The sequence below is a fragment of the Xenopus laevis genome, chromosome 1L (genome assembly GCF_017654675.1).
Source record: "Xenopus laevis strain J_2021 chromosome 1L, Xenopus_laevis_v10.1, whole genome shotgun sequence".
In the NCBI taxonomy this organism is placed as follows: domain Eukaryota; kingdom Metazoa; phylum Chordata; class Amphibia; order Anura; family Pipidae; genus Xenopus; species Xenopus laevis.
In genome coordinates, this window is record NC_054371.1 from 80,530,899 (window position 1) to 80,774,691 (window position 243,793).

The window sequence follows — 243,793 nt, forward strand, 5'->3', positions numbered from 1 at the left end:
AAATACATAAGAAATACACAAGGTTAGAAGATATGCAAGTTGTGGGAATCCTAACAAACTAGAGGAAGAAGTTACTATGTAGTTCTGAATAGGGGCTGTTCCCCTTGTGGACTATCAGTAAAAAAACACACAAATGTTTGGGGATCACCCCTGGCTTTAATGGCAGACTTATCACAGAGACCTTCCTGATTCTAATTACCTTTCCAGAAGACACACTTCAAATGGAAAGTAAACAATAATATCTGAATTGAAATAATGGTTGGGTTGTCCATCAGTTCCTACTAGATGCTGGATTCTAAAAACAAAATTCTTTGAACAGAGAAAACATTTTGTATTTTAGCAACACCTTCCCTTGAGCTTACATCTCCAATGTTAGGTAGGCATTAGCATTAGCTGGTACCGGTAAACAGATCTTGGGTTCTTCTTTACAATAATGTACAACAATGTAGCTTCCCAATACTATTGAATAGTACAATCTCATTGGCCAGCAAGCAAGCTGTGATTTGTAAGCAAATGTACAGCAGATCAAAGCCTAACCATGCCACAATGCCCTGCTGAGTAGTTCTCTAAAACAATAAATTGGCACAGTCTCCTGTGTCAGATGGCAGACGTAATTTTGAACTTGGATGGAATGACAATCTGATTGGTCAGAAGGGCAGGCATGTGATTTGGAGGTAAATGGAAGGCAGATTCAAGGGAATGTGTTTTACATGTTCTCGCAATGTCCTGCTAAGTAGTTACAATGAAATTATGTAATATGATCGGTCAGATGGGAGGGATGTGATTTTCGAAGTTAATAAAAATTTGAAGTTAGATTTCTTGTTGCATTTGGTTGTACCCTATGGAATACTGACATTTGGTTAGATAGAAAGATCGGCTGTTGTGGTCAACGGGGCAAAGTTTTGAAAAAAAGAGTTGCCATTTACCCACTCCCAAAAGAGGATGCTCCCTGAAAAGCTGTCACGGCCGGCACCCAATACCAGAACAAATGCCAAGGACCCTGGTCTCGGCTCGGCTTCACCAGTAGTGTGACCACCTTTGGGCTTCGGGAGGAGCCCTCAGCTTAATCGGGTGCCACATGGACTTAACGAGGGGTACAAGGCGAGGAGTTCTGGCAGGCAAAGGGACACGACTGGATAGCAAGAGTCTTTGGGCAGAAGGTCAAGGACAAGGCGTCTGGTGGAAACGGAACAGACCGGATCAGGACAGGGCAGATAACAGAATCGTCAGGCAGGCAAGTGGTCAAAACCAGATAATTAGACAGACTGGATAAGGCAGAAGGATGGTCAGACAGGCTGGGTCGCGGCAAGCGGATATCAGAATCGTCAGGCAGGCAAGGGTCAAACCGGGTTGTCAATCAAAGGGTTAAGCAGGAAGAGTTGTCGTAGGCAGGCAAGGGTCAGGATACAGAATGCAGAGTAGTCAGGAACAGGCTGGGTCAAACACGGATAATCAGTCAGGATAGCAAATTCAGGAACAGGTAGCAGAAGCTCAGGAAACCACAGGATATGATCCTATAACGGGCACTGGCTAAAAATCAAATCAAATTATTGACATATGAATCATGCCAGACTGGGGACTATGACCTAAATATGATATGTCATTGCAATGCCCTGTTTTTTGTTCCAGCTAGGCTTTCCTGTTTACAGCTGCTTGGACTGGTAAGCAACGGTGTATCTCTACAACTCATCTATATTCCTATTTTTGTACATATAGGCAAGCCTATGTATAAGCTGATGATAACTCTAATGTCTATGAGACCTCTACTTTTCTGTTGATATATGGACCTCTAGGGGGCACATTTACTATGGGTCGAATATCGAGGGTTAATTAACCCTCGATTTTTGACCATCGAAGTAAAATCCTTCGACTTCGAATATCGAAGTCGAAGGATTTACCGCAAATACTTCTATCGATCGATCGAAGGAAAAATTGTTTGATCGAACGATTCAAAGGATTTTAATCCATCGATCGAACGATTTTCCTTCGATCAGAAATAGCTTAGAAAACTTATGGGGAAGGTCCCCATAGGCTAACATTGGAGCTCGGTAAGTTTAAAGTGGCGAAGTATGTAGTCAAAGTTTTTTTTAAAGAGACAGTACTTGGAATATCGAATGATCGAATAGTCGAACGATTTTTAGTTCGAATCATTCGAGACAAAATCGTAGTCGAAGGTTGAAGTAGCCTATTCGATGGTCGAAGTACCCAAAAAAAACTTTACGTTTTTTATATTCGAATCCTTCACTCGAGCTTAGTAAATGTGCTCCTTGGTCTTATATGAGTTAGCTGATCTGCATATATGACCATTGTGTCATACATTAACATGTTTATGTTGGTGCACTGAATCCTGTATGTGACATCCTTCTTTAATTTATAAGATATATTTATACATTATACATCATTAAAATCTGTTTTTGAGCAACTTCCCCTTTAAGAACAGCTGCAGAAGGTAAATTGACTTGTTAAATAATTACAGACCTCAGCCTTTTGCACTCACGGTATTGTCAGCTATTGAACTGAATTGAGGCCCCATTAATTTTCAGTACACTAAAGGAAATCTTAATCTGTAGTAGGTAACCAGATAGACCATAGAATGCAGGATATCTTTACTACATCCATCCTGCAGAATTGCACTGGTCCCAGTACAACCCTGAAGAATGTCTCCCCCCCCCAGCAGTCTATCATTAGATAGATCTGGTCACCTTATGCTATTCAATATGACCAGCTGTTTGTCTGATCATGCATCACTTTCTTCATCCATTTACTGATGGGACCAGCTGTGCCTATGGATTGTACCCTGACCTGAGGCAATTCTTACTGCTGTATCATCTCCCATCATCAGCTGTCAAGAGCATGGGATGCTCAGTGAGAAACCTTGCCTAAATTAAAGACCCTATTTTACAGGGAAATGTATGGGAGGCTAATTAATAATGTTTTAGTTCAAGTCATACAAGTCTAAATCATTATTAGTTAGTTTCCTGTACCAGACTGGTACTACTAGCAGCAGAGACATGTTCCTGAAATTGCACCAGTTGTCCAAGTAACCCTTCTTAAATATACAGTTGCTGTCCCAGAGGAAACATATAAAAGACATGTGCTGGTGTCTCTAATTCCTTGCAGAAGCCAGGACCAATGTTATGAGTTTATAATGGCAAACCAGTGCCTGGATTAACACTGTTGTTAATACTAATTACTTACTTAGTAATTACTGGAAGTTATAGTACAGCTGTATTTGGAGATTCAATGGTTCACCATCCAATCCATGACAAATACCACATTTTGACAGCGATTGATAATGTCCTAAGATGCAAAAATATTATTCCCACTTCCACTACAGTATATAACAGTAGAGACAATATACCCAGCAAAGGAGCTAAATTATGTACAATTAAGATGGAATAGTGATGTAAACAATGGTCAAGCCTATATGGCAGTGGTTACAAAATTGTCCTAGAGGGCTTACAACAGTGGAGCAATGGCTGCAGGAACCTGGCCTAGGTATCTGTTAGGGTGGGATTTTAAGTTTCAGTTGCAAGGGCCAATCCCCAGGAAGCACAGGGAGACTGAGAGTTTTTGCAGAGATGATCCACTCCTATGATATATATCTCTGAAAGCAAACATTATAGGTAATAAAGTTAAATTACATTAAACTTTTTTTTCTGACATTGGCTGTTAAATTAGCTTTATTGTCCAAAAGATGAATAACCCCTTAAACTATCATTAAGGTGTTTTGGCAACAAATAATGTATCTGAGAAAAACTATAAACATGTTTTTTGAAACAAATAACACTTTTTTACCAGCATTTCTAAGTACAGGTATGGGACCTGTTATCCAGAATGCTCAGGACCTGGGGTTTTCCGGATAACGGATCTTTCCGTAATTTGGGTCTTCATGCCTTATATCTACTAGAAATTAATTTAAACAATAAATAAACCCAATAGGCTGGTTTTGCTTCCAATAAGGATTAATTATATCTTAGTTGGGATCAAGTACAAGCTACTGTTTTATTATTACAGAGAAAAAGGAAAACATTTTTAAAAATTTGGATTATTTGGTTAAATGGAGTCTATGGGAGACAGCCATTCCGTTATTCTGAGCTTTCTGGATATCGGGTTTCCGGATAAGGGATCCTATACCTGTACTACAATTTGTTCAAGAATCAAAGGGCTGTTGCTGACAATTACTGTACATAGTAGCTTAGTAAGTTTGGTTGAAAAAAGACACTCGTCCATCAAGTTCTACCTTTTTTTTTTCTTTTTTTTCAAAATATTTTTATTAAACAAAAAGGAAAACATCACCTTAAAAGTGGACAGTATTTTCACATTTAGCATAATATATCACAATATACAGAGGAAAACAGTATTGTATAGGACACATATGAAAGTCATCTCCTATTAACAATCACTCAGAAAGTGTAATCCCACATCTGGAAATCAAATGGCACAGTGTACATAATAAGCCGGAAGTGATGAAAAATAAAGAAAAAGAAAAACAGAAAACTCAACATAGCTACACACACAAATGAGTTTCAGCATAGCAGCAGCAACATCTCATATATAGGGCACCCCGAGCAGACAGAACAAAGTGGTATGAACATCCCAGCACGACAGGGTTGGGCAAATAAGGAAGGTAGCATGGGTGGCAAACTATGTTAACCAGGAAGTACTTCCTGGGCTATATCCCAATTGCCCCAAATGCTATTAAAGCGGTCAACTGTGTCACTACGTAAAGCCGTTAAAAAGTCCATCCTTCTGACATATCGAATCCGATTTAACAACTCTTGTTCAGAAGGTGGGGATGTCCCCTTCCATTTACTGGCTATGCAGCACCTAGCCGCTGACAGAATAGAATTTGCCAGTCTCTGCAGTGGGGTTGCAACGTGAGGAATAGTATCCCCTAAGACAAATATAATCGGATCTTTAGGAACAGGTGAGGGAAGCACTTTTCCTAACCATTTACACACAGAGTCCCAGAAGCCTAAAATCACCGGGCACGACCAGAAAATGTGTAAAATAGTACCCACCCCAGTATTGCATCTCCAACACGTGGGAGAAGAAGTTTGAGGGAACAATTGATGCAGTAGTGCTGGAGTATGATACCACCTCATTTGCAATTTGTATATATTTTCAAGTTCTACCTTTTAAAGTGTATGTATAACCTGCCTAACTGCTAGTTGATCCAGACAAAGGCACACAACCCCATTTGTCTCAAAATTGTCTCAACAGGTATGAGCTATCTTTCGTAACCCTGTATTCTCTCATTTGCTGAAAAGCCATCCAATTCCATCTTAAAGCTATCTAATGTATCAGCCAGTATGACTGATTCCACATCTTCACGGCAGCCATGGGGGCAGCCATTCAAACTGAAAAAGGAGAAATGGCACAAGACATACAGCAGATAATAGATACGTTCTGTAGCATACCATGTTATTCTTCAGAACACATTTATTATCTCTTGTGTATCCGTTGCTTGAATTTCTGCACCCATGGCTGAACAGAAGCTTGTTTATATCAAATATAGTAGTGTTTCTGAAGCAAACACACCAGTTTTGTCAGTGAAGGACCATAGTACATATACTGTATACATTCCATTAAAACACTTTAATTTTTCTGTGTTACTGTTCTTTTAAGCACCTCTTCTCCAGGGTGAACAACCCCAACTTAGCCAGTCTTTCCTCATAGCTGAATTTTTCTAAAATGTGGAGGAGCGCCAGACACCGTACCTCTCTTGCCACCTTACCCCTAGTTCAGACGCTTCTTTCCCCGCATGTGAGAGCAATCGGCACTTCCTAGACGTGTGCGCTCTTCTGCGCATGCGCGCACGGAAGCTCGACTTGTGTGCTTCGGCTCCCTAGCCTGTGCGTGCGCGCGTCCTTCAGAAGGGGCGATGTAGTCGGCCGCGTTGCCTTGGGCGTCCGGCTGACTTGGCCCGGCACTGATTGGTACCTATTTTTACAAGACTGTTGGATCTTCCTCAGCCCCACCCAATAATCTGCCCACTAGTTCCACCACATGCCAACCCTAACACCAGGCAAGCAACAGACTGTTTAGCACGCTAAAACACTAAAAACACTACAACACTAAAATATTGCACTGCTGTGCTAGTATTTTCGGTTTTTTGCCGATTAGATGGGTGTTTGCGTGAGTGTGCCCACTGTGCGAGATTTTGTGTGCGAAATAAACATTGACAGCAATTTAAATTTGCAAATTACAAAACTGTTTTGAGAATATTTTCTCTGCCATCAAAGTTGTGGCGTAACTCAAACGCAGAGTGTGCACATAAATATTCTTCATTTGCAATTTTGCCATATTTAAAAAGCTCTCATGGACATTTGCAGTGCGAAAAAAAAAATTGCAATTCTGTTTGCACATTAAATACACGACTCTTAAATGGCTTTATAAATATAACCATGCACAGGGCAAATATATTCACTGTACGAAACATTCTGCCCTGCGCAAAGTTTATAAATGAGCACTGCTGCGCCTCAGGGTGCTCTGAGAGTCAGCCTGTTCCACACATGCCAGTTCAGAGTTGTCCTCTCCAGCATCCAGACCAAAATGATAAATCTGTTGATTTGGATCAGCTGTGGACCAGGCCCCCCTACCCTTCTGTCCCCTACTTCCCCTCTTGACTGTCACAAACCTATGTCCCTCATTAGTCTCCACTGCCCCTTCTCCACCAGGCCCGGACTGGCAATCTGTGGGTTCTGGCAAATGCCAGAGGGGCTACTGTAAGGTCCCATAGTCACTATTTAGTGGGCTGTAGCGATCCTAGAGGGGGACGGGCCCTGGTGCGTGACGCGCAGCCGGGCCCCGCCCCCCTCCGTATTGCCGAATTTTCAGCGGCGAACGGACTGTCGGGGGGCCCGCTTGCACCCCCTGCTCCCCCAGTAGTTCCGCCACTGTTTGGGCCTCTGAGTACTTGAAATGCCAGGGTCTATTTTGACTCCCAGTCCAGACCTGTTCTCCACCCCACTACACTGGCCCCTGCCAGTTGTTTCTCTCCTGTTGTGAGCCTCCTTTCCTCCCCCACATTTGCAGCCCCCCTCAGTGCTGCAATTTCCCCCCTTAGAGTCTGCAGTTCAGATTCCAAGATGAAAACACACCGGCATCTCTCACACAAATACAATATAAGTATCTGTCAGGCACAAACATGTAGTCAATTTCACACAGTAGGGCTCATTTATAAACATAAGTTCAAGTGGAAAGAGCAAAATCACACTCAAAATTGCACACAATTTAAACAAGTTTAATATATCTATACATGTTCCTTGCAACTTGTGGCTAGTGCCACTGCGTTACTTCAGCCTGCACTGATGAACTGTGTAAAAGTTCAGAGAAATATACAGAATACAGGGCACACAGATGCAGAGAATGACTGGAATTAAAAATTGCCTTGAGGCAAGTAATGACAGGCACTGCACACATTTGCACCAATAACGACTTTTGAAAATTGTGATGCAAATTTCTTGCTATATGCTGAAGGAATTCAATATTATGTTGTAAAATCCTGGATGAAAATACTGGACAGGGCCCTCTTTACATCTTGTATCGGTTATTGGTTGTTTTGTCTGTATTTAATCTGTGGGAACAGCATTATTGAATAGCACCTATTAAATAATGTTGCTAAATCTGTTGCTGCTCTATAATAGAAAATAATTGTGGGAACAACATGGTGACCTTTGCAGTATAACTTTAGTGAAAAAACTATAATAATATCTATATTACATGTATTGGACATGTTATTCAGAATGCTCCAGAAAACACATTCAGCCTACGAAGTTAGATTGTGCTTGAAAGATACATTAAAATGCAGAGTTGTTGAAAACTGTGATAGCACAGTCATTTTTCTGACTGGTTTAAAACAGGACAGAGCAAAGTGAGAGACACTGGCATTTAAGTAATATACTTTCAAAAGGTTACTGATTGTAATTCAGTTCAAGCCAATTTGCACCATTGCTGTAGCCCATGACATCCACTTATTTTTCTCTTTCATTATTCTTCCTGAAGCTGCTAAAACATAACCTCTGGTTGGTTGCAATGGGCTACTCGGTGTGATAGTTTAAGTATACATGTGTAGTTTAAGGCTTAAAGGCTGTTGGTACTAAAAGTATATGAACTGTTATGCAGAATACTCAGGATCTGGGGGTTCCAGATAAGGAATCTTTTCTGTAATTTGGATCTTCATACCTTAAGTCTACTAGAAAATCACTATATCATTAAATAAACCCAAAGGGCTGGTTTTGCTTCCAATAAGGATTAATTATATCTTTGTTTGGATCAAATACAAGGTACTAATTTATTATTACAGAGAATAGAAAATTATTTGTTAAACATTTGGATTGTTTGAATAAAATGTAGTCTATGGGAGTCTTCCCATAATTCAGAGATTTCTGGATAAGTAGATTCCAGATACCGGATCCCATACCTGTATTTTCAATGTTCTAAAGATTTTTATGATTGTGTTTTGTAATTCATACAGGAAAACAGTATCATGTGGAAGGCAACATATACAGATATCCCAAATAAAGTCTGCAAAATGGTTTAAATATTAATGCACAAAATACTCCTTCACATGGGAGCAACTTCTACTGCACAAAACTACCCTCTTTAATAAATAAAAACATCTATGTAACCTGATATTTTAAATCCCACTGCTTTTCTGTTATTTTTTAGTAATGTATCCTGTTAGTATCCTCTGCTAATGGCTAATCTTCCAAAGAACAATTTCCCAAGATAGATCTATCTATAAAATAGAACAAATTACTATATATAAAAAAAATTCTTACTTTTATTTAAAACTTTTCTTGCCATAGTGGGTGAAATAACATGGTGTTGTTAAAATTGGATTCATGAGCGCATTCAGACACTGGGAACTGGCAGTGTATATGTTGTAAGAAAGCTTATGGGGATTGGCTGCACTGAAAAGTATTGTATTGTGGTAGAGATGAATATGGGTATCATGGTGTACAGGCCTGGACTGGGATTCAAAACAGGCCCTGGCATTTCAAGTACACAAAGGCCCAAACAACCAGCCCAATAAATAGTGACTGTCTATGGAAACTTACAGCAGCCCATCTGACATTTGCCAGAATCCACACATTGCCAGTCTGGGCTTGGTAGTGTAGATATTTACTCAAATTGGTATAAGTAGAGTTAAGGCAGACCAGATTTAGCTACACCCTTTCAGTTCATACTCCATAGACTCCTGGAGCAAAGGACAGCTGGCAAATATATGCCCCAGTCCTTGGCAATGTCAGCACACCACTTAAGTCTTCAAAAGATTTCCTTTTTTTTTTTTTTTAAAGGTTTTTACTTCAAAAGGTTTCCTTACCCAGAAACATAGCACAAGTGGCTTGGCATAAGTGTTTCACCCTTCTCTTTAAGAGTATGTTCCTGCCCTTGAATAAAAGGAAAAGTCTTACCAGTCGCTGGTGTTTGGCACCTCTAGTGGATACATTCTTGGGATACAATTCCTGCAAGGACTCTACTTTGGCTGTATGTCGCAGAGCAGAAAGCCGCTAGATCATCCAGATCTTTAGGGTCAGAATGACCAACATATTGCAACACAAGCAGGGTTCTACCAAAGTGGTCACAGACCACCCGTTCTACAATTTGAGCTGATGTGAGTTCTACTGGCTGAAGAGGTTATAAAACAGTGAACTTGCTGGCTTGTGAGAATCATACTCCCAGCTGTGAACACATTGTGCTTGCACTGCCATATTTACTCATATCCTGGTTAGGATTTTGCCTTTAAGTTTGGATACACTTTTGCATCTTGCATGGTAAGCCTTTTGTGACTCACCTGTTAGTAATGGAGCTTACACCTCTGCACATTGGTCCTCGGGCAGCCTTTCTTGCTCTGTAAATATGCCTAAGGAGACTTCAGTATCATCCTCCATAGTCAGCTTTGTCAGTGCAGAGTGCACCAATTGCAGAAGAGTGGGAAGTGGCCCCTGAGATTTACACTGTCTCTTAATCAGGGTTTTAATCTGCTGGAGCAGAGACTCATTTAAAAAGCTGCTGTTCCTTTAAGGTGGCCAGGTATACAGTATTTCAGAAACCTCAACTGTTGATTAGCATTTGCCAGCAGAAGTTGCTTTACCACTTCAACCATTATGTCACCTTCAAGAAAGCTGTCTCTTTAAGAAGTCTGCACACATCCATACACCAAATGTAGACATTTGCTTAAATTGTTATTAGTAGAGTTAAGACAGGCATGATTCGGGGATGCCAAGTTGCAGATTTAAAGCAGTTTTTCTCATTGCACCATTTATTATCTATAAAACAGCTTGTAAACAACTCAGTCACTTCTACAGGGGCATCAATGTAACAGATAATAGGGCCCTTACTCCTGTGGAGTCTATACAAGGGTCTCCTCTAACCCAAACAAGGTAAGGCACAGTACCTTATAGCTCCCAGCTCCTTTTGCCCTGCAGCAGCTCTTTAGAGAGACTAATCTCTCTCCCCAAACAGAGTATACCCCCAGGGCTGCCATCAGGGGGTACTGCTGAAAGGGGGCCCCTTTGCTGCACATATCAAAATAGCCATGCCCCCCTTGAGAGTGCTTAAACTGTCCCGACCCTCCAAAGTCCTAAAGCCGTAAAAAGATCCGATGTCCCGAAGCCACCTAAAAGACCCGAAGCCACGAAAGGAGCCGATGTTGAAAAGACCGCGAAAAGATCCAAAGCTACCATAGGAGTCGAATTTGAAGTCCTGAAGCAACAAGTTCAGTTCTACTGAACACCAATATGTTTTATTTTATTAAACCCATGACCACCAATGTAATATTTTAATACTCTATAGGCCCCTGCCACCAATTTTTTTTTTTTTAAAAAAATATTCTCTGGGGCCCCAATGTTTCTTTTTAACTTGTAAGGGAGGCCCTGTAATGTTTTTTTAGAAAACTTTAATGGGGGGCCCTGGTGCCAACTTTTTTTTTAACTTATATGGGCCCTGACCACCAATAATTTTTTAAAACTTTTATGGGGGGCTTTGGCGCCAATGTTTTTTTTAAAAAAAACTTTTATGGGGGTCCTGGCGCCACAGTTTTTTTTAACTTATAAGGGGGCCCTCACCATCAATGGCTTTTATAACTTGTGTGTGGGGGGTTACCATTTTTAGCACTGATGTCTGTGTAGTCTTTTAACTGTGGTGTGGGGTGGGCAGGATCTGGGGTGGGGCTGTGATGAGCGGGGCCCAGAAAATGTTGTTGTACAGGTCCCTGTGATTTCTAATGGCGGCCCTGTATACCCCATTCACTGCATTCCCAGTGTTTGCCTTACAGTGGATACTGGACCTATGGGGCCAATTTACTAACAATTTTTTTTTTTATTGCAAAAAATGTTACATTTAGAGCTAGAATACTTTAAACCATGAAAAATTTGTAGTTTATGAAACATAGAAACCACAAATAACAATAGTACAAAACTTTGCCATCTAAAAACTCTCAAGGTCATGTAGAAGTCAATGGGATCTGTCCTTTTCCAATTGTAAAATCTTTCTTTGATTTGAGCTTTTAAAGGTTTTATGGGTTTTTTGTTTGTATTTGCACAAAAACTCAAGGCTTATGTATTAGTATTCTGATTAGTTCCGTATTTTTATTCATTTGTGCTTTTTATAATTAGGCTGTTTTAATAAATTATTTAGCATGTGTCAAGAAAATGAGTTTAATTTTGGTTTCTAAAACCACTTAAATGACAATGTTGATAAATGGGCCTCTTGTGTCTGACCAGCTGAGCTTGTAGCAGCTAAGCAAAAACAACGTATTGATTAGGGTGGGAAGAGCTAAAAGGAGCCAAAGAACCCTTCTCAAATGTGCAATGAGAGCGTTCTTAAAAAAAGGTATTCATATGCCTCATGCTACACACAAGCACTGCTTTAAAACAGAAAAATGAGGGGCTTTATTCTTCACTTAAAGAATTATAGGTGGAGACATGCAAACTACTCTTTAATATCCCTGTGGCCAACTATGCATCCACAACTGCCAGTTTAATAACACAGATACAGCCTAATTGTTCAAAGTCATATATCCATACTGGCAGTAGCTGTTGTTCACCTACTGTATATGGCTGCGGCTAAGAGATGCACTGCACCTAACACTCAAGTGTAACATTGTACAACTTAGTAGATAATCCCCCTGTATAGTACCAGCTTTATTGGCCCTTACATATTCCTTTCACTCCACAAACATTTCTTCTCTCAGCCAAGGCTAGAACTGGGTGTCATTTCCTGAGCCATGTATAGCCAAGTTATCAAAGGCTGCTCAGAAAAAGGAAGTAAAAAGACTGAAGCATTGTAATATTCCCTGCTACTTCAGCCGTGACGTAAGGTGAGCACCTAGCCTTAGGCGGCACTTTACCAGGGGCCAAATTTCCGTTCTTTTAACCAGCAATTCAGCTTTTTTTTTAAGTGTATAGTGTGCAGCTGTTTTCTCTACACCATGTTCCTCGGTTATATTGTAATATTTTACTAAATTATTTTATTTATTTTAAAATTGTAAGCAGTATCCTCTTATTTTTTTCTTTTCTGGCTGTCTGCCTCTTCAATTTTTTCAAATGTATTAATTTGCAATTTATAAGCACTTTTGCTATTGTCTGTTGTATAAATGCAGTGTAAAAATGTTCAACTGCAAACCCTATAATATACATATTTATATACATAAATATATTATTCTCCCCATGATATAATTCACATCACTTAATAACTGTAATATTTAATATTGTTATCCTTTTTTTTTTCTTTGAATGTTTGATGTAATATTTTGAAACACATCCCCAACAGGTATTGCGGTCAGTAAATTCATCTTTGTTTGACCCTGGTAATTGCCTTTTCCACGCTCATCCCTGCGCTGAATTCATAAACGCCTGGACTACCACCAAGAGTTCTACAGATACTGCAACAATGAAAGCCATTGTGACAATTTAAAAGCATAATTGCACACTTTTCTTTCATTTGTAAAGCCTTATTGTGTGAGCAGAACGTCAGTACCAAGATTATTGTTGAATGGTTTGAGTTCAGCATATTGCTGTTACTTTATTGTTATTTATTGTTCTTTTTGTTTATGGCTGTGCTCATGCATGTATGTGCACATCTATCTATCTATCTATCTCTCTATCTATCTATTTGTCTACCTAACGACCAATCTATCTATCTATCTATCTATCTATCTATCTTTCTATTTGTCTACCTAACGACCAATCTATCTATCTATCTTTAACCCAGATAGCCCTTCTAAAATTCAGGCTGCCTGGACAAGTGACAGCCATAAGCAGAGCCCTACCAAATATTACTTGGTATTTGACTCCTATGTGACTTTCTTTAGGATTAGAAGAAAATATTATTATTTGGTATAATTTTTAGTATTTTTATCAGATGCAAAGTTGCTAAATTAAATACTAACTAAATTGCAAGTCTTGAAATCCAACAAATGTAGATGGTTCACAGTAAAACAAATTCTAAATAAGCAACCATGTAAAGTTTCAAAGCCATTTTTAAAAAACAGTCCAAGAAACATGGCAAAACCCAACTGGAATGCAAAGACTTAAAACACTACTTTACATAGCCTCTATTACAATTGCCATACTAGAGAACTTGCTGGAAGGGACAGAAGGGGTAACTCTGCTTAATTTTTTTTGAAAAAACTCTGTTTTTACTTCCCCTATAACAGTGGTACAATAGTCGCAGGACCTCTAATCCAAACACCAAAACTCATATGTAAGATAAAAATGTGTGCTTACCATTTTGGTTATCCGCTTTAGAAGCAGGACAGACACAGACAGAAGAACTGTGGAACTTCCAGCGCTGTTTTACATGCCCTGTCTCTTCCTCACGTATCATAAAGCCAGTAATTCAATAAAATGAATCAGGGAAGCCAGGGCATGCAAAGTTGTACGTTTTTTTATGCCCTGCTGCTGATGTCAGAATATGAGCTGAATTGTAAGCTCATATATTTTAATTGTTAATATCTCTGGTAGGACTTTGGCAAAGGTAAACATTCCCTTTAAGATTCCCCTGACTCCTGCCTTCATCACACATAAATGGGTCAACAGCAGGACATCGTTGTATCCAAGGCTGTATTTAGGTTCAGTGATGCCCTCAGCACTGAACCTCAGCCTTATCTGTGAAGGTTCTTCTGACATGCTCATGTACTGATCACAGCAATGGCAGATAACTCCCTTCCCCCTGAGTGCCCAATGGTGGGCTGGGAAAATTGGGGGGGGGGCTTTTTTTATTAATCATATATTCCGCCCTAGGAACTCAGGTCCCTATATGGTAAACATGGCCCTGCATCCACAGAACTGAATAATTATGAGTTCAGAAATGAAAGCAGCGGCCTTCACTATTTGGAACTGATTGACATTCCTTTTGCCAGAGAGCAAGCATGCAGCTATCTATTGCAGTGGTTAATATACTGTAAAAAGTAGGAATGAGTTAACCATGGGAAGTAATATACTATAAATAGTAGGAATGAGTAAAACATGGGTAGTGAATTGTATACTGTATTTTTTTTACTTACACTCAGCATTTAAATTGCTTATAAGGTAATCACAGCAGTCATTTTTGCTTCAAAATGCAATGCATTAGAAAAATGCACCTCTCCATTTCAGTTATGTAGAGAAAATGGCATTTTATACAATCCCTCAACAGATTGCAGAGTTGTTTACACTAGATTTGCATATAAGAATTGACATATGGCAAAACAAGAGTTATGGGGGTCCTGCTTTTATTATTACGCAGCATGGCAAAGTTTGGGTAAACAATTCTGAAGGAAATGGATCTTGTAGAAATAAATTCAGCCCAATTATTCCTTAATCACTAAAAGAGAAGTATTAGGAACAGATTTATATAAACTACAGTACAAACTATACGTAATGTAATACACTGATTTGCCATTATTGTACCATTTACCATAATTGAAGATGTTACATTTTGTCACAAAATGACCTTAATTAGCTGAAAAAAAGCTTTCTATTAAAGAGAAAATACATTCTACACCAGGGTTGGACTCTCTCATTGGGGACCCACAGGGACTGCAAATTGAAGGGCCTTCTTGGCAGTCACAGCCCCACCTGACCTCGCAACTCCCATCCACGAAAGACGATCTGTGAGCTTTTGCGAATGCGCAAAGGCACACGCATGCAATGCCAACGGGCCAGCTGATAGGGGAGAAGATCTGGAGCCCATGAGGGCTGGGGCCCACCAGGTTTTCTCCCAGTATCCCGCAACAGCCCAGTCCGACCCTGTTCTACAGTAATTCAGTGATTAGCTATTTTCTGTGGCTGGGGGTAGAACAATGAAAGCCAATTTCTAATTGGTTGCCATGGGTTACTACCCAGTTGCAAATTAGGCAAGTGTTTTAAATGACCCCCAATTTTTCCACTGATACAACAGCCATATTTGGGAATAGCCATCTTAAAGGGGTTGTTCACCTTTTTATTAACTTTAATAAATTATTAGTATTATGTAGAGAGTGATATACTGAGACAATTTGCAATTGGTTTATACTTTTTATTTCAATATTTTTTATTGCCAGTATTTTCCGTTCTTATAACATCATTTCTGTTTTTACAAGTGAAAATCCATATAACGTTACATATCTCCAATAAACATAATATTTGTTACAATTGTCGTACTCATGTCTTTTCGTGAGTCTTATAAGATGCAGGTATTTCACATAATTTATACAAAATCCTATAACATAGGGAATAAAGGGTAGGGAGAATGCAACTATGCATAAGCAATAAAAGATCACTAGCAAAGAAAGAAAGAAAAAAAAAATTAAAGGAGGGGGATTGATTTGTACTTTTTATTATTTGTGGTTTTTATTATTTATTTAGCTTTTATTCAGCAGCTTTCCAGTTTGCAATTTCAGTAATGCAGTTGCTACGGTCCAAATTACCTTAGTAACAATAAGAGACTGGAATATGAATAGGAGAGGCCTGAAAAGAAAGAGGAGTAATAAAAAGTAGCAATAACAATACATTTGAAGCTTGACAGAGCATTTGTTTTTTAGATGGGGTCAGTTACTCCCATTTAAAAGAGGGTCAGGAGAAGAAGGCAAATAATTCAAAAACTATACAAATTAAATAATGAAGGCCAATTGAAAAATTGCTTAGAATTGGCCATTCTATAACATACTAAAAGTTAATTTGAAGGTGAACCACCCCTTTAATAGCAGAGATTTTTATGTGAGCATGCATCTACCCTGCAATATGTGAACAATTTGCCTTATCGATTCCACTCTGACTCAAGAGGGGTTATTTACTAAACTCTGAATTTATCTCATTTTATTAAAAACAGCCATGACCAAACTCACATGCCCAATCTGCCCTTATTTTTTGAGTAAAAAACTGAAATTGATTGTCTCATGAAAAAAACCTGATAAAATCGAGCCAAAACCCAAATTGTGCAATTTTTTCTTACTTTTTTTCCAAATCACTGAATTTTTTCATGTTTTTTGCCAAAAAACCCGAATTTTGGGGATTTTTGTCTAAAACCAAGCGCAAACCACAATAACTTCAAATTGAGGTGGGTGCTTCTCCCTTTGACTTATACAGGACATTGAAAGGTTTGAGATTGCGTATTTTCGAATTCTGGCTTTTTGGGTCATATAATAAATCTTGAACAATTCGAGTTTTTTTTCTACCAAAAAAAAAAAGGTTTTGCTCCAAAAAGTCTGACCAGAAAAATTTGAGGTTTAGTAAATAACCCCCTTGATGTACCTACTCTGTTTCAAGAAAACATTGTGTGTACTGTGAATCATAACATACTATGAAATCTGTTCATATTAGGATACACAGTATAAACTCCAGATTTTAGGGGGGCTAAACTATGTGGTGGGTTTTTCTCGAACGATAATGCAGATGATACCCACACTCCTTCACAATATGTCGTTTTCCGGGTGCTTGGCCAAAATAGTATATAAATAATTGTAAAGAGGACCAGCACTCCGTTTCCAAAACTCAATGATTTATTGTAGTATCACAGTGTCTCCACCGTTTCGGCCCACTTTGGGACCTTTATCCATTTATTGTAGTATCACAGTGTCTCCAACGGGCCGCCCAAAGTGGGAAACGGAGTGCTGGTCCTCTTTACAATTATATATATATTTGGATTTGTATGTATGTGTGTGTGTGCACACGCCTGTTAATTTGATACATTAATCAGAAATATGAACTGTAGATCCTAATCTAGGCTATAGCACATTTTTCCAACCACTATACAAAATGATTTCACTAACTATTACATCAGTCCCAGCAAACATCCTAGCATACACTTATTACTTACATGTGCATGCCCATGAATGCCCTGCTGACTGTAAACAAACATGTTCATTAGCAGAGAAGCTACAGATTGCTCTGACCTGGCAAACATCAAGTTATGGATAGAGATAGGATATTGCATTAAACGTCAAGCAGGAGGCATCATAGCTCAATTTATTCCAGACAAATCATCATTATAATCATGTCCAGCAGAACAGAACTGAGCATGAAGCTGAATATATAGCAATAGCGTTCATTTGATTTGTTCCACAAACAACACATTAGAATAAAGGAGACCCTCTTCTCTCTTGCATGTAAAACAGCATCCTGAGAAAATCCTGTTTGGGTTTCTCAACAGGGCCACATACAGGCATTCCAACCCTTATTTTTATTTTGTAATTCTTGTTTGTTAAATTATTATAAGCATCCTATCTACAGTATATATGACTGTAAAGCATTCTGTAACTTGTTTTTATGATAAATAAACAATGATGATGGTGATGGTGATGCAATGTGACATCATATTTCACAGGCAATCTGGGGTATCTCAGCTAGTTAGGCATAAATACAGTCATATGAAAACTTTGGAAACCCCTCGTAATGCTTTAGAGTTTTTTGGCTGAGCTTTCAAAGTAGCAACTTCCTTTTAATATATAACATGCCTTATGGAAACAGTAGTATTTCAGCAGTGACATAAAGTGTATTGGATTAAAAGAAAATATGCAATATGCATCATAACAGAATTAGACAGGTGCTTAAATTTGGGCACCCCAGCAGAGATGTTACATCAATACTTAGGGGCAGATTTATCAAAGGTCGAAGTGAATTTTCGAATTAAAAAACTACGAATTTCAAAGTAATTTTTGGGTATACCATCGAATAGGCCAAATTCGACTTCGTCTTTGATTCGAATTGAAAAACCTTTGAAAATTCGACCACTTGATTACTGTCTCTTTAAAAAACTTCGACTTTGACACTTCGCTACCTTAAACCTGCCGAATTGCTGGTTAGCCTATGGGGGACCTCCTAGAACCTATCTGAGGTTTTTGGGCAAGTTTTGAGAAGTCAACGTTTTCGCTGGAAAAAAAACTTCGACTATCGAAGTACTCAAGTTCGATGGTCGAATTTCGTCTTTTTTTTACTTCGAAATTCAATCCTTGATAAATATGCCCCTTAGTTAAGCCTCTTTTTGCAAATGTTACAGCCTCTAGACGCTTCCTATAGCGTTTGATGAGTGTCTGGATTTGGTATTTTTGACCATTCTTCCATATATAATCTCTCCAGTTCAGTTAAATTTGATGGCTGCCGAACATGGACAGCCTGCTTCAAATCATCCAATAGATTTTTGCTGATATGTCAGGGGACTATGACGGCCATTCCAAAATATTGTATTCTCCCTCTGTATAAATGCCTTTGTAGATTTCAAAGTGTGTTTAGGGTCATTGTCTTGTTGGAATATCAAACCCCTGCATAACTTCAACTTTGTGACTGATGCTTGAACATTATCCTGAAGAATTTGTTGAGATTGGGTTGAATTCATCCAACCCTTGACTTTAACAAGGGCCCCAGTCCCTGAACTAGTCACACAGCCCCACAGCATGATGGAACCTCCACCAAATTTGACAGTAGGTAGCAGGTGTTTTTCTTGTAATGTAGTGTTGTTCTTCAACGCACTTTTTGACCAAATAACTAAATTTTTGTCTCATCAGTCCAAAGCACTTTGTTCCAAAATGACTGTGACTTCTCTAACCTAGCTTTTGCATACAACAAGTGACTCTGTTTATGTTTGTGGCGTGAGTGCAGAAAGGGCTTCTTTCTCATCACCCTGCCATACAGATGTTCTTTGTGCAAATTGCGCTGAATTGTAGAACGATGTACAGATACACCATCTGCAGCAAGATGTTCTTGCAGGTGTTTGAAAGTGATCTTTGGCTTGTCTGTAACCATTCTCACAATCCTCTGCATATGCCACTCCTGTATTTTTTTTGGCCTGCCAGACCTGGGTTTTACAGCAACTGTGATCCCCTTTGACAGCATTAGGGATACAGAAGGCCTGAGTTTGAGTCCTTGCTACAGCCTTTGTCACCTACTGTCCCTGTGCCTCCATAACCAAGCTTGTATTGTGAGTGATAGCACTGATTGGAGACAGAGGATAACTGTGCCTTAAATCTCTGTAGAGCTGCTATATAACAACACATTTTCATTCATTTTAAATCAATAACATGCATAAAAGAAATTCAGGTATGAAATTCGCTATCTGGAAACCCTTTATCCAGAATTATGGAAAGGCCATCTACCATAGATTCCATTTTATCCAAATAATCAAATTTTTTTAAAAATAGTTTCCTTTTTCTCTGTAATAATAAAACAGTACTTGATCCAAACTAACATATAATTAATCAGTACTGGAGGAAAAACCAGCCTATTAGTTTTATTTAATATTTACATGATTTTCTAGTAGACATAAGGCATGAAGATCCAAATTACAGAAAGGTCCATTATCCATAAAACCCCAGGTCCCAAGCATTCTGGATAACAGGTCCCATACCTGTATTTCCATATTTCATATGATATCACTTTCATACGATACTGTCAGGCAGTGTCCATTGATTTTTCTGTCTTGTTATATGACTAATTCTATAATATGCCATGTACATTGAAACTGCTATACAAACAGAAGCAGGCATGCATACAGTACAGAGCCTGGTGACTAGAGCAGTACATTACTAGTATTATGGGAATATAGCTAGGATTCTCTGAAGATGGAATATGCCAGAGCTTTCCAGGCAGAAAAGTGAATGGACTGAATTGATGGGCCAATCACTTGTTAAATGCCGCAGCTCCTTTACAATGCATTTATGATAACCATTCAAAGCTTGAATTGGACCTAAATTGCATGAGTAATTCTTTTTCATTAAAAAAGAAATGCCACTAAATCCTTAGATATTGCAGGGCATTCCCTTTGCAATTTTTAAATGATATAGACATACATTGTATTGAGTAGAAATGTGTTATACTGCATTTTGCTGCAGGTTGAACATATTTTATTATTAATCAGTAGAGAGGATGCATGACAAAGCAATTCCCCTTCTCAGTGTAACTATAAGAATACACCTTTGCTTCTGTCATACATCTTTGCATGGTACTTTGTCATTATCAACCCCCTGATATGAAACTGTTGTGCAACCCTCGGTTGTACATCTGTGATCTATATACATACTTCTCTGGATCTAACAATACCAATGGACCACTAATTGCTCGTTTGCGCACGCGCTTTTCATTTGCGCATGCCCGTGTGGGGGGAGTTTTTGAAGTGGCCGGCCAGGTTGGTTGGGCTACCCTTGCTCCAGTGGAGCTCACAATCTAATCACACCTAATGAGTCATATGTGTTTGGGGATGATAAGAAAACAGTGTAAACGCTAAAAGAACATGCAAACGCCATACAGACAGTATACCAGTGGGAATCAAATAAATCCACAAGCCCAGCATTCCAAAGTAGCAATGGTAATCACTTTGCCGCCATGCTATTGTCTACTTTTTGCATTATGCATACATATCATGCCCATACTGATAGCTATAAACTATTTATAGGACTGGCCACATTTATTAAACATCATCTACAATGTGATTTTTTATTTGACCTCATCAGTAGTAAACTTGAGGCTTTTAATGTATTGCTGCTCTCCCTTGCAAACCAACCTATAACTTGAATAGGGGTAAATTCAAGCATCCTTCTTTATACGATTTTATTCTGTTTTACTCATCATGATATAAAACACCTGAGAGATAGTCAATAATGCAGCAGGCTGCCCCTGAGGCAATGGTTGCTGACCCATTAAGGGGATAGAGCAATGTCTAAGAGACACGCAAACCTGAAGTGTGGATAGGCTGAGATCAGGGGTGTAACTGAAGAGGAAGCAGACCCTGTGGCTGCAGAGGGGGCAGGAGGTATAGGAGCCCGCTAGGCCCTAATTAATGAGCAATTTCAATATATATATATTGGTAGAACAAGTTGAATTTGCTGTCCCAGGTACATCTGGGAATTCAACGTGAAGGTCATTTAAGGTGACATGGGAAGTCAGCACTTATTTGCCAACTTGTATATTGTTGGAGTGTTCTCTCATATCTGTCACATTATTATGAGCTTAGCGGATGGTGGCTCTTTACTTCTTGTATCAGTATATAAGTATGCTGACTGTATGCACCTATATTGTACAGCATGTTGACACTTTTTAAATAATAATGTTGAACCTCAAAAGGGGGCTTCAATATTAAAAAAACACAGTATTTATATAAAAAAGTCCGACCACACTAGAATGATTGGATCATGATTGGATCTTATTATTATTAAAAAAGCACAATGTAAGTGGATTGGGAACAAAATTTATCAAATTGAGCAAAAACGCAAATCGTATTACTTTTTTCTCGAATCGCTAAATTTTTTCGGGCTTTTCCCCGAAGCCAGAATTTTTTAAAAAAAGTTAGAAATAGTCAGATTTTCGGGCTAATTCCAGCGCAGACTACAGAAACTTCCAAATTGGATATGGACCTCTCTCATTGACTTATATACAACCTTGGTAGGTCTGAGATGGCAGATTTTCAGATTCTGACTGTAATAAAAACTACATACCCTGGTGGTCTAGCGGGCCGGCGGGGACGCCCGCCAAGCCGGTCTTCTCTCCCTGATGCGCCGTGAACTAAGGAGGCGCGCGGCGCGCCTCTGCTATTTTTATAGGTGCAGGCGTGCTGGCGTATGATGTCAGCGCGCAATGGCGCAAAGCATTCTGGGTACTTAAAGGGCCATTACATTGGATTCTTTGCCCGTGATAGGACTCGTTTTCCTGGTGCTTTTGAGCCTTGTGCATCTGTTTCCTGTTTGTTATTGATCTCCTGTTATGACCTTGCCTGTTTTTGACCATCCTGTTATCCGTACTCCGACCCAGCCTGTATTTTGACTACTCCTTCTGCCTGATCCTATTCTGATTGATTACCCGGTTTGACCCTTTGCCTGCCTGACGATCCTAGTTTTCCGCCTGCCTCGACCCAGCCTGCCTGACTACGATTCTGCCTTATCCTGTTGTACCGCGACCTTCGGCCTAACTGACTTTTAACTGCCGTGCCCCTTTGCTTGCCAGAACTCCTCGCCTTGCTCCTCTCAAAAAGTCCAGGTGCATCTGAGTACGCTGAGGGCTCCTCCCGAAGCCAAAGGCGGTCACACTACTAGTGAAGCCGAGCTGAGACCAGGGAGCTTAGCATTAGTTCAGGTTTAGGGTGCCGACCGTGACACTGACTTTTTAAATCCTCGGGTATAATAACGTTTTTGGCACTCTACTTATATATTAAATAACCCCCTTATTGTTTGGGGAAGGGAGGTATTTGTATGTGCTATAAGCAGGGGCGATTAGCCAATGAGGCAAGCTGAGGCGCTCGCCTCAGGCGGCATTGCCAGCTAGGTTTCCAGGGGTGGCAAAAAGCCAGTCCTGGTGCCTTTAAGAGCCGAATTTCCGTTTTTTAAACTGGAAATTTAGTTTTACTAGGGCGAGAGAGCGCAATTTGCGCTCTCCACACTAGGGCTGGGGGGTGGCATTACTGGAGCCGCCTCAGGCGGCAATGTACACAGAAACGGCGCTGGCTATAAGGTGTAGTGATGGGCGAAAATATTTGTGAAACAGTGAAAATTTGTGAAAGGCATTGAAGACAATGGACGTCAAAATAATTGTGACACGCAAAATTTTTCCAAATTTTGTCCAAATGCATCAAAGTCAATGGGGGTCCAAACAATTTTCGGATTGCTGGATTTTTCACAGGAAAATTTTTAAATCAGTTTCACAAAAACATGCGCATGTGGCGAAAAGCAGAAATTCGTCGCAAATCCATGCCTGCCGAATTTATTCGCCCATCACTGATAAGGTGGTGTTATTTTTTGTATTTCAATCTGCAACTCCAACATAGTGTTTTATTCAGTGTTGTATGGATATAGCAGGCAATGAAGAGCAGTTTTGTGAAATACAGATACCAGAGCAGCCTAGAATAATCCATCCTCTCCCAATAATAAATCATCAGTTCCAAGGCAATTGCTGGGATTTTTGCTGTCTAGACTAGACCAATGTAACAGTGGGGGGTACTTTGTAAACCCTGAAAAAGAAATGCCTCGTGTAGCTGCTTTTGTGGTTGCTGCTGCTGTTGCTGCGCTGAGAGTTGCAGCCCCTTCCTAATCCCGCGATCCAGGGCTGTGCTTAGTTCAGATCGCTGTGCAGCCAGGGAGGCAGGGCTGTGTGTGCAGGAGAAGAGAGCAGAGGGTGGCACAGGCAGACTTTCACTCAGTCTCCTCGCCTCACACAAGAGCGCAGACGACCAATACGCTGTCACTGGCAGTCACTCGCCTGGGCTTGCATTGCTCGCTACTACACCGCTCAGCCAGACTCATGATTTACTCTGTGGGATACTACCAGCACTTCACTGAATGGTCCCTTCGGATGCTGCTGGCTGCTCGGGCGCTGCGAGATCACAGAGACTTCGTCCCAGGCTTTTAACGAATCTCCTGAGCGACCCTTTAGCCCTTGGCTCGGCGGAATCACTTCGCCACATCGCACGGGATTTTTCCGCCCTTAAAGGATTACTGAAGTAGCAGACACAAGTCATTGGTGGTTGGTTGCTAGGCTTAGGTTGGCATGAATTCCCCTTGACTTCTTTACAGGGAATAAACGCACTTCAGAGTGTTTGTGTAACTATTGGCAGCATATTGCACTGCTGAGGAAAGTGGAGTTGTTTTTTGTACTGAGCCAGAATTTGTGCCTTCCAGTCTGATGGGGAAGGGCATGGAAACTGCCAGTTGCGGAGTGGGACTGGGGTGCATCCTGCAGTTGTTCTTTCTACCTGCCCTGGCCATACTGAGCGCCGGCAGCACCTTGGCAGCTCAAGGTAAGTGTTCATACACACCCACAACCTTGTGGCTTATCATCAGTGCCCTCTATAACACAAATGGCTTTAACATACTATCATACCCATGCTGACACATGGCATGGATAACCTGTATCTGGATCTACCAAGCTCTCCTCTTCTGATGGCATTCCGTTTGGCAGGAACGTAGAAGAAATTAAGGGGGTCGCCGTTGCAGTGCTTAGAGTACAGAGCAGGGAATTCAGCTGCTGTAACTGTAGTGTGGAATATAAAGCAGATATGCCCACTGGCATCCCACTCTCTAACAGGGCACTGCCTGCTTCCTGCCTGCAAGTCTGACTGCTGTGACCAGGGATTTAATTGGTTGCACTACGGTCCCTGTTCATTTTATATCTAGGCACTAGGGGCGAATTTGACCCATTTCGTTTCACCAAAAATTCGCCGCTGGCAAAATGTTGCAGACGACCATTAAAGTCTATGGGCGCCAATTTTTTTTTTGACACGCTAGAAATGGTTTTTGACGCGCGTCAAGTCTATGGGCATCATTTCCGCGGCGAAACAAGGTGAAAAAATTTGCCCATATTTACAAACAATACATATTCTAACATAGGTGCATTAAAATCTTTATATGAATATATATTTCGAAATACATTTAGCTGGATGCGGTGGCTTGCTACTTGCCCATTTTATGCGCGTCTTTCCATAGCAAGCTCCATTAAAACCTTTGACCTAAGAGCTTTTTAGAGTTGCCATGCACCCCACCCTCCCTCCCTCCTGTCTCTCTGCTACTTAAAGTACTCTGGAAGAACTGATATAACCGTATTTTCCCTAGAAGTTAGCAGTGCCCGAGTCGTAATGATCGATTCCTACTGATTTACTGCACCAGAGCGTCTGGCTGGAGTTTGTAGCTAGAGACATTGTACTAACTGTGCGTCTACTGGGGAAAAACAGGAACATGCACGCAGTAGAGGAGTAGTTCCGACTTTATTCGACATTTGTGCGATTCTGACGCGTTTGCTAGGTATCAGCCAGCCACCCTGACATCAGGGGAAACAACAGCAGCCTCAGTTATTAGTAGAGTGATTTAAATGGTAGCTAGGGCGCAGGTAATTGCTTCTTGAATGGAACAGACTAAAGAAAAATAAATAAACTGATATACAGAGTTAAAGAGAGCCTTGCTGGTCTGATTATATATTTATGGAAGGGAAGTGTGCAGTTATTTAGCAATGTAATCGCCCAGACACAGCAGGTTTATACATTCTCCCCAATTACACATCATTACAAGGCATTTTTCATTTTGCTCCCACAATAAACATTCAGCTGGAGGGGGGGGGATAATGAGATAATGAACCATATAAATAACTGTACTATGTACTTTCTTGCTGTTCTGCCCACATCTCTACCCCTGAGATTTGGGAGTAGGTTTCCCCTTCATAGATATAATGATGTAGGGCTGTTGGGAAAAGGGAGATCGATATTGGCAATCAGGCAGTGAGATAAAGGGATTAGTGCAGCGATGAGAGAAATCAGGCAGGGGAACCAAACAGGCTCATGTTTCCGTTATGTCTGTGCATAGATCAGATCAGATGGATTGCTGCTAATCAGAGCTACTCAGTCACCAGTAAAAACCATTTTATACTCAGTGTAGAAAGTACATGAGATCTGGGATCAAGGGGATCTACAAATTGTTGTCTCCTTCTGAGAATAAAGTGGTTAACTACTCATGCTTCAGGATGCCCTGTCACTTTAAATTTCAGCTGCTGTCTGACCTTATAGCCCACTCATGAGCAACCTTTTCTCTTTCACTACAAGCCCCTTATTATTTTTATGGAACTCCTTAATACAACCATGTCAAAATCACTTTCAAGTGAAATAAGGGGGGTAGTTTGGTGGAGTCTCCCTGGTCTGTTGCCTTGTTGTGCTTTCCGTGGTAAAAGATGTGTGATAGGGCACAGATACTGCTGCAAGTCTCAGACAATCGGGAATGCCATTGACATTGTTCTACATACTTAGTGGTGCCAAGATGCATTTCTCTGAGCTATTGCTAGTTCAGGTCTTGGCTGCTTACTGTTTTATAGAGACTTATTTTTATTTCCTTTCCTACAGACTATGATAGCAAGCAAGCATCTCTTTCTTTCTATAAAGTGACTGCATTTGCACCTTCACTTTTCCCTCATATCCCTTGTAGTCGCTTTCTAAAGTGTCATGAAGTTTCAGTGTTCTGCGCTAGAACCTTATTTAGAGAGATGGGCACCTATATCACCACTATGGGGAAACATGTAAAAAGAACAGGAGAATACTGTATTTTTCATTCCTTGTGCGTTTAAAGCTTTCCCCTATATATTGGGCAGGAAACGCAGTTATATCTCTATGTATGTACAGTATGTTATTGTGGAAGTTTACTAGAGCACATCTGTAGGTTTTGTTTCCATGCAGTCTGCCTGTCCTTTTAACCTAGAGGGGACAGTCCCTGGCTATTCTCAAGCATGAGTAGAATACAGACCACTTTATCACAATCCTTAATCTACAGACCTTGCCGTGGCAGAGGTCACCAAAATGATACAAAAAAGACCCCATGCATCCATTTGCAGCCAGCAGATTCAGATAAGAGTTCAGATAATTCAGCTATGCGCATCAGTAATACAAGTAGCCAGTGTCTGTTACATCTTAATCTTTTCATTTGCAACACCTCTTAGAAAACCATTCAGTTACTTTATAACAGAGATACAGCAACTGGAAGGGGCTTCACATTCACACACACCCCACCACCACTGTGTGACTTTCAGCAAATAAATTATCCACTTGAAGTTTAGTCCTGCTTAGATTTTTGTTTGCATTATACTCTTAAGGAAAATATATTGCCTCTACTGTATGCTTTTAATACTCTAGCAGCCTTCTGACTATCAGCAACTTGTTCCACTGATTGTGGGAGTATCAGGGAGAAAATAATGAAAAAGTGCAACTCAGTTATAATTATGAAGGGGCTCTTTATGGTTCCTGGAAAAAAACTGCTATTTTTATTTTAATTAGCTGAACTGAACAACTTCACTTTTTAGCGTTTATCAGGGGACAGCTGAACATGTATTGGCGCAATATTGATTTTGAGGTATAATAGCAGGAATTGGTTATGAGTATGAAAAACGCATTTTAAAAATAAAAAATGCTGGGAGCAATGTATATGTTGTTAAATCATCCCCTCTTGAATTTCACAATGTTTATGTTATTAACTGTCCAATTATTACCTGAATAACATTTCATTTGAAATGTATGTGTGTGTGTGTGTACCCCCTGTTGTGCAAAATAAGTATATCAGAAGTCATCATGGTCATGAAACTCTGAGGTGGTAGCTAATATACTTATATCAGTAGTTGTGGGATTTTTTTTTCAGTTCAATCCTCCCCCATCACAATCCAGCCTTTGGTCAGGACCCCCTTGGTTCTTTAGAAGATCACAGGAAAATATTGGTTCACGAGTCATTAGGCCATAGTTCCAATAATGTAACAGAACAGCAAATAAATTCACCCTAATCTTCAAACTGAAATTTTAGGCATATCTAGGAGGTCAAATATGTATTCTCCCCAAATCCTATCCTAACTGGCCTTTTTGCTGAGCCCCCAGACACTGTTCCGTGCACCTAGCCACCCATTTTAGGAACTGCTGCCTTTTTTTTTAAAGTAGGGTGTACACAGTGATGATAGATGAAAGGAAAATCCCAAACCAAAGAGCTTACAATTCAAGAGAAATAGGTATCTGTAAATCACAGGCAATAGAGAATATATTTTTTATTATTATTATTAATAATAATAATAGCTTCTGTTTATAAAGTGCCAACAGCACTTTCCTAAAGAAAAATGGAACATATAGATTACATACAAACATGTAAGCAATAGGGCCCTGCTTAATAGAGCTCAGTTCATCACTAGGCAGACAGTACCATTTTACCATTATCCAAACTTGTTTTTTTTCCCAGCTTTATCTTGTATAGTTCTACTTTCATGCTCAGCTTGCGTTGTCAACTTTATAACCTTATTATTATCACAGTGGGCCCACAAAATCATATATCAGCTTTCATATAGATTTGGGATTGTAGGCCCTTGCCAATTTATTGTATCTCCTCATTTGCGTCTCGGAAGACTTGAAAAAAGATTGTCCTGTTCCTTTGAATGTAGACGCAAACACATTCTTGTCAGGCAGACAAGCAGGCGAGCAGCGAATACAGCAAAGCTTGACTAAGGGATAGGCGAGCGGTCTCTGCTTGCGAGGGAGTCTGCTGAAAATGTGATATGCTGGAAATGGGTGAGTGAACATTGCTTTGGATATTACCCGTGTGGTTTCATCATTTCTGGATACAGATAAGAAATGTTTTTCCTGATTGACACAGAGGCAGGCAAGCCTTTCAGAGCCACAATCAGACATGCTTCCCTTTCGTTTGTGATTTGATAGACAGAGGCAGGATGAGCTGTGAGATCATCTAGATGTAGATTAAAAGGTAAAGCAAAGGAAGGTTACGCTCCTTAGGCAGAAGTTTGGATGAAAAATATGGCAGACAACAGCCTACTCTTAAAATAACCTTTCCCCCATAGGCAGCTGTGCCGCTTGTCCATAAACTTATTAATTGTATATGTTTTCTGCTATCATTCAGTTTTATCTATAAATAATGGAAAGGTGGAACTGCTTTGGTGAAAATGTATTTCCTTGAATGGGTAGGCCATTAATGTCACTCTTTCTTTGTTCTTTGATATGCTCTAAAAACCTTATGTATACTGCCATGCATTATACATATTATACATGTCATAAAAACACAGACTTTATGAATACTAAATACCAGTACAAACAACAACTCTGTACTAAGGGGAAAGCTCAGATGTTGGGTTTTGGATATTACATTTTTCAAATATAAAAGTATATATATCAGCTGCCATGTTGCTTGCTTTGGTTAAGGCAGTCTCCATCGGCAGTAATGAAGGAAGCACCACCAATTTGTGGGCACTAGGGGTGCTGTAGTTCAGAGGAAGGATGTTGCTTACCTCTGCCAGGGGAATTAATAAGGCAGTACACTGGTCAAACAGACATCTGCCTTGAAGTATATGCTTATCCCTTGCACTTAATTTACATAAAAGAATATATAAACTATAAATAGGGTGCATTTTCCCTTTAACAACTGATTTCAGATGACATGTAAATTGTGCTGCTAGAGTATTGTTTCAATGTCTATTACAGGTACTGAGAGCTTAGATGGATTGGGAATTAGATTTACGAATGACATAAGGATTGCTCTTTGATATATGAGATCATGACGCCATCTAGGAATGAAATAGTTTAATGTTTTCAGGCTTTGCTTCTGTAGCATCTACCCCGCTCACTCCCTCCTTCCTTTTGCTTGTACATGCACATTAAAACTTGCACCAAGTGTCATTTAGACGAGACACAGGAAATCTTTTCACTCTATAGAAAACATAGTTCATTCAGCCAAATTAGGTCCTAATCCAGAACTCTACACCGTTTATAAAATCATGGGAATGCTGCTGAAAAGGTCACATTTCCCTCTCGAGGAGGGAACAGAGCCAAAATCATTCTGGTGAGTGTCACTATTAATAATGGACACCATTTACCCTAGTTCTAGGCTTCTATTTAGGTTTTATTGAATACACTTTTAGGTATAAGGGCACAGTTTATTTTGTGAACGGAACCAGCACATTGATATGAGCAGGAGCTGCCATACAGATTCCTTGTCTGAGGCATTCTCTTCTTGATCAGGAAGTCAGAATTAAAACAACCAATGTCATCCCCCAGAGATTTGATAAAATATTAAGCACATTGGCTATTACACATTGGAATGTGCCGTTTTATTATAAATCTGTGAATGTTAAATCATTGATTCTTTCACCTCAAGCAGCTCTTTATAGGTATGCACAAATTTCATGTATTTCTATATGTTGAACTCTCTGAACTAAGTATATAAAACTGCAGTGTGTGTTTTTCATTAGCAGTCCCAGCAAGTAGATCATAAATGATGTCCCAGATTAAAGTAGAAAAGGAGCTATTCCCTTGCTCCATCTACAATAAATACATTCTTCGGTCTTTCAATTATGCATGGGCTCTCAAGCCTCCCTTAACAACACCTATTTTTATTCATTTGCATTAATGAACACCTCAGTATTGTGTCACACTGTGAATGAACTTGCCTCTGAAATATACTCGGCTACAATAAACTCACACAAGATTATGTTTCACATGCTAATTCTACTAGATATTTCCCCCCTAAGCAATATTATTTTTTCACTGGAAGAAATGGAAGCCCTCTGTTTTAAGACACAATCGGATGATATATATATATTATTATTGTATATGAATTTCCCTAAGCAGCCGCCATTACAAAACAAACAGTGGACTGGCCTGGCAATTCCCTTTAGTGCTCAAGGGCATGGGTAAATCTTAATGGGGTTAAGAGAGTGCAGAGCAGGCAATTACAAGCAGACAGCTGTTTTGGCTGAGCTGGAACCAGCAGAGAAATCTCTTGGTGATCACTGCAAAAATGCATACGAGAAATAGGTGGCATTTTGTTTGCTATTCATGAAATTGAGTCATTTGTATTTCAGTGTTACAATGGTGTACTAATTCAAATGTAATATATATATAATTATATATAGACTGAAGAACATGTAAGAATACACTGAAGCATATGTTTTCTCCAGCCCTAGCTGACACACACGTGATCTAGAGAAAATACAGTTCCAAACCTTAAATCTCACTGCATGGGGGCAGAGTTACAAGCCTTAGTAGGAACAAAGAGTAGCATGAATAGGGGCTTTGCATTTTGCTTGCATAGAGCCCGTTTGCAATCAGAAATATATCTACAATCCTACAGGTGTAATCATTTGTTCCTTAGACCAAGCTTCAGGGCTGAAGCAAAAAGGGGCAGGGGCAGGCCTGTCCAGGGTGCTGACCCCTGACATGTGTCAATGGGTGGCATCAGCCACTTAATCCACAGCAAGAATTACTAAGCAGTTGCTTGAAATTGTTTAACTGAAAACTTTGCACATGAAAAAATAATCAGTTAATTCAACGGAAGAAGAAAAAGAACCAATAAATCGAAAAGGCCAACCAATCTTCTTTGTGTGTGTCCAACTTAATTAACTAAGACAGTGCTTGATTTGCATGGTTCCAGCCAATTGTCAGCCCGAACCCTTTCAGCACAGATACAAGCACTGAGCCTGTGCTATGCGCATGCAGCATAATAACTGGAAACGTATTATAACTAAATAACAATGGATTTTTGTTTTCTATTCTTTATTTATATAGCACTGACATGTACCATGGTGTAGCTTTGAATCTAAAGTCCCTTTCCCATTCATACAATATTGTCAGTTTTATGTAGAACCATTTAGCCTGCCTTTTTGGAAAAGAGAGGAGACACAGGGAGAACATGCATACAGAAATATGCAAATAGTGCCCGCAAAAAATTCTGAAAAGTAGGCAGAAGAAATCAGGTATATTTATATATGCATTAAATGGTGACATGAATTGGGTCACTGGCTATCCTAGTTTTTCATTTTGGCCAGTCCATACAGGCACAATTGCACCAGAGGTTAGAGATTTATATGAATAAGAGGAGCATTCACATTGATTACCCTAACAAGTGAAGTTGTGACAAAATTGACCAGACTGCCTGACCAAATCTAGGCCTAAATCGCCAGCTTTTGGAATCTAATACTAACACACATATTCGTACAGACCAATTGCGTAACTAGAAATTACTAGGCAAACAATTTTTCAGGCCCCCAGAAATCTAGAGGTTGACCCCTTTTACCAATATTTATTGAACTTGTATTTGAATTAGGGCCTCCTGGACCCCCCTGCAGTTGCAAAGTCTGCCTTCTCTGTAGTTACCCTGGTAAAGATTGGCCAGAGAGCAACCATGCTGCAAAATGAATCTGTGTTTGTGGTCAGCATTACGTTATTTTATTTTTTTGCCCTGCAGACCTGAGAAAAATAAGATAATCAAACTTGGCAAAGTAGTTCGTCGTAGGGCAGGCTGGCTCCTGTAATTTATACATTTTCCATAAATACCTGTGCTTTTAAGTATACTATAGGAATGAATATTATTGGAAACATTTTAGAAAACCCTTTTCCCTCTGAAAGTGTTCTGAGAAACTATCACAGAATGCCATATTAATATGCATTTCTCAGAAAGTCAGCATGTGATGTCAAAGGTAGTGGTTTGGGAAATAATGTCTAAAAAAAATGCTACCCGTGCTCTTAATAGTTAGCACTAATGGAAAATGCTTAACAATCACTACTGTGTCTTACAGAAAACGACGCTGCTCATCTGTTCATCATTAAAGTGACTGGCATTTCTAAATCAATTTGCTGACTCTACAGGAGATGGTGTAGGAAGCATAATACCCATGATCTGGGCAATTTTAGTGCCATCGATGCAAGCAAGAACATGTTAAATCTTGCTCTAGCTGAGGTTCAGTAGAAGCAATGGTTCCTTCTTTCTCATTCACACTCAGGCTTGCTGAAATCTGAACTTTAGCAGCAGTTAATGGGAGCTGATCAATCTTACTTTAAATAAATACAGCTACTGTGCAGAGACGGAACTAACAGGCACCCAAGCTCCTGTCCTTGCTGTGCTCCTGTGCTGTGCCTCTTACAAAGTCATGATCAAAATACAATTAAAGCTCAGCATATAAGCCACTTTGGTTGTAGAGTATACATTGTCAATGAATAGCAAGTTAAGAAGAGTTACTTATGTGTTATTTTTGTAGACAGTGTGGGTTTGCTATACAGGTATGGAAGATGTTATCCAGATTGCTCAGGACCTGGATAAGGGGTCTTTTCATAATTAGGCTTTCCATACATTGTCTACTAAAATCATTTAAAGATTAAGTAACCCAATAGGATTGTTTTGCTTCATATAAGGATTAATTATATCTTAGTTAGAATCAATTACAAGGTACTGTTTTATTAAAATGGAGTCTATGGGAGATGTCTATTATTTGAAAATAACTTGAAGATGGACTTTTTTTTGTCTTTTTCTGAAGGCATAAGGGTATAATCTACATCTCTGCAGGCTCAGATTTGTGTGAAGGCCACAAAGGCTTAGGGGAACAAGTTGTTAGGGACAGGCTATCCCGATATTCTACCATTGAGAACACCTTTGCTGGCCCTCACAGGTATAGTATTGCCATTGGGCCTAGGGGAAGGATAAAAGGGAGATTGTGTTTTGATGCATATGCTGTACATCTTGTGTGAAATAGGGAACATGACGTTTCTCTATCCAACGATTCCAAGATCTGGTTGGACAAATCAAAACCCATGCAGACTAAAGCCTAGGTTCTATCCAAGTTTTCCCTTCACAATAGGACATCCCTTTTTGAGAATTATAAGGACTGACAAATTGAATCACTGGATGTATACTATGTAGAATTGGAATCAGACAAGAGACAGTGTGTCCATAATAGAAACTGGTATTAAATTGTATATAACTGCTAAACTAGAAGGGTAAATATATATCCCTATTATGCATAAAGGAAACCATATGTAATTTTTTTGTGCTAGCACAAATAACAGCTCAAAAAGTGCTTGATGTAGAAAATGTGAAATATAACATGAAAATACGCTAACCTTTGGGGGATACACGTTTAATTAAGTGCCTGCACAATTCTTGTTTCTGAAAGACTTAATTATCTCAGTGTTTAAAAAAAAAAGGACCATTTCATTTGTAGATTCACTCTGGAGCGTCTCATGTGTATCAGTCAATAAAGCACGGAGCTGAAGATCGCTTTTAACTCATAAACCTACATTAAAGCAATGCTTTAAAAAGTATGCAAATGAATGGCTGCCATCGCTGGGAGCTAGTATAGAAGAATGGAAAGAAGGGTGGCAGCATGGAATAGATGAAAGGATCTATCTTAGATCTACCTACTCTTGAATTGCTTATAGAGAAAACATGCAAAAACATTTATATACCTGACCTCTAATAGTTTACGGTCTCTGCTTATATTAACCCTACTGATACACAGTGGTATAAATCCACAAAGAACCTGTGAATTGACAGTAGTATCTATGCTGTCTGCCATCTATGCAGATGGCAAAGATTCTGAGCTGAATGTGGGACCTGCAATCCCACCAAGCCGATACATCCGAATGTGGGGTCCATACTGGGCTCCTTGGCCCAGACTGGCAATCGGTGAGTTCTGGCAAATGCCAGAGGGGCTGCTATAAGGTGCCATAGAAAGTCAGTATTTAGTGGGCTGGTGGGGGCTGTTTGGGCCTCTGTGTGGGCTACTTGGGCCTCTGAGTACCTGAAATGCCAGGGCCTATTTTAAATCTCAGTCCAGTTCTCCGCTCCTTTTCCCTTAGGTACATGTGGCCCATTTAGCTTATTGTTTAGTCACTGGTAAACTTGGCCAATTTAATTCCAAAATCTTGTGGCTCCAAAAGCCTATCTTTTGGTTTTAGTAGAATGTTGAGTTTTATCAGTCCAATGACAATGTGGTTAATATCTGTAACTGTAATCTGTAATGGGGATAAAGATATGGTGTTCTGTTTTTAAGGGTACAATATAAAACACATTTATTTCATGAGAAAGACACATTAATATTCACGATCTAGCTTTAATTTAAGTTAATTTCCTACTTGTGAGGATTAGCAGTAAGATAGCATTTTTTTGTACTAAATTGTTTGGCCTCAGCCTCGGGCACATCTGTGAGTTCAGTGCTACTGTGTTTGTCCAAAAGCAATGAACATATTTCAGAATTTTAATGTATCAGTCATGTGACTGCATTCATATTGCAGTGTTGCTTTGCTGTCTTGCAGCACTGGGGTCCTTGGTTCAAATCCAACAATAAGATTATTTCCTTCAGGTATTCTGGTTTTCTCCCACTTGCATTAGGTGGAATGAAAGGTTAATGTGCTCCTGAAATTAATAAATTAAATTATAAAATTGTCCCTAGAGTGTGGGAATCTGATAGAGGCCTTAGATTGTAAGCTCCGGTGGGGAAGGGGCAGATATGAATGATGAATAATCTCTATAAAGTGCTGCAGAATATGTCAGCACTATATAAATAAAGGACTACAATAGTAGATGTGGGAGTTATCAAGGGGAATTTACAGCTTTGTTTGAATGGCTAGTGACTGTAGACAGGAAAGATCATTTTGTGGTTGTCTCTAAGAGCACTGTAGCAGTCAAAACAACTTATGTGCCATATGCCATAGTTCACTTTCATGCTTACCTCTGTAGTTTATTAATTGTAAAGATAACAGATCCATTTTGAATACATTAGCATTGCAGCAATTGTGTCAGCTTGCTTAGAATGAAAGGACCATAGCTGGCAACATTTGGAAATCATTTTCTCTAAGCTATAATGTACCACATATGACATACTTAATGGTCACCATTAGAGAAATGCTATTATGGGTAAAGCACACCCAGTAAGGATGGGTTACAGAAGGAGAACAGTAATCAAGAATTGATGTCAGTTATTAGAAATTCTTATGTGCAGTTAATTCTTTTTAAAAAATAGGTCAACACTTCCCAGTTCCAATCCTTGGATACTAGGGACGTTCATGGGCTCCTAATGAAATATGGTGCCATTGTTACACAACTGGACATTTACATTATATTCTACAGTGTTAAAAAGTTGTTTTCCGTATTTAACTGATTACAACCCAGTTAAGGTACAGGGAAAATTACTATATATACTATATGCCTGTTTACAGTACCATCTTGAAGTTGTTTCTTTCATTGTTTAACTTAGGATATCACATGAACCGAATCCAATCTTTCAACAGCTGTGTCTAATCTGCCTTGTTCATGTTCCTTTTATGTTGCTTATATCCAATGTGAAGAAGAGCAGGGACAACTGTCATAATGTCTTTAAAATAGAAGAGGGTCTGCGGTCTTAATCCAAACCACACTGTTGACAAAAACAGATATTTTTAAAAAAAAAAGTGCCCCCAAAAGAAGCCACCAAAGCAAAAACTGCTCTAAAGTACTGTCGCTGCCAACAGTTTCAGGGACAATTCCTGTTCTTGACACTATCAGGAAAATGTTGACCTTGGATTTTAAAACTGACCAAATGCCAACTAGTATTTAAATGTGGCAGAAATTATATATTCCTCTTACCAACTGTATATTTTAAAAATAATAATGCTATAATTTATGGGTTTTTTTTTTTTTGCTTGTTTGACATGTATTCTACTTGAGGAAACACTGTCATTACTATGAATGTTTAATGTGTTCTGTTTAGTACAAGTGGTCCAACAAAGGAGATGGCAATCATTTTGTTTTTGTATGTTTGGCATCAATGCAAAATCCATTAGGTTAGTATTGATTCATATATACAGGGGCAATGGTTTTATTCATTATATTCAAAATTTGCTTCACAAACATCTTAAAATATGGGAAGTACAAAGAAGAGAAACCATGTCAATTTATTTACTAGACTGCAAGCAGACGAAAACATCTGAAACACAATGCATAACTTCCATTGTGCAATCTTTCTTTATTTTCGATGGAAACAGAATGGAGAACAATATTTTTGTTATTTCTTGTGGCGTATCTAGCCCCATTGACTAACATTAGTATAGGCCTCATTTAGGGCACTAAATCATCCACTCTTCCGGTTTTACCTCTCAAAAAAGAACACTTCCAGCATTATAGTTACATTGTCACATTATACTTTTTATATATTATAAGGAATGTGACAACTTGTCATTGTGTCAGCCTGCTAGGCAACATTTTATGTTCTAGTTACAATAACTCCACATCCCAATTAGATTATATGCAAATTGAGAAAATACACCAGTGAAACTAAACTGAATCCTGGAGATAAATATGTGTATGCCATATACAGTGACATGTTAAGGAACAAAAAATATAATGCATCAGATGCGTAAGCAGATATGTTGAAATATAGTAAATGTAGTGTGATACTATGCACAAAGTAGCACACAGGGGAGTAAAAAACAGCACAGTATTTTACATTTCATGGGATGCTACTGAGTGAACAACATGATCATGGTAAACATTTGAATTTCAATGTTCAATTTATTAGTGAAATGAGATACATTAATCATTTGCACAGGTGACATATGAAACAGTAAAATGCCCCTATTAATTGTTTTACACGGATAGTAGATTACGCTCCTGGCCATTTAATTTTAATTCAGTTAAAATGTATTGGCTCATTAAATCTGTTGAGCAGGAAAGTTCATTTCAGGAGTTGGCGCTAGTTATGCCAAGGCACGCTATTATTATTTCGTTATTTCGCAGGGTACCACAAGGTGTCTATAATAAAAAGTCTCATTAGCTTTAAAATGCCTTGATTACATTACATCTTTATACCCAAGACAAAGAAGAAAGAAAGCATGTAGCTTTGTAATGATTATTGAGGCCACTGACACTATAAAAGGAATGCAATAATATATGATGTGCTGTTATCTCTGTGGCACTCACTGAGTTAAGTATATGGGGTATAAATGCAGTCCTTGTAATAACATTGCTTCCATCTTTTATTTCTAACCATCCCCCACTAACACACAGTGCAGAAAGGATCCTTTTCTGCTGGGAATAAGAAATGTGAAAAAGCTTTGAGTCAACAAGGCCTGCTGCTCAGGTTTCAAGTTTTGACAAATAATTTAAAAGCCAAATGTGCACCCTAAAACTGATACCCTCCGTGTGTTCCATCTTGCTCATCAGTCTCACAGGGTTATTGATGGGGCCCCATATTGTCATGTGTTGAAAACTGCTGACAAAACTATCAAGCAGAGCTAAAGCTGGGGAAAAAATAAAATGCCTGTGATTCATTATTTTAAGAGTTATCTTTGCAGCTGAAAGATGTGGGTATCTGACCTGACTTGAAAATGTGGCAAGCATTCAGGTTTTAGTTTATTAAAAAAGAGAAAAAAAAGAAGCTTTCTATCCAATTCCCTAGCTATATCAGCTTTAGAAAACAATTATGTTTTCTAGGAAACCACTCTATACCAACCTCGTCTGTTATTAGGGTACAAATATCAGGATTTATTGAATACTATAATAGCAAGATACAGCAAGAATAGCAAAACTGTACTGGTGTTGAGAAATTATATCATTTCTAAATTAACAGGGTGACCCCATATAGAGTTTTAATCCATTTTCAGTCTATTAGAGATATTCAGTTATCAAGACACAATATATAAACATATTAATGAAATTTTCAACCTCATAGGTCCAGATTCATATTTGTTGGGACTTATATTCAATTCTGATAAGAAGCATAAAAGATGTTTAATGGGGATGTAAACCCTGCTATTCAGTCCACATACAGCAATAGGATCTACTGTATAATACAGAATACTTGGGACCAGGGGTATAAAAATTGTGGGTTTAAATTGGACTGTGTGATAAACACTGTTGTAGTAGCAAGAAATGTACAGTGTGCAACAAGAAACATATAACATACACCCTAGCATAAAAAAGAATGAAAAAATAAATCAAATAAAAATCAGGGCATTTCAGGCCATGCCAAGACATACCTCTGATCTAGCCAGAACATGCCAACTTCATGGAAAACCTGGCATCTTGGGAGCGCTTGCTATCTGGGACTCCTAAAATTGTAACAACTGAGGGTATGTATCAACCCTTCTATTGTATGAATACAATACATGTATAGGACCCATTATACAGAAACCCATTATCCAGAAAGCTCCAAATTATGGAAAGGACGTCTCCTATAGACTTCGTTATAATCAAATAATTCTGATTTTTTAAAAATGTATTCCTTCTTCTCTGTAGTAATAAAACAGTATCTTCTACTTGATCCTAACTAGGACATAATACATCCTAATTGGATGCAACGAAATCCTATTGGGTTTAATTCATGGTTTAATGATTATTTAGTAGACTTAAAGGGATACTGTCATGGGAAAAAATATTTTTTCAAAATGAATCAGTTAATAGTGCTGCTCCAGCAGACTTCTGCACTAAAATCCATTTCTCAAAAGAGCAAACAGATTTTTTTATATTCAATTTTGAAATCTGACATGGGGCTAGATATTTTGTCAATTTCCCAGCTGCCCCTGGTCATGTGACTTGTGCCTGCACTTTAGGAGAGAAATGCTTTCTGGCAGGCTGCTGTTTTTCCTTCTCAATGTAACTGAATGTGTCTCAGTGGGACATGGGTTTTTACTATTGAGTGTTGTTCTTAGATCTACCAGGCAGCTGTTATCTTGTGTTAGGGAGCTGTTATCTGGTTACCTTCCCATTGTTCTTTTGTTTGGCTGCTGGGGGGGGGGGAAGGGAGGGGGTGCTATCACTCCAACTTGCAGTACAGCAGTAAAGAGTGATTAAAGTTTATCAGAGCACAAGTCACATGACTTGGGGCAGCTGGGAAATTATCAATATGTCTAGCCCCATGTCAGATTTCAAAACTGAATATAAAAAAATCTGTTTGCTCTTTTGAGAAATAGATTTCAGTGCAGAATTCTGCTGGAGCAGCACTATTAACTGATTCATTTTGGAAATGTTTTTTTTCCCATGACAGTATCCCTGACAGTATCCCTTTAAGGTATGGAGATCCAAATTATGGAAAGATCCCGTATCCAGAAAACCCGAGGTCACGAGCATTCTGGATAACAGGTCCCATACCAGTATAATATTGGCATGCTATAATGATCAGTTAATGGGAAAGTCTAGAAATGATTTTCTCATTGTTAATGCTAGACCCTATAGCAGATAAGGGTTCTCCAGTATAGGCACTACAAAAAGAGTGTAAATATTACAAAGGGTAGAATTTTCCTTCCCCGCTTCTTTACATAATTCTCAGTTAAAATTCCTATTGAATAGTATTTCATGCTGAGCAAAACAAGGGCACTTCCACATTGAAACGGCACCGTATTCAAGTGCATAATTGTTTTAAAATGAACTAAGCATTCTATCTGATTCAATGACAGTTTGCCACAGGCTACCACTGTTTCAGTGGGGTCTGCTGATGTGATTTGAATAGTTTTTCTAATGAAAAACAGTATGGTAGCTCCCAATCAAAATCAAGTAGCAAAATGCCAATAAATAAGACTCCCTAGAATAAGCCATCCCTGTGTGTTTTAGTGAACATTAATTGAAGAAAAACATTGGTCTAATCCCTCCTGTTGTTTCCCCTTTAAGCAGTACTCCAGAATAGCAATTGACAGACTTCTCTCTAATGTGGGTCTCAATGATCTGCACTGTAGGGAGCCCTATTACGTGATTGCAGTTAGCTGAATTTAGTAGCTTTTTGGTATGAATTTGAATCATGTAATAATTATTTGGAAAGCACCAGGATCCACATGTTTATACTGGAATACTAGAGAAAAAAAATGTACATTTCATGGAATTAGGTTAACTAGAATCCACTGGGAGGCAATCAAAGAAAAGAATGAAATAGAAACTGAGGCGTCCTTTAACACTGTTCCATTGTTGGTAATGGTTCACAAGTGTACCATTAGGAAGAATGCATTATGTAAATATAATTACATTTCTCTGAGGATTTTTCGCTTTGAATCATATTAAGACAGGGTGACCAGACCTCTTATTTAAAGGGATGCTGTCATCACATAACTTATCCTCGTTAATTATAATACTATATAATTGTATACTGAAGGTTTATTAGTATTCTGTAATTTTGCGTAATATTTTTAAAGTTTAATGTGCCCATTTACTTTGCCACAGTCTTATCTTATTCACTGTGCTTTTTTTTCCTCTTGTTGGTTCATGGCTCTCACTTAACTTGTATATTTAGAATCCAGGCCATAAAGTAAGATAGAGCTTCTGCTGTTTGTCAGAAAATAAGAACAAGTAATCACATGAGCAACATAAAATGGACTCCTCCATCCAGTCACGTGATAATAATATTAACGTGAATAAAAATGTTTTTTTTTAAATAATATTCCATACTATTTTCAGGCAAATGTAAGGATCAAAGATTCCATTTGTTACTTGCCAGTCATAAGATGGCCAAACATACACACAGATTTTCCTTAAACATAAAATATGTTTCATCTCTGATCTCTGTTTTCATCATATGATTTAATTACAGCCCATATAGAGAGAATGATGGCCAATCCAGTCAGGGTCATAGTTTTACACTAAGGCGGTTGATAAAATCTCAAATATTTTTATTTTTTTTGTCTGGCCAGGTGCCCTAGGCAACCTGGCCGGGGCAGCGCCCAAAAGGCATGCAGGAAAAAATGAGCATATGCGGAAAAAATGCGTATGCGCAAAAGGTCGTGTGCGCATGAGCAAAAAGGGGGACTAGGGACATCTTATTGGCTGCTATGGGTTACTGCACCTGAGCAAACTTAGTGCCTTTTATTACGTATAGGGGTAAGAGTACTTACCTGCCTATTTGTTCACTTCTGTCATTTTTTAAAAAAATATGCAATCTACTTTGTACAATTGTTACTTGTGTGGCCAAATCATTAAACCCACATTTCATTTAATTGCTCAGGAAGGCATTTATGGGATTTTGGTGTGGCTTGGGGCTGCACCCAAAAATATGGCTTTTCCCTTGGATTTTAAAGTCAATGCATTTTTTTAGATTCTGCATTAAAAGCTTTTATCATGTAAAAGTTCATTGTTGTATGGAACTGTCTCTACTATAATTAATGTGTGTAATAAATGTGCCTTCATTTCTGGTTACAACAGGAACTATAATATTTTTGTGTAGCTTTTTCAGGGCAATACCCATACAATTGTGGCAGCACTGGTATTTTCCTAGTAGTAAGCACAATTTAGCAGTAATATTTTAGAACATTTAAATCCTTATCTTTTTTTGCCTTCAGAACATCAGAGTTAAATTCCAGACATTACCAGCTGTCCACGTGGAGTTAAGATAACATTAGGTTTGGGAGATAGCAATTTTGTGATAGACAACCATGGCTTGTTTTTGTTTAACTAAGTTCATTTACAATCTACAGACGTTACAGGTCAAATGAGGATTGAGTTTCTGATCATGTAAACTGCAACAGAAAAATCATTGCATCTAGTAAAAAGAAATCTTTGTTGTACATGTCCAGAAAAAAGGGAAATATATCAAATAACAAAGGGTGAACTTACCACAAAGTTCATGTATAAACTTGATTTTCCAGGGTATACATATTTATCAAATGTAAAATGATGAATTTATTTTGTGCTTTAGTTTCAGGCTTTAAAAAATCTTTGAGAAAAAAACATTCTATTTTTTTTGCCTCTAAGCTGGCTGAATTGCAATACTTTTTATACTTCTACAGGAGTATTATAATTTTTACTTGATTTTAATACTGCTTCAATTAGGGACTAGATGTAGTCATTTGTAGCAGATTCTAACAGCAGGGGATTGGCAGTTGCTGCAACACATTGCAGTTCTGTGAAACATAACTCTATATGAAACAATGTACTTATATTCAGCTTGTTTAAAGGATGTGAGTAGAAGTTTACTTAGATCCTGCTTGTGAAGGTCATGTCCTGTACACATGTTGAGGTGTTATCATGAAGTGGTGTAGTAAGAGCTCCATTGACTTCATTGCAAACTTCTGTGCAGAACCTTCTTCTTATCATTCCTTAGACCAATGATCCCCAACCAGTAGCTCGTAGTAACATGTTGCTCTCCAACCCCTTGGATGTTGCTCCCAGTGGCCTCAAAGCAGGAGCTTATTTTTGAATTCCAGGCTTGGAGGCAAGTTTTGGTTGTATAAAAACCAGGTGTCCTACCAAACAGAGTAGGTTGATAATCCACATAGTCAGTGTCGGACTGGCCCGGCGGGACACCGGGAAAATACCCGGTGGGCCCCGACCCTTAATGGGCCCCCGCCGGGCCAGACACCTCTCCAGATATCTTTTAAAAAGTTTCCCTCCCGCACTCCCGCATGCGCCAGGCGCCTTCACGCTGGTGCGCCAAGCGGCGCCTTTGTGCGCGTCGCAGTAGGGGTTGGGGGGCGGGTCGGAAGGGGCCCTGGACAGTAGTCCCGGTGGGCCCCGGGCCCCCCAGTCCGACCCTGCACATAGTGGCTACCAAATGGCCAATCACAGCCCTTATTTGGCAGTCCAAGAACATTTCTTATGCATGTGTTGCTCCCCAACTCCTTTAACTTCTGAATGTTGCTCACAGGTTCAAAAGGTTGGGGATTCCTGCCTTAGACCATAAGTTTCTTAATTACATTCTGGTAGGTTATGACACTCCTTTTGACACCAGATTCCAGGTATTGTTGAAACACTGAGGCTCTACCATTACCATGATATAATTACGAAAAGTGAACGTAAGCCTACAAAGCTGTAGATTAAAGCTGTCTCTCCTGCAACTACAAATAAAATATTTCCAGGAGGCAGCATCAGTCTTATTCTCCATAAATGTTTTTCATCCTCTAAGGCCTATGAAACATATAATGCATGTGAGGTGGTTTGTTCGCCTTGTTTTTTGTTGAGCAGAAGTCATCGTTCCTGTGAAAGTCACTCTAAGAAAAAACGTATAGAAAATGTACGCCGTTTTTTACAACTGGTGATGTGTGGTTTATTATACAGCCATTTTTTATACCACATAATAAATATCTCAAATATTAAAATAAAATATAGTGTGATTTTTTTCAACAATTTTTTTATTTGATTTTAGGAGCCTGGTATAAATCATTTTGCCTTATTCTAAATGTTAGGGACAATTGTAAGTGTTTTTTTCTTATTGCCAAAAAACTGGCAAAGCACCAGATGGGTCCTCTATGTATACTGTGCTTGGAACCTTGCACCAGGTAGAAAATGTCACGCGAGGTGCAGAGCAATTTACTGTTGAAATGCAGCAGTCTGAGGTAGTGGATGAACATTCAATTTAAGAAGTGTTTTGTTAAACTTTTAGTGTTAATGAATTTTTAATTGAAATTTGGTTCATATTTTTGTCAGTTTAAGTCTTTGGTCTTTAATAAATATGGATCATTGGTGATATAACTAAATGCGCAAGGTTTGCATCAGATCTAGTAAGCCACAGCAAGTAATCAAAAGTCTCCTTAGGTTAATGGCATGCAGGTTGTTTTCTCCACTGACTTATATAAAAAAAAGTCGATCTACTGCCTTATGCACTTCTTATTTGTGTGCACTTACAGGTTTAGGATCAACTCTCAAGACCACACAGGGTGGATTTAAGCTCAAAAATGCATACTTTATTATTTCAGTACTGAAATCTTCTCTATATGCTCTGAAAGGCTGATCCTGTACATGTCGGTGCATGCAAATATGAGAAGCAAAAAGCAGCAAATCAGATTATGTGTTGTTTCCAATTCTCAGCAACAGGTAACGACTGAAGATTTGAATAGGCACAAGTGTCCTGGATTAAGTTTATTAAGGGAAGGCAAATACTATATTGCTTAACTCTAAAAAAAAAAGAGCAAAATCTTCAAGATTATTGTGAAACCAGTATGAATGTGTAACAAGCTATGAATTGCTTTGTGTGTGCTCTTTCCATGTACAGCAATTCTTTTTAAATGTAATACATGTTCTGTCTCATCGAATAACCTTTTCAGTGTTCTCTTATAAGAGGGGGTTGACTTTGAGGAAATAGCACTTAACAATTTTTGGCAGCTTAGCCATGAAAAACATTTCCATATGTTCCCTGAATCATTGTTCTGAATAGTTAAATGTTTTATTAGCATAACACTATTAGAGCTGACATTTTTACTAGGTACATGTTAATGTTTAGAAAAAAAATATTCAGTTAATGCTTGCATATATAACGTTTTGTTTTTTGCCTTCTTTGTATAAATATATGGTTAAGGAAATGGTGCCAAACTCTTTTTGAGTTTTGTGCAAAGAAAAAGTGTATTATTAGTTATATAAATCCAGTGTGGTAGAAACATGGTACAACATCTGTCTGAAAATGGAAACTGTAGAATTGACTGTGTCGCCATAATTGTACCCCACTGGCAGTTCCATGGATTCTTCTGTGAGGGGTACTTAAAGGGCTAATAGTCTACCCCCGAGATATGTCCTTAAACATGACTAAAACTTTGGACTTCTAATGAAAATTTGCATTACATTTTTGCACAAGACCCAAGGAGTGTTGTACCATTTTTCCTTTATTTAAGGAACACGCATAGACAAACATGTATATTTATATAGTGGATATAGTATATAGTAACTCCAGTCTACATCTATTCTTGCATTTTCAATGGACATTATTTAATTTCTAAGAAAACACGAGTTTCAATGAGTCATGTGACACAAGCACTAATTAGAATTGATGGCATCATTAAGTACTGCTTATATGGATATACATTATAGGTTATTCATTTATAGGCAGATTTTTTTTTGTTAATGTTTTGTGCATAAAAATAAATGTTGCGAAACTCTCTAAAAAAACAAAGCATACATAAATAGGTTAATTCATTGGAGCAGGATGCATTATTTGGAAAGAATTCCGTTTCGGATTTCATACTACACTATGACATTGTATCCAGCACATTAGGATCCTTCAACTGCTGATAGCATTTTATGATGTGTGCGCAGGAGGGAACATTGAGAAATACGATTCCATTGGGTGTTATTAACTCCAGGATGAATTTAGCCAGGTTAGGAAAATATGGAATTAAGTATATAAATATGTTGTTGATTGAATCCGCATTAAGTAGAACATTTTGCCCCCCCCCTTCTCTTCTTCACAAACAGGCCTTTATTCAGTTTCCAGTCGGAAATGTATTACTAATGGCTAGGAAATACTTTCTTTCACTACCAATGTGTACCGTGCTCTGTAGAAAATCACTAACAAATGCAGCTGAAGTTTGAAATACTTAATTTAATAATTTTTAACAGCAGAATATAGTAACCCTGGATGTGTTTTTACTTTGGATGACAGACACTAAATCAAGAGAAAGAATGTACAAATAGCGCAGTTGAAGAAAGGACATTTTTATAGAAATTCTATTCTTACTAATAGCCAGTAACTGCAAACCCTATTGACATTAAAAGTCCATTAGCTAAGCCCAGTTTAAACACCAGCTGATGCTGTATCATCTCACTCTATACTAGATTTTTTTTAACATAATGGAGCACGGGTGAGTACTGTCATTTTTCTTAAGCTGCGCTACTTATGCTGGAGTAAGTAAAGCAAATATTGGAGTTTAGTGCTTAATGGGCTGTAGTTTGTAAACAATGTAACGCTGGGGCTTTCATTGCTTTCTTTTTGGAGAATGGAACTATAAACACAAGCCCTGTATGCATTCTGGAATAATAGGTTTATTTTCAGTAGCATGGTAAGAGTACTTACATTAGTGGATGATGTCAGAGTCAATTACAAGTGTTTCCCTATATCCGCCGCCATTATTTTATGTCACACACCAATGTTTATTATCTTAAAGTATTCCGTTTGAATAATAATTTTTTTTTCTAGACCACCAGAGAGGTCTAGAATCATGTCATTTGACACTAACAATTGTTTATGCCATTTAACTGTATGTTTGGTAACAGTGCTTGCAACATTGGTTATTCAACCTAACAGTTGTTATTTTTAAAACCCTTAGCATATTTTACACTACACACTCCATTTTTCCAGATCATGCCCATATATGCAAAGGCCCTACCCATTGTTCAGGAAACTGTACCCCTTTTGGGTCTGTTAAAAATGATGCTAACCTTCCATAAAGCTTTAATGTCCATGTCTCTAAAATAGATCACTCAGTCTTATATACTAATATTCCTATAAATATCTCCCATGCATATGCTTCCTGTTATATAACATAGGAATTTTTTTTTTCTGCTTCAATCAAGGATCATTAGGGAAGACAAATCACTGTTTAGGTGTCCAGAACTGAAAATAATTTTTATAACCTCGTCAGAGAATTCCAGGAAAGCAGGATTCTCATTAGAGGATCATTAAACCTTGTTGCTGATACCTGTAATTTTCTTGATTGCATTATCTTTCTCCTTTTGCTTGCTGTCCTGTGTATATGTGGATAACCATTCACTTTTGAAAATGATGCTTATGAAATATATGTAATGCATGACTTAAAATAATAATAATTAGCACACAAAGACATTTTTTAGGTTATGTACCTTTTAGAGCCCTGGGATTCGTTATCCAGAAAGCTCTGAATTATGTGATGTCATCTCCCCAGGCCCAGATTTGTGGAAAGGCCACAAAGCCAGGGCCTACGGCAACAAGATTTTAGTGGAATGCTGCCCTACCAAACATACATTGGGTCCAAAGCACTGGGGATTTAATTTGTTTTTGTTTTCTTTTTTAAATCTCCTGTGCGCCAATTCCCAACGCTTTATAGCCTATGAGGTATGGGCCTGCATCTCCCACAGAATCCATTTTATCCAACTAATCTACATTTTTAAAAATGATTTCCCTTTTCTCTGTAATAATAAAATAGTACTTTGCACTTGATCCAATTTATTGGAAACAAACCCAGCCTATTGGGTTTATTGTATGTTTTTTGTTATTTGTTTTAATTAATCTGTTATCTGGCAAACTCCAGACCCTGAGCATTCTGGATAACAGGTCCCATACCTATTGCAGTGTGAACCAGATCTATTGAAATGTATGCATTTATATGAAGAGTTTGTTAAACTGTAGTTGAGGCTGATAATTGGGACAACCTTGTGACAACTCCATGCATAAGACCCAACACACTTATTTATGATATTATTCCACTGTAACCGCTTGGTGGCAAATGAAAATCAAAACTAACAGTCACCTAGAGGCTGACAGCTTGAGATTCACATTTTGCCATAGCTTTGAGGCTATGCAGGACATCATTAGAGGTCCTGGGGGCTTGTTTTCCCTGCATGCCTACTACAGGGCCCCTCCTATAGCCAGAACAATCTCTGCTCCTCCTTTGATCAGCAATTAGTGCAACTGTTATTATTGCAGGAACATATGTTGCCTGGATGCCTTGATTTTTTTGGCTGACAACACTTTGGACAGTTGGTATGCAATAAAGCACTGGGGATTCCTAAAGGATACAACCTTTTGAATACAGTGAGAGAGAGTACCCCATGGCCCATATTTATTGATCAAAAACAAGCCAGTCTGTAAACACAGGTGGCAGGTCATTCATGGCACTTTTCATTGTAATAGTCGGTGGGAATTATGGTACTTCAGCAGCTGGAGTGCCACAATTTTCCTTTTCCTATTATAAAGCTCTGCTAGAAAAATGTCCAAAAGGTACAGTATCATCAGGTTTAAATTTCCCAAGGATACCTTTCGGAATGTTTAGTAATGATTTAAATAGTGTTAAAACACAATCATTCATGGCACTTTTCCTGCATTAATGAACACAAATCTTCATTAATCATGTTCTAGAATATTCAGAGCACCGCTCTGCCATGCTGGTCTGCTATATTGTGTTGGCTGATGAAGTCAGTATGATTACGTTCAAAAAATTACTTTTCTGCTCACAAATATATAGCCTTTTCAGACTAATTACTCACATATAAACCAATATAAATATAGTATGGATGCTCTAAATTCAGTTCAGTACAGAAGTCAAATAAATCCCAGTAGAATTATCAGGATTGAGATTGGGCTGCTGATTCTGAATCCAAAACCTTCATTTAACTTTAAAGCACTGGAGAACTGAAACTGACATTTCTTTATGGATTAAAGAATGGGTACGCAAAGTAAGTATATATATATATATATATATATATATATATATATATATATATATATATATATATATATATATATATATATATGCCTATTTGAAAGGTGATACATTTTCTTGTTCGAGGCATACAAATATGTATACTGTATAAGAGCATAAACACTCAAAATGAATATTTGTTTGGTTATTAGCCAGCAGAGAAAACTGGGGTTTGCAGTTAATAAAAGCTGGGGCATAATGTTTGACATCCTAATTTAATAAATAAATATCCCTGCAAAATAATAGCCACCGACACTGCTGTGCTAGAGGTCGCTCTATTTCTATTTCTACAGAAACCGTATATGAGATGTAGTTTAAGGGGCAAATTCATCAAGGGTCGAATTTCGAGGGGTTCAATCCCTCGAAATTCGACTGGGGAATAGAATCGAATAGGCAATTCGGGCGAATTCACGCGCTGGCGAATAGTCGAATTGGCGAATATTCACCAGGCGAATAGGCGTTCGATCGAATATTCGCTCGAAGGATTTTCATTCGATCTAATGCCTTTTTATTCGATCAAAAACTTGGAAAACAAGCCTATGGGACTTTCCCATAGGCTTTTAAAGCAATTCGGTAGGTTTTAGGTGGCGAAGTAGGCAGTCGAAGTATTTTTAAAAGAGACAGTACTTCGACTATCGAATGGGCGAATAGTCGCAGCGTTTTTTTGTGCTCGATCCAGTACTTCGACTATCGAATGGCGAATAGTCGCAGCGTTTTTGCGCTCAATCTATTCGAATCATTCTACTCAGGCGAATTTACGCCAATTCGATAGTAGAGGAGCACAAAAAACTACTCGAAATTCGAAGTTTTTTTACTTCGAATCCTTCACTCGAAGTTAGTGAATTGGCCCCTAAGTGTCTGTCTTTTCCACTAGAATGTTTTCCAGGCGGCATGCTGAGCTGAAACTTCTGACATTTAACTCATACCATGCATTTTAATTTGATATTCCATGAGAACTTTTTTTACCAGCCTCTCATTTAGGGTCATGCTATGAATTACATCTACAGTAACAGTTTATATTTATAAATGTTTCTCAAAACTTTTTTTCTTAACCAGTTTTGTTAGAGCAAACCCATAGATGCTTTTGGCTGTGTCAAATGCTGAGATCCCCCCCCTTCTTGTGACTATGGTCAGTTTTCTATAAAACAGGGCTTTTACATCTCAGGCTAAAGAGAAACATAAATCAGTGTATATATCTTTTGTTCTGTCTGGTTCTTGGAATTTGTAGGGCAATGGCATACAGAAGAGATAAGCACAAGAAAGCACAGGCCGGCATTTTCAGTCAGTAGATATAACAGCCCCCAGGTGTTGTAATGTATCAGAGGAAGGGGGTTCCTGGTAATTCCATGAATCTTAAGCTGCGTGAATTAAAACAACTAAAATTGAAGACATCAGAACTATAGGTATTGTATGTACATATTAGTAGTGGCCAAACTATTATATTCCATTAGGGGCAGATTCACTAAAGGGCAAATTGTCGCCAGCGACTGCTTCACACTCATCACACTGCTTGTGTCAGTCTCAAATTTGCTACCACTATGTTAATTCACTAATATACGAAGTAGTGCCTTGGGCGCCAAACGCTGGCGGATTTTCGCTAGCGCTACTTTGCCATTGCGAGCATTTCATAGCGAAGATGCGCTAGTGTTCGCTTGTACCTAGTAAAAATTCACTAGTGATCTTGCACTTAGGTCAATTTGCATACGGTGGGTAGTTTAAAGTTGTATGGAGGTTTTTATTATAAATGTTGGTACAAATGCTTGAGGTTACCACTTTTTATTACAAATGTCCAGGGAACCTTAATAAAGACAAGAGAATTTATATAATGCCCTACACATGAGCCCAATGTAAAATGAATTTTCCATATGTTAGGAAATGTCTGGAGAAAACCAGTTACCCAAAAAAAGGACTTTTGCAGGCAATCCTGCTTCAAAAAAGCAAAAGTCACCAGCGTTTTTTGAACTTGAATGCATTTTCGGCACACAGGATATGATGTAAGTGACAGGAGATTGAAGAAGATGTAGGTTCTCTTAAGCACTTTGCCTGGTCTGAGGTGGCGAAGTCAAATCTGGTAAAAGAGGTAAGGTTCAGTAAAATCCTCACTTTACTGAATTTGCGGAGTAACGACCATTCGCCAGAGCGAAAAGTTGCCTGGTGATAGAGTGTGAACAAAAGATATCGATGGTCTCTTTCGCTAGCGAATTGATGCCTGCGCCTGTAAGTGAATTGCCGATGTCCCTGCCGATGTGATTTCTGGCGAAAAGTGCTAGCGTTAGCCACTTTCGTAAATCTGCCCCATAATATCTTGAAGGACAACAAAAGGTTGTATGTTCAAGTATAATATGATAAATATATTTTTATATTTTATTCAATGATATAATGCACTATAATACACCTCTAATACGCCACTGTTTTCATGTTCAGTCATAGGAGGCTAGGTGGGAAAAATTCCACCCTTTATGTTAGGGATGCAGTATATCAGGAAAATAACAACAAGGCAGCCAAAATTGATACATAACTCACTCTTACAACACTAGAGAAGATCCATTTTATCCTAAATTACACTTTGAACGCCTATTTTCAAATGAGATGAACCAGGTTCATCAGCCATAAATACAGTACTAGAAAAGTGAACCAGTAATACGTTGTATTACTGAACAAACTACTCTACTGTTCTGCACTGCAAAGCCTGTACTCAGCATTATTGCTTTCAAATATAGGGTGCACAATGCACATTGGTATTGTGTGAGATTTGTTTTTTTTTACTGAACATTGTTTAGTAAGCTAATATGAAAGCAGGGAAAAGAACAATGAATCACCACTGTCACTTGTGTGATTTCTGTAAAGTATTGCTACCGCCCTGTTCCCTATTATCAGTCCATTAGTGGAGCCCTGTACATGTATTAGCATGTGTACCAATCCTCTGAAGTGTATGACCTGGAAGAATGTTTTTGCTAATTTACATCCAGTTTGCTTTGTAGAATAATCTCGTCCTGTGATTCTTTGTAAATTTCCTTGATTTTCTTTTTCTAAAAGAATGAAAGCTTTTAAACAATTGCTGGCACACTAAATTGCTTATCTTAGCTGCTAAATGCAGAGCAAGATTGCCATAGAGGCATTTGGTGTGGGATTGTAGTGTGGTTTTTTTTTTCTTTCAACAGAATTCATCTAAATTGGTACTCGGGAGATTTGTTGATTCAGTTATGTACATGTGAATTTGCATGACTTTCTCATTTCTCATTAGCATTTCATTTTATTAAATCATTGCTGTCATACCCTGAAAAACAGCATTATGGTCTCTTCATTAAATTAGTGATACCTAATTTGACATATGATAGGAAAGAAAGAAGATGATTCTCTTTTAAGCTATGTGGTTACCAACTTTATGGGGGTTATTTATCAAAGGTCGAGTTGTGTTTTTCCAGAAAATTTGAGTTTTTGAGAGTAGTTTCAGTAAAAACTAAAATTTTTTGGGTTTAAAAAAACTAGGGATGCACCAAATCCAGTATTTGGTTCTATATTCTGCCCCGCCTGAACCGAATCCAAATCCTAATATCTATATGCAATTTAGGGGGAGGGAAATCACATGACTTTTGTAGTAAAAAAAAAAATCCCTTCCCACGCCTAATTTGCATATACAAATTCAGATTTGGTTCAGTATTCGGCCAAATCTTGTGCAAAGGATTCAGGGGTTCAGCCAGATCCAAAATCCTATAAAAAACTAACATTTTTCAAGATTTATAATGCCCCAAAGCTGGATATAGCTGTAATCCAAAAATACTTCAACTAAAACTTATCGTGATCATATAGAAGTCAATGTCAGAGGTCCGTTCAACCATTTGAAGATGTTTGTAGCATTCATGATGTTAGGTTTTTTGTGATGAATCTCGCTCGAAGACTCAATAAATTCAAGCAATTCCAGTTTTTTTTCACAGAAAACTCAAATTTGAGTATTTAGGTTTTTCACCCTGATTGCACTGATTCAAGTTTTTTACATTCCATTTTTTTTATATATACTGTACATCCATTCGAGTTGTGAGTTTATTTTAAGGTATAAAAAACCTCACAAACTCGACCTTTGATAAATAACCCCCTATATGTCATGATACAGCAAATAATAACACATGGGAAATAATATGGGAATACGTTTGGGAAAATATAGATTTAGCTGATACCGTGTAAAGTATATATAGTCAGAGAATAATGAAGATTTAGGGAGGCTTAGCCTCACCAAAAAGAGATCAAGTGCTATGCATACATATCTTATTAAAAATTATGGAAAGCCTTTTATCATTAGCCTTCCTAATTAAAAATGTCATCCTCCTATGCTGAAGGCAGCAGCACAAGTCTGAAGAACATGCACAAGGTAAGGTTCTGCATTTTTTGGATCAAGACAGGACTGTCTACTTTCAGCAGTGCTGTATTCATCCATGGTGGACTGAGGGCTAACCCACCAACCGCATCATTTAAATGTGCAAGTTAGGGAGCACTAGTGGGCAGGGCCAGAACTAGGTGTAGGTGAAAAGGCACATGCCTAGGGTGCAATGGTGGGGGCACTAGACATGTGCCTCTTCTGATGCCTGCCCCTAGGCCAGGCCCTTGTTCCCCCACCACCCAAATGTCATGTACCTCCCCCAGCCCGGCATGTCATCAGCATATGCTCTTTTATTCATTCTTGCATGTGACTGGGGGGGGGGGGCGAGGGTGCTGGTGGTGTTGCCCAGGGCTGGTGCGTGCATAAGATCCCTGTCCTTACTGCCTAGCAGTGAAAGTATTAGAGTTAATAAGGTGCAGAGTGTTGCAATGGCCCAGACACAATTGCAGTGTAACTGAACACGAGATTTTGCACCACAGATTTTTTAAATTAAAATGTTAATTTTATCTACTAAATTAGGAGAATTATTTAAAATTTTAAAACAGTGAATCATTGTTCAGATACATGTGGTTGCTCACTGTGGTTCACAAAGGAAATAGTCCATATCCCACATAAGAATTTATATGGTTATTAGACTCTTAGTAAATCAAATTTTAATAAAGATCAAGTTGACAAAGGCTACTTTTGGAATGCTACAATGACCACAATGTGACACTTTTTATTAAAATCTTTGGAAAAATTCTTATTGGGTACTTTGGTGAATGCTCCAATGGTCATGATTATAGGGCTGTAAATATATATACATTTTAGCTATTTATTATCAGTGAAGTGCTCATGAGCATGGTACAAACTGTCTTCATTAGCTTTTCAAGTTGATTCTTTGTAAGAATGGGATATAATTTGAAATTCTTTTAAGCAGATTTTGTTGAACATCTAAGGCCATTCAGTAACTTTAAAATGAAGAACAGGCCCCTGATAATGCATTCCACATGCTTCTAAAGCCTCATGTAGACAATATAAGATGTGACAGGCTGCTCTCTTTTTCTTTCTAGATGTGTGGGGGAGTCAAAATAACCAGGGCTGTTCAGGATGAGGAGGATATGAAGGAAAAATGCAAACAATCTGGAGAGTTGATAACATTTTCATAAATGTAAAGGATGCTTTGTCTCCGAATCCCTCCTGCAGTGAAGGGATTCATATTTTCCCACTCTCTTTTCAGCATATTAGTTTTTTTGACCCTAGGCAATTTCTGACTTTCTGTGTCCTGGTCAGCAGTCCTGCAGAGGGGTTAGCTTTATGAAAGATAAACCGTTCTCTGTATTAGAAAGGGCAAATAGTGATGGAGGCTGTGCATTTATTTTATTAAATAAGCTTTTCAATAGCCTAATTTTTCAGACATATTGAAAAATATCTGTTTGAGCATATGGAGAATGGTGTGTTCCCTTCTGTGTATGATGATTACATTCTCTGTATCACTGTGAAAGCTTAAAGTTGCTTACATATTCTACATGCTTTATTAGATGCAGATGTATGCCATGTTTAATGGATAGCAAATAGATAACTCATAACTTGTCTGTGTTGTAAATCTGAAATCTGGTAGAATCACAATTTTTAGGTAAGATGCCCTGGAATTCTTGTTGAGTTCAAGTCAAGAGGCAAATTGGGGCCATGGAAGTAGTTAACATAACATCATGTATTGCTAGCTGTCTCTACACAGCTTCTGGAAAACGGGTTTCCAAGTCAGGGATCCCATGCCTGTGTAATTAATTGAAGTGCTGTGTCTGCATAACCACTAACGCTATGCATGCTGAGCTTTGTTAGTAGCTGTATGACTTATATTACATAGCAATGTAACTTATTTTACTTTACATCATATAGGTATAACCATCTTAAGAACAAATACAAAGTTTTAGTTTTATATCAATTTCAGCTACCAAATCAATACATTATATACTCTTTACTTGAAGAATGTCAGATATTTGTCTTTTCCACAGTGAATACAAATTACAATGGAAAAGGAGTCCCCAGTGTATCTTCGATTTTATAGTTGAGGTAATATTTTATTGGCCTTCAGACTTTAAATGACCAATGGTTGAAAGTGTGCCATTCAAATTAAAATCTCTTTTACACATATCAGACAGAAAATCACATTTATTAGGTGGTAAGGAATGTTATGATCCATCATTTTTTTTAGAGTTTATAACAAGGTATCTGTCTATTTCTACCATCTTCCTGTAGATATAACCTTTAATTATTACACTGAGAGAAGCCTGAAATACATTAAAATTGTGTTTCTGTTTAGCATGTTAGTATGAAAAACAAAATTTGATGTTTTAGTTGGACAGTTTAAAAGAGTCAGTTATATTTCCTTAACATTACAGATTTAATGGACCACTAGGTCACATTTTACTAGCAACCTATAAGCAATTAGCTTTGATCACTCTAGTGCAAGTTAGACAATGAAAGCAGATATCTGATTGGCTGCTGTGAGTTACTGTATAGTTTCAGCTCCTGCTTATCAAATTATTATTTAAGCAGAGATAAATAATATATAGTATTAGCCTGGGGGCAAGTGAAAATGACAGTATAGGTTAAAGCGTTATTTAAAATGGTGTTTTTGTGAATGTTTAGCACTGGTCGCTATTTAAAATCAGTCGCTGGCAAATATTACATTGTGCTTTATCGCTAAGCAAATGTTTAGCATTAACATCTGCTCTGGAGTTTCGTTAAATATTTTGTCGCAAAAATATATTTTGCATTTGATAAATTTTATTACATACACTGCGGATGTTCACAAAAGCCATTTGATCGTAAATTTTGCGATAAAGTCGTTGAGGTCTGTAATCAGTCAACAAGGATGCAAACATGGTCACTAAAGTTCACAAACTTCTTTGTGCAATTCTTTTGTGCTTACAAAACATATTACTGTACACTCCCCCATATATGTACTAAGCTGTATATAAACATAGTCCTGCATGCAACAATTTTTATATTCTTCATAATTGTCTTTTAAAAAATGTAATTTTCCACCCAACAGTACATGTTTCCAATAAAGTGTATTGAATGTTGCTTTGTTACGTATTGTAATCATACAGTTAGAGGGATACAGTTCACCTATGAAATTAATGAGACAGAGATACCGTTTCTGGATGTAGTTTTTAATAGCCATGGGGGGAAGATCTCTACAGACCTTTTCCGCAAGGCTATTACTCGTAATACTCTTCTCCATGCAGAGAGCAGCCATCCAGAGGCGTGTTTGAGGGGCATCCCAGTTGGGCAATTTTTGCGGTTACGCAGAGTCTGCTCTTCTTGGGATAGTTTCCATGCACAAGCTATGCGCTTGTGGGATCGTTTTGCGGAAAGGGGCTACAGTGAAGATATGATCAAAACAGCGTATGATAAGGCGGTATTAGCAGATAGAGAGCAATTATTGCGTCCTAAGTTCAAGTCTGAGGGAGGTTCTGGTGTGTGTCGTGTCCAGAGAGGACAACCCGTTGTTCGATTCTGTACCACCTATAGTCGAGACACTTATTCGATCAGGAGGAGTGTGAATAAATATTGGGGGATACTTTTACAGGACCCTGTTTTGGCTAAATTTTTAGATAAAACACCCTCCTTTGTGTATAAAAGAGGGAAGAATCTGGCATCCTATATATCTAGAAGTCTATATACGTCTAAGGGACAAAGTGAGGATAAACCTTGGCTAAAGTTTAAGGGGACCTACAAATGTGGCCGCACAAGATGTAAATCATGTTCATGGATTAATATATCTAAACAGTTCCAGAGTTCAGTGGTGGGTACTGTATATGATATCAAGGAATATTTTACTGTATGTCGAAAGGTGTGATCTATTTGGCGACATGTAAGTGTGGGGCCCAATATGTGGGTAAAACCATTAGAAGAGTGGGCACTCGCATTTTGGAACATATTTCAGCAACTGACCGATTGGACACCAAATCTGCAATAGCTAAACATATACTCGAAAAACATCAGGGGCCCGTTTGTATGTCTTTTCAAATTATAGATAGACCCCCCAGAAATATAAGAAAAGGTGATTTGGATCAGAAATTATTGAGGCTGGAAGCCTATTGGATTTTTTATCTAAAAACTACCGAGCCTTTTGGGGGGCTTAATAGAGAATGGGAGCTTTCTTGCTTTTGTAATTGATGTACTTCCTAAAATTTAGTTTTGTTTCTATATCATTTATAGTATTGATTGTGTATAATATACTTATCATTATTATTATATTTTTTTACGTTAATAATATTGATTAATATTTAGTTTACTGTTTTTTGGTGTTTTCCTATATTCATCCCCACGTTATGACCTATATTAGTCCGACAGAACAGGATATCTTATACCATGTGACTACTCATAATATGTTGCTATTTAAGTGTTATATTTCTAAAAGTCTTTTATAAGCTTTTTGCAACATTGTTAATATAGATTGTGACAAAGTTCTATTTCCCAGATTAGCCTGACCTGACCAGTAGGTGGCATAAACAGAGAAATTTGTGTTTTCTGATCAAGAATGTCGATCATTATTATATAATTAATGACCTGATTGGTTTAATGTTTTTAGGGGTTGGGTCTTGTGGTTTTATTAACGGTGTTGGGGGTGGGTTTCCCTATGCTTCTGAGGAAGTGGCGAGATGCCACGAAACGCGTCAAGTGTGGGGGATGTCATATCCGCATGTACATTGATCTGATGTTTTTAAAACCATTTTTTCAATAAAGAAGACTTGATTTTTCCACAACCACCTGTGTGCTCCATAGTACAATTGCTGAATCTATATTAATTCGTCTGGATCCGGGGACGCTCACTATGTTGTAGCACGGTGGATTAGTACCCGTGGATCTAAGAGGGTGAGTGCACGCAACTTGTTAATCCACTATTGAATGTTGCTTTGACATAAAACAGAAGAAGTGCTTCGGAGACAGACCTATAATTATCAACAGCAGGTGCCCATAATGGAATGCCAGAGTGATTTTTTGAGTAGATAAATATTGCTGTAGGGAAGACATCAAGGCTATCACACCAAATCTTAAGACAGCTGAGTGAAGAGATGTCTAGGTTTTCTCTGGAGAAAAACTGGAGACTTGTTTTATTGTTCAGTAGATACAACATGCAGATGAAATGCTGGGAAACAAAGCCTTTGGTAGAAACTTTATCATGACATTTTGTTCTTTGAAATGCAATTAAACAAATCCTCATGCCAAAAATATAAGATTTTTTTCACATTGAGAATTTCATAATTTCTTCATTCCCACCTTTCTTCTTAAATGCAGACTATTCTTTTTCTTGCTTAGTTGTGCATAATCCTAGTATTATAAATATATATCTGTCTATATGGCTTTGCTTCTGGAAATAGTTGCTTATTGAAGAAGAATGTTACACTTCATGGGACCTTCATGAACTTCTTTTTAACTATTTGCACAGGTCCTGTGATCATTATTAAGTTGTTTGTGTATTTTTTCTTTGAATATTGGAGTAATCCTATTTAATCACATGGAAAATATCCAAACACCTTGCAATGCACTGGCTATAATTGAACCTAGAATCCAAGTGCTACCTATTGTGCCACCATGAAGCCCACAGCAATTTATTAAAATCAGTGTGTCAGGTTCCAATTTCTCAATTATTAAAACAAACGCAACACAAAAGAAATGTGAAAGATGAATAACGTGGATGTATATATATATATATATATATATATATATATATATATATATATATATATATATATATATATATATATATATATATATAGTTCCATATGTAGCTTAACAAACTTGTTCACACTACAAAGTCCTCGGAGTGCGGTTTGTTGAATATTGTTCATGTAATTATTTTTATGCATTTAACCCTTTTAATTACAGCCACAGGTTAAAAACTCAAAATATACCCTAGAATGAAGAGAAGCACACACAATCATTGGACAATCAGACTATGTCATGTGAGGCTGTTGATCTAGTAGAAAGGGGGTATGACCATGATGAATTTAAGGAATCAATGGGCAGATGAGTTATGGTCAATATCTTTCCAATATATTTATGTACAGGGGTTCCCATGATCCATTGGCAATAATATGACTGGACGGTGGGGACAAAAAATTGATTCTCAATTTGTGTGATTAAGTTTAAAGATTTCTTTTGACTTTGTTTATAAGCAAAATAAATGAGCGCTTACAGTAATGACAACGTATAGATTTTAGCATGAACCATTGCAGACTTTGGCTTATGGTCAAATATTTTTCATAGTTATTTACAGTACAAGTTATTCTGCTTTTTCCACATTAATGTTTTTCAAAAGTCTATTCCCCCACAATCATGATGGCCTCTTTTTTCACAATTTTCAGTTTCTTTGTTTTTTCTTTGTTTTTTCTTTGTTTTGGGTCACACTTAATTACTTTTTATCTCAGTCAGTTGATATTCATAGTGAGAGTTATGCCGTTCCTTAGAACACTTTTGAATGATGAATGCAATCAATAGTTCATTAACTTGTGGTGCCTGTAACTAACTAAGAAAAAAAAAATCAATGGTTATGGTAGTCTTTTTTTTATTTCTAGCTAAGTAAAAGCTAAATTACATGATGTGTAACATGATTATAACACTTTCGATTTCTAGTGTTTTAATGGCACAATGGCAAATATTTTGCAACATGTTTTGAGGGGGGGTTTGTTATGTAGAGGGGAAACATAACTTGATATTTTTACCATCAGGAGGACTAGAGTTCCATATCAATGTGTTCAAAGTTAACCAAACAAAATATTAAGTTCAAAGCAAGTGGTTATCCAAATGCTCCAGTACTGACCCCCAAATCACTGGTTACTTGAGATAGAAAATCCTGTCAATAAATCAAGTGTAGGACATGGCATTTAAATCGTGTAATACTATTATATTACATGTGGCATTGCTGACTTCAGTGACTTTATTTTGGATAGTTAAAATATACTAAGCTATGGACTGTTTCATTAAGTGCTACAGATTAACAAGTTGTAAGTGAGTCCAAGATGTCCAGGTGAGGTAAATTGGGCAGATTGTTTTAATTTAACTGATTTATAAGTCAAACATTCCCATAATTCTTTCAAATTCAGGCAGAAGTCATTCAAAAACTTTGAAGGGATTTAATATATATAACATTGGGTATTTCTCCATGAATGATATAAAAAAAACACTTATCATTTGCCTATTTAAAAGATATTCCCTATTGTAAAGAGCTGGTTAACCAATTTACTGTAAGCTGCTACGGGTCCCTTGATTTTATACAGGTCAGGGAACTGTGTCATTGACATATAGGCATATGACTATGTGCACCAGTTATATGGTTGTAATACACAAAAGCCATAAATATCTTGTAAATTATATCCTTATAAATAGTGAGTAGTGATGCCATTTTTGTCACACGACTCACTAAAACTTGTGTATTATAATAAATAAAGTACCCCTTGTTGAAAATAGTTCTTCAGTCTTTAGTAGAATCACATGACATATGCAGGCACAGGTTCCCTTATCCAGAAACCCATGATCCAGAAAGCTTTGAATTACTAGAAGGGGAGGTAGGGGATCCTTTATCCAGAAACCTGTAATCCAGGAAGCTCAGATTTCTAGGATTGTTACCTGTCAGGACACCAGGACAGCCTGGTTTTTGAAAATTAAGAAATCTGGACAGGACTTTTAAGTGAATGATGGGGCGATCAGCTTGCTGATGGCCATAACCACGCCCACTGATTACATCATACACCCAAAATGGCACCAGCCCTGTTTTTGTCACATGCACAGACTATCCTGCAGATGCGCCAATCAGTAATATAAAGTGAGAAGCGGGCTGAGGCCTGGTGCCTAAATACAGTCCTGAATAAGGACATTTGTATTAAATGCAAGTTCCTGGACTGCATTTACATTTTTCTAAATCTGAATGCAGATTTCACCTTTCATTTATGAAGTTGCTACAGGAGTTTAGGGAAATGCTTCCAAAGCAAAACCATATTTATATAACCATATATATATGAAAGGAGCATGCAGTTTAGAAAATGGACCTTTCATTTTCTTCAATTACAGAATTGTATAAGCCTAAAATTCTATTACTGCTCAACTGATAGTGTAGCAGTATTTATGGATATCCATTGATTTTCAGTTTCCAAGCATCCTTAAAAATAAACAAAGTATCTTTTTTTTCTATATTTGTTTGTTATGACTTTATTGATTTTGTTTTATGAGCCGATAATGACATCTACAGAGGGCTAACAAGCTGTATAGTTAAAGGTGGCAGAGCAGTATTACATGCTTAATGGGGCATTAACCGGCAATGAGGACAAAATGATAAAATACAGTATCTGATACAGTTATTCAATATCAAATATACTGTATAAACTAGCCATATAAATTTGTGTTATTATCTAATCACAACTAAGCAAAATAAACAATAATTGTTTTACCTACTTTGGTCTATTTATCAAAAACTTCAATTCCTGTAAATCTTCTATTACTATATATGTTTCTGGTAACACTGTTAATACAGGAAGCTATTATGACCTTCTTAGAAGTCACTAGTATGCAGATGGTAGTGTGTGACTACCATCAGAAGCTTGATGTTATATGTTTTCCATAATACATTGTACAGATATAGGATCTATTATGTTTGGGGTCTTTCAGCTAATAGGTCCTTCTAGCTACAGATTATCTGAAAAAATGGATGAAATGGATGAAGCCATCAAGTTCAGTATTACACAGATCTTATTCAGAACCAATAATCCAGCAGGTAAAAAAAAATATTTAAGAACAAAAAGTCACCACAAGTCTCAAGGAAGGAAAATCTATTTCCTCTTGATCCCAAACATTTACATTTCTTTCCACATTAGGTTATTAGACATAACCTTAAAAGCTTATTTTTCAGAAAACCTAAGAAGTTAGGAATTATATCTACTAAATCAGCCATTCCATAGGAAGGGAATCTCAGAAACTTAAAGCCTGCATTGTTAATAGTTCCTTCCTTTTCTAACAATAATTTGGAAACTCATATAAATGCAGCTCGAATTACCTTTTAGGTAATATGTTCAACTGTTGAGGGTGATGTTTACTAATCCTTTAATGGACTGATATTGCAGTAGTTAAACCAGTTACTCTATGTTTGCTTCTACAAAACTCCAAGGTTTGTGTTTGTTAAGGGTAGGGACACACTGGGCGATTTGGGGAGATTTAGTCGCCTGGCGACTAATCGCAGCGACTTTTCTCCCCGAATGCCTCCCCTCACTCTGCGCCTGGATAAAATGAAAAGTCGCCGGCGCTAATCACACACGGCGATTCGTTTTCCGAAATCGCCCGAAGTTGCCTCACGAGGAAACTTCGGGCGACTTCGGAAAACGAATCGCCGCATGTGATTAGCGCAGGCGATTTTTCATTTTAGCCAGGCGCAGAGCGAGGGGAGGCATTCGGGGAAGATTGGTCGTGGAAAGTCGCGGCGATTAGTCGCCAGGCGACTAAATCTCCCCAAATCGCCCAGTGTGTCCCTACCCTAAAAAGAACAGTTTCTGAACAAAAGACCCTAAAATAAGACACAGATGACTGACTCTCAATGGAAAAACAGGAACACTATGAAAATATATGCTCTTTCCAAGTCCAAATTCTGTACTTTGACCTTGAAGCATGCTTTATATCTATGAATATCTTCATATTCTAGGTATATTTCACATTCTTATATGTTCAACAATTGTAATACTGTGTTTGAATATAATATTGATTTCATTTTTAGGAACATAATATTGTAGATACTGTATCATGCTAATTTGTAACCAAATAATAGCCAGACACCAGTGCTAAACATTAATACTTTATATTATCCAGATGTGATCCTGGCCACCAAAGGTTACACTGAAGCCTAAACAGACCAGTGAAGCATTTGCATTATCTTCAGGTTTTGTACTATACTATATACAAAAATACTAGGATGTAGCTTGAAGTCATGCATTATGTCAGTGACTGATGAGAGTTATTTTAGAATAGTTAAGCATCATTTTTCATAAGGCTCTATCTAGTGCACCATTGCATTGGCTCCATCTGGTACAAGTCTTAGCCACATCCATATGCTGACAGTTAAGTGCACGCAGACCTCTAAACAGCAAGAACATGGATAAAGTGGTGACATGGGATTGAATCCTATATGTTACAGATTAGGAAATAAAGCATTGCATGTTCTGTATTCTCATATACCTGGTCAAGGGCTTTCTATACAAAATGTTTTTTCTTCAATGCATGCTTATTTTTGCTGGCCTTTTTATGTTGATCCATGTGCAATCCAAATCGTGAACAATATGTTTAAGAGCTATAGGTTATTGCCAAGCAAATATTCCAGTTACTATGTAAAGTCAAGTAGATCGTAAGTGGGTTTTATAGCTCACAATTGTAATGCATGCACATTGTTATGGCATTTCTGTGTTCAGGCTATAAAAAGACAGAGGTGCTACTTTTACTTATTTTATGGTTCCTATTACCACTCATTAATGCCCCCAGTAATATTAGGTTACATCCACTAGGTCCCCCCACTAATAGCTGGTATCGTATAAGGCAATTAAAACACTACAGTAGGACTCTGGAAAAAGAGAGATATAGCTAGAGACAATTTTTATTGAAAAAAATACAAAGAAAATTTTATTTAAAAAAAAATAAGCTCGAACAATCTGTCGTTTATGTCTGATCCAAAATTAATATTTCCAAATAAGGACAAACATAACATTCCTTTTGGTTGCACTACAGTGAAATAGCCACAGCAATAAAAAGGTGTTTGGTTGGGGAAGAACTATATTAAAAAGAAAAACAAATTATAAAGAATTTTTGTGATATTGCTTCATTACCCATCTTCTACAACATCACTAAGCAGCCTTGGCCAATACCAGATAATAACCAGGGGAATATCTTTTTGTGCATTAAAATTCTCATTGTAATAAAATAATTCATCATAGCAATCCTACAGTTGTATGTACAGTACAGATATGACCTCCCTACCATCTTTCTGTGCAACTGGAAATGAAAGAAATCAAATTACTGGTGCATTAACTTTTATTCCTTAACAATTGTATCACAGAAGTTTGTACTCTGACATTCATCATTTATTGACAGCACTTGGATGTATGAGCTATTGTTCACCAACAGCACATACTGGAATTGGGAGTTGCCAACATCACGTATTTGTAAGATATAGATATGAAAATATTTTGGTTACATAATAATTCCTTTTTTAGTTTTAGTTTTTTTTATTTGCACTTTGCATTTGCTCGTTCAGGAGTCTATAACAAGTAACTTTCTGGTGTATCCAACATTAAAAATTCAATTTGCATGCAAGTGTTGCTGAATGCTGCAGCTGCTCAGAGGTGTCAGAATGATCCCCATTAACTTAGAGAACATCATCAAGTATATAGAAGCAATATGACTGAGTTTCCATTTGTTAAAATTTGCAATCAGCAGCAAATGAGTTACAGGATTAGGTTTTTTCACTAATGGCCATTTACATTCCCTTAAAGACTAAACACTAAAATGCAAATGCTTTTCCAAAATACTTCTTAAATGTTCTCTTCTGTTGTTTCATAAATAATTAGCGTAAGATCAGTTTGTATATGTCATCAAAGTTTTAATGGGTTTATTTTTTGTCAGACTATCATAAAATGGTAAAACGAAATAGCTTGAAGATAAATAATAATAATACGGGTATGGGACCTCTTATGCAGAATGCTCGGGACCTGGGGCATTATAGATAACGGGTCTTTCTGTAATTTGGATCTTCACATCTTAAGACTATTATAAAAACATGTAAACTTTAAATAAACCCAATAGATTGGTTTTGCCTACAATAAGGATTAATTATATCTTAGTTTGGATCAAGTACAAGGTACTGTTTTATTACTATAGAGAAAAGGAAATAATTTTTTTAAAATTTGGAGTATTTGATTATAATGGAGTCTATGGGAGTTAGCCTTTCTGTAGTTCAGAACTTTCTGGATAAAGGGTTTCCGGGCAATGGGTCCCATACCAGTTCATGAGTACTGTTAATTTGTTTACAGTTCATCTGAATAACATGGCTAAAATCTGACAGTTGTGATGTCACAGTAATAATAAGAATTTCACAATATTTGGTGGAGCTGGAACATAATTCATGAATCTTATTATAGTTAAACATGAAAAGAATTTTCATGCATTATACAAGAACCATCAACATTCAGTAAATGATATCCTTCTAAACATGGCTTAGTGATGTCATTAGTTATAATTTAATTTGTGCCACCTGGAGAATGTGTATTGTAAAGAATAATTTACCCCGTTTGTAGAATATGTAGAAACGGTTCTGAAACCTTGTGCATTGAAATATCCATGTGGGCAGAGGTTCATAATGGGATTTAATTATGTATATAATTATTTTTTAAAGAATAATAAAAAATCCAGCAAAGCATTTATAATCATGTAGCATGTATATTTGGCTCCTTTCCACCTGACACATTTATGTTACTCTGGAACCCTCCAGCTCACATGGCACTCTATTCATTTAAGTAGGAAAAAATGAGTCCATGTGCTCCATCTGTGCATTACTCCTCCAAAACCAGCTCTCAATTATTTTCAGTAGCCCTGATGTGAAAAAAAGGTTAAGGACTAAACTACTTCCACTCTCAAAATGCTTAATCTTCCTTTATGATTTCATATTTGATTTCTAGATAAAGTGACTCGTCTAACAGCACAGGGAGACAACATTAGAATCTAACAGCTCCCCAGCATCAGAGAAAGTGCCTTAGCCAACAAACCAACTATTTTCCCCAGTTGGATCTTAGTCATAACAAGCATGGAAATGGCTTAATATACAGTTAAAGGCTTAGTAAGTATCACTCTTCATTGTCATTTAATTCCCTGGCTGCCAAGAGAGCATAACATTATACACTCAGTGCAAACATCAGTGTGCATCTAACTCTGAATTACTAGGCCCCAATGGAAATAAGGGTTTGAAAAAAACAAACAAAAATCCTTCTACCAGATGCTACCTTCTTTCAATTAATTAATAATTAAGCAAAAGGCATATTGCTTAACCTTTCCAGATAGATGTATGTAGAACATATTGTGAGTATGCCTTTCTGCACTCCAAGGAGAATATCTGCAATGGCACAAACAATTTAGAGAGACAGACAAAGGGATAGATGGACAGAAACTCAGGCAGACATATATAGCAAATACAAAAACATTTAACATTAGAAAGAAAAACTGAAGAGTAAATATTACCAGGCAACCAGTGTGTGTATCCGTGCAATGTATTTGTCTGTGCAGTTTAATGTGCCAGTGCAATGTAGCTGCCTGCTTATACCAAACAGTTAAAAAAAACTACCAAGCCATATAACAGGGTTTATTCTAAAAAAGCTAAGAGGAAAAAACGAGGTGAAAAAAAAATAATTTTTTCTTTAAAAAATCGGTTTCTTGAACAGAACTAAACAGCATTATTGTCATGTCAGTCTGAGCAATGAAGTGGGATGTTACTCAATGTATTTCAGTACAGTATATGTTTCAGTATATAAAAAGCAACATTCCTAGCCATGTTCTGTTTTTTTAAGCTTTAGTTCTCCTTTAAGTCCCAAATGATGTTACCTTTTATTTATGCAATGCCTTGGCCTGGGTAATTGATATGCATGTGTTGTTATAGGCTACAATTACAGCAGTGTGTGTGTGTGTGTGTGAAGGGAACAGCTCTGACAATTCAATTTGTTCATAATTCTCCCTGTTCTCCTGCTGATTAAAGAAGTTTAACCCAATAAAATGACAAACACCATTTAGCATTCCTAATGGGTATGTAGTCTCAGACTTTAATCTGACTAATCCCCAGTTGGTAGATGTAAACAGATTACTGCGCGGAATCCAATTTTTCCCTACCACTTTCTTACAGCCTTTCAGCATATTTTAGCGTTTTACGTGATGCTGCTGCAATGTTTTGTAGGATATCGGAACAGTTCTTTAAATTTGTTTAGGGGGCAGATATGGTGTTAAGGTGAATTATACTGACCACTTATGAATGTGCAGATATTGAATGAATAAATGTTTTATAGTCTTTTTGTCTTGATTAAAATGTAAAATCTCACAAGAGATGTTTTAATCAAGGGACCAAGCTTTCTTAATTTTTATGGTTATTAAGGTACTTCGGCCAGTCTATGGATGATAATTCATTTCACTTTTACCGTCATCTTGGAATAATATTCTAGTTCAAGATCTTAATTTGTGTTTATCAAAAGGTCATTACTGAGATTATTCTGGCGCAGTGAAAAATGTGCTATATACAATGTATGTACTTCAAAGCAATGGGTAGCATGAAAGAGCACCAGGGAATAAAATCATATTAATTATCACATTTTGATTTCTGATGAAATCAAGTGAGCTGACAAGTGAGAAAACATAAACAAGTCTTATGGACTGTGGGGGGAATGTAATTAAAGTCGCAAAGAGAAAAACAATTCGCACCAATAAGAATAAAAATCCAAATCTCGCAATATGTAATATTGTTCCTTAAACTGTTATTGCATTGCGAATTTTAAGTGCGCACTCTTAAGAAGTGCTTGAAGGTGTCGATATCTTTTGGAGCAAACATAACGACTTTTTCAGTAAGAAGTTTTATTACATTTACTCTGCATTGGCACAAACTATAAAATTCGCAAACGGTCTTAGTGGTCGCTAAACAGTTTCCGGGTTCGCAAAAGCTATATTAAATTTGCGCAAAAAGCTCATTTTGTTTGTGCAAAGGCCTAACTTTTCACATTGCGAATAGTTTTTCTGTTACCGACTTTTAATACATTCCCCCGTATGTATGTCTTTCACTTCTACCATTCAGAAATATGGAAAGCAAATTGACTATAATTAAGTGTATAATGGTCAAATCACAAATATGATGTGTACAGTTTTGCTATGCATCTGCATTGTGAATGGAACAAAGCATGACATACATGTGCTCAGGTGACAGACAGGTAACTAGATAGATATAAAAAGAGAGGGTTTTGGATAGAGATTCTGTTGTATATAGATGATATATATCATATAAATGTACATAAAGGAACAGGTATGGCACCTGCTATCCAGAATGATCAGGACCTGGGGTTTTCCAGATAACAAATATTTCCGTAATTTAGGTCTTTATACCTTAAGTCTACAAGAAAATCATGTAAATAAACCAATAGGATTGTTTTGCCTCCAATAAGGATGAATTATATTTTAGTTTGGATCAAGTACAATGTATCGTTTTATTATTATGGAGAAAATGGAAATAATTTTTTACATTTTTTTAAAGATTATTTGGATTAAATGGAGTCTAATAGAAATGGCCTTCCTGTAATTCAGAGCTTTTCTGGATAACGGGTTTCCAAATAACAGATCCCATACCTGTATATACCTATATAGGGATCACTGTTAGGGAGGCCCAATCTTGGTAAAGGGTTTCCCTATCTTACCTGTAGACATATGCTGAGACCTCTCACACATGCCACTTCATTCAATACAGTTCAAGTACTGGTTTGACAGGGAGACCACACAGACCTATTTTGAGTCCCTGAGATAGACTGATAGATAATAGACAGAAAGAAAAGTAGAAAAAGAGAGATATGACACATAGATCAATTGATAGATTATAAATAGATAGAAAGATAGAAAAACAGAGAGAGAAATATGATACATAGATGGATAGATAACAAATACACAGAAAGATATAAAAGTAGAGAAAGAGAGATATGATACATAGATAAATTGATAGATGATAGCGTGTTTGTGTGCATTGATCAATAAATACATATACATAATATCCCTGTGTGCCTATAAATCCAATAGCTCTCTTATACCCATCATCAATATTTAGAAGGCAGCTGCTGTCATAGGATTTCAGCCTTCTACTAATTTGACAAGGTCAGATGTGGCAGTGATCTCCCATTGCACACAATAACAAAATGTGCGGCAAGACTTTCCTCAAATTAATCGCTAAATCATTAACTTCTCTGTCACTAAAAAGTATTCTAGCTTCTGTGACTGTCCTATTCAATCAATATTTTAAGACATGGATTACCATCCTTATCTCCCATCGGTATAATGCAGCCACTTCACTATTCCTTGCTACCGAGAGCTATTACCTATATTCTGTTTTTATTTTAGTAAAATTATTAGTAGTTTGTTTATTTCATACAGGTTAATGGATTAATTAATTTCATCCAGTATTTCTTTGCCAAAGATCTCCAGTTATTTTCAATAAGGAGCCTGCACATTCAAATGAATACATAAGATAAATACGTCAGTTATGCAGTGTTGTAAATGTCTTCTACAATTTAAAATTATTTTTCATTTCATAATGATGCTCTTATTAAAAATTGGCTTTCTTTTTTTCATGTTTGCAGTTTAAATGCTACTAGAATGACAGCTTTATTTAGTAACTATGAAGTCTGAGTTGAACGCAGATTAGAAATGATATAGAAAACCTCAGCAGATTATTTGGGGAAAGTAAATAGTATTTAGTGGTGCCCTCTAGTGATTGCAAATGCAGAAACATGAAACAAACCGCATAGCTGCCTGTTATCCGTACATTTTCTTAATCCTTCAAATACATTTACTAATAAAATGAGCCGATTGATATGCAACATTATTCTCTCATGTTATGTATAAAGACATTCCCCATTACAATTCTAGAAGTTCAGAAGCAACAGTTTAATATATTAGAGAGATCTTTCCCCCCCAGGAGACGTAAAAAAATATTAGGCGGGTTTTTATGATGTATAATTACATTTTGCAGTCATTACTGCCTCTTTGAATATCCTGCATACATAAAGGTATATGTAAATTCCTCCACATCTTGGTAAAATGTAAATGTATGATCTTAAATCTGCTGCCTTAAGCAAGCCAAAGAAAACAGTTATCTTTACATTTCTTTTTGTTCATGAATGTTAGTTTGTACTTATAGAGAGTAATATACTGTATATATACTATATGTATGGGACTTTTCTGCATTTGAGATCTTTCTGTAATTTAGATCTCCATACCTTAAGTCTACTTAATAATCATTTAAATGTTAAGTAAACCCAACAGGATTGTTTGGGCTCCAACAGGGATTAATTATATCTTAGTTGGAATCAAATGCATGGTACTGTTTTATTATTACAGAGAAAAAGGAAATCATTTTTAAAAATGTGAATTATTTCATTAAAATTGAGTCTATGGGAGATGGCAGTAATAAGGAACTTTCTGGATAACAGGTTTCCAGATAACGGATCCCATACGTGGAAATTCTACATAAATATTACAAGTCACCATGGAGTTCTATAACCTCATAAAGGCGCAATTCAGCATCAACAATACTGTTTTTTTTTTTTTATACAGGCCATGGAACTCCAGGATTACTTAGCTAAACAGGTCTATTTTCAGAAGATTTATCTCCCATGGGTAGCGCAGCTTTTACACAGGCGACAAAACTCCCTGTGTACCTTCACCCTTAAATATCCTACATTTAAATTTAATATAAAATCATTTATGAAGATATAGCTCATCTCAAAGCTGACCGATATATCAACTCATGAATGGTATGTTCCCAAGCAACTTGTCCTCAGCGTGTAACTACTTCACATGAGATAGTTACAGGGATAATTTTACCATCTCCTCATCAAGTTATTCTGTAGTTCTCAGTGAAGTTCTGAAAAGACTGAAGTGTTCACTTTATATTACTTTGATGCCAGTTGTCCACCCCCTAGTGCTTTTTGCAATTAAAGGCCTCCAAGACAGAGGACGTTCAAAGATCTAAGTTATCATCACTCACTCGTGAAAACCAACTCCGGAGCATTTGCTTTTTCCGCATATTTTCATACAATGTAAAGTAAGACTTCCCACATCTTTTCCGTTCTAAAGCAGCTGGTGAATGACACTTGAAAAAGTTTAATTAGTGATTTATTTACCTATGGTGAAACAATAGCATTACTAGTACGAGCTCTGTGCAACACATGAAATTTTACTAAAAGCAGGCTGTATATTAATGAACTTTCCCGAAATAGGGAACTACTCTGTGGCTGATTTTTACTGAGCACTGTTATATGAACAATTCTTCTGGACCTTTGTGGTAAATGACAGAGAGTCTAGTAACAATAACACAGTGTGGGTGGGTTTGAAACACTTGACCTCTAAAACCTGGGTTTGCTGCCTCCAAGGACATAAGTGAGTAGAAACATGCATCCTACTGAGATTAGCCAGCTTGAAATTGAACAAGAATTCCGTTGTTTGGTAATTGCTGGATACAGATGAGTGACCTGGTTTGCTGATTCGATTTTCAGCACATGTGTACAGAATATGCCTACCACAAACTAAACAGCTCAGCTTGCTTAGCTCTGACTCTGGAGAAAAGATCAGCCTTTCCCCACATTAGAACTTCACAGAATGGAGTCTGCTTAACACTCTAATGTTATAAAAGAGCAAAACAATTCGCACCAATAAGAATAAAAATCTACATCTCACAATGTAATATTGTTCCTTTAACTGTTATTGCATTTCGAATTTTAATTACGCATTGCGAATTTTAATTGCGCACTTAAGAAGTGCTTGAAGGTGTCGTAATCTTTTGGAACAAACATAACAACTTTTTCAGTAAGAAGTTTTATTACTTTTACTGCACATTGGTGCAAAATTTGCAAACGGTCTTTCACTGACAGAAGTGGTCGCTAAACAGTTTCTGGGTTCGCATAAGCTGTATTAAATTCGCACAAAGCAAGATTTGTTCGCACAAAGGCATAACTTTTCACATTGCGAATAGTTTTTCCGTTACCAACTTTTATTACATTCCCCCGTTAGTATCTAAGGATCCTAATCAAATCTCTATTAAATGACATGTCTTTTTTTCATAGGGATAATTTTTTAAATCACTGAGCTACAACCATGAGCAACTCCCTTCCACAGATCTAAAAAATACAATAGAAGTACAGTATAAAAGGGTAGATTGAGGCAGTTAGTGTAGGGTTCTTGTTTCTGATGGAAATCTAATACTTATTGTCGTTTCTTAGAGATTGCTATGCAGACTTAGAGAGATAGATAAATAGATAGACTCTGATAATGATATGTGAACAGTCACTGCCTGCCCATGCTCAGTTGCTTCCTAGCAGAAACTGAGGTGGAGAGCTTAAGACCTTGAACACATACCTTTGCGGTACCAGGTGCTGTACTGAAGGACCCACGCTTGTTACAGGGCCAAATTATCCAATCAGAGCAGATATCAGCAGCACACCGTAGATATGAACAAACGTGTATTTTATTGCATCAAATTCTTTTAAACAGGGCAACGTTTCGGGCCGCCCTGGCCCTTTATTCTTTGGGGTGTATTTTGCAAAATGAGCTGTTAATCACTTAAGATGTGCCTTTTATGTAAAGCAACAATTTTTCTCTTTTTATCAAAGATTTTTGTACTGTTCACTATTAAGAGTTTATCACAATTGGTCCTTTTTATCTCTTTTTTCAAATTTTAAATACAACTTTTTATCACTGCATTTTTAAGTGTGTATAAAGTAAAGTTGAATACCAGGTGGAAGATGGACGTTTTATGGAGTTCACTGAAATGGACTGAAGTTTTTATATATTTTTATATTTTTGACCATCATGGGTTAAGTAAATAGCACTGATTTTGTATGGTGTCACAGGAAGAGGGAGTGGCCTTTTTTACCACACCCCCTCCTCATACTTTAAATATGGATGTGGGAATTGTAACACTAGGCTTGATAAAGGGCCCGGGCAGCCCGAAATGTTGCCCTGTTTAAAAAAATTTGATGCAATAAAATACACGTTTGTTCATATCTACGGTGTGCTGCTGATGTCTGCTCTGAACAGTTGCTTCCTAGCAGGATGGATTTTTCACCCCTTGATTCATGGCTTGACTTAGGGAACCCTCATAAGAGCTACACTGTTTATGAACCTTATCAATATCCAATGCCAAACATTATGAACAGCAAACAGTTTTTTGCAAAAAAATATGCATAAACATGTAATAAAAATGATTGTTGCAGTTTCATTTAGTATGTGGTAACCTGTATTAGAAAACTAATATCCAAACCCACCTTATGAGAACTTATGTTGTCATGCACAAGAGATGTCCAGCCTCTGGCACTGCTTGTATTTCTTTCTTTTCCTCTTAATTGATTCGCACATAACTAACCTGACCTTTTCAGCTTTTTTAGAAAAAAGTACTAGACAGACAAATGGCCACATTATTATGGAACAACAGATCATATTCTTCCTTAAAAAAGCTGACTGCTCAGCCATTGTTTTTAGAAAGGACCTTGAGAAATATGGTTTAGTTATTTATGTCTCTCAATCAATCATCTGCCATAGCCAACATGTGTCCCATTCACATGAATTAGACGTGGCTACTCCTGGGAATAAATGTTTTGATTGCCATGGTTCTGTTTTGGATGACTGTGGTGCACTATTACTCCAACTTTTAAAAATGCATAATATGGTTGAACCCACTACATAAATATAATTAAAAGTGGAAAAGTCGCTTTTCACATTGATCTCACCCATAGCTGGCCCCAATAAATTTAAAGTGGTTGCCATGGGGGAATTAGAAAGATATTCAAACTAAACCGAAACAACTTATTGTAAAAACTTTCTTACTGTAAAAAAAACCAATATATTTAAAAAAATTCTACAGAAACTAAAAAGCTTTGTGGTTGAAAAAAAATAATCGTATCTTTATGTAGAGATTGTTTTTCCATTCCCCCCCCCCCCCCCCATTAAGTAGTCATGTCTAACACATCGCGCTTATTTGGTACACTTATGGGGTAGTTAAGATCTGTGTGGGCAGGCTAACATCACATCATTAACAGCTTTCAAACTTTTCCTTCTGAGGGGCAATCATAGAAATATACCTGAGATATAATCTGAATTTGAATCCCAAAGACACAACAGACGGTGTGTAGGTGTTGTTATAAAATGATGAGTTTAAAAAAAAAAGGAAAAAGTTCCTATTTGACAGATTTTTATCCTAATGTGTTTTGTGACTTGCGTTATTATTTTGTTAGATTGAAAAGTTAGAGCTTCTGTCTGTCTGTCTGTCTGTCTATCTATCTATCTATCATCTACCATCAGTACTGTATATCTATTTATTATCTATCTATAATCTTTTATCTATTTATTATATATTCTATCTATCTATCTATCTATCTATCTATCTATCTATCTATCTATCTATCATCTATCTATCTATCTATCTATCTATCTATCAATCTATAATTTATCTATCTATCTTTGCTGTGATTATTCCATTTATACACATCCCCGATATATTACACAGGGCTTTATTATGTGCTCATCTTTCACATGATTCATTGCCCCAATGGAGCTCAAAAATTAATTTACCCTATGACAGTCACACAAATGCACACACAATGTTGTCACTTAACATTTATGCTATAATGTTTAATACAGTTTGATTTATTAATTATATATATATATATATATATATATATATATATATATATATATATATATTATTTGTATTAAACGGAGTCTATGGTGGGTTTTATGTAAAATTGAGCTTTCTGGATAATTGGTTTCTGGATAATGGATCCCATACCTGTATTACATAAAGCAAATGTGTTTGCAATCCCATATTACCCCATATGAAACTACCTGGCTGATATTGTGTTACACTGAATTATTTTGTTTTAAAATTTGTGAGCAATGCTATTATTATTATTATTATTATTATTATTATACTAATAATAACTCTGGAGGTTCAGGTGATAGACAATGAACCACCTAATAGATTGATACATTATGGGGTGTATCACTAAGGGAAGTGGACCCAGTGGTTGGGAAATCTAATTCAAGTGCACTAAATATGTGTTCAAAGCAGATCACCTTTCTGAAGGCCCAGTACGTGTGTATTTTGATTTCTGACAAAATATATTATCATGTCTGAGAGATGTGTTATTCAGAAGTTATTGCTTCATAAATCTAAGCAAGCAGTCTTCCATTTTTCAAAATAATTTGAGCACTGTGGGACATGTTTCATTTGTGTCGACGGATAATATTTTTTTCTTTGGCAGAGCAAGCAGTAAGATCCCCTCACACTGATAAATACATGTTTGGATAAGTAGTGAATAGCTTATGTTGATATGCTTTAAACTGTTCTTTAAAATAGGTGTCCTTTACCTTTAAAAGATAGGCGGATAGAAATTCAGTTCCAGGCTCATTACAGGAATTAGCACCCCACTAAATTCCATTGTGAAATACGGAGCTGTGGTTGGCTGTGGCACTGTGGTTGACAGCCAGCAGCAGAGGAGGAATTGACATTCTTAGCTGCGGAGAATGCTGACATCAGAAGTAGCTGCATCAAGTCACTATGATAAATGATGTATATACACATGCACTTTTATATATTTATTGATCTGGCTGCTAGTGGGAAATTGTAAGGACCATGATCTTTCTAGGTTAATTTTAATTTGTACCATACTGGAGGTGACAGGTTTATTACATAGATGTGGCTGACAGGGTCGGACTGGGCCGATGGGACACCATGAAAAAACCCAGTGGGCCCCCAGCTCTTGTGGGCCCCGCCAGACCAGATTTGCACCCATATCCGCACCCATATCCACACACATATCTGCTTCTTAATGCTGCAACCTCCCTTTGTCGGGAGGTCGTGGCAAAATCAGTGCGTGTGTATTTTGCGCCGCGTGCATCCGCACAAACACAGCCCCGTGTGCTGTCACATCTGGTGGCTGGAGGAGTAACCCCGGTGGGCCCCTGGCCGACCCTGGTGGCTGATGCTACTCCTGTTTAATTGCACCAAGCTCATTGTGATCACAGAACTTTTTTTCTTTAAAGGAGAAGGAAAGGTTAAAACTAAGTAAGCCTTATCAGAAAGGTCCATCAAAATATACCAGTAAACCCCCCAAGTAATGTTGATCTGAGTCCCCTGTAAAAAGAAATACTGCATTTCTTTCCTTCTATTGTGTACACATGGGCTTCTGTATCAGACTTCCTGCCTTCAGCTTAAACCTCATTGCCCTGGGCAAGAGCATGCTCAGTTTGCTCCTTTCCCCCCACTCCTCCCTTCTCTACTGTAATCTGAGCCCAGAGCAGGGAGAGACTCAGGCAGGAAGTGATGTCACACCACATTAATACTGCAGCTCCTATTCTAAACAAACAGAGAGTTTTTAGAGCTTTTTACTCAGGTATGGTTAAACATTGTACAGAATAAATATAGCATTCTAGCTTGCACTATTGCAGCTAATCTATTGGCAATAAAATGCCTCCGTAGCTTTCCTTCTCCTTTAAATGAAGCATATGAAATTTTAACTTGTATAATTATTGCAACATCCATCCAACTGTATCTGTGCTGCTCCTATTTTAGAATTTGTCAAGATAGTAGATCTGTAGCATCTAATTGTATACAATATCACCCTGTATGGCAGCTCCTTCACCTAACAGCAAATCGTAAAAATAATGTTCTTTGAATGATAAGCTTTGGCTGTTTTTAAACAAATGAAAGATCAAACCTTATAGGCTATGTTATAGAAGATTTAACATTTTTAAAAAGATTACTTTCTCCTTTAACTATGCATTTTCTAATTAACTAAACATGATTAATTAAACCAGAACAATGCAGAAAATGTTTTTGTATGTTATTTTGATTGAAGAAATAAGACGGAGCGTAATTTCATGAAGAAAGGGTATTTGCGCTGCATACAATTAGAGGGTATGTTTCCCAGATATATTGCTAACTCCACATCAGGATAGTGAAGACTATGTTCCCTCCATGAACCACGATGTTTGATGAAAACCATGTAAAACAATGAGATCTTTGAGCTCTTTTCTATAACACAGGGCAGTTGCTGAAATCTTTCCACTGTTTATTTTTTTAGGCTGCTTTCCATGCATGCTTGCTCAGGAGTAGGCCAGGGAAGGGAATTGGTCAAGAGCTGTTGAATTGACCACTTATTCATTGATCTGTGTAGTAGGTATGATGCTTTAACTTAGCTGTGTTAGAACTACAAGCCCCACCATTCTACATCAGCAAACTGGAGACCTGTTTTTTGTTTTGTTTTTAAAAACTTCTCTGTTTCAATCTTTAAAATTATTGGAAAAATTGTGTTTTCATCTTTTTAGTTATTGTGACCTTTAGTGAAGAGAATCCATTCATCTACAGTGCAAATGATACCTTTCTTCTAAGGCAGGGGGATTAGTAACTGCAGTTGAGACCTGGCTAGAAATAGGTTACCCCAAACCATTGGTTCATGCGCAACATATTACTCACAAACCCCTTGGATGTTGCTCCCAATTGTCTTAAGTAAGTGCTTATTTTTTTAATTCCAGGTTTAGAATTAAAAACCAGCTGTACCTGGCCAATCATAGCACTTACTTTGCACCAGCCAGGAACATTTTTCACACTTGCGTTGCTCCCCAACTCTTTTTACATCTGAATGTTGCTCATGGGTACGAAAAGTTGGGGACCCCCTGGTTACATTGTTTCTTTTGGAGTAAATTGATTTCAACCAACCAGGTTGTATTAAAGCTGGCCATACACAGGGAGGTCTCTTCCTGATATGCCCACATTGAGGTGGGCGATATCTGGCTGATCCAATTGTGGGCCCTAGGGCCCAATGATCGGATCAGAATGGAGGGCATATGGGCAGGTGGAGCGCAGGGCCGCATCACCAAAAAGATGCGGCCGCGATCCAACAGGATTTTTTAACCTGCCCGATCGGCATCTGGCTTCGTTTCGGCCAGACATCGATCGGGGACACCTGTCAGATGGCTCCACAACTCGGTCTGTCGGCAACTTTTATCAGCCCATGTATGGGGTCTTTACTCATAAAGCAGTGAAACCAGATTGGTTGCTATAGGTAACTAGTACTGGTGCAAATTGTGTGATCTTTATTGCAGTATCTCTCATAAGACCTATTTGGAGCTATTTGTGTTTTCAAAACAATATATCAATCTCTTTTTTTTTCTCATTTTTTCTTACATTTGCATACTTTTTTCCATTTTCTGCATAGCATAAAGTAGAGGGTCAGATGAATACATATCAAGGTTATTAAGTGTATTAGTCTAATCCTAACCCATTTATGGCAGCAGGAATACTCAATTTTATATAAGAACTGCTGAAAATGGTGTTTTGGCACTTTATTCATGGGTATGGCAGGACACCTCGGCTGAGAACAAACAGGGGCGTTATTCTTGCAGGCTCTCTTGTGAGCAACAGTCCATAGAATCAGCTTGTTTGTCATATAGTTTAGTTTGCCTCAACCTTTTTCCAGACGATTTTCTACCCTTGGCCACCTAAGACCAACTTCCGAATGGCCCATTACTAGTGCAATTGTGCTTTCTGCGCTCGAAGAGGCGAAAATCCAATATAAACATCTGAATTTTGTCTCTTGCACGTTAAAAAAACGATATGAATAACTATTTGGTGGGTCAGATAATAATGTAATACAATGACAGCATCCTTTCCATGGCCAGGAGCATATAAGACCATTTTAAGGACCTTTAAGACATTTGGTTCTTTTCTGCCTGTTTCTTTGCTACTACAGAAAACTGCTGAAGTAATTTTCTATAACTATTGGATGTGCCAGAATTGTATCAGAAAGTGAAAATAAGATCTATCACACCTGAAATATCATTATGGGCTGCTTCCATCATTTACTGAAATGTTACATTTCCTCTATTTAGTCTTTCTGTAATCAATCTTCTGTTTATTTCACATAGCTAGCTGCAGTATAATGTGCTGTCTTCTGAGTAAGGAAGATGGAACAGATGTTTTCAATAAGAATCAATGCACTTTTTTTTATTCATTAATACATACAGTATCAAATGCAATTGTTTTATTAAGCTTTTAACATGATGTGAAAGACTTCTTTGAAAATAAAGCAAATTCCACTGATTTTTCTTTTAAGTGAAGCAACCTGCATAAACAGCCAATGTAGCTTATAATGAACACATTCATATTTATTTAATAGCTATGAAAAACATGTGCATTTAAGGCAATGGGATAGCCATTGCCAAAACACAGTATAAAGTAATTCCTCTGGACTTGGGGCTTTTTAGGAATATTTCTGTTATTTGGATCTCCACACCTTATTTAATAAACTCAAATTTATCTCATATTGTTATTAAACCAAGCTTGACCAAACTCCCATCCACAATTTTATCTTATTTATCAATAAATAATTCAATAAATTCAATAAATAATTGAGTGAAAACCCAAATTTGTACAGCTATGTATAAAAAGATGGGGTCAGTACCTTATGGAATACAATGAAACCTCAATTTTACATCCCCTAATTTTTCCCTTAATTTACGCAAATTTTTGTTGTCCCATCAATAATAATGCATAATACATTTCTCTGATTTTACATATTCTGAGATTATACCATTTTTTTCTGGTCCCCCTGAAAAAAATGAGGATTCTACTATTATCATACCCAGTATTAAGCTGTACAGTCCCCATTTCTTTTGTTAAGATGTAGTCTACTGGAAACTGGTTTGATTACAGTGGATCTTGGTGAAAATATACAGGTACAGGTATGGGATCTGTTAACCGGAAACCCGTTATCCAGAAAGCTCTCAATTAAGGGATCGCCGGCTCCCATAGACTCCATTACAATCAAATCCTTCAAATGTTTAAAAATATTCTCTGTAATACTAAAACAATAAACTTTTGACCACACCTATTTTGTGGCCACACCCCCTAATTAACATGTTCATTTTACAAAATTTGGCAGGTTACGTAAGTCTGAACACATTTCTGTGTTTTTTATGTTTACAGTTTTGCTAATGAAGGTGAATTGCCCTTTAAGCTGCAAATCACAGTTTCCCCAAGAGACCTGTTTATCCTAAATTGTTACAATTAGTTCTTTGCTTATCTTCAATTGTTACAAAAGTATCCAAGCCCACCTGCCACTTATTCTGGGCTCTCTGTCGAAAGCCAATTAAGTTAAAAATGTTGTATCTTTTTCTGGCTGTTCAGTGCACGAGTTCAAAGAGAAAGTCGGGACTTTTAAGTAACAATCCAGGATTGCGGGTTGAGCTGTCAAAATTGGGATTGTCCCGCAAAAAAAGGGACAGTAGGGAGGTATGAGGTGTGTATGAATATTCTAAAATACTCTTTAAACCTTTACAAATATTCTCATCAGGTATCAGAATACTTAAGGAAAGGCAGCTGAAATCTGGTCTATTGTTTTTAGTGTGCCACCACTACATACTGTGTATTCTTCTCTGTAAGTATACGTTAATCATCATTCCATTTTCTCTTACTGTAATTTATATCACTTGGAATGGCAGGTGGATCGGAATTTCATAGCACTATTCAGCGCCTTTATAGCATTAACAGAAACACTGGTTTGTTCAGTACAAAGTTAATGATGTCTTTGTTCTTACTGCTTCTAGAAAGTTGTGCATTTAGAGAGTTCCAAAGAGGCAGTTTGGGAATATTTTGCCTTAAAATCAAGAGGCAATATTTTGGCTCAACCTGATTGTATAAGTTGCTGAAAAAAAACATTTTACATCCAGTTAAAGAAAAAAATGTAGAAGCCTGTTTGTGCAGAACAAGCGAGGTAATTTGTTTACAATGCTGTAGCCTTAAGGTACGTTGGGAGGTAATTATGAAAGGTAAAGGCTTTTGACCTGATTGTGCATTTGCCCTCCCCATTAACAGGAAAATGAAAACGGGATGAAAGAAGCAATGTTTTGAATAGGAGGTCAGTCACAGGAAATGTTTAGCTAGGGACTCAGTGACAAATTACCCCTGCAAATTATTTCCTAGCTTGTGACTTTGCAAAACAGTGGCAAGAACAAAATGTTTGGTTTCAGAAATATTTATTTCGTTGGTTTGGGATACTTGTTATGATTTTAAGAGGGATTGTGTAGGAATTTTATTAAATGCTTAAATCAAGCATGATAATAATGAATGTAACTACGTGGGTTACACGAGGCAGCATACACAGCATTATTGTTCACATATATCTTCCATAGTTACTACACTGTATTTACAAGCACATTTTGTGATGCACCCTCTTCCTACAGAGGAAACAGAGACCGCAGCTGTTGGGGGCCCAGGCCTGCTCCTTCTGTAGGGGGTCATATGGGTGACCGGTGATGCACAATGCCCCCTTGGTTATGGCACTACCAACTCCCCTTGTTGCCTATAGAAATATTATGAATTCAGCACAGGCAGGATTCATACAATTCACATAGGCAACAATGAGGGAGGGGCAGATGGTGGTTCATTGGAAGTTGTAGTATTTTGATTACTCGTTAGGTAGGTAAAAATACCCTGCTCAATGTGCCATGAGCCTAAAGGATGAACAATAGAGCATTTAAAGACACAGTTTTATAAGGCAGCAGTAATTTATATTCCACAATGTGCTTTGAATGCTGGTAAATAAGATACCCATAAATGTAGATACTGATCACAGACAATCAGGAAGATGAAAGAAAAATAAACAACCATGAAAAGCGAAGCCAAATGCATTTACCAAGATCCTATATGTAGATAGCAATCACTGCATAAGAGCAAAGAGAGAAAGTAGATAAACACCCTTTTCCTTTATTGATACTGAGCCCTATTCCTCTAATGTTAAAACATTAAAACTCAGATTTTTATTCATGCCCCAGGACTTTAAAATTATAAGCTATAGCCTATAATGATCTATAAATATAATAATAATAATAATACCCTTTATCCACTGAGGATTCACATTGATATCAGTCACTTTTTACATAACCCAGCCTAATAGAGTACATGTTTGGGATCCGTTATCCGGAAACCTGTTATCCAGAAGCTCTGAATTACGGGATGGCCATCTGCCATAGACTCAACTTTACCCAAATAATCCAAGTTTTTAAAAATCATTTCCTTTGTCCCTGTAATAATAAAACAGTATCTTGTACTTGAGCCAAAGTATCTTGTACTTGAGCCTAAGTACAAAGTACAAATTATTCCTTATTGGAAGCAAAACCAGCCTATTTGGGTTAATTTAATGTTTAAATTATTTTTCTAGTGGTGTGAAGATCCAAATTATGGAAAGATCCTTTATCCGGAAAACCCCTGGTCCCAAGCATTCTGGATAACAGGTCCCATACCTGTACTTTAACTAAGCAATAATTAATCCTCATTGGAAGCAATAACAGCCTACTGGATTTAATTAATGATTACATTATTTTTCTACAAAACTTAAGGTATGAAGTTATCTGGAAAACCCCAGGTCCTAAGCATTCTGGAAACAGGTCCCATGCCTATAATATGGGCAAAATGGCTTGGATTTGACACTCCAAGGCTCATTTACTAAACAAGTGTAATGTGCACAGTGCAAAATGTGGATTTTTTTTTGTTCCTCTAGTATTCCAGAGTAACAGCATAAGAACATGGCATCAACTTGAATGTAATTTAGACATAATAATGTCTGCTTTGGTAAACTGAGCTCAAGTTGTGTTGCAAGTTTCTCAGTTTATGAGGTGGACAGCGTCAATTTTGTGAAATTCACTAGGTGCTGGTCAGTTGTGTGTGAAGGCTGAACACAGGGAAGGGAACCCTAGAAGTAACACCTTGAGATTTTGCATTCAGTATCCAGAGCTGGCTGAACTTGCACTTTGCTACTGCACCCGAACTTGTATACATGTGAATATATACTTATAATTCAGCCTTGCAATATTTCTATTTTCATATTGGCATATTATGCAGAAGGAAAATACAGGTTTATATTTCATTGTAGTTTAACCATGTGTCTTACTTATCTGCCTTTCAAACAATTACCTAGAAGGAAAAAGAAATGTAATATGCTTAAAAAGCGGAAGATTTTTGCAGATGATAATTCTGTATGTGCATAACAGCCTTATTCTATCAAAGTAAATGCTGATTGCATTTAGAAAGTGAGTCAGTATGGGATTCAGGGTAATGCATGTGTTTTGTCTTTCTCTTTCACTTAAGTAGGTTTAAGTTTCACTGATTGACTACATTGCCCTTCTCGCTCCCCTCCTCCCTACTCTGTTCCTCTACTTCAGATCAATGTCAGTAGTTAAATGGATCAGTTATTTGAAAGCTGTCTGTTGACCTTCTCTCATGATTGATTGCATGAAAAGTGCACAGGAGTGAAGTTTCCAGCTAAGAGAGTAGTCACCGCTGACTGCTTTCCTCTGACTCTCCCCATGGAACGCTAGGGTTTCCCGCTGAGGGATAGACTGCCTCCACTGATGCGTACCCTATGAGTCTCTCAAGTATCCATAATAATGCTGAGAGGTACTTCTGGCCATCTCACATGGCTTGGAGCAATTATTAATGAAGAGAGGGAGGGCAACTGGATGTTTAATTGCCTTGTGAACAATCTCTGACACAAGCTGCAGGTTAAAGTCATGTGTATGTAATAGGTTCGCCTGAGGTTGTTGGCCTTTAAACTTTACCAAGCAGTAGATATGTATCTTTTGGAAAAGACTGCAGAGGACATGGCCTCATGCTGTAGGTATTCAGTTGGGAAGAAAAAAAGAAATTGTATACAGTGACCCACAATAATGAACAAAATATGCCAACGCAAGTTTTTTATTTTGAGTGATCCTCGGTCAAAACTGTCTGGCATAGTTATATTTTGCACATTTGCTGCTAGAAAAAAAAATGATATGTATTGTTCAAGAAACTTTTCTTTATAAATTATTGTAAGTATAGTTTATAAAGCCACAATACTGCATTTTAAAAGCAAACAATGCAACAGCATGCCAAACATTAACATCAGTGGCCTGAGTTCAAGAGCTTACAATCTTCCTTTAGTATCAGCTTTAGCAGTGAGCTTTTAATATAAATCAGATGACATTAATGCTGGTCAGAGAGCTGCTGCGTGTCCCAGTACTCGATTTGACACTATTATGCCCCTAATAGTGTTAATAAGCAAACTTACAGTAACTCCCACCTTCTCAACGTATTAGGAGTACTACCCATGTCACTCTGTTTAGTTATGTTGTCATTTGAAGTCTGTTTTATTGATGTAAATTGCTCTTGATGACCTAAAAAAAATACATAGGAATATATTGTATCATTAGCAGCAGTAGCTTATTAGGCTACAATACAAGTATAAGGGGCATATTTATCAAGGGTCAAAGTGAAAATTCGAATTTAAAAAATGAAAATTTTTTAAGATGTTGACCTATTTTTGTGTACTTCGATTAGGGAATAGTCCAAATTCGAATTGAATTTGAAAAAAATTAGAAAATTCAAATATCAAAATGTACTGTCTTTTGAAAGATTCTACCTCGACCATTCGCCATCTAAAACCTGCAGAATTACTGTTTTAGCCTATGGGGGACCTACGCCTATTTGGAGTCAATTGGTGGAAAAATCAAAGTTTTTTTTAGAGAAAACTTCAAATCGAATTTGATCGAATACGATGTTACTTCGATTCGCACGATTCGAATTAGAATGAAAACTGCCTATTCCCCCCAAATAAACTTTTTATTCGGATTTCGAAGATTTTTTTATTCGAAATTCGACCCTTGATAAATCTGTCCCTAAGTGTTTGTTTTTAGCCTAATTTTCTTAGTAATATCTGAGTAGACTTGTGCCAAAGGGGTTAACTGTGTGTATCACAAATGTGTGCTTTGCCGTTGATTTATGAGTGTGTTCTGATAAGAGTGGGCATTCAAAGTCAACAAGATTACAGTGCCACATTCATCAGCCCAACAGTAAGTTAGCTATAAGGTGCTTTTAGCTCGGTTTTATAGCCCACAAAGGCTTTATACGGCTGCTTTCAAATACTTTCAGCATTTAGTCATTGATAATGAAGTTACAGTGACTTCCACTAGCAAAGACCACATTAACTGGTTGGGAGTACTTATAATAGTGAGAAAATATGTTAATCGCTTTTTGCCATATTACAAATCTGAGGTTGGGGTTAGTCTGCTGATGGTGCTAATGGAAAAGACAGGATGTGCTGCTAAATGGTACAATGGATTTATGCAGAGAATGAATCAGCCAGAGAAAGAGTGTGAGAAAGAGAAAGAGATCAGCCAGAGAGAGAGAGGGAGAGAGAGAGAGAGAGAGATATCAGCTAGAGAGAGAGAGAGAGAGAGAGAGAGAGAGAAAGAGAGAGAGAGAGAGAGAAAGAGAGAGAGAGAAAGAGAGAGAGAGAGAGGGAGAGAGAGAGAGAGAGAGAGAGAGAGAGAGAGAGAGAGAGAGAGAGAGAGAGTGAGAAAGAGATCAGCCAGAGAGAGAAAGAGAGATCAACCAGAAAGAGAGAGGGAAAGAGATGAAAGCGATAGAGAGAGATCAGAGAGAGAGAAAGAGATCAGTCAGAAAGAGAGAAAGAGATCAGCCAGAAAGAGAGAGAGAGAGAGAGAGAGATCAGTCAGAAAGAGAGAGAAAGAGATCAGAGAGAGATCAGTTAGAGAGAGAGAGAGAAAGAGATCAGCCAGAGAAAGAGATCAGCCAGAGAGAGAGAGGGAGAGAAAGAGATCAGCCAGAAAGAGAGAAAAATAGATCAGCCAGAGAGAGAGCGAGAGAGAGATTAGAGAGATAGAGAGAGATCAGAGAGAGAGGGGGACAGGGTATGTTCCTTGTCATGGAGCAAACATACATTTCTCATTTTTGCTCAGGTTGTATGCATACTCACAAAACGAGCAGTGAGATCATTAGAACTTGCCTGTACCCAAAGCAAAATCTATTTTATACACATATACTAAATTTCACATTAGGAAGGATCCCCATGGGGATCTTGATACTCTTGGGCCCCCAAGCAGCTGCTGATTCTTCTTTGTTAAACACCTGCAATGTTATTGCAGACTTAGCACTGAAATGGCAGCGTAGTAATGAGTTTATATGAACACATCATGGCAAAGTAAAAGAATGAATTGTTTAAGGGGAAAAGATTTTCTTCACCAAAGCAAAGCTGAGTTTAGACAAAGTTCCATGTTTGTTTTACTTTCCACTACCTCATGTTGTCCTTTGCTGTGCCAGATTTAAATCTACTTTTGATCCACTAATGTTTCTTTTTAATTTTGCTTTAGAGTTATGGTAATGCCCATAGAGCTTCTTCCTCCCTAATATGATTATGTCTGTCCATGGTGTCCAATACACACAAAGATTTCCAATACTTGAGTGAACATTGATTCCAGCAATCTTTTTTTCCTTAATTATGGCTTGTAAAGGGCAATTCTGCATTTCTTAACTTAGAGCAAATATACAAGCATATTGTGGTCAAAGGGCTTTTGTTTATTGCTTATTTGTCAAGTTTATAATCAGTGTTTTAGAAGTAATAATTGCACTCAATATATGCACAGATGGTGTATGGTAAGTCAGTCATCTGAACTGATTATGGGAGTTTAACTTAATGAATTACATGTTTTAGTTCTTCTCACTCACCACACAATAACATAAGCAGTTCAAACCAAACAGTCCATCTATAACACAGGAACAGTACTGTCTACACCTTTGTTTGGAAATTCAGCAGTACTTCCTAAGTTTTCTCTAAGTCAGGGATCCCCAACCTTTTAAACCTGTGAGCAACATGCTGTGAGCAACATGCAGAAGTAAAAGGAGTTGGGGAGCAACACCAGCATGAAAAACGTTCTTGGGGTGCCAAATAAGTGCTGTGATTGGCCATTTGGTAGCCCTTATGTGGATTGTCAACCTACATTGAGGTTCTGTTTGGCAGTGTACCTGGTTTTTATACAACCAAAACATGTCTCCAAGTCTGGAATTCAAAACTAAGCACCTGCTTTGAGGCACTGGGAGCAACATCCAAGGGGTTGGCGAGCAACATGTTGCTCACGAGCTACTGGTTGGGGATCACTGCTCTAAGTGTAGCATATTTGTAGTAATACAAAATCAAACCTGGGTAAATTGCCGGAATTTTCCTTTTGCTAAGAATTTAGTGCAAGTAAGAGCAGAGCTTTCCATTTAGTAAATCACAAAATGTTGTACTGGAACTGCTGCTGGTCAAACACTTGCTCATTTTCACTTCGCTGCTTGTAATTTGGCCTCACATTGATGAATACCACAAAGAGACAACTCACATCTACTTTTAGTTAACTGAAGAACCCTCACTTTCAGTTGTTTATGATAAAAAAATTTGAGTTCCTAGTATTCTCTCCTGAATGTCCATTTTTGGTAGATCCTGCCAGATTTGGGCTTGAATAAAGTTTGACCACACACAAGGAGGACCAGATTGTTAGCAAAGGCACCAGTCTGGTCAACCATCTGGAACCATCTTGGTTCTAGAGGTTTCTATATAGGGGTATGCATTGGCTGCTGTGTGTACACAAAATTGAGCATCTCAATCCATTGGGTGTACCACTTGGGTATCCAAATCGGACAAAGATCCACTTGTTTATCGAACTTGCTCTGCTTTACAGCTAGTATAGCGGCTGTGGCCACATATAGAGGTCTTTAAAGGGATTCTGTCATATTTTTTATGATGTCGTTTTTATCTCTAAAATAATTCACTCTACAATATAACATTTAATTCCTGAACCAACAAGTGTATTTTTTTAGTTGTAAAATTGGTGTGTAGGTGCATCTCAGGTCATTTTGCCTGGTCATGTGCTTTCAGAAAGAGCCAGCACCTTAGGATTGAACTGCTTTCTGGCAGGCTGGTGTTTCTCCTACTCAATGTAATTGAATGTATTTCATTGGGACCTGGATTTTACTATTAAGGGTTGTTCTTAGATCTACCAGGCAGCTGTTATATTGTGTTAGGGAGCTGCTATCTGGTTACCTTCCAACTGTTCTGTTATTAAGCTGCTGGGTGGGGCGCAATATGGGCAGTGATATCATACCAACTTGCAATACAGCAATCAAGAGTGACTGATGTTTATCAGAGCACAAGTCACATGACTGGGGGCAGCTGGGAAACTGACAATATGTCTAGCCCCATGTCAGATTTCAAAATTAAATATAAAAAAGTATGTTTGCTATTTTGAGAAACTGCTGTCAGTGCAGAATTCTGCTGGGGCAGCACTAATAACTGTTACTTTTTGAAAAAAAAAATTCCCATGACAGTATCCCTTTAAACAAATATGATATATGTATATCATATCTGTATGTCTATTTTAATAAACCAAAAGTGTCAACACAACTGAATGCAAATATAATTATTTTGTTTTAGTTTATAGCATATAATGATTACAATATTATAATTACATTTGTTTCTTCAGAAAAACTCTGCTCTCAAGCTACTTGTTGTAAAACTACAGAGTTTTGGTTGATGAAATGTTCAAGTTGGCAATGGAGTTTAAGTGTGTTCAGATTTATTAGTCCAAGGCCAAACATATAGCATAAAAGTAAACCATTAGCAGCTGGTGTCATTCTTAAACATCATTTTAGCTTTGAAACCAAAGTACAAGTAGGATTTAAATGTCAATACACTTTATAATATATCATGTCTAGCTTACATTTCAAGTATAGCTGTATCCACATTAAAACACGTTTTCTTTTCTCTCTGTAATACTTTTTTGGGGCATATGCCAAAATAATTCCATTTAAGGGACTCCATTAGACTTAACCAGACTTTAAGCACTAAAATATGGGTTGTCATTTTATTCCCTGGGTCACAGAGTCTATCATTATCTGGACTGTTCAATGATTTGTTGTTATAGGTAATTTCATAAACCATTACTCTACACCATTACGTAGTCACAGTATAATTTATATACTCACTTAGAAGCTTTAAAAAAAACGCCTCGGAATCTGGAAGTTACTAATTGGAACGGAGCCAGAAAAAGTAATACATTCCTAAATGCTTTGGTTTTCATTTTAACATTGCACTCTGAAATTCTCAATTTGCTACTGCAAGCACATTTTTAAAGGCCAAGTGAAGAGTTATCAGGGAAGGGGGGGGGGAAGAAACTGAGTCTGCAATGCTATAAATATTACCTGAATAGTACTACCTGCAAAATGATGAGGTATAATGTTTTCACAGTGAAATATGAATTGGTCCGGGGAGTACAGTGAGACAGGACAGAAGCATATTTTCCCTGCTGAAAATCATTGAAAGTGATTTCTTTTTAATGCCAAAATATCAAATAAATGAAGTGCATTGTCTGATCTTGGGAGGAAATATGTAGCATGCTACCAAGACAGTCATGTGCTGCCCAATTTATTCTTCACTAACAATAATGGAAATGTAATGTTCTTTTTTTTATGCTAGCTCAGATTATCTTTTGAAAGAGAACATCAGTCTGTCCATTGCTACTGTCTTTCTAATAATCGATTTCATAGGGTTGTCAGTATATTATATGATAATATGTTTCACTTTGAAAACAAAATACATTACATCTGTATTTGCCACTTATGTGTAATTCTTTCAGTATAATATGAAATATATTTATAAAGTAATATTTGCCAGCATATAACCCATTACACATCTTTATTATGGTGGTATCTTTCTGTGAAGGGCATTATTCATTATTGTATTCCTACTTTACTTACATTTAATGTCTAGTGGGTTTCGCTAGATTTAACACTAAGCCTATTACAATAAAAATGATTATTATCAAGCTGCTGGAAATATTTGTGGGGAGTTTGTCCTAGGCAGTTTTGATGCTAACTCGTGTGATCCCAACAGATTACAAGAAATCTGTCTGATCGGAAATTCTAGTTTTTTGCTGCCTCCTATATGTGTGGGAGTATGGTGGTATAACCATAGGATATTGGGCCCTGGTCCAAAATGTCTTAATTTCTCCCATTGCTATCGACCCTTACCTCTGTTTGTAGAAATTTGCTTTGGCTCCTTAACAATTTAGGTGTTCTTTTTTCTAAGATGTTTCTGTTTCCTCTGTTTTCCTTCAGAATCAAATATCCAGGGACAGCTGTAGGCCCTGCACCCGCAATCATTATACCCCTGTTGGAATTATGTTGACAGAGCTGGCAAGGTTGTGAATTCTCCCACATATTTTGACATTTTGACATTCATGTTTATAACAGGCAATGGGCTAGTGATTCAATTCTTAAAAAACAGACAATATACCCAAAATATTAAGTAGGGTTTACATTCACTTTATTTGAATGAATTGGTTTTTCTTGTGTTATCAATATTTTTACACGCTACCAGAGTACTACTGATCCAGCTTCCAGAATGGGTTGTGAATGGACCAGATTGGCAAAGTCTTAAGTGAACTGCCCACAATGATGTCAAGCTTGTGAGGTTGATTGGAACCAGAGATCATCATCATCATCATTTATATATATATATATATATATATTTATATATATATATATATATATTTATATATATATATATATATATATACATTGTCCCAAGGTGCACTCCGTTTACAGTGTTGAGAACCTGGGTGCCTGCCAATATGTAATAGAGTCCAATGTAGCAGGTAGCGGCACTCACAGGATTTGTGACAAGTTCCAATTTTGCAAGAAAATCTTTATTGAAGCTCAACGTTTCGATCCCCCACAGGGATCTTCTTTGTTTTCCCTCCTGACGAAGATCCCTGTGGGGGATCGAAACGTTGAGCTTCAATAAAGATTTTCTTGCAAAATTGGAACTTGTCACAAATCCTGTGAGTGCCGCTACCTGCTACATTGGACTCTATATATATATATATATATATATATATATATATATATAGCGCAGACAAGATATGCAGTGCGTTACCTTGGTTATAACAAACAGGGAATAAATGGTGGATAACAAACAAGGGTTTGCAGAATACAATAGGATTAGAGGGCCCTACAAATTAGAGTTTACAAACTAAAGGTAAGGGTTCAATTTAGACATTAGGATTTTATAAACAATTTTGTGATTTACGATACAGCAATGATTGATTAATTAAGGTACACATGAAAACGCTTCTTTAAACAGGTGGGTCTTTAAGGAGCGTTTGAAAGTTTAGAGAGAAGGAGAAAGTCTGACAGCTCGGATCAGAGAGTTCCAGAGAAAAGCAGAAGCCAGAGAGACGTCTTGTAGACGAGAATGGGCAGAAGTGATGAGAGGAGAAGTGAGGCGAAGGTCAGAAGCAGAGCGAAGATTTCGTGAAGGAGGATATTTGGATATCAGAGATGAATTTGATTCTAGAGGAGATTGGGAGCCAGTGAAGGGACATGCATATGGGAGCAGCTGATGTTGAGCGGTGAGATAGATGAATGAGTCTAGCAGCAGCTGAGCCAAGCAGGCTGATAACAAAACAACAATAACAAATAATAAATTTGTGATGTATGACCCACTGTTGGGGCCAATTTCCTTAAACAAAGGGCCAAGGAAAGTAGAAAATAAGGGTGTCTGGGCCACTACACCATGCAATTGCGTATGTTACTTTAGTTTGCTGACAGTTTAAAATTAATTGGAAATTTAGAATTAAAGGGGGGCATAGTTTTTCGAATTTGTCCACTGGGTGCATTATGCTGCTGATTTTTCCATTCACATGATCAATAGTGGAATAGAATGAATAGGGGAATACCATGATTTGGCTGTAGACAATTGGGCAGCTATAAGGAAATATGCGATGAGAAATATCTGTATGTTTGGGAGTTTTATACACAAAGCTTCTTCAAGGTTTTCCTTTCCGTTTGTGCAGCTGACACTGTTTTTATTTTTCTACCAACATATGCAGGATTTCTCTCTCCCTGTTGTTTGATTCAATATGTACATATCACAGATAAAAAGATGATTCACATTTTGTATATGTTCAGCTGCACTGGAGAGACTATCCCCCAAGCATATTACACCTGCTGTAATTTGATTGATTATCTTTTGCAACACATGATGCATGATGCACCAAAGCATGGACAGACACTATCTAGCTTTCTACAGTACTTATTGCTCCAAAACTGCTGCTCTGAAGGTAGGAATATGTGTTGTTAGCAGTAAACACATCTTAATGAGAGTATTAAATTTAGTTGCTTTTCATCTTCTCCGTGGATATATGCATATTTTATAGTACTGCACTGAGCAATAAAGTAAAAGCAGGTAGTAGTGGTATACCAAGATGTTGATACATTTGAATAGCAGCTCTTATGGTGGCCATAGACGTACCGATAATATCACACTAAACAAATTTTGGTACAATATTCGGTGCGTGTATGGTGGGAGAGGGGCCGACCAATATCAGTAGAAGACTTGGAAATCGATTGGGTTGCAGATCGGGCTGGTCTGAAAATTTTGAAAACATCAGCCACTGAATTCTATTGTTTCTACCTTTATATCTGACAATTTAGCTCTACACATGTGTATTGAAACGAATAATCTTTCTTGGAAAGATCTTTTCCAGGAAAGATCATAATTGTAGCGTGTATGGCTACCTTAAGACTTATGGGCTAATAGGATCAAATGTCAATAAAGTGGCTCAGTGGTTTCGGGACTCAAGAATGATTCAGTTGTTAAATCCCTGGACTCTGACTCAAGGACACAGACGTCTGAACCTTGGATGACTCCTGTGTCAACTTCATGTGCCCTTGGGCAAGTAATTTATTTCTGGGCCTCATCCACCAAATTAGATTGTAAGGCTTTGGGATGGGACTGACTGTGCTTAAAAAATCTGTGTATTGCTCTGCTTACACTTAGAAGTGGTATATGGAGGATACATTCAGATTCATGCAACGCCTTGGGGAAATATTTTTATGAATACCTTTTAAGGCTTTTCAATGTTTAACTTGATTTGTGCTAGATTCTACTGAGCTACAGTGCCCAGGATTCTAGAACAGCTGTGCTAAGACGTTGGGCGTTTTAGCTTGTTTTGTTTGTGTGTCTCTGTCTTATGCTTTTGTATCTTCTGCTATTGTTCCATTCTTTGGATTTTGTGGTATTCCACATTGCTGAGAACCAATATTTGATTAAGAAAATCAAAAATAATTAAGGTGTTTTTCTTTGCATTTTTGTACCAGTTGGCATCTCTCCCACTGCTAAGAGATTTTCATCTTGTACATGCAAATAGTTTCCTTTTACTTGCAAAAATGCTCTAGTTATTAATCAAGATGTCACTGTATATGTATTTATTTATTGTTTTAATAAATCAACATTCCAGCGCATAGTTGCAACTTCCTTATTATTGCACCATTTAACAGTGATTAAGAGCAAACTTCAGACCCTCAGGAAAACTAAAGGAAGCTTTGTAATTAAAAGCAGAAAGGGCCTACAGCAGAGTTCCTTCTAAAATGCTTTAATACAGTGTGCCCTGTGAAAATATAAAATGTTTATTTGTTCTGTTGAAATATTTATATTTTCTGTAAATTTTGTGACTTTATATCATCAGTGAATGCATCACAAAAATGTGGCTGTGTTTGTAAAAACATTAAAGTTAAACTAACGAATACAGAGAAATCAAAATGTTTTTCAAGGCTGTTGATTGAAGCTTTGTTACAGATGGAATGCTGTTAAGCTTAGTACCAAATTAAAGTGATCCTGACTCTGCTCTCAATTATGCCTACAGTCTAGAAGCAGAAGTAAACAAGACAAGGTGTAGAGAACAGGGTGACAGTTGTTTAAGAATAAATCACTAATATTACCCATGACATCAAATGTGGTGTATGTGGGATCCGTTATCCAAAAACCTATTTTCCAGAAAGCTTCAAATTACGGGAAGGCCATCTGCCATAGAGCTATAATTTTTAAAAATGGTTTTATTTTTCTCTGTAATACAACAGTACCTTTTACTTGATCTTAACAAAGTTGCATGAATCCATACAGGTGGTAAAACAATCCTATTGAGTTTATAAAACGTTAAACTGTTTCTTTTAGCAGACTTAAGGTATGGTGATCAAAACGATAGAAGATCCCAGATCCAAAAAAACTCAAACCTAAGCATTTCGGATACTAGATCCTATACCTGTATGTACAGCAGCAGAAAGTGTCTGAAATGTGTTATTGATTTTGAATTCCATTGAGTCAGTTGCTAAAGGAATGGATTCCTATTAAGTCCAAAGAGATGTGGGGTCCAGTAGGGGTCCAGGACTTCTGAGATTGGAATGAGATGGTTTATAGGTCATTGAAAACTAAGATATTTATATGTACATACAGTCTATACAAGAAAAAATTTTTTAAATATCATGGCAGAGAGCAGGATGCTTTATGCAGAAAATGAGGTTGCAGTTTGGACATCCAATTAAGGGAACCTTGTGGATACAAGAAGCCCATTTGCCCTACACTGTAGCTCTGGGGTTGTACTGTAATTGTGTAGGAAGACGTTGCAGTGACTCATAGGAGAGCTGTAGGATTGAGTGCCTAGAAATGTAACATGCTTAGATTATTAATCTGATCATTTTTAGACTGAACAAGGATGACTTCTTGCGGTCATATGAACAAGGTCAATCAGCTAATTAAATTTTATTGTTAATAAAAAAAATATAAGGACTTGTCTGTTGAATTTTCATTGGGGGACTCATCCTGTGTAAAGATTCCTCTCCATGACTTTTTTTTATATCTTTCCCTTTCCACAGTTTTGTCATTAATTATTATTATTATAGATGAAATATTTCTATCTGTTCAATCTGGTGTTTTTAATATGTTAGTGTAGATGAAATCTTTTACCCATAGAATCTGGTCTCTTTAAAGTGTTAGTGTAGGAATTATGCATAGCCTAGAAAATTCAATTGATAATAAATATAAATGTGGGCTCGAAGAAATACAATTTCTGTGGAACATAATGTTTTTACTACGCTACTTATATCTTGATTGATACTTTTACTTTGAGTTGAAAAATTATTCAAGGAATATCACAATGGTTCAAGCCTTTTAAACCTCTAACAAGAAAACTATTCATACATTATTTATCGATCTGTTTCCATTGCTGCGCTTCGCTCCGGAGAAAATGTTCAAGGGGAACTGTATATCCAGTTGTATGCATATGCTATGCTTTTGGATAGAAGTGGAAAATGCCAGTATATAACTTTTAATAAGAAAGGATATAGATAGCTGAAGAATTAGAAAAATCTTTGCAACGCTCTTAAGCATGTTCTGCCTTTGCAGAAGGTTAAATGAAAGGGCAGTATTTGATTAAACTTATGTGACTTTACCGAATATATACACAATGAGTTTAGACAGGGTTTAATAGAGTTTGTTTGTAGGATACTGTCTTGTCTTATCAGTATGTATCTCACATTAAACTATACACAACAGATTCAGGGAAATGACTGTAGAATGTGCTATTATTGTTATGGAGGGCATGACTGCTATATCTCTAGAATTGCTTGAAAAGAATAATGCTCTAAAACTGTTCTATTAGGTGTCTTTGAAGTCAACAAAAAATTGCTGCAAAACTATAGTGAATCATTTATTTATTTTAATAACCAGAGACATTTCGGGTCAATAGTTTAGAAGCTAGAAAACCTTTAATTTCAGAATGGAAATAGCAGAATCGCACAATTACCTAACAGTTCAGTGCAAGGTACATGAAGGCACAAGAGGTTGCATGAAATCGAGTTTAGTGCTGCAAATTTAGCCGCACTGTCATTTCAAGTGACATTCAAATATCAGGCCCAGTTATAGTAAATGCAATACAATTAATTTTAAGACACAGTCATAGAATCCCTTTCGGAGAAACCTTAAGTTGTTTTTTGGTGGGGTGGTTCCTAGTATTAGTACTAAGTAGTAGGCTTAGAACATGTGAAGGGAACTGGCACCTGTTTTAATTTCTTAATACTATGGCATTTATCCTGGAGCAAAAGCCAATGATAGCATAGCCAGTATAGAAAATTATTTTATTGCTTAATTTTTATTTAATTTGTACACCTTGGAATTTGAGGCAATTCTTTGCCCAAAAATTCATGTACTTACTATCCCAAAAGCAGCTGTATGTAGAGAGGATGAATTTTGGTATTCACCATTCCCTGGTTAAGAATAGATGAGTTAGAATAGATGAGTCGAAGTACTGTCTCTTTAAAAGAAACTTTGACTACATACTTTGGGAGTTTAAACCTACCGAGGTACAATGTTAGCCTATAGGGACCTTCCCCATCACTTTTCTAATCCTTCGATCGATCAATTAAAATCCTTTGAATCGTTCGTTTCAAGGGATTTTATCGTTCGATCGAACGATTTTTACTTTGATTGATCGATCAAAGTATTTGCACTAAATCCTTTGAATTTGATATTCAAATTCGAAGGATTTAACTTCGAGGGTCAAATTCGAGGGTTAATTAATCCTCGATATTTGACCCTTGATAAATGTACCCTTATCTATTACTGGAAGCAAACTTAGAGAGGAAAGAGTAGGCTAATGACCTAATAGAATTTGCTTTGAAGAAACTTTGATAAAGGAATGAGAATTAATATAAATGTAATGGGTAATTTTTGTTTTATCACTGGTTAGATCCTCAGATCGATACAATGCAGATGAATCATGGCAAATAGGTTAACAAATCATTCAAAATGTACATCAATTATAGTATACAATCCATATATTTGTTGGTTTTCCCACTTTTAGTCGTCTAATGGGAAGAGCTAAAAATACAAGGTTCATAAAATGCACCTTTCAAAGCTAATAAAATGGTCAAAGGAGATATTAGACAACAAAATGAGGTGAAGAGGAGCAGCAGCTCCTCTTCATTTCCTCATCTGCTGATGCACCATTTACTGGCACTGACTAATGTACATGAATATTGACTAAGTACAATATCATTGGTATATCTATGGCCAGTTTAAGTGGGTAAAAAAGACCTACCGGTAAGAAAAATCAGGAGAATAGAATGACAGCAATTCTGTCCTGTCTTTTTTAAGGCCAGGGGAAAATGGAAAGCAAATGTTTGTTGCCATGATGACAAGCTTATACATTAAGGGGCAGATTTATTACGGGTCGAATTGAAAATTCAAATTCAAATTTTCAAATTTTTTTTTTTGGTCAAAATTCTCAAATTTGAATTGCGAATTATCCAAACCCGATTAGAGTTTTAATTCATATTTGAATTTCGAGATTTATCATACTCTGCATTTCCCTTAGGAGAATTAGAAAACTCAGATAAGGTCTGTTAATTTTATGACCTCGGTGGAAGTAATGCAAAAAACTCCAGATTTAATCCTGAACAAGTAACACAGTTATACAGAACTCTGAAAAAGCCTTCTCAAGTTCAAACAGAACATACTGCATTAAAACCATGAATAACAGAGGAAGACATAAAGCATGAGCACTTACAGTATAGGATCACAGAACAAAACAATATTATTTTTAATTATACAACAATCAGTGCATCCAAATAACCATTCAAATTATATTAATGAGCTAGATTGCTTCTTTTGGGGCATCCTGGTTCTGCTGCTTGCTGCTCTATATGCAGATTCCCCAGTTAATAAGCTGCAGTGTTTTTCTTCTTGGAAAATGAATCTGAAGCAATTGTTGGATTATTTATTTGTCACGCCTGACTGCTGTCTGAAATGGCAGTTTGCTAATGTGCTATTACTCAGTGTTATTAGGTCATGCAAATGATTGAAAGGTAACTTAATATTGATGTTACACCAAAGGACTGTAGACTTTAGCTTACTCACTGTAAACCAAAATTTACGACTATTGCAAATAAATACAATATATATAATATAATATATAAGTATATAAGTATATTATATATAACAAAAACAAAATAATAATTCTACCTTGGGTTTTCTCAATGCTATGCTTTATATTACTTTTACTATTTGGAGGAATGCATTATTATAATATAATAATTGGTCTGCAGCTTGTCTAGACATGCATAGTGACCAATCAAAAGGTAACATTTACAGGCCAACTGTTTGAAAACAGATAACAGATGTGGCAAATGTAAGATTTTTTTTATCACATTTGGTTTTATTACTATTTTCAGTTAACACTGAGAATATGCTTAAAAAAGCAAATACAAGAGAAGTCAAATACATAGTCATATTCAGCCCCTAACACAAGCAAATCAAACCCTGGGAAGCTCTGTAGGTTGCATACTTTCCCTTTTCTGTGCTTCATTATCCAAAATTATGGATTAAACAATGTGACTTATTTAACCAAATACAATATAAGTGAAAATAAACTTCTATGTAAAACAAAAATTCATGGTTAAAATGTCTCTGCATTTTAATAAAAAGAAGTTTATCTGGATGACAAGCTTGACATGCCTTAAAATCCCTGGTATTAAATCAGTTCCAGAGGCAGTAATGATTTGCTCAATGTAATTTTGCAGAAGATTACAGTTAAGCAGTCATATATTTGTGAAATATTAATATTTTGTATAAATGAAAAAAACTGTCTGTTTTCTATTAGGAAAATGTTTTTTTACATCACCAATGACATATAAAATATGAACGACCATATTGCAACCAGAACAAATTTCTATTTGGTCCCCCCAAAACCAAGGACCTATCTCCAAATTATATTGTGAAATAAATAAGCAGAATAGTCCCCACTGGGTCCTGACCTCCCCAGCAGTTGCTTCTCCACCAGTGTTATTAAAAGCAACTGAAATTGACATTGTCATTATAGGGCCAGCTATTAGCCAAGCATGAATTGGGAATGTTCAGATTCATGTTGTTAAATATGGCAAATCCTTACCAATTCACTATTTCACTTGTTTAATTTCTTTAGCATATCAGTGGTAGCCCTTTACTAAAATCACTACATTTTAACAGTACCAAAAACCTATTCTATATAGTTATTCTATAAAGTTATTTAACATTATCTGTGATGCCACTTATTCTCTGTGGAAGTTGTTCCAATAAGAGTCTTTCACTACACAGAAGAGTTTGTTCTTTGTGTGCTTGATTCATATAAATGGAAGATAGATATCATAGTGTTTATGTGCAGGTTTGGAGAAGAAAACTGGCATACTGAAGAGTGCACTGCTAGCAGTCAAACATTTTCCAAAGTACTATCCACTGGTTTTGGAAATACAAACTTCAAAATAGCCCAGTCAATTGAACAGGAGTCTTTCTTACTCATTTCCAAGTTTCCCTGGAGAGATCTGAGTACATTTAATACAGTGTACAGTTGTTTTGCAAAGGGCAGCTCTTACCTGTTTACAACATGTACTAAATAGTAATACATATTGACAAAACTCTATGAATACTTTACCATGTATATTACACTTCAGAAACATGAGAGGTATTAAAAGAATATCTATATATAACTAGATATTTATGATTAGATGGAATGTGACATTATAGATTTATTTTGTCTGTAATATAATTAAATTTGTAATCTAAAAGTGGTTAGCAATGAGTTTTATTTTCTTTAGGGTAATTCAAATGAGGGTTCTTCTATTTCTGGTGGATCCATTTAAAAGTTATTGTAGGAGAAAGGGTTGACAGTAGGTCTCCCTGGACTGTGAGGGTAAAATTAAAAGTCACCAGAAGCTGGAAAACAACAATTAGGTGTAACACTATGGGACATAGTTGTCAAGGATAGAAAGACAGCACTCCAGGAGAATTTTTATCCTTTATGTCCAGTATTTATTTGTACCAGTTCAGCCACAAAGTTTTCTTTGTTTGGTCTTCAAACTACCCCACCTGCTGCACTGGGCCCCCAATGAGTGGGTATGAAACCTAGTTTTGAAACCACTGCCTTAAGTATTTTATTTGGTTATTATTAATGTTGCAAAACAATTTCTTCATATAGGTTAAATTAATTTATTGCTTCAAAGCATCAGGGTGCATAACGTATAACTATTTGCTTATTAAGATGTAGCATATTTGTCCATTACATTTAGCTATAATTCATGCCATTCAGAAAAAATGTTTTCCATCCTGCTCGGCTGCATTTACTTAAATGCAATGAGAGAAAACCTAAGTATCCATCATTAGAAGAACTGTTGCCAAGTGCATAGTCATATTAGCACCTACAATAAATAAACCAATATCATTTTGTTGAGTCTGGCTTTAGAAAATTACAAGTTGAAATAACAGCTACAGAAGCTTCATGAACACACAGGTGGCATGTGTATATCATATAAATTAAACAGGCACGGCTGATAATTTCCTGTTATCCTGACTGAAACTCAAACCCTTTTAACATTTTATTTAGGGGTTGCTGCTAGTCATTAGAATTCTACTGTTTGGCAGTTATATTTATGTGGGACCAAAAAGAACATAATACATTCTCTCCATGCTAGAGCGTCACTCTAAACACAGAGAATGGTTCTAATGGTGATTATATGTTATTATATATGTTATTAAATTATATATGTTATTGCATTATACCAAAATAAAATGGTGACATGTTTCTAGAGTCCATTCTTCTGGCTAATGTGCTGAGATCACAGATACATTCTAGGTTGCACTGACCAATGATAGGCGCTAGATGTATATTTTACTCGGACCCTCACTTCTTCCCACAAAATCGTGATTCAAGGCAAAAGATGTAAAGCAGAAATAATTACGGTATTGATATTTCTAATCCAATTTGAAAGGTCACATATTAGAAAAAAAAACATACAGAAAAAACATATAGATCCCTTTCAGGTACAGTATGTGCTCTATAATGAGTTGGGCTTCTGCATGAATAGATATTCATAACTCTTTATGTTGAGTGCTCAGAAACTGTTGCCTTTTGATTTTTTTTCTTAGCATAACCTGCAGATGACCCAAACTAATTTCATTTGGAGATCTGCCACTTGCTAGTGATGTGTTTTCTGACACCGTGTAGAATTCATTCTGTAAGGCTGATGGATTCAAGAGTTAGCTGTGGTGTCAGTTCTAACATTTACATTGTCAAGTGAGGATCCAGGGAAGAGAAAAAAAAGTGTTGACTCGTTGACACTGGTGTATTTAATATTTATTTGAAACACTATAATCTAGGCCTATATTCTACACATTATGTAACAGTATAAGCGAGTAATCGACAAAATGAAGGAAACGCTGACATAAAGGGGATTCCACAAATGTACAAAATGCTATTATTGAGTGAATATGTCTTACCTCCCAGTATTTGTTTCTTAGAAATTCAAAACTTTTTTGGCCAAGACACAACACCCACCCCCTGATGCATACTGCCATGCTCAAAGTCTGGTAAAGACCCACCCATTTTGTTTTTTTTTGCTCTTTAGAACTGCATCTAAAAAATGAATGGGTTAGGAAGGAGTTTGACATTCTTCCATTATCTTTCTTATTAACAAGCATTTATAGAGTGCAATACATTACATAGAGCTGCACAATATATGGGTATATACATTAAACATCCAAAATACGTACAAACACACACAGCATGCCCAACTCATAAAAGTTTACATTTGCATATGAAATTCCAGTTTTTATCAGGCAAGTCACAATTCTGCCATTGAATTATCACCTTCACAGTCTACTGCTTAGATGTTAGTTTTTGCAACTTGTAAATATAGTAGCTCAAACTGCATGCCCACAACCATTTTAAATACTGCTATAAGTGGACATTAGCATGTGTTATATAATAATACATTTGATGTGTTTTAAGCAGTGTCAGGCTGGGCCTGGCGGACACCAGGAAAAAACCTGGTGGGCTCCAGTCTTCATGGGACTCTTCGGCTCAGACCTACTCTCATATCTGGACCAGCTGCTCTCCTTTGCCTCCGACCCAACCAGATCAGGAAGAGGGAAGTATGTGCTGATGTCCTACACTCCCAGCTGGTATCTGAATGTGTTGCAATGTTCAGCTCCAGCAGGAAAGCCCTTTCATTTTCCCTGAGGGCCCTGGCAGTCGCACTCCCGGTGGAACCGGTACACACCAGTCCTACCCTGGTTTTAATTGTTTATACTATTGCTCCACATTTTTGTTGTATTTGTTTGGCCATTCAGAAAAATGAAGGATACTGCATGGGATACTATGCTACATGCAATGTATTATTTATATATATATATATATATATATATATATATATATATATATATATATATATATATATAGTCCAGGTATGCACAGTGGAATAAAAGGTTATTGACCAGAAATATTGGAGTGCTTATCTTCCTTATTGCTATATATATATATATACATACATATATATTAAGCACAATTATGTGGAATTTTCCATGTATAATGTAATGTTTGATAAACTGCCTCTTGACTGCCTCTTACTTTGAAAATCATCATAAATTAGTGGTTAACATTCATAAAACATTTGCAGAAAGTGCCTTTTAATGAAATTAAAATGCAGCACATCGGCCTTCCATCTGGAAATGAATAAATAAATAAAAGTGTCCCATAGTTTTTCTGTACACTCGTTTCTTTAAATTATCAGGTGCATCCTTTGTTATATATTTTTATAGATTAACAACATTCATTTAATGAGGCAAATACATAGAGATAGCATGCCCCTGTCAGCTCTTGTATTGGGAATCTGGGAGTTGCACAACTAGAGCACTCAAGCATTGCCTGAGTTTGTCATATGAATTTTACAAATGATAATGTTTTGAAGGCAAATATTATGTGAAAGGAAGTACTCTCTTAATGGGATTATAATAAACCTATCCAGGAAGCAACTTAAACAAGCAATGTTTTAGCCATTAATTAGATTGCATGTTTAATCAACCCTCTCAGTCAACTTTGTCTCACAATTCAGACTATATCCTGAACAGCATGGAGGAAAATATCTGGGTATGAAGATTCATTTTGGAAAACAAATATAGTTGTCAGAGGCATGAGCACATAATTTTTCTTACTAAACAGAACTATTGATTTTTTTTTTATTAGATTTTTAGTGGGCATCGAGTATGTCATGCCATCTGGTTGCCCTTGTGTTCTTAATAAACAAGCTCCACCCACCTACACAGCTTCATTCTTTCCAAATATCACATGGTATAAATTAGGGCAAACTCACATATATACTCACATATATATAAACTCACATATATATATATTCAGAGAGAAACTGAATGGAATAACTAGTGAAGAGAAACACAAAGCTACAGTATATTGAGAGTTAATTAACCCTCGATATTCGACTGGCGAATTAAAATCCTTCGACTTCGAATATCAAAGTCGAAGGATTTTGCGCAATTCGTTCGATCGAACGATCAAAGGAATAATCGTTCGAATCGTACAATTCGAAGGATTTTAATCCATCGATTGAAGGATTATCCTTTGATCAGAAAAAACTTGGAAAGCCTATGGGGACCTTCCCCATTGGCTAACATGGACTTCGGTAGCTTTTAGGTGGCGAACTAGGGGGTCAAAGTTTTTTCTTAAAGAGACAGTACTTCGACTACTGTTGAACGATTTTTAGTTCGAATGGTTCAATTCGAAGTCGTAGTCGAAGTAGCCAATTCGATGGTCGAAGTAGCCAAAAAAATACTTCGAAATTCAAAGTATATTTTATTCTATTCCTTCACTCGAACTTAGTGAATGGGCCCCTTTAAATATCTAGACTTCTTTTTTTATCAATCCCCACTTGTTTAAACCTTTAATGCCTGCATGAAGAAACATTACAGTTGTTAATAAAATAAAAGATCATCTTAGCAGAGTATTATTAAAGTTACATGGCATAAAAATGGAGACAGTGACCTTTTATCTACACTGTGTACATATAAAAAACAAACAGGAGGTCTAACTGACATTTCAGAGTGAAGCATTAAAAAAACAGCCTGGCTCTGTACTAGAGCTGCTAAAATATTAAAAGAAGTAAGTGCAGGTTATTTAAGAATTAGTGCCCTGCAAAAAATTCTCAAGACAGCTGCTTTAAGTCTTATTTGTTTATTTATTTTTTTGTTTCATTGTTGGAGATATATTTTCCTACCAAACCATCTGCTAATCCTGATTCACTGCATACTGAAAAGCGATTTCATCCTGAAATGAAGATTGACAACATTGGTGGGCTTGCGTATACACAAGTGTCTGTACGTCTATATATATATATATATATATATATATATATATATATATATATATATATATATATATATATATATATATATATAACAGTCCATGGATAGTTAGCAGCGCACACTGGAATTTTAAAAAATTTAATTTATTTATTTAAATTTTAAAAAAGAGCATAATACATGCATCGACGTTTCGGTCCTGGTCTTGGACCGTTATCAAGATCTATATATATATATATATATATATATATATATAGACGTACAGACACTTATATATATGCCCATTGTGTTTAACTTCATTTGGTCCTCAGCCTGAGGAAGGGAACTCAGTGTCCAGAAAGCTTGCTGTGCAAACTTTCTGTATAGATATGTATTAGGGGCTAACTATGCTATGAACTGAGAACTCATTTTTTTTAAAATTCTGATCTATAGATAACACAGCAAAACTCTTTTTTTTAAACATTGCCATTGTTTAGTGGACACTTCTATTAAAACATGCTTGCATTACTAAATGTTTCTTAGTATATGATTTTTTTTTAAAAGAGTTATTTGTATTTAATAGCTTGGCCTGCAATGCCATGTGAAGGTTTTTGTTTTATGAGCAGCTCTTTTTAAAATAGCATTTGCATATAACCACATTTATAGAGAATGCTAAAGGGTCTGCTGTGGTTGACTTAAAAATCAAACAACAATACAGAATTTTACATTCCATGCTATGAACTGTATTTCTGCCTACAACTGGAAGTTCCTTTTAACAATTTCTACAAAGTCTTATGTACAAGAGATCTTTTCATTCTTTTCATTCTTTTTTTTCCTTGTTTCTTTTCTTCCCTCTTCGCTGGCTATTCCCGCTTTACCCCCTCTTGCTAGCTTTCCAGTCCAGCTGCCAAGAAACTGTGAACAAATTTAATGTCTGAATGACTACTTGCTCTGCCAGTGACCTTGAAAAAATTACTTGGTGTCATTAAAAATTCATAGAAATGAAATTTTGCAAGGAGACAGGCACATGCAAAATCAGTACTTGTTGAAATGCCACTAGCCTAAGCCACCCTTCTGATCTAAGGATATTGTAATTTCTTTAAATATTATTCTGCCCTCTTTTTATCAGTTGAAATGTTTTTACTGAAAATGATTTGAAAATATTGTGTTGGCTTTCAATAATAAAACCAGTATGCCAAGCATTCCTTGATGGAGAAAGATAATGGCATCTGTTACTCTTATACAGAGCCTTTGCTCACAAAATGGCAATGTTATTGCTTTTAAAAAAATGCATGCAGGTAAAAATGTATGGAGGTTTGTTTATATTCCATGACTATGATTAAAACAACTAATTACTCCTTTTAGTAGCTTTTTATAAAACTTTTTAAGTGACATCACATAAGCCTAAAAACTATAGCATGTTAAAAACAAATGACAAAATATATCATGGGAACCAAGGTGATGTTCTTCAGCTGTTAGTAGCCTGAGGATGATTGGATAATTGGTGTTGTAGCATATGGCATATCATAATGCCATCACACATGGGGGCATTGTTATCAAAAGAGAGGAAGCAGCTATGGTATGGTTTCAATGAGTTTGATGAATTTTCTTTGCAAATTTGCATATTTGAAGAGATTGATATTTGAAATGTACACATGTACATGTTTAAATAATACAAAAATTAGCAGCTGGTATTTAGTCTCCATGTAAAAGCCTATTTTAAAATGGTAAAAATCTAGCACACAAATAAATGAATAGAACCATGGGACAATTTTGTTTTGATGTAATTGTTTATGGACACAAAGAAGTGTGTGCCTTGCTACTTAATCTGGGAGTGGGAAAGTATGATCCCTGAGAGTTCTCAATTCTGTCCAGAAAAAATAAAATAGTCTTCCAAGTCCCCTTAGAAATTAGGAAAGTAATTTTTTGTACCTTTTTTATTCTAGTGCTAACATTTAGAATTAAAAGATCTTTGGATTTTTGGATATAATTATAGTCCTATGCTGAATAATTTAATATCAATAATACACAAGAACCATGAATAGCCTGTAAATGATATCCTTATAAACGGTGCTTAGTGATGTCATCGATTCTAATCGTAGCTTAGTGATGTCATTTCAAATGCATATTTGTAGACTTGTGTAAACAAAAATCATTGATGTTCTGGTATAAACTCCTAAATTGCAAACTCTCTAAGAAAAATAGGCTTATTTTTCCTTTTTTGTTTTGTTTTTGTGATGACTGAGAATAGAACTGTATTTAAAGAAGGTCTGTCAAGGAAAGTATAATCCCTTCTTTAGTAAATATACTTAGCTAGCTTATTTCTATTGCTAAATTTTACCCCAAATTAATTATTTTGCCTCTCCCTTAATACTTTAAGGAATGAAACCATGCTATTATATGAAAAACAAAATATTTGCATAACAATTTTTTTTAAATTGTTATCTATTTTTTAAATAGTTATTCATATATAACAATGTATTATATCCCTAAGTAGAGATTATCATTTACTGCTGAGATAAATATATTGTATATGTGAAACTATTTTATTCGGATTAACATGAGACTTAATACAAAATAACTAGATTTATTTCGGAAAGCGGATTTCAGTTGAGAGTTCCCTACTGAGCATAGCGATCTGAAGAACAGTTCATTTATAAATAATAGATACAAATATTCAGAAAGTTTCTCTTGTATTGTAAAGGTACAAGGACAGAAATGGTGGTTAGTTTAAATTTATTTCATTACTAATGGTAATCTTGTAAAAGGGAGATTTAGAGAAGCAAATTACAAAATACACATGTTTGACTTAATTTTCACAGTAAACCTGTAAAATATTGTAGTTGAAGGTGATAAAAACTTCAGCATAGTGTACTAACGAACTCATTGATTTCTGCTACAGTAGCTGTAACATGAACGCTGGGGAAATGCAAGGTAAATCATTAATGAGAAAATAATATACAGTATAGCTACACATGGCTGTCCTCCTCTAATCTAGCTTTTCAAAACAGGTCAGATTTACTTTAGAGCTAAAGCCAATGCTTATTTACTCTTTAAAAGATTATATAAATCTAGGAATTCACACATTTTTATTGTATCTTGTGTACATCTTAGACCCTTTGGAATCGATGTGTCCCCAAGTATAACCTCCAGCAGGGCTAGATGGAAGCAAGCTGCAATTTGCAGAGTCCATTATCACCTCTGGAAGTGTAGAATGATAATGGAAGTGACAGAGGTGCAGCTGAAAATTGTCTCTTAATATTTAATGTGTTGAGACTGTGGATTGCAAATTTCACACTGCTCTGTAGGGAAATGAAGTATATGGTGTCTGTGTCTTTCCTTTGGTCATACACATTCAGAACTAAAAAAATGTCCAGTATAATACTAAATGCTAGAGTATTTTTGACATTTTAAGGGCAAAAGGAACCCTGTAAGACCCTGGAAGGTTATGCTTGTTTAAGCTCATTACAATTATGGAGTTATGTCACATTCAAATACTTTAATAATAAATATTAAATTCTATTGATGTATGCAGATATAGCCAGAGCAAAATAGTTGTGCAATGTTCTGCACAAAAAAAGCAGCTTGCACTTGCAACCCTCTACATTTTTGTGAGCATAAAGAGAGGTTTTATACACTAAATAAATATGGTAGGTCATCATTTCAGATAAAGGATTTGATAATAAGCAAAAATAATAATCATTTGTCATGACTTGCTATAAAGACAAGAAATCACATACTTTATTGTTCAGTGTAGATTCTGGCATGGTTGGTTCTGGGGGAAATATTGTTTTAGTATATGTTGCACAAATGGTAATAATTTGGCATCACTGCTATTATTACCTCTATTACTGTATACCTTTGGAGGTTACATGGTAACAACCGAATCCTTGTGCCCGTCATATTTCAGCAACAACAATATTGCAATAATTAGAAGTGACATAACATTGCTGATATCATAAGGTTCACGATAAAGTCAAATTATTGGAATAGACAGCTTCAAAGCAGTATTTTCAAACTGCATGTGTTTTATTAGCAGTGCAACACACTACATGTTTCGGGTGAAACAGGTTTCACCCGAAACATGTAGTGTGTTGCACTGCTAATAAAACACATGCAGTTTGAAAATACTGCTTTGAAGCTGTCTATTCCAATAATTTGACTTTATCGTGTACCTTTGGGAGTGTGGCACAGGCTCCTAGGAATTCACAGCGATACAACCATTGAATTTTACGCTGGGACCAGTAATTTGATTGTTTTGATATCATAAGGTTGCCAGACTTCCTTTTATATTTAGACTCTTATGACAGCATACACGCATAATGTAGCTCTTTACCTGTTTCAGCAAAACCCTGATGTTTGATTTTTGTATCCCCAGAAGAACAGTTTATCTCCAGAAGAACAATTTTAGTTCAAAATTAAAAGAAAAATGACGTCACTAATAAATATAATATGTATGTCACTAAGAAAACCATTCATCTACTATATGTTGCTTTTATATAATAGCAGCAGTTGCACATTATTTAAAGGGGTTTATTACTTTTAGGAAACCACATTCAATATTGAATTGATATTAGCGGCTATAATTGTTCCTCTGGACCCATGGTTTTTTTCCCACATTGCTCATATGACCTAACCTATAATCAACAATCTTTATTGGTAATGTATTAGCCTACAAATTTTTTTTTAGTGAAATGGAAGTTGCTTGTTGAGCCATACTGGATTTCAAATGCCTGTTGCTAGCGGTAATGGCCAGTATGTCATTAATGAAACTGGTTTAGTTGCACCACATTTGATGACATTGGCTGTGTCTGATATTTATGGTATCCCTCGAAGAGATAGATTAATTGATTAATTGATTTTTGTAGTAGTACAGAGTAGAGGAATAAGTGGCAAATCTTACAGGAGCAGCTACTACAGATTAAAGTGAAAATAGCAGTACCGTACAGATACTGAGTGCTACAAACTCCTATCAAGGAACACATCAGAGTTAAATGCAAGTAACAAGCCCTTTTCTGGTCCATTGAAAAATATAGCCATGCCACACTTTGAAGATTGTGTGCATTTATTTAGCTTATAGTATCACACAATGTTCTCTACTCTTTCAAGCCTGGTACAGTTATTTTCAGGTATATTTTCAGTATCCCTGCCCCTGCTAACGCAGATTCTCACTACCTCCACACAGAAAACTGTTGTGTTGGAGGATAGATCCTAAGTGCCCAAGACTGACATGATAATGAATTTGAATTGGCTGCTTTTCATTTAGTTAATGATGGCCAGTGGGGCCCAAGGGAAGCCTAGAATGGTTGTATGTGAAAAGTATTCCGAACAAAGTGCATGTTAACCAAGGAGGTTGCTTTAAAATTAGTCCAACCAAATCAATTTTTTATTAAAATAGCGTCATCCACACAAGTTTTTACCTTTTAGTGTTTTTTGTTAATGTTCAGCTGTACTTAGAATCTTTCCTGAACAGACAGTGAGTGCAATATTGCTGTAGAGATTTAGCTGAGCACACTTAAATATAGTAGTTAGTAGTAATATGTAAATACTCTTAGGGGCAGATTTTTCAAGTGAAAATTCAAATTTTGAATTTTGAAATTCGAATTTTCACGTTTTTGTGAAATTCGACTAGGGAATAGTTAAAATTAGATTCGAGTTTTTAAAAAAAATTTGAATAAAATTTTCGAAATGTCTCATGTACTGGCCCTTAAACCTTCCAAATTGCTGTTTTAGCCTATGGGGGACATACTGGGATCAATTTGGAGTTGTTTGCAGCCCTCCTGAAAATCAAATTTTTTTTTTGGAGAAAAAACTTGAATTGAGTTTGATTTGAATTCAATTCGAGTTTACAGGTCGGTCTCATTCACCCAAGTTTGAAAAATTTAAATTTTTTAATAAATTGCAATTGGTCGAATTTTGGTTGAATTTCGAGTTCATGGGAATTTATGGGAGTTTAAAAAAACTTCCATGAACTCTAAATTCAACCCTTGATAAATATGCCCCTTAATATCTACCTTTATAGTGGTATATAATAAAATGAGGGTCTTAGATGTGTTTTAGCTAAACAAAAATATGCCTGTAGCATGTCATTGTCTGGAAGTTCTGTCAATGTTGAAACAACTTGGACAATAACTATTCCAATAACCAATAACAATTGCAGTAGCAAATATTGTAATGTTATCAAGTTGTTTAACTTTCCAGTGATTAAGTCCCACCAAAGGAAATATTGTAGTGTGTGGGACAGATTTGCGAAGTGGCAAACGCTGGTGACAATTCGCAAGCGTTACCGCCCACAGGAACATCGCTGATTTACTAATGAACGCAGCAGCCAATTCGCTAGCGAAAGAGATAGACGCTAGCGCTCATTCGTACTCTATCACCAGGCGACAATTTGCTCTGGCAAATGGACGTTACTCTGCAAATTCATTAAAGTGTGGATTTCTTTCTCTTTCCCCAGACTTGCCTCCGCCAGCTCAGACCAGGCAAAGTGCACTGGAGTGCATAGATCTTCCTCAATCTTCTGTTACTTACATCATATTCTTTAGTGTAAAAAGCATCAAAGTTCCTTAAAACGCTGGCGTCTTTCCCTTTTTTCAGAGTAAAAGTCCTTAAATTTTTTTTTCAGCTAACTGGTTTCCCCCCTACATTTTCTAACATATGGAACATTAATTATACAGTGGGCTCATGTGTAGGGCATTATAATAACTCTAATGTCTTTATTAGGTTCCCTGGACATGTGTAATTAGCAGTGGAAATGTATTTGCTGCAACATATAACATAAAGACTTCCATTCAACGTTAAATTTCCCGCCGTATGCAAATTAACCTGAGCACAAGAACTCTAGCGAATTTGCTCTAGGCAGATATGAACGCTAGCACATCTTCACTTTGAATTGCTCGCATTGGCGATGTAACACTAGCAAAAAGTCGTCAGCGTTCAGCGCCCACAATGAAACTTATACTTTAGTATTTTAGTGGATTAGCGTTGTCTGAGCAGATTTTCACTTGGTGGTGATGGGTGTGAATCGGTCGCTGGCGACTTTTTGCAAGTTAGTGATTCTGCTCCTATGGATTTTAGTGAAATACTAGCATCTGCCATAATTAGTATATGCAATTATTTCAAGTTTTCAGTATCATCAATACTCAAGGGATTTTCATTCTGAAGTTAACAGATGCACTTTTAGGGTATTTGTTCTCTTCCTTTTCGTGAAAGCAAATTCATACCCCTTGCTATGTCTGCATGTTTAATATCCATGAATTATATATATCTAGGGCTATTTATTTAACCTACTTAAGGTGAAGCTGTAAAATGGAAACTTCCATTGCATTGTGCTTTTTCTGTGATTACTTAAAATGATTTCTGAAGTGCCCTGCCTGACATATCAGTATTTAGCTGTGACTGATAGACGTTTCAGCTGGCAGAACAGTGTCACATGATATGGCTCACTGGGGACATAATCTTTTATATGTTATTTTTGGAAGTGCAGAAAAAGAACTCTACAGTCAGCTTTTTCCAAGATTTCAAGATAGATAATGTCAACAGCCAAATTCTGGCATTCTTCTAGTCAATAAAGACATCAAATGCAGATAACGTTGTCAATATCTAGTGCATTCAAAGAACTGTTTATTTTTACTACAGAACTTCTTGTAAAATAAGAGAAAGCACTGGTAGTGGTGCACCCCTTTAAAGAGTTTTCTAAGCATTTCAAAAAGTTTATCTGGGAATGTTTTCACCAATGTTAATGTCAGTGGTCTCTTTAGCATCACTTACTTGTTGTTTTCTCAGAACTGGTATGCGGATCAAGGTGAATCATCAATCAATCAATGATTCCCATTGATTCAGTCCTTGATTCCTCCTGAATCAATCCAAATTGTTCAATTTCAGTTGATCTCAGTGTAGTGAGCAAACTTCTTTTTAATCCATGTATCTCTGCCTATTCTTTAAAGATACAATAAAAAAGAAGATTGGGTTTTTTTTTGTTATATCTAAATGCAGTAGCTTGTGTTTATAGTCTTACAACAAAATGTGCCTGAAGGTTGAATTTTCAATTCATATTTAAAATGATAGTGTTAATTATATTAAACTTAACATTAGATGTCACTTTTGTTGTATAAAGCGATTCATCAAATTAAAGATATTCAGCATGAATTTCCAGGCATATAATTTTGATACCAAGGGCCATTTAGATTCTAGGCAGACACATATTGCCAGGTGATTCACAAAGACCTTCTTAGTAATTATTTTCAATTTCTGTGTGAAGTGTTTTGAAATCTTTTTGGTATGAAGTACTTTTGAAGTGCAGAGTTATGACTATCACAATTATTGCCACTGTTATTACTGAACCTTAGTATCAATGTATCCATGGGTTGTGAAAGAAAATTGGCATCACGTTAAACATTCCTCTTCCTAAAGGAAATATGGGATGAAGAAATAGTACATACACGATATTATTAGAACGTTTTTATAGCATGAGATTGCTTTATTCTGTTGCATAGACTGTTACAAATCTTTAATCCTCTTAATGATCATGGAAAAAGAAAAACACATCAGTACTCATAACTTTAAAGGAGAAGGAAAACTGCCTACAGATTAGCCACAATAGTGCAAGCTAGAATGCTATATTTATTCTGCAGAATGTTTTACCATACCTGAGTAAACAGCTCTAGACACTGTCTCTGTTTGTTTATGATAGAAGCTGCCATTATAAGCTTGGTGTGACATCACTTCCTTCTCACTGCTGCTCACTTACAGCTCTGAGCTCAGATTACAGCAGGGATGGGAGGAGGAGGGGGAGAGGAGCAAATTGAGCATGCTCAAGCCCTGCCCTGGAGGTTATGCTGAAAACAGGAAGTCTTATACAGAAGTTGATATGTACACAATAAAAGGAAAGAAATGTTGTGTGAGGACTCAGAGCAACATTACTTTGAGGGTTTACTGGTGTATTTATATAGACCTTTCTGATAAAGCTTACTTAATTTTAGCCTTTCCTTCCCTTTTAAGCGTTAAAATTAAAAAAAAAAAAAAAATATATATATATATATATATATATATATATATATATATATATATATATATACAGGTATGGGACCTGTTATCCAGAATGCTCAGGACCTGGGGTCTTCCGGATAAGGGATTATCGTACCGTAAATTGGATCTGCATACCTTAAGGCTACTAGAAAATCATGTAAACATTAAATAAACCCAATAGGCTGGTTTTGCTTCCGATAAGGATTAATTATATCTTAGGTGGGAACAAGTACAAGGTACTGTTTTAATATTACAGAGAAAAAGAAAAAACATTTTTTTTAAATTTGGGTTATATGGATAAAATGGAGTCTATGGGAGATGGCGATTCCATAATTCAGAGCTTTCTGGATAAAGGGTTTCTGAATAGCGGATCCTATAATTGTATAGCCAAATAATTATCCATAGTTATGCATTCAGCATCACTAGCTACAGTAGTATACACTATATTTTAGTTTAAAAGAACTTTAGGCCTGTCACACATTAGATATTGTGACAACCACAGTTGTGGTTTATAGATCTGAAATCTCCATTTACCAGTACTACTCCATGGTGGACAAAGGCAGGGACAAAGAGACACTGCTAAGAAATCCATTTTAGACATTTAGACAGCTGCAGGTCTCCATTGCAGCTCCGCAACTGTCAAAAATATCAGTGTCATCTTAAAACCTGTACAATGTCATCAGCAGGGATCTAACACATGCTCGTACAATATTATAAACCAGAAACCTCTTACTAAAAGCACCTTCATTATTATTCTTTATTTATATTCGTAAATACATATTGTCCAGTGCTTTATACATCATTCACATCCAGGGCCGGACTGGGCCCAGGCCCTCTCCCCTAATCTGCCGAGCCACAGGAAAAAAATGTTCTGGCATTCGGGCATGAGCGTGTGGGGGCCCCGGAAGTGTGGAATCCGGTGGGCCCCCCATGCTCCAGTGCGACCCTGTTCACATCTGTCTCTGTCCCAATGGAGTTTACAGTCCCCAGCACATTGCAATATACTATGGTCAGTTAGACAGCCTGTATATTTTTAGAAAGAAATCAAAATTACCAGAGGAATCCCAAACAAGCATTGTGAGAATAAATAAAGTATTTGATTCAAACCTAGGACCACAGCTCTGTAAGGCAGCAGTTCTAACCACTGAACTTGTTGCCTAGGCAGATGTTAACATATCTTAGGTCAGCTATAAAGAAACTCCCATGAGATTAATTTCATAGTCAAGACATGGCATACACCTTATGTTCCCTTAAAATAAAATTGTTCTTTCCAAAAGCACGGACAGGCTATTGTGTGTGTGACCCTGTGTTAGGTGGAAAAGGAGCACAGCCATATGATATGCAGATGGTTTTGTGTAGGCAATAGCTTATACCTTAAAGAGATACTATCTACATATCATAGTATTGGCTTTGTTTGCTACTTATAATTTGCACAATGCTTTTGCATTACCTGTCTGATGCCCCATGTTCCTGTATGAGGGGGCTGCCATATTTGTGCAGCAGGAGTCTGTTAGCATTAGAGACTTTAACTGACAGGCTGAGATGGGACAGTCAAGTTGCCAAAACAGTCAGGTTTAGGAACATCAACTAAAAATAATTTACAAAAACAAACCTATAGGTAACTTTTAATGTATTTTCATATTTTAAAAGTTGTTTTTTAGCATCAGCATCACTTTAATCTTAAAATTGTGTATTTTTCACTTTTTAAATACACCAAAGCAGCCATATTCCCTTTAAAAAAGGATATAAAACACTAAAAAAATTAATATATTTAAAGCATTTAATGCTTAGTAAGGCAAAGTTACTTACTCCTTACTTACTTATGAGAGACATAACATTTGGGAAAACATGGTTTTACATCAAGCCAGTCTAAAAATGAGATTTAACTAGATACTATTGAAAGTGGATTGAGAAATATGACAATGGCAGACATGGTAGACATTTATTATTAAAAATGATTTAAGGCTTAAACATCCCCTTTCATCCCCTTTCCTTAATGTGAGTAATAATGTTGCTTTCTGTTTTGTGCATCGTAAAAGGTTAATAAGCATGCATGTAAAATATTGCTTCCATTTATGTAATAAACCATTTATTCTCCTGGGAGCAGTAAAGTATGTATACATAACTACTAGGGCAATAAAAAAACATTTTACAATCAAGCAATCAACACCAGGAGAAAGAATTTTTAATTGGCTGGTTTAATATAATACAATAAACTTATTTTGGTCATCAGCATGGCAATGCAAATGCAAATATGACAATGACAGCTACATAATATTTGAACATCACTAGAAAAAAATCTAGGTGGGAAGAATTCTACAAATCATTTTACTAAGGGTTTATTAAACAAAATAAATTGTTACATTTATTGTACTGCCTTAATGCTTCCTTTTTTCTGATAAAGTAATATTTTTCCTTTTATAATAAACAATACTAAAAATACACTAAACTCCAGTATATATAATATTATAACACATTGTGATAATGTTGAGTGTTGCCAAATATGTGCTGTGATTGGCTATTTGGTAGTCCCCATAAGGACAGCCAGCCTGCAGAAGGCTCTTTTTGGAAATAAACTTGTATTTTAAAACTTGCCTTCAATCCAGACATTTATAAAAAGACACCTATATTGAGGACACTAGGAGCAACATCAAGTGAGTGGTGAGCAACATATTCCTTGCTAGCCACTGGTTGGGGATCATTGATTTACAGTATGGCCACTTCCTCAAATTGTATTCTTTAAAGGAAAACTATACCCCCAATATGAATACTTGAGCAACAGATAGGTTATATCAGATTAAGTGGCATATTAACAAATCTATCAAACTGGAATATGTATTAAAATAAATATTACCCTTTTACATTTCTTACAATGTAATTTCTCCTGCCGCACACCTGTAGTTAACCAATCCTGCAACTGGTGGTGTGTTTCTTCCGTTGACCCGGCCAGGTCCCTTAGCAACGAATGTGTATAGAAAACGGATCCGCACACACACTGGATCCGCACACACACTACATTGTTTGAGGGGTATAGTTTTCCTTTAATAAGGTGCATTCTGCTGTAACTTCAAGCTACACCCACACCTTGTAATGATGCCCTATAACTGAATTATTTTAAACCACTTGAGAGCTGGCATAATCTGTTAAATTCAATGGGAGAAATCTAAGGGCAAGCAAGTTCCGGCAGAAATTGCTGGATAAAAAAAAATAAAAATCACTGCTGAATAGCCGCTCTTTGTTTACATAGCACTTTTAGGGGGTTATTTATTAAGGTTCCAGTTGTTTTTTTACATGAAAATACAAGTTTTCGAGTTGATTTATTGGTCATAACTCACATTTACGGGTTAAGAAAAAATATTTATTATACCCCGACCCTGGAAATAGCTTGGATCCGAAAATACACCATCTAAAACTTGTTGAGGTCATGTAGGAGTCAATCATACTGGGATACCAACCTGCCCAAAAGGGGATGAATGTTTAACTGTAGCTCCACCTGTGATAGATTCAGAGGTGCCCAAGAATCTATAAGAAGGGAGAGGGGGAGGAGAGGTTTCCCCTAGGAGTCTCCCTGGTGCAGCCCGGTAGCAGAGGTCCCTTAAACCATTTCAGAGATGTTAATATCCTCCATGATGTTTGATTTTTCAGAGAGTTTTGCCTTAAAATTCGAATAATTCGAGAGATTTGAGTTTTTCCCCAATGAAAATTCAAATCATTCAAATTTCAGGTTTTGCAACTCGTACTCAAGTTTTTTTTTTTTAAATATTCGAGTTCATTCGAGGTGTAAAAAACTCTAACATTCAACCTTTGATAAACAAGCCCCTTACGGTATCGTTTTTTACACCTTAGCATAAAATATAGCTTTTTAAGTACACAACATATTTCTACCTTTCAATGCCTGGTGTATTCAATCGCTGTTTGTTTTACACACCATAATAAATAGGCTCCTGTGTGTATACTTCATCCAACCCTATCATTCTTTTCCAGAAGTCCTGTTCCTTTTCATGCTTTTATATGTTCTGTAACTCCTCTGTGACTTTCATTATTTTACATCTTACAACAGGGGGTACATTACCCTTTAAATAATTCACAGCCTGAGATTCAAGTTTCTTTTATAGATATTAACCTTTCTAAAAGCTTTTGTTCAACTTTTAAACTCACAAACACTGAGCCACTTTGACTCTATCTTAAGCATTTGGGCCTTTTTGTGATTAGATCATTTACCTATCTATCAGCTATCTGTCTGTTTATCTGTCTGTTTCTCGATATCTATCTATCTATCTATCTATCTATCTATCTATCTATCTATCTAAAGCGATCATCTATCTCTTTTACTCTAGCTATCATTTGCCAGTCTGCCTCTCTGTATATTGTATAGTATTATAATGGAGACTGCAGAGTCATTGCCAGGTTAGGCTGTGGAATATTTCTGAGAAAAGGCTTAATTGAAATGAGGAAATGTCTTTCATAGTGGAAAATGTTTTTTTTGTTACAAAGTGATGCTGAAAAGCGCCTCAAGCTTTTTGATTAAGTTAATGATAGAAGTGATAAACTCCATTAGTGTTTTTGTTTCCAGAGGGAAATTTACTTGAGCATTTCACCCGTCTTATAAGTCCCCTGGAAACCTTAGGTTCTGAGATAGAATTGTTAATTGGGGCCAGATCACGGCACAAGGACACACATTTTATTAGTATGCAAATATAAGCAATCTTGGAAAGTAAAATGATTTGTCCTTCTGGCTCCGCAGAGTGTGTTAGGAGTCAAACATTGCGATGTTTCAAGAGTTGCTCAGAAATTAAACATAATGATTTACTTGAGTATTAATGTCTGCTGTGGGGTTGCTAAATACTGTATGACATAACCAGAACTATACAATTAAAACTCTATTCTGTAAGTAATATTGGTGGATATTTTGTCTACCTCTGGCTTTGGAAACTTCCTGTTTTGGACTGAAATAAGACTTCCAATCAAGATGCAGGTTTGTTATTGTTTGTAACAGTATACATTTAATAGTACCCCATGTACATGGTTCCTAACCTGGACTGCTTCTATTGAGTTCCTATCAATTGCAAGCTGCTTTTAGTTATTCTCAGTCCCCCACTGAGATTGTTTTTGTACAGCTTAGAGCTTTATCAATGAATAATAAAAAGCATAATGTTCATGGATTTCAGTAACATGCTCTCTTTGTAAAGATGCCTTTCTATGCCAGAAATACTAAATCTTGATACTTGTCTTGGAGTCTTGCATTGACCAGTGTTTGATCCCATTATGGACTCCTACTTAGAATGCAAGGTTTGGGCCTCTTCCTATCAAGTTCTCCCACAGGCTTAATGCTGATATTTACTTGTACATTAGTATTCTGGATGTCAGATGTTTACCTATAATCTGCTGCAGCATCTTCATCTTTACAGCCAGTTTATTATATCTTTGTGAAATTACTCAATAAAACAAACGCCTTCTTTAGGAGTGATGCTATTTATTGGATGTAATGAGAGACTACAGGGCAAAGTTTTACAACTGCACAATTTGTTTTTTTGTTTGGTTCTTTTTAGTAATCATTTGATACTTTATAACCAATTACCCAGGAACGCATTTAAAATGCGGTGTCTGATTAAACCCTATGTACAGTGCTTCCATTTACTCATAAATGTGAAATGTGTGACTTATAGGATATTAGGCAAGATTTTTAACACAAAGATTTTTATATATTTCTTTTTACTAGACTGAGTTAATTCAACCTTTTTATAAAGCGTTGTGAATATACTGTATATCAGGTGCAGACAACACGCTTTATGGAAAATATGATTTTATTTTAAATAGTTATAACCAGTTTGCCTTTTTATACATTAACATTCTACAATCTCTTATTTAGTCTTCTTCTGCCCATACATAGAGGATTTTGCAGGGCCACTGTTGCAGCTAATGAAACAGCAAATTAAATTGTCAGTCACTGTGTTTTGACAGATTTTCCTCTGCCTTACATGTGGCTCCACATACAAGCCACAAATCATCGTTCTCCTAAGTCTGCTATTGCTGATTTCCAGTTTTGTTTTGAAGCCTTTGTTTATTTTAACATTACTCTAATGAGTTCATGAGTTGTCAGCACAATTTCATGATTGCATATTGGATCTGAAACTAGTATTTGTTACAGCCAATAATGGATTAATAATTAGCTACTTTTTAAACTAAGATATGAAACAAAAACCAGACTTTCTGACATGATGCACCACTCAGACTGAGACTACAAAGGACATCAGCAGGTAACGTTAGTGATATGACAGCATGAATTCTTGTATCTGAAAAACTTACACACTTACTTTTTTTTTTGTTTTGCTTTATTTTCATAACAAGAAGTTTACAAATACATTAAACATTTGTAAAGATTTTTAAATCCATTCCTTGTTCAGTGACTATACAACTACCTGTACCAGAACTGATAATATGCATAGTAATTTTGATAAAGGAAGACTTTTCTTTCTACACCTATTTTCTTTTATTGTATTCATGCATCTCATTTTGTTTAGTAAGCGTTAGCATGAATGGCCATTGTATAAGTGTACTTTAGCTTTGTTGTTTTTTTATAAATAACCCTTAGCAGTCTATAAAAATCCCTGTTCCCATAAATCAGCCTAAGCATGCCTTGGGCTTCCCGAGATGTTTTCTTTTCATACTCCACACCTCAAAGGTCCAGTAAAACATGTTCCCATACATTAGATAAAGTACTTTCCAAATATTTTCTTTTCATTATCTAGTCATTGATGTAACTAACTGGCTTAGTGAATGTAGTTATTATTTCTACTGCTGGAAAAAGAAACAATATATTGTTTAATGCTGACTTTGAAGAAGATACAGAATAAAAGAGACCCTGCAATAAACCAATAAATGTTGTGGCAAAACGTCACAGGGTTATTAGGCATAATGTCCTTGCTGGCAAATAAAAGAAGGTTCGCCTTTTTAGATTCTGTTTTTTCCAATGTTTGCATTATTTTGCCTTCTTTTTTACCTCTTGCCTTCTTATATATGGAGAGAAGGCAACCCAGTGTCTCCTATTTATAGTGAATAATAACAGAATTTCATGTATAGACTTAAGGTCCCCATAGACGCGACGATTCTTCTTTGGTGAACGACCGATTTCAGTGCAGTCCGACCAATCCGTCAAATTATCGTGCAGTTAGTGGGATTCGAACAATCGTATATCTTACGATTTTTCGGCCGACATCTGTCAGAAAATTGATCGGCCAGGTTTAAAAATCTTTATCGCTCCCAGTGTAATCTATCTATGTTTGCAGGGCCAAGCAGGCAGCTACCCTTCAGTTTTGCTGGCAATATTGCCTGAAATGGTCTTTTTAGTTGATGGACAAATCGTACATTTAAGCGATCATTTCGAGATAATTGTGGTCTCACGATAACAATTGGATCTTTTAAAAATCTTTACATCTATGGCCAGCTTAATTGTTGTAGATCAGGGATATCTATTGGGATTATTGTGGCTGTGTTCTTACAAATAGCTATAGGTCTCAGAATGCTCTTTTAAGCTTTGTTCATTATATATATTTATGTAGGTTGTTAAAATTAGATGTTTGCATTTCTATGAATCATGAATGAATATGCTGCAACATTTGTTTTGCTTATGAGAAGCTCAGAAGAAAGGGTAACTCTGAATGTATTTATCACTATTATTACTTTTTATACCATTTTATACCATTTTATATCAGATTTCCATATGCATGGTCATTCAGAAATGGCAGAGAAATTGTAGACTTTGTCTTGCTTTACTTTGTCTTGTTCTATTCCACTATTCTCACCATTTCTTTGTATCACATACATTTTGGCCTCTGCTGACACAAAACACCTCTCTTCCTTTCTATGCACATGGCGGGTTGACTACAAAATGTTCAAGTGGGTGTTTTTGGGTGGAGGTCCATCTACCACTGCTACATGTATGGAAGGAACTGTATTTGTCATAGATTACATAGTCAAAACTAAACAGTCTTTAAAATACTGTTGGTGTCTCTTACAGTGGCGGAACTACCGGGGGAGTAGCGGGTGCGAGCGGGCCAGGGCCTGCACCCCCTCAGGGCCCCGGCAGTCCGTGCGTCACAACAAATGCGGCCATACGAGTGGGCGGGGCCCGGCTGCGCGTCACGCACCAGGGCCCGCCCCCCTCTAGGATCGCTACTGGTCTCATAATCTTAACCACTGCAACACTTTTGTGGGACAGTCATAAAAGTTGTTGTTTTTTTGACAGATGAAAGTGATTTAGTGACTCATCCATCAAGAGTACACAGTGAATGTTGTAAAATATCTTACTGAAACATTTTACTAATAAAATGTTGTAGTATATTAAATATCTAATGAACATTAACATGGGAAGATGTTCTTTACCTACAAACATCCTTACATGGTAATTTATAGGCTACTCTCCATGATGACAGCTCCAGTGGGAATAGGGATGCTGACCAGGACACTAAATTGCATGAGAAGTTTGAATTCCCACCTGAAATGTCAAATGTGAATAAATTGAATCAATTAAATGTTGCTAATTTACTAGTAAAAAAACCTGTTAATGAACCCTCAATGATAATGTTAGATTTCTTAAGATGACAGTTTAATTTAAAGAGATCTAAGTTGTACTTGCAATCTCTTAACGACCAGTAAAAAAAAAACTACCATATAAAACAATTAGCCAACTGTATTGTTAATTTCTGAGCTGTTTATGACCATTGACCATTGACTGACTCTATAATGAGGTATTGATCTGTAACATACAGCTAAAGAAAATTAATAACAAGCTATTAATGTACTACTCCCCCCCCCTTAATGTGCATTTTCATACCTGCCTAAAAGTGTGTTCATTAGTATGGAAAGATGTCATTTGTCCTTGAATCATAAAAACCCTTTTGTCCTTGTTTAGAACGACATTTAAAGCAGAAGTTTCTGGAATGTTTAATTTCTTTGTTGTTTCATGCAAAAAAAATGAAAAGTTTAGAATGTGTTCAATAAAAAGCAATGTTAAGTGCGTTAAAATGTGTTAATATATGAAAACTTTTTATAAAGGGATTATAATCATTTTACAGAAAGCAAAGGTTTAGGAAAGGTACAGAAACTAAAAATGTACTTCAACGTGTGATTTATGCACTTGGGCTAATGTTTAGAGCTAGACACCTAATTATTCTTTAGTACACATTAGTACACATAACATTTACCTGTAATGCATACAGGTAAAGGATCTGTTATCTGGAAATCCATTATCCGGAAAGCTCAGAATTACAGAAAGGCCGTCTCCCATAGACGTCATTTTATCCAAATAATCTAAATTATTTTAAATGACTTCCTTTTTCTCTGTAATAATAAAACAGTATTTAATAATAATAAATAATAATAATCCCAACTAAAATAGAATTAATCCTTGTTGGAAGCAAAACCAGCCTATTGGGTTTATTTAATGTTTACATGATTTTCTAGTAGACGTATAGAATGAAGTTTCAAATTATAGAAAGATCTGTTATCCGGAAAGCCTGAGTTTCGAGGGGATAACAGGTCCCATACCTATACTTGCTTCTCCTGGTTGTGACACCTGAGAATATCTTGTTTCTCCTGGTAGTGACATCTGTTCCTGGAATTTATAACAGTACTTTAACTTTGCATTGGATAACAATGGAAACCTGGAAATACAACAGTAGCTGTAGTAGAGACCTGGTCAGATTTCACTCACTGGTCCTCCACCTAGGGGTGTGAAAGAGAGAAGCAGACTTTGAAGATGAAAGTGGGTGGCAGTTGTTTAAAAATGGGTAAGGTGAATGCCCTATAAGACCTAAACAGAAGTAAATCATCCTACTATCCACAACCATAACCCACCAAACCCACCATGTGCAGGTACCAAAAACACTTAAAATTGTGACTTCATCCATGTGAGTAAGGAGGTCCTAAGGGAAACTAACTTTTATAAGAATTTGTAATAGCAAGTTTTCACTTTAAAGGAGAAGCAAGTGATTAAAGCGGGGAAATTTTATGCTTCCCCTTCATTTTGATAAGGTGGGAACCTTAATAAAATAAAGGGTCTTAGATTCATGGAATGTTTGTTTAATACTTATTCCATTTCAAACATCTTTAGCTTAGTTGTAGCATCATTAAAATTGAGGCAATGTTCTACTGCAGTGATATTCATTTATGACATTTAGTGAGTTACTTAATTAGTTATGTACTTTTTGTATACTGATAATCTTGTTTGCCAAATGAAAGACAAAAAAAAAAGAAGTTGCCATACTTTTCAAACTGGCCTCGATATGGTTCCTATTAATCTTTATAACGTTTTAGAATACATTCCAGCAAGACGTGAATTCAAATGTTTATAGGTACAGTAGCATTATTAAAGGGTTCCACAGAAAGGTGTCCTTGTGATACCAATGTATGTGTGGTAATTATGAACATCCATTTCCAATAAACCAAAAATGTCACAAAATGTCTTTCTTCCAGAATCACAGGTATAAGTGCATGCATCCTTCTGCCCAGTCTTCCAGCCCACACGCATATGGATCACTGACAGCGCCTCTGAGGCATAAAGATATTCATTTTTTGCCAGCAAGTTTTGAATATACTGCAAAATAATAAGACATTTCACTCTGTTTAAGGTTAATCTGATATTTCATGCGACCTGTGTCTTCTTCAAAAGTTCATTTCTTTATCAGAGAACGAATGTAAAACAGTAGTTTGAAGTGACCTTTACAAAAGGATGTCATTATAATATTTTCTGCTTCTTCTCTGACTAAGGCAGAAAACGTCCTACATTGTGAAGCGCAGTGTATTGGTTTTTATTGATTCTTATTAGGAAGAATAACCAATCTTTTGTGCCTGCCACTTAAAAGCAAAGTAAAACGCATTGATGTTCTGTTGCTGGGCTGGATCTTTTGAATTCCATTAAATGTTGAACAGAAGCAGACCTCACATGCGCAACATCATTGTGTGTTTGCGTTTGCCTGGAACGTTGTCTGCCTTGGTTCTTTGAAAGATCATATGGTCCTTACTGACTATGACTTGATTAAGGAACTCAATAGTGAATGTTTTTCATTATATCTTTAGCAGAAATACAAATATAGAAGTAATTCACAAATGTAATACTGTAGTTAATAAAAACAGAAGGCCATATAATATAATATAATTGCCATGTCCATCTGATTTAGACATAAAACAACAACATATATTTACAGAAGAATTAATTTTGCTCAGTGCAGCAGTATAATCGTGTTGGTCCAATAGGGAGTTTGCAACTAAAGAGTTGAAGTTTTGTTTAGAAGTTTGGAATTTAGAGTGTGATTTGCTTGCTAGACTTGCCAAACATAACAACCAGGTATTTATTTGAATGCCAGAATTAGATTTGAATATGGGAGGACTCAACAAAAAGACTCATTTTGATAAAGTAAAAGAGGCAACGAATAGGTAAACATTTAGGACATACTGACACCACTAAAATAACTGTGATTTTATTAAAATAGAGGCTTTTTCAAGCAGTTTGGTTTTCAGAATGGGAAGCACCTGTGCAGTATTAAATGGCAACTCTCAGCTCCGACAGGCAGGAGGTATTGCGGTAACCAGCACTGGTTGTCCTCATGTCATCTCTCTTAAATACTCAACTGTTTTACAGAAAGCTGTAATTAAATTTTTAATGAAAATCACAGTTAGATTATTTTCATGTTTTACATCATGCTGATATGAAATGGCAGAGCAGCAGCTGTTTCAGCAGTCCCATTTAAGACCAGTGACAGAGCAATGGGCAGTTGGGAACCCATGCTCTTTGTCAGATGCAACTGTGGGCTATCTAAGGGAGTTCTTAGACTTTTAGTTGTTTTGCTTATCCACTTGGGGTGGCAGGGTAAGGTGGATCAGCAGGGGTCTGACATATCCCCAGGTTCACCACAGATGATTTGCACCAATGCTGGACCAGAAAAGAAGTCAGTCTTTCTTTTTCTACTGTGTTCATTAGCCAATCTCATCAACTATATTTTTGTCATATTCTTGATATATTGACATTAACCAAAAGTCAGATGGACAAGCATTTATCACATGTAATGCCTCTAAATTCACCACCACTAACGTCGTGCTAGTGTTCCATTTACAACCAATGTCACATATTTTGTGGTTGGCACAGGGATTTGCAGCATCCAGGCATGCTCAGAAATATTGAGCGCAATGCAACATAACAATTACCATGGTTTTTTCTGAAAAAATACATACACGCTTACTGTCACTTTGAGCTATGCGAGATCAAGGCAGAATAGAAAATGCAGGGACATAGATTCACAAAATGCACCTTATTAGATAATATACTTTATTTCTTTTAAATAGATATCCCCATTCTGAGAGTTTATTGTATTGGAAATATGATAGAGGTGAGATATTTACCACAAAATATTAGGTTATCGGGTATAATATTCTTAAATTATGCAGTCGATTTCTCTGTAAGATGACTGTAAGATAACTTTCTGTTTTTAGACAAACCCCCACAGGAGTGATTTTGAAAGAAATATTCTGAGCTTGCAGTTTTAATAAATTCCTATGCTGAGTTATAAGGAAACTTTGTATCCACTAAACACTGCAGTGGCTATTTATCAAGTAGATAAACAAAATATTGCAATGCATGTTAAATATTCCATTAATATTCTTGGTTGTTGTGCATTCTAGTTATTGGAGAGGACAAGTTAATTATACATTGTTGTATGCATTATACACTATAATGGCATTTGAAAAATAGGGGGTCGCCAATATTCTTTCACTTAAAGATGCCTCTTCACACCAGTAAATTAATGACCAGTGCTATACAGTATATCCAAGGTCATACACAATATAAACTCAATTAGAGGCATGTTCAGTACTAGTAATGCTGCCGCGTAGTACATTACATTATTGTGCAGTAAAATATCGGCATTGAACTATGTTGTATATTCACCAATCCATGTCACCTACCGTTAGCTTGAATTTTTGGGTGGGCCTACTGGAGTGGCTGATAAAGGAGACTGCTATAGAGCAAACTCCCCAGCTGTATGGTAGTAACGCCACTGTCACCAAGATAAATCATTAGCTCTTTCCTAGGAAGGAGCAGTTTCCACCATAATATTCATATGCCACAATGCCCCACAATGTGAAAGGTAAACTTTGCACTAAATAACTTTAACAATGTGTGTGCTTTGGTGTATTCAGAAATGTAGAAGTCAACTTATTGATTAGTGATTGCAGTGATTTGAGAATTGATCAGTGCGCTCCCATGATTCCAAGAATATATTTTTGTGCCATCACCGTGCAACTGCTTTTAAAAGTTGTGTTCCCTGTCCAATTAATCACAAGAATCCAAGCACTGTAGTTAAAGTTTCCAGTCATTAATTATGTGCACAAGTATGTAAAAATGAAAGCCTTCTATGTTGTGTGTTTATTATTACATTTTTATTCAGGGGCTAAAAAATATAAGCCATTGATGAAGGCCACACTTACTGTAATAAGAAAAAAAAACAAACACCCCAGATTTTTAAGCTCAAGGAACAAATAACAGATGAAAGTTTGCTTTGAATATAAATGACTTCAGAATTAATCGAAGTTCAGTTTGCGACATCGCTGTGCTTTGAGGTGTGATAAAGTATTGAAGTCTGTATTTCTGGGTTGCAGGCCCATTTAATCTTTGCCCTTTAATTTAGTTCTGCTTGACCTACTTTCTCAATCACTGAAACAATGCTGATGTATTCCTCTAGTCATTTTCCCAGTTGAACATGTGCATATTATTTTTTTTAATGAAACTCTATAAAGAGTTCATATTGGGTGCTAAGGCTGAATACAAACAGAGCTGTCATAGCTTTCTTTAAAGGAAAATAAACAATCAAATTTCTTTATATGAGATGGCACAGGGTTTCAGTGTATACAGATTGGTTACAAAGAACGGTATCATAATTGTTATCATAAGTCTCTATCTTTAGAATGCTGTCCCTCCCTTTTTCTTATTTTTCTTCTGCCTCTCTCTCTCTCTCTCTCTCTCTCTCTCTCTCTCTCTATATATATATATATACAGTATATGTGTTTGTTTTTGTATGCTTTTATGTATGTGTAAAGAGCAATAACATTCATTTCTGTTAACTTTTTCAGACTTCATTTCTAAACTGTTTTCATAAGTTATGTCAAAGAGTGTATCCTAATTATTTTAAACATTAATTATGGTGTTTTTCATATGTACTTTAAACATCACACACATTTTTCTGATCTGGAACTTGGCATTGGATTCATACACATAACACCGCTCATTATGGAATTTATGAGTCATGATTTTTGTTATACTTGAAACTATAAACATACCCTTCATTGCCAAAATCAATTATATGAGTGCGGTGTAATTAACTTTGGAAAATCTCTCTCTCTCTCTCTCTCTCTCTCTCTCTCTCTCTCTCTCTCTCTCTCTCTCTCTCTCTCTCTCTCTCATTATTTCACTGTGAAGAGAAATTATGGATTACACTGCTGAATTCAAGTCTGAACCATTGTTCTTTTAAATACACATGTGCTGAAACATACCATACACAGTTGTGGGGAAGGTACCGACCTCACTGTTCTGTGTTAATGACTTAGCTGCCATTGTCTCAGGATGCAAAGTCACAGTCTTCTTTACTATCCCTATAGCCCCAATATAGTGATTGTCTTCAGATTAGCTACATAGCATGCATATGTCACTGGTGGCATCCCATATTATAAATTATTTTGTCTCATAAGCATAGCATTAACTAGAACAATCCCCTGATGTAGCTGTGGTGGAGGGAATTTGAGTTGACGACCACAGTTTTGGAACACCAGTCATTAGATACTAAATTAGCTGACTGTCAATATTAGTACGTTAGTGCTAAACTGTTATATTAAAATGTGAAATGGATGATTGTCATTGGCGGGTATGAATGAGGTCATTGGCGTTTGTTGTCGTACATACTATTGTTCAGACGTTCATTTTGACCAGAACAATATCCACAAAGAGTTGTTTGCCACCTTCAATTAACTACGAGCTTGTCCGAATGTAAGATTCTATCAAAACTGAAATACCTGTATTGTGCTGCAATATATATAAATTCCCATAATGGAATGGTACGAAGTGCAAAATATGGTAAAAGCAAAAAGAGTTTAAGCGGCTAAATTATCAATGATCTAATTCAAATTTTTACTGCAATTTATTTTGTGTCCACTCCACTTGACTGGTACAGCATCCAGCTGTCCAGTCTGACTAACACCACACCCTTTCCACCTCCATTCTATAATGACACAAGAATTGCACCAGTCTAAAATTTGATAAAACTGACCACCACTCTATAGTATATGATCTGTACAAACCTAAATAGTTAAGTATCCAAATTAACTCGCTATAAAGATAAACTAGATGACCCATAATGGTCTTCTTGCCATGCCAGCCAACCTCCTCAGCCATACTGGATGGGCATGTAGGGCAGGCAATCGAAATCTCGGAGGATCCAGACCAGCATTAAACAACACTTGGCTGATTGCCATTTATACCGCAACTTAAAGCCTATCCCTTGGCAAGCATTCCTCCACATGTTAGCTGTAATAAATAATGAAATACCCCCATTGTCTCCCATCTGGTACTGATGGGTGGGAGGCTGCCATCAGCTTGATAAAAGACTCATGGCAGTCTGAAACGTTGCTGGATATCTGGGTCAGAGCCCATGTTCCAATAAAGGTGTTTTAAACCAAAGAATCCTGTGGCTGGTGCTGTCTGTGAGTACAAGCACTGACCAGAACAGGAATATTGCCAACAACTCCTGTTCCTCTTAGACTGTCTGCACCTCCTCCTCCTTCTGTGATCTCAGTAGCTTCCCACTTCCTGGGTCCCATCAAGGCTTCTCCTCCCATGTGCCTACAGGTACGAAATTTCCTTAAACGTGTACTATGAATAGGACCTGCCACCGACGTCTACCTTAAACACTCTGTGTCATCCTTGTATATTTATATAAAACCAACAAATTATTCAATACTTTATTTCCCCCTGGGAGTAATAAAAATAGAAGATAAAAACACAGCTGGAGGGTAATATTGCAATTAAAACCACATCAGTCTTCCACCAACAAAGTATTGTTTTGTTCCCTGTGACTCATAACAATCATGAAAGACGGAATCCACTAGGTATATACGTCATACTTATGGTTCAATACTGAAACTATACTCGGAACATACTTTGTAAAGTCAACTTTAATTTAATTTAGTTTAAAACTGGCAAAAACAAATGTGCACTAAAGCTGAAAGAGTCAATGAAGCTGTACCTTTAAAGGGATATTGTGTATGATTCAATGATTAGCTCATGTGTTTTAGACATATTGCCAAATTCCCTGTTTCTCAGTATAACTAGGCAAGAACAAATCATAATGGCTCACTATTATCATATTTTTAGTCTTGTTTAAATTCAAAACCACGTATCTGAGCCTAGAGGCTTGGAGAAGAGATGTGCAATAAGTAGTAAGTTATGAAAGCAGATTGCCTTGAATTCACTTTTCATACTCGATAAAATTCTTTGTAATTTGGGCGAACAGCTGTCCATATACATAATAATACTCCTGAAGCTCATGTCAATGTTTCTAATTTAAAATAAATAAGCAAAGAGTCTATGAAATGATTAGAATGGAATAGTTAAAGGCTACATATATGCAGATAAATACTCACTGTGCCGGAATTCTGCTTAATAATCAAAACTATTTGATTCTAAGTACACAGTACAATATAGCAACCGATGTTAAATCTTAATTAGTACAGGTAATTTAGATTACAGAAACCATCTGCAAGTATTCAACTAGCAGCACGGGGCTGGCAGTGAATTCTGTGTGTATAGTTTCATAGTCTGAGAAGCCACAGGATGGTAATAAGGGGGCTGTCATTATATAATTGTAATGTTTATACCTGTTCTTTTGTGCAATATTACCTTTATATAAACTTTTACTTTGATGTAGAGACAGTCTCCATGTTTTAGTTTTTGTGTTATTTTTTTCAAGACTGAAAATGGAAAGTAGAGTGTCTAAATAAAAAGATAAAACATAATAATAGCAATACAATTGTATCTTCACAGGTAAATTTTTTTGCCTGCTGCAGTCACCAACCCCTGGAAAGAAGGCAAATAATTAAAACAAAATAAAAAATAGAGACTATTTGAATAGTTGCTACAACTAGGATATGCTATAACAAACTAAAAGTTCATGTAAAGATGAACTACTCCTTTAAACAGTGCTGTGCTCATGGGAAATATCAATATAGTGGATTCCGATGCTCTTAGATTATTATTACTGTTCTAGTTAAATCAGTTTTTTTTTCACCTGCATGAAAGGTTCACTGTTTTGTATACTATCAGTGTTTATGCTGTTGCAGCTTGTTCACTGAATCTTTAGTAATCAGATACATGCTTTCTAGTCTTTATCTGGATTACTATTTAAAGGGGAAAAGCATTACACAGAAACCTGTCATGGTATTCTTGACAGATAGATCAAAAGTATTAATTATGCACAAGAGCAAATTGGGTTGGATTCTTTAAAGATCAATACGTAAATGTGTGCCTGTTGTGTAATGCATTTTTCTGTGAATTTTTTATACCACAGAGAAAGGGCCTATGCACAAATCATGGTTTACAAGTGACAGGTGGATGACCTCTTAATCCCCTCATTACCAGAAATAGCCGAATAACATTACTCTGGAATTTACTGAAAGGCACTTACATTAGGTGAAATGCATGCAGTGTCTCTGCTTAGATAATAAAGTTTCTTTGCGCTAGGAGATTTACAAAATATGAAGCCTTCTGACTCTAACATATTTAGTACACTATATAAACCTATAGACATTGATACTATTAGGCAAACATACTCTCCTTGAGATCTTTATACAGGGAATAAGCTACTGGAGATGCTTAACTGGCTGAAGATCTGTTAAAGATCTTATTTGCCCAAAAAAGAGAACAATATAGTAAGAGTATGCAGCACTATGTATTCCTTATAAATGTTCATGAGGAGGAGATAACACTGCTAAGCACTGCAGAATATTGCAGTGTGTTTAAGTAAAAAAAATACAAATAATTGATAGAAACTACAGAAAACTATTCATAAGTACCCTATAAAAGTGCTAGGGAAGTGGCAGAAGAATTATTTATGCAATAAAAGTTAGATGTTGATCATCAATATAGCAGCTCCTTTTTTTAATTTTCAGAATGAAAAATGTGTCAACAGGGTATCAATTGGATCAATTATTATGCAAAATAAAAGCTTGAATTTCAATTTGCCTTGTGCGTGAGTCATGGTGATCATATCACATTGCAGTCTTAGACACAAAAACATTACACCGTAATACAGATTCATAATACCTCACTAATCTGCATTAATGTCTAGTCTCAAGCTTTTAAGAGTGATTGAGCAATAGATCTATTGTTTACTGCAGAGTTAAGTCTTTCGGTGATTTTCATATATCACAGACATGTTTTGGAAAGCTCTTTTTCTTTCTTTCTCCCTTTTAATCATTTTAAGTTAATATAAGAACCACATGTAGGGTTTTAATAGGTTAATAAGGTTACCTGAAACGTAACTGTACTCCATCTACTTTATCTAGCTCTACTTACAAGAGTGAGGACAAATGGCAGCAGTAAATTGTTTCCTAGAAGGAAATCTACAGTCCCAGTGTCACTTTGACAATGGAGCATTTGACAGCAAACCCATCAATTGCAGTGCACCCTGGGGAAACTGCTCAATCTCACTTTTACATTCAGTCAAGCATTGATGGACCAGTGGTTAAATAGGAGCATCATTTTCCAATCAAAAAACATAGTGCCTATTTATCCTGTTGGCAAAGCGTTCTGTCAAAATTCTACTCGTTTTGAGTACTTTGCCATTACTGTCAACAGCAAAAGGGGATGAATTCTGCACATGGATCATTGTTTTATGACATGACCTAGCAAGATTGGAGGACATCTTGGTTGAAGTGACAAAAGCCATGCTGTTAAACCACTTTGCCCAAATTATTAATTGTAGATGGAGCACTTCTTAACCATTGCCTTTTATTTAGCAAATGCAATAGCCTGTATTTCTTCCAGATTAGAATCATACAGTCCAACTGTGGAACTTTAAAAATAAATGTATAATACTGTGCCTTTTTGACCTGATGGTCATCCTAGCTATCAGTGAATAATAATCTAATGGATTTATCAATATCTCATGAGAAACCACACACATGCACCAGATGGGATATGTGTGTGGTGGCACAGAACAAATTTCATACAACAGTTTTACTGTAGCAGAGCTGTGCATGGTGCACTCAATGACTATCTCATGGGAATTTCATTGGGAATTCCATGGGAGTCCATAACATTCCCCAAATCCCCCTCTTTGCATTTGGCCACTGATTCTTTAAATGGTTGTTCACACAACATTTTTCCAATAAATGTATGTAAATGAGCTACATCCTCATAATAATTGTACCAATCTCTTTCCTTATAACACAGTAATTAATTAGCAGCCTGTCAACAACAACTGTTATCCTATTGGAACAAGGTTGTCATTTGTATTTTATATTGTCCTTGTGGTTTGTAGGCGTCCTAAAAAGTTTCTTAAAATTGTTTTTTCTATTGCAGTTTGGTAAAAAATTTAGAAGAAAACAGGCTGCAAAAGAAAACTTCAATTGCTTGAACTTGAGATCTGGTAGCTCTGTATGTGGCTTTTAAATCACAAACGCTACTTTTGTTTTCTTCTAAATTGTTTACCAAACTGCAATAGAAACATTTTTTTTAAGTATCTTTGAAAGGTTGTTCACACAACATTTTTCCAATAAATGTATGTAAATGAGCTACAATACCTCCTTATAGTAATTGTACCAATCCATTGGAAGAAGGTTGTCGTTTGTATTTGATATTGTCCTTGTGGTTTGTAGGCAACATAAAAAGTTTCTTTAAAATGTATTTTCTATTGCAGTTTGGTAAACAATTTAGAAGAAAACAAAAGTAGCGTTTGTGATTTAAAAGCCACATACAGAGCTACCAGATCTCAAGTTCAAGCAATTGAAGTTTTCTTTTGCATTTAAAGGCATAATAAATTCCTTAAAATAGTAAATGTCACAACTTTCTACAGCACATCTTGCTTGCATTTAAAATAAAAGCCATTCCACTGAGTTAAGAGGAATTTTTGTTATACTAATCTCAACAGATAACATTCCACCATCTGTACAGCCGCTGAGTAAAAAAATATTCCCAGAACGATTGGATGTAAACAGAAATATATATTTAAAAAAACACTTGGATATAGATAAACTGTAAAATGCATTTGCATTGCATTTTCCTGCGTAGCCTTATAATTATGCATTGCCATGGATTGCTTCCCATTAACTTTTGAATTTTGGGTGATAATTGTGCAGAATATACTAAACATCATATAGTTCTAACTATCATCTAAATATATACTGTATCATTCACATATTACATGTTTTAAGGTCTAAGGCATGTGTCAAAAACATACATACTGTATATACTGAATATTTAAAAAAATATGTATTTATTTACATCTTATTAATGTACATTGTATGTAGTGTTAAAAAAGCTTCATATTTGCTACAGATCCTGGGAACCACACCATGCTTCTATTCTCATTTTTCTAATGCATTTCAGGGTTATGTGTCATGCAGTATTTCTTTATGACCAAGATTTTCCTTCATAGCTCTCCACTGGCTCACCAGTAGTATTAAAACACTCAGGAGAGATTTATTGAGATGAATGGAAGATTTAAGAATAATAAAACCCAACAGATGAAGACCTTCATTCCTCTAGCAAAGCAGTTAGAATCACAGCAACTGTTGCAGGCTAGAGAGGCTAATAAAAGAGAACCATATTCCTTGGTTGTCTTCTTCCATCATTTTGTACAGGACCTAGATGAAATTAGCATTCTGAAAGATGTATAAAATTGTACTACCGTCACAATTATTTTCTCACATTTTATACGATTTCAGTTTACTTAAATAGTGCTATACAGTTTTTCAGTTTCTTAAAGAGGAACCATCCTAAAATAAAATGTTCTTAATTAAGCGATTGATTGATTCATACATATACAATCTATTAAAAATTCAGAATCCACCCTGCTCTTCTATTTGACTGTTGATAGGACTTTCCCTGCAGCAAACAGTGCTTTGGGATATTGACTTTGACATTGTCAACAAGGTAAAGGGAGAATGTGTGTATCAACTCCTTTACCTCTACCCATAAAAACCTGAATATGTCTCTTCTCTCTCTTATCCCCCTACCATCAGTCATACCACAACTTGTAACTGCGGGTGGAAGGGACTTCGTTGTGGCTGAATGAAAATGGAGCCGATACTCACCACTTCTTAAATGATGTCACTTCCTGGATGCTGCCCCTCTTTCCTCGTCCCACCATCAGTCCTGTTTTTTTAATTAAGCTTGATAATAGATATTCATATATAAAGTATAACAACATTGAATAAATTTGTTCAAAATCTGATTTGAAATCAGAATGTATTAGAGCAACACATATTACTGGGAGAAAGGTTGACTATTCTTTAGTCATTAAAAGAATTCAGAATTTTTGATAAATTATTAGGGGACTACAGAGCTGCCAAAATGGAATGACTAACTGTGACCAGCACTAGACATATTAATGACAGTGTAATAGACAACTTTCTTTGAAATCACCTTAGCTCCATTATTATTACTCTTTATTTATAAGTTGCTGACTTGTTCCTCAGCAACTGGAGATAAAAGTCACTAGCCTTACATATTGACATTAGCATTAACATCTGTGATGCACGGTTGCAGAGTTATGTGGATGGAGCTTTAAAAACATACAAAAAATCTAATTTGTTTGTTTCTGAAAGTTACAGCTAAAAACAACCTATGTAACAAAAGCATTGTTGACTAATATTGGAAAGCCAATGCTATTTTGGTGTATTGCATAGCTTTAATATCTTTACCAAGTATATGCTGTATATCCGTGACCGCGACAAAATCAATGCCAATAGATTTAGAAGCTTAATCCTGTTGTGTGTCCCCAATGATATTATTATTTCAAATATAAAGTTTGTTAAGGTTTAAATGAACCTGAACTTAGAATCCCAAAGGAGTTTCTTTTTTCACAGTTGGCAAATGCAGCAACATTCTTACCACTGACGGTCAATAAGAGCTGACTACTTTAAGACAGACTTAGTAACAGCACATCTGCTCAGTTGCTTTGTGGATATCAATACAGTTGATCTTTAACCTACCTCTTGTTAACTAAAAACGTTGCTTCTTCTATCAGAATATAAAGTATTTGAGACAAAGTGTATTTAAATTGTATGCAAGGGGTTTAAAAATTTTTTTTAGAGAATGCAAAAAAAACGATACTTGATAGGATTAGAAAGTAAAATGCATATAAGTACAGTTGTAGGATCTATTATCAGGAATGCATAGGAAATGGGGTTTTCTGGGTAATGTGTTCTTCTGTAACTTGGATTATCATACTTTAAGGGGCACATTTACAAAGCTCGAGTGAAGGATTCGAATTAAAAAAACTTCGAATTTCGAAGTGTTTTTTTGGGCGACTTCGACCATCGAATGGGCTACTTCGACCTTCGACTACTACTTCGACTTCGAATCGAACGATTCGAACTAAAAATCGTTCGACTATTCGACCATTCGATAGTCGAAGTACTGTCTCTTTAAGAAAAACTTCGACCCCCTAGTTCGGCAGCTAAAAGCTACGGAACTCAATGTTAGCCTATGGGGAAGGTCCCCATAGGCTTGCCTGAGTTTTTTTGATCGAAGGATATTCCTTCGATCGTTGGATTAAAATCCTTCGAATCGTTCGATCGTAGGATTTGCGCTAAATCGTTCGACTTCGATATTCGAAGTCGAACGATTTTAGTTCCTAGTCGAATATCGAGGGTTAATTAACCCTCGATATTCGACCCTTCATACATCTGCCCCTAAGGCTACTATTAATGTAAATATTAAATAAACCCAATATTTATAAAAAGGAAATTTAAAAAATGAAATAAGTTTACCAAAAATTTAATTATTTGCTTACAATAGGCTCTGTAGAAGATGGCCTTCCTGTAATTCAGATACCTGTAATTCTTTATTACATAGCCCATAAGTCAACATTTTATACTAATCAGTGCACTCTGCTCATTTGCATAACCTATTGAGAGCTGGGTGAGACTGATCCAACATATAGCCAATGATACCACTGGAATTCACAGGTCAAAACACAATTATAGCCATTGTTCAGTGGGTAATGATGGAGACTTTGTCAAAAAATCGCAAAACAGCAAAAAATTCAACCAAATGCATTGAAGTCAATTGGTGTTTTATGTTGAACAGTTTTTCAAACCATGCAACATTTTTTAAACACGCAACTTTTTTTTACTATACATTAGAGTATATGAGAGTTTTTTCTAGGCAAAACGCAGCCAATTATTTTGCTCATACCTGTAAGTGGGTAAATTCAGAGGGTGGCATTATTAAAACCATATAATGCCCAATTCATTGTGTCCAGATGTCTGCTGCTTGTTATCAATAGGCCATTTTCTACAGAAGTATCTTTAACCACAGTGCTTACATTAGCAAACTAATAAGCTAATATTGCAAGCTGAACCAGTAACACAGAAGGTGCATTATTTCTCATGTCACCTGTCCAGGTTTTCTGCAATAGCCTTGATCAGTTGGGTTTTTGTGTTTTGTTTTTTTGTTTACCCAAAGAATCAAACATTTCAGTATACTGTGTATGTCACATAGAGATTGATGGAAGTTCCCTGCATGAGTACTGCCTTCCAGAAGATAACAGAAGCCCATCCTCAAGTGGCTGACTATTTGTGTTCAGTTATGAGACCACCTGAGGCTGTGAAAGGCAAGCGGTAAATCATATTAGATTAAATTATAAAAAGAAAAACTTTCTATGGTAAAAAAGATCGATACCTGCTATTATCTTTTGTTCTTTAAGAAGGAATTTTTACAGAGATAAATCAGCATGATGAATTTAAAATGTATAAGTAAATGGCATATCATTGTTATTAATATGTAGCTAAGAATCTTCCAAGCTATTTATTGAAGAAATGTAAAAGAACAATCATTTTATTATTTTCTACCTGAGGAGGTGAGGAGTCCCTGGCAAAGTACTTATTCATAATTTTTGCACTGAAAAATAATGGCACATATGTACGTAGGCAGAAATTAAATAATCGGTTTGTAGGTTGCAATTATGTTATCTTGGGCTTGTAGGCTCTGTAGGACGAGCAATGGCAAATAGGTCAGACAAGGTCACAATATATAATAAAATTATATTATAAATATAATACAGTATTTATATAATAAACTGTAACTGCAATCCTTACAGAAGAAAATGTATTTTAATCTGCCTAATCTGTTACACTGAATATGCCAATGCTATATAAATAAAGGATAATAATGTCAGTATGTATTTTGCATGTGTGTGTGTGTGTGTATGAGGGTATAGATTCCCAGCCTTCCTCTTGATAATTCATTCCTCTACCCCAGTGATCCCCAAACAGTGGCTCGCGAGCAACATGTTGCTCCCCAACCCCGTTGATGTTGCTCCCAGTGGCCTCAAAGCAGGTGTTTCTTTTTTAATTCCTGGCATAAAGGCAAGTTTTGGTTGCCAGGAGTACTGCCAAACAGAGCCTCCTGTAACTGCCAGTCCACATAGGAGCTAGCAAATAGCCAATCACCACCCTTATTTGGTACTCTCAGGAACATTTTTCATGCTTGTGTTGCACCCCAACTCTTTTTACATTTGAATTTGGCTCATGGGTAAAAAAAGTTTGGGGACCTGTACTTTACCCTATAAAAGCTATCTATGGTCTCAGGTAAGGGGTATTGTTCAGTAAGGGAAAGTAAATGGTCTGTGTACTGTAGATAAATATAGTAAACGTTTGCTCCAAAGTTTTCTTCAAAAGCATTATCAGATTCTGTTATCGCTGGATTACAGTATTTTACTTTGAGCACTTCTCTACCTGTGAATTCTCTGCTGTAAAAATATGTATTCACCCATTTACACATCTGCAAAAAAAACTATGTTTAGTAATCATCCCTATGCAACGTCAAAATTGTTGCCAGATTTTATCACCACCTTAAGAATGGCGTTAATATAAAATACATTGTAACATTGTTTCTTACTTTTATTTTTAAAAGTACAGATTTATTCATAGGGTAATGATATACCACTCACATCATGACCCCCTGAGGCACATTAAGAAAAACTACATACAGATAGTGTAATTGGCTAGATTATTCTTGCTGTGTTATTCTGCATTTAAATGTTGTATAAGCACAATTCCTTTAATATATTCAAGAAACATATACCCTGTACCTTATTAACAAGTAAGTTTATACAATGATTTTCTGTAAATTGTGAATATAAATTAATAAGTAATAATTTAAAAATAATAATAACAATTATATATGTGTGAGATGTGGAGGGCTATACAATGCTGCCAAAATAATATGATGTAGCTTCTCACTGAGCATCTTCCAAACCCAAGAACAGTTGCTCTCCTTAATTGATTGAGCAATTAACTTTAGGTAATGTAGCCTGCAATATTTTAATTGCAGTCCAAATAAACCAAATCCTTTTCTCTGCCTCTTCCAGCTTGATGCTGAAAAGATGAAATATGTACACATCTACTGGTTTTTCCCTTTCTTTAGAAGGGTCAATAGTTTCCTAATGGAAGCAGTCAATAGCAATTTCTCTTAGCAAGCTCAACAAAATTAGCATCAAATGGCCTCTGTGGATAGAACTTTATACAATTACATGGTTGGGCTGGTGTAGATATTTGCCGAAAATAAAAATTCTCTAGGTGGTTCATTCAGATATCATTATTAGGGAACATTGCAGAGAAATTGTGTTGACTTCAAGTACACATATTTTTCTTATGTTTTAGCAGCATTTTGACACATGTATGAATTGTTTTTGAGACACCAGAATACACAAAAGAGGGGGGGGGTTGTGGGAGCATTCCTAAGGCTAAGTAAAAATGTATCAAAGTTTAATGGAAGTGCTACTGACTTGGCCAATTAATCAATGGACATTACCTGATCCCCAGTCTACCAGTATACACAATCATACTTTATAATAGCTTTAATTACAAAAAATACACTATGCACTGCAAAATAATATTTATATTTTTAGTTTTTGTTACAAAGTCATTTTTATATTCTTGTGTTTACATATGAAATATTCAGCTTTTTTTTAAAGAATGTATAAGAAGGATGCATATTGAGTGCATAATTGTACAGGTTCAATAGGTTATATTCTTTGAACATCTGTTAGTTAAAGCTGTAGAAAAATCTGTCGATAAAATTGCTATTTTTTTTTTGGTTAACTAATTTATTATACCACACACATTTAGTATGTTTTAAATGGTCTTATTCCAAGGAACTATTTTTTTTTAAAAAAAATTATATGATTTTCTCTTTCCTTTCTTGTTGGGGTTCTGAAGCCTCTAGCACCTAAATAAACCCAATTTACTATAACATAAACTTCTAACATTTTCAAAGGCACATGGCACAATAGAGAGCATTTGCCATCTGCAATATTTACAGTTTAGTAGGTAAAATACTTGGAATTAGCCCCCTATAAACCTTTGTGATCATCGCCTGGACCCTGAAGACGCAATTGTTGCACATGTAGTTAATGCTTAGAAACAGTTACTGATGTAGTTACAAGAAATATTCATCTGACACTTCACCACTAGCAATCAGGTGACCATGAATGTATATGGAGTGGAGTGGGGCAGCACAAGCCTTGCTATTATGGAATATGCCAATTGGCTAAGCCAGGTCTTGATTCTGTTACTATGTCCAGTCATATCCAAACTGCCAAAATCCACAACTATTGAGTAACAGTATTTATGGTACAGAACAACACATAATATAACACATATAAACTTGATGGAATCACTAGGATAAAGCTTTAAAATTCACAGCTGTTATTGAGACAAATCCCTCACATTTCATGAGTACAGGAATGGGATCCAGTATCCGGAAACCCAGTATCCCGAAAGCTCTGAATTACAGAAAGGCCATATTTATCCAAATAAGCCAACTATTTCAAAATGATTTCCTTAATCTGTATAATAATAAAACAGTACAGTACAACTAAGATATAATTAATCCTTACTAGAAGCAAACACAACCTATTAGGTTTTTTAATGTTTACATGATTTTCTAGTAGACTTAAAGTATGAAGATCCAAATTACAGAATGATCCGTTATCCGGAAAACCCCACGTCCCGAGCATTCTGGATAACAGGTCCCATACCTGTATCTATAAATGTGTATGATGTACTTTTTACCCATAGATCACATCACAGCATGCAACAGAGAACTTTTCATCTTTCAAACTATATTTCATCTATAATGTTGTTTTCCTTTCAATTTGACTTAATGAGTTCCTGTTCTTGTATAACCTTACCTGAAATACCTTTTGCTTTCCTTTTATATAATTCTTGTACAGAACTTATTGTGTCTGTTTTCCCATAAAGTGTAAGTGTATTAATATTTACAAAAAAATGCAGTTTTCTTATCATGTATTGTATGCATGAAAAGAACTCCTCATATTGTTTCCAGGTAGTTGGGGTTTGCTATTTAGTTTCCTGATAAAACGGCACAGCTTCAAAAGTTTCAGGTGAAAGGAAGTGTGTCACAAGTGAAGTGCTGTTGTTTTTATTGCTATTAAGCGCAGTTACATGAATTGGTGTTTTCTGTAATCAAGGACAAAGCAATGCCTGCACTTAATATTGATTCCAAGGCCAATAAACTAACTAGCCTATTGATCAGGCTAAAAAATGCAAGGAATCTCAAGGTTTATTCAAACTACATATGTTATTGCTTCATGCTGGAATAGGTTAAAGATTGACTTAAAGGGAACTTTGTTTTAAAAAGCCTAACTTTTCAGCCAGGATGATTGATAAGCATCCTGGTAGGGGTCTACTGATAGTGACCCTATGAATAAGGCCATCCCATTCAAGGTTGTGACAATTTGTAATCACAAAGAATCAATCTCTCTTTTCCCATCTGCATGTGTGTTACACTACTTTATTTCTGTATTTTGCTACTGTATGTACTGTGCAAGTCTAACAGTTGCAAGGAAGAGGAGTGGACCTATCCAATCCATGGACTCTGTTTTAGGGTGTTTTAAAAGAGTCCACAGAGCAAGAACAAGAGAGTTGAAAGACACACAAATAATGTGTAGGCTATTTCTGAATTTGTATGCTTTTTGTGATTCCGGTATGGGATCCATTATCCGGAAACCCATTATCCAGAAAGCTCCTACGGAAAGGCCATCTCCCATAGACTCCATTATTTTATCCAAATAATCCACATTTTTAAAAAGTATTTCCTTTTTCTCTGTAATAATAAAACAGTACCTTGTACTTGATCCAAACTAAGAAATAATTAATCCTTATTGGAAGCAAAACCAGCCTATTGGGTTTATTTAATGTCTATTCCACATCAGTCACTTGTGTTTTTTTAATGGACTAATAAACAGTGACATAATTGTTTTCTTTTTTTTTTTTTTTCTTATTTAATGTTCACATGATTTTATAGTAGACTAAAGGTATGAAGATCCAAATTATGTAAAGATCTATTATCCAGAAAACCTCAGGCCCCGAACATTCTGGGGAACAGGTCCCATATCTGTATGATAAAAAATTGCAGGAATTGCATTCTACTTAAAAAAATGGATTTGTTTCAGACCAATGCAGAGCCATAAGGAACTGGACTGAATCTTTTGTTGATCTATTGTTTGGCCAATACAAATGTTTTTCCAATAGACCAATGTTTGGCTATGTAATACTGCGTTAGCAGGGTTGTGTTCACACGCAGAGACTGGTCCACAGTTAAAACTGCAGTACAGTACAGGCATGGGACCTGTAATCCAGAATGCTCAGGACCTGGAGTTTTCCGTAATTTGGATATTCATACTGTACCTTAAGTCTATTAGAAAATAATTTAAACATTAAATTAACCCAATAAGCTGGTTTTGCTTCCAATAAGGATGAATTATATCTTAGTTTGGATCAAGTAAAGGGTACTGTTTTATTATTACAAAGAAAAGGTAAAGGTCAATTTGAATTATTTGATTATAATGAAGTCTATGGGAGATAGCCTTTCCATAATTCAGACCTTTATAGATAACAGGTTTCCAGATAACTGATCCCATACCTGTACAGTCCCCTTTAAACATCACAGAGAGTAGATCACATATAAAAAGCCATCTAGTGTCATTCACATGTATAGCTATAAGGACATATGTTCCTGGTTTCATGGGAGAGTCAAAAATCATAAAGTTGGAAAATATTTTCCATGATCTTAACCATATAAAATTTCTGCTGGTCCTAAGTTTTTAGCATAATACAGGTATCCAGAATGCGTGGGACCTGGGTTTTCCAGATAAGGGGTCTTTCTGTAATTTTGATCCCCATGCCTTAAGTCTTCCAAAAAAATAATTCAAAATAAACCCAGTAGCATTTGTATTGCTATTCGTTGTTTCTTAGTTAGGATCAAGTACAATGTACTGTTTTATTATTACAGAGAAAAAAGGAAATCAATTTTAAAAAATGGATTGATTAAACTGGAGTCTATGAGACTCTTCCTGTAATTCAGAGCTTTCTGGATAATGGGTTTCTGGATAATAGATCCCATACCTCTACATGTAACATCTTTTTCATACACAGCAACTCTCAATCCATATTCGGCATCCCTTTAAACTCCAGTAAAAGATTTGGAATTATCTTATGAAATATGTTTAAAAGCAGAGTCTGCCTGGGTTCCTGCCAGATTAGATTAAGATTAGATTTAATATCTCTTCCCAAAGAAACTGGCACAGCAATTGCTAGAGTTTACTTCAAGGAAAGAAAGCTGTATTGGAGGATTTTATATGAGTTCTCTGCTCAATAGATAAATAAAACTTTACGTTATCTCTTAGTCAGGATGATTTAATCTTTGGCCCGATCAAGTTCATTAGTGTGAATGGAAGTGAACCATAAGGATAAAGTGACCTTCCGTGAAAAATACATTCAGGTTCATTTGCTCCAAATGGCCCACTCTCTGCAATTATTGCTAATGGAGAAGGCAGCATTGTAAACTCTCAAAATGAATGTCATCTTTTCAGCCAACACCCAGCTAAGAAATCATAGGGCTTGTAATAAAAAGAATCCTTCACCCTAACGAAGGTTGGCATTTTGTATTCTCCTAGATTACATTGTAAGGCAGCTGTGGCGTATTAAATATTGAGCAACTTGGTCTGTGCCATGCTTCTCTCAGGGCAAGAGGCCAATAAAATTATCCTTTGTGACAGCCTGGCAGAAGAGCATTTGTATTTTGAAAAACTCTGCATTTTGCAAATGGAGTTAGACGGATAGCCACATCAGATAAAATGCAGAGATCCGTTTCTCTGCCTGATAAAAATACATTAAAAGGATTACAGTTTCCTTCTCCCACTATTCTTACTGTCAAAATTAAGTAATAACTGCCTTCCATAAGGGAGCTTGCAAAATAAATAATAAGGGACAGTTCACCGTGCGTATGGCATTATTGAGATGACGGTGACTGGCAGCAACAAGGTATTAAAGAATTGGCTGCTCCTTGCCCTCAGCTGATTATGGGTGACAGCCGAATAGTGCTTTTGTCAGTAGAAGCGACAAGAGGTGCCACACAGAGATCACACATATATAATTGCTTTGAAAACAAATCTGTTCATCTGAGCAAATTGGAAGCACAATGTGCCTCATTGTCAAGCTGCATATGTGTATTTTTTTTATTTATCTGTGACTTGTCTTTAGTGTGGAGACATTTTAGAATACTTCCCGGATTTCTAGTTTGCGGCACAGAAACAAGAGGTGACCTTTTCAGATGAATTGACCATGTCACCAGAAGCCTGTGCTCCCTTTGTATCATCACATTGTGTTCTGCATATCGGGATTGTTAGCACACAGAATGTTTAAAAAAAAGTATGTGACATTTTGTGAATTCCCTAAAGTAATAAAAAATATAGAAATATTGAGGAGTATTCTAAAATGTCTCCACACATGGCAAGGAGAAAAGGGGGCAGATTTGCTAAAGGGCAAAGTGACTAAAGCTGGTGACGATTCTCCATCATTGTCGTTTATAGACCCTTCAACGATTTACTAAAGGGTGCAGGCGAAACTTCGCTAGTGAAAGAGACAGACGCTGTCACTCATTCGCACTCCGGCGAATTTTAGTAAACTAGCGTTGTCTGAGCGAATTTTCGCCTGGTGCAGTGCAGTGATGGCTGCTAAGCCATCGCTGGCGAATTTTCGCATGTTAGTAAATTTCCCCCAATGTGTTGACAACAAAACAAGTTTTAGTTTTTCAGGCAGGGGGAAAAAACTGCCAGCCAGCAGGGCAATTCTGATACTTTCATGGAAGATTACAGGCATCATAAAATGATTGTACCAGTCATTAAGGTGAAGATAGTGATTATACATGGTGAGGAATAACCAAAAATTGGGTTTGTTTGCTGCATTTAAATGAAGGTACATGAGTAAGTGTTAGATGAGAAATCCTTTGGTAAAAGTAGCTGTATATATCTTTTAGGGAGAACTTGCACTTAGTAAAATGTAAGATACTGTATGAGATCCCTTTATTTTTTTTATTATCTCCTTTGTACCTCTGTAATAATAAAACAGTACCTTGTACTTTATCACAGCTGAGATATAATTTATTTAATGTATAAATGATTTTTAGTAGACTTAAGGTATGGAGATCCAAATTACAGAAAGATCCCTTATCTGAAAAACTACAAGTAACGAGTATTCTGGATAACAAGTCCATGCATCTGTTAAGAGAACCCATGGGCTTGCCTATAAAACAGGGCTCATTTACAAAATATTACAAAAACTAGGAAAAATTGTGTTAGTGCAGTAACCCTAAAGCATTCAACCAGATCTTGCACTTTTGCAATTTACAGTATTTTTTTGAAGATACAGGTATTAGCAGTTTTCAAACTTAACTTACTAGGCACCTGTATATAAGGATATCACACATATTGATTTTATATTTACCTTCTTATTCAGCGTGTGTTTCATGAATAGATTTAGGCAAGGTTTATGTCATTTTTACTTTAAAGGTGCTGAGAATTAAATGTAAAAGTATGGGGTCTATACTTGGGATTTAGGGTTCTCAGGTTAAGGAGTATTTTGTAACGAAAGACATGACTTAACACTGCTAAAACACTAAGATATTAAAAATATGATTGTTTTTGCCATAAACAAGGATTTGTTTTGTCTGTTAGCCAAAGTAATGTCTTATCATTACAGAAAAAAGCAAAGCTTGTTTAAGCTGTGTGAAATTTCATTTCCTTCTGGGTAACAGGTTTCCTGATAAAAGATCCCATACCTTTACATCTTTTTGGTAGCAGTAACTATAAATATCCTAAATTATAGTGCTGCGGTTGAACTTAATTATTAAACTCTATGCAATTTTATAAGCTGATGTAAGCATGACAAAACCAACCAGCTTAGTTTGTACAAATAACTCATCTACAGATCAGCATCTGCACTGAGGACTGCCGTGTTTTTAGACATGTATCTTCATTGGTGTCTTATTAAAACTCAAATTATGGCTTCATATTCATTATACCCATAATTAACCATTTTGTTCCCTTAATTCTGGATCAGTGGAGCAGTTGAAAGGAAACCTTCTCTGCTCCATTTGCAAGGATCAAGATGCTATTAATGAGAAAATGGTTGATTAGTCAGTAGATTGCACAAATGTACATTGGTAAAGAAATCTTTGTGTTCCTATAATGTAATATAGCGCTCTGTTATGCTATGCCAGTGATCCCCAACCAGTAGCTCGTGAGTAACATGCTGCTCTCCAACCTCTTGGATGTTGCTCCCAGTGGCCTCAAAGCAGGTGCTTATTTTTTGAATTCCAGGTTTGGAGGCACGTTTTGGTTGCTTAAAAACCAGATGTACTGCCAAACAGAGTCTCCTGTAGGCTGTCAGTCCACATAGGGGCTACCAATAGCCAATCACAGCCCTTATTTGGCACCACCCAGGAACATTTTCCATGCTTGTGTTTCTCCCCAACTCTTTTTAAATCGGAATGTTGCTCACGGGTGAAAAAGGTTGGGGACCCCTGTGCTATGCCTTACTTGTATCTATAAAGAGAAAGATTTAAATATATGTTAATTTGTATAAATTAATATTTTTCTCACAGTGTTTAGATGAGTAACATGTTTTGCTGTCTTCCTGTATAAAATGTACCCTTCTAACAAGAATCTGCCTCCCTACCAAAATTGTGCACAGGCTTCAAATAGTTTTTAACAATCAGAGCAAAGATTTGGTAAGAAACCTGAATGATATTGGAATCAGTTAGTATCTAAATATGCTAAATTGGACACTTCTCTTAGTATTAAAAGTGATTAGTTGTAAGATAAAGAGCAAACCGAAACAGGCAAAGTCAATTTCTAAGGTAGATTAGTGGCAGCCTTATACCAAATTGCACACAAATGTGTATATTGATACAAGATGACCACACATTAGCTTCAAATGTTGCTGCTCACTAATATCTACTGCCACTTCTAAAAGTTAATAACACAAGTTAATAAACTATAAGCTATGAACTATACAGATGGAGCAGAATGAATAGCCACAACACTTGGGGGGATAGTTACTAAAATATGAATACATCTCATTTATCTCATTTAAAAAAACACAAAAAAAATGCCCATGCTTGATTTGACCTTATTTATTAATAAAATATTATTATTATTATTATTAATAATAAAAATCATATTTTTGGGCGTAACCCTCCGAAGACCATGAAAACTTCAATTTGGGATAGGTGCCTCTACAAATGACTTATACAGGACCTTAACTGTTCTGAGATGGTGGATTTTCAGATTTGGCTTTTTGGAAAATCGGGCCATAATACATACAATACATACAATACAATACAAAAGATTTGAGTTTTTTCTTTTCTCGAATTTTGCCCCAAAAAGCCTGACCAGAAATGTTTGAGTTTTAATAGATAACCCCCATAAACTTTGTAATGAATGGTGTGTCATGTGTGTAAGATGCATCCCTAAATTCTGCCAAATCTGCTTGGGCTCGTTGATTACAGTTTTCTGGTCTGTGTCTGAATATCCTACATTAATTTGAACCAAACTTTAGTTCTTATCCTAAATTTTATTGAACAGAATCAGACTAGGGTTTCTAAGGCCCAATGAAGTAGAAGATATTCAGGGCCAAAGCTCATTAGCAAAAATTATTTAAATAAGTGAGTGCCTGGAGTTGCAAGTCCTGCAGTACCAGATAGATCAAGTGTCTTTGGGTAATGTAGCAGATCATGCCAAGCCTTGACATGTGCATGTTGCAACCCTTCTGCCATTAGTGATCTCAAAATTCGATTTACCATTAATCTATAGAAGCCAGTATAAGATGGCATACTGAAAAGGGAAAGTGACTGGTTGTATTAGGCATGGTCTTGGTTTGGTTGATTTGGTTGTTCTGGTGGAAGGGTGGGTACAATTATACAGTAACTTTAACTTATTTTAGATACCATGGATTAAATATTCTTTTATTTCTTTTAAAAAATACAGATTGTGTTTAAATTTATAATAGCAAATGTTCCAATAACATAAAATTCCCTCAAGTGCGATCATAGTGTTTTTATTACTCGATCAGATTAAGTGCATAATTATTGAAAAAATACTAAAAGGAAATGATTTAGACAGCACTAACAAGTTAACTTTTTACTCCATCCCAAATGAGAAATAGAACGTAGATAAAGACACGACAATAAACTGAAAACCTATTTCTGCTGATTTAAGTATTATGGATAATAATCTGCTGAAGATTTTATTGTAGAACATACATATAAAGCAAAGATAAACACTGAAATAAATCAGTAAAAAGCCTCCCATCTAATAGGATTTTGGGAAAAAAATCACTAGGCATATCTGGCACAAATTATTTTCATTTTTATTAATTCTGATATTCCAGTTGCCCAAAAATATAAATTGCTTTGTGCCATTATGAGAGTATACTTATACTAGATTTTTACTTAGAACTATACTTAGATTTTATTATAGGGATCACTTATATAAAGTGTTTTTGGCATTAATGTGTTTATTGCGCTGAAATCCAAGAATGACATGGCGTCCATGTATCAATAGATATTGTTTATAGTGAAATAGATTTCATTTTATATATGACCAAAATGATGTCTTCAAATTGTATGTTGATGGCTTCGGTAAAAGTAATGCGATTCATAGCATAAATGTAGCAGAATTTTGGCTCTTAGGGCAAAGGTTACTAGATCACTTGAAAATTTAAGAACATGTCTAGAAAATCCAGTTAGAAGGGCTACAATGATTGCAATTTAGTTTAAATGCCATGCAACCTGAATTTATTAGAAATTTCAAGTGATTTAATAGGCCTCCTTTGGACTTACTTTGTGGCTCTATACATTCCTGGCTGACTCCTCTCAGGGCAACTGTCTGGTCATACACTACCCAATTTCACTACTTTTTACTGCCTTAAACTTTATCTCTTGCTGCCCCTTACCTATGGAATTCCATCCCTGTATTCCTCTATAGAGAAACATTCTTCAATCCTTACAGAATTAAAATTATATTCCACCTCTTGGAGCACTGGCATAAGATCAGGTCAGGCTCAGTCTTGGTACTTATGAGGCAATGCCTCTATCACTGTAACCTGAAGCACCTGTTACCTTCCATATTTAGGTCTGTTATCCATGCGTCTATTTAGGCTCTACACAGCAGGGAGCCCTTTTCTCTTTTGTGTATTTTTGTATTCTTTTATTGTATTGTTCTATTAATCAACAGCACTCCATATACATATATCACTATGTATATAAAAACAGACGTTTACATAAAAACTAGGATATAGTGAAGAGCTTTCTTGTGTGGTCAGTGTTTTGGTTTCAAAGTTGATAAAGTGATTTCTAAATGAAAGACTTTACAGATTTTGTGCATTTGCTGGATCTGACAGGTCTTGTCTGAAGCATAGTCATTTTCTTGTGCCAACACGATATATTTAAAGATCACACCTTCACTAGTGGCAGCAGGTTGTATCTACTGAAAGGAGCAGCAGGTGATATCCAAAGCTTACACATTTGCTACTGCCAGCAGGTCATAGCTGAACCTTTCCGGTTATGTGGCGAAGTGCATTTTCAGTGTACTGTTTAATTGGTAATTAAAGCCAAGACCTTTTCGTACAGAGAAAAGTAAATGATTTCTTATTTGCTGAAAAAAGCTTCTGCTGTCCAAATAAATAAGTCTGTCTGCATACAGTTTCCACTTTTGCAGCTCTTGTCTGCAAACCTCCATTTATTAGTACAAGCATGTTCATCAGCATTATCAAAAACATGAAAGAGACGGCCGGGCTATTTATAAACATCTAGAAAGCCAATAAAACTAGAGCCATTAATATAATTTCACCTTCCACTTATGTGTTTTCACCTGTTTGACATCAGTTATGTGTTTTTTTATGCATGACAATATCTGATTATCGTTAAGTGCTCTTCCCAGCTACCAGGCAAATAGCAAGTATATATATGTTATTAATTGTGTGGTGGCTGCATTGTGAGAGCTTTAGAAATGTGGTAAAGTAAAATAACTCATCTATGTAATGCATTCTACATCTATGTAATGCATTCTAAAGTACAGTATTTAAATCTGCTCTTGAATTTTAGTAGAAGTAGTATATACAACGCTCTTTCCCTGAATCAGACCATAGAACAACTGATTTTTTTTGTTTTGTTTTGCTTTTATCAAATATGTCTTCTTCTTCTTTTTTATTACTACTGCTAGCAATAATAATATTTTGCATTGTCTTCGTATATATGAGTTCTCCTTTGCCTAATTCATTTTAAAAGACTAACACATGCTAGTCAAACAACCTGCTAAATGCATCTGTAAATATTTAATATTTTAACCAAGGTATTTCACAATTATTTGTTTTAACTACCTAGAATCAGCAGGTGCCATTTACTGGTCAACTATTTTGATGCATTACTGTACCTAGGCAAATGCTGTCCCTCTTATTAGATATGGAGGATAATGTTTTGAGGATACAATCCAACTCTAGTGGCAAAACTAATATGAGGTGCCAAAGAAAAACATTATATTAGCACCTTCTCATCTACAAACTGAAATTCTCAATCAGTTAAGGTCCCAAAGTCCTTCTATACTACTTGGTCCTCGTTCGTTGCTGTTTCTGTTTTACTTTCCTGTGTGCCACAAAAAAAAAATGGAAAATATCACATTCAAGTCAGAATTTCTTATTTGCCTTTATATTTTTGGCACTTAGCTATGGGATGCTTATTATATAATAAAGGAGTTTTTGTTTCCATGCCAAGCTTGGCTGGTTGATACTATTATTATCCTTCATAATGTAACTAATGGACTTCTAAGACAATATTAAGTTCTGCAGAGATAAATTACTTACAGACAACAGTATTTTGTCTTATTTTAACTTACGGATCTCCAAATGCTATAATAATAATTATGGGTAATGGAGTCCTTTTTCATTTAGAATAAGAATGTATTGATTTCTTTTTTCTGCATCTAATTACAATGCGTTCTATGTATATTGTATAATGTAATAAAGCAAGACAAGTTCTAGTTCTTTTTCCGGCATTATGTTTGCATCTGTTTTATCATAAATTAAAGAAGTTTACATATTCTTATTTATATGTCAAAAATTATTCAGAGAATTATTGAGATGGTGTTGTTAAAAGGCCAACACCCAGTAGAGGTGATTACGCCCAGGTGACAAAACACTATTTGTGTGTCACCTTAAACAAGTTTTAGGTAAGTGTTTAACTGTACATTGTGATCAGACTGAAAGACAATTCAGGTAATAGACAAAGCACTATTGCCCTTGCTCTTTTATCTGAATGGTATCCCCATATAATCACAGTGTACTTCCAAACAGTTTCCCATGCAGCCAGTGCATTTTATTGCTGAAGTGTTTTTTATGGATGTTTCTGTTGAAAAATATGTATGAAATATATATCTATATATATATATATATATCTATATATATATATATATCTATATATATATATAGATATATATATATATATATTTATTGGGAAGCTCATGGCATATGGTAGTAGAGGTATGGGATCCGTTTTCTTGAAACCCGTTATCCAAAAAACTCAGAATTATGGGAAGGCCATCTCCCATAGACTCCCATAACTCAAATTTTTAAAAATGATTTTAATTATTTAATATTTAAATTATTTTTAAGTAGACTTAAGGTATGGAGATCCAAATTATCGGAAAGATCCCTTATGCAGAATACCCCAGGTCTCAAGCATTCTGGTTAACAACCAACAGGTCCCATAGCTATATTATTACTTGAAAGTGTTTGTTTATAATTGCGCCTGTGTGCTATAGACAATTATGTTGTACTTCTGAACTTTTGATTACACAGATTTTACTTTTATTAACAATAAAACATTGCTCAGGTTATGATACTGTTCTGGAGTTTTCTGAATTTAATGTAGCAGTAATATATAGTTACTGCCGATAGCAAGTGTCAAAATCAATATTCAGGTGAATGGCTAAAACAGACAAGCAAAGAAAATGTAAGAATTTTAGGGGGATTTGGCACCAAAAATTGTAGTTTGAGGTTTTTGTTGACTTTAAATACACTATATGGCCAAAATGATGTTTAACTTGTCTAACATCTCATTCCCAAACTAAGGTTATTCATATGAAAGAGGCCCTCCCTTTGGTGCTATAACAGTTTTGATTCCTCTAGGAAAGCTTTCTAGTAGATGTTGGAACTTTGTTGGGGAGATTTGCTTCCATTAATGAGTTTGGACACTGATGTTGGGGATCACACATGCCTCACATCAGTGCTCCAATTCATCCCAGCTGAGATGGGGACAAGGCTTTGTGCAGGTTCTTCCACTCGTTTCTCAGCAAGCCTATTCTGAATGCATCTTACTTTGTGCATGGATCATTATTTGTCAAAACATGGCCCTTGTTCAGGTGTTTGCATCACTAAAGGCAGTGTAATGCTCTGTGTTTTCTCCCCTGGTGTAGGGACAATTCACACAGGATCAGCCATCCAGCATGGGGAAAATTTTGGTGTTAATGTTAACACATACCAGTCAGTACAGGAGATCTCACTGCTGGTTTCAGTAATACTGTTTTATGCTCCCATTACCACACACACTGCAGTTGTAAGTGGCCTTGAATGTTCTTATTATAAAGAATTCAAGAACAAGTACTTTTGTGTTATCAGTGGGGGATTTTTTTCGTGTGTTTTGGTATGATGGTATCTAAAAGTCACAGATTCAATAGTCAAGGTTTGTTATCATTGGTGCAAAGGTCATGTGCAAGCTTTTCTGTTCCAGAATGGATTAACAAGATCATTTGTACACTGTTTCCCACAAATGTTAGTATGATGTACTGTATGCTCTTTATCTAAATAACAATTCATACTGACAGAAGCTGCAAGTTTAAATTTGCCCCTTATTAATTCCAGTTCAAGTTTGTTTAGTGAACAAACACAGATTTGAAGGAAAATATGCCCTTTTGGGAGACCCACAATCCTTTCCTGTGTTGCACAATAAAGGCTGCACACATAGCAAGTCTGAAAAGGCACATTTATAGTATTTTGCAGCAGTCCTTTATTAGTTACTTATTCTACCCCATTCACTGTGTAACCCTCTCCGTTCTGGCAAAGCGTACAGAGTGCTTCTTAAGAGGAGCAAATCTCAGCATACAATTTCCCTACTGTACTTGGCTCAGCAAGTGAATAAACATGATTTATCAAGTTCCATACACTGAGCACACTGTAGATATTCAGATTCTCAGCATGGGTTTAAAAAAGAAACATTTTTCTTTTATTCAGATGAGATTTGCTGTAGTGAGTTGAGCTGCCACGCATTCCCCAACAAGCATTCACGGATTATATATATATATATATATATATATATATAAATATATATATATATATATATATATATATATATATATATATATATATATATATATATATATATATATATATATATGTTAAAATGGTGATACGGCCAGCAAATTAGTTATATGATGTTCATAATGTAAGAAAGATTGCCTCGTTGCAGCTTGGAGACCTGAACCAAAAGTCCAACCACATGTCCAACTTTAATTAGGTATTCAGGTTAAAAGGCAGGTCAAAAGTCTACAGTAGCTTCAGGACTAATGTGTCAAAGTAAGGAAAAGCTTGATACTGAAAAGGAAGCAATGATCCCAGGAGAATCAATAATAGTCTGACCTGGTGTCATACGTTATGACTGCTAATGGAAGCTGGAGTATAAATGTTTCAAATTAATGCTTTTAACTGTAGCAATTTCCAGCTACCTATACAGAAAATGCTGCATGTTGCTTTGTCAGTCCAGAGACGGGCAAAAATTCTAGGCACATTTCACAAGCAGGATGAATGGCGTAACTTTATGGATACTCTAATGACGCAAATGCTATAATGAATGTGGACATTAGCAGCCATTTTTGCTAATTACAGAGCAGCCTTCTAGCTATTTGACCATGATTTTTCACTTTAACTGTTTTATTGCAAGGAAAGAACATTTGCTCCTCCTGCAGTCCAAAAACATACTGGTAGATGTATCGGTAAAAAATAAGTTAGCATGTGAGTGCATGTGATAGAGACATTTTAAACTTCACTTGGATAGGAACTGATGCCACTGATTAATATATTCTCTGCATATTCTATTCAAAGTATAATCTGTGTTCATTATAATAATCTGGTTTTTAGCTCAGCGATATATTCACATGAGAGCTCATGACTTTATCATACATTGGGCTAGATTCAATTGAGTGAGAAAAAGTTTTCTCGTGTTTTATCACGTGAAAAGTCATGAACGTGATTCAATTCTGCAATTTCAGTTCCAGTTTTTTTTCCCCACAGACTTTAATAGAGTGTAAGGGGCTGATTCACTAAGCTCGAGTGAAGGATTCGAATGAAAAATACTTCGAATTTCGAAGTATTTTTTGGGTACTTCAACCATCGAATTGGTTAAATTCGTTCGAATTCGAACGAAATCGAACGAATCGAACGAAAAATCGTTCGACTATTCGATAGTCGAAGTACTTCCCCTTTAAAAAAAACTTCGACCCCCTACTTCGGCAGCTAAAAGCTACCGAAGTCAATGTTAGCCTATGGGGAAGGTCCCCATAGGCTTGCCTGTGATTTTTTGATCGAAGGATTTTCCTTCGATCGTTGGATTAAAATCCTTCGAATCGTTCGATTCGAAGGATTTAATCGTTCGATCGAACGGAAAATCCTTCGATCGATCGATCGCAGGATTAGCGCTAAATCCTTCGACTTCGATATTCGAAGTCTAAGGATTTCAATCCGAGGGTCGAATTTCGAAGTATTTTTAACTTCGAAATTCGACCCTTAGTGAATCGGCCCCTGTAAGTGAGATAAGTTTTTCTGAATTGAATTGCATCTCAAATAGAATCTCGTCCATGGCTTTTCATGTGATAAACCATTTTCTCATTGAATTGAATCTGAGCCATTGTGTTAAGCAGAGCTTTGTTGGGTAAAAGCAGTAACGTATAGCACAGTTTATTTTCTCGCACATTTGTATACATCCCAGCATATGAAAAGTGCGACAATTATAGTAGTATCTCCTGTCCAACTTTCACCATGACCAGCCACACCCATGGACACCCCCACGATACTCCAAACACCACATACTCCCAGTAATTTTTCTTTAAGAATTTATCTCTATAGTTCCTGGACTACACCTCCCATCATGCTTTAATCCTTGATAACATGTTAGAGTATATTAGCCCAGCAACATTTAGATGAAGCTACATTCTTATGAACGGACTACAAATTGTCTCCTTTAAAGAAAACCTGAATCTTGCTCCTGGCAGATGCACAAAGACATAAGTATGTTTCCTTTTTTTGGTGCCTTCAGCTTGTTATTATTATTTCATAAGCTTAATAGAAATTGATTAAGTTGAAGCAGAGTTCTCAGGGAAAAAAATCCAGTTTTCACAAATCATACAAGGCTTACAAGGTAATAAGAGCAACAATGAAATCTGTTAATACCTTTAATAACTCCGGAGCCTTCTCACTTGAATATTATAAATTGTCCTGAAAGCTTTCCTAGTCGTTCAAGTATAAATGGAACTTAGAGTTAAGTAAGCCACAGCCTTTGCCACGCTCCATAATCTTTCTAAGGAATAAGCAAGGAGATGCAAATATTGTTTCATTTGCAGCCATTCATTTTGCATTGCGGTTGAAGGATTGCTCTGTAAATCACAATGCAGCAGAATTTTCTTTCTACTCTAAATGACTGTAATAGATTCTATATTTTTCAGTGCAGCTCTGGTAGCTATGTAGCTGCATTATGGAATAGCAGGATTTCATTTTTGTCAAATAAAAAAGTGCAGCTTGTCATACAATAACATATATCTGACAATTATTGAACAGGATGAATCCATAATTGTAGATGTTAAAATTAAAATAGCAGGTAAATCGTATACTGCCCCAAAAAAGCGCCACAATGAGGCATTGACCCCACTTCCAGCGGTGTACAATATGAGATCCATTATCCGAAAACCCATTATCCAAAAACCTACAAATTATGGATAGGCTGTCTCACATTGGGGCAAATTCACTAAAGGGCGAATTTTCGCCAGCAATCGATTTGCGCCACTTCGCCATGTTCATATTCACTAAAATGCAGAGTTGCGTCTCAGCAGCCGAACACTGGCAAATTTTCGCTAGTGCGAGCATTTCATAGCGAATTTTCGCTAGCATTCATTCTGCTTAGTGAAACTTTGCTAGCACTCTTGCCTTTAGGGTAATTTGAATAGGGCGCATACCTAAAAGTCACATGGAAGTCTTTATTAGTAATGTTGATGCAAATGTTTGAAGTGGCCACTTTTTAAAACAAATGTCCAATGAGCCATAAAAAAGTCAGAAGTGATGCTCTAATGCCCTAGACATGAGCCCACCCTTATATAAATGTGACATGCCCATGAAATTAGTTTAAAAAATTCACTAGTCACCAGCATTATTTACAACTTCAATACATTGCCGGCAAACAGGATATGATGTCACAGACATAAGATTGAGGAAAATGAAGCTTTGTTTTATCAGTTTGCCTGGTCTGAGGTGGTGAAAGTAAACTTTGGCAAAAGAGGTAGCATTCGCACTTTACTAAATTTGCAGAGTATCGACCGTTAGCCAGAGCGAAAAGTTGTCTGGAGCTAGCGACGGTCTACGAATTGTCATCTAAGCCTGTTAGTGAATTGGTGATGTCCCTGCAGAAAGGAGTACTTTGTACTTGATCCAAACTAAGATATACTTAATCCTTATTGGACCAGCCTATTTGGTTTATTTAATGTTTACATGATTCCCTAGTAGACTTAAAGTATGAAGATCCAAATTATGGAAAGATCTGTCATCCGGAAAACCCCAGGTCGCATACCTGTATACACAATGGAGTCCCAAAAACAGCTTTTGGTATAATGACTGAAAATATGTAATTCTAAGCAACTTTCCAATATACGTTCCAGTGGTTTCAAAGTCATTTGTAAATCAATTTGCAATGTGAAGCAGATTTTGTTTATGTTGCGCTGTTTTTTGGTTTTGACTCAAAATAATGTAGCTAAAGTCAGTTCTCCATTGGGTCTATTAACCAGCTGGCTTCTGTTATGTTGTTTTAGGAGTCAGAACCAGAAGTGCAATGAATATAAGCAACCAGACAGTTTCTGCATTCAGTAGCAATTACATTTACAAACAACTTTAAAACCATGGAACAATTTTAATGAATGTATCCTGGAAGGAAAAAAACAGTTCTGTTCCCTTTAAATTGAATTCCCAACCCCCCCCCCAGCAACCAATCATTTCTTTTTTTTTTTTCAAAAGTGCAATAACTTTGTTTATGGTCTGACTAATGGATCCTGGAAACATGTGAGGCTTGTTAAATATAGGCCTTAGTAAATTGCAATCAGACATTTAGAAGCTTCCACATTTCTGACTAAAGAGAACCCTGTGTGCTTGGAGATAAGGACTATTATTTTTTCCAGAAATCTGTTGATGCTAGCTGAGTGTTTATTTTAACTGTTTTAAAAAACTATTTTAAGCAAATACTTTATTCTGTGTGGCGAGCATGCTATTTGCTGGGGACCCATAAAATCCTTTTGTCTGCCGCTTCATGAAAATAAGTGGTAACTTTTGCATTTGCTATGAGATTAAAACAGGGCTGAAAAATATAGTAAAGGAACAACTGGACTCACAGGCAGCACACATTTAGATAATGACCTCCCGCTGGACGGGATTTTGTTTTTTTTTTAATAAAGAACTTCTGCTAAATTATTTTTTTTTAAATTTAAAGCAGCATGAGCTATACAGAAATAGGAATTCTTTCATTTAAATAGTAGGTAAAAAAATATTTAGCTTAAATAGTGTTGCAGTGTGCTATAACCACTAGTGATCTTGCACCCTCTGTATTGAGACTTAAGTTTTATGTAACTTATTCAAATACAATGGTAATTATTATGTGTTGTGTCTTGTTATTTAACCCTGATGCGTCTACCCAGTTCTGATATGGGCCCCCACACCAACACTGAACCCCCAAAAACAGAAGTAGCAACTGAAGCCCTGTATAGCATCTAAGGTCTGAATAAGGAATAAGGAAAACCAAGTAAAACTCAGCAATAGAGGGCTTCTGACAAAATGGGAGACAGTTAAGATGTTACATGGGTACATCTTTGGTGCATAGCTATAGATGGTCCTTGCAGTCTCTTATCTATATTAGTTTAATAATTGGTGGTGCACACCTTAATAAATTAAGAAAAAATGGTTATTGGGTTATTAATTATAATAATTTGGTTAATTTTGTAGTTAAAGTGCCGTGCTTCGCTTTACTTTCTTTTTTACAGTATTGGGTCATTTGTGCACTGGCATTTCTCTGCTTTCCAGTCAGGAAAACTTTGTGTGACCACTGTGAAGGTCTGTCCTATTTATCCTTTTTATTGACATCTGTGGTTGTTGGTAAATGATTCCCATTTTACGTGAGATGAGTTGATTTCTCCATTTTACAGATCATTCTGTCATCAGTTGTTGCTTATAGTGATGTTACCAGTTCATTAAAGTAGTTTTTTATGTTGTTGGTCGTATGGTTTAAGCTAGGAAGTAAATATATGAGATCTATCTATTTCGAAGGGTGGTACAGTTGAAGCATGCAGCGCTTTAAATGAATGTGGCACTTGGAGTGTGATGGATGTGACATGGTCACAAACAAGACTTAGGACCATGAGCAGAAATCAATGAATTTAATTATTAGTAATAAATTTCTATTCTCTCAAGTGGAGCATTGTATTGTTAAGAATGTATTGCTGCACCTCCTAGCTGTTAGTTGCATTAGATGCTTTGATCATTTCTTTTAATATAGGGAAATGTTTAACTTTATTTGGTTATTCCATTGTATTACAAGCATTCCTTCCATTTCTGCTGCATCTCTACTGCAGGTAACAACACAGTGTTGAAAAATACCCATTAATTCAGAAGAATTAAGGCAGATTGCCACATGTACAGTGCTTTACCTGCAGTGATCCCCATTCTTCTCAATTAAAGGGTAATTTCCAAATCTTTGGGATACAGAAAGCCATTGTTTAACATTTGTATAAAATGCTTTCTGCCCCACATCTATCTCTTTTTGTTATTAAAACAAAAAACAAGTCATAGATGTGGTAAGGAGGAATGACAGGCTTAGCCCTATACGTTTTTTCTGTATTCTTTATAGAGCCATAACATAAAAGAGGTACCATTTATATCCCTTTTACAACCAGTCATAAGTTTGTACTGGTACTGTATGGGTAAAAGAGAAACACGCAGAGGCAGCAGCAATACATGTATTTATAGATCTTGATATATTTATTAGAATGAGACATTCTTGAAGGTTCAGGGTAATGGAAATATGTTAAATCCTATTATTGTGTAATTATAATAGTATCAATTTCATTATAATTACAATTATCAGTCTGTAACAATGTACTTTATTATTTAGCTAAATTATATGGTGCAAATTGTATAACAGCTTCTACATTATTCTTTCTATATTTGAGACAGCTACGAAATGTTCACAAATGAATCATGTTTTGTCTTTTTTTTTTCTTGGTTACAGATGATGATTTTTTTCATGAACTCCCAGAAACCTTTCCATCCGACCCACCAGAGCCATTGCCCCATTTCCTCATTGAGCCAGAAGAAGCTTACATTGTGAAGAACAAGCCAGTCAATTTATACTGTAAGGCCAGCCCCGCAACACAAATCTACTTCAAGTGCAACAGTGAATGGGTCCACCAGAAAGACCACGTGGTGAATGAAAAAGTAGATGAAACTTCAGGTAAGTAAAACATGTTATTTCCATGTGTATTTCCCCTTTGACAATAAACTAGAATACTGAAAGACTCATCATCATTTAGTTATATAACACCAGCAACTTACACAGCACCTTACATTAATGTATAAAAACAGGGATTTTGCAATAATTTAACAAACTAGGGTTACAGAATAAAAATGGGATGATAGGGCTTTTCTTGAGGCAATTTATTTTAGTATTTGAATGTAATTTTACCACATTTATTAATGTGTGGGTCTTCAAAGGAAAGATGGAGAAGCAACCTTGGAAGGACGGGAAGATTGATAATATAGTTGAAACAATGGGTTGTAGCAGTGTAACATATTTAAAGGAGATGGGTCCTAACATTTATGTTCATATGGGCAATGAGACAAGGAATTTTGTAGCAGCAACAAAACACCCTGTCGATCATTTCCATTATACGTGCCATAATCACAGGCTGCACACCAAATTACAGGAAGGAAATCTTCTCCTGAGCCCGAATGTTCACTACTTATTCACACAATACTGAACCCAATACACATGTGTCCTGATTCTATTATGTGTTATTTGGCAGCTATGATAGATAGCTACCATATATGATTCAATCACATTTTATGCTGACTCTACAAATGCTGCTGCTAGGTAACATTTTTATTTTTTAAGGTTATTCTTCAGATAACCTTAAAAATATGTAGCATAAATTGAGCTGTAAAATAAAATCCCCAAATTAACACTGCTCTGTTCCATGGGATAGAATACATTGGCATTGATATTACAATTTTTGTTTCTAGGCAGGTGCCTGTTATAGCATATTATAGTGGAAAGAAGTTTTCTTAAGTTGCCCACATACTGAAGCAGCACTGCATATTTAAAGGGGACATGTCACCCAACCATACAATGCTGTATAATAAAAGTCCATTTCAAATTAAACATTCTTTTTTTAATTAGAACATGCATACCTGTTATAAACTTATTTTAAAAGTCTCAGCTGGCAATTATATATTGCCTGCCCCTCCTCTATGCCTCATAAAGGGCGAGGCAGGCAATTAGCCTGCACTTCCTAGAAGTCACTGCCCCCACATATTCCCCCTCCCTCCTCACCATGTAATTGTGTAGTAAGTGCATGGGCATGAGCATCAGGTCCCATTCTGGTGCATAAACAAGATTTTGGGATGATGAAAAGCTTGTGTTAATAACAATGTCCAAAATGGCTCCTGCCTGCTTGCTGTGATTGTGAATTCCAAGACTAAAAGAAACAATATTGAAATAATTTTTATATTGTGAGTGATGTTTATTTTGCTTAACTAACATCATAAAATATCATTTGGAATTTTAGGGTGACAGGTCCCCTTTAACTGGCATGGTATAATTACAATTGGAGAGTAGCCACCATCATTGCAGGTGTGCTTCAGTATTAATGCACCCACAGATTCCTTAACGATTTACCATTCAAACATTCAAACAGAATGATATGTAAGTTCCACCACCTTTTATGAACATATGTGAAGATACTTTTGGAAGGATTGATCACAGTTACAGTCTAGACAAACATATGTTTTGTCAACAAATGGAAAGTTGTAATTCTGAGTCTTTCTGACATATTTATTTAGAAGCACAACATTTTTGTTTATAAAGCTCTGTGATAAATCCCCTTCTCCTGCTGTCTGCCCTCGCATTACACATTTTAGGAGCCCCGGAAATGTTATCCATTGCAGGTTGCCATGGAAGGCTACTAATGAACACTTTAGTAAGTGTGGATATATAGTAGGTGTGGATGCAACAGCAGGAGTGTTTATTTATTTATAATACACAAGAGCCATGCATTACCTGTTAATGATATCCTTATAAATAAATGGTGCTTAGTGATGTCATTGGTTATAATCAAAGTTTAGTGATGTCATTTCTGTAACATGACTCACTGAAACTTGTGTATTATAATTAATAAAGTACCCCTGTTGCAAAATATGAGGATATTAGAATGCACCTCGAAGTTCCATGACCTGTATGTAGCCTTAGGCTTTGTGCTTTTATTTGGTCATGGAACTCCTTGATAACTTATAATATCCTTATTCGCAAATTTTTCTGCGAAGAAATTCGCCCATCACTAGCCTTGTGTTCTAGCCATGGAACTCCTCAGCGACTTATAATATCCTTATATTTTGCAAAAGAGTTCCCTAAATAATCAACTGGCTGAATTTATTTCAGCTCAGTCCTTTGAACTAAACGTCAGTGTTCAAGAAAAACTACCATTGAGGTTTTCTGCAGCAGCACCTATAATTAACAAAAGAATGTATAAAGCATATAGATTATGTATGCATTTTTGAAAGAAATCATCTTAATTGCATACCCCATGGAAGTCATTTTATTGAAAAGCAAACTTTTTTTTTTTTTTTTTTTTTTTAATTTTTGTACTGAAATTGAAAAATGCCAAATATCAGTTTTCTGACACATTGGAAAATCACAGACTGTATTTATAATAATCAGTGTGCATCTGTTCTTTCTCTGAGGCACAAATACAATACAACAGGTCACATATGTGCAATGGACATTTCCCGACCAGAAAGAATGCAGCACATTAAGTGCTGATGTCCTGTAAAATCACAAATACTTTGCAAGGATTCAGGTAGCTTTCCTGGGATTTGTACCTCCACTTGGTCTAATTACTCCGAAAAATAACTCTCTCTGACATCTGCAACGTCTCTTGTGGATTTTCCTTGGAGTTTGTTTCACTGCATCAATTTGCACACTAAGTACAAATTCAAAACTCAGTGCAAAAGAAATGTTCTTCTTTCAGAGTAAAGTTTCCACTAGAAATTTGTTGGAATACAGGAAAACAATTAAAGTGAAAATCTCTCAAACCATTAGTTTGATTTAGATATACTGTATGGCATGTTATTTCTGAAATACAGCTCATTCTTCTAACTAACCTTGTCAGTTCCAGCCCTCGTTAGTGCCGAATGTGAAGCCAAGAAGTATATAAACTTGCTGTACGTGCATAAAAAATAGGTGAAAGGAAACAAGAGAAGGGAAAGAGGCTGACAATGTTCATAGTAGTGTTGAAGACTTGTTTTTTAAATTTTTGTCTGGAAGTCATGGGAGTTTTTTTTTAATAATCATTCAAGAGAGCATGGACAGAGACACTGTTCATTGTATCCCTTATCATGTATTGCAGTATACTTAAAAAACATAGACATTATTCATACCCAACCACGTAAACTGCTACTTCCACATCAAGAAGAAAATACATTTTAATTATAATAATAATAATAATTATTGTCACCTGCTTATTCCAGACAAATCTCCCTTTGTTATCTTAACCATAATAACATAATTCCAGTCCATACCAGTAATTTCAACGTACAACTCAGTAATATAGTTACACACTTGCCCCAGTATATAATTAACAGCCTTAGTAAAATACTAAATGCTAACAATTTTGCTAGTAGAGGTATGGGATCTGTTATCTTGAAACCCGTTATCCAGAAAGCACTGAATTATGGAATGCCCGTCTCCCATAGACTCCATTTTATGCAAACAATCCAAATTTTTAAAAATGATTTCCTTTTTCTCTGTAATAATAAAACAGTACCTTGTACTTGATCCCAACTAAGATATAATTAATCCTTATTGGAAGCAAAACCAGCCTATTGGGTTTATTAAATGTTTACATTATTTTCTAGTAATATTGAGATCCAAATTACAGAAAGATCCATAACCTGGAAAACCTCAGATCCCGAGCATTCTGGATAATAGGTCCCATACCTGTACAAATAATATTTATTTTTTCACCTAGATAAGATATGTTTTGCAAACTGCTGGCAGAACACCTTGCAAAATCTGTCCGTTCATAAAGAACCATAATATCAAGATTGTGAAGTAAGACAAAACAAGACAGACAAAGCAATAACTACCACCATCAATCAGAACTTAACTGAAATAGTAGACATGAAAGAGGAACCTTCATTTTTATCTTTTACCTTTCTTCCAACATAGGCTACTATTTGTCAAGCCCATCTTGGTCTATGTGATTCTTTTTCTTCTTTAGCAAATCCCTATAGTCAACAAACATAAACTATTGTCTGCCTCTGTTTTGATAGTTAAGTGCCCTTTTAAAGTAATTTGTTTTACTGAGTGGTATCAGTTCACTTTGTAGCAAGACAAATGTATTAAATGGTGGGCTCTGGTTGTACTTAAGTATCTAAACTTTACTTTCATACATTTCGATAAGGTGTTATACTTTGTAAGTTACATTTGAATAGGTCAAATTAAATGTAGTTTTCAAAAAAAACATCTAACATATAATGTACTAGATGAGTTTGGGAGCATTTATACTCTTATAGGGTTAACAGTTGATGGAGGGCAAACTGGATTAGTAGATATTCTATCTAGATAATAGTATAAGAGTTGCAGAGACCATAGGTTACCCCTACACAAAGAACCTTTGAATATAGGTTTGCACACTCAAAAAATACAATTTAAGAGACAAGAGTGGTATATATAAAAGATAATGCTTTTCTCTTATGCAAAAAAATTCTCAAAAACAGTACAATGGTAAATCCCCTTGACAAAGGCCTTGGTGCCCAAACTTTGGGGCTATTCTCATTCCTTTGGTAAGTGTATCCGCTCCTTGTTGGTGTTTCTTTTTGTCTTGTTTAACCAATGGGTGGTATATTTGATATGTATTGCTATTTGATGTAATGTATAATATACGCTAATTCACCATTGTACTGTTTTTGAGAATTTTTTTGTATAAGAGTAAAGCATTATCTTTTATATATACCACTCTTGTCTCTTAAATTGTATTTTTTGAATGTGCAGACCTATATACAAATTACATAGCATTTATACTCTTCTCTGCTAAGATGTATTCTTAGGGAAAGAGTACATGGGTTGTTTTGCTGTCTGAGGGAGAACTAGGCAAACCTTCTCAATCACATAAATAGCTTGTTTATGGAAAAAAAGAACATCACATTATGTAATGTGTGTATATATATAGTAGAACAGGAACTATAAGAAGATTAGAATGTCTCTAATCCAAGAATATTTATTCTTAGTTGTGTGCACTGCATGCCTACTTCAGTGTGCACTTATTAAAACATAATCAGGTTGAAAGACGAAGAAGCATAAAAACCTCACAAAGTAGGTAATCCTCTTAAATAAACTTTATATACTCACATAGAAAGATGAAGTGTATTTTACTAGCGACACTCATGTTTATCACCTGCCAATCACAACTCTATTCATAAAACATAGAGCTGATTTGCAGGAGAACTCAGCATCATTCATTATAACACTTACACATGATTGTTTGTATGGGTGTGTTTATATATAAATATGTATTTGAGGGGGTCTGCTATATATGGAAAGACAAAGATGCGATCAGTATTTACACATTAATTAATCTCTCCTAGGTTTCAGGTAACTTGTCTAGCAAGTCTTCTTGATTAGGTATGAAATATCTATGCATTTACCCAAAATCTACAGCACATTTTGCTCATCTGAAAAAGAACAAGGATTGCTATACTTGTCAAACTACAGATGGGGCAGACTTTATTGATCTGTATGGCTCACAAGGTTTTTTATATCACAAGTTCACCTGACAACATTTGCTAGGTGCTGTAAAGTATTACATTTCTGAAGACTTTAGTATTAGGCTATGGTCAAAATTAGATTTATTTCCTAATTTTTATGGGAACAAAAGCATTTAATTCATCATAACAGAACTATAACAGATCATGTTGTGTTTGTTCTAAAATATATCTTGTATGCTATAAAACTACCCAGGAGCAAGTTTTGTAGAATGTCCTCAGCAGAACACAACTGATTGATTTGAGCACAGTTGGATCAGTCAATATCACAGGTGGACCAATGGATCAATTGTCAACTCAAGCGGGTGAATAAATCATTACTACAGGTGGCTTATTCAGAAAGGCAGATGGATCAATCAGTAATTGAACAAAGGTGAATATGTAGGAATTACTCGTCTTCTTATTGATCCCTAAAGATACCCTAGGAGCTTACACTGTTAGGGAGACAAACCAAGTAGATGTTTGAACATCACATTGATTGAAATAAAAAAAATGATTCCTGCTGCCCATATGGGTCATATAATTGCTGCACCTAAACCTAATAGCTGGTTAGACACTCACTTTTCTAATCATATGGTGTTCTGGTCTAATACAAGTTTGCTCACTTTATCTACTTCATTATTTAATGTGGATAATAAATGCAAGATAGCACGAGGTATACTTTTTTCTCTATTTCATAATCATCAGCAATCTATCATCAGGCAATTTTATTTCCTTTACATATGTTCTGTTCAGTTTTTCCCCATGATTTCCAAGAACCATTACATAATTTTCCACATTGAGATTCATCCACAGCTTCTAACTGCTTGAAAAGTACTTCAATTTTGCATGAGCAGTAATCTGGAGACTGGGAAGCATTACTGAGTGCTGACAGCCCAGATCATTAGAAAGAGCATGTAAATCCTCTGAACCAGAAATAAAGAGTGCACAGAATTTCATCTTCAGTCCCATATCACAGTTTGTATGCAAAGCATGAACCCCAGGCTGAATTTACATGGCTTGGCGTTTATTTATTTATTTTTGCCGTTGTCTCTGAAAAACCCATCTGTCAGAAGAGTGCAATGTATTGAATAGTTTGAGTATTGTAAAGTGGCTACTGTGCTGTTCTGAAATGTACATTTCAACGGGGGCTTTCCTATAACAAATTAGCTTCCATATGTTGTACTTGATTGTATTATGGACCTAAATTTTATTGCGATAAAATCAAGTAGATCAATGTCTGAAGTCATGTAACATCTGTGTTATTTGTACATTTAATTACTTATTTAATTTATTTGTACTTTAATATAAAATGATATCCATCTACCCTTTTTGAGTGCTGTATTCTCAAGTGTACAGCCCTTAAAAAATCATGTATAAATAGCCAACACCTATAAACAGACACCATTTACCCCAAAACACAGAGTGCCATTGGCCTGCATATATTGCTTTCACATGGCAATGACAGTAAAGCAGTGGCTTTATATTGACTTCAGTGTAAAGCAACAAGCTGGAGGCATTGTCAATTCAATGCAACAGTCCCTCAGTTTTAACTAAAAAAAAATCATTTTAAAGGCTTTGGATCCCCTAAGATTAGCTTTCTTTTCTCTGTACTCTTCAGTTTTTTCTAGAAAACTGTAAAATCAACATTGCGTTGATATACCCTTTTTTATTTTGCAAGAGGTGCGCCATGTTCCTAATAATTCTTCTGTAGTTGACATATGTTGTGATGGTTTTAGCCAATTGATATGGTGGTATATGGTTGGGATAGGAATAAAAAATAATGTTCCAAATTTTTTGTTCAATGGATTAAGACACCCAGGGAGCATTAGCCCAAGACAACTAACCTAATACAACCAGTTGGTAGTTATGTTAATAAAGTACAGTACAGTAAAGCAAACGTCTCTGGTTTACCTGAAGGTGGCCATTATATCACCCAGGCTATCAGATATTGTGAAACAGGTGAATCAACGTGGATGACCAAATAGCATTCAACTGCTTTCTGCTTCTGCGAAAGCCCCATCCTCCTGCCAAAAATAGGCGCTGGCAGATGGCATTTCTTTTTTCATTAATATATAGTGATGTATAAGACACAGTCCTGGAGCTGCATAAATAACGTCTGTATAATTAGAAGGAGCGTGGCTTAGAAAGTACATAGCATTTTGTTTTTGTTTGAAATAAAAGCCATTTCTCCTAGGAGCCCTGCATAGTTTCAGTGTTTGTCGTTCAGAATGTCTGTTCTGTAAAACATAATAAAATCAGGCAGCTTTTACAGTCCTTGAAAATCACCAGTGTTTTTGTTATATCTCAATGACCCATACATTTATAGAGTGACATTGCCAACTACTCAGCTATTTTAATATTGCGCCAAGCACTGAGGGATATTTTGCTTAACCTTCGTCGATCAATCACTGGCACTGAATGGGTTTCAAGGGTAAATACATCTCAGCTGTGATTTTGCCTTGTACAAATGATCCATCTCTGGAACAATTTTTATTTTGTAAATAGGTACAGTATGTGTCTTTATGATAGATCTATCTGTTAAGCCATTTAACACAGACCTGTCCTGTCAGAAAGAGAGAAATAGAACCTGTTCATTCTTGCATCAGCTTCACCAACACCAACGCTCCTCCATATTCACCCACAATAGCCCAGAGCTAAAAAATTTAGTCTAAACAAGAGTTGCCTCACCCATACAGTGGCACTACAAACTACCAAAAATAGGCATACACCCATTTATATTTCAAAAGTTAGAAAATTCTAGTAGGGTGTGTCTCTTAACAGGATATGATACAGCATCTTCTTCTATATAATATGGGATCTGCTATCCGGAAACCCGTTATCCAGAAAGCTCAGAATTACAGAAAGGCCGTCTTCCATAGACTCCATTTTATACAAATTATCTAAATGTTTAAATGCTATTTGTTTTTTCTTTGTAATAATAAAACAGTAGCTTGTACTTGATCCTAACTAAGATATAATGAATCCTTACTGGAAGCAAAATCAACCTATTTGGGTTTATTTAATGTTTACATGATTTTCTAGTAGACTTAAGGTATGAAAATCCAAATTATGGAAAGATCCGTTATCTGGAAAACCCCAAGTCCCAAGCATTCTGGATAACAGGTCCCATATGCCTGTGTGTGTATATATATATACAGTATATATATAAAAACAACAAAAAAAGTCCGCACTCATAGGTCTTGTGAAGCAAACAGAAAGTGTATTTATTCAACGTTTCGGCTCGCGTTTAAGAGCCGAAACTTTGGATAAATCCACTTTCTTTTTGCTTCACAAGACCTATAAGTGCAGACTTTTTTTGTTGTTTGCGATTATGACTCCATGTTCCAGCACCTAGGCATTTACAGGTACTCTGAGTGCACCTATCTATTTGTATAAATATATATATATACATATATATATATATATATATATATATATATATATATATATATATATATATATATATAATTAGTTAGCATATGTACTGTATGTACATCCTGAAATATATTAGTACTTTGTTTTGCATATTATTTCTATTAATACTACTTTAAATACAAGTACGACAACACATCAATGAAGATTAGAATCAATGCATTTATACAGTAGCAGAGGTTCCTTTCCTGGTGACAGTCATCGGTTTAATGCTAATCTGATGCGAGGTGATTGTGCATTCGACTGCCACTAATGTAACTCTGATATTTAAGTACCTCAACTCCCAAACCACCAAACTGCTTTGAACCTGCTTGTTACCCTCATTATTAAAACATTCCCATAGCATGCCAGAAAGCCTTGTTTCTCGTGCTTGTTGCTAAAGAGGTTGGCAGGTTAAACACATTTGCTCTTTGAATTTATGTTTGTTCTATCCACTTTCCTATACTCTGTATCTATAGAACAATTTTATACTAGTAAGAAGCTCTCTCTTCCCCGAGTACAGATTAGTTTTAAAGAATTACTAATTATTTTATTTTCACAGATATAGTTCATTATTTGTAGGTAACTGCCAGAGATAATTACACGGGGAAGTGATAGTGGAACACATCTCATTAAAATGAGTTCCCACCAGAAATACTTGATATATTACATGCTCCAGTGGCTTGTTGTTATGTTTGGAACTGCACATTGGAAATAAACATAGTGCAACATAAATGGGTGTATACAACTGTGCGCAAACAGCAATTAATCGTCTGTCTTCTGAATAGAAGCTCTGTGGGGCTAAGGGGAAATCAAAGGCTTTACTTGGCTTTTGATTGCTGTTAGGACTCTCAGTGCCTCTCAATCAGAATCATTCACTGCATGAATATCGCTAGGAGTTTGTGTTATTTCTGTCCAACTTTCAGCACGGCAAAATCCCACAACTGTAAAAAAAATAAAAAAAGAGGCCATTCATCACTTGTTAATACAATTTTTTTCCTAACAATTTCTTTATTTAAGTCAAAGGCTATTTGATAAATAGGCTGAAAATGCAATGGGCAAATAGGTTGTGCTGAAACTGCACAATTTATAACGTTTCAAAGGCATGACTGATTTTATAAAACAAATATTTATACCGAGAAACTTTTGATTCCCTGTGTCTGAATTTCTGAAGTGTAATCTTTGATGTCTTTTTTTATTTTTAATTTTGTAAATATACTGTTTGTACTGACTGTGAATTTCAGAAAGAGAGGTCGGTCTGTGTTATTAAATAAGGGTTCTGAAGCAGTAACTCATTATATCATTGGGTACCTTTCTAAAGACATATGAGTGGTCCCTTTAAAAGTTGCTTATTAATTATGACAGAGCTGTCTGAATGCGTACTTTATTTTTGTTATGACTGGATAGGCCATCATGCCTACACCCTTTAAAGAACCGCACCTCCCAGCATCTAATCCTCTCACTCCAAGAAGGGTGTGTTACTTTCAGCAGGAAAGCCAAAGTTATTCTCCCCATGCTTTAGCATGCTCTTCTCCTTATTCATCAATCGGGGATCATTGATTCATTACATATATGGTCGGACTGGGCCGACGGGACACTAGGGAAAAAAACACCGGCTATTGTGGGCCCCGCTGGCCCAGAACCGCACCCTGTGCCTCTTGCTGACTTCCTTATGTGACCAGCGGATTGCTGCAAAAAAATAGTGTGCATTCGGAAGGGGGGCCCTGAGGCAGCACCCCTGGTGGGCCCCAGGCCCCCAAGTCCGACCCAACACCATCGCATACAGACAAGTGCTGAAAGATATATAGATAGGGTGTGGCAGGGGAATATCTAATGTGTATCTTAAAGGGGAACTAAATTTAATATAAGCTTCATTGTACTAAAATGAGAAATTTTCAAAATATAATCAATTAAAAATTCTGACCTGTTTCCGAAAAATGAAGTTAATCTTTGGTCTCCCCATTTCAGCATGTACCTTTCTATATCTTTATGCAGGAGTTGGGAGTCTGATTTTGAATGACAGTTAGGTCCAATGCAGCCTTTAGGGGGGCTCCTTTTACCTTTAAGATGTATTAGAGCTAACTCATTTATAATCACCATAATCACTACATGCAAAATTTGTGCCAAAGCCAGTTGTTTAAAAAAAAAAAATAGTAGAGATACCGGCAACTTTTATTTCAAATATTAAAATATGATGTGTTTTGTGTGTATACACACATAGTTATAGGCCTATGACATGGAAACACACGAAACACGTCAGATTTTAATATGTGAAATAAAAGTTGGCGGTTTTATTGCTACTAGTGATGACCGAATCTCTCCCATTTTGCTTCGCCGAAAAATTCGCAAATTTCCCACAAAATTTGGGAAATGGCAAAAAATTAGCGAAAAATCATGAACTCCGAAAGTTCACAAAAAAAATCGAGAAATTCTAACGTTTTCACGACAAAATCGAGCAATTCGAAAGTTTACATGGATAAAACAAGCAACCCGAACGTTTTCACGGAAATATCAAGCAATTCGAACCCTTTCACATAAAATCAAGCAATTTGAATGTTTTCACGAAAAAATCTTGAAAATCGGAAATTGACACCGGTGAATTTTCACCAGCGAATTTTCGCAGGAGATTCGCGAATTTATTTGCTAGCGGGAATTCGCTGTGAATCTGTGCCAGGCGAATTTATTCACCCATCACTAATTGCTACCCTTGGCGGCAGATTCACTAAAGGGCGAAGTGGCTAACTCTAGCGATAAATGGTATTTTGAAGGTGTCTGTTGGCTGGACTCTTATCTTTCACCGAGGCAACCAAATAGGAGCAGTTAGTGACTCTGCTTTATATGAAGCTGTAATAATATTTCCAAGCAATGGGTTGGGGTCATGGGCACCCAAACCATCAGTGATATTTGAGTGTTGTTAATGGGGCACACTTTACAAAATGACAATAGTTGGGGTTTGGATATGAATGCTCCTTTATAAATTAAAGTTAGCATCAGGCTTACAAGCACCCAGTTTTTGTGAATTCAGTCAGTTATTGTGTAACATTTTTTTTTGTGCTGAAGTCGGTTATTTAAGTGGGCTCTAATATATCTGCTAGAAAAGGAAGTCCCCCGATAAACGATAAATTGGATCTAACGGTCTATTAAAATCTGACACGCAACTCCTGCATGAAGACAGAATGAAGAGAAACAGATGCTGAGAGTGACAATAAAGTGTGAAGATAAACTTGATTATTTCAGGAACAATACAGGATTTCTAATCGATTATATTTAGATTTTTATTTCCGTGAAATGAAGCTTATATTACATTTTAATTTTCAAGATTATTAAGCTTTATTATCAGTTTGACATTTTTTATTAGGATATCAATAAATCGTTGTTGGTGAGCCAATGCAGTTGAGGGTCGGCCAGTGTCCCTGTACACATTACAGTCATCAGTCAGTCTCATTTTTCAACTGGGCCAACCAAACATTAGTTTGATTACACAATTACAGAATTGGCTGAATTTTACAAAATATCTGTTTATGTGTGTCCAACCTTATTTTTCTATTGCTCATATTTATAAGATCTACATATGATCTAGAATGCTGTACAACTACAATACTGCATGTCTTGCATTAAAGGTGTAAGAATCAAGTGACTGTCCCAAATGCTACTTGAAATATCTTCTCTCTTTATTAGTCATGGTGATATAATGGTTTTACAATACTGGTGACATTATTGGGTAGCTCTCTGCAAAGGATGCCAAAGAAAAGCACATCATCCCTTCATTTTTTGTTGTGTCAGTATTTAACTGACAATCAGCCAATTCTGATCAAACTGAAATTGTTATTTAATGTGATCAAACTAATGTTGGTTGGCTATGTCTTTAACTGACCATCATTGTCTGTTGAGGGAGATAAAATGTGTGCCCAAAAGTAAAAACCCTGGCAGTCTTCAAAGCACTGACTCCTGAGCATGCACATGGAACTATTTCTGACCTGCAAATCTTTATATAGCTATCATTAACTGCCGCAAGCTGTGTGTCTGAGTTATATGCAATAATAAGTGCTTGCACCTAACCCAGTGCAGAATATTTGGCAGAGAGTGCAACACATCTAACTTAACACCTGCAGCAGACAGTAAGTAAAGGGCTCCCAGTGGGCCTGGTATAGAGTTAGATGCTGGTAAAACCATAGGACAATAGGCGACTAAGGTAGATCTATTCAGAATCATAGAAATGCTTTATAGTGCTGTCATTATGGTAAATAAAAAACTAGAGTGCTGTGAGCAAATCCAAGAAAAATACACTGGGAGCTATTGCTTTTATAATTTATTTATAAAGCTCCTGACATGTTCTGTAGTGCTTTACTACCAGGAGACAAGACACACCACTTCAAATCAGACAGAACACTTGGCTGCAGGGTTAAACAGCTAAAGCAACAGCTTACCTTGTGTATAAGAAGATGGGTGGAAAATAAATACAGCTTTGTAAAAGGTGAACAGCATTTTGTCAACTTTATTATTGTTAACATTTATTGTGCAAAATCCCAGCCATTTTAAGGTGACATCAGTTATGGGAGGAATACTCTACCTGTGCTCTAAATTCAGACTAGGGCCAAACAGCTGGTCAGGAGCTAGCTATATCAGGGCTCAGCTCTGGGTCACAACCAGGAGTGCTGACAGTTTATATTTAGTAAATTAATTACATTTATATAGATAATATGGTATGTATTCTTTATAAATAGAGAACTTACTGGAATTGTCTCATAGGAAGGGTCCATAACTTTTATATTTGTAATTTCAGGTCTGATTGTTCGAGAAGTGAGCATAGAAATATCCCGGCAGCAAGTCGAGGAGCTCTTTGGTCTGGAAGACTATTGGTGCCAGTGTGTAGCCTGGAGCTCTGCAGGTACCACCAAAAGCAGGAAGGCATATGTGCGGATAGCATGTGAGTATTTTGTATTTTGCATTCAGTTTCTTGGTTAGTTTTTTTTTTTATTTCCTATCATCACTGTCTCTAGAATTATTGGGTCTTCCTAGTCTTTGGGCATACCTTGAGATCCTAAAACTCTTAATTATCTGCAATATAAGTTAATGGACTACTTCCTAGAAACATACGGAACAGCTTTATTAAGAGCAGCAATGAGCAAACTGCATGATTAATACAGTAATGCATCCTGCTCAGATGAGTTCACCAGACTTAATATGTAACTGATATCTCATCAGACTGTACTTACGGAAATGTCTTTAAATGACAAATACACTTGCAAGACTTTCTATGAGTGGATATCGAACATAGACCGTCTAAGTGGCTGTCTGGAAAGTCGTTTCACTCCATTTTAATTATAAAGAAAGAGGATAATGTCTTAGAAGTAACTTTCTTCTAAGGTATTGCTTACATTTGTATCTATCTAATGCTGGTTAGGTTATTTAATAAACAGGTCTTGTATTTATAGTTACAGTTATGTAAATAAAAAGTATAAAATAGTTATAAAGCCAATGCTTTTTTAAAAATGTGTTCATCACTATTAGTCCATGCAAGTCATAGACATCAGATATACCAAGCCTTGACCCACTTTATTTAACAGAGAGTCAGAGAGAGGTTTATATGCCCCTTTGACCATCATGGGGAGTCTTTTAAAAATTGAAACTCAATCTCCGTGGGCCAGTTCTTGAAGGAAGGGTGTGACATTGGCAACTGTGAAAGTTAGAGGGGTTACAGATCCTTTTAACTTCAGTTCAGATCCATTTGTTGAGGCAATTCATCAGATACCAAGCAAACAGGACCATATATGGCAGCCCGATGTTAATGCATCATTTCAACTTATCCTTGAGATCTATTCAACCCTATTTAGTTTTGTATTTTTCCAAATGTATAACTCTTTGCATTCCTGATCCTGTACAATGTTATAGCTCAAAACTAGAATCTAATGTTTTTCACTGCCATTGATTTTTACATTTGGTTGGTAATACAGTATGAGTACTGCAGCTTATTTTGCTCAGAAAGCATTTGTTTCTACATCCTTGTATTGATACGTATGTGAGGTCTAGCATGTTGCTTGACTGAGTGGTTCTTCAATGGCATCTAAAGAAAATAACTATCTGATAAAAAAAATACAAGTATATGATCTGTAATCAAGAATGCTCGGGACCTGAAGTTTTCAGGATAAGGGGTCTTTCTGTAATTTGGATCTCCATATCATGTCTACTACAAAATGTGAATTAAAAGAATTAAAAATACAATCATATTCTATATGTCTATAATTAAATAATAAAGTAAAGGGTGATATCATATTTTGCTGTGACTTTTGATATTCAGTTGTCTACCACCAAGAAAATACATATACGTCTAATCCTACTTAGAAAAATTGCATACAGTAGAACCCCCATTTTAGGTGTTTCACGGGACCAGAAACAAATGGTGTAAAATCCAGAAAAATGTATAAATCAGGGAAATGTATTATGCATAATATATAGGTGGGACCAAAAAACAATTTAAAATGAAGGGAAACTTAAAATCAGGGGATGTAAAATTGAGGTTCCACTGTATATAGGACAGGAGGTTCCAAGGCCTTTTGTGCAACTAAATTTAGCAGACATAAGGGAAAAAAACTGAAGTCAGAAATATGAATTAAATCCTAATATTCCGCATCGGAGTTATTAAAGTGACTTATAATCCTCTTTCTTTTATAGCTAAGAATAACACAGCAGATGGAGAGATATTTTTCTGATTGGAGATTTTCTCAACATTGATAATTAATGGAGTTTAAACAGCGAAGTAATTAAGATAAGCCTTAACAGTTAGCAGTACATTTTTGGAAATGTGAACCCACACACTCCATTACATTCTCTGTAAATAGGTTTTTCTATGCATTCTAACAGATGCTGCAACAACTTTCTTGTCTAGAATTGTTTTTATATATTAACCCAACAATCCCCATTACAATTTTCTAATACTCTGACTCCTGCCGTGAACATACCTGCCATAGAAATTTGCAGTTTTGCTTGGGGCGGCAAGGGGAATTACTACTGGCAAGCTGTTAGCTGAAGGAAGCATGGAGGGGAAAGAAAGCAGATCCTGTACACAGGGCTGACTTCAGAAATCATGATGCCCCATACAAAAAATAGAATGACTAGCACTTTATGATCACCACTGAGGCTCATATTTTATGTTGTAGGCCCAGCATAAAGTAGGTTGGACCTTTGATAATAGCTCTTCCTGTTTTTGAAAGAAAGTGAGATGATATTAGACATGCCAACTATGGTCTGTTCAGCCTATTACAGGCTCAGGCCAAACAATTATGTCTCTTAGGCAGTTATTACATTTGACTGCAATTCGAACATATAGACCATGAATCAGTAGTTTAATCTGATTGTACTCTGGGGTAGAAAACACTAGTCTAACCAATGCCTTAAATAAGAATCTATAAAGGCAATCAGTGAAATGATGCTTTACTGTCTATTTTCCGGAACAAAAGGTTTTTATCTCCGTTTAGTGCTTTAATAAATATATGTAGTATATTTGGAGAGGCACATTCACAACAAGTAAAATAAATGACTAAGTTAACATACTGTCAGAAAAACAATAAAAGTGCCTTCAAAGCATTTACTGTACAATTTCTGTTTCCCCGTGTAACATATTTCTCTTCCCTACACCACATAAAACGGCACAATGTTACCATGTTTAGGAAGCAGCTGAAAACAGTCGCGCAGTTTTCGTATGAAAACAAAGTGCTGAAAATGGAAATTGTTTCAAAACACATAAACGTGGGGATTTATCTGGGCAATAAAATATTAAGGCCAAAATAAACTGCTGTTTTAGCCGCTTTATTGCATAACAGAGCCCTGTTTTTTTTTTCTTTATTTATGTGTTTTGGCACTTTCCCAAAGAACACTTAGCAGATGGTCATCTTACTGACAAGTTCAAGCAAAGGTCTGAGCGTATTAAAAGTGCAGACAGCACTACAATAAAATCTGCTCCGTTCCATTTGCAAGAGCTTAATTGTGAATATTTTGTTACAATAATCATTTCTAAATAAAAAAAAAAAATCTTTTTTGTATTTAAGACATTTTCAGAAAGTTCATATTTTCTTATCCAAGTTTAAAGAAAGATTATATTGATTATATAATTATATAGATTATTATATATTATTAGTTCCTGTGTTGATCATAGTGTGTGTCAATGTGATAAAGGCTTAGATCATAAATTCAACTGGGACAGGGACTAGTGTGACTGTTGTATAATCTCTGTAAAGCGCTACAGAATATAACACTTTACCCTGGAGCACAAGTGCTAGTGTGCTAAGGGGTGCACAAGAGCATCCTTTAGTGCTTGCTTGACAAGGCTACCCAGAGTAAGTGCCCTGTATTTAGGAATTAACAGCAGCTGCTTATTTTAATAATCAAGAACATGGAAATAGCTGTGGTACCTGGGCCCCAATGCAAAATTTAGGGTTTTTTTTTTATCAAGGTCCGAATTTATCTCAGTATTTCTAATATCAAACTTCGAGCAACTCAGAATTCCTGAATGGACCTTATTTATGAAGAAAAAAGCAATAAAAAATAGGGTTGGGCAAACTTCAAAGCTTTCCCTGAAAACTCTGAATTGTTCCCCGAATTGAATTGAACTCTGAATTGAAACCCCGAAATTATCGGATATCGGTACGGACATCAGCGCAGACACTGGGACTTAAACATGACCTCGAGAGCTTTTAGATGCCAGGGTTTTGATTCTGAGTTTTTAAACCATCGGACTTTGATAAATCTCGAAAGAATTTTAGGTTTTTTTTTTTGCTCCGAAAACTACGAATTATCGGAGGTTCGGATATTCGGATCTTAATAAATAACCCCCTTAGTGTCCACCCGTATCCATTGCCACTATAAAAATCAGACTCTTCATAATGACAGAAGCTGATAAATAGCCATCTGCAAAATGATTTCATGTAACGATAATATCTTTGTTAAAAAAAAAATTGCAGGCACAGAGAGCAAAGCCACCTTTTCAACGAACATAAAAAAACTATTCTAATGAGGGCTATTACCTGCAAAAGAAAATACAAATATAAAAACATTTTATGATTCCCCCCAACCCACCCACACATATAAAAAAAAATATGTTTCCCACGTCAGTATTAAAACTTTCAGATTTCTTTCATTAGAGAGAAAAAAAGAAAAGAAAAAGGAGTCTAGTAATCGATCTGCTTAAAATGTAGAAATCCTGCACAGAGCAGTTTTCTATTATAAGTGAGAGCTATTTGTCATTTTTAATAAGTACAAAAAAAATAAGACTAATTTGTTCTATAAAGGGAACATTTCCATTTGCAGCAGTTCCTAAACCAATAACGCTGAAATTTCTGACTTTCCGAACAATCTGTACTTCAGTGTGATTGCATAATTAGCCTTCTCTATCATACGCCTTTAAAAAGAGAAAGGAAACTTTTTTTGCATTTCACTTACTGATCACCAGCTATTGTTCAAGATTTAAGAAGAAAAAAAAATGATTTCACCCTCCAGAGAGCTAGTACTCCAGGTCTATGGTCCATTAAAACAGAAAAAAAATGTATTGAACATCTCTGCTCGATGAGCATGTAATGGAATTAAGTGTGGAGTAATTTGAATGTGTGAAAAATGTGTCTGCTGCAGTAGATGCTTATATTTATTTAATAAGAGGTCAGCCATACTGCATGAAATATCTCTCCAAAGTGTTAACCCCTACAGATATTTCCTCCATGTTTTTGCAATAATGAGGAGGTGCAGCAAAGATTTTGAAATATATATTTCTGTTGTTCCACTGCCCCAAGTTTATCACATTTAATAAAAGAGAATCGGAACAGCTAAAGGATGATGGCTGAGGCCAGTGTTTCTCAGCAACTTGCCTGCCAGATCTGACATAGGCAAGTGTTTTCCATACATTTACATAGAGAACAATGACAGGCGCAAGTAGGAGCATTTTGACTGCCTCTGATTTCCTGATGAAGACTGCAGCAAAAACTCCCTGTATGCTGTAGGCTTTTAAAGGGGTTGTTCACCTTTTAGTTTTTAGTATAGTGTAGAGTTTATATTCTGAGACAATTTGCAATTGGGTTTCATTTTTTTTATTATTTGTGGAATTATTGAGCTTTTTATTCAACAGCTCTCCAATTTGCAATATGGTTGCTAGAGTCCAAATTTCCCTAGCAACCATGCATTGATTTGCATAAGAGACTGGATTATGACCAGGAGAGGACCTGAATAGAAAGATGAGTAATAAAGAGTAGCAATAACAATAAATGTTTAGCCTTAAAGTGGCCATACACATGCCAAACGAGCAGATCTCTCCCCGATATGCCCACATTGAGGTGGATCAACATTCGCATCCGAATGGAGGCAATACGGGCAGTCGGATCGCGGGACCGCATCGACGAACAGATGTGGCCGTGATCAACGGGTCCTGTAAGCTGCCGACACGGTCTGTCAGCAGCTTTTATCGGCCTGTGTACAGGCCCGGATTTGTGGCGAGGCCGCAAAGGCCCGGGCCTGGGTTGGCATAAATTAAGCCGCCCAGCCACACGGTAAATTAGTTTGCTTCCGGAGCACTAACATTCGGCGCTAGTGCTCCGGCAAAAAGACAGTATGCGCACGTGCGCTATCCTTTGAGAACGAGGGGGCGACGGAGGACGGAGGACGGAGGCCTCCAGGCGCCCTCAGGGCAAATCTGGCCCTGCCTGTGTATGGGAGCCTTTACAGAGCATTTTTTTAAGATGGGGTCAGTGACCACCCCCCCACCACCACCACCATTTGAAAGCTGGAAAGAGTCAGAAGTATAAGGCAAATAATTCAAAAACTATAAAATAAAAAAAATAATAAAGACCAGTTGAAAAAGTTGCTTACAATTAAAAATGTTGTAACATACTAAAAGTTAACTTAAAGTTGAACCTTTTGAGATAAACTTTAAAGGGCTCCTCCACCAGCAAACTGTCGTTTTACTGTGTAAGAAAATGAAGCAACTTTCCACTATATCTTAATTACAAATTTGCAATGGTTTCGAAAATGTAATTGCTATTTAAAGCAATGTATGCCTGAAGGTTTACATTCTGTGCACTCCTGGCTCTGGCCCCTCAACAACACTGTTGAAAGACTACTGATTAAAGCTGAAACATGGAGGAGACTTGACTTCTTGTTTTTAGAGTCAGACCCAGAGAACAGACTGGGATAATCAAATAATGCTTTTAATAGCATTTTCATTTACGCAATGAACATTTTTAAAATGCATATTATAAAAGTTGCTTAGAATTACAGTTAAATGTACCATAGATATATGCAATAAATAGGGTACATAGTAACATAGTAAGTTAGGTTGAAAAAAGACACACATCCATCAAGTTCAACCTTTAAATATACATGTATATATATATATATGTATATATGTATATATATATATGTATATATATATATATATATATGTATATGTATATATATATATATATATATATATATATATATATATATATATATATATATATATATATATATATAACCTGCCTAACTGCCAGTTGATCCAGGAAGGCAAAAACACCCCATCTGAAGCTTCTCCAATTTGCCTCAGAGGGGGAAAAATTCCTTCCCGACTCCAAAATGGCAATTGAACCCTGTATTCCCTCACTTGCTAAAAAGCCATCCAACCCCTTTTTAAATCTATCTAATGTATCAGCCTGTACAACTGATTCAGGTAGAGAATTCCACATCTTCACAGCTCTCACTGTTAAAAAACCCTTCCGAATATTTAGCCGGAACCTCCTTCTTCTAATCGCAATGGTTGCCCATATGTGTACCCACTGATAAATAAAGCATTAGAGATAGTGCTTTTGCATAAATAACGGGCCTCTATAATTCAACTATTATAGTAAAAGTGTGATAAATCCCTTTAATGACATAACACCCCATTCTTTCTTTCTTTCTTTCTTTCTTTCTTTCTTTCTTTCTTTCTTTCTTTCTTTCTTTCTTTCTTTCTTTCTTTCTCTTTCCAATAGATTCCACCGACTCCCGTTTTAGAGAGCTATTAAAAATGTAACAATTTAAAAACTTGTTTTTACCAAGAGTGTTGCATATTTTCACACAATAACTGGTATAAAAATAGCATTCAGCATTCTGAAACTGCCCTCTTATTATACAGTAGTCCATTAATTCCTTTGTTTGCACAAGCCCTTTTAGCAGATTTTCAACATCTTCTCTGGTGCCTTGTGAGGGTTTTGCGTTACTGTGACCTGTAGTGTGACCCGTAATAAATGATGCATCTCCGTTTTTAAATGATGTGTTAAAGAACTTGACAAAAACAGACCTTAACCGAATACAACCTCTGTGGATTTGACCAAGAAATATCACAGTCTATTAGTTGATCTGTATCTGCAGTCATTTGTGACTTGAGTTTATACAGTAACAGATTTTTATTTTTTTACTTAATCTTTTTTTAAAAAAAAAAATCAGATATTTTAAATTAGACGAAATATGGAGTCAGAGATACAAAGGACACATTCAAAGAACTCTTTCTGCAATTATTTAACACTGCTGAAATGACATTAGCCCTTTCATTGTCAGCAGCACATCAAGCTTAGATTTGATTTCTTCAAGTCGCGACCTTGGCAAAGGTATTTATTGTTGTATACTAGTATACAAGTCCTGTTTCAACTGCGCATACAAGCTGTGTACTATAGTGAGTCCGTTTCCTACCTGGATATATATGCTAGATCTACTGAAAATGTCAAGTCCGTTGAAGGCTTGATGCCACAGTATTTAATATTAGAAGTGGGGACATCAGATCTTTGTTTTCATTACATATAAGGGAGATATTGTACTGTGACATGAACATAGAAAAATAACACAGAAACCATAGATTTATTTAACCCTACGCAGCATTGGGGGATCTGGGCTCACTGGGACTGCCACATGAGGAGCCTGCACACGCCCCCCCCAAGCCCCTTAGCAGCCCATATATGGGGCAAATTCACTAAAGTGCAAAGCGGCTAACGCGAGCACAAATTCGCCAGCGTGACATCATTTCGTTACTTTGCCGATTTACTAACGGGTGGTGGCATAAATTCACTAGCGAAGTGGACCTACTCTAACTTGACTTCACACCCTTACGCCGGGTGAAGTTGCGCTATGGCGAAGGGACGTAACTACGCTAATTCACTAACTTGCACATTTTACTGAACGTTACCTCTTGCGCCAGACTTGCCTTCACCACCTCAGACCAGGCGAAGTGCAATAGAGTAGATAGGACTTGCCAAAAAACGATGGGGTCTTTTACTTTTTTAAGGGTGATAGGCTGAAAAAGATCGTAAATTTTTTTGGGGGTACCCTCCTTCCCCCCTACATTTCCTAACATGTGGCACCTAAACTATACGGTGGGCACATGTATAGGGCAAAATAACAACTCTATTTTATTTTATGATCTTTCCCAGGCTTGTGTAGTGTAATGTATGTGCTGCTACATAAACGTCCATAGCACTTTATCTTGGTGCAGTATGCAAATTAGGCATCGTTAGAGCAACTTTGCTTTGCTTGACGAATTAATGCTGGCGCAACTTCGCTACCTTTCACCTCCCTTTTCGACTCTGGCGAAGTGCAGCGAAGCCAACGCTGGCGCAACTTCGGAGTAAATTTGCCCCTATGTGTTAAATAATAGAACCTTCATTTTTACTGTCCCCCAGGAGGCTAAAATTTTCAGAAGCCCTCATATAATTTGCCTGGTTTCATGAATTCAATCAAAAACATTTTCTGAAGTTCATGTAAAACATAAGAAATATATTTATTTCACCACCCAGGAATTAGTATATAAGTGGAAATGCTTGATTATTTTGTTGTTTTCTTTGGAGGTGGCAGAATTATGCGTACTGAGGCGACTTACTTTTCCAGAACACCTCAAGGCAGGCAGGGCTTCTGATTTATACGCTGTAGGAATGTAAAACAGATGTGCAATGGAAAATGGTAGGAGGGTTACTAAATTATGAATAGGAAGCCATCCAGGATATGGATATCCTATTAAGTTCATTTCATCCTGTGTGGATATCCCATTAAGTTCATTTGATCCTAATGAATGTCATCTTCAAAAATGTCAAAAGTACAGAAATCTACACCTCTTATTCTCTGATCTTGTAAATGATCCTTTGCTGCAAGTGGCAGGTCAAAGATCAGTGACATCATCTTGTAAATCCGTGACTTTACCTATCAGGTCAGATCTTCAGTTTATTCTGTTAATCTAATAATCTCTCATTTCAGTTACTGTTTGTATTTATGAGTCAAAATAAAACACTGGCCTTTAATCTTTTTTTTTTTAAAGGCTCATCATAATCAATGCCATGTGAATCTTCCCCGCTAGCAACTGAAATCTTTATCTTCAAACGTCCAGATGTAAAGTTTTAAATGTCTTTTGTGATAACTTTTATCTTTATGTTTAAATTACTGCATTTTATCAGTTGTGTGTAAAGCAGAACAGAAGACTTGCCTTTCAGGACTAAAAATTCAATGGCATGTACTGTGGATATATAGAGAGAGAGAGAGAGAGAGAGAGAGAGAGAGAGAGAGAGAGAGAGAGAGAGAGAGAGAGAGAGAGAGAGAGAGAGAGAGAGAGAGATTTAATAATAGCAGGACGAGGGCTAATACTAAGCAAAAATCACTGAAAATAAAATAGGTAATGATTGATCTTATATAGGAATTGATTTTAGTATCTATGAGATCCATTATCCAGAAACACATTATCCAGAAAGCTCTGAATTATGGAAAGGCCTTCTCTCATAGATTTCATTTTATCCAAAAAACCCACATTTTTAAAGATGATTTTTTTTTTCTCTGTAATAATAAAACAGTACCTTGTACTAAGATATAATTAATCCTTTTTGGAAGTAAAACCAGCCTATTGGATTTATTTAGGGGGTTATTTATTAAAGGCCGAGTTGTATTTTTCCCCAGAAATTTGAGTTTTTCTACGGTAGTTTCAGTAAAAAGTAACTCGAGATTTATTATGCCCTCAAGATGGAAATAGCTTGAATCCAAAACTACTGCAGCTTGATTTGTAGAAGTCAATGACAGAGGTCCCTTGAACCAGGTTTCAGGGTTTTTCAGTAGTTTTTGGTCAAAAACTTGATTACTTCAGTTCAATTTAAGGGTTTTTTATGTCAATAACTCAATCAATTCAAGTATTAAAGTTTTTCCGCCCCGATTGCACTGATTCGAGTTTTTACATAAGAGCTTTTTTTATAAATAAGCAAACATTCCAGTTGATGATAAATAACCTTTGATAAATAACTCCCGTAATGTTGTTGTGATTTTCTAGTAGACTTTAGGTATGAAGATACAAATTATAGAAAGATCTATTATCAGGAAAGCGCCAGATCCTGAGCATTCTGGATAACAGCATAACTGGATACCTGTATAGGCTGGGTACAAGGGAAAATAAAAATCATGTAGCCGTGCATGAAGATGCACACATAAAGAAGTACAATAATATTTGAAGGTTAGAATTCTTATAGCTAGGCTTTTTAATATGGGCCATATATTTATATATATCCTGTATATAAGAAATTGAGAGCTTTAACTACGTGTTATAGACTGCTGGACTTTAAAAGATAAACAATTTAACATAACCAGTCAACATCATTTAACTGCCTCTTATTCAGAGGTGTATCCATGCAGTCCCAGTGCTTTTTGGCTTGTTGCCTCAATGACCACAATTCAGCATCACATTCCTATCATTAATTGTTTTCTTGACTTCCTATAAAAAAAACTAACACTGTCTAATCCATGACAGTCACTGAGGGTGGCTTCAGGTAAACCTTTCCTAATGAATCTGATAAGCAGAAATGAATGCACTCATGCTGAAGCCCAACCATAATTAGGCACCAGTAGTATGCCGTACAAACATTAGACAAAGCAATACTGGCTGGATATCATGATCAAAGGAAAACCTAAACACTCCCTAGAGATGTTTGGTGTTATTGATGTATCCCTTTAATATAATATTAAATATAATATTTCAGAGACTTTTTGTTTATAACAAGGACACTTTATCATCTGCCTGTTGTGTAGTTTTGTTTAAATACTGAATCTGTTGTGCAGAGAGATTGGTGTGGCAATGCACTGAATAACTGCATTTCATTTTATGTGAATCATCCACATAAACATTTTCCAAAATGAAGTGGACATAAAATAATGCAGTTGTTAGAAACCAGGACCACCCAGATACACATACCATGAAATTTGCCAGTAGACTTGCACAGATATACATAGATATTTACATATGAACTGAGAATTCACAATAGGATTTGGCTGATTTCAAAGATTTATAAAATATTCACTTGAGCTGAACAAGCAGTAGGTTGTCATTACTATTCATAACTCACTTTTATACATATTTTCCATAGGACCCCATCTGGTTAACGTCTTATTATTTCATGTGATACAACAAAGCCATTGCTTTTAAACAACTCCATGAAAATCTTGCCAAGACACAAAGCTATTTCATGGCTTTAAATGTTTTCTAACTTTATTATATGGTTGTTTACTTACAAATTCTTGGAGTGACTGCTAGAATAATGTCACCCATGGTGATTATACATGTGTACTCTGCAACTTTTATGAGCACAAGAGATAAAGAAATGAAGCTGATCGCTTCTAAATATAATCAATGGATATTGAATGCAGGTATTTTCAAATGAATAAAAGTGCATACCGAAGGAAATTACCCCTGATTGTTATGGAAACAATGGATACAAATTCTCCATACTCAAGTAGAAATACATATTTTAAGCAAATCTACCCAACATAAGAAATTAAGTGATCAAAAACCTTCTGTAAAAAATTAAATGGTGTATCTTTTTTTCTAGATTTAAGGAAGACTTTTGAACAAGAACCACTTGGGAAGGAAGTGTCTTTGGAACAAGAAGTTTTGTTGCAATGTCGCCCTCCTGAAGGAATACCTGGGGCTGAGGTGGGTACTATTGGCATAGCTTTATCTGACTGTAATTGATTTAGAATTGCTACTTGTTACTCCTTTTTCAGTAGATATCCTGGACTATGGGTATACATATACAGTTTACAGCACACTGGACAGAAGTAACCCTAGTTTCGAGTGTAATCACTTAACCATTTTATGGCCTATCTGCTGTAAAAAAAAGTAAATTAAAGCCAATAACAGGTTAACAAAAAAAATCAGTTTCATTTATGAATATTTCTAGCCTGGATCCTTACAAAGCATACCTGGTACAAGTGGATAAACCATTCAATACTCAAGGTTTTATTATAGCTAGTGTTTTATAACTACACACTGTTGTGGATAAGTACATTTGTTACATTAAACAATTATACTGAAATATCATGGATTTTAAAAAAAACTTTTAAAAACTTTTACAAATATTCTAATTCTTATCAGGATAATTACGCCATTGGTGGTAATTTGTAACGCCCTAGGTATCCCAGGTCAGTGCTGTGCCAATTACACACTTCATAATTCTTTTCCTATTCCCTATTTGTTTCTTTTTTCACTTTACCTATGTTAGATTAGAATTGTATAATTCAGCAATTCAAGTAAAAAACAAGTGGAAAAATAGCCATGGCTCAATTAAAGCTCTGTGATTTGCTACAGTTCAGACTTAATAAACATTCAAATGGATTGATTTGCTAACCTTGAGCTACAACATATCAAATATTACATATTTCTGTCATTCCAGGTTACAGGAGAGTTCACCTAGATATTGATCCTGCATTTTTCATTAGTGTGGTGTAATAAGATTGTGATCTACAATCTACAATCTTGGTGTTAAAGCCATTTTCACTTAAATTCTGTAATGTTTCATAACAGCTACAGAAATGGCTGTCAAAAGAGATGTCTTACTTTCACAAAAAGAAAGCCAATGTTCTTCATAAAATAGGCTAAATCACTCTTCCAAGAGCCTGGATTAAATGAGAATACACATAAAATACTGCACAGCAGCTTAGTGATATTTTCAGTTTGAACATTTGTCTAATATCCTTAATACACTTGATACAACAAGTCATCTTCACAACAGCTGTAATGTTAATCTTTTCTGTTGCCTGATCTTTTCTGTGGCCCGATCTTATCTGTTTACCAGCAAAGAGAGGAACATGATCCCCTGGCACAGTCAATGAACTATTACTCTATAATACTTTATTATCAATTAACAACCCTAAGTGGCATATTTCCTATGGTATATAAAGTAAATATAGTTGCAAGTGAAATCAGGTTTTGTTTAATCCAATTATTTTCTTTGGTTCTGACTCTTGAATTAAAACAGTAGAAGTCAGTTCAATATGACTTTTGTTATTGTAGTGTATTTCAGCTAGTAGTAAACTGTGCAATTATTAACCTGGTGGTTTACCTATGCACCTCTGTGTTGATGGCATGCTGCACTTTAAACATTTTCTCATTCTCACTGTCATATTAGTTAATGGCATTGTACTACACTGTTAATGATTCTACATGCTAGGTCTGAAAATCCTGGATACATCTAGTCATATCACAACCATTTCCAGCGAGACCCACTGAAATGTTGGGTTGTCTGCTATTAGATCCCATATGAATAGCGACAGTGCACATATTCAAACAATAAGCCTGTGTCCTAAACAGAACTGAATTAAGACCAAATGGGTTCCTAGGCTTGGTTGGTTTCTCTGGTTGCAATGTTAAAGGAACAGTTCAGTGTAAAAATAAAAACTGGATAGGCTGTGCAAAATCAAAAAGGTTTCTGATATAGTTAGTTCAGCAAAAATGTAATCTATAAAGGCTGGAGTGAGCGGTAATAGCCAGAACCCAACTTCCTCCTTTACATCTCTCTTTCAATTAGTTAGCGACTTTAAGGAGGACCACATGGGTCATATGCTTTTGATCCTTAGCATGCAGGTCAGATTAAAAACGCAAACAGTTATAGCCCCCGTAAAGTTATTGGCTGGTAACCAATAGCAGAGCTGCAAAGCAGTAGTAGTAGTAGTGTTCTGGCTATTATGTTACACATCTGTTAACTCCCGCCTTTATACAGTAGATTACATGTTTGTCTAAAAACATTTTTTACATGCTATCTATTTACCCAGTTTTTATTTTACACCAAACAATTCCTTTAAGGCAGAGTCTCTCAGAGGCACATGTATTTTTTGCTCTGTTGTTGCACATATTCTGCAGCAGCCATTAAATATGCTCTATACTGATGGACCTCCTATATATATATGATGGGGCCTGCTTACAGCCAATTTAAAAGAAGTTTCATGCATCTTGCCATAACCCGAATAACTAGCTTACACGAGAAGCATAAGAAAAGTGTGGCCCCCTCTGGCCAGTCTGTTCAGTTTAAGATGAAGCTTTACAGTTCTTTGTTTTCTATCTTTTTGACAAGATCAGATTAAAATAAATATATACCACATTGATGTATTCCTGGTTTCCATTATGGCACTTTCCTTTTCAGTATGCCAAAGCAAGAGGTGAAGTGATGTTTTTAACTTGCTAGTAATTAGGCAGTCAGGCTATGATTTGGTGCACTATAGAACAGGTGGCTGTTGAGTGCATCTTAAGGGGATGTAGGTGTAAAGACATTGTCTAAGGTGGTAATGATTGTTCCTTTTTAATTCTTCATAATATGCTTTGTAAAGAAGCAAGGATTTCTGATTGCCAGCTAATTGACTTCAAGCTGCATTTGTACCAGGGCATAGAACAGCCACCAATTAACACTTGGCAGGCTAAAAAATGCATGCAGATTTGACTTTCAAAAGAGCTATATTCCTTTTTCTTTCTTTCTTTTTTTCCACTTTTGAAGTCAAGCAGATCAAACATCCAGATTCGAAAGAAGCTTAGTGATTCTTCCTTGTAGTCTTTTCAGTACTAATAACAGCTCAAAGAGGAGCACTAATGAATATGAATACCTTAACCCAATACTATATTAGTGCCATTTTCCAAAGCTAGAAAACTAATTGAAATTAGGGGGAAATGGAAAAGAGGAAATCTAAATTGCAATAAGATTTTGGCTTTTGTTTTTGTTATGTATTATTTTTGCTATTTACCAAGCATCATATACAGCAGTGATGTCCATCCTTAAAGGACATGATAAAGAAATACTTTCACGTGAACCCTGCATCTCTAGTTTTGCAAGTTACGGTGATATGAACCATAACGATTCATCGAAATATTCATACATTTTGACTATAGCATAGTTCTAGGTTGTCTTTAGCCAAAGCATCATATGGCCTATATAACAGCTCTCCTACTCGTATATCTACCCCCACAAGTTTCACATACACAAAGAATTGGACCATAAATGTGCTCCTTTCCTAACCAGAGCAAGTCTTTATTTTATGTGGAGCAGCTGATTCAACTATTCAAGTGTCCTGCTGAGTAGCTTTGTATAAAGTATTTATGCTGTCCTAGTTAAATCACTTGTATGGCATTGACTCAAACATGCAGAAACTCTGCCACCCCGAAATATGACGACTCCTTCCAACAGTTTTTCTCTATTAATGGGTTTAAAATAAGCATCATATTTAATCAAAAGCACTAAAGACCCATATGACACACAAGAAAATTCTGTCTGCCTCCCAATGCTTGAGGGAAGAAATTGGACAGCAAGAATGTACGTTGTTTGCAGTAGGCTGTATTAGCAATGTAAAATGCCACGGGCAGATGGCAACTCCTCCAAACTAGCAGCATCAGGTGGCTTTTCATACTAATTGACTATTAATATGACTGCTGTTAGTCTTATTTAATGAGAACAGCTTATGCTTTTGTTTCGTTTATTAGCTTTTTAATTGAAAAAACTATGGAGGATGGTGGATGTGGGACTTACATGGGAAGATAACAAGAATAATATAACAATAAGATCAGTCTGATTTTCAGTCTTAACTATAATTTAAAATGTGTGGCCCTGTATGATAAACTAGCCCCAGCTTTGTAAACACTGTTCAGAAGTTCCACTTAACTGAGCCAACGCTTATGTGCTCTGATGGCCTGTAGCTTATACACAGCACATAGATGGTCACTTTATGGAGGGCTAGGCACAAGAGGAGGACTGCTTAGAAACTTTAGAGCTCCATTTAGTAAGCTCTTGTGCCTAGCCCTTGTGACACTGTTCATGACTCTGCTACGGCACAAGGTGCTGAGGGCTAAGGTGGTACAGAAGTAGATCATCAAATTATATAACTTGCTGTCATACAGCAACAGCTTGGCATAGTTACCATGGAGACACAATGAGACCCTTTAAAAATTCACACTGAATAATTATGTGAGTAAAAAAAAACCCAGTGCCAAGGCTTGAGAATATGAACATAAACCTTGGGACATAGACTATATTAAACATAAAAAGTGTGCCCAAATGTTTCTACTTTTTTACATTCCAGTCCAGTAGCAACCATTACTCTTTACTTATTGGTTTATTAATATATAAGAAACAGATGGATCAGCAGTGTTATACAGTATAAATTCCATCTTTCTTACCATGCCTCTACCTTACTTTTAAGGGGAAGTAAACCTAAACATAACATTTCTGCTTGATGAAAGCATATTTAATTCAATAAAAATGCATTCAAACTTCAACAATTATTTGCGGTTCTCCATCTTGAAAAATGGAGTCTTAGCCAGAGGAGAAATAACTACTTCCATACTGTTACAATGAATTTATATAGTCAGGACCAGGAGTAAAAAGAATAGTAGGGGACAGACAGACACTGCTAGCAATTATATTAACAAATGAGTTTCAGATCAATGAACATTTTAAATGAATGTGTATGGAAAAGTTGCTTAGATTTAATTTGCGTTCGTTGCCACAATTGTTCCCAATGAAATAAATGCTGTTGTTTATATCTTCCTGACTGGACTAGTGATTGCTCCGTTCAGCTTTTGTCAGGGGAGTATTGGGAACTAAGGGGGCCACAAGTCGTAGAAATATTTTTGGAGTATAAGGCTATTGGTTACCTGGAATATTTTGGGACTATTCCTCTATTCCTCTGAATGATTCTTTGAATGTCTGTCCAATTCTATTTTCTCATTCTTTTGTGTCCATGTGATCAGATATCTTTAATACCTAGCCTACAGTAGGTAGGCACAATATAGCATTTTGTTGAGTGCCATCACTGCTGTTATGATTTCCAACGCCATGCTACTAGTATTAAATGACACTATTCAATAAGGTGGGCAGATTAGCAATAGTAAAGACCTTTATAATGTATTACTTCTGATCTGATAGTTAGCAGAGCATAGATAACATTATGCATTCACAGGAAACACTGCATAATGACATTACAAAAAATCTGTTTCATTGTCCTTTGGCTGGGGTGAACTTCTAAAACCTCTTTATAGTATTACACCAATAAACTGCTAAATTGTTGTCAGCATGCAGCTTGGTTACTGAGCACAGGATATGAACTAATTCAATTTACTCTTTGATTTTGTTTATAGTTTCAAATTCTGGCCACAGTTCAATAACTTCACTGGGCAGAATTACAAACATAAAAACAACAGGCAGGTTTAACTTGTGCCATCACACATTTGTATGCAGTACCGCATCTATTAGCATTAATATAGCAGGGAAAAGGGACATGGCATTACTCATAAAAGGTCTCATGCTCTCTGGCTCTACATTTGGGGTGCCTGCCAAAAATCCTCAACTTCTAGATGACATTAGTTTGGCGTGGCTTAGTTTATATCTGATAATTGCTCGCCAATAGCTTTTCTTGTTCATATAATCACTGGTTTGATTAATGTACTCTGTACTCGTTTATTTATGTAATGAAATTCTGTACTGCTTCACATTTTTTATGTTTTTTTGTTACATTGCAGTAATTGCTTCACATGTCCTAAGGCAATGTAGGCCTGGTATCACAGTTCTCTTGGTCGCTGTCTATTTTTTTCACCGCCTCTTAGATGCTGATGGTTACTTATGCTAACATAACACTTCATTTTGGTGGCATGTGGCAGTTTTCCTTTGTTAATTGGAACAAATGTGCCAATTATGGAGATTCATCTCTTGATACCAATCAATGAATAATTAGACATAACACATCTGTCTCTCAATGGAGGAAGGAGGTGAACAAAGACAAATATACACGAAGAAGCTGTGGGAAAAGTAGATCTCTTTAGTTTGGTGAATAAATGGCCATATTGTATTGTTTTTCACTCCCAAAGTTAGAGATTTAGTTCTGGCTTTCCCAAGCCATTAGAAGCAAATAGCTTGCAAAAAATAATATCCCATTCTTATGAAACATATTTATTAAGAATATAACATCATGTTTATTATTAATAGATCATTGGTTTTTCTATCACGCCTTAGGTGATTAGCGTGGTGTTATAGATAAAACTGATTTTTTTTTGTTAAATGTTTAAACAGATTATTCTGTCTTCTTTATGAATAGGGGAATGGTTCAGTGGTTAAATCAATAGACTGAAACAGAGAAGCATAAGTTAAGTTTTTATAACCTAATGAACTTCATAGAGCCCTTTTAGTCTCTTTTCATCTGGAACCATACTTAAGACTATAAGTTCTGTGTAGAAAAAATTAAGGTGTAAAGCCTTGTATATAATTTATACTGCTATATAACATTACATACGCTTACATACAGCTGCTTGCACTTAAAGAAACTATATATAGAGAAAAGATACTGCCCTAAATAGGTCTTTAAAAAGTGTATCCAGATTAATTGATAGTGCTGGCTCCTACATCTGGTTACATAGCTAACATATCAGCTTGTACAATTCACCCTGATGAAGTTTACATAGTAGTGATTGGATTTATAATGGACTAGCATAATCAATAAATCGGGATACTCTTTTTAATCACCCTCTGGGTGCAGTATCTTTTTTTATAGATTAAACAACAATGACTATACAATATTTTTACTGAAGAAGTGTGACTTTTTGTCTGTCTGTCTGTGTGTCTTTAAATTATCCAATGATTATAAAAGGCATTTATTTAATTCTATGCATTACAGAAAATATTTCCTCTTCGGAGATTTTGCTTCTATACAGATTGGGCAATTTCAGGCAGTGTGTTATATGCCATCGTTCATCAGATGATATATAAAATTAGCCAAGTTTTGTTGAAAGTTGATCTATTGACATGAAGGCAGCATCTGTTTTTGTTCTGCCTTCATTTGAACTGCTCCCCTCAATTTACTTAAGGACATTGAACTGTTATTAATGACCTTTGCTGATAGCAAAGAGACCATTTATGGATTTCTGCACATTACTGCTCTGCCTGACACATTCTGAAACACGAGCTCTTTAGCACAGCAGTTACTGACAAACATATTGTTTACAACATATAATGGTCCTATAATGTGGTAATGTGCTATCCCATTCTGTGCCAGTGCCAGGGTGATCAGCTACACAGGAAAAAACACAATACACTATAACTGATTTTGTACAGTACAACACTTATTGGATAAATATTATGAGTTGTACATGGTACTTAGGGGCTTATTTACTAATCTACGTTCTCTCTTTTTGGGGCAAAACTAAAATGTTTTGGGTTTTATTAAAGCCTAATGCAGCAAAATCCCCGTCTCAGACCTGCTGAGGTTGTGAATAACTCAATGGCAGAGGCCCCTATCCTATTTTGTAGTTTCTGTGGTCTGCGCTGGGATTATCCCAAAAATCTAACCTTTTCGGGCGAAAATCCCAATAAGTTTGTGCTTTTCAGTTTTATCGAGTTTTTACCAGAACTGATTAAATCTAGCTTTATTAATAATAAATAAGGTCAAATAGTGGATTCTAGTTTATTCTGACTTTTTAATTTTAAAAATCAGAAAACATTGGATTTTGATAAATAACCCCCTACATCTCTGCATATTTATATTGATTTATTATAATGCTTATGTGTACTTATCTATACTGTAAGATTGTACAGCACTGAAAATCCTATTGTCATGTAATAAATAAAGTTATACTTACACAGGGGAGCAGCTGAAGGTTGTTAAGAGGATGCAACTGCACCAAGGGGGGGGGGGCAGAAACAGGATTAAAAATATACAGGTATTTAGCCAGTAAAATGAATCTATTCATAATCCAATGAGCAGAGATAGAAAGATAGAGGGAGTGGACTGGAATCATCGGGACATCAATCAGGCAACATTTGTTTATAGTTTCAAAGCAAGCATTTCATTGATGGATTTGGGTTACTAGACCTGGATTAAAAAGCCAACTACAGGTATGGGATCCGTTATCTGGAAACCCGTTATCCAGAAAGTTTCGAATTACGGAAAGGGCGGCTCCCATGGACTCCATTGTAATCAAATAATCCAAATTTTTAAAAATGATTTCCTTTTTCGATGTAATAATATAACAATTGATCCCAACTAAGATATAATTAATCCTTATTGGAAGCAAAACCATTTTATTGGGTTTATTTAATGCTTACATGATTTTGTAGTAGACTTAAAGGTATGAAATTACAAATTACGGAAAGACCCGTTATCCGGAAAACCCCAGGTCCCGAGCATTCTGGATAATAGGTCCCATACCCGTACTATACTACCTCCTAAATTGATATATTATTCAATTTGTATTGCTCTACTTTTGTTGTTGCCAAGTAGATGCTACAAGTAGATGCAGACAAGCATATAAGAGCAGCATGCGGCTATCTATTACTTTGCCGACCTTGGAACTTTCAATTAAATGCACTACCAGTGCTCATATGATCTATCAGCTAAGATATCAGGTGAAAGTAATGTCAGAGCAGCTGAAGGTTTTGGGCAGGGTAAGTCTATTTCAAGTATGCAGAAATATGAAGTGTCTACTATATATGTCTTTTCTCTCTTGCAGGTTGAGTGGCTGAAAAATGAGGATGTGATTGATCCCGTAGAGGATCGGAATTTTTATATCACCATTGATCATAATCTCATTATTAAACAAGCAAGACTTTCAGACACAGCTAACTATACCTGTGTGGCCAAAAACATTGTAGGCAAAAGACGAAGCACCACTGCAACAGTAATTGTGTATGGTAAGGATCATGAAATTTGCTGGGTATACCCTAGTGTCATTTTTAAAATAAGGTAACTTTTTTTGAAAAATATTTTGAATTATTTGTATATGCATTAATCCATAAAGCAGGTATTTTATTAGTTTGCCAGAAAGCTACAAATATTTTTAAAGGTGAACATGTGCTTAATAAATGTTCATGCTAGGTATTTGATATTTCAACACCTGTACCAACAATATAGGATTTATATATTTTATTTTTTTGCATTTAGCTTCAATCTTAGTAAGATGCATTTCTTGATTGCCTTTAGTAAATGGAGGTTGGTCCACCTGGACAGAGTGGTCTGCATGCTCTAATCGTTGTGGAAAAGGATATCAGAAGCGCACCAGGACCTGTACCAATCCCGCACCTCTTAATGGAGGATACATCTGTGAAGGGCAAGGTGTTCAGAAAATGGCTTGCACCTCTCTTTGTCCAGGTAACTACTCAGGAATGCTTTTGTAAAGACATTGTTTAAAGTGTCCAAGGTGTCTGTCTTTCCTTGCCTTTCTTTTAATTGTCATTAATAAATATATAGACCACCTTAATGGTGATTTGGACTTTTGTATCAGCAATACTGCAGCCATACCTGATTGTAGATAAAGATGAGTCTAAAACGTTAAAAGGTCAATAAAAGGCAATTTGTCAGCCAGACTGAGATATGCATTTGACTTCTGAACAGAGGATGGTGAATGGACAGCGTGGAGTAAGTGGTCTACATGTGGGACAGAATGCACGCATTGGCGACGCAGAGACTGTACAAATCCTCCGCCGAGAAATGGAGGGAAAGATTGTGATGGCCCAGTTCTGCAGTCCAAGAACTGTACAGATGGATTATGCATGCAAGGTATGGGATATTCTGCAAGTTTTATTGACCTTTTTATGGTTAATTTACTAACACATTTATATTATATTGTTTCTTCTTATTTCTTAAATTGCATAACATTTTCATAACTAACAATAATTCATAGCTATTCATCTGTTCTTTTAATATGTAGTATTTTCCTTAGTTTAAAGTTTGTTTGAATATGAAAAGAATAGTAAACGTATGTGGGGAGTTAATATATAGAAACAAAAGTAAGATAGTCTTGCAATATTTACAACTTTGGTAGTACATATCTAGATACAATTGATAAAGTTGGTTTGGGAATAGAGTATTCTCTAAACATATAAGTCATATTTGTCAAAAGTTCCAATTTAAATCACAATTGCAATAAAAACAAATCACAGCTAAAATGTGATCACAACTATTCCTGTAAACATGATTGATTTCTGCAATTTTGTGCATATTTATTAAAAAAGAAAAAATTGCGGCAAAACTCATAAATTACACTTTTTCCCATTTACTGTCAAGCAAGTTTTTAAATATCAACTGGCACAAAATCATGGGGAAAAAATCTCGATTTTTCAGCTTGCTTTAATGTTAAAGATGCACTTCTCATTGACTACTGTGGCATCAAGGTGGGGAGATTTTAATTTTTGATTTTGTAGATGTGTTTTATAAATTGCAAAAAATCATAGTAAACCTTAAGCATTTTTATGTGATTTTTATGGATTTGTGGCAACATTTTTGTGATAGAGCTCCTCCATGTCTGCGTTCTCTCTGGTCTTATACTGGGAAATTGTTTAGAATGACATTTTCTTTGATTATTCAAAATGTTATTTTTTTGGGGTTTGCATCCCCTTTATCGTCAGTGGCATCTGGGAATTTTTTATCAAAACACGTGCAGCTGATCCACATATTGGTGTGATCATGAAAATAAGCCATTGACTTCCAAGACGATCAAAGTTCCCAGTATGCCATGGCCCTTAATAAAACTGGGCAGATGCTGGTTTAAGATCTTTGGTATTTTTTTTGAAGATTCTCTCTGAGGGTTTTGGATATTAGAGTCAATATGGTTTCTTGGGAAAATGCATTATATATGCTTCACTTCAGCAAATGTTCTATACTATAAATTAAGATGACTATTTATAGAAGCATAATATTATTTTTTATGCATGTTTTTATGTATAGAGACAGATTCCTATTACCATTATGCTTTTATAAAAGTAAATTCCATAATGAAAAATAAAACAGTTCCATATTCACATTCATTGCCTGAGGGTGTTTCCCATTCCTTAGTGTCTGACTTTAATTGTAATATTTTAATGGTTTCCTATATACAAATCAAAACCTTATAATCCTGCTCTGTGATCCATCACTCCTGCAGAAGATTGATTTGCTATGCTTTATAACTCTCTCTGAAGCTAGCGTGTTGGCTAAGTTAGTTTATTTTCCCTCCCTCTTCATTTCTTCTGACTGTCATTAGTTTTGTCACATTTATAGAAGTTTAGCATTTTTCCATTTATTCTGTTCCTGAAGGGAATAACTTTATGATGGCCCAATGTGGATAGCAGCATATATAGTAGAGTGAATTGCAATAATTACTCTACCCTGCCTTTTTAATGTGGGCTTAGTGTCTGCAGAAGATAATATAATACCATATAATATTGCATTTAGTGGGGCCATCTTACCTATATTATATTGTGCCTCGCAGCAACTTCCTTACCTCTCTCTATATGTCAATTACTCCCAATTTTAAGCCCTTACCTTCCTCCTGTTTCCTATTTACACTTTCACCCATTATAATAACCCAAAAAAATTCAACCTGTTATGTCCCATAGTCCTATCTATATATGTTTACAAAACCCTTCCTAGTAAATAACTTTATTTGTTTCTACAGTATGTTCTTCTTCTCCATAACTATGTCAACCATTCTGCTATCCTTTTGTATGTTTAGGGAGAACCTATACCTTTAAATTACAGTGATACAGGTAGCCTGCCAGCCAGGAGCAACCTCACTAAATAAATGCAGCTGATGATCTCTGAACTGCTGAGGGGAATTCCCACTTATGTGGCAGCTGCTTCAAAGCCCTGAGAAGGACTCCCTTTGGTTTTCCGTGTCCTGAGAAGAGCACGCTTTGCTCTTCAGAGCCCTGTCAAGGACAAGGATCTTATTGGTTGCAATTTGCTGCCTTCCCCTTCTTGAATGCAGGTGCATACAGTCACAGCATCAGCCCATCAGCGGACATACAACGTATTTTGTCTAAAGTATACATTTTCACACACATTCACAAATCACTCACATATATAAACACCAGTGTAAAAAAGTACCTGTCTGCCACTAACATAAAAGAAGCATTCATCAGAAATTCTTCCTTAGTAAAATCAAGCAAAGATGGCATGGGTTAGTAATCGCATTGGCTTCTGTACCTTTAAATTGGTACAACTGGTACATTAATCCCAGACGATTTTTTTTTGTAGGTTTTAGTTGCCTTTATTTTGTTTTCAAGTGCTTGTGTCCTTATTTTTGCTTATTCATTTTATTGCATTATAAAACATATACCGCTGCTGAACTTTTTGACTCTTTCCCACATCATGAAGTTGCTTGTTTAATGAACCTCTAACGGCTCTGAAGCTGCTTGTTTCATTTTTACACTGTACAAGAGCCATAGGCTGGAGACTAATTCCTCCATAAACTTGTATTAGCCTTGTTTCTTCTCACAATCTGCTTAATTGCACAGCATGTAAATTATGCCTGTGTGAACTATTAGTGTGATATCGGTCTAGAATAAATATCTGGTAGGGAGCAAGTATGGTTTTTTTTGGTGTTCTTAAAAGAAGTAATCTATTGATCCCATGCCCGTGGATTTTTTCTATAATCAGGGTCTCCGAAGCACACTGAAATAATATTATTGTAAAGAATAATTAGCAAAAAAGATTTAATTACATCTGTTCTGCATTTCGGTCCATTCCTGGTATGGCAGGTCTATTATTTTCTACATTAACATCAGTTGGGAAGATCAATGAGGAATCTCTTATACGGCAGTAAATTTCAACAAAAATCTGCAATCTATACTCATATTGATTTCTGTCAGGATAAAAACTGTGGAGTTGTCACGGCACCCAGTATTTTACATGGAAAGCTGTTGATTCTCAATTGCTCACTGTTTTATTTCTACTAAACCTGAACTAGTATATAAATCCAGCCTAAGTCTCTCTCTAGAACAGTAGCTACCCACCTCATTTTTACCTAGGCCTCTCTCGCTTTACATACAGTATAATACTAAAATGAATAATAGGGTTAAAGGTGTCATAACTACATATTCAGATTGCCTCCATTGATACATGTGTAACTGCTGTATAATCGTTGAAATTCAGTGCTTAGAAGCATAAAAGAAATTAATTCTTTTTTGGACCTGACATTTTAGTACAGGTATGGGATCTGTTATCTAGAAATCCAGAAAGGTCATCTCCCATAAAGTTAATTTTAATCAAATAATTCAAATGTTTAATATTGATTTATTTTTCTCTGTAATAAGAACCTTGTTCATGACCCTAACAAATGTTGAATTAATCCTTATTGGAGGCAAACAATCCTATGGGGATAATGTTTAAATTATCTTTAGTAGCCTTAAAGTATGAAGATCCAAATTACAGAAAGACTCCTAATTTGGAAAACCCAAGGATCTATTTTGAATAACAGGTCCCATACCTGTATAACAAGCAATTTTCAGTGCAGTAGAAGAATAGATTTATTTATGGGTACTGGAAAGTGTTTTGAAATCTACTTAGAAAATGAAAACAAATGTCTGGTTGATGCACTGATGCATTTAGCACTTATGTGAGTACGTATGTCTTCAAAGTACCTCCATAACGGACGATGTTTAAAGTGAGTTCAGTATTAGTGTAATAGAAAGCTATATACAGTATGGTCTGTACTACTAACAGAGAATTCTTCAGTCAGCCAATATATGCAATTAAATACATAAGGATACACTATGCCTATCCAATTCTCAATAAAAGAATGCACATTCAGGCTGTGCATAAATACAAGTTTGCCAACAGTAACCAATCATCTTTGTGATCCTACCTCCCCTATTATTGGTTACAAAGACAAGACAGATTCCATAACTTGCATATGGCATATTCCTGCCTTAACTTTCAATTCAGGTTTTTATAATATACACTTATTTTGTAGATGCTAAACTTATAAGGGAGTGCTGGGAGCTGTAGTTTTATAACTTGCCTCTAAATACCTTATTATTATTCTTCAGTCTGTACGCCTAACAGATTGACTTCTAGTCTGACCTTGCTTTGAATGGTGTTAGGGAATTCATATCAAATCTTTACTTGGCTTTAAGTGATTAGTTATCATAATAAATGCTGGATTTACCTAAAATCTGCTCTGTGTCTCAATGCTGTTTTCCCCAGCAAAATGTATGGTATGTTGTCATGGATACTAATAGCAAAGATTTGTCACCGAATAATCGCACCCCTATTTGTACAGTACATTCAGTCTAGGTATTAACAAGGGATTCTGAATCACTGTAATAACAGCATTTCTTAACCTAATGTGCCATGTAAGTGAGAGGGGAAACAAGCAAATAGATTTTATTTGACATTTTATGAATCTGGTCATTTATTTCAACGCATCACAGGACTTGTAATAAATGAAATATTCCACATGCATCCACATCTGAATCTCGCTGTGCGTTCATTTGAACTGTTTAGATCGATTTCAGGTCAAATCGGGTGCAGAGACGGTCCCGGAATTCCTCTGAAAACAAATTACAAGGTTAATGTTTCTTTTCCATAAACAGATAATGGGATAGGCTGGGAATAAGAGGAACAGGAACAGAGTTAGCAGCTGTGCCTTTAGACAGAAATATCAATATATTACTCTACGGTACATGTACTAACATTTTTATCCCCTTTTCTTCAATTGCTTTTCTACCACAAATGAAGAAGTACCATCGTATGTTACAGGTCATGGCTGATGGCAATGAGAGAACAGAGGGCCCCGAGTCATGCTGAAGGGCTGGGCTTTCTAAATATACACTAGGGATGTACCACCTGCAGGCGACTACTGAAATGTTTGCAGTTATTGCATTAAAAGTCACAGCATTTACTCAAGATTTAGTAACCCACGGCAGTCAGATGTTTCCTTTCAACCAGATAAACAATAAATGATACCTGCTGATTGGTTGCTATGCGTTACCAGACAAAGAATAAAAACAGCCAAATCAAAGTTTCACTCTAGGGCAATATCTCAGACAGAGCCTACGCCATCAGTATAAAAAAAGAGTACAGTATATCAGCACCAAAAGAGAGAGGAGGGGAATTGAAAAAAAAATAAGTGTATTATGTGAATAAGCTGAACACTATATTAATCAATATAAAACCTCTCACATGCCGCCAGAAAAGGAACACCCCTGAATCTTTATAAAGTGCTGTTTGTGCTACAAAAGAGGCCTAGTCCTACCACTTACTCTACAAAATATTAAACTAATAATCGATAATATATGAATAGCACAGAGAGGTGCAGTCTAACCACTCCCATATAGCTATAATATTATTCCTATGTGATAATTTGAATAGAAAATGAGCTAATTAGTGTTATTATGAGGCTATCATACCTTCACTAAGATGATCTGTGCAAGCACAGACCCTATAGGTCACCTGCATTTCAGAGCTTTCGCTATAATGGGTTTTCTAATAACTGAATATGAGCAGACATATAACAGTAGACCCAAAAAGGTATGTCAACTTAGCCCTGATTGATGTAACGTTTCATGATATCCTATTTAAATAAATGTGTTATATTTAACTGATTTGCTTCTGCTCTGTTATAATTAATCAGTACCTTGTACAGGTGTTAGACCTGTTATTCAGAATGCTCAGGACCTGTGGCTTTCAGGATAATGGATCTTTCTGTAATTTGGATTTTCATACCTTAAGTCTACTTAAAATCATTTAAACATCAGATTAAACCCAGTAGGCTTCTTTTTGCCTTCAATAAGGAATAATTATATCTTAGTTTGGATCGCGTACAAGGTACTGTTTTATTATTACAGAGAAAAAGGGATGGATTATTTGGATAAAATGGAGTCTATGGGAGACGGCCTTCCTGTAATTCAGAGCTTTGGGTTTCTGGGTTATGGACCCCATACCTCTATTTGATAATAATTAAGCTGCATAAATCCATGCTAAGTAAAAACATTATTTTAACCTATCTTGAGGCAATGTTCCACCTTGTAGAAATATTTCTTATCCAAAAAAACAGGCCCCACGCATTCCAGATAACAGATTGTATACTTGTACCAGTGGTTTGCCTATTTTTCTGCATAAAAATAGTATAAAATGGCTTAGCTATCTCCCTGTAGTTATAAGCTGCCCTAGATCAAATGGTAATAGCACAATTTTCCGTGTCTAGTAAAGCCCTGATGTTTTGAAGTCCTATCAAATGTCCAATTGTTGCAGATTAAGGACGTACAGCGCTAGAAATTCTCTTCTTTCCTGTTCGTGATTGATGGACATGTGTTTTCACAGCATAAAATAAGGGCCATTTGCATGATTTACATTCAGTAAATTGCTGAATAATGATTGCATGGCAAGGTCTTCCTTTAAGGGCTGAATGCATAACGGATGAATCTCAGTTCACATAGGGTGAGATGTTATTCTCTGCGTTCTGCCTCATCACAAATCTGCTGGTGCAGCTTTCTCCCTGTACTCCCGTGTGCTGCAGTCATGCAGAGAATGGATTTGGAACCACGCACTGAAACTCTTTGGAATTAAGTACAGAAAGTCAGACAGAAGCCGCTTGGGTTCCATAAACACCTTGGCCCACTTATTGCCTTCGCTCTGGGGATCTGCAATGACAGTTTTTCGAAATTGCATTGCATTATTATTGCATTCTCATTATGAATAAAAAAATCTAGCTTGATTATTTAGCATGTCTTTATTCTTCTCCTACCTGTCTTTATTAAATGCCTGATAGAAACGAAAGGGCTTCCGCGTGTAACCAATTTCAATTTCATGTTCTACTCTTTGGTTCTCAGTCTGTGCAAGCATCTGCTTTGGGGAAATGTAACAGGCCTGTGTATTCTGTTTTAAGAGTTAATACAGAGCAGGAGATTTTGAAAAAGACTGGTAAAAAGAGTTCTAATTATCTTGAGATCTAATTCTCAATAATAATGACTGTACTATCACAGTCAACAAAGAAATCAGCAGCTATTTAGGTACAGGTATGGGACCTGTTATCCGCAAGGAGTTTCCATATAACAGGTGTTTCCACAGTTTGCATCTTCATACCTTAAAGGAGAAACAAATCCTTTACCAAAAAAACCCATACCCCCACCCCACGTAGACCTCCCTCCCCCCTACCCCCCCAGCCTAGCTTTCCTCCCCCCCCCGGGGAAATGCCCCTAACTTTTTACTTACCCCTTGTGCAGAGTCACAGCATCGGAGTTCACCACAGTTATCTTCCGGGACTTCGGTAAGCTGAGATAGAGAATGTCGAAGCGACGCATGCGCAGTTGGAGAAATTCACAAGTTTGCATGTGCCGAAATGGACGGAAGTTGCCGAAGACACGAAGACCCGGAAAATGGCTGCGGTGAACTCTGATGCTATGACTCTGCAATGATGGGTAATTAAAAGTTAGGGGCATTTCCCCGGGGGGGCAGCTACACTGGGGGGGAGGAGGGAGGCGGGTCTACGTGGGGTACGGGATAGGGTTTTTTTCGTAAAGGGTTTGTTTCTCCTTTAAGTATACTTGAAAAACATGTAAACATTAAATAAAGCCAATAGGCTTGTTTTGCCTCAGAAAGGATTAATGATATCTTAGTTTGGATCAAGTACAAGGTACTGTTTTATTACAGAGTAAAAGGTTTTTTTTTTTTTAAATTTGGATTATTTGGATTAAAATGAGTCTATGGGAGATGACCTTCCTCTAAATTTTCAAGCTCTCTGGATAACGAATTTCTAATAACAGATCCCATACCTGTACTAGAGAAATACATACTTAGGATTGGAAGGCATCGCTGCAATATGTCGGCCTTTTCTTCTTAACTGGACATTTTAGCTGTTATGGATCCTATGAAAGAGAATCATATAGATTTAAGAAAGTTGTGTATTACAAGCAGTTTTTTAATGCTAACTCATAGCTGATTGGGGATGGGGAGGTGAAGTCATGTTGTGGGAGAATATGAACATGGAAATATATGCCATAATCATGTATTATTGTGGTAAATAGCAGGATTGGTTAAAACATCATTGCCACTAACTGATTTTTTTCCAGGGGCATTCACATCAGGGTCCAGAGCGGTTTCACATCTACAGATTACATTTAAATAAATACTAATTTACTGGGATACCAATATGATATAGATTATTACAGGGTAGCAGAATATACAACTATAACTGAAATAAGCTCTGTCAAGCCTTACAATACTGTACAGTGAAACAAAACAGGATAGTCGGATTCCATTCTGGAATAAATGGTGGGGAGATGGCTCACAAAGGCAGACATCAACTGCCAGTTATTTGCAAATGGATAATGCTTGCTGGCACATTAAGGAGGAAAATCAATACATTTCAGGCAGCTGTATTATCGCGCCCATAAACAAGTTACAGTAACACCTCGCAGCAACACAACAGCCAGTCTGAGTTCCTCGCAAGGTACATAAGTGTTAAATGTAACTGTGAACTGGAGTATCTATTCTTCAGCTGATTTCACAATAATTCTCAAATTGGGCAGTCGAGTTGAGTGTTTAATATTATGCCTTTGAACTAAAATGTTGTGGGCATATAATAGTTTTGTATAGTCACACAGCATAATTTCTTTGTATATTTCCATTGTGTGAGCCTCCATATTGCCTCAATAGAGATGTTTGTCATAGTTTTAATAATAATATTGTCATCTCTTTTGACAATTTCATTGCTCCAGAGATGTCTATAGAGAATGCCTGTGATAAGGTAACCAATATACTGTACAATATAAATACATTGCTATGATGATGCCACTTCTGAGCAGCCTCAGAGAAATATGAGCAACTCATTCAGTCAACTGTTGCTCTGGGATAGATGTTGTAAAGTTGGACCAAAAGCTGCAGCTGCTAAGAAATTTACTGATTAATGTACAGGTATGGGATTAGTTATCTGGAAACCCGTTATCCAGAAACCTCTGAATTATGGGAAGGTCGTCTCCCATAGACTCAGTTTTATTCAAATAATCCAAATTTTTAGCAACTACTTTTTCTATGTAATAATAAAACAGTAGCTTGTACTTGATCCAAGCTAAGATAAAATTGATCCTTATTGGAAGCAATTCCAGCCTATTGGCTTTATTTAATGTTTAAATTATTTTCTAATAGACTTAAGTTATGAAGATCCAAATTATAGAAAAATCAAGAACCCCCCTCTATAGTTTTTCCCCATTTCTGCCATGAGGATATATTTCCTATATAAAATGAATTAGAAATAAATGCAACAAAAACCCTAAGAAAAGGGGTATATTTTTCCTCTTATAGTTATTAAGTCATTTATGCTAAATGGTAATAGAGTGCTCAGACCTAGTGATGGGTGAATCTTTCCCGTTTTGCTTAGTGAAAAATTAGCAAAAACCGTGAAATTCGAACGTTTTCACTATAAAATCGAGCAATTGGAACGTTTTCACAAAAAATTAGAGCAATTCGAACGTTTTCACAAAAAATTAGAGCAATTCGGGCGTTTTCACGAAAAAAAACGTGAAAAGCGGAAATTGGCTTTGGCGAATTTTCACTGGAGATTTGTGAATTTATTCGCTGGTGGCGAAACGCTGGAATTCACCGCAAATTCGTGCCATCTGAATTTATTGGCCCATCACTACTCAGACCTCATGGAAATGCCACTTATTATGGAAATACTCAATGTACATACACATGGGTCTGTAAGTAATTGGGCAATGCATGTATTGTAGATCAATGTGAGCTGCAGTATTGGTGGAATGTGAAGGCTGGATTTGAGAGGCACTGCTTCAGATAAATGACGTCCAATTAAACCTTGTGTTTCCTGGCTCAATAGAGAATGATTCATTTTTATTTATGTATCCAACCCCTTTTAATCAATTAAGAGCTTACGCACAACATTTGTTAAAGAATGTATGTCAACTGTTATAGACAGGTCAGTAATCAGGTAGTCAAACATCTCTGCACGTTTCCTCTTGCACACTCAACACAGCAAGTGACCTATTGACATCAAGAATGTGGAGGCAAAATACTCTTGTGATTTACATGATGCTGGTGTTTTAGCACTTGTAAAAAACAACAACAACACCTTCCCCTTATAGATTGTATGGAGGAAAGTATTACAGGTTGGGTTAGGAAGGATTAAGTCATAATCCTAGCAAACAATATTTAAGAAGAAATGCAGAATTTAAAAAAAGAATATTACAATTTTAAAATTCCCAGTGGGACACAGAAAATAAGTCACCAGTGCTGATGATGATATCCCCAGAATTGTCTTTTTCCATTCCCCTACTGAATTGAAGGCAATAAATACTTTAATGTCAATGCTATTGATGGTAAATAACTAATGGCTGGGTATAAATTGCTTTCATCTTACAAGATGAAACAGCACCACTCCTTTATAAGATAAAAATGCCTTTATTGGAACCCTTTAGGTAGGGCATTACAGCAACGTTTCAGGTCGCATCTGACCCTTTGTCTTCACAAAGCTGTTTTATCTTGTAAGCTGAAAGTCTATACCCGTGGATAGTGGACACTGGGAAAACTTGCACCACAAATAAGAAAAAAGCCAGAAGGCTGTGACTATTTTGCACTTTCCATGGGTATAAATTGATTAACCATTTAAATATATTACTCTTAAAATTGAATGGCGACAGGTCCAAAGACTAGTAAAGAGTGAATAAATCCGGCAGGCATGGATTTGCGGTGAATTTCCCCGTTTCGCTGGCCGTGAATGTTTTCTCAAAACTTTTTTGAAAATTCTATTGCAAAAAAATCCACCATGACAAAAAAAAAATTGTTGCGCGCATAAAAATTGACGTGCGTCAAAATTATTCGGACGCCCATTGACTTTACTGCATTTGGACAAAATAGTTACGCGTATAAAAATTGTCACTCGTGTCAAAAGTTGCCACAAAACGGGACAGATTCACCCATCACTGCCAGAGACTATTCAGGCTCGGAATTCTGACCAATCTTATCAGACAGAAGATATCATTCATCTAAGGTAATCATCTAAAATCTGCCAATGCCTGGGCAAAAGGAGGAGGGTGAAATGTTATTTTTGGGAAGGTTACAAATAGGGATGCACCAAATTCACTATTTGGGATTCTGCCGAATCCCCGAATCCTTTGTGAAAGATTAGGCCGAATACTGAACAGAATCCGAACCCTAATTTGCATATGCAAATTAGGGGTAGGAAAGGAAAAAGTGGAAAAAATTCTTCATTTGTGACAAAAGTCACGTGATTTCCCTACCTGCCCCCAATTTACATATGCAAATTTGGATTCGGATTCGGTTCGGCCTGACACAAGGATTCGGCCGAATACGAATCCTGCTGAAAAAGGCCGAATCCTGGATTCGGTGCATCCCTAGTTACAAATAGATGACTTTCTATGGGAGAACTTATAACTATATACAATATATGCCAGTTGATCTCATTTTTTGGGGGGGAGGTTAAGTATCATTATTCGCTTAGGTTAGCTTAGGCATCGAGCTTTAGGGGGTTTTTTTAACCTAAAATTTTGCTCATTTATTAACTTGCCAGTATGCTGGATTATTTATTGGTATAGCTTAATGAATTGTTTTTTCTCCCTGCTAAGGTAATAATAGTGGTACCGTCACACTGACAACCAGTAAATGCTACACAGTTGCAGGTGCTTACAGATTGTGAGCCTCTATTTGCAGTGAGCAGCTGGATATTTTTCTTCTGCTATATTGCAGTTGCTTTGCAGGCTAGCTAGACCAGCAGAGCAAACTATATCTCTCCGACAAAGACAGCAAAAGATCAATAAGAGCCAATCCAAAATACGGAAAGTAGAAAGCAAACTTGCAGCTTACTATTCTTTGTTGTTGCAGACCGTGTAGAAGAAAGGTAATTATCAGGTGAAGAAGTTTTTTTTCTTAAGAATAGAAACACTTGCTGAACTTCAGAACTCCCAGTGTGACACAAAGAATTAGCCACCTTTACTGGAAATTACAGTGCCCTACAAATGGCATAATCCTGCACTGTTGATGCCTTTGATATTTGTATTTCAAAGCATTCAAACTCACCATTAATTTTTAATGAGACATTGTATGAGAACAAAATCTTCAAGAGGGCATATAGTGTCAAAAACAATTATTTTCCATTGTATTATACACTTCTAAAAATAGAAGAAGTGGGCACTTATAAGTTACCCAAATGTTGCTGCCTCATCCCCAGTGTTTCATTCCACCCCTCATATGTGTCTCTCATTTTCCATGTACTTCTGCTCACCTCTCAGTTTACGTTGTCTGCTTTCACACTCCCTTCACCTCAGCGTTTCATTCATCTAAAGTGACACATTATATCTGCCAGCCTGTTTCGCTCCCTGAACCTTTCCTTAGAATTACTTATTTTGAGGGCTTAGCCATTCCCCAAGGTAACAGTAAAATATTTGCATATCTCTGACTATAAGGATATGGTATAAGGCTGCACAGGGAAGGGGAAAATTATATCTACAGTATGTGCTGGGTCAGTTATTCTGCCTTCTGTGGGAAGTTCTGCATTTGCTTACAGCTCTGTCTGCTTTATTTAGTTGCTGAGCTGGAGCAATAATCACACACTGGGAACCTGGTAATAATCTGACCTGCTAACAGCCAAGCCCAGTAAAATGCACCTCCTTATACAGTAATTATAAAGACTTTTTTTCCCTTTCCTATTTTTTGTATAGCTTCTATCTTACCTTTTCTGTATACATTTTATCCATCCCATTCACAAAATTATGCTTATGATCAGGGGCTGTGCTATGACTGCATAATGTTTAATGGATCTAATGCACACCCATGGATAAAGATGTTTTGATTTTTTCACAAAATAATTGCAAAAATAAATGGGGTGCATTGACCTGCCTCTTGTGGTGACTGGAGGTTGTTGAAATCAAGGAGGGGTGAGTGCAAAACCAAATATGTTTTCCAGCACTGATGACCCTTTAGTTATGCTACTGCTAAAATCACTGAGTCGGGCGGCAAAAGATCATCTAAACCACAATGAAAAGGGCAAGGGTAATAATGTGTTTATCTTTAACTAGCCCTTCAAACAATTGATATCATATTTAAGAAGCTAGAATTTATTTACTGCAATTTTAGGTAAATAATATCAAAACCATTTAACCCCAACCCCACCTGCCAATATGTCTCTTCTTTTATAACTGAGAATTGTAGTTCTCAGCAGTTTTTGGAGGACAAGGCTGACTTTATTAAGTTGTTCTCACGCACAGCCATTTGGCCACTTTTACACTGTATGACCTATAAACTCTTCTTTTTATTATTTTTTTATTTTTAATTCTGTGCAAGGATTTCATTAGTATTTCATGAAATTACTTGGGGCCCAAGGTGAGACGCGTGGTGAAAATGTTCTTAGCAATCATATCCATAGACAAGCAAGACTATAGCAGGGTACTATCACTTTTAGTACAACATACTCTATAATAATGAAACCACCATATGCATCATTTACTTCAAAATTAGCATGAGCCAATTAGAATTTCACTTGTCGCATTTCTTCTAGTTTGTGAAATAATGTTGAGCCTTTTGTCCCAAATTGTGCGGGTAATTGTTAAAGGATTACCAAAACCAAAAGTGATTAATGACAATGACATAATTGCAACATTATTCGGACCATTTTTTTCCCCTTTATGTATCTGATTAAGGCACTTCTGTTTCTCAATTATCATGTAATTATTATGTATGAATTAATTATGGCAGGGAACGCAGTATGTGTTGCTTTGATGATTACACACAGATTTTTGTTGTGTTTTTACTGCATAAGAAAAGGCACTGGCACCTTTAGTGATAATGTATTCACAGTTTGCCTTATGTTGACTGATTTGAGGTTTCTGCTGTGATCATAAAGTAATGAGGAGCTGATACGCCAGTGTACTATTTTGTACAATATGTTTTTGTAGAGGATTCATCTGCATCTTCATATCAAACTGAAGCCTAGTTGCTGTTGGCTGCATCTAAATCAATTGTAATGGAGCAGCAGAACATTACAAATTATCTTTCTTAGTTCTGAAATTCTGCGTCTGTGTGTCATTTAATGTTAACCTTTAACATACCAGCAGATGTGACCATTGTGGGGTAGATGGGAGCAGGAAATTAGAAAGCTAAGTTGTCTCCGACTGATGTACAGTTTCAATAAAAAAAATTTATAAAGTTTTGGGGACCTTAAAAAGATTTTGCTATATAGCCCAGTAACTCTTAGTTGGGGATAGTAGGAAATGCAATCTACTGTTAGCATGAATGTATTTATATGTATGTATGTATGTAAATACTTATCTGTCAACCCCTATCTGACTGGATATAGATGCCTGGAAGTATGCATTTGTGACAAAAAAGATTTTTGAATAAATACAATTTTGATACTGCATTTGCAGGTAAATAAGAATAATTTTGATATACTACTGGAAATATATCTCCAAATCTATTTTCAGCCTATCTGTCAAAAATGAGGCCATATTGTGAGGTCCTGACACACTGCTGATCCATTACTCCACTGATGCTAGTGTATTAGGAGGCTCCAGTGGAAGTGGAATTTCATTGATTGGTTACAGTTAGGCCATGCTTCCAAATGACTCTAGCTGAAAGCAGGTCGAATTTTTTTTTTTAAATAAAAGTGGTTCTTTTCTAGGGATAGTACCAGACAGAAATGAGCATTTCAAAACACTTGAAATAAATTAGTATGGAAGGCTATTTTATCCCCCCCAAGCTACATTTCAGTAAGGTTAATCAATAAAATGATCTTGTGCCTTGTTTAGATTTATTTTTACATCTGTGAGGCAGTTATATCAAGTTTCAGTATACAAATCCATATCCATTGCCCCTGATATAGGATAGCTATATAGATCAGCTGTGGTCTTAGTTTAAATTCCTCTTGGGATCTTCTCCAGTGTGTTCACATTGCTTGCAGCCACTGAGAACTTTCTTGTTTCACAGGCTGAACATTTTTCATATGACAAAGTATTACGTTTGCCCCTATCTACATACCTATCTAAAAAATTTGATGTTTAATTTCAAACAGCTGACCAGTCTATGCTGCCTGCTATCTTCTTAGAACCTCCCCCCCCCAGTGTGAAAATTAAAATTTTCACATTGGTCACTTTTCCTTGATTTCAGGTGAAAGAGCAATTGAATCCTCTCACTGGCATCATAGAGACATTTTCACACTGAAGAATGGCAGGAAACTTTAAAATCTCCAGCCTTTTTGTTTCACAGTTACAGTTTACAACCAAAATGAAAATTGACAGTTTCAAGATGTTAATTTTGAGATATTTTCCAGAATGTTCCATAGTCACTCTGTAGTGTTTCCCAGCTTTATTTAATCATCATACCATGATACTCTGAACTTTTGATGAATGGAGACATGTTTGAATGGGAAAAATATGTACAGGTGCACATTCTTTATTAAAACACAGTGTATCTTGTTTCAACCAATGTCCTCCCCCTTTTTCAGCAATCATACATATATATATATATATATATATATATATATATATATATATTGTTATACTTTAATTTAGCATAGTTCTTTTTCATTCTGAACAGCTCTTTCAATAGCTCAAAAGCGCCTCTGATAATCTGCAGCCACAGTTTTAGAGCTCTAGTTTTACATAGTAAAATGAGAGCTGTTAGAAAACTAAACTAAACATCTGATTGTAATGGACTGGGAAAAATTTATCCGGTGTATCTGCATAACCCCAAATACAAAAGGTAGTTGTTCATTAATTGGGGATAAAGTAGAAGCACTTTTTTTTAATATAGGTGAAACGTATTATTTTGCTCTTTAAATTGATATATACAAAGCTTTACTCATTCTATACTTGCATGTGGGAACTGTACTGTATTCCAATCCAATTACAGCATTAGAGATAGTGGTATTAGGATGCGTTAGTGATATTATGGACTACACTCACACACAGCATTTTGGTATAATAAAAGCATATTTTGTATATGCCATACATTTTGCAAATTATTATTTTGTGGAGTGTTTGGGGAGTTAGCAAAGTATTCCCAATGGAAAGAAACAAGAAGTTAGTGTTAAGTTGTGACGTCCATCAAATGTGAGATATACAGTGAATGTAATGCACCCAGAACCCTTCATTTTTCTCTACAAAACTAACCAGTACTGGCTCAATTTCAAAATATTGAAGACTCACAGACAGTGTGTCTTGGAATTAAAGCTGGTGGCAAGTATAAAGCAAAAAGACTTTCTATATGCAAATGTCCTCCGATATCTGGAATAAAATAGATCCATTAGCGTTTATGTTCAACAGAAGAAAGAATTGAAGCATTCCAAAAGATAGTGAGTTGAGACTGACATTGGCTGTGAAATTCAATCTGGCTAGTTATTAGTTCTAGGGAAACCTTTCAAGCAGACAGAAGCAGCACAATCATAATTCTGCATTGGGCTCAAATTTACATACAATAAAGTCTGTTGCCTTTTAATTAAAACATTTTTATTTCCATGATTTATGTTGTTTTCCTTTTGTTTATCGTCTTTTGTTTCCATTTCTGTTTTCATTTTCTTTTTAAGGTTTGATTTACCCCCATTCACCCAGAATCCATGAGCAGAAAACACAAAAAGAATATGAATATTCCTGTAAGTTTGATTCTTGGTTTTTATGTCCTTGTTTTATAAATTACTTGAATTCCTCTCCGCATCTTAATTCAAGCTAACAGTGAATACATTTGAAATCAAAAGGTCTAACCTTGGAAAACTCATTGCACACTGGTAGGATTACTGTATAGCTGTACTGCAGCATTTCTAAGAATATATCAGCATTTCTAGCAATATATCGAAATACTAGAGTTCTGAACACTGTATAATAGATTTTCAGATTTTGTCTATTATTTGTATGTTATAATTCTAATTCTAGGTTTTTATAAATCCAGTTAGAGAGGTTACATAAACTATGATTCAACATCTTTGCTCTCATTTCCTCATTAGTTAGCCAACCTGCAGCTTTCACATCTTACTGATGTATTTAAAATACCCTTATACTGTATTTATACTGTACAGAGACCAGAAGGGCACTGTACTTTATCTGTGACATACAAATATATTTCTCAGTTGTCTACATTATAGTCATTATAGCCCTTATAGGTATTTCTAAAACTAGTATAAAATATTTGATACACCTTTAAAAACAGAACATGTTAAATATATAATGCAGTATTTCCCATAGAGCAATGGCACACCAGCAGATTAATCGCCGGTGATAAATCTCTGCTTCTGCTAATCTCCTGGAAAAGCTTTCCCACCAGCAATAATTTGAATCGCTGGTGGTAAAACCCACATGTTGCTTCAGTCTCCCAAAATTGCTTGAAGTTGCCTCAAGAGGAAAGCAATTTTCAACTGAAGCGAAACATGGATTTTACCACCAGTGATTCAAATTATTGCCTGCTGGAACGCTTTTACAGGAGATTAGTCGCCTGCAGAATCAAAGATTAATCTCCTGGTGTACCATTGCCCTTAAATGTTATATTAGCTTCAAGTTAAAATATTTAACAACCTATAATAGCATCTGTTACCTTTCTGAGTCTTTTTCATGTAGTCCTGCCTTCCAACTTATGCAAAGAGCTGTTATTACATTATTCACCCCCTGAGTACATGTGGAGGTGGAAAATGGGAATGGCTGGATTTACTATACCATAGGGATATTTTTTTTCTTTCCAGTTGCATTGATTGTGTAATAATAATAGATAGATAAAATAATTGTAACTGTGTTACAAGATCTAAGGTTGCACACTCCATTTCACTTGCAAATATGGTTCTTTCCAAATTCTTAAACTTGCTATAAGGACTCTATTAGATTTAATGCCCCGTGCATATTGTTGAAAAATGCTAAATATAGCTCTTCCTCCACTTCATTCTCATTGCACCGCAGATTCTCTAATTGAAGATATTTTTTCAATCATTAGTGCTGCCTATTTAGCACTGGAAGCTTGGATAACTATGTTCCTTAGAATGGACACTGTCCTCACCAATAAATAAATAAAGAAAAAAATTCCTGGAATCACTATAGCCAACTCTTCCCATTATTTTCCCTATTGCTGTGGTATATAAAACCAGGATAATGTTATTATTAGATCTAAATTGGTACTTTACGAGATTTGCAGCAGACACTTTAGTCCAGAAATCTCTACATTATCTTTACAATATGTCATGTGTGTGCTGAAATGATCATGATATAGTTGGAAAAACTATATTGTGCAGCTGCTTCGATCAGCAACATTTGCTAAGTTTCAGTCCTTGCCCAATCCACAGGCATTGTCTGTTATTGAATGATATATATATATATATATATATATATAAAATAGCTGCAGACTCTGGAGTACACTTTCTCCATAAGTGAGACTAGAATGTGCAAACAAAATGCTTTACATACTGATGACAATATAGCTCATTAATCGTGAGCAAATATTTGTTCTTATTACTGCACAGACTTAGATGGTTGTTTGTATAAGTGGCACAGGGAAAGTTAGTACTATGCACTGGCATTGGGGTTATAAGCTGAAATCAATCCTTCTCCCTGAGGAAGGTTCTATTTAGGTAGCCAAAAATTTAATTATTATGTTTATTAAAAGACCTACAGAGGACAGTCATTCTTCCTATATGTTAGGTCTTCATGCACCTTTGCTTTTTTATATGGGCTGCTCCTGTGAATATTTTATATATGTGTACAGAAAAGGATAGAAATTAGTTAATATATCTTCTCTTTACACTTTACTGGCAGACTGTTAAGAGGCTGCACTCTATTTTTGCAGCTGCAACGTAACTTATTTTTGCATGCTGAGAAATTCATGGCTGCGCTGACTTGATCCAGCGAATAAAGCATTTACTGTAGAGAAAGTACATTTCTGCAAGGTGTTTCTGGAAGGACTGGATACATGTAGTACATAAGAAGAATAAATGAAGCTGTGTTATAGAACCAATCCTCGCTTATCTTGGTTTCCACCAATTTCAGAAACGCTGCTGACCATTGCTTCTTATCCTCAATGCTCTCTAATAGACTCCAAAGGTGAAAAGAGAAATGTGTGCTATTCAGGGAAGCCTTTCAAGTTTCTTATTTCTGTGGATTAGTAAGCAGCTGGGCAGGATGCCCACAACAAGCCTCTGTACAAGTTCTTAGTAATTAGTATGATTATTATTTTGCAGTCTATGGTCTCTGCTTTATTAGGTACTCCATTATTGCTTTGGGGGGTTAACAAACCCTTTATTATTAATGCAGTAGCTGTAGCTCAAAGGAAGCTATTCTAACAGATTTTTCCCAAATTATAAGATGTTTTTAATCAACATAAATTGATTTTTAACCTAAATTTCTTTCAGCCTTTTCAGTCTTTCAGTGTTAATCTAGCCAATGCACTATACCATCTATGTTATCATTTGTTCAGTGTTGGGCAACTTTCTATATTTTTTTTTCCCTTCAGTAAATCAGTTCTCCCTGCAGGGACATTTATTCTTTAGAAATAAACATTATTGCCTAAAACTTGATTTAGATGAGGCTTTTAAATGCTTTTAAATGTAGAAACACATGGATTCAGACCTAGCCAACTGTCATTTGCTCTGAAATAGTTTTGGAAGGATATGCACAGTAAAATGTCCTGTCATAAAATCCTCCATGGGAAAAATCATAAAACAGTTTTAAATGTAGCTCAGATGGCTTTAACTAAGCACTGGCCATTTATTGTAGATCCCCATTGTTCGTTAGTGGCACTTATTATACTACTGTCATATGTTTTATCCCCTTGAAAATAATTTTCTACACTTTTGGTTGCGCAAGCGCATCTGAGGCTTACCCACTAGTTCCAAATACCGCTACTGTATGGAAATGGAAGACTGTTTTGTGTTTAGGAGAATAGCAAAGCTTTAATTGCAGCATTATATATGAAGTATTTTGAAATATTTGAAGTTTTGGCAGAATACCTATCTAGAAATAAACAGCATTGAAAAGTGAACTCATATATCAGGGATGATGATTTCTGATCTTTGAATTTCTCATGTAATGTGAGTCAGAAACCATTTGGATGATGGAGCTTTAGGTCCCAAGAAGAAGTAGAAGCAATAGTATTAATTAAACAAACTTAAATCCTAGCCCTATAATGGGCTGTAGTCCATGTTGCTAAGTAGCGTGTTGAAGGTGATATTGTGGACAACAAACGCATTCAAGTTGATTGGGGCTTGTTTATTAAAGGGACATGAATTTGTAACACTATCTTCTTTGCATTCATCTGTTCTTAAAAAGAGCTTCCAGTCGATAGAGCCACTTCCATAAATACAGCAAGTAGAGCAATACTCTAATTTTCCTACTGTTAGAGACAACCTTGAAGCTAAAGGAAACACTTCTAGGTTGTGGTTAAGTTTGAATATTCTATTTTTTTACACTCACAAATAGTTGTTAACAAGCTAGCTAATTATAGTTGTATAATGAATAACACCAAACTATACATATGTTTATATATTTATTAAATGTATCTTTATATATTTATTAAATATGAACATGCATTACATGGGAACATTTGTTTGTAAGACAAATTCTACAGATTCTACAGATTCAGATTCTAAAAGGACTACTTTACCTCTCAATGTAATTGAATCATTTTGTGCCTTTTAGCTGCTCCAAGCTCGGACAATGTGGCACTGTACGTTGGCATAGTGATTGCTGTGATTGTGTGCCTAGCCATATCCGTTATTGTGGCACTATTTGTCTATCGCAAGAATCATCGGGGCTTTGAATCTGACATCATTGACACTTCTGCACTAAATGGTGGATTTCAAGCTGTCAACATCAAAGCAGCCAGACAAGGTGAGAGTTTGTATTTTCCATTATTTCCTTATTGTGTCCTTGAAGGATATGTCATTGTTCTGAGCCTTAGCCATTCTAACCATTACAATTGAAATCAATAACTTGGTCTTTTGATCCCCAAATCCATTGATTTGAGGATTTTAACATTATTTAAAAAAATGTTGACTGTTTTGTGTGTTTTGAAGCTAACAATACTGGGAAGGAAATATCTGTGCTTATACTTTGTGTTGGCAGGATTTTAGTGGCAAATGAAATTCCCTCATTACATAATAGCTTTCACTGGAAATACCATAAAATACGATGGACTGCAGGTGCTACATATCACCGATCAGTTCTTCCGGTCTCCTATATTTTGAAAATGTGCCTACTGCTTAAATATGTATGTTGTTTGCTTTTAAAACTGACCCTGCTTGCTTCATACTAATGTGGAGAAATAAAGTCAAGTTGGAGAGAACTAATTCTGTTTGCATTAGATATTGTTTAAAACATCAATTCTGTTTTCTTAAAAAATGAATTTTGATGTCTTATAAAAATACTGTGTATTTCTAAACACTTGACAGCCCTCTAAATTTAAAATTTGTATTTTTGGTCACCTTCACTTACAATTCAATACATCTAAACCATAAACAGTTTTTCTAATCAATATGTTTTTTGGACTGTGGTAGGAAACATACAAAAATACACAGAGAAAAACTTCATTCAGAAAGTGATCTTGTCAGGAACAGTTCTGAGGAAGTAACTTTGTGTAGTCACAAAATGTGTTAAGTCTGTGTTCTCCCTGCCTTTTCCTTTTCCTATACACTATGGTGATTTTTAAAGTGAATCAATAAAGTGTGCTTTTAATGCGAGTAAGGAGGGATCCATTTTCTTCAATCAAGCCTGGTGTGTGATCCAATGTCATGTTGGGCTTTTGTAGGACTTACAGGATCAATTCTAAGACCCTAGTGCTAAGCACTTTGCCACCTTATAGGCTCAGCAAAAATTTAAAACTATGCAGGTTTCTATTGAATATTGTAATTGGCCAGTGTAGCAATGATGTTTTTTTCACTGTTTTTTAATCATAGATCTCCTGGGAGTTCCTCCTGATCTAACATCTGCAGCAGCCATGTACAGAGGGCCCGTCTATGCCCTTCATGATGTCTCAGATAAGATTCCAATGACTAATTCCCCTCTTTTGGACCCTCTCCCTAATTTGAAAATTAAAGTGTACAATTCCTCAGGTACAGTTACTCCTCAAGATGATCTGTCTGACTATACATCAAAGCTTTCCTCACAAATCACTCAATCCTTGCTGGAGAATGATACTCTAAACATGAAGAACCAAAGCCTAGCAAGACAGACAGATCCATCATGCACTGCTTTTGGAACCTTCAATTCACTTGGAGGCCACTTAATTATTCCTAATTCAGGTAAAAAGTGGATGATTTAATTTCTATTTTGTTAAATCATGGCAAACTATTGGGATTATGTTGTTATTTCTTGAGCTAAAGCATTGATAATCCCCCTGCATAATACTTTTGTTTATCTGTAAGTGAAGACAAAGTGTGAAGGGAGGGGTTGTTTTCACAGAAGTCAAAAGACTAGCTCAGCTAATTAATAGTAAGATAGAAACTGTCAAAGCAAAATAATGCCCAGTTATTGCATTTCAATAATAATATGCCTTTTATAAAATGAAAAGAACAGGCAGAATGTATTTTCAGTGTAAGCTCCATTAATTTTTCTTTGGTTGAAAGAAAGTGTATATAAGTATAGATTGATTTTTTTGTCTCTGTGATTCCTTGTTTAATTTAATTTATTCATGAAAATATGCATATTTACTATATAAATATAGAAGTGATACTCACTTCAGTTGCACTCACTTGCTAGCAGGTGCGGGTATTTACAGTAATTTGCAAAAAAGTCAGCTTTACAGAGCAACAATGATTGATAAAATGAGCATATCATATGCCCTATGTTAATGCTTCAAGTTCAAAGTTAATTATTGAATTTCAGGTGACTTTTGGCTAGATTTGTTTGCCTAAAATTAAAGATAATACCCCAATGATACACAGTGGCAGGCTGTTCATTTGTACCATAGGAAATGTTGTCAGCCTTCAGTGCTGCATCCAAGTTTGTCTATATACTCAAAATATAAAACAAAGGCAGATGTTTACAACATTTTTTTGAACCAGCCATATAGGTAGACATATAAAAGGATCCACATTAGTGATGTTGTCTTCCTTTTTGATTTCCCAGGTGTAGTGAAACTAAAACCTTCCTCCCATGTGATTCGCTGTAAAATGTTAGCTACAGATATTTGTTTTTGAAAATGAAAATGTTACTTTTTTTTTTTTTTTTGCTCCTCTCTCTCTGGGCATTTTTACTCCTCACCAATTATTTTGCTTTTGAGAGCCATGAGTAAGGCTTCAATCGCCATGGCAACCTTTCTCATCCTGGCTTTGAGAGCTTAACTTCCACATTACCCTGCAAAGCAAAGGCATTTTCATAAAAGCTCAAACATGGGTTTTGCCTTCTCTTTCTTTTTACACGTATTAGTCTCTTATTATTTGACTGATTTCTGTGTTTGTATATCTTTCTTTTTCTAGGAGTGAGTTTGCTGATTCCTGCCGGGGCTGTTCCTCAGGGAAGAGTGTATGAAATGTATGTGACTGTTCACAGAAAAGAGAACATGAGGTAACTGCCTGTATTGTAGAATTGCTCTCATCTGTCAAAACAGTTTTAACTATAGCCGTGGCCAGTTCACCTCCAAATTGAGGCAAGTCAGTTGATTTGATTGACAAAAATGAAAGAGCTGCATGCTTGGCAAAGATATGACACAAACACAGCATTTCCTGTCTGCCTCTCTTTCATAATCCAGCCCCTCCTTTGTACATTTGGGTCTGAAAACATGTAGCTTGTATAGAAAGTAGGTCTCTCCTATTCATCTGTACAGGTTGCTATTAAAGTATAGATCAGCTATATATATATATATATATATATATAGAAAACCTTCATTGCTCTGGTTCCTCCATAACTACATGCATTCCACTACCAGCAATACTCGTTAAGGATTATAGGACCCGTAGTCACAAACAGTTGCACTTCTGAATCTGTCCCTGGTATGGGCAAGTCTCCCTAAAAGTTTTTGTTTCCCTAAGACCACTCGGGAGAGGTTTTCATTCTATATTTATGTATAAAGCCAAGATTTATGTTTGAACCCTAAGTACTAAAACCATTTTTTTCTACAGAGCTTTTCTGCATTTTTTTTTTTTTTTGCTATATAACTGGGCAGTCTTCCTTTTTTGTGTTCAGATACTTATATACTGGTATATGATATAACCTGCCATCATCTGAGGCACAGGTACGAGTCCCTTAATTTATTTACTTGTAAATAGGCCATCAATAGCATCCTATAAATCTCAGTAGCTATGACAACTGCTGAACAAATAAATTAAAGACATGAATGAAAAAGACAATGTATGAGGCTTATAAGAACATGATTGTTATACGGCTAGAGCCTGGGGCCTTATCTTGAGCCTTTCAGCTATTTCTTGTTTAAGGAAATCTGTAAGCAATTTGAGGCTACTGCAATTTCTCACAACGTGCATAGTTTAATGTAAATGTTTAGGTCTGAACTTACGAAAAACTCTCATTTCATGTCATTAAGCAGTCCGTTTTTAGACTCTTTGAAAACGTCCCTATAAACTAGCCTAGCTATTACGTAGATATTCTCATTGTAGATAAAATTACACTTCATAAACCTAGTCTCCGCTGGGTAAACATATAATTGCACTTCATAAAGCTACCCTTTGTTGGGTAAACATTTTGCTATTTAATGATTTCCATAGCTTTCTGAAAGGAAATGGAAGTTTGTTATAAGGCTATGTTAATGCACTGCAATAAATAAACCTTTGTTTCATTACTGAATTACCAGCAGTTTTGCCATTACAGACAGTAAAATGGAAAACAAAACATTGTAATATCTCAGCATATTTAAAAGATGTTTGCTCAGAAATGTAAAAATGGAAAGAGTTTAATTATGAAAAGAAATATTTCCTTTTGCTGAGACAACAGCAAACTACTTGATAGATAGAGGTCGATAGATATTGATATTGATAGCTAGATAGGTTGCAAAAGATGATAGATAGATAGATAGATAGATAGATAGATAGATAGATAGATAGATAGATAGATAGATAGATAGATAGATAGATAGACATATTAGCTAGCCTTTACCCCTAAAAAATATCTATTCAGTTCACAAATAGCCAATCATATCAAGATGTCAGATATAAAAGCTGGTATTAGAAGTTTTTGTTCACTGTTCAGCACATGGTGGGCCAGATAGAATTTTGCTGGAGGTAGTGCAAGGGCAGGGTGTGGGTCAAAGAAAAACAATACAAGTTTCAAAAGACAGGGAGTGAGGATTATCCTTTTCTCATTAAGAATGAGTAGCAAGAAGGAGCTTTTTCTTGAGCCTTGGACAGCAGACCTGATGCTAGGTTTGTTTAATTCATGAATCAGTACAGTGGACTGAGTTTTTTCATTAAATATATGAGTAGCAAAGTATGTGAACTAAAAGTTCTGGCATTGCTCTGCAAGATAACTGCAAGATAACAGGCACTTTGCCTGCAGAGCTTCTGATCACACTGGGTTTAATATTTGGAGCTTGTTAAAGTTACAAAATAATATGTAGGAATTGAAAATGTAACATGTTTGCTCCACTCAGTAAAATAATTATTTTTTCATTTTTTCATTATGAAACTTTGGGGAAAGTTTGGGAGGAAAAGATTTCTGTCTGCCTTGGATTAACTAAAGGCCATAGAATGATTTGATGGCACAGTGCTTTATGCAGGTGTAGGAACCCATAGGGTTAATGTTAATTCCCTACCTCCTTTTTCCTAGTTGCTGGGCAAAAGCCCATGTATCTAATTTACATTTGGATATCTTAGTTATTGGCCAAGAAGTGTAACACTTCCTGACACACTTTAATATAGTGTATGGAAAGGGGTGGATCTTTCTCTTTGGCTTCTGGTGTCCTAACCATCTGGATGTTCCCATTGAGCCTGGGTACACCAAGGCCCAGTAAAGCCCTTAAGCCCTAGAGCAGGGGTCCCCAACCTTTTTCACCCATGAGCACATTCAGCTGTAAAAAGAGTTGGGGAGCAACACGAGCATGAAAAATGTCCCTGGGTGGTGCCAAATAAGGGCTGTGATTGGTTATTGATAGCCCCTATGTGGACTTGCAGCCTATAGGAGTCTCTGTTTGGCAGTACATCTGGTTTTTATGCAACCAAAACTTGCCTCCAAGCCAGGAATCCAAAAATAAGCTCCTGCTTTGAGGACCCTGAGAGCAACATCCAAGGGGTTAGGGAGCAACATGTTGCTCACAAGCTACTGGTTGGGGATCACTGCCCTAGAGGGACCAGTACCTCTAGTGTCTGAGTCGGAGAGCAGGGACCCTGTGAACAAGGCCAGCTAGAGTCAGGATTAGATCTGCTATAGTGCTACCTAGGAGAGTAAGAAAGAGAAAGAGCAGCTTTGTGCTCCATCAAGGGGGTGTAGCAGGGAGTAGCTTCCCAAGGCTATTAGCCTTTAGTGAAGGGACACAGTGGATAGGGTGTCAGTCTTAGACTTCTTCTCCCTGACCACTCCACTGGGTGGAATCCAGACCACTTCAAGGTACATATGCCTGGAGGTCTGCCTTAATACTAACTGTCTCATCTGCCTGTCCTAGTTTTTTTGTTTTTCATACTGCATATGCCTCATTATTGTAAGTAACCCTGTGAGTTATTTTTCTTGGACAAAGAAACTGTTACTCTTTTGTTTCACTACAAGAAGCTACTGGCATCCATTCTTACTATTTTTATTGCACAGTAGCCTGTGGGAGTTGTAGTAACACTACACCACACCTTGAATCTTACACATGGGGGTTATTTATCAAGGTCTGAATTTATCTCAATATCGGCTGCTACAAACGCCGATCTAACCCACTCGCGGTTTTAACGCTTATTTATTATTAGATTTTCCCAAAAATTTGCTTTGCGGGAAAAGCTCAGATTTCACAATTTTTTCATTAATTTTCCCCGAAATCTCCGAACTTTTCTGAGGTTTCACCCGAAAGCTCAGAAAACATTGTGAAATTGCCCGAAACCGCCAACACAACCAAAAATCAATGGGACTGTTCCCATTGACTTTTATGCAACCTCGACAGGTTTGAGATGCCGTGTTTTTATATTTGGGCTTTTTAGCCCTCTGGGTTTAATAAATTCCGAAAAAATTGTGATTTTATAAAAAAAAATCACACATTTTTTGGATTTCTGGGAATTTCGGATATTCTGAGTTTAGTAAATAATCCCCTAAGAGTCACATGTAAGCCATGCTCTAATCACTAGCTGGACATTAACCCCGTTTGGCCTGCCTAGCCCAAGTTAGCATTACACAGATATATACAGAGCCCAACTCTTGTACACTCCAATAGTTAAGTCAAACTTCTTATCAGGCCCTTGAGTTTGAATAAAGATGCTTTGGAAGAGTGGGATACTCTGCTGTTTGTTGGGCTGTGGCAGAAATATGGCTGCTACCATGTTAAGAAGAAAGGTATTTTTTTTGGATTGAAAATATATTCTGTGGGGAAGCGCATCCCTATGTGTTAGTCCTGGAAGGTGGACACATTTGGTGGAGCTGAAATCAAAAATTTATATCACAAATACAGCACCGATTGGACTTTTCTGGTTTAATTCTTTTTGGATCCACTATTACTGTATGATGTTCATCAGTGCACAAAATGGATAGATCAGAAGACAATGGAAAAGGAAACCAAGTAAAAGAGTTGGTAATAGAGAACTGGCCATTTATAGATTTGTAAATAGACTAAAATAAACTCCTTAGATGCTGGGGAGTTTATTGAAGAATTAATTTGCATGATCACCTTGTAAGTGATCAGTTCTCTATTGATTTTGTTGCTTTTTATTTTTACGTTGTTGATTCTGGAGAAAGGATTTTAACAGTGTGATGATGGTGATATGGTGGAAGTCTGTTCTTGAAATGGCTTTTTAGGGTAATACAGAATACAGTGTTAAAAGTGGTCTTGATGATCCAGGATTGGTCAGACTGCCAGTTGGGGAAAAAGAAAATGTTTCCCTTTTCTTAGCATTGAAGTATGTTTTTGTTACTTTGTTACTGCCTACTGCAACTATAAAATGTTTTTAGACTATGGAAGTGAGTCAGAAGCAGAAGAAAATGAAGGTTATAGTATGTCTAAAATATATGCACAAAACTGAAGTAGCAAAGAAATGTGATATTTTCCAATGTGCGTGGCAGTGTCCATGGGAACTGAATGATCTGGTTGATGTGAATGCTATAAACACATTTATTCAGACAAACTGCGTCTTAGTTCACCTTCACCAGTGCTAGTTCTTTGTACTTGTTGATTTTAAAAGTTCTGCTTCCTTCCAAAAAATAACACAGCTAAAAAAGATTATATTCAGTTACTTTCCACTTCCTTTTCTATCATTTTATTTTCAGCTGATATAAACCAATGGTTTTGTTACAATTGCAAATGCTGGTGTTTTTTACACTTTTCTTTTGCCTCGCTATCTAAGACTTTTTTATTTCTTATTTTCATTTTATTTTGCTTTTTATTTGTCTAATGGAAATATCAAGAGTCAAATATATCATTTTAATCCTTTGACACCCACATTGTTGTTATTATTATACTCATGTATAAAGCATATTCTGCAGTGCTGTACAATGAATGGTTGAATACATTACACACACACAAATATACATACAAAGCAACCAATAAGCAATACAAGAGGTAAAGAGGGCCTTGCTCAAAAGAGCTTACAATCTATAATTGTATAAAGGTGTTACTTGCTCAACTAGTACTTTTACCCATAAATACCGCATACTGCCATTATGCTTAAGTTAGAATGATGACAAACTTCCTTTCGACCTACCAGTCTAGACATGGGGGTCTGTCAATTCTGGGAGCATAACCATTGCCTGAACAGAAGCCATAAATTAGATTCATCTTCATAGCAGGGTTTTTTCAAAGGCTTTACACCAAGCCACCGAACAGAGATTTATTGGATGATAATAATAATGCGAAATAATCTGTATGGTTTGAAGTGAATCCGTGTACTGTACATTGTAAATGCAGTATTTCAATACAGACAGAAACAACATATATCTCTGTACATTACAGGAGAATCAAACAAGAGACTAATCAATGACTTAAAAGTTATATATTTGCCCAAATACTATAGTTTCTAAAATTAACAGACTATTTTGAATGCAACTAATAAACATAAGAACACGTATGCCGTTTGACTTGTACACAGAATATACTGGAGAAATGCAGTATATGCATGCATCTGCAATGGCAGTAGGGTGATAAATAGCCCTTATAATCAACTTAATGGGCAAAAAATAAATTAAAATCTGCACGCTTTTTGGCTGTGACAAAACCTCATAACATTTCTGCCTGTTCTGCTCCATACCGTTGTCCTGTTCATTCTCAGTCTCCTCAGGTGAAAAGCTCAAGTATGAACTCTCCATTCTCTGCCTTCACAAATAGGAGCTGACACACCAGCCAGTTAGGAAGCAGCTACAGGCATCGTTTTTCTAAGCACCAGCAACATTGTTAGAACTAAAGCTGTCCCATAATCCTTGCTAAATCACTGGATCTGCTATCACACTGGCAGATTTAGTTGTTTCCATATTGGCACGTTGCTCCTTAACTGAATTCCATTCTTCTAAATTATATGCTAAGATAGATGAAACTCCTCTTAATAATTTACACACAGAGTCTGGTTCCATTCTGTTATAAAAAAAAAAAAAGTAAAATCTGTACCTTGGTAAATAAAATGTATCACTTTGATGGGTTTCCGTTTTAAATCAAAAATTAAAACGGGATGTTATGAAGCATTTATGAGTACAGAGAAGACAAATGATTTGTAAGTAATTACCTTGCTCAGCAGAATGATAGTATACTTTAAATAGTTTTATTTAGGAGCTTCATTTATAAGCCAGTTAATGCCAGTTGTCTGCTTTGGGTGTGTGGCTCTGCCAAGAACTCAGCCTAGATTCAGGGAACTTGTATTTTAAGCATTTTTTAAAGCTTTCTTGGCTCTATTGCCTAAATCTTGCAGGCAGGACTACTGTTGCTCTTATAACCCTCATTCAAATCCTGACAATAGGTGGATGAAGGGTCAGAGAGGAGACTGAACTGTACCACTCAAACACACCATACTTGAAAAAAATAAAGGGCATCAGTGGTTCTTGAACCAAATAAACAAGCAGCAGATATTTCTGAGGACATAATATATTTTAGTTACAGTGGCACGCACAATAAGTTCTCTTAAGGGGTAACTCAAGTACTTTAGCCATGTTCTCCCAGTATCTCAGACTACCACAAGAATGCTTCAAGAGATTACAAACTGAATTTCCTGAGTCTCTACTCATTTGAGTTAGGGGAGCACAAGCTGCTCTTGCTAGCTACATAATATAGCTTACCACCAAGAGAGAGGTGCTATTACAGGTCTGCTATCTACTGTCTACAGCACATTCAGTGGCTTCTTTTCCCAGTCTTTATAGAGCATTACATTTTTACTGGGGCCTTATGCACCAGGCTCCCCAGCAAATCCACGACTGGCATCAGGAGTCCAAAGAGGAAGAGCCATGTGATCCCACTCTACCCCTGGCCCTATGAGAATATATCCCTCCCCAGGGCATAGGTTACATCTACTAGAACTTCTAAGCTACTAGGGGAACTAACCCCTGGGGTCCATTAAACTTTCTTCTTTAAGCACAAAACTGCCTATTTTAGGTGTTTACTTGTCCAGGTAGAAATGGCTGCTTAGTGCCTGCTGTTTATGGCACAAGGACAAACATTGTGTATGTGAATAATTCCCCCATAATATGCTGTTTCAAGCCAAAAGTCCATAAGCCACCTGGAGTATTGAAGGAATTGTAAAACTACAGATGGAGATAAAGGCACGTGAGGTGAACAAGGGTTTTTTTCCAATTGCCATACAATAATTACTGAGTTTCTTGAGATAAGTGAATAAAAGAAGCTGGTGAATGATCAGGGTTCTTTGAGGCCCATCTGTACATTTTGCATTTTCTAGTTAATATTGATACTAAAACATATTAATACATGGACATGGATTGAAATATTGCCATTCATAATGTGCTACAAATCTCAGCATCTCCAATTAGCTCCTTACTTTGAGTTGAGTAGACTGCAAGGTGTTAGCTTAAAAATCAATATAATACTTTGTAAATAAAGATTTTGTATCCATCTTCAAATTATGCTGGGTCAAACATATATACAGCACTCATAATAACAAGCTGAAATATCTGCTTGGTCATTCTTGTCTGACCTGAATGTTTTGGTCGGTTATTGAAGTGGCAGTGCTGCCAAGCATATCATGGGATTGCACTACACATACCCTCTTCACAGTAAATTGGTTTATCTGAATTTTAATCTTCTTATATAACTTCAGCTCATGCACTGATTTGTGACTGTCTCTACCATCTATCTACTTACATGCACACATTAGAGTTTAGCAGAAGCAGATTAACATTTCCAGCTCGCTCCGACAGGCAAAATGTTTCACTATTTCAGCTGTATTTTTAGATTGTTGTAGGGAACAGTTGCAAGCACAAGTCTTATAGGGGGAATGTAATACAATTCACAAAGAGAACAAATGAAGAAGTTCTATTACATACAGTGCACACTGGCGCAAACTATAAAATTCACAATCGCTATGCTACTGTCATGTGAGGGGCAAAGTGTTTGCAAAGGCAAAATCGTTCACTTTGCGAACATTCATTCGTATTGTGAATGAATTGTAAATGATTTTTGTGTTAGCCATCATGTTAATCATTGATGTCATTCCATTAACTCTGGAACTTATATCTAAGAGGGGTCAGGTTAAAAAAAATACTGAGGATTGTGCTTCCTTCCTCTATTCTGTCTGTGGAGTGATGGGGGTCTAAATAGGAAATAGGATGAGTATTTTAAATAGGAAATAAAATATATCTAAATAAACAAACCTGGGTTGCCATAGATGAAGAATAATTAACATTTAAAGAGGCTTAGTCTTTCCAAAAAGAGACCAACTACTATATAAATATATATTCATATATAGTTATAGGTTCACCAGTTGGTAACCACCCTAAAGATAAAGTCCATGCTCTTCCTGAGAGCTACCAGCTATGCAATTACTGTATGTAGACACATTTGAGCATATGTTATAAACAAGAATATCAGAAAAAAATAGGGCAAAGCAAGCAAGAATTGGCCACACGTTTTTGAATGCATGTGGGTATATGTTCACATGTGCATCTCATTCCATATTTTCCTTATGTTTGAACTCTTAGCTGATGCTTAGCTGAATAGTACAACTGCGTGATGGACAATGAGCAACTGCCATTGATTAGTGGCAACATTCAGCGCTGGAGTTGAAATATATTGCTTACCCCGGGTTAGACCGGGTTTACGGGAACAATCAGTATTGCAATGAAGTTTTGTTCCAAAGGTATAAATATTTGAATGCTTTTCAGTCTACTGCATTAATTTTTATTATACAGGCATAAAACAAGAAAATTGGCAACCTTGAAAAGAGGCCATGCATATCTGGAAGATACCAAATCAAAAAGATATATAATGTTCTTTCTGTAGTTTAGAACTGCCAAGAAATTTAATTACTTAGAATCCTGCTTTTGATGTCTTTTTTTATCTTCTATTGTAAACTGGTGGCTATTTGTTCCATTGTGGTGGTTGCTTCTCTCCAGTTGATTCTCATAGCAGTATAATATTATGTTCTTTCTGTGTAAAGAACAGGAATGCCTAGCACTGAATGAGATCCCTAGTGGGCTTCACATTACTACTTGGCTTGTCATATTTTTCAAGTGGGTGTCTGTACTCCCAGAGTACCACTGAGGTCATAAATGCTTTTAAAGTAAGACAGCTTGGTTTGCAACAATTGAAGCCAATCGAAATAAACAATACATTTCCAACCCCAAAGGCAAACATAAGTCAAAAAGAATTGTCTAGTAAATACAGATTTCAATACATAAATAGCTCCGTACATATACGTAGATTTCAGAATTTAACTTATTTCCTGTAGAGCACAAAAATGTGGTTTATTGGTGCCAATGGACTAAACAAATGTTTAGTGTGAAATATTATTTTTCCCATATTTTATTCATATCTTTTGTCTAGTTCTAGTTTGTTGACCTTTTACATGTATTGACTTATTTTTTTTCTTATGTATTGTAAGTATAAATATAGTCACATTTAATTCTGGAATATAGATGGTTCCGTCAGTGCATTCTTGCTTTTCTATGGGTGCATCATCTCTAGGGAAACACTTCCATGACAATTATCTCTGTCCCGTTATGTTTATACACTGTTTCATATTTCTTTTCACGGACAATGATTACATTCATTATTATCTAGACAAGACAAATGAGAGCAAGAAATCATATGGATGACTCATAAGAATTAATGTGGAATAAGAGACTTGCCAGTTTTTTTTTTAAATAATCCACAGTGGGGGAGGTGTTTAAAAAAAAAGTCTGAAAAGATATATCAAGGTTGAAGACTGGCTTTATATTAAATTCATTAAAGCTTCCTATGGTTGGGGCCATAAAACGTTTATTTATTCAAGGAAAAAAATTCTAGTTTGATGCCCTAATGACAGAATTTAATCACATTAGTCATTAATGTTGATCTATGGGAAGGAAAGAGTAGATTCAATTATACCTCTGTGTTACATGCCACAACCTACCTACTGTATCAAATTCCATAGCGTAATGGTACAGGTTTATTATCACTGTTGTATTTAAGAATTCAGTTGTTAATGGAATAATAAAGCTTGGAAAGTTTACAGCAGGTCTAGTAACATTCCAGCTCCAATGCCAACCCCTGAGGAAGCCTCATTGGCAAAATGCACACTGGCCGATCCAAGACATGAGGCAGCGGTGTTAGGCATGACCCAATGGGGATTGTTTAACTTTATCTGATTCTCTGCTATTTCACCATAGGGTCAGAAAGCATTCAACAGTATACTGTTTCTGACCATTAATCAGAATTTGGAGATTATTCAAGAACCCAACTTTATGATCAAGGGTTCTATTTTATGTTTGCTTACTGGGGCTAGCAACCCATAGTGACCCATCACGATGTTGTTTTTACTGGCCTGTGCTTTAGAACAAACATCTGATTAGTCACTATTATTAGTAGAGCTACAGCAACCATTGTGATTTCTTTGTGTTCATCATCTGAAATCCTGTTCTGTCGAAAGACTTGAATACATTTAAGTTTATGGTAAGGTATTCTCATGAATTATTGCTAAATGTCATGCTTTTTCCAATAGGCCACCAATAGAAGACAGCCAAACACTGCTAACGCCAGTAGTGAGTTGTGGGCCACCTGGAGCACTGATGACCCGTCCTGTTATTCTCACTATGCACCACTGTGCTGAAACAAATGCAGAGGACTGGAAAATGCAGCTTAAAGAGCAGTCTGTGCAGGGACAGTGGGAGGTATGTGAACATTTCGTTATATATATATCCATAAGTACCACTTGGCCACATTTATATATGTATATATGTAAACTTCAGAATGTTTCTACCATTAAATAGTTTTTTTTATATGGCGTCCTAAACAATTACATAGACAAGGTCCTGACATGGGGGGTTATTTGGGCATATCTGTTTAAATAATAAGGTCCTGAAAGAAGGTTTCCTGTTTAAACAAAAAATACTTTTTTCACCCAAAATTATGAAAGGAGAGAGAGGTTGATACTTTTTTACCCTCAGGAATGTATGATTTATCTATTAAGTCCAAACTCTATACCAGGTGGGTCCCCAGTAAAAGCATCTCATACACATCTAAAATAATATACCTTACATTTTTGAACACAAGCAAAAAACAGTTCCTCGACTTCTAGCCCTTCATTCAAATAAAATCCTTTTATTGTTGCTTTACAGTGAGATGCTTAAAACACATCTCCAGCTGCTCTTTGAGGACTTTGCCAATATTTTTGTTTACTTCACACATTCCCGCAAAGCAGAAGTACATGTGGCCTCTGTTTGAAGTATCTCGTTGACCAGAATACAGAGAGACCAATATATTTCACTCTCAAGTTTCAGCACTTCTAAAGGACAGGCCTTAGATACTGTTAATTGCATTAACCACTGCTAAGAGTTGAGTGCGTATGATCTTGGGGAATTATTTAACCAGAGAATCAGAGATCTGTCCCAAAGCAAGCTTGTACATAAAAGCATCTTAATTATTCTTATGATTAATTACCCTAATTATTATTAAAATTATTGCTACTAATAATAATAATGCAATTGTTTATAAAGCACCCACTGTACATAAGAGTAGGTATAATAAGAGTCCTGCATCCGTGCAGAACAGTTGGATATAAAAGTTCATTTTGCAAAAATATTTGAGTAGCAAAGTGTGTTGTGCAGTCATTTGATAGAATACAAGTGCCTACTGGGAAGTATGAGGAGCAGGATAATAAATAACTGCTATGGTATGTGTGGGAATTCAAAGAACTATGTGGGAGTAGGTTAAATACATGAATGACACAGATAAGGGAGTCGCACCCTGTGGGTTATTATTTCTTTTATGATGTACATTGGCATCCCGCCCAGCTGGAAAACAGCATATGCAGTGTTATGATGGACATCCAGAATGTATTTAAAAATTATCCAAAAGTTTGAATAATAAACTAATAACTAATACCAGGGCATTATAGCCCTTTTATGGCACCCTGTTATTATTATTTCCATCTTGTTTGGGGTACAAATGGGATGTGAAAAGGAATAGAATCCCCCTTGCATATTGTGCCAAATCACTATACTAAATATACAGTAACCTCAAATCAAAAGAAGAACGAAAGTCTAAATCACTGGGGGTGTACCCTCCATATACACTTACCGGATACCCCGGGCTGGTGTTACTGTTAGCAAAAAACTGCACTAAACCGGGGCACTTCACGTAAGTGATTATCACTGGGGTGGGGTGACTAATATTTGGCACCCAACATGAGTTTCCTTCTTCTTTACAGAAATTCAGAATAGTTGCTCCATATATTGCAATATATTTAGCAGGCCAACCACAGCCTTTTCCTGAGCAGGCATAGTTATTCCGACAACTTACTTTACTAAGGTTAAAGCTCCTAAATGAGGCACCACAGAGAGTACCCGATGGAAGCTGGGAATGATGGTGCTACAACTAGGAACTGACCACTGCTCCTGCATGTTAAGAGCAAAAGGGAATGTTACCATTTTTCTTGTTTGGACTTTGATAAAAAAACAACAGATGCAGTGCTCAAGAGATAGCAGAAGTAATGCAAGCATGCAAGCTGGTTTCCCAGAATTCATAACTATACCTTGGTGCCCCGGGACTGGTTGGCAACCCCCAGAACAGCAGCTGTAGTAGTAAAAAAAAACTCTGCCCAGTCTCTGCCTCTTGCTATACTGCTAGAAGTCTGAAACACTGAGCTTGAATGCTTCCTGTTTCTAGCCATAGAATGAGCCAAAGAGGACCAAGTAGCTAACATTTATCACCACTGGAACCTTAACATATAAAAGATTTTTTATATTAAACACACATTCACGCACAATATTATGAATGGCTATATATATATATATATATATATATATATATATATATATATATATATATATATATAGATATATATATATATATATATATATATAGATATATATATATATATATAGATATATAGATATATATATATATATATATATATATACAAGTCTCATGGGTGTCCGCACTCTTTTCTCCTGTTTTGCTGAGGTGCACGATCAAGTGTTGTATTATATATGATAAAGGATCAGCACACTCATTTGTAGATCAATCAAACGTGCTTTTATTTAACACAGCATTGTGTCCAACGTTTTGGTCCCACTTGGGGACCTTTATCAAGTGGGACCGAAACGTTGGACACAATGCTGTGTTAAATAAAAGCACGTTTGATTGATCTACAAATGAGTGTGCTGATCCTTTATCATATATATATATATATATATATATATATATATATATATATATATATATACACACACATACACAACTCAATCAAGATCGGCACTCACAGGTCTTTTTAAGAAAATATAAAAGATTTTTATTATAAACACAAACTCATGGACAAACTCATGGAGTGCCGGCAGATATATGCAGATATAATCTTCAAAATGGACCACCACTTCAAAATTTGTACATTATGATTGACCAAACTAAGACAAAAATGCACTTTTGTAATTGGTCTAAAACCAATGTTTTTGTAAATCTCTACCAACTGTATGATTAATGCTCTATGTTGACAATATCAGTTCATGTCATTTGTTTGCAAGATACTCATAGCTGCTGGTTCCAGGCTTGTATACATAATGAAGGTAATAAGTGTTCCGAAGTTGGGAAAAAAAAACAAAAAAAGCTGCCATATTTTTTCTACAATACTGACACCTAGTGGACATTTTAATTTCTGCAGTTCATTCGAATGATTATTTCTCTATTATTTGCAACAATGTGTACAGTATTTATCAGCATCATGATGTTGCAAAGTTAAATGTATTAATATTATTTACCACTGGGAGTGTAATGGAAATGCAGATGTAGTCTAATAATTAATATCAAAGCTGCTGGCTTACATTTTTCTGAGCTGTTATAGAAATTAGTAAAAAAAACCTTTTTATGTGATTCGCCAATTGTGACTTCTCTCTTTCTATCAAAAGGATGTTGTGTTTGTTGGAGAAGAAAATTTCACCACTCCCTGTTACATCCAGATGGAATCAGAAGCCTGTCATATACTCACAGAAACGCTAAGCACCTATGCACTAGTTGGACAGTCGACCAGCAAATCGTCAGCAAAGAGGCTGCAGTTAGCATTGTTCGGGCCAACGTCCTGCACCTCTCTAGAATATGACATTCGAGTTTATTGTTTGGATGATACTCAGGATGCACTTAAGGTATAGGAAGAAAGTCTTATTTAAGAGTATTAAATATATTAGTCAGTGCAACAACATAAGTAAAATCACACCCAAAATGTATACTTAAAAGTGCTTACATATACCAGTGTGTCCATTGTGTCTATAGATATGGAAAAGGTACAATACTCAGGAACACCAAGAAGGGATCCCTTAGCACATTATACAAAATGTTGCACCCAAACTCTTTGCTGCAATATTTTGCACTGACTTTCAATAAGCACTATTATACTGGAATTTTAGGGGAAAAGCTGGGAAAATGGCTAATTATGCATATTTTTGCACTTCACCAAGAATGTAAGGTCCATTGGCTGCCAGCATTACACAATTTTTGACTGAACACAATGAATGTCCCACAAATCTAAGATGGGCTTGTTGCAAAAGCAACAGAGATGTATGTAGATATTTCTATGCACAGGCCATTGTTTAACTGCCCTGGAAGGCAATATAATCATGAATGAAAATATGTTGTAATCATATAATTTGTATTGATGGAGCATTGGGCATCCTGATGAGTTAGTTAGGGCAGGCTACAAATAAACCAGTTGTGATTGATTTGCTTCAGTTTAATGTAGATGCTCTCTAATGGTGTTCCTTTTTCTTCTAAAGACTAATAAACAAGCACGGTATTAGATTATGCATTCTCCTTGTTCACTAAGGCTTGTTTTTAAAATCAATCAAGCCTTTGTCTTGGAGGAAATTGCTTTTCTTAAATTAAAAATAGACTGGAATATAAGGACTTGCTTTTTTAACAAATGGAGAGTGCAAAGTCAAAATAAAGTGTACAAAAAGTACATTATAATATAACTTTACAACTTACTTTCACTAACAGTAGTCCCATGTCTGGGAGCATTGTCACAATATATGATATCAATATATACCTTACTGTAAAATAGGCAGAAAAATGGGGATATTAGAAATCACCAAGGCATTCCGTGACCATATAATGGCAAAGGCCATGGGACAGGTGATTTAATATGGAACTCTGTGGTATTCTTATATTATAAACATGGGGGAATGTCATTCCTTCTAAAACACAAGTGTCAATGAGTCTCTGAGCTCTGATTATTGGTAGATATGGGTGTCTATATATATATATATATATATATATATATATATATATATATTGTGTGTTTATGTGTGTATATATGCTCATAAAGATATCATTAGAAAGAAAAAGGTCCAGTGACCTATGTCTATCAGTTCCTATTAAATCCAAATAATTTATTTTATTAGTGGCATCTAAAAGGAAGTCTTGTTTGTTTCTTTTGTAAAAACAGGAAGTGATACAACAGGAAAGGAAGGTCGGAGGGCAGTTGCTGGATGAACCAAAAACTCTTCACTTCAAAGGGAGCACTCATAACCTGCGCCTTTCCATCCATGATGTTCCACATTCCCTATGGAAAAGCAAATTATTAGCTAAATATCAGGTACAGTATATGGTCAGTTGTTTTTTCCAGAGCTTTTATGGAAAAAAAAAGATTTCCAGTCTTAAAGGAAACCTTGACATGTTGTAACAGAAGGACATGCTTATAACCGGCTTCTTGATGTTGCTGCACCAAGGCTTTCAGGCATCTGTAAGTAGACTGACTTTGGGGAACACCTACTATAGTTGGCCTCCTTAATTGATAAGGCAATAACAACAGAAGAAGCAGAGTGATGGAAGTTCCCCTAGCCCCTTCATGGCACCAACCAGAGAAAGACAGAGAGGAGGAGATGATAGAGCATCTACTCATAGTATTAGCAGGCACAGGGTTATGTCCAATATTCATGGATGCTATTCTTTATATAATTTTCTCCCAAGTAGGGGCTACCATTTAATTCAGCTTGGTGTTCAGCATCAAATAAGTAAATATATACAGGGCAAAATGCCCTGTATTCGTCAAGATATAATACTTCACAGGACTTGTACAGGTATGGTGCCTATTATTCAGAATGCTATGGACCTGGGGTTCTACAGTTATGGTGTCTTTCTGTCATTTGGATTTTCATAACTTACGTCTACTAAAAAATCTTTACGTTACTTAACCCAAAAGGATTGTTTCACCTCCAATAAGGATTAATTATATCTTAGTTGGGATCAAGTACAAGCTACTGTTTTATTACAACAGAGAAAAATGGAATCGTTTTTAAAATTATTATTATTTGATTAAAATGGATTTGATGGGAGATGGTCTTCCCGTAATTGGGAACTTTCTGGATAACAGATCTTGTACCTGTACAATAAAAAGTGTATATAGCCAGCACAAAATCCTATAGCTATTGCTAGTGAGAGACAGTTAAAATGTGACTCTTTAATACTCTTTTCTATTGACGATACCATTTGTAACAACTTTTAATTTCAACAAGAACATAAACATTACAGCCTTATTCAGTTGACAGCATGTTCCCTTTCCTTTTTTTTCAGCTGACAGCATATTCCCTTAGTATGTTTCCTATCGTGCTCCAGCTGATCCTCTATGCTTACACATTGGCTTGGTTAGGGTGTTTTTAGCAGCTAACTATGGATTGTAGAGAGAGAGTGCCAGGTCAGCAGCTTCATCCTTATGCTGCAGGCTAAACAACTTCTCTTCAGTGCTTTCAGCTTCCATTAACCAGGTTTCACTCTGTAGCCCTGCTCTCTCAGGGGACTTGCACTGTGCGCTCATAAAGTGCTGAACTTATTCAGAATAAAGTGAGCGGCAGAAATGTTACCACTACTGCAAAAAGACAAGCTACTTGTGTAAACCTAGAGCTGGGTGCTGTAGAACAAGCTGTATTTTTATTGGCATTGTGTACTGTATGTCACTTAGTGGGTTTTTGTTGTGCAGGCACTCGGCTTTCTTGCCAAGAAGCTGCTGCTACTGCTGCAGTCGCGTCTGATTAGAGCCTTTCAAAGGGATCCACTGCTACAGTATATGTGTCTGTTTCAGTGCATTTCCCATTCTCCTCCTGCTCCCATTCTGAAGAGATTGTTCTCAACATATCCCAATTATAGTATGACACACAAACTAATCTGCTGCCTGGTCTATGTCATGCTCTAGGAAATTCCTTTCTATCACATCTGGAGCGGATGCCAAAGGAACCTTCACTGCACCTTCACTCTGGAACGCTTCAGCCTGAGCACGGTAGAGTTAGTGTGCAAGCTCTGCGTCAGGCAAGTGGAAGGGGAAGGACAGATCTTTCAGCTTAATTGCACAGCCTCAGAGGTATGGGGAAAGATATTTCATATCATGTGTCATGGCATTCAATGTTCTCAACCAAACTATCTAGAAAGATTGCAACTCTTAACAAATATCTCCATGTCTGTATGGACTTTCTAGATCAATGACAAGTCCAAAGATTAATATGCTGGTGGTTATTCTGTATAAAGTACAGCGTTTAGTTATTCACTCAAAGCCCCATGAGACCTCACAATCTAATTTTCATATAGCATATATATTAGGGTCACTTTATTTAGGAACCAATTAACCTACCAGTGTGCACTTCTGCATTACACTATGACTCCAGAGAACATTGAGAAAAAACAAAAATGCAGCAGGAAAACATTCAAGCAAATAGCATCTTGGTAGGAACCAAATGTACCTTTTATTTTTTCAGTAGCCAACCTAAACACACATTCATTGGTAAGAGACATGATTAAAATAATGTATTAGACAGAAAAATATGTTAGTAATTTAGAGGTGACGTAAATGCCATTCCTGGAATGTATATCAAATGATGTGTATAAAGAGACCCAGCCCATCTTATGTTACTTTTAAATATCTTAGTAATGTCTGTGTGTCCGCATTGCCTTTAATTTACTTTTTTTTCTAAAGAAATAAGGAGAAATATAAAAGTTATGATTTAGTTTAGTCCTGATCCACGGTAGAACCTGGGCTGGGCAAAGGGGGTACCATATTTAAATAGTTTTTGTTTCTATTCAAGCTAAAATGCAAACGTTAGAATACATTTTCTATACCCTAGTCCTCCACAATCATCTTGATTTACAGTATATTACTTTATGACTGCAGATATACCTTGCTCAGAATTAATCTGGGAATTACTCTGTGGGGGTAGTATAATAGGCGTCTATAGATCCTGTCACCTATAGCAATCATGGAAAAAATGTTTTTTTATTTTCTTTTTTCCATTTTTACTGGCAGGAAGGTGCCACAATAATCCACTTGTACCCCAATCCTGCCTTTTTTATAGGACCTATTGCAATTAATCAGAAGGAAGCATTTACTAGTCAGCTGTTTAAAACACATTTCTATTTGATTGCTAATGGTTGCCCTCTTATTGTATTACCATATGTGTATATAAATATTATCATATCAATTTACTGTGTTTATCAAGTAGTTCCAGCACTTGCCATGGGCCAACTAATTGACACTTGGCTGGTTTCCCCAGCAACAAGAGAAATGCCACTCAATTGGCACTGGTGCTTCTGCTCCAGACTAAAAGCATTTTCTTATACAGTGGAAAAATTCCACAAGTGCGGCTCCCATTATGCCCTAACCTTTATTATCCCTAATAACAATAATGTGGCCTCTATTTTGCTCATTAAAATGTTTTCAGGCCTTTTAAAAACTCACTAGATGAGGGTTTGGTACCCGTCAGCATTCTAGTTGAGCTGCTGATGTAATGAAGGTTGCCTGTCCATTCACTAGATAATAATATGCTTTATTAAAACCTGATTTTTGCTTCCCTATACAGAGAAAAGGCTTTGGTGTCTCTGGAGTTGTGTTAGTCTGGTGTTTGTGCTAATTGTTGCAGGCTGGTTCTCTGAAACTCCGTGGAGACCAATATATCTGCAATTCATGTTATGTCTGCTATAAATATTGCTTTCCCTTTCTGCAGGCTAGATATATGAGGCTAGTAAACAGAAGAGTATTGGAATTTAAGCCCAGTGCTTTGATAAAGTTGAAATAAAATGTGCTCACTAATCCATATACAGAAATCATACTCAATATAAATAATTTTTTTGTGTTCCATTTTAAAATGCAGGAATCTAGCAGCATTATTGATTTGCCACTCATGGATTCAGCAAGTACCATTACTACAATTGTAGGACCAAGTGCTTTCAGCATTCCTCTAACAATACGGCAGAAACTTTGCAGCAGCCTGGATGCCCCTCAGACCCGCGGACATGACTGGAGAATGCTTGCCCATAAACTCAAGTTAGACAGGTGGGTAACATCTCTTTTTAACTCAACTCCATATTTCTTCATGATCAGGTCATTGTGTCAGACATTGCAGGAAATGAGCAATGTATGGAAAATGCTTCCCACATGCTTCAAACAACCACAAGGAATGTGCCTTATATATGTTACATATTTCCCTGGATACTCCCTCATTCTGCAGTGGAAAAGGAACACAGTTTGATTATATTAGTTGAATGAATAATTGGGTCAGAGCAATGAAAGTGACAGATTTGTAACCCTATTGTATGTCTATGTAATTGTCTATTTTCAACTGGACTTGTCAAAGGGGTTGTTGACCTCAATATTAACATTTAAATGGATGCAGAGAATGATATTCTGAGACAATTGGTTTTCATGTTTTATTTGTTTTTTTATATTTGAGTTAATTAGCTTTTTATTCAGTAGCTCTCCAGTTTGCAATTTTTGGCAGTCTGTTTGCTAAGGTCCAAATTACCCTAGCAACCATGCATTGATTTGAATAAGAGACCTAAGATATTACTCCTGGAGCTAACATTACCTCTGTTTCATTTCCCTGTAATTTTATTACGAAGGCCGTGCTTTGTTTACCAGAAACTGTATTTATATATATATATATATATATATATATATATATATATATATATATATATATATACACAAATGCATGCTAGAAATAAATATTAGTGGTTTAAAAATGAGGATATTTGCCACAGAGGGGGAGAGGAAATTAGAGGCCTGGGATCTGCAGCCAATACCTGATCAGGTAGAGGAGAACGAATGTTATTAATACCAGGCTGTATCATTGCACTAGGGGTCAGGAGTTAAAGGAGAAGGAAAGGCTAAAATTAATTAAGCTTTATCAGAAAGGTCTATATAAATACACCAGTAAACCCTCAACTTAATGCTGCTCTGTCAAAAGAAACAGCATTTCTTTCCTTCTATTGTGTATATATGGGCTTCTGTATCAGACATCCTGTTTTCAGCTTAAACCTACAAGGCTAGGGCTTGAGCATGCTCAGTTTGCCCCCCTTTCTCTCTTTCCCCCCCTCCCTCCTCCCTCTCCTGCTGTAATCTGAGCCCAGAGCTATGAATGAGCAGGGAGAGACTCAGGCAGGAAGTGATGTCACACCAAGCTAATATGGCAGCTGCTATCCTAAACAAATAGAGAGAGAGCTTCTAGAGCTGTTTACTCAGGTATGGAAAATCATTCTGCAGGATAAATATAGTCTTATAGCTTGCACTATTGTGGCTAATCTATTGGCAATAAACTGATTCAGAAGTTTTCCTTCTCCTTTAACAAACAGCCTCTTATTCCTAATATACCTTCAGCCTTCTGGCCAAGGTAGGTTCTTTAAACACATAAATTCTTTATAAAGAAATTGCATAGGGGTCCAAAATGAATTCCTCTTTTTTCATACTCATTAACAGGAAAATACAGACATATATCACAGTAACAATACTAGTAATATAAAGCTCTTTTGCAAAACTAAATCAGCCCCAATCCCTTCTCTATAGACATGTGGGGGATGCTGGGAGTAGAGGTTGTCTTGTTGCCAGAACATTAATTGTCATTCAGCCCTACCTTAGGCCTTAGGCCAAGATGATTTATTCTTTCCAGGAATGATTTCTGTTTATAAACTGCTGCCCTGATTGTAGCTTATTTTTCCTTGCAATTCACTGACAGTGTGTTTTCCCTGCAGGTACCTTAATTACTTTGCTACCAAACCCAGCCCCACGGGGGTTATTTTAGATCTCTGGGAAGCCCAGAACTATCCAGATGGAAACCTCAGCACTCTGGCTGCAGTCCTGGAAGAGATGGGTCGACACGAGACCGTGGTTTCATTAGCAGCCGAAGGAAAATATTGATCACCGCTTGCAAGAACAAATGGCAGTTGGGAGCTCCTCACACCTTTGCAGAGTTTCACAGCTAAACAGGACATGAAGAAAAGTATTCTGACCAATGAGTTTTACCTATTCTATTTAAAATGACTTTGCTATAAACCTTTCTTGTACATTAACTCAGAAATGGGAAGGAAAAACAAACAAACATGCAACGCTGTATCTTGAATATTATTAACCAGCCTGCAGTGTGTCTATACACGGCTTGGTACAGGATTTTACAGTTTCCTAGGAAACGCATTTTATTGCTATCCAGGTACATGGATAAACTTTTCTTTACAATCCCAGTTCCAATGGACTTTGTTTACATCCAGTGATGGACAGGGGGTTATCAACACTGTTCCATGACTATTTGTATTGTGTGTAAGCCATGAGAATTTGTGTGCCCCCTGCTCAGTGCAGGGATCACCCAGACTCAAATTATTCCCTGGTCTGGATTTTCTGTTTCCAGATCTTTTTGTTCATACAAAGTTGCATCTCTGGAAACTGAACAACTCAGCGATCTGCCAATTCTGACTATCCAGCTGATGCTGGACTACAACTCTCAGCAACCCTTAACAGCCATCCGTAGTTGATGGTTTTCTGTGAGTCGTAGTTCAGCAACAGCTAAATCCAGATTGATCATATACCTGGAATATTTTTACGTGCTCAGCAGAAAAGCATTCCTCTGCCAACGTCCCTGGCAAGTCAAAGACTTTATTTTTTTAAATGATTTTGCAAAGGAGGTGCGAGTGGGAGAAATCAGATATAGCTTGAGTTCTGAGAACATATCAGTGTTACATATGGGTTTAGAATAGCCATTTGGAGAGCAGTTCTTCTTTATCTCCTTTTCTTATAATGGGATTAGTATTTAACATCTATACTGTGTATCCAAGTAAACATATTTCTCTTATCAAATGCCATTCCACCGAATTTGTTCTATATTAGTAAACTTTCACACCAATATGAGTTCTTTGCATAACAACAAGAGGCGGTTATAATAATAATAATAATAAGTGTTTATTTCTAGTACTAGGGGATTCAGTCTCTGTGCAAGAAAAACAGTAGCCATGTGCAGTATTATGATATAGGGCAATCCTGTGCAGATGTTTCTCATATAGTGGGTTTATTGTCTAACATACTGCAATTATATAGGGTTTATCCCCCCTAAACAACTAACAATCAGCATGGAATCCTGTATCACAGCTTCCAAGCCAACACAGACCCCTCAACAATCTTCTTAGAGAGCTCTATGATATCCCCATTTTAGAAACAAATGCTATTTTTCAATTATCAATCAAACAATTATTAATATGGAAAATAAAGCCTGTTTTCATGCATATACATCTACGTGGAGCCTTGATTCTCAGGGGGCAATCACAGATTTCATGCACAAATGTATCTCTCTGATTCAAGCAATCGAGCGCCCACAGAAAAAAATCATGGCTCAAAAATTCAATTCAGATCCAAATTTATCCACTTGGTAGGGGGGATCTATATGATTTTATAGGAATTTAGATGTATTTTTACTATTTGATATCGCTAGAAGAGATACGTTGGTGACTCTTTTTCATTAGTAAAAAAAATATACTATTTACTATAAACAATATTTATCATCCATTTTGTTTCTATAAACAGACATTAAGGGGGTTATTTATCAATCTCCGAATATCCAACTCCGAGCAACTCGGAATTCCCGAGTGAACCTTATTTATGAAGAAAAAAGCCCGAAAAAATAGGGTCGGGCAAACTTCGGGTTTTTTTTCGTAGTTTTCTGAGTTTTTTGCACCAAAAACCAAAATCATCGGATATCGGTACAGACATCAGCGCAGACACTGGGACCTTCCCCATTGACTTATACAGGACCTCGAGAGCTTTTAGATGCCGGTGTTTCGGATTCTGAGTTTTTAGACCATCGGACTTTAATAAACCTCAAAACTACAAATTTTTCGAGGTTTGGATATTTGGAGCTTGATAAATAACCCCCTAAATAATGAGAAATATAATAAATCCAAGATTTGGTTTAGGATTCGGCCTTTTTCAGCAGAATTCGGATTCGGCCGAATCCTTCTGCCTGGCCGAACCGAATCCTAATTTGCATATGTAAATTAGGGACGGAAGGGAAATCGCATGACTTTTTGTCACAAAACATGGAGGTAAAACATGTTTTCCCCTTGCCACCCCTAATTTGCATATGCAAAAATTTGGTTCAGTATTCAGCTGAATCCTTCGCAAAGGATTCGTGGGGTTCGGCCGAATCCAAAAAATGGATTTGGTGCATCCCTAAATATAATACTGCATTTATGGAGGATTTTCTTTTCTGAGTAACAGAGCAAGAACTGCTGTATGTGTTTGCTTTCTCTGAATCATTTTCCCCAGGCAATAATGCATCATCTATTTATGGCCACTAGGTGGTGATGGTGATATTGTATCAGTGTCTATAAAGATGGTTGCTGAGAAAGCATTATGGCAGCTCCTACTCACATGCATATGTCAATGGCTAATAGCTGGTTGGAGTTTCTGGGAATTGTAGAGTGCATGAGCAAGGATAAGGATATTATGGTATGTGAGTCTGGCCCAACTTGTAGGTAACCCATAAAACACAGCTATCATAAATATTAATAATAAACATTATTCGAGGGCCCAGACTGCTAAAGTTACACCACTGGTTTCAATGAATCTAGAATGTAATGACAGTAGGCCCTGGCATTCCACATCTCTTTCATTCTAATACAGAATAATCAAATGCTGTATATGGCTTTTCCGTGCACTTGTTTTTCACCGGCGGCGACAGTGACTTTACCCTTGCAGCTGATGCAGCCAGGTAAAGAAGTGAATTACAGCAGTAATTCTATTAGCAATCCCTATCTGCTTGCTAGTAAAGTTGATTCACTACAAAAATAAAATTACATAGTTATCTAGAGCCTCCTGTACATAAATACATTTGAAAATATGCTATATTACTGGCAGTATAGACATGGATATTGTGTCTCTGCTTGCAGCTGGCTGCTTTTATCTTATTTTTGTAGCGAATACATTTTGGAGGATGAGAAGGTATAGACTTTATTACAAGATAGCGCATCAAAACACAGAATTCTAATCCCGCATGGCCATAAAAACGAATATCTGCCTCATCTTACAAGCTGATACACAGGCCTCGATTAGATATCAGCTCTGAATAAGGCACGCTGTTGGGCTTTATCAGTGAGGCGCATTCCTTTCTGCAACACAATAATAAAACATTTGATAGAGAAACAGGATGGTACTGGGTATAAAAATAGTTGCCGGATTCTTGAACACAAGCCAACTTCTCTCTAGGAACTGCTGATAAATATTGTACAACTGGATTCAGGTGCTGAAAGGAAATACATATCTCTCTCAATAAATACAGAACTTGAATGAGGTCCTGGCGATGCTCTGATAGGCTGGTTATTAATGATGATCAATCAGGCTTTTCAGTGAATTGAGGAGCTTCTCTAACACATAGCAAATCAAAACGTTGAATAGAATCTATGATAGGAGAGAAGAAGGTTTCCAGGATCAGAGGGTATCAGACACTAGTAGGGTTGCCACCTTTTTCCGGAGAAAAATACCGTCCTCCCTATATATTTATCATTTTCCCCTATTAATAGCATTGAG

General features: G+C 36.3%; 1 protein-coding gene across 2 annotated transcripts; it reads left to right on the forward strand.

Annotated features, from left to right (window-relative positions):
* Positions 1 to 23,361: 23,361 nt before the first annotated feature.
* On the forward strand, positions 23,362 to 241,798 carry unc5c.L (unc-5 netrin receptor C L homeolog). 2 transcript variants are annotated; one of them, XM_018252094.2, is made up of 17 exons: positions 23,363 to 24,186; positions 159,074 to 159,295; positions 173,057 to 173,200; positions 185,112 to 185,215; positions 194,039 to 194,219; positions 194,509 to 194,676; positions 194,920 to 195,084; positions 211,838 to 211,903; positions 215,919 to 216,110; positions 217,175 to 217,519; positions 218,696 to 218,783; positions 229,481 to 229,649; positions 232,881 to 233,114; positions 234,413 to 234,562; positions 236,156 to 236,320; positions 238,101 to 238,282; positions 239,977 to 241,798. In XM_018252094.2, the coding sequence occupies exons 1-17, from the start codon at positions 24,072 to 24,074 to the stop codon at positions 240,140 to 240,142; spliced, it is 2,856 nt and encodes a 951-aa protein (XP_018107583.1). In that variant the 5' UTR covers positions 23,363 to 24,071; the 3' UTR covers positions 240,143 to 241,798. The 2 variants fall into 2 exon arrangements, with proteins under 2 accessions (XP_041446685.1, XP_018107583.1); XM_041590751.1 differs by lacking the exon at positions 211,838 to 211,903 and having other exon boundaries at positions 23,362 to 24,186.
* The last annotated feature ends 1,995 nt before the right edge of the window (positions 241,799 to 243,793 follow it).

Coding starts and splice junctions, on each gene's coding strand:
- unc5c.L (XM_018252094.2), top strand. CDS start 24,072: ATGGGGAAGGGCATGGAAACTGCCAGTTGCGGAGTGGGACTGGGGTGC. Junction 216,111..217,174: donor CATCAAAGCAGCCAGACAAG/GTGAGAGTTTGT, acceptor TTTTAATCATAG/ATCTCCTGGGAGTTCCTCCT. Junction 218,784..229,480: donor CACAGAAAAGAGAACATGAG/GTAACTGCCTGT, acceptor TTTTTCCAATAG/GCCACCAATAGAAGACAGCC.